The sequence below is a fragment of the Balaenoptera physalus genome (assembly GCF_965194825.1).
Source record: "Balaenoptera physalus genome assembly, chromosome: 7".
NCBI lineage: Eukaryota > Metazoa > Chordata > Mammalia > Artiodactyla > Balaenopteridae > Balaenoptera > Balaenoptera physalus.
The window spans coordinates 101,755,660-102,044,017 of record NC_138886.1 but is presented as its reverse complement, the minus strand read 5'-3'; the positions used below and the strand labels follow the sequence as shown (position 1 = coordinate 102,044,017).

Below are 288,358 nucleotides of genomic sequence, written 5' to 3'. Positions count from 1 at the left end.
TATCATCTACACTGGGTGAGGAGGTGCGAAGAGAAACACAGTGGCCCAAAACAAGTGTTGGAGCTCTAGGGAGTTGGAAAGGCATCAATATGGCCATTCAGGAGACAGAGACCAAGCAGTGTGGGATGGCATGCAGCAGGGAACACGCCCCGAGTGAGTGTTACAGCCCAAAGAGAGTGAGGAGGTTACCCATGGGGGCTGGTATTAGAGGGCAAGTCTGGTGCAGGGAGTTGGGGCACAGGCAGGGAAGAGAGTATCTTTGAGGGAGAGTGGGTGTTATGGGCTGAAAAGTGTTTCCCTAAATTCACGTGTTCCATTCCTAAACACTGTACCTCAGAATCAGACTGTATTTGGAGATAGGGTTTTTAAAGAGATAATTAAGTGACCTAGGGCCACTAGGTGGTCCCTACTCCAGTCTTATAAAGACTGGTCTCTTTATAAGAAGAGGAGATTTGGACACAGACATGCACAGAAGGCATATCACGTGGAGACAGAGGGAGAAGCTGCCACCTACAAGTCAAAAAACAGGCCTCAGAAGAACTCTGAACCAACTCTGCTGACACCTCAATCTCAGACTTCTAGCCCCCAGAACTGTGAGAAAATAAGTTTCTGTTGTTCAAGTCCCCTAGTCTGTAGCTTTTTTTTATGGCAGCCCTAGCAGACTAATACTCTGGGTGACTTTGTGGAATGAAGAGACTGTTCACACAGGGTAGGAGGTAGAAGTTATGGTTGAAGAGTAGTTATTTACAGTGGAATTGACCAAATAAATATATTAAGAATAATGACAGCCTAGTTTCCCACTGTCAGAGAAGGGAGTTAAAATATGGAAAGGGAAAAATTTAGAATGAACCCTCTGGTTCTCCATTGGAATTGGAGATATCAGGACAAATCTATGCTTTTCAATATATAGGTAGGTAAGTAAGCAGATAGATAGGTAGGTAGGTACATAGATAGAGAGATAGATAGATAGATAGATAGATAGATAGATAGATAGATAGATGATAGATAGATAGATAGATAGATAGATAGATAGATAGATAGATAGGTAGGTAGATATACAGACATGTAAATGCATACATACATATATTCCTTAGTTCTCACAATTGAAAACACCTGGGAGCTGCAATACCTCAGAAGCAATGAGCATATCTAGAACACAGATCTTGGTATCTGAACATCATTCTCCACTGAAAGAGGCCTGGGATCCTTGCAGAAATGGCTGATTGTAGTGCTAGGGCAGGGAAAGAACAAAATGAACCTAGACTATTTCTTCTGTCAGAAAAGAATGAAATGATCAAAACACGATGGAATTTTAACAAAAGATCACAGAAGCCAGCTTAAAGGGGCTCTCACTGATTAAATCTAGGACAATTTGGTCATCAAAATAAATAATAACAATAATAGACTATAACCCAGTGAATAAAAGAGGAAACCTTGAATCCATAGAGATAGAAGTGAATAGATGAAAAAATTGGATGTTGAGGAATAGGATATTTCCATAGTTCCAAAGTACTTCCCCCAAAGATACTATTAATTACAAAAGGAATAATAGTTCTTTATAGTGATAAAGTGTGGCAGACACCAGTTTACTCAAGAGATCCAAGTGATCACTATAAGTAATGGGGCAAATCAAAATCATATGTCACCTGCTAGCATACAATGAGAACACAGCATCACTTCTGTGGTATTATTGCCAAAAATGCAACACTTGAAACAGAGTATGGGAAAATGTCAGACAAACCCAAACTGAGGGACATTTTGCAAAATAATTTCAGAAGTTTCAAGGTCATGAAAATCAAGGAAGGAGGAATCATTGCAGACTAAAAATGTGACACAGGTCCTGAACTGGATACTTTTGCTATAAAGTATATTATTTGGACAATTGGTGAAATTTGAATTAAGCTCTTGATTAGAAGCTTGTAATATATCAATGTTAATTTCCTGATTTTGATGGCTCTATCATGGTTATGTAGGAGAATATCCTTGTTCATAGAAAATACATGCTAAAGTATTCGGGTGTAATCAGGAAACATATTAGCAATGTACCATCAAGTGACTCAGGAAAATAAAAATAATTTCTTTGTATTGTACTTACAACTTTTCTAAATGTTTGTGATTTTAAAAATATTTCAATGAAATAAAAATGCTGATTTCCTTTACCCAGTATAACAAATAGCATCTACCTATTGTTAATATTAGTCAAATTCTAGTCAGGAGACAGAAGCTAGAGCCATTATTTGAATAGAGAGAATTCCATGTAAAGAATTGTTAAGTAAGTTAAAAAGTTATTAACTAGACAACTGAAATGGCAAAAAGAGAACTCTACAGTACCATAAAGAAGCAGCATCCAGTCGAAGGCTGGGGGAATAAAAGGAAGAGGTTGGAATTTGAGGAGGGTCCCTGTGCCTGGGCTCTGGACCTCTGAGGAATCTGAGCTCCAGAGGGAGAGTCAAAGACATTGATACACAGATGGTAAGGATATCAATTTCTATTGCTGGGTAACAAATTATCCCAAAACTTAGTGGCTTAGAAAACAATTATATTACACTCACTGATTCTAAGGGCACTTTCAGAAAGGGCACTGGCAAGCACCCTTCTTCACCCACCATTTCTGGGGCCTCAAATCGGAGGACCAGAATGTGGGGAGTTACTCCGTGGATGGGCTCAGGAATCACCTGGAGACAAAAATCCCGGGCAGGCCTAGCAGTAGATGCTGCAGTCAGCCAGCACCTCCCCTGGGACTGTCAGCCAGAATAACTACGCATGGCTTCTCCATGTGTCCTGATCATTCTCACAGCATGGAGCCTTGGCCTTCCAACCTGGCAGCTCAGACCTCCAAGAGAACCAGATAGAAACTCTATCACCTTCATACCTAACCTCAGAAGTCACGTAGATTCACTAGACTGCCTGTTTACAGGGAAGTAGACACTCCTCCCACCCCCATAGGAGTAGTGTCAGGGTCACCTTGCGGAAGATCCTGTGCAACAGGAAGGTGGTTGGAGCCAACTTTGGGAAATACAACCTGCTCCAGTAAGTAGAGTTGTGGAAGTCATCATGGGAAGACACACTACAGATCTCAAGCTGTGTAAGGAGAGGAAAATGAGAGCACCAAGACACAACAGACTCAAAATTACAAATCAGGATCCAGACACAGATCTAGATTTTCAAAAGAGGTGGTTCAGAGCCAGTTTCACAATTCTTGAGCCCCTCTCCTTCAAGAAAGGAAGAGCACTGGAGAAAGATTTTATGGGAAAGATTTGAGAGAGCCTTGGAAGGTTTGAGTCCTGGGGGAGGGTAGGCCCTGCCTCTTTCACTCAGGGCAAAATCGTGTCATCTTGGGACACGTACTGGAATGGAGCGTGATTCTTGCCCAGGGAAATTAGGACAATGGGGAGACAGATTGTGTATCAGCTGTGGGGTTGTAAGAAAAGCAAGTGCCTGCCACATCTGAGAAGAAATGCCTTATGCTCAGCCAGAGAAGAGGGAGGTGGGATCCCAAGGGGCATGATTGCCGAGGACTGGAGGGGAATCCAAAGTTAGAGTATTGGCCAGGGCCTTTGTCAGTCCTGCCTAAAAGAACCTACTAGAAGGGACCATGGACCCACCAGATTAGGTCATACGAGGTGAAAGGCAGGGCTGGGTGGGCTTAGGCTGCCAAGCTACTGATCACCTCAAGGAGAGAAAGTCTTCGGAGATGCCAGACAGGGGCCTCTGAGGACCTCCGTGATTTCCACAGCGCCCCACAAGAGGAAGACCTCAAAAGTAACCCACTCAAGCAGTTAGTGGTAGCTCCCACCAGACTAAGATCCAACCAGGTCACGATGAATTTCCTCACCCCCTCCATCTGCACCATCAGCCTGCAGGGGGCAGTGTGGGCAGCTGGCGGGGCCACGGGCTGAGTGGGAAAGAAAGGGAAACGGTGCCCACCCTGCCCCACCTCCTCTCAGCGAACTTGGTGGAAGATCAACTACATCCAGGTCCAGGGCTTTATCCTTGTTCCAGAAAAGACGTTCTGATGTCCAAGTCGAGGTAAAAGTGTATAAAAGTCATGGGAGCTGCTCAAGCTCTCCAGGGGCAGGGCAGGTTTACCCCCATGAAATAAATCACAGAATGTCAGTGGAAAGCAAAACTCAAGCTGTGTTGTGCTTGTCAAATAGGCTGGTCACTGCCTCGGAGCCCTCCCTATGTGGTCCGTGTGTCAGGGGGTCAGAGGGACACAGGGGGCTCCAAGTAGCTGACTGAGAAGAAAAGGAGCCAAGAGACTCTTTTAGGGAAGAAGTGATGTCAGTTATGAAGGTGTTAACAGCACTTGTCAGATAAGCAAGGCTCAGAATCCTGCCCAGGAGGAAGGAATGAGGCTCTGCGAGCTGAGTGGGCCTTGGAGGAACACACGACAGCACAGAGAGCCTTGGTTCCACTGTCCAGCTTCACAGCCAAAGCAGAATCAGCTGAAGTATAGACTGGCCACTTGTTCAAACACACATCACTGAGTTTCCAACTCAGTAGGTCTGGGGTGGACTCAAGAATTAGCACGTAAACACTTCCCAGATGACTGAAATTGTTGGGCCGCAGATCCTACTTTGAAAACTGCTGGTGTCAAAGAAGGCTGATTATAGTGTAGTGTAGTGGCAAGGATGCTCATCTTTGGCCTAGGGATCATACTATCTTATTTTAAACATTGTGGTGTACAGCTATAAGTAGCATACAGCTTTACACAAGAAATTGGAGATTAATTAAAATACTGCAGAAACACACAAACAAATAGATCGTGTGTTGTGTATGCAATCCTGGGACCATAAGCTCACACACAAATACTGCTGCTCCTTGGGGGCAGTGCCCAGGAGAAAGGTACACAGGCCTCTGAAGGTATAAAGGACAGTTTATCAGGTCCTGAGCCAAGACAGGATTAGCTGAAGTAATGACTGCCTCCTGAAATGAGAATTCTTTCATTTGGTAAATCAATAATTACAAGCACACCAGGGAAATTAAGCAGAGAAAATTGCATCACATCAGTGTTACAATCATAGATGCCTAGAAATAACAAATCAGGAATTCCCTCAGTGGTCATCAATAAGCCACACACATTGCACACTTGCATAGGGATGTTAAAATGCAGAGCATTTGCTCTTCATCAACCATAACATACATGTGAGCTGGTTATAAAATGTGACAGTTATAACAACTATGGGAACCATTGCTTTAAATTTTCTGTAGTGTGTGCTCGTGTGTTTGTGTGTGCGTGTGTGTATGTGCATCGGGAGGTGGGCGGGGGGTAGTGGTGTGTTCCCAGGAAAGGCACTGGTTTTCCTTCCAGGAAAAAAAAAAGTATTGAATGAAGAAAAATTGGCAATGGACTATTTTGGAAATCTAAACACCATATTTCAGGACCAGCTTAACGTCTCCAGAGCTACACAGATCTCCCAGTGCAAAGGGTACCAAATTCATTCTTGCCTTGCCTCTCACAAGTTTCAAAGCTAGACCTAAATATAAGTATGTAGTTGAGACACAGCCAGCTTCATTCTGCTGCATCAACAAAGGGCACTGCCTCTTCTCTGCCAAGCCAGCCCACCTACCATTTTATGCCTGAGGTTTAACCTGTGAGTAACTGCACCCCCTTGCTCCTGCCCCAGAATTCTGTAATGCACCCCTTTGATTTTCTTTTCAACAATTTAAGGCCATCCTCCTTAAAAGTCCCCATCCTACCCACCTGAAAATCCTCACAGTCTCCTCAAAATCTTCCCAGATTAACTTCATCTTTCATGGATGCCTTTCTTGGTATTCTCAACAAAATTCATCAGCTGGTTTTATTAATTTTCCTCCCTTCACAAGTTTTCCTTCCCTGAATCATGCCCTTCTGCCCCATGAGAGACCTGAAGTCAGTGTCCCACCTAGACCTGACCCTCTTCCCTTTCACCGCACATTTCTACCAATGTGGCAACACCAGGCCCTTTGGGAACACAGGTTGCTCAGACTGCACTGCAGGCACAGTTACCAAGTACTGGTCCCCAGGAGAAACAGATAGTGCCTCCCAGACTCTAGTCGTCAGTGACAGTCGCTCTCACAACTCACTGTTTTAGCCTTTTTTCCACTCTCTGCCTCACTACAGAATCCAGCTGCTTTTTTTAAATCCACCGGGCCCACTTTTCTTGGGTCCTTGTGGAAAAGTCCAGAATGTTTGCAAAGAGGATGGGCATACTGTGCTGGTGCGTTTGAGCCAGCTGCTACATGGAGCAATCTTCTGAAGGTTCGAATGTTGGCACTTCAATAATGAGGGAGGTTCAATTATAAGCCAAGGAAAAAGAGCTTACACTGGGACACAAGCTAAGGAGAGTCAATTTTTTTGGACTCGAGTCAGCCCAACAAAGATAGAAAAAGGATGCCTTTGGAGTTTCCTTCTTTGCCTGTCAACTTCTATTACTTTCCTTTTATGAAGTTAAGGATGGGTTGCCACAAAACAAAGAAGGCAAGAAGAAAAAGGAAAAAATGTTGAGCAACTGTGTTTCATCATAGTTGACAATGCAAATTTTGACTCAATTCTCACAATATTATCTTCTGGGATAAAGATATTAGTGAAACTATTTTACAAATGAGGAAACCGGAGCTCAAAGAGATAAGTAAATTATTCAAGATACTACAACTAGTACTAGGTAGAATGCAGGTCAGTCTGGCTTCCAAAGAAGCATCTTTGTTCTAGAGTTCTAATTAATTCAACCTAGAAATACAAAGTATCAATACCAACTTTGAGCCTCAAATTGTGACAAGCACTCTGGGGCTAGAGAAAAGATCTCGTAACTCCCACATGGAGATAAGACCATGAAACATGAATCAATCAGCATGTGGCGTATAATTATGTGTTGCATTGCATGACACATAGTAAAGGACTTTAAGAGTTCAAGAGTGAGAACATTAATAAAAACCAGTATATCCTTGGGTTTAAGGTGGTCATCAAAAGTGTGTTAAGATTTTATCAACAAAAGTAAAAGGGAGGAGTTTCTGGTTCCAGAAAAAATGGAGTAAGCACATTCCACCCTATCCCTCCTGCTAATTAAAACTAAAAACTCTGGATAAGATGCATAAAACAACTGTCAGGAGACTGAAAGTAGAAGAGACTGGCTATAAACCCCAGGACTCCAAGGACAACCTGATGATGAGTTCCTAGGGAGTTTTTTACTTTCTATATATATTGATCCAGGTGCTATACAAACCTGGGTTGATTCTGCAACCCAGAATCACGAATGGGCACAGACCAAAAAAAATTTTTAAGGAAATAAATAAGCCCCAAGGAAAATCTACTATCTCCAGCCAAAGGCTGGGAATAGGACAGCCCTGCAGGATGCAACCACGTAGACTACACCTCCTCTACTCAAGGCAAACACCATGAAGGAAGTCAAATGCTTCCCCACCTGCCCTGAGCTTGTGGAGACTCTAGGGTGGAGTGTTGTCAACCATCCCTGCCCCTGCACTAACACAAGCAATGATAGCATCCCTCCCCCTCAGGTAGAAATGGTGGGAGGGGGGCCCTAGTGACTGTTCCTACCTGACACTAAGTGAACATCAGCAAAGAGATGGTGCATCTCCCATACACATCTGATACATCAGCCACAGAGACAGTGGAGAGGAACCATGCTGACAATCTTCTCACTATACTAAGGGAACACAAGCAGAGGTGGTTGCCCTCAGCCTCTCCCACCAGGCACAGTGGCCACAGAGACTGTTAAGTGGGTTATGGTCAAATAACCCTGTCTTGTGATGAACAACAGTAAAGTTGTGGTAGAGTCAGTGGGTGAGGGGGGAGTTAAGGAAAGCAATCTTTTAATCTGGGTGTAAAGTCCTGGGCATACCCCTGAGTAGCCCATGTGTGAAAGGCAATATTTAAGAAAATTATATCATCAGAAGGGAATGGAAGTTTCTACATTCCATTGAAAGTAGTTAAATATTGATACTAGAAAACTGTAATATATCAAGATAGATTTTTAATCTCTGGAGTGTATACACACACACACTAAATAAAGATAAATAGCCAAAAACTATTGCTGAATTATAATGAAATACTAAAAAAATGCTCAGGCCATCCACAGAAAGTCAGAAAATGGTAAACAGCACAATGAAAAACAGAGCAAACAGAAAACAAATAATAAGATAGCCTAAATCTTAGCATAGCAATAATTACATTAAATGTAAATTGTAAACATCCCAATTAGAAGGTAGAGGTTATCAGAATGGATTTTTTTAACTTGAGTTAACTCTATGCTATCTGCAGGGAAATCACTTCAAATATAATTGTATAATATGTTAAAGGTAAAAGGATGAGAAATATATACCAAGAAAATACTAATAAAAAGGAACCAAGAGTATCTATATTAATGTCAGACCAAGTAGCCTTTGGAGCAAAGAAAACTACTGAGGATAAAGAGGGACATTACATAATGACAATGATTGGTTTACCAACAAGGTAGAACAATCCTAAATATGTATGCACCAAACAACAGAGCTTCAAAATGCATAAAGTAAAAACTGACAGACCTGAAAATATAGACAAATACACAATTATGACTGTGGTCTTCAACACCTGTCTCTCAATAATACATACAATACCTAGACGGAAAATCAGCAAGGCCATATAAGAACTGAATAACACCATCAACCAATGGAATCTAATTAACAGTTATAAAACACTTCACTTAACATTAGCAGAATATACATTCTTTTCAAGCACATGCAGAATATTTATTTAAATAGACTATATTCTGGCCTATAAAACAAAATTTAACACATTTATGTTCTCTGACCATAATGGAAGTAAACTAGAATTAAATAGCAGAAAGATAATAGGAAAATCTCTGAACTTTGGAAATTAAAATTATATAGCTTTTACATAATCCGTGGTTCAAAGAGAAAGTCTCAAAGGAAATTGGAAAATACATTGAACTGAATGAAAATAAAATTGCAACGTTAAAAATCTTTGTAATGCAACTAAAGCAGTATATACAGGAAAATTTATAGCACTAAAGACTTCTCATTGACAGTTTCACAAAATTAGCTTTTGAGTGGATTTTATCCATTATCTTTCTATTTACAATTTTATTGATTTCTACTCTCATCTTTATTATTTACCTCTTTCTGCTCGCTTTGGGTTTATTTTGTCCTTTTTATGGTTTCTTGAAGTGAAAGCTCAGATTGTTAATCTGTGAACTTTCTTCTTTTCTAATAGAGGTCTTTAGTGCTATAAAATTTCCCATATATACAGAAAGTTATACAGAGGGAATGGTAAAAGCAAGGGGAAATGGAAGCATATTTGACAGGACAGTGACATGATTTGGTTTATATTTTGAAAAAAATGATTCTTTTTAGGAGAATGGATAGGAGAAAGACTGGAATGAAAGTAGGTAAATCTATCAGGAAGCTCCGTGGTTAGGCAGGTGAGAGGTGATGGTGACTTGGGGCAGGTGGTAATTATGTGATGGAGAGAAGTAAATGGATTCAAAATCTGTTTTTGAGACAAAGTCTGAGGACTCAATGATGAGTATTAAGAAGGGGAGGGGGTTGATGGTGCATCCACTTCTCAGTGAGAAGCAAAGCCATCAGACTCAAGGGACGTGGGACTAGAAGGAAATTTTAGTCTACAAGAAAATATGAAATAAAATGCTCTCAGAGTCTGAGAAAGCAAACCTAGTAGAGGAAACACTGCTGAGCTGCAGTAAGTGCAGATATGGAACAGGAAGATGACAGGCCACTGCAGTGTCATGACCTACCAAACTTAGGGCTAGCTCTCTCTTCTGCACTAGGCCTTGTTTTCTTGTAATTGTAGGGAAACATAAATTTCATGACATCATGAAGCAAAGGTTAATCAAGGAAGGTTACTGGTACTTTAATATCTACTCAATAGAATGCTAAGTGATATTGAGACATTGCTCTCTGCTTACTACCTTGCTCCATCATGGCCTTGATCAAGCCTAAACCTTATGAGATTCCAAGCTGGCATGACTAACTTGGATGGAGGGGCAAACACTGAGGGGCTGGCCATGGCCCAACACCTGCAAACAAGCACTGTTTTTGAAGGATGAGGCAAATATTGGCCTTCCCAACATCTACTTCCCCTGCCAATCATCATTTCTCCTTCCCATCAACTTCCCCTTTCCATCATCAATTTCCCCTTTCCATCTTTTTTTTTTAATATTTATTTATTTATTTGGCTGTGTCAGGTCTTAGTTGTAGCACGCAGGCTTCTCTCTAGTTGTGGCACACCTGCTCTAGAGCACACAGGCTCAGTAGTTGTGGCACACGGCCTTAGTTGCCCCGCGGGATGTGGGATCCTAGTTCCCTGACCAGATATCGAACCCACCTCTCCTGCATTGGAAGGCGGATTCTAAACCATGGGACCACCAGGGAAGTCCCTCCCCTTTCCAACTTTGATTTCCTCTTGGCAACATCAATTTCTCCTTTCCATCTCAATTTCCAATTCCCATTATCAATTTAACCCCCAGCATCAATTTCCCTGTCCCAACATCAATTTCTCTTTTTCATCAATTTCCTCTTCCCATCATCAATTTCCCCTCCCTGACATCAGTATCCCCCTTTCCAACATCAGCTTTTCCTTCTTCCTGCCTGACAGAGACTCAGTTCTGTGTAGGAGTACTTTTCTCTCCCTCACTCATGCTCTGCAGGGAGCACGGTCCTGTCCTCAACCACAGGGCATTTATTCCTGGAGCCAGGGAACCTGCTCCACTTTTATGTATAGGGTCACTTCACCGCTGTCTCAGTGACCCTTCTCTTAAGGTCCCCAGTCAGACACTATTTTAGTTATTTTAACGTCCACGGTGTGGGCCTGAGAACATCCTAAATAGGCAGCTTCTGACTTACTTCTCTCAAATAACTCTCCTCTCTGAAATTTTGGTCCTGGTGTTCCATTCCCTTCTCCATCTCTGTCTCTTTCCACAATACTCCACACTGGAAGAACTGGCTTTACCCCTTTCCTGTGATAACCTTCTGAGGTTTAGCTGATCTTGGCTTGCTTGGCTACCTGTCTTCCTAGTGAATCTGGCATCATGGACAGGTCTGTCCTTTAAAGCAGACATACCCAAGTTCAAATCCCGTCTTCCCACTTATTTTGTACCTTGGGGACAACCTCTAACTTCTTTTCTCAGTAGTAAACTGGGTTCAGTAATAATCCCAGTATTCCTTTGAGGACTAAATGAATTAATATACTGTGTAGACAGCTGGAAGTGAGTAGTTCACTATTCTAGCTCCTTCACCCACTCCTTTGAATGCAAAACTTTCAAGATTGAAAGTTTCCCCATCCCAGGAGGGAATTTAATGCTGGAACTACTACACACTTGTAGATGAGTGCAGTCTTTGGTTTTCCTCATGTCTCAACACATAACACGCTCACCTGCTCAAAACCACTCAGAAGACTGCCTATTAGCAGGTAACCGTAAGATGTGAAGTTCAAACGGGACACCCTTGAGACTGGAAAGGAGCACTGTTAGTTATTACTCTAGGATGACAGGCACGAACCAGGACTGTGTAGATGAACTGGATCAACCCAGGTTTTAGGAAACGTTCTAACAAAGTCTGTCTGTCAACCCCAGCATCTTGGCAAAAGCTGACTCGTGTTCCAGCTTTAGGAGACTAGGGCTATGTTCTCCACACAGGAGATGCTCACATCTGCACCGCTGAGACTGTCAGCACCTGTGGGAAGAAGAGTAGTTTCCAAATCCACCAAGTCAATAAACAAACAGCGCTCACTGGATATGAAAACAAAGTGAGACCACAGAGCCAACAGGTTGGATCACTCCTGACTCCACTAGCTGTCGTCCTGGGCCACCTCCAGGTGGAGAGGCCCCCCTCCCTCCTTACATCACAGCAGAATGAGAATAATGAGCGTCTGGGAATAATTAGCAGATGACACAACTGCCCCCGAGGGATGACGGGATAACAGCAGCACAACAAAGCTCAAGAGAATTTCGAAACGTCAGTGGCTTTATAAGCCTCACAAGGTAGACAAGTTGTGCCAAAACCCATCTGCGAGGCTAATGCCTCGACTTGTGCCAGCTCTCTGATGCCCCTGCCAGTGGTGTGAGAGTGCACGGCAGGGACTTAGCTCTTCTCTCAGTGAGCGAGAGCCTGGTGCTGCCCGATTTGGAGGAAAATTAATTAGTAATAGAGAGGAAAGTCCACAGGTAATTAGAGAATCCTCCTCCACTGTCTGTTTTGTCCTGGCTCTCCGCTAATGACAGTGCCCACTCCACCCACAGTCAGCCTCCCTGTGATACTTCATTTCACCGTCCCCCCCACCCCCCATCCTCAGATAGACTCATAAGGATGCAGGTGCCCATTTCCCAGAGGGTATCCAATAGCAGCAACTCCCAACCATGGCACTATCGCCACCGGTAGGAAATAAGGATGTATTAAAATATATGTAACTAGATTTTCACACCTAACATTCACAGCATTGCCTGGGATGAGGCTAATGCAGTACCCTCCTTATGTTGACCACACGTATTGTGGTCCAGCTGCAAAGATCCTGAAAGAGGCATTTTGGAAAGCGCTAAGGCACACTGAGATGGAGTGGGCATGGTTCCTCCTGCAGGACATGTTCTGTCAAGAAAAGCTGGGGTGCCCAGAGAAATCTTTCCCAATAAAAGCTTTCTAACTCTGCCCCTCTGTTAATAGGCAAATCCCCAGGCCACCAGGCCACCAATGCATCACTAACCCTCTATGAATTCATTCTCTAAAAGAAGCAGGGTTTTAAGAGGGGAGGAGAGAAGCAAGGAAGGTAGGTAAATGAGTGAATAGGGACGGAAGGGAAACACCACCAACTTCTGAGACGTGACCACCTTGCTGATCAGAGGGCGTGTGTAGACTGCCAGCCATGCCTACCTCCATGCTAGTGGAACTTAATCATTTGAGTTTAGCAGAGGTACACTAAGAAGTTTATTGTCTTATTCAGATGAAAGTTTCTTTGTGGATGTTCCAAATAAATAAGAAGTGCCCAGTGTGGCAGTTAAGTCCCTCATAGTGTAACAGATGCCTTTATAATTTAATTCCTGGGTGTTCAATGAATATTCATATGCATCAGATGAGAATTGTTTGGCTCCAGTAAGACTATGCAATGTCTCTTTGTCAACAAACAGAAAGAGATGTACAATTCTGCCAAGTTTATGTACTCTGTTCACACACGTTAACCAAGGCCCTGCCTCAACTGCTCAGGTTAGAGTGAAACACCCTTGTGAGACTTAGAAATGCCAAGGCACACCTGCCCACTGCAGTCTGAGGGCAGAAAATAAAGCCTCTGCACACAATGAGGGCGCTACATGCGTAATGACCTGACTTCATATGCCATCTTGTGGGATAAAGCCTGCATAATATCGACTCTACCCTGGTACTCTGCAGTAAAGAGGGCCAAAGAGCAAAACATAGACAACTAAATGGGTACGAGAAATGCACACAGTGCAAAAGCTCCATACATCTGTTCAATACATTTGGACTTTTATACCATATCCCTCAAAATTAGCTTTTGAATCCTCTAGACCCCAAAGCTGTTTCTCAGTCTGGGCCACAAAATTCAAATTTCTTGATTTCATGCCAATTGTACGTTCTCTGAAAGGCTCTGAAAATCAATCACTCAACCCCAATTTGAACCATTGTCTTTGATGAGGCCCAGCCTTTGAAGTAACTCCATCTGTTAATGATTTGTTTGGAAAACAGGAAGAGACCTCAACTAGAATTGTGTTTGTTAATTGCTGTATCAATCATTATTTTTGTAGAACAGTTTCTGTGTATTCTAGCCAGCCCCACGGGACAATTTTCAGATTTTCTAACATGACAAACACTCGAAATTAGAAAAAGGCTTTAATGGTTTAATTGTACAAACCACCAAATACCTTATTCTCAAACTTTAGACAAATATAATGATTAAATATGACTTATGATCATATATATTGGCATATATTGAATATTATATTAATATATAGTACGTGTGGTATACTCTCTATTAGTACATTGTGCTATATACTATATATTATATTGTATATTACTGGATTGGGCAAACTTTGTCTTAAAGGGATAGAAAGTAAATAGTTGGGGCTTGTGGGATGTACAACCTATGTTGTCACTACTTATTCTGTTATTGTAGCAAAAGCAGCCATAAACAATATGTAAATAAATGAATGTGGCTATGTTCAAATAAAACTTTACAAAAACAGGTGGCCAGCCCATGGGTCATAGTTTGCAGTCCTTGATCTATTACATGTCATATATCACATTTTATTATATACTATATGTTATAAAATATGATTGTATATTACCTACTAGAAATATTTCATATTTGTGGACTGAATGATGGGGAAATAGTACTAATTCACTCCATGTGCAATAGGGACTTCCAGGAGGCATTTCGTGAAGATAATGATACAGGGATAAAGTACATCCGTGAAGTGCTCCAACATTAACATTAAATTTAAATCTATTTTAAAATGAATGTTGAAATCCTCAAACTGGGTCATTCTTATATTAGAAACTAGCAGGCATTCTGTCCTTGGCCTTGGGTAAGCCACATTCTCCTGGGATCCTTTGTGGCAGGAGCTGCTGTCTCTGTCCCACATCACAAATTCAAGCAAAATTTGTCATACACTGCCTCCTTGATTGGATTTCTCAGCAACCCAAATATAAATGCATTGCTAAATCCCACATCTAGAATCTTTGCCATTCATTGGAAACTTTTCACTTCTACATCTTTTTTGTCATATTCTTGACTGGTTGACTTGGAACAACATCCCTTGATTTTGAGTTGCACTTTCACATGGTGGAGTCCCCAGCGCTTTCCTATGCTTGTGAGATTTCCCAAGGGACTGGGTCTTGGAGGTTTGTGAGCCTTGGTGGGTCTCCAGTGGTGCTCCATAATCCTTATTAATAGCTGAATTTCCTGGCAAAACTTGACCAGGGCTAGTTACTCGTGGATCTCCTTCAACATTGACTCTTAAACCCCCTAATAAAGAAAAAGTGTGTATATGTGTGTGTGCGTGCATGTAAGAGAAGTAAAATGTTGCCATAGATACCCTCATGATTATGTGAACAAGGGGAGAGGGAAATAAGAAATGATTTCAAAACTTAAAGAGAAGAAGAAAGAAAGGATTATAGGGCACCTTTTAAATTTAAATTCGCTTAATGAATGATTGGAAGCTTTGAAAAAGGTGAGCATTAATGATGACAGGATTGGAGTCCAAGAATACCTTAAACTGTAGGATGAAGGGTATATATTACAAAGGAAAATGTAATAGGAGCAAACATGCAGTCCTATACTTGGATCCAAGAAATTAATAGCACAATACAAAACTGAATATGTGAAGGAAGACTGGGAGATGGGCTTAGTTGACAATAAACTCAATATCAATAGCTCTTCAATAAAGCTAATGTGGTCATAGAATGTAATAAAGCTAGCACATCTGGAATAAAGATGGTCATAGTTCCTACATGGGTGCATTCTCCCGTTCTCACTCACTGGGATAGCCCTGTCTGCACCAAGGAGATGATGGTGATGTTCAAGCCCACCTACCGAACAGAGGGAAGAGGGAAGAGGGAAGACCAAATATTAAGAGAAGAAGTGTAGGGTCCAGTGGCCTCCAAACCAAGAGCCAAAATTAGTGAAAGCATTGGAGGTTGAGCAAAACCCAAGGAGTGAGTGGAAGTGGAGACAGAGTGAGTGCCCCTGCCCACATGAGCTGGTATTGCTAATCATTTGCATTTTTCAGTCTGCTAGGGCCTGGGGTGAGGGGTTCCAAGGACAACACATGGTCTACTCTGAAGGTTAAGTCCTTCGCAGAGCACCGTGGCTGTTGGAAAGATGCAGTTTGTAAAGGAATTACTGAGTGGTGTCTCAAGGAAAGCAACTAGAAAGTGAGGAGTCAGCTCCCTTGTTGGGAGTTGGGGGCACATTGAACTGGGAGTTGTAGCCTGGAAAGGGGGAGTAGAAAGGAGGGCATTCGGGGCACATGGGAGCTGCCTTTAAATTTGTGAAGCACAGACCTCTGGAAGAGAGATTTAGTCCTGTTTTATGAGTTGCCAACAGAAGTTACACAAACACATATTTCAAATAAAAAATTTACAGTAAATAGATGAGAAATGGGTGAAAACAATTTCAACACAGGGAGATATCTGTTATAATGTGTTATACTGTTTGAAATGTAGGTGTTCCCCATCCTCAGGAGGTTTGGAGAGACTGGAAAGTCTTTGGAGCCTGTGTCTTAGCTCTTCTCTAAATAGTGGTAAGACCTTGAGCAAGTCACTTACAACCTCTTGCTGTGATGTGTGTCCACATCATCCTGAATAATATACCTGAAAATGTCTAACAAACCTCAAAACACAGTAATGTCAGGTAACGTACGTGGTTATGGAATTATTTGTAGTTGCCCTGGATTAACGTTAAGATCTCTTTCAATCCCCAGAGTCTGTGGTTCATGAGACGTACAAAGTTAGACTGCTGTCTCACACAGGTAGAATTATCAGAAATTCTAAGGTATGGAATCTAAATAGTCCTGTGTCTTCTCCACTTCCAAACTGCTTGCCACTCATGGACACTGAGTCACGTCAGTGCTCCCACTTCTTTTATGAAGAGGATTTACCACGTTCAGTAATCAACTCTCAGACTCACTCACAAAAAGATTGATGAGGAGCATTAAAGTGTTCTTCAGCTATCTCACTGACTCTGCTCCCTCATCCCTCAAAGGTTTTTGTAGGTCCCAGAGTCTGGAACACTCCACACATGCCTCTGGCTTACTGCACATGCCACTCTCCTACCCTCGCACTCACACTCCTAGTCTTTATATGCAGCGCTCTGCACCTGCCCCACCCTAACCCAAAGGCACAAGGATTGGTATGTTCTATAAAATCCTGGCCAAGTAGTACACCCGACTGATGCCTTGATTTCCTCTTCTCTAAGAGCAGGCAAATAAGTCTGCCCCACTCAGCTCCTTAGGTTGTTAAGGAAATCAAATGATCCAATAATGTAAAACATTTTTTTTGATTTTAGCAACCATTTATTAAGAATTTTCTAAGCCCCATATTTCTATGACCCTCTACTAAGGAGTTCCCAAACATTAACTTCTAACTCTCAAAAGTCTCTGTGATGGTTAATTTTAATTATTAACTTGACTGGACCGCAGGGCGCTCAGATATTTGGTCAAACATTATTCCGGGTGCGTCTGTGAGGGGGCTTTTGGATGAGTATACCATTTATAAGCTTCTTTTTTTTTTTTTAATTTATTTATTTTATTTATTTATTTTTGGCTGTGTTGGGTCTTCCTTGCTGGGCGCGGGCTTTCCCTAGTTGTGGTGAGCGGGGGCCACTCTCCTTTGCGGTGAGTGGGGATCTCATTGCGGTGGCTTCTCTTGTTGCGGAGCACGGGCTCTAGGTACGCAGGCTTCAGTAGTTGTGGCACATGGGCTCAGTAGTTGTGGCTCGCAGGCTCTAGAGTGCAGGCTCAGTAGTTGTGGCACACGGGCTTCGTTGCTCCTCGGCATGTGGAATCTCCCCGGACCAGGGCTCAAACCCATGTCCCCTGCATTGGCAGGCGGATTCTCAACCACTGCGTCACCAAGGAAGCCCTACCATTTAAATTGGTAAAGTGAGTAAAGTAGATGGCCTTCCCCAGTGTAGATAGGCCTCATCTAATCAGTTGAAGGACTAAATAGAACAAAAAGACTGACCCGCCCCTAAGTAAAAGGTATTTCCTCCTGCTTGACTGTCTTTGAACTGAGACATTGTCTTTTTCCTGCTCTAATTGAAACATCGGACCTTCGTGGGTCTTGAGCCTGGCAGCCTTAAGACTAGAGCGAAACTATCAGCTTCCTGGGTCTCCAGTTTGTTGACTCACCCTACAGCTCATGGGACTTACCAGCTTCCAAAATCAAGTGAGCCAATCCCTTGTAATAAATCTCTTCCTATATATCTACAAATACACATCCTATTGGCTCTGTTTCTTTAGAGAACCCTGACTAAAACAGTCTCCCATTAAAATATTGTTGCTCCATTTGACACAGGAGGAAACTGAGCTTCTGCCGCAGAACTTGTAAATAGCTGTGCCAGGATTAAAATATGGCTCTGTTTAATTCCAAAACCTATGCCCTTCCCCTCCACTTCTTATACTCTACTTATTATGCCTATTGTTGTCACCTTTGGACAAAGCACAAAAGGATCTTTGAGGAAAGGAGGATGAACAGAGTAAGCCGGTATCCCTCAGAAATGAGGTTTCTGTATCTTTGCAGGGGACCCACCAAAAAAACTGGGTGTAGAGGGCTGAGTGTGAACATAGCACTTGAACAGCTGCAAAAGACACACACACACACACACACACACACACACACAGCCCTTCAAGCTGAAGCCAGAATGGGTATCAGAACGGTAAAACATCACCCCCTGACAGTTGTAAAATGCTGGAAGAATTTAATTACACTGATATGTATCTGCTGGAAGCCTTCCCAGAGATTCACGCACTCCATCAGCATTCTGCAGCCAAGTTAATCAACAGATTGTTATCAAGACACAAATCTGCTTGCAAAGATATTTTTGTGGAGTCTAATTCCACAAAGAAAACACTGCTGCTTATTAAAGTAAAAGAAAGTCATAAAATACTAGGAGAAAACTGCATGCTTGGAAGTCCCCAGAACCATGTGAAAAGAAGATTAATCATCTGAACTAAGCAGGAATTCTGGGATGTAGGGAATAGGGTCTATCCAATATAAGCCTAGGGAATAGGGTCTATCCCACCATGTTGTTTTGGGCACCAAACGTTCCATGTGTCACTATTTTGTACGGCAGGTTTGTGAAACCACAGAAACCAGGTGGAGGATCTAGCCAGCCCTTGCTGTCCTGGGGGAAGTTTGGTGACTTCACAATCATACACTGACCTGTCCCCATCCAAGGAAGGGATGATGAGTTACTACCATTTACTAGAACAGCTGAAAGAATGCACAATCTCTTGCTGATGTCCTTTGTCAAACCCACTGAGGTCCTTCTTACACCAAGGAGATGATCTTGCCCACTGTCTTTTCTTGGCCTTGTTTTCTCTTAAATCAATACATATGGTCCATTACTTTGGAAATATCAGCAAAGTTTCTACAGAATTGTGCTCATAAGTATCACAAAGTAGGAAGAGAAATGTATAACTACACTTATGTGTGGATTCATCAATTGGCCTAACTTATGCTTTCTTCTCTTTCATTTTCAGTGTCATCTATTTTCTCTCTTCATGATGATTCTTCCTTTTCAAATTATTTTTAGCTGGAGACATTTAATCCACACCTAGGACTGGTTTCATTATAAACCCTGCAGTCCTGCTTGACATTTTAAGCAACATATCTATAGCACTTTGATACAAATTAAAAGTACATTAAAGAAAAGAATGAATCCTTCCCAAATTCCCCATTCCACAGTTCTCTCTAGAAAGTTTTTATCAATTTCTTCTGTATCCTTTTATAATTATTCTATGAATATATAAATATACACAGAATTGCCAGTATATGTGGTAGAAGCTTAAATTACTTCTCATTCTCTAAAATTCATTTCACTTAAACTGCTTCCTTTCTACATTTTTAAGTATTTTTAATACATATAGTTCTGAGTCACTATTTTTAAAATTTGCTCAATATTCCAACATACGGATATACCACTTTTTATTAAACCATTGACTATTAAGTAAGACATTAAAGTGGTTCTAACTTTGGACAATTCCAAACAATGCTGTTGACACTTCCTCTTCATACATGTTGTTACTACTGCCCAAGTAATCCTATAACATAAATAGCTACCATTTAAACTGCTGAATCCACGAGTCATCATATTTAAATTTTTATAGCTATTGCCAAATTGTAACCCAAATAGTGACACTATCCAGGAACTTTCTATTGAGTGCCCATTTCCTCAATCTTCAGAACACAAAGTGTAATGAATTGTTTCAAATTATTGCTAATATGATCAATATTTTATGACATTTCATTAATATATTCATTTGTATTTCATTGATTATTAGTAAGGCTGAACTTCTGTCCAGATATTGTTTGGCATTTTGATTTTTTTCTTCTCTGTTTATTTCCTTGGTCTATTTTTATATTACATATTCTCTTTCTCATTAACAGGAGCATTTTATGTATTATTCATTGTTGTGTTCCAAATACATTCTCCAAATTTGTCATAGGTCTTGTTTTATTTATGGTACAGCTTACTGAATAAAAATGTATTATTTCTAAGCATCAAGTCTGTTATCCTTCATTAGGTTCTAAATTCCACATCATGCTTAGAAAAACTATTTCCACTTGAATATTACAAAAATTATGCATCTTTTCTACCGTTGATAAATATGATTTTAGTTCTTGAACCTTTCTGGAATTTCTTTATAACTTGGCATATAGATCTAATTTGTTTTGTTTTGGATTGCCAATTTTCTTAATTAAATAATCTATATTTTCCACACTGATTTGAAATGCCATCATTAAACTGTACCAAATTTCCATATTTACTTGTTTGAGTTTTTGGACTCTGTTCTGGTCTTTTGATCCTTTGGTTTCTACTACACTGTTTTAATTAGTGTAACTTTATATTTTGTTATTTTTGGAGCTTTTAAAATACATAATTATAGATCACAAGAAGTTGCAAATATAGTAGAGGGAAAGCCCATGTACCCTTCCCATTTTTCCCAGTGGTTACATCTTACATAATTATAGCACAGTATCAGAAGAAGGAAGTTGACATGGTACAGTGTATGTGTATATAGTTCCATGTCATTTTATCCTATGTGCAAATCTGTATAACTACAAGCGCCATTAAGATACAAAAGTATTCCATCATCACAAAAATCTTCCTTGTGCAACCCTTTGTAGTCACACCCATCTCCCATTCCCTCCCCGTCATCTCTAACCCTTGGCAACCACTAATCTGTTTTGGATCTCTATAATTTTGTTTTTTCAAGAATGCTGTATAAATGGAATCATACAGTATGTGACCTTCTGATAGTAGCTTTTTGCTCAGCATAATGCCCTTGAGAGCCATCTATGTTGCCATGTGTATCAATAGTCCATTCCACGTATAATGGATCACAGTTTGCTTAACAATTCATCCATTAAGGGACATTGTGGTTGTTTCCACCTTTTGGCTATTACAAATAAAGCTGCTATGAACAATTATTTACAGGTTTTTCTGTGGGCTTAAGTTTTCATTGATCTAAGATAAATGTTCAGGAGTGCAACTGCTGGATTGTTTGGCAAGTGTATGTTTAATTTCCTAAGAAACTGCAAAACTATTTTCTAGAGTGGCTGTACCATTTCACATTCCCACCAGCAATGCATGAGAAATCCAGTTTCTCTGCTTCCTTGCCAGAATTTAAAGGTATCACTAATTGTTTGTTTGTTTGTTTTAACCTGTCTAATGGATGTATAGTGATATCTCATTGCAGTCTTAATTTGTATTTCCTTAATGAAAATGTTTTTCAAGTGCTGAATATCTTTTCAAGTGCTTATTTGCTATCCACATATCCTCTTCATGTCTTTTGCCCATTTTCTAATCCAATTATTGTTTAAAGGTTGATGTCTGTTGACTCTTTATTATTCTAGATGAGTCCTTGGTCAGATATTTGGTTTGCAAATATTTCATCCCATTGTATTTCCACACTTTTAGCAGGGTCTTTTGCAAAAAAAAAAAAAAAAAGGTTTAATTTTTGATGAAGTCTAATTTATCTTTTTTTTTCTTTTATACAACATGCTTTTGATGTCATGACAAACTCTTCACCAAATTCTAGGTCCCAAAGATTTTTTTCATATTTTTTTTTCTGAAAGCGTTATGTTTTATTTTTAAATCTTTGATCCATTTTGAGTGAATTTTTGCATGAGGTGCGAGGTTTAGGTCGAGGCTGTTTTTTAATTTTTGCCTGTGGATATACAATTGCTCCACACTATCTGTTGAAAAGACTATCCTTCTTCTATCAAATTGCTTTTGCAACTCTGTCAAAAATCAGTTGGCCATAATTTTGGGAAGATTTAAGGGTCCACTATTTTGTTCCACTGATTTATGTGTTCATCCTTCTTCCTATACCACATAGTCTTAATTACTACAGCTTCATAGTAAGCTGTAGTAATCAAGAAATTGGGTAGAGTGATTGCTCCCACTTTATTCTTCTTTTTTCTTTTATTCTTTATTCTTCTTTGTTAGAATTGTTTTAGCTATTCCATTTCCTTTGCCTTTACATATAGATTTTAGAATAATATTGTCTATATCCATAAAAACATCTTTCTGGAATTTTGTGTTAAACCCATGTATCAATCTGGGAAGAATTAACCTCCTTTCTATGTTGAGTCTTCCATTTGTTTATTTATTTCATAAGCCCTTTGTACTTTTCTATATATAAGTCCCATACATGATTTCTTAGATTTATACCCAAGTGTTTTATTATTCTTCAAGTGACTGTAAATTGTATAGTTTCCACATGTTCATTGCTAGTATATAGAAATAAATCTGATTTTTGTATGTTGATCTTCTACCCTTCAACTTGCTGAACTCATTTTTTAGTTCTAGGACTCTGGGGACTTTTATTTATTTGTTTGTTTCTTTGTTTGTATTTTCCCTGGGACTTTCCAAGAACACAGACTATCATATTATCTGCAAATAGAAGTAGTTTTATGTCTTTCTTTCTTGTCTATATGACTATTATTTCTTTTTCTTGCTTTATCACATTGCCTAGAACTTCCAGTACAATGTTGAATAGAAGCAGTGAGAGTGAACATCCTTGCCTTGTTCCTGATCATAGAAGGAAAACATTTAGCCTTTCACTGGTAGGTATGATTTTTAGCTAATTATACTGTTAGGTATAATTTTTAGAAGTTTTGTACATGCTCTTTGTCAAATTGAGGAAGTTCTCCTCTATTCTTAATTTTCTGAGAGTTTCTTTCACGAATGTCAAATTATTCAAATGCTTTTTTCTTCATCAATTGATATGATCATGTAATTTTTCTGCTTTAACCTGTAAATACAGTAGATTACATTGATTGACTTTTGATTATTGAACCAGCCTTGCATACATTGGACATGCTGTGTAATTCTTTTTACACATTGGTGAATTCTATTTGCTAATATTTCATTAAAAATTTCTGCTTCTTAATAAAACAAACTAGTGAATATAGCAAAAGAGAAAGAGATTCACAGATATAGAGACCAAACTAGTGGTTATCAGTGGGGAAGGGCAAAGGGGGAGGGGCAAGATATTGGTGGGGATTAAGAGATAAAAAATACTATGTATAAAATAAATAAGCTACAAGGATATATTGTACAACACAGGGAATATAGCCAATATTTTATAATAACTATAAATGGAATATAACCTTCAAAATTGTGAATCACTATGTGGTACACCTGAAACATAATATTGTACATCAACTCTACCTCAATAAAAAAATAAATAAAAATAAATGGTTCAGTACATGAAGGAAAAAGAATTTTTGCATCTTCATGAAGATATTGGTCTAGAGTTTTCTTTCTTTCTTTTTCTTTCTTTGTTTTTGTACTATCCCCGGTTTTGCTATTTGGATAATACTTGTTTCATTGGATAAGATGGAAGTGTTTCCTTCTCTTCTATTTTCTGGAAGATATTGTGTAGAATTGGTGATATCCTTCTTTAAACTTTTGGTGAAATTTTCAGGGAAGTCACCTAAGCCTGGAGAATTCTTTTTCAGGAGCTTTTTAATTACAAATTCAGTTGTCAATTGTTAAGTGGCTATTCAATGATCTATTTCATATTAGGTGAATTGTGGCAGTTTACTTTTAGAGGAATTGGTCCTTTTCATCTAAGTTGTCAAATTTATGCGTGTGCAGTTGTTCATAGCATTTCCTCATTATCCTTCTGATGTCTGTAGGGTCTGTCATAAAACACTATTTCATTCCTGATAGCAATAATTTGTGTCTTTGTCAGTTTTGCTAGAGGTTTGTCAATTTTTTTGATCTTTTCAAGGAACCAGTCTTTTGTTTCATTGATTTTCTCTATTGTTTTTCTATTCACAATTATATTGCTTTCTGCTCTTATTTTTATTATTTCCTTCCTTCTGCTTGCTTTGGGTTTATTTTGCTCTTTTTTTCTTTTTTTTTTAGTTATTTAAGGTGATAGCTTACCTTATTCATTTGAGAATTTTACTCATTTCTTTCTTATATAAACATGTAGTGTTATAAGTTTCCCTCTCAGCACTGTTTTACTTGTGTCCAACAAATGTTGATAAGATGTGATTTCAATTTCCTTCAGTGTATTTTTAAATTTCTCTGAGACTCCTTCTTTGACCCATGGATAATTTATAAGTGTATTGTTTATGTTCCAAATGTCTCTCCACACACTTGGAGAAAAGTACTTCCAAAAGATAATTTCCAGTTATCTTTCTGTTGTTTATTTCTACTTTAATCCTACAATGGTCAGAGAACATACTCTGCATGATTTCAATTCTTTTAAATTTGTTTACTTTATGGCCCAGGATGGGATCTATCTTGGTATATGTTCTGTGAGATCTTGTAAATTATGTGTGTATATTCTGCTGTTGTTCAGTGAAGTGTTCTATAAATGTTGATTAGATCCTATTTGTTGATGATGCTTTTGAGTTCCATATCTTTGCTGTTTTTATATCTAGTTTTTTTCAACTCTTGAGAGAGAAGTATTGAAGTCCCCAACTTTAAATGTGGACTTGTGTTTCTCCCTTCAATTTTATCTGGTTTTGCTTTGTATATTTTGCAGTCCTTTTGTTTGGGTTATTCACATTTGAAATTGCTACATTTCTATGTGGATTGACTCTCTTATCAAATGTAAAATTTCTTTCTAGCTTCAGTAATTTTCTTTGTTCTAAAGTCCACTTTATCTGATGTTAATATAGCCACTTCTGCTTTCTTTTGATTAATATTTTATTGTATACTTTTTCCATCCTTTTACTTTCAACCTTTGTATATTGTTACTATGGACAGTGTATAGTTGGGTCAAGTTTTTTTAACCCACTTTGTCAATCTATATCTTTTAATTGGTATATTTAGAACATTTACATTTAATTTAATTTAATTTAATTTAATTATTACAATGTTAAGACTTAAGTCTGTCATTTTATTTTTCTGATTTTTTCTTTCCTTTTTGCATTCTCTGTTTTCCCACCTTTCTTGGGTTACTTGGCCATTTTCAGAATTCAATTTTTATTTTTATTTATTTATTTATAGCCATTTGTGTCTCTTTGGTTGTTTTTACAGTGGTTGCTCTTGGTATTATACTATATATTCTGACTTATCAAAGTCTATCATTGTTGGCATCTTACCAGTTCAAGCAAAGTGAAGAAAAATTACATCCCTTTATACCCCTTTACCCTCCACAATTTAGAATATAATTGTTTTAAATATTTCCTCTGTATACATTGAGAACCACATAACTTTTGCTTCATCAAACATAATTTAGAAGACTCAAGAAGGAAAGTCTATTATATTATACATACATTTGCTCTTACCATGTTTTCCTCTCCTTCTTGATTTTCCAAGATTGTTTTTATTAATTCTTTTCTTTTTAGAGAACTTCCTTAAACCATTATTTTCAGGTGACAACAAATTCTCTCAGTTTTCATTCATCTAAGATTATCTTTATTTCACCTTCATTCTTAAAGGATATTTTTGCTGCATATGGAATTCTTGGGTTAAAAAGGTTTTTTCAGCACATTAAAAATGTTATGCCATTTCTTTCCGGCCTTTCTGGTTTCTGATGAGAAATCCACTGTCATTTAAATCATTTTTCCCCTATAGGTAATGTGTCATTTTTCCCTGGCTACTTTTAAGATTTTTTCCTTGTTTTTAAGTTTTGGAAGTTTAACTGTGATGTGTCCTTAAGGGGGTTTCTTTGAGTTTATATATTTGGGGTATACTTAACTTCATTAATCTGTAGCTTAATGGGGTTTTTGGGGGGCCAAATATAAGTATTTTTTAGCCATTATTTCTTTGAAAACTTTTTCAGCCCCACTGTCTTTCTCCTCTTCTTTTGGGATTCAAATGGCATGAATGTTAAATCTTTTGCTATAGTCCCACATGTCCATAAGGCTCTGCTCATTGTTACTTCAGTCTATTTTCTCTCTGTTGTTGAAATTGGGTAACTTCTATCATTGCATCTCCAAGTTTCTTTCCTCTTTCCTCTCTATTCTGTTGTTAAGCCCATCAATTGAGTTTTTAAATTTTGGTCCTTATATATTTTAGTTCTGAAATTTCCATTTGGTTCTTCATATCATCTATTTCTTTGCTAAGACTTTCTCTTTCTTGGAGGTATAATTGACATAACGTTGTATTAGTTTCATTTGTACAACATGAGACTTTCTATTTTTTTCATTAATTTCAAGACTGTTTATAATTGCTTGTTGGGGAATTTTTATGATGTCTGCTTTAAAATCCTTGTCAGATAATTCTACATTTGTTCCATCTTGGCATTGGTGTCTATAGATTTTTTTTTTCATTCAGGTTGAGACCTTCCTGGTTTTTATATGTCAAGTGGTTTTTTTTGTTTTATTTTGTTCATTTGTTTGTTTCAAGACAAGACTATTATCTTCTCATTGATAACTTCAGAAAGGGAAACGTGTTTGGAGAGGTCCAGGTTAGTACTTAGCAGCCAAATATCTTGGCAGGTGGAAAACAGAGCTTCACTGCAGCACTCAGATGTCCAGCCTGCACTCAGCTAGGACCTTCCCAAGCTCATTGATGGCCCAACAGGAGTAAGTCTCCAAGTCAAAGGGGGACAAGTGGTGGGTGTTCAGCATCAGGACCCCCTGGTAGTTGGTCATCAGGAACTTGGGATCTTCTCCAATTCGCATCATGTTCTTCATCCAGATGGCCTTCAGCTTTGGGTGGCCTCTGAAGGCACAGTTGAGAGCAGCAACATAACCAGCCATGACCAACCAGTCAAGTAGAGGCATCAGGAACTTGAAAGGCGTTCAGAAGTCATGCTCCTTGTACTCAGGCACTATGAAGGTGATGCCTATCTTGAGGATCTGGGCTGTATTCTTGGAGACACCAGGTGACTCACTGAGCTCACAGATGTTCTTGCTGTAAACTCAGAAATAGTGTTTGTTGCCCACAATAAGGTCAGACACAGTGCAGTGTCAAGTGGTTTTGATTGAGACCTGGACCTTGTGGGTACTACATTATAAGACATCTCATTTAAACCTGTGTTTTAGCAGGCCTCTTCTTATACTACTCTGATGGATGAAGTGGAGGTGAAGTGTCACCTTGTTATTGCCAGATGGGGTAGAAGTCTAGGTTCTCCAATTCATCTCTATTGACTTTGGGAGGGGAGGGATTCCTAGGTACTGCTGGACTGTTAAATGGGGGCAGAAGTTCAGGCTCCCAACTAGGCCTCTACTGATACCATTGTGGCTGGGGGGAGGTCTCCACTGACACTGCTGGGAGGATGGTCTTTGGACTGCTAGTGTGTGGTGAAAGTCCTGAAACTCCACTAGAGCTCCTCCAACATCACCCCTGCAAGAAGAGGAGGTACACCTTGAGTAGGGGTGCAAGTCCAACCTGCCATGTGATCTCCACAGACACCACAGAATACAGGAGAAGGACTTGTTACCACCCAATATGAATGAAAGTCCCAATTCCTCACTCTGCCTTGTCTGACACCACTCTAGTGGGAAGTTGGGACACCTCATTGGCCTGTCAAGGGTGCAAGTCTAGGCTCTCCACTCAGCCAGCTGTGAGTGTGGAGGTGGCGTCACAGATTTTTCTGTGGTCTTTGGATGGAACAGAGCAGTCATTGTCTAAAAGTTTTCTGTCTTGCTAGGCTGCCCCTTTCCTGGTTCTTTGACTGGAGGGAGCAGTCTTTTGGGAGAACCTTTTCTGTCCTGTGTACATTGGTGTTTACAGGTTGCTGACCTTCTTCAATATTCAGTCTGAGCATACATGAAGAGAAAAGAAAACCCAGGGAACTCACTATGGTGTCATTCCTTTGGTCCAAAGATCCCTAAACAGTCTGCTTTCTTCCCTCTACCAAGTAGAGTATTCTTATGTTGGTTTTACATATGATTTCTAGGGTTTTTAGTTGTACTTACAGTGAGGAATAAGGAAATGTACATCTATGCCATTTCCCTAGAAGTAGAAGTCTCTAATAGTATGTTTTGATTCTGGTAAGGAAAAGCAATCTCTATTTTTCCTTATTTTTCAAAACTATATTGGCATTATGTTTTGCTCTTTCAGAAAATGTTTGGGATAAACTTGTGAAATTCTCTCTCAAAATTCCCACTGGGGTTACATTAAATGTAGGGTGACTGATTCTATGACCCAATCATTTATAATTTATAGTAACTAAACTGTAAATAATCCATGGTCTCATATCAGAGCTATTAAATATCTTAGGTTAACATATCAGCCCTGGATACTTAATTAATATTCCAAGATCAGAGGCCTTCTACCTTGTACATAATAGATTAATCATGAAGTTTTGCCTCAATGTCTTTCCTCATCAGTAATTTTTCTTTTCTACCACACCACTCTACTCTGTGACAGAAAATTCAGTGTTTCCCAATTTTCCACCATAGTGGTAGAGTTATGAACTCCTGAAAGTATGTACTATGCTAACTGGGTCATTTTGTCTAGCCTTTCTCATCTTACTGCTTTTAAATGAGAAGTCTTTAAGTTGATCATTGCATGGGTTGTCCCTCTCAGTAACGAATCTATAAACTCTGGCTGTCGCTCGCTCTCCTTCTTGAGAAAGCAGACCAAGATTTTAAAAACTAGAGCAAACTGGAGTTTTCTGATTGTAGTACATGTCTTGTGTTTGTTTTCTATTGGTTCCATAAATATAGCAAATCACTCGACAGAGATTTTTCTACTGCATTTCCTGGGCTCCGAGGAGGAATGTTTTCTTTCACTTGCCTTTTCTGCAAGAATGTGACAGCAAGAAGAAGGAGGTGGTGATATTAAAACAAGTAGTATGACTGCAAGTTGCAGAAGAAACAGTTTTGGACAGATGTCAGAATGAAGAATTTCTGGTCAGGAGGGTAATTTTCATGTAAGAGAGTATGTTGTAAATCACAGTAAAATTGGAAGGAGGAGAAATATCTAAGGCAAAGTGGGACTTTTAAACTCAACAAAAAGCACTGAAGGCTTTTTAAGTAAGGCCATCCTTACCGTCAAAAATATATCATAGTGTTGATGGGTCTCTCTATTTCTTCTCCCACCATGCATTCCATCTCCAGGACTCGGAGAATGCTGGGGACGTGGTTACAAGTGGAGTAAAGTCTAGCCAGAGAAAATCATTTCACACTGACACGTAACATGGCCAGACTTTACAACGCTTAATTTCACTCCTTTTTGTTTAAAGGTAAAATGTAAACATTCCCGAAAGAGTTCTCTTTTTTCCTTACTGGAAAAGGATAAAAGAATTTGATGGGGAGGGTGAGGTGCTGGGGGAGAAGGAGGAAGCCATCTTTTGTGATTCAATTACATAGATTTAGTGACAATAGGCTTTCCTATTGTACATAGTGTACAGATGCACTTAACTTACTGGTAAATGGATTCAATTAAATTTGACTGGTTGAGCTCCCAAAGTCTCAAGAGAAAATTTGTTGGCTCCTTTGCTTCAAAATTCTTTTGCCGTAACATCTTGTGAAAAGCGTTTTACTTAAGTGGGTGTTATGAGCCGAATTGTGCTCTCCGCCCGCCCCGCCCCTGCCCCCCCTCTGCCACCAAATTTATATGTTGAAGTCCTAAGCCCTAGTAGCTAAGAATGTGACTGTATGTGGCGACAGGGTCTTTTCTGAGGTAATTAAATTCAAATGAGGTCATATGGGTGGGCCCTAATCCAATATGACTGGTGTCCTTATAAGACGAGGAAATTAAGACCCAAATAGGTACAGAGGGAAGACCATGTGAAGACAGGGAGAAAACATCCATCTACAAGCCAAGGAGATACCAGCCCTGCTGACACCTGGATCTCAGACTCCCAGCCTCCAGGACTGTGAGAAATAAATGTCTGTTGTGTGAGCCAGCAGTCTGTGGCACTTCGTTATGACCACCTCAGCTGACTAGCACACGGAGTTATACCACCTTGGCGATGATGCGGCAAACCTTTTCTCCTGTGAATTTCAGTTATAGTCAAAGAACAAAAGGTAAAGCAAGAGATAAGACGGACCTGAGACGTGGCAATATATTCTCCTGGAGAATATATTCAGGAAAACCTTCCAGCTCCTCCTGGCATGAGTGTGACCAGGTCATTCCTGTGCTTAAAAAGCCTCAGGGACTCTTCCCACTGCTGAGGGTCACGTCCAACTCCTGACCCTGGCTCTCCTGGCTGCGGAGTCTCTCTGCCCCTTTCTCCAGACTTGCCTTCTTGGCTGCTGCATCCCAACTGCGCTCACCTTCTTTCCCCCCTCACACCTTGGAGTCTTTGCTTGGGCTGGTCCGAAGCAGCGGCAGGCTCTCCCACCCTGTCTGCATAATTCCTCCTCTTTCTGAGAAGTCCAGTTCTATCTCTGGACTACTGGTCTCTTTTTGTCCCGCAGACCCCCAGAGCTCCCTCTGTCACTAACTTTCCTGCACCCTGTGTTTGTTGATGGACTGTCTCCCTGCGAGGCTGCAAGCTCCAGAAAACACAGCCCCTGTTTGGTTGCTGCATTCTAAATAAGTATCTAGCAGAGTCACCTGGCTAATTATTAAATACACCTACAAAATATTTGATGAGTAATTAAAAAAATAGTCTGTAGGTCTCCGTATGCTTCCAGAAAAGCAATGGAATAAAGGGTTTTAAATATTCAACTATATTCCCACTGCCCCACTTATGAATTTTAGTAAGCCGTTTCCTCTTACACCCTAATAAGCATATAGGAAAGATCTCCTGAGGCAAAGGACTAGTTGGAAATGACGTCTATTTATCCTTTGGGCTATATTATTAAACTTGTCTCAAAATTTAAACCATCAATATGGACCGGGCAGTTTCTAAATATGAACTAAATGCTGGTAACACAGGCCTTACCTTCAATATGCTAGATAAAGAGGTGGGTGTTGGTACCCCATCAAGTACTGTTGAGACAAAAACATCTGGATAGTTTCCATGGGAAAGGAGTGCTAAGCCACCTATTCTGGAAAAGGAGTGGTTAGAAGTCCATCCGTGGTCGAATCTGGGAGCGTAAAAAGTGTTCTGGGTAAGTCATTAAGCTAACCAAGGGTTTAAAGCTAATTCAACAACATCACTTAGACTCTTCAGTAACTAAAGTAACTACTTAGTTAAGTAATCCACAACCTCATATGAGAGTGATTAAAAATCTGAGGGCAACATATCATGTCCGGATACTTGATAAAGACTTCATGGTCAGAGGCTTTTTACTTCACACCTAACAAGTTAATCATAAGGTTCTTCTACCCCAATCCAAAGGATGGCTTGTGGTTTTATTACAACTAAAATTAGTGTAATTCAATTCATAGTGTTTGGCTCATCATTTTATTAGGACCTCTGTTTGCTCTGGCAAGCACATGGGTTTAATGAAAAAGAGACTCCATCTCCTGGTAAATTTCTAAATGTCCTAGAACTGACGAATTGTAGTTATGTGATGCCAAAAGAGGGAGTGGCCAGCGTTAGCTTTCCTGGCAGCCCAAACAACTTACTGAATTGGACGAATTAGGAAAGGCAGTCGCTCTCCCCTTAGCTTTGTAGGAAAAGTCTATCTTTGGCTTTTCCTCCTACTAAATAGCCCCTTGCCTGGAACCCTACAGAAACCAGAGTTCAGATCTATTTAGTTTAGATGGGTGTAAACTACAAAAACTTACATTTCAAATCCTATTGGCTTAAGTTGGAACCCAATTCATCTAATATTTTCTAGGGTTAGTTCTTTAAAATGGCACAGAAACCATTTACAACAACAGGGAGCCCTGTGACACCCTCCTTCCCCTCTCCCCTCGTGCCCAACTAACTCACCACATGCTTCCCACAAAGGCACCAGCACCCACTTCCGGGGTGTCCCACTACTACTCCCCACCCACCTTCCTCCCACAACAGGGGGAGATCTGACCACAGGTGTGGACATCTGTACCATGGAGGCCACGTGTCACATGGTTCCTTAGATTGCACTGTCCAAAATGAGTTTTGAGTTCCTCTCCATTGCTTTGTGGTTCGCTCTTGTTGACCTTTGCATAAAGGAAACAAGCCAAAACAACGAAAGTTCTCCAAGGAGGTCTTTGCTCCCTTCTATCCTTCCCGTGTTTATGTGGGGGACAAGGCTAGTCTAGGACCCTGGTGGGAGCAGCCTCTGGTATTAAATCTAACCCCAATCCTTCCCTTTCTTTAGAATATTTTCCCTCTCTGGATCTGTTTCCTCTTTGGGAGACGTATCATAATAGTACCTCCCTCATAAGGATGTTATAAGATTAATGAGGCGAAGTAAGTCATTTAAAGTCATAGAGTAAGCACTCCGTAAATGCGAAATCCCATCCCTGGTTACCTTCATTCACCAGGAAAATCACAGATTTGTAAAAAGCCTTTCAGCTTCTCCCATTTCCCTCCTAGTGGCTGGCAGAGGTTTCTAAATCACTATTAGAAATTAAGCATGTGCGAGCACTTCTCCTTACACTAAGTAATTCGCAGATGAAGAATCGGCCATAATGAGACCACCATCTGTATTAATTGTGAGAAAATAAGCTCTCCGAAGAGCCCGGGATGCCAGGAGTAAATACAGACATTTCTAAGGAAAACCAGACAGTTGACAAGAACTCAAGCGCCACCTACAGCCGACGGAGGGAGGCGCAGGAGACGGGAGAAGCAGGACTAAGCTTCACAAACTGAAATCCCTGTAGAGGGAAGTGATCAGTGTAGATAAAAGAGAATTTCAATTATTTTACTAAAACTTTAGATAGACAGATGATAGATAGATAGATAGATAGATAGATAGATAGATAGATAGATAGATAGATGATAGATGATAGATAGATAGATAGTAGATATGTATGTGTGTGTATATATACATATTTGTGTGTATGTGTTTTAAATATGTTTTCAGTAGAGAAGGCTTGCCCCCAGCACTGCCACTCAATCTCCCTTCAATCTTGGGCAATCACTAAACTCTCTGAAAGTCAGTTTCCCCACTTGTAAAATGCGAGTGACACCACTTGCTTAACAGGCTATTTTAATGATTCAGGGAGATGTAGATAAAATGCTTACCACAGAGCCTGAGACAGAGAATGAGGTAACAGTAAGAAGAATATGATGACAAACGTTTGTTCATTTGCCTATTTATTCAGCAAATATGTGTCGAGCCTGCCGAGTGCCAGGCCCTCACTGGAAGCTAGGAACACAGCAGTGAGCTGGAAAGAGGCAGCCCCTCCCTCCTCGAGCTGTCAGCTTGGCTCAAGTATTCTGACTTCGAGAGCATGTAGAATGCAGGCAGGAGAAGTAGAAATGTTATATATTTTAGAACCACTTCTAAGGTGGAAGAGAGTTAATATAAACATTCTCATACCTCTCATCTGGAGAAATACAAACTCGGTGGAATTGGTTGGAACAATCCAACCAACTTTATGCACTAGCCAGAGAAGTGACTTTCAGGAAGAATCTGTAAGTTAATGTATTAGTTTTTTACAGCTACAAAACAACCACCACATTACTACCTGGCAGCTAGAAGACAACACACATCAATTATCTCAGTTTCTCTGGGCCAGGAGTCCAGGCACTCTGAGCTGGGTCCTTGCCTAGAGTCACAGGCTGTAGTCAGCACGGCGACCAGGGACCAGTTCTCATCAGACGCATGACTGGGGAAGCTCCCTTGGGCTGTTGGCAGGGTTTGCTTCCTTGCAGTTGTAGGACTTACGGCAGCTCGCTTTGTCAAAGCTAGCAATGGCAAGAGAGACTAGAGCAAGTCTGCAAGCAACAAGAGTCTTATACAATGTGCCTTCATCTCAGTGACACCCCACCACCTTGGCCAGATTTCAGCTGAAGCAAGCCTGAGGTCTTGCCCATGCTCAGAGGGAGGGGATCACACAGAGGTGTGCACACCAGTAGGTGGGATCATGGGGGGAGGGGCACTTAGGCCTGTCCACCACAGCGGTCATCACATCTCATTCCCCAAATGTATAAAGTAAAAAAAGGAAAAACAGCAATTATTTCTCAAGTACATAATATTTCAGAAAACAGAATTAGGACTAATCCAAGATATACCATCCATCTGATCACAATAATTCCCCCGTGTCAATTCTGAAGACTGGTCACACTGCTCAACAATTCAGAAGTTTGCAGTGCTGAGCTTCATGACTAAGTTAAGAAATGCTGGGAAGTTCCAAAAGAATAATAGATAATAAATGAATAAATGAATAAGAGTAGACATGACACATTCCTTAAGATTGCATTACCCTACCCTACGTATTAAGGAAAAAAAAAATCATTTTGCAGATAAAAGTAAGCTGCTTAGAAATCAAATATTTGCTGATGGATTGCCTAGGCATGTGACCCCCTGAGTGTCCGAATTCCTTCTGAGATTGCTATCAGGAGTGAGGGAAAAGAGCACTGGTGATGTGGCCTTACAAGCAACTCAGAGGCACAACAAAAAGATGACATTCCTCTGTCTTATGCTCTACAGTGAAGAAAGTACTCTGGAAACAGACTTCTTCCGATGTTACCCATACGTATACATGTTATCCCTACATATGATATACTGTGCTACAGAAGTGGCACTTCATTAGAGAATATATGAATCTGGACATTAAAAGATGGATCTGGGCTTAATAATGCCACCGAGAACTTGTCTCTTTAAGTCTTTCAGCTCTGTCTTCACACTGCTGATTCAACATAAAATGGCTTCTATTTTGATCTCAAAATTCTTGAGAGCAGTTCCTGGGGCCCCACATTTTTTTGATCACATTCATCAGGGAGGATGAGAGGAGAGTTTTTCTCCCAGCATTTCTGGCAAGCCCTTAAGCTGGTTGGTCTAGTTTAGAATACATGCCCATCCCTGAACTGATTTCACTGTGACTGCTTAGCCCAGGGCCATTGCTCCACTCCTGAAGCCAAGCACGGAGCCAACTTCTCTAGAACCACGTGGATTTCCAAACTGAAGCTCAGGGATAGTGGGAAGGAGAGGTGGGGAATGTATGCTGGGGAAACAGCCAACAATTATTTCCTAAAATGCGGAAGCAAGGTTACAGGTAGCTGGCAAGTTGCGCTTGTATATCTGACATCTTCCTCCCAACTGCCTCTGGGGTGGACACAGCAGAACAAGGAGCTGGTGGAATCCGAGGCCACATGTTAGATCAGGGGCTCCACAGGGGAAAGGAAATACATGGTAGGCTGGTTGTGAAGGAATCAACAGCAGAGGGGTCTTGCCTTGCCTTGAGATCTGGAGCAAAGACCAGGCGTCCACCATCCCCTGATGCTCAGCCAGCAGGGACCAGCGAACCACCATGGGAGGGATCACATCTCAGAAGCTGCCTTCTCCTAGAGGATCTGCATGGGGTGCCCATCCAGCTGGGCAGGGAGTCACCTGGAGAGCCGAAATTGATCCTGCCTCTGTTGTGGGGACAGGGCTACTCCTCCCCCTGGGATGATAGGAGGGCTTAGTGGTTTGTCCCTGTGCGTGGCAGTTTGTCGACTGCCACCCGATGAGACCAGAAGTTTTTTGCCTTCTAGCACACACAGGTTTGTCGTTGCTTACGAGTTTCTTGCAGTTGTTCCTGATGGCTGATGAGATGCAGTCATGAGACGTAGAAGATGGAGGAAAGGAGACACTCACCACCGAGGTCTCAACCATCAGGGGGAGGAAGCCAAGATGGCAACCATGTCAAACTGGTGCCTCCCACCTGGGCAGACAGAACTGGAAGAGTCAGGTGAGAACATTATCCGCACTCTGGTAAGAATTCTCAAGGAACTTCACCAAAAGCATAAAATGAATTTGTAAAGACATGATTTTCAAAATTCAACACAGGAATGTTCATGTATTTGTTCGGATCTTCTATAAAAGACCAAGCAGAACGACTATCTCAGAACATAAAGCAAAAATACAAAGAGGAAAATCATGAGGAGAAAGATAAGAGACTCGGAGGACGGACCCGAGGAGATGGAACGTGTGACAAGAAAGAATTTGAGAAGCAAAAGGAAACGTGGAGAAGAGCTATTTAAGCAAACAGGAAAAAATTCTCTGATCTGAATGAAGAATCAGACCAACAACTGGCAGGGCTGATTCATCCTAAGCAATATTAATACTCATATTTTTTTAAAAGACACATGCTCAGCGTTATGGGTTGAATTGTGTCCCCTACAAATTTATATGTTAAAGTCCTAACTCCAAGATCCTCAGAATGTGACCTTACTTGGAAATAGGGTTGTTGCAGATGTAACCTAATTACGAGGTCATAGGGGAGTAGGGTGAGCCAATATGACTGGTATCCTCAGGAAAAGGGAAAATTTGGACCCAGATACAGATACAAATGGAGGGAAGATGATGTGAAGACAGGGGGAAAAGAAGGCCACCTACAAGCCAAGGGGAGAGACCTAGAACAGATCCTTTCCTCATGGCTCTCAGAAGGAACCAACCCTGCCACCACCTGCATCTCAGACTTCCAGCCTCCAGAAGTGTGAGGAAATGAATTCTTGTTGAAGAACCAACCCAGCCTGTGGTACTCTGTGTTGGCAGCTGTAGAAAACCAATACATATGGCTCTAGCCTGAGGAAACTGGTGAATTAGAAGAACAAGGGAAAAAATCTTAGAAGCATCCAGAAAGAAAAAATAGATTATTAAAAGAAAAAAGAGAATCAGAGTAGCATACAACTTGTCTCCGTGGACCACGAGACTTTTTTAAAGGATTCGCTGCCTACAGCCGTGGTCCTTCACTTCTTCCGGTTTGCTCTTGACCCTTCTGCCTCTCCACCCACACGTCCGTGGAGCCCTCCTCTGGCGGTGGCCTCACAGACCGCACACGGTGAGAGGCCTGGTGGGCCTCGGCACGGTCATCCGTCCAGTCTGTCTCCCACCTTCATGACACTCCTCCTCCTCTTCCCTGGGACCCTTAACCAATGGAGCGCTCCAGGCCTCATCTCAGTCTCTTCCATTTTTAGTCTACACTCCCTCCAGTGTCATGGCTTGGGGTGCCATCTGTGTGCTGTTGGCTCCCAAATGTATATTTCCAGCCCAGAATCCTCCCCTGAATTCCAAGCTTGAATGTCTAACTGCTTCGGTCAACACCTCCAGCAGAATATCAATCAGGCATGTGTCTGCGCTGGGGTCCCTAGGAGACACAGCAGGAGGCAGCTATGGAGACAGGGGTGAAGGAGGAGCACGCATGAGACAGCGAGTGACTGAGCTAGCACTGCTGGCTCCACGCCCAGTCAGTTGGGAACATCTGCAGATATGTCTCAGGACACGTCTCTAGGACCTCAGGAGAATCTGTCCGCAGGGGAGAATGCAAACTATGGGTCTGCCAGCACCCATTTCCCCCAGTCGCTGTCTCCTCCCAGCGTGTGGTAACGTCCCTGCTCATAGGGGCTGCATACGTGTGGTCAGCTCTGCAGCAACAGGGAAGCTCCAGGGCAGGACCCCAGTGGCACCTGGTGTGGCTCTGCAGCTGGGCAGACCCCATACAGAGGGTCCTTTGGACCACGGATGGGGAAGGACGGGTGGAGGAGGGTCCCGGGCGACTAAAGTGGAACAGGACACTTCAAACCCCAGCTCACTGACGTCCCATCTCAGTCAACAGCAACCCCATCCTTGCCAAAGCCAAACATCTCACCCGATTATCCCAGTTCTCACCTGCTGTCCAGCAGCCAGCCAAAGAGAGCAGTTACAACCCCACACGCACCTGTTTTGCTCCTGAATCTGGGGTAGACTGGGTTCGGGTCTCCCACGCAGTTGCAGTCACGTGGTTGTTGAGGCTGAGGTCGTCGCATGTCCGGTGACTGGCCTGTATGGGTTTCCAGTTAATATTAAATAACTGACAGAGAGAAAATAAGTTGGCCAAAATCTCTGTGGCCAAGGACCCCTGGGTGTGGCTCATTCCCTAGGGACCCGCCCTGCACAGACCCCCGCCGCCCCCCGGGGGGCCATTGTGATCTGTCTCGGAGCCCCGAGAGGTCCTTCAGCCAAGCATCCCTCGGGCCGGCGAGTGGGTGGGTCCTGCAGCGTGGGGTTGGGGTGGGGTGCCACCCCCTAGAGGAGTCCTGTGCCCCCCACGCGGTCCCCGGCCCTGAGAACATTTCGCAGGCGCCCCCTCCCCGTGACCCCACGCCCTGATTGCGCCTCCCTGTGGGAAGGTCTCCAGTGGGGATCCCAGGCCCTCGGATGTCACCCCAGGGGTTGAAGCCCGGCCTGGCCGCGGCACCCTCCTGTTCCCACTCCCCAGGCACATGTCACGGCCCTGGTTCAAACACCTGCTTCCTACTACCCTGCGCTTTGGGTTGTTTGATTCCCCGGGGCCTCAGTTTCCCCAATTGCAAAGTGGGAACAGTACGGCCTCCCTGTGCGGATTTTGGGGAGAGCGAGGTGAGATAACCCAACAGTTTCTCCTCAGAAGCTCATCCTGTCTCACCCTTTTCCTGTCTCTCTACCCCATCCCAATTTCATCAGTTTCCTAGTAAAAATGGTGTAGATACCCTGACTCTTTGGTCCAGGGCCCGATCCATACCTGGTTGCGGGGCTGGGGAGGCAGGCGCTGGGTAGAAAGAAGAAAAGTAAATTTTAAAAAACTTACAGTCTGATTTAACCCAAGTGTAATTTAGTTTCTCCATGAGAAAAAAAAAAATACTGAAAAGCATGATGTGCTGTGAGCAATTTTATCAAACGGGCTCCATAACGTGGGCTGAACAAACTATCCAACACTAAAAATATATCCATTAAATTTTGTTACCAGGAAAAAGAGACAGATGATACTTATGTTTCATAGGGCAATGTTTACTTGACCCATCCCCTCCCTCCTAAGAGTAATCTTTCCTTAGGGTCTAGCTCTTGTGCAAGAAAGGGAGGGGAGGAAACTTGCTCCTTGGCCTCTGATTTTCTTAAACCCAGGCAGGCCTGTATTTAAGGTTCTCCTAGGTCACCCTTCTCCCTATTACTTAATGGATTGTTTCTGTGATAGACGCAGAAAGAAGCGAAATGCTTTCTTGAGTGTCCTGGGGACCATCCTATCAGCTGCTGTGGCTCTGTTACAGGATGTTACAATCACTAAAGCTGGGGGTGGGGGAAGCAGTGGGAATCAATAGCTACAAACTTGCTTCTGACAAAAGAAAGAAAAAAACCCAGACTTTTGTGGGCATGATTGTTTCAAAACTTCATTCCTTCTTGGTTGTGGAAAGGCCAATAAACAGTGAAATGATGGTGCCCACAGGGAAGGCAAACATCCAGGCGTGGGCAGTCCGCCGGCAGGGCACAGTGGCAGAACGCATAATCGTGGACAGTGGGGTCCCAGGCCTCAGTGAGTGTGATTTTCTCACCAGGTAAGAAACGAAGTCAGTTCTCAATGCCTTTGACGTCAGAAGATGATGGCCATCTTTAGCTTTCTGGGATTGTGGTCAGATGGTCAGAGAATAGAGCCTGTGACATCTCTCCTTTGGGAATTGTATTCAGGTTGACTTTGTTGTCAAGCACATGGATTGATCATTGCAATGTGCCCTAAGATGACACATTGCATAGGGAACAAAGTTTTCAAGTCTATTCCCTCAAGCTTGGGATTGCGCTACTAACATGCTCCTGTGTTTTCTTACGTTTTTCTGACTTGCTCTTTCAGTTTCTAAAAGATGCATTTACTGTTCCCACAACGGCTGTTTATTCCTGGGACTTGTTGCTCTGTGTATTTATCTGCCATGCCTGGTGTATACACATCTGTGGCTTCCCTGACATTTTCCACGAACCCCCTCATTTTCTCTTTGAGTTCTTTTGGCCTTAACTCCCACTGTATTTCACATTCACAGTGACCCCTGTCTTTTTTTCTTTGTGTTTTTATTCAATCTTTTTGACCTCAGGCAGTCACTTCACCTTCCCGGGGGGAAGGCTGAGTGGGCTGAGGGTCACTGCCCGAGGATCACAGTGGACACTCCTGGCTGTGTTTGGATGATCGCCTGCCTTTTAGCAACTTAAGTCACTGAGGGGATAACTTCTGAAGGAACGCCAGCATTCAACATGCGCCCCATCTCCTATATCAATACAGGCATTCTACATTTTAATCGGAATGAAGACTAATATCGACATTTTCCCTTGGTGTGGGGAGCTCACTTTGAAAATCTCAATACTTTAATTTCAAGACATTTGTCCGAGTCTTGTTTCCAACAATGCGTGTGCATTTGAATTCACACAGATCTTGACCAAGACCTCTGGCCACGGAGCCTTGTGAATGACAGCTTTATTACTTGGCAGTGCTTCAAGTCAAGAAGAGAGGGGTTTCTGGTGAAATGTGAACATTTGTTCCCCAGGTTCCATCCCCAGGCATAGATATTGTGAGAAGGCAATCAGTGTGGGGCAGAGGAAAGCAGAAGGGTGTCAGAGTAGACCAGACTGGAGAGGCAAAGGAAAGTGGACCCAGAGAAAAGGGAGGAAGGACACACAGATCACGTAGCTCAACAGAGCCCTGTGGGGGATGGTGAGGGAGCCACTCACCTAGGGCTTCTCTCCACCACGCATGGTGGCCAGTCACAATTTTGTGCACGAGAGTGTTCTCTGCATTCTTATAATTGTATTTAGAAATAGCTTAGTACTAAAAAAATCTAGAGTTGGACAATCTCGCTAGAAATTTGCCATGAGGATTTTAGAAAGAAAATCAGTCACTAGGCAAAGAATGACATTCCTGGAGGTGAATGGAGATGCACGTGCGTGAGTGTGTGCACGTGTGCATGTGTGGTATCAGGCCACCTCAGAGACTCAAAGCCAATGGGGAGGGGAAGGAAGGGAGGGAAGGATGGTAGGGGGGAGACAGCAGACACTCTGAATTATGAAATTTGGGAAAGGAATTTTAGGAGGCCTTCTTGCTACTTTCCACGTCATCCTGTCTCTTGATTTCCCCCCCCCTGTGTGCTGGAACACATCCTTAAGTGACTTCTTAGTAAAGGTTACAAATGAGATTGATGCTCTGGGTCCTCACTACAGTCTGTCCTGACACTTGATGGGAAGAGGAGTCTAGACACCTTACTGAGGGCCATGCTGGGCATCATAGGGAAAACGGCCTCATCTGCATTCTACTGTCTACAACGATTCCATTCTGTGATCCTGCCCAGCAAAGCCTAAAAGTCACCCAGCACCCCCCACCCCCACCCCACCTACTCTAGCTGGGGGCACAGCAGTGAATAAAACAGAGGAGAAAACTCCTGCCCTGGGACTTCACCTCCTGAAACCCTGCCTTTGCAGGTGGGTACTGAGGGCACCTGGGGCACAATTTTCTCCATTGATTTAGATTTAGATTTATGCCCCCCCCTTTAAATTGGTGCACCAAACAGCTGTCCTGCCCTTTTTTCTGACTGTGAACTAAAATTATCTTTAGGCAAAGAGAGATTAGGATCTCAATGGATTAATTAATTAGAATTCATTTTCTAATGGCCTCTAGTGGCATTTGTCAGAGTTGCACCACTTCTGTTTGGGGGCTGAGGACCGAGAGAGGCTGAGGACACCCCCAGGCTGGAACCTGCTCCCAGCTCAGCTGCCCTGGGGGGCGCAGAGTTCTGCTCGAAGGATGTAACATTCTTGCACAGCTAATCATGGGGGGGAATATGGGCTTCTTGTCCCCATAAAAATCAAATGACTCGCCACCTGTTTCTTTCTCCCACTCTCCATGATCCTGAGATGCTAACCTTGTGAACTGGAAATTCACACTGTTCATAGGGATGCAATTTTTTAGTAGTGAGAGTGTATTTCTCTGTTTTCCGCTATTCTCTCTTGCATGAGAGGACTGCCTATGTTGCTATACCTGCATGGTTTTGTTTCCAGTTAAAGAGGGCGAAAAAAACATCGCTGGCCACAAGAAAAGGAACTTTGAAGACTTAGATCATTCTTGGTCACAGTATTTTTTAGAGGCACATTTGGTGAGTAAAGACCAGATTTCTTAAACTACCCACTCCTGCCGAGGAATCTCCCCTCCCTGTGCTGTGTTTTCGTCAGAGAACTGAGCGTCACAGACGTTAGAGAATGTAGTTTGTTGCTGGGTTTATCTACATGGTTCTCTGCGTGATCCCCGCAGCAGGGACACAGCAGGCTTCCATCAGCATTTGTCAACAAATTAATCTAATGATCTCCACTTGGATCAGTTTGGAGAGTAAGTATCTCCTTGTGATTTCTGTGGCCCAATCAGTAACATTGCACATTTGCATTTGCAACAGAGTGTTTCACCCACAATTAAATCCATAACTGCTATTCTAAATAACTGTGTTAACTGCAGTATAGCAAAAAGCAGAGCTTCTCTAATAAGCACTCTAGTTTTCTTGCACATATCGGGTTTTTATGCTAAGTTATTTTGACAAAAAATGCCCCCAAGGTATAATCAAGTTAATAAAATTTATTGAGAACACAACCTATGCAATGAATATGCATATTTATAGAACCTACACAATCAACCTCTTATCAGATCACTGTACCTCATAAAGTGAATGAACATGGTAGATTGTATTTTGTAGGGAAAGCCGACTACAACTTGGCACTTGCCCTCTGCCTCGACAAGGATTAAATCATGAGCCACTGTAGCTGCTGAACTTCAACACTCCCTGAAAGGAGTTCAGGGTGGAGATCAGGAATGAGACACTCTGTGCTCTGGGAAAAACTGGAAGAACAGGTCTTTAGTTAGATGTTTTCAGGAGAAGATTTTATGAGCCCAATTCTTGCATCTCCTCGTATCTAGAAAAGCACTAAAATCATTAACGGTGACGTCTGCTCCTCCTGACTAGCGCCAAGCCTCTCCCCAAATGTGTGCTTGACTGCGTGTGGTCCCCCTTCACTAAAATCACATATAACACTGACCTACCCCCCTGCCTCTTTGGAGCAGTTTCTCAGGGCTATCTGAGATGCTGTCTCCTGGGCTATAGTCCTCTTTTTGCCCCAAATAAAACTTAACTCATAACTCCCATGTTGTGTGTGTGTGTGTGTGTGGTTTTTTTTTTTTTTAGTTGACGGGAAGAAATGTGACATTTCTTATGCTTAGGAAATCCATACTGAAAGAGCTATTTTAAGGAACTAGAAATTTACCCTTATGGGATAATAATTAAAATTCGAAGAACATTTATCTGAAGGAAAAAAGGAGGGCTTCCCTGGTGGCACAGTGGTTAAGAATCTGCCTGCCAATGCAGGGGACACAGGTTAGGGTTCGGGAAGATCCCACATGCTGCGGAGCAACTAAGCCCGGGCACCACAGCAACTGAGCCTGCGCTCTAGAGCCCTCGAGCCACAACTACTGAGCTCACGTGCCACAACTACCGAAGCCTGCGCACCTAGAGCCTGTGCTCTGTAACAAGAGAAGCCACTGCAATGAGAAGCCCACGCACTGCAACGAAGAGTAGCCCCTGCTGGCCACAACTAGAGAAAGACTGCGGGCAGCAACGAAGACCCAATGCAGCCCCAAATAAATAAACAAATAAATAAATAAAATTGAAAAAAAAAAAGAAAGAAGGAAAAAAACTATTTGCTCTCCCTGGTGAGACACTAGCCTGGCAGATGGAGCCTCCAGGAACCCAAGTCTCCTCCACTCCCTCCAGGGATGTTGGGGGGCTCGGAGAGAACAGCTATTATGTTGCAGGAGCCTGTGAGCCCCTGTAGACTTGAAAAAGCAACAATATTGATATTTACTCTGAAAAAACATAGAAACAGTTTGCGCTCCCACTGGGCTAGGGAGACATTGTTCCTGCTTCTCTGTGTTGCTGTGTCTTCTTGATGTGCACTGTTGAAACAGCATGAGAAAGTACGAAGGCAGTTGGTGGTAAAACACCCTGCCACCGCCACTGCATCTCACCTGGACCAAAGCAGAGGAGCCGGGGTGCAAGTGGGAAAGGCAGGTGTTGATGAGTGAGTGCAAGCAGGGGTCCCCCGGGTTCCGGGGCCCAGTCTGCAGGGAGAATCCCTCCACCTCCTACCCAGAGAAGAACTGCATCCTGGGAGGAATAGGGCACTAGGCATGCGGTGGGTGGTCTTAGAAGAGAAGCCGTAAAGATGGCGTCTTCTTCTTATCTTTCTGCATCACAGATGGACCCCTTGGCATTTGGGTCCTTTCTCCGAATGTAGGGTTTTAATGAAGAAAATAGAAGACTCAAATTACAAAGAAAACATCTATATTGAAATTATCGAAATATTGAAAAAAAAACAAAATTGTAATATATGTGCTCCTCTATTAACTCGGTAGCAAGATTTTGCAGCAGGCCCCATAATGGGTGTCATCTTGGAGTAGTGATGTGGCATTTGCAATGCGATATGAAAAGAACTCATGGTGAGCAGCCATGAGCACGCTGAACACATCTTTGGGTTTTTTTCCTACATTTACAGTAAGAGGAAATGCTACATTTCAGTTAAAGGTTAGTGAAAATGAACATGTACTTTTCCCCACCCACGTTCACAGGCAGTTCCAGGGGGTCTTGGGCACCAGGGTATGGCCCTGCCAACCTGTTCCAAGACCCAGGAAATGTTGAGATCTCCAGATGGAGTTAAAGACTCCAAAGAAACACTGCAGCCACACAAGCTCTAGAAGACAGTGGGTACCAACCCTGCCAGTGTGCCTATGATGGAGGAGGCATTTCTGTGCGTAGTTAGCTGCAAACGCTGGGACCCAATCTAGTGATGCTTGTGTGACCCTCATCAGTTGACACAGCTGGGCTCTGCCCAAGGCCTCATTGCACAGAAAATACTGCTACCCATGGAAGACTTAGCCTGTTATTACAGTGTTTCTTGTTTAATAAACTTCTTCCTGAGGAAGTGGGGATGGTGTTTCCTATCTCATTCACCACTGAATTTAGCTAATGGTACATGTTCAAGAAATATTTGTTGAATGGCTATAGGAACAATTAAGTGAAGGGCATCTGGTGAGATTTGATGAACAATTCATAGAACTTGTCTGCAACCTCGATCTTTTCAGGTAAGTAATGTCTTCTTTTGATAGTCTTAAAAGTTGATGGCTCTAATGAAAACAAATCACATGATAGCAAGTGTTGGAGAGCATGTGGAGAAGCTGGAGTCCTCATTCATTGCTGGAGGGAAGGTAAAATGGTGCAACCACTTTGGAAAATAGTTTGGAAATTTCTTAAAGAGATCAATGATTTTTGCATATGACCCAGCAATTTCACTCCTAGGAATCTACCCAAGAGAATGAAAACATATGTCCACATACGAACACATGCAATGTTCATAGCAGCATTATTCATAATAGCCCCAAAATGAAAAAATCCAAATCCGTCAAGGGACGAATGGATAAGCAAAATGTGGTTTATCCATACAATGGAATACTATTCAGCAATAAAATGAGCTTCTGATGCATGATACAACTTGGATGAACCTTGAAAACATTCTGCTAAGTGAAAGAAGCCAGAAGCAAAATGCTACATATTGTATAATTCCACTTATATGAAATGTCCAGAAAAAGCAAATCCATTCAGACAGAAAACAGAGCAGATTACCCAGGGCTGAGGAAGTGATGAAAATGTTCTAAAATTAGATTGGGGTGAAGGCTACACACTTCACAAATTTACTAAAAAAAATCACTGCATTGTACACTTTGGATGGGTGAATTTTACGGAAGTAAATTATAGCACAGTTAAGCTGTTAAAAAAAAAAGCAGTGGCTCAGTCTTCTCTAAGATAACCAGTGGAGACTAAGTGACCTCCAAGATCTCTACCTGAAGGAAAGGAAAGTGCCTTCTCTGGGGCCCAGAAGTAACTCCTTGTTACAAAATGCTGCGGGTCTTCCCGGGTTAGATGCATGAGGGTGCAGTGCATAAGAGACTGGAAACAAGATAGTGGCCAGACATGCAAGGACTCATGGCTGGCCCTTCAGGTGGTCTATCTGCAGGTTAGAATGCCCGGCTATTCCCAGCCTGTAAATCGTTCAGACTCTGACTAATTTAGTGCTGTGGCTGAAGTACACCTTTGCATTATTTGTGGGAAAATCTGGCCATCAAATTGAGACTGGAAGTCAGCTAGCAGGAGGATGCTTCCTGAACACAAAAACCACCTTTCAGGCAATTTGCATGTTAGTCTCTTCAGTCTTTTCCTTGGGCTCCTATAGACTAATTTGGATTATTCTGCATATTTCAAAGTAATGGTGAATTTCCTTAACAAAATTCTATGGTTCCACATTATTAGTTTAGACTAGCTTTCCCCCAAACTGCTTTAGTGCAGTTTTCCAGTAAAGATCCCATGGTGAGAAGACAATCAAAATATAAAATGCAGCAAAAAAGTGACAATAAGATGATGGTTTAAACCTGTTCAACGCGGAACTGTCACAAATGGGGGCCGCAGGAGCACAGGGAGGGGACGGGCTTCCTCTCCCTCCCCTGAATTCTCCTTTACCTGTCTGGACACCGTCTCCCTTCCCACTCTCCATCTAGACCTGAGAAATACCGTTAGTAGCTGAACTTAGCTCCCTGGTGGATGCAGTCGTGACCTGGGTTGGGGTGGGGGGTGAGTTGTCCTCCTGGGGTGGGAGGAGTTTTAATTGCCATGGGGGGGGTGTTGCTGCCATCCTGGGCCAGGGTGTGTGTGTGTATGTGTGTGTGTGTGTGTGGCAGTTGCCTCCTGGGCCAGGGTGTGTGTGTGTGTGTGTGTGCGTGTGTGTGGCAGTTGCCTCCTGGCCCAGGGTGTGTGTGTGTGTGTGTGTGTGTGGCAGTTGCCTCCTGGGCCAGTGTGTGTGTGTGAGTGTGTGTGTGTGTGTGTGTGTGTGGTAGTTGCCATCCTGGGCCAGGGTGTGTGTGTGTGCATGTGTGTGTGTGGCAGTTGCCATCCTGGGCCAGGGTGTGTGTGTGTGTGTGTGTGTGGCAGTTGCCATCCTGGGGCAGGGGGCGGGGGTTGTGGTTGCCTTCTGGAATTCCAAAGATGTGGTCATTTGGCCCCATCTCTCCCCTGGGTACTTGCATATTTCCCCGACGCCTTCCAACACACAAGGGCTGGTTTTGAGTCTACAGCTCTTGTGTCTGGACAATATTTTCCACTAAAACCTCAGCACTTCAGACTGGGAAAGAGAATAAGCAGGGCAAATTAGTGATTAGTGAAAAAACAATACTAATGAGTTAAAAATGTTGACTTGCCCTGTCTTTCAAATAACACACATTAGCGCTGAGCCATGTGTGTTGGTCGTAGCCCCCCCTCGTCCACCTCACCCCAGCAGCCCTCCAGAGCCCTGTGGGCAGGCAGTGTGGTGACCTCTGCCCCCTTACAACTCCTGCCCTCACTTGCTCGCAGGGCCACTGCTAGGAAAGAACTCCACCAGCAGACAAGCTCCCATCCACTGACAAGCAAAGACCCCCAAGATACACGGTTATGTGAAAAAAAGTACAGCAGAAAGAAATTTTGTAGAGAAGGTTACCTCTTAACGTTTAAAAAATGGGATAAATATAAGAACACATTGGCAAGTATTCTTAGATATGCATTAAAAAACTGAGAGGATCCACAGTAATACATTTGGAGGTGGGGTAGCTGGGGATGGGCGAGGAACTTCCCACTGTGACTCTGAACTATAGGAACGTATGAGCTATACAATAACTAAACGGTTGAAACAAAACTGAAAAAGAAATACAGTGCTACAAAAGATCTATTGTCTTAAGTGTAAACACCTGACACTCAGGCTCATGTTCTTCTCAGGGTGAGTGTCAGGTAGCCTAAATCCAGGCCTCCCCCACCTAAAGAAAGCATTACTCTTATTTCAAAAGCTAATTACTGAGAGATATGACCTGTCATAGGGCTGTGAAGGGAGCAAATGAATGGATGTGGCCCAGTGGAGTGAGGAAGAACTGCAAGGTGTCATCCTGGAAGACAGTGTTGAGCCCAAGCTTTGAACTGTTTGACAGCCAGAGAGAGACATGAGGATTAGGAAGCTTGGTTGTCTACTAAGTAAAGAGGAGTGACACCTTGATGACAGTGATCCACAGCAAACTGCCATCAGCCAAGACTGACCAGTAACTACTGGACACGTCAGTAGTCAATCAATACTTGTTGATTAATTGACATTTAAAAGGGAATTATGCTTGGAACTGTTCTGTATCTTGTTTCTGGTGGTAATTACAACCATAGGTATTTGTCAGAACTTGAACTGTACATTAAAAAGGGTAAATTATACTGTGTATAAATTTTTAACTTAAGGTATAATTCAAAGCAATTATGCTGAAGAGATCTATTTATTTGATAAATGTGGCTAAATGTATAGGTAACGTATTACTGTGAGAAAAGAAATTTGGCCCTTTGAAAATAAATTTTACATAATAGGCAAAAAAAAAAAAAAACTAAGTCCCAGGACAAAAAACACTTATAGTCTCTACTACTTTGGGGACTGATGAAGGAAAACAAGGGGGTGAGCTGGGAACAGGTCTGATCTTGGAAAGGTCACATTGATTTCCAGCAGCCAGGTTGCGAGAAGGACCTCTGACGTTAAGTTTACTTTGACACATCCTCCTCCTGAAAAGTTCATCTGAAAGAAGATTTTCAGTGTTCCCGTCAGAAACTCACAAACTGTCTGAAAGTAGCTACCAACACTGAATTGCGAGGTGGAATTCACCCAAAGTGAACACTTTTAAACAAATGTTTCCCTGTTGAGAGACCCAAGAGGTTTGTCTTGATTTAGTGGGAAGTATTATATAACTGTAACATTGAGTGAAATATCCTAAAATTAGCACAGAAAAGTTCGCCAGTGCTCTGACAGACTGTTTCAACAAGTATTGTATACCAAAAAATATAAGGGGTGTACAAGGTGTTTGTGGCTTTGTATGGCTTGATTAAAACTAATTACACTTAGGTGACTTTACTGAATAGGTGTGAAAATCTCCCTCTTGTGGGTATAAACAGGGACAGGCATGTGGCTGGGTAGAAGGTATGAGTGACATTTATCTGAATCGTGCGGCTTAGCTCTAAAATCAGTTGTTCTGGAACATGCCAGTTAAGTCACTTTTGTTCAACTGCATCAACTTTAAAGGCTCAATAATATTCCTAAAGATGCATCAAGATTTTACAATTAGAATGAGCTGTAACAAACACATGTTATTTCTAGCCAAAAAATCCCCCAAATCAAAACCTCCCCCAAGTCAGCCAAAAAACCCTGTGTCTCACTGCAGAATCTCTGCTGCTCATTCTGCGGTTCTGTCCGTGGCCCCGAGCACGATGTTCAAGTCTCGGGGGCTGAGTGATGGGAAACTGAAGTGGCCGCCCACCACCCTGACTGCATCTGCGGAGGGAGCAGCCAAAGGGCTATTTCCCAGTTTTTACTCTTAGGTCTCGACTGAACAGTTAAACCATCAGGTGTACAAAATTAGAGATAAACTCAAGTTCCTCTTTCAGATCAGTGGAAATGAGAAGTAGCTCCGTGTAAGCCTGAGTTCTTTGAATATGCAATCCAGACCACACTTGCTGGTAGAGGGGCTCCGAGGGGCTCCGAGTCATTCACATTACTTCCTTCTACTGAGCAGGGAAGAGTCCCTCCTGATTTTAGGATATACACTGAGACCTTTTGTTTGTGTGTGGGGCTCTACCTGTCAGCAGCGTTATGCTAAAGCAGAGGAGCAAGGGGTGTACAAGAGCCAGGGAGACCCAGCGGGTAGGATCCAATGGTGCTGTGCTTAAGGGGCTTTCACCATCAGGACCCTCTGAGCTCTTGTTAGAAATGTACTTTCTTGGTCCAACCCAGACTTGCCTGGGAGCGGGGAGGGCAGTGCTCATTTTGTAACAAGCCCTGCAAGATGTTCTAATGCAGGCTAAAGAACGAATGCCGGCGGATGTGAAGCGAATTCCTACCTGCGTCTTGCGTGGCCCAGGGTTGTGGACCTACTCCATTAAACACGGAAAACCACCCAGGCCATGCTGGGAGAAAGGGACCCGCCCGAGGGGCAGCAAAGGCCATTGGCTGGCTGGCAGAAGCATCTCCAGGACCCACCCAGCCCCTCCCCTGACTGGAAGCCCTGGAGCCACTGACCCCGCAGGTGACCCCGGTCCAGGTGTACCTGGACTCAGCTGGCCGCGCTGCCAGTCAACAGGGGGATGCAGGCAGCTCTTAGCAGGTGGTGAAGGAGGCCCAATCTCCTTCACTCTCTCCCCCTCCAGCCCTGCTCCAGGGCCTTGGGAAGAGCCAGACTCCAGGTCTAAAAATGGCAGGGGCTCTGGGACCTCAGGAGGAGAGAGGTTTAAAACAAAAGACCATCTTCACGTCATCTGCGGCTAATCCCTGCCACAGACCTTACCGAGAAAAGCAATGCAACTTGTTCCCATCATTTATCTGTCAACGTATATCCACATTCAAATGGAGTCGCTGGTCCTGGATGAGTCCCCTAAACCTCAGCCCAAATCATCACCGTTGGGCGTCTCCGTCATCCAGCACCTCCCGCTGCCTGATGTCCTCAGGACCTGCAGAGGGCAGACCGAACCTTCCGTTTTGCTTTATTGGATACACCAGGTGTGGGAGTTACAAGTGCGCTCTATGCCGTGTGTCGGATGCAGTGTGCCTGTGCGCCTTCTCTCATAGGAGCTCTGAAATGAACTGACCTCGCTTACGTATGGTACAAACACAAGCAAACCAAAGTACAATCAGGTGGCATCCCAACGTGGGTAACGTAAACAGTTAAATTACGAAGTCATTATTTTAAGCTCAAAATTCTTCAATGAAAATGGCATACAAAAATCATATAAATTACATTTAAGGTCTGTACAGGCTTCTAAAAAAAAAAAAGAAAAAAAAATAACAATACTGTGCTCTGTACAATATTGCCTTCTTTGTAACATTCCAAACCCCCAAAACACTTTCCCTTGAATTCCAGAAAACTGGGCAAAATACACATGCAGGATAATTAAAATCATTTCACAAAAATACAAAATTGTGTGGGTTTCTTTTAAGGCACATTTCGTTTTAATACGGAACTCCCATTCCAGGAGCCCCTTTCTCATCAGACTCTGACAGGTGGCAGGCGGCCACGTCCTGTTCCCACTCATCTTTGGTGGCTGAAGGGAGACTTGCTGGTGGGCGGGGGGGTAGTAGAGAGAAAAGCAGCCTCCTCCATCCTCACGCAGCAGCCCAGTTGCTGGGCATCGCAAAGCCCAAGGTCCCACCTCACTGCCTTTCTGCAGGCCTGTTTTCCCAATGTTTGGAAATATTCAATCCCTATGCAATATGGAGGGAAGATGCCACCTAATTTCCTTCAAAGCACAGGCACTGCTCACGGCCGACTGACCTCCAGGGAAATGTAGGTGGCACTGGGGGTCACCATGCGTCCTGCTGGGTTACCACCCCTGCCTGGTCAGGAGCCACTGGCTACAAGACCCTCCAACCAAGCAGGTGGGCACAGCGCTGCTCCGTGCACGAGATGACGACAGAGGAGGACTTCGCCCAGGGAGACTGCACTCCAGCCCACTGGTACCCGGGGCGCGCTCCTCAGGGAGGCCCAAGTCTCCCCCCAAGCGCCCCGCGGCCCTGCAGCCCTCAGGCTTCCAGCTGGACCTCAGACTCGTCCATCTGCAGAGTGTCATTGTCTCCCAGCAGCTCGGTCTCGGGGACGGAGCCGTCCTCCTCCTCCTCTGCTTCCTGCACGGGGCTCTGGGCCACGTCTTCCGGGACATTCTGCGTGTCCTCAGTGCCCTCCGAGAGCAGGGCTGCCCTGTCTGCCACGGACGTGTTGGAGGGCGCGGTGGTGACATACCCCGTGCTGGTGGAGCCGCTGCCGCTGTGGTGGGAACCAGGCTTGGGCACCATCTGGGCGGGCACCTGCTGCGGGGCCATCTGCATCGGGATCTGGACCGGGTAAAAGTTGGGCAGGTAGGCCCCGTAGGCCGGCACGGGCTGGTACCCATTGACGGGGATGTAGAGCTGGGGAGGGGGCACCATGGGTCTGATCTGGCCCTTCATGGGGATGAACTGGGGCTGTGGGAAGGGCTGGGCCTTCTGCTTGGGGCCCCCGTAGCGGGTGTTGCTAACATTGCTGACGGGGCTGGTGCTCAGGGAGCTGGTCTGCGTGACGTTGCTGGCGCCTGAGGTCTGCCCCGAGCTGTTGTAGGTAGACAGGTTGCCCCAGGCCCGCAGCCGGCTGTGGATGTCCTTGAAGCGGGGCCGCCGGCTGGGGAACTCGTGCCAGCACTCGATCATCAGCGCGTACACCCAGGCGGGGCAGTCGTCGGGGCAGGGCAGCACCTGCCGGCTCCGGACCATCTCCACCACGTCCTGGTTGGAGTGGCCACAGTAGGGCTGCAGGCCGTAGCTGAACACCTCCCACAGGAGCACGCCGTAGGACCAGATGTCCGAGTCCACAGAGAACTTGCCGTACATAACGGCCTCGGGGGACATCCAGCGGACGGGCAGCAGCGCGCTCCCCGTCAGCCTGTAGTAGTCGGCCGAGTACACTTCGCGGAAGAGCCCCAAGTCCGAGATCTTCACGGTCAGCTTGTCGTACACGAGGACGTTGCGGGTGGCCAGGTCCTTGTGGACCACGTGGTGGCTGGACAGGTACTCCATGCCCGCGGCGATCTGCGCCACCACGTGCACGAAGTCGGGGGGCTCCAGGGCGGACTTCACCGTGCGGTCATCGTCTGTGCTGCCCACGTCCGAGTGCGGCGAGCGCATGACCAGGAACTCGTGCAGGTCGCCGTGCGAGCAGTAGCTGAAGATCATGCTGAGGGGCTGGTCCTTGGTCACCATGCCCAGCAGGCAGACAATGTTGGGGTGCTGCAGCCGTGCCCGCAGCAGGGCCTCGTGCCGGAACTCCTCCCGGAGCGGCCCCTCCGCTTTGTCCTTCAGTGTCTTGATGGCCACGGCCTGGGTCTGCTCGCCCGGCGCCGGGCCGAACAGATGCCCTTTGTAGACCTTCCCGAACCGGTCCTCCCCGAGCTCCTCCATGAACCTCACCGTGGACAAGCTGATCTCCTTGAGTTTGGCCTGCCAAGAAGAAAAGCTCCGGTGAAACATTTCTGCCACCGAGACGCGAGAAGGCAGAGCTGAACAGCTGGGAGGGCATTCTGGGGGGGCGGTCCTAGAGCCGCCCCCCAGCCTGGGCTTGCAGAGGACCCGCCAGTCCCACCCGACCCAGGCTCAGCCTGCCCCGCACAACGCTCTCTGCTCTTAAATGTGCTCTGACACCATGAGGCTGCCTGAAACCTTCAACAGGGTCCCAACCAGGCTGCAAACAAGGTCCCCACCCCAAAGATACCATTGCAGACTATATGTGTGAGGGTGTGTGTGTGTGCACACCTATGTACACACCCCAGCCATGCTGAACTCCGGCTGTCCCAGGTCACCCTCCCAGCTGTGTCCCCCACTTAGGGCCTTTCCTGATGTTCCCTGCTATGCGCCCACCGACAGGCCCAGCCACCACTGTTCATCACAACAGGATGCAATGTCTATTTCCCTTGAACCCTGAGGTGTGCTTCCCCTGATCTGAGTCATTTTTAGAGTCCGGGCCAGCTGCTCTCCACATGTGCCTCCAAGGGCCTGTTTTGCTGCTTCCCCTTGATTAGATTCTCCAGTGGATGCCACTTGACAGAAGCACCACACAGGTGAAATCGATTTGAACCTGGCGTCTCTCAGCCTCTACAACTTCCCACCCCTTCTGTGTGCCTGGCCCCTGTCCTCGGAGGCTCTCCGAACCCAAGGGAATCTGTGCCCTCACCTGCCAGCCCTTCACCCGCAGCGAACCCTCAGTGACTCCTGGCTCCTGAGCTGAATGAGTCCACCCTCTCCCTCTTCACAGCCTGGATGGAAATGATTTTCCCCCAAAACTCTCACGTAATGTAAATGCCCCTTCCCTGAAGCTAGGTGGGCTGGGAGGGACCTTCTCCTGTGATACATTTCAGGGTGTTCTCGCTATCCTAAGAACTCAGGTTGGGGGTGGTCTGCCCCCCTACTACCACTACAGGACTGTTGCTGTGCCCTTCCCTGTAAAACAAAACAAAGCAAAACCAACCCAACCCCAAACTGACCAGAAAACAGGTCCTCATCCCTTAAAAATACCATATTGACCCTCAAGTGGTGGGGGTGATCTGAGCCCTTCTTTTGTGTGTCCCCCTGTGGGGACAGCTGAAGCACAGCAAAGAGAGGACAACTCATTCGGGCCCAGGCTGAAATGGCTGGTCTCCGTCGAGGGAGAAGAGTGAAGTCCAAACACACCTTCCATATACTCCCTAAGGACACAGACGTCCTGGTATATTTTAGAGAAGAAACGGCAAACTGAAAGGACAGTTTAAAAGAATTATGTGCTGTGTATCAAGCAAATTAAGAAACCTAGAATTGGAGGTAACCAATCTCCAGGTAGAGGTTAAGCCTGGGGGAGCTGCCTCTTTAAATACGGGGGCACAGAGACCTGCTTATGCTGGTTGATGAGAGGCATTTCCACGTCCTGGCTGGGTGAGGCCATCAGCTGCCGCCTCTGGGGCGTGGAGGAAGAAGCCTTCTGCTTATTCCGGCACATGCAGACCAAGAAGAAAAGGCACGCAATGACCAGGGGAATGGCGATGCTTGGAACCAAGATGTACAGAATTCCCATCCTGCTGCTGTCTTGGGGGCCTGTGAACAGCAAGGCGTTCAAGAGTTTTCTGAAAACATCCTTGTCTGCAACTCGAAGTTCTCCACCATCCCACTCCCACCTCCAACTAAAATATTCAAGCACAAGTAGATAATCGGTAAGTTTCACAAAGGGACAAAACCTCAAAAAAAGTAATGTACCCAAAAACACACATCCCGCTAAACATTTGCGAGACACAATCTAGAACTGCCCACCACGGAAACAAAGAGGAATACAGAGCTCAAAAAATAAACGAACTCTAAAGGTCTTACAGTAGCAAACAAACACCACCATCACATTCCCTTCTAATTTGAATACCGCTGGAAATAGGTGCTCTGACTTTTCATCTTTACTAAACTCGATGAAACACATGGGACACGCTTGTCCTCAGTGAAGGAAACTGGATACTGGCTTTAGAAATGATCCTTTTCTTCATTCAACGTTTTAGGGTCTTCCACATTTTTGTACAATGAACCCATATTCTTTTAAGACAATAATTAAAAATGCATTTGATTTAAAAGAGCACTGGTAGCCAATGAGTTTGACCCAACAATTTGCAGCAGGGGCAGAAAAATTCTTGAAAAACAACGGTAAGATGTACCAACAGTCTGAAGCTTCCAAGTGTTTTTCCTTCCTTTTTTTCCACGGTGAAGAGCAACGCTCTGTCTCCCCCTACAGGATTTACAGAAAAGCACAGAGGGCCCCAGGCTGCAAGGCTAAAGCACGGCCAGGAGCCCTGTGGGCAGCGCTGCCCTCTGAGGGAGAGTTGAGGCTTCCGCTCTGTGATGTGGAAGGCAAGTCCTCCAAAAGGCCCCTCTCCCCACAACGGTTTTCACCTTAACCTTGTGAATAATCACATGGGACTTGGGCCTCCCTATGACCAGTGGGTAATGAGCTTTCCATGTGAAAGCAAACAAGTGATTTCTGGTCCATGTGGTCCCCGAAAGAGCTAATTCAGTTCTAAAAATCACCACTATCACCACCATAGTAAAGAAGCCTTGTCCCAAAGCCAGTCTTGCCCCGCAGCGTCCAAAAGAAGATAAAAATCAAACACAACCACACACACACAACTCTCCTGACCCCACCCCGGAGGCAGATATTTTAGAAGACTCAGGGGCAGTGGGGATTCTGGGTCATTTTTCACGATTAGGGCTAAGGGGAGATTCCAGGACCCTCAGGCCAAGGTGAGAGATGTGACCACCATCCATAGGTTTGTAAACCATTAACTTTTATCATTACCTTTTAAAAATCACCAACAGAACACATGCTTATTAATAATTCTATTGACATCATTAGAGAAAAGTGAATGTTCCTAATACCTAATTTCACCAAAGGCTATACCAATGTTAGTAGGTTGGTATTCACTTAATTTTTTATGTATATATTTAAGTTGAACATGAAATAACCAATATTCAACTAATTTGACATACAGAAGCAGCAGTTTCATATAATTTTTAAAAACAGAATTTTAAATGGCATCACATCCTCCATGTTTTCCTGCTCCTGGTTTTGTGGCAGAATAATATATCTCAGGCCACGTTTCTCACAGAACAGACAGCAGGAGGCACTCTGCAAGAGCTGCACACTGTCCCATGGTACGGATGTACTTCAATTATCATCCAACCCCTTGTCGGTAAACAATTACTCTGTTTGTCATTTAGCTGTTAAAAGTGATTCTGCAACAAATATCCTTGCATTTCTGCCCTTTAAGTGCAAATATCTGTGCAATATCAGATTCCTATGGCATTGCCAGGTCAAAGAACATACATATTTTTCTTTATGATTTGATTCATTTTTAATTACAAAAATAAAAACTGCTCATTGTAAAAACATCTTATGTTTTAACATATCTGTAGGTCATGGGAAATCACTGCTGAAAGTATGACGTTTATCTTTGCAAAACTTCTTCCATGAAATATAGGTGCATATGTGTGCTCACTCACATACCCTTCCCTCATTTTGTTTCTTTTATCAGAAAGAAAGAAGGAAGGAAGGGAGGAAGGAAGGAAAGTGAGAGAGAAAGGAAAGGGAAGGGAGGGAGAGGAGGAGGATGAAAGAAAGACAGACAGAAGAACAGGAAGAAAGAGAAACCAGAAAGACATAACACAGCTATTGCCCTACAGCTTGCTTCTTTCCCTTAACAGGTCAATATGAACATCCTTCCTTGCAGGAAATTTTTTTAAACAACTGTGGCATTCCATTGAATAACTGTACTCTAATCTAATTACCAAACTTTTCATTCTTAAAATTTATTCCTGCACAGAGATAATGATGTCTGTAAAATTTGCAACCGTGAACTACAAACTTTTCTCCTAGTCATAATTTAAGACAGAAATTGCAGGGAAAACAGTTAAGAGATTTAAGTTCTATTTTCTCCTCACTCTGCTAAGTCTCTGCGCAAAAGCTGAGCAGAGTGGGAGGCCTTGTGCCCCAACTACAGATGCTGGTCTGAGAAGCTGGTTGTAACTGTAAGGGGAAGCATTTCCACTAACAGTGGGAAACGCATGACAATGTTCATTGGGAAACAAGAGGCCAAACTGAATATCCCAGGACCACACATGGAAAGAGGGCTGACAGAAGGGCCCCCAAATGTAAACAGTAGTCTCTGCTGAGTGGTGAAATTAGAAGTGATTTGCACATTCTTCTTCAGACTTTTCTATGACTTAAAACGTCCTATAATGACCAGATACTACTTTTACAACCAGCAACAGCTTTATTTAAAACAAATAATCATGGTGGTGAAACTCGGGTGTGGGCAGGGGGGCTCCCAGAGCTATCAGCCTCCCGGTTCCACATCATCACAAAGTACACCCCACAGTCAACACTTTAAAAAAAAAGAGAGAGAGAATACATACTACAAGAGGGTACGTCACACAGTTCCATGCGTACGTTTTTATTCTGCGTGAAGCACCAGGGGCCTTCCATCTGCCCTCCAGGGTTCCGGCAGTAGGCGTGCCCTCCTCCGAGCTCGGGGAAGTCGGCGCTGGTCAGGCGGTGGCTGTGGGGATGCTGCAGGGCCCACGGCTGGCACTGGTGTCCCGACTTGGTGGTGCTCGCCGTCCCTCTGTAATCCGTGCCTGAGCCGTTGTAGCACTGATGGTCTGAGAGAGAAGATGCGTCAGGAGGCCCGAAAATTAAGAGGAAGCCGCTCTCCTCTGGGGGTCCAGGAAGCACCCTTCCTCAACTATTCCAGAAAGGAACAACTAAGCCACTTTGCCTGGATGTACCCACACTGAAATTTCCAAAAGACCGAAGAGTTTGACATCACTTCCAAGGAAAGCAGCATTAGACGTAATGACTGAATACAGTCCCAAGCCCACAAATTAAATGGGTGGGTGCACCAGGTACACATATGGGGAAAATAACTGGTCAGAAGTTATTCTATGACCCTGAAACACCTTTGGACTCACCAGGCACCCCCATTCCGCAATGACAATGTGAACCCCAGCCTCACGTTCACTTGCACTAGAAGCAAAACCAAACGACGCAGGACGGAAGAGAAACTCCCAGGCCTGGCCCCCCAGCCTCAGTAAGGACGCGGCTCTGCCTCCTGTGCGCAGAGCCCCAGGCTCACTCCTCTCCGAGGTGGGGGGACCCAGGGCCTCTCTGAGCCACACCTGGGGTGTGTGTTTGTTGAACACCGGTTACACCGTGCTTGCCGTGTGCAGGCACTGTTCTAAGAACTTTCTAAATACTAACTCATTTAATCTACATTCCAGCTGCTGAGGTCAGTAGTTATTACCCCCGTGTAATATGAGGAAACTGGTATTTAAGCAACTTGCCTGAGGTCCCATGGAGTCAGCCTGGCAACCCGGATTTGGACGGTGCAGTGGGTCTGTAGACCAGGCTCTGACTGCCCTGGTGAGGAGCGCTGCCGCCCTTGGGAACCCCGGCCTCACCAAGGAAGTGAATATTTCCCAAGCCTGGGAGGGAGGCGACCTCTTCCCTGGGTCCCCTCCCCTCAAGGAGGGCCACAATCCTTGTCAGCTGCTGAGAGGTGCTTGTGCACCACAAGGCAGGCTTGGAAGCAGACCCTGCCTGCCCCAGAGCTCCTCACAGCTTTGGCGGCAGACGCAGAAAGTCCTCCCATCTTAGAGAAGCCAAGTTTGTGGCTCATCGGGGTAGAGTGACTTACTGGGGACCCACAGGCAGGCAGGGCCAGGAGGGCTGTGCAACTGGAACTGGACAACGGCGAGTCCCCACCCCGCAACTGCCCTACCGGAATGGGGGCCGGTCTGTGAGACTTCCCCGGATGGAATGGGGTCCCCGGGCTCTTAAGAGGCAGGACCCCGGGCTCGGGGGCGGGCAAGGACTCACAGCGGCCCAGCCTCTCGGCCGGGATGCCGATGCGCATGCAGTTGGCGGCGTCCGGGCTCTCGGGCATGGGCAACGCCTCGCACTTGGGCAGCTGCAGCCGCATGAGGATGAGCGGGTTGGAGCGCGCGATCGTGTACTCCTGGCGGCACAGGTCGCTCTCCAGCACCTCGCACTCGTCCCGGCAAAGCTCGCGCGGCTTGGGCGCCCGGGAGCGCGCGTCGCACAGCGGGAACACGAAGTGGCAGAAGGACGGGATGGCGAACTGCGAGCACTGGTCCGACAGGTGCGTGGAGGTGCCGATCATGGTGAAGGCAGCTGCGGAGGCGGCAAGGCCGGCGTTAGGGTGGGGTGGGCCCTGCCTGGGACCAACACCTGCCTGGCAACCCCTGCCCGGCGCCCCTGGTTCCATCTCCAGCCCTGGCTCCCCACTCTGCCCGGGGCCCCTGGTCCCACCTCCTGCCCAGTCCCCCCAACCCTGCCCGGCGCCCGTGACCCCCATCTCGTCCGTGCCCCGCCGCCCCCCCACCCTCCGCGCCCCGCCGCCCCCCCACCCTCCTACTTGTCTTCTGCCAGCCGCAAGAGGCTCTCACAAGAGCAGGGCCCCAGGGAGTACATAGGCCGCCCAGGTTTGCACCAGACAAAGAAGGTCCCTGGTGCCAGGGCTTCATTTACAAACATCAAAAGCGAGACAAGAAAGAAAGAAAACTAGGCCCCAGATCTCATCCACTAGATGCTACTTCCATGACAGGAAGATTCTGTTATCAGACCCAAAGCCACTTCCTAAGGTCCTGCTATGAACTGGCTCTGCAAGCACATGGCGGTAGGTAGAGTTGTGGGCTGAGTGGCTTCTAGAAGGAGAGATTGGAGCAGAGGCACAAGGACCACGCCTTGGTCCTCCTGACATCTCAGGGCCTGTGAGAAGAGGGGGGGCCTGGCCAGGGAGCAGATGACCCAGGGGATGGAGACAGTGTGCCAGAAAGATGAACGATCCGCCCTGTGACATGCAGCCCAAGGAGGAGTAAGATGACAAATGGGGGTGCAGGGGAGTCCCTCAGGTGGAGTCTGGGGAGAGCCAAGAAACTGCTGGAGGAGATTTTAAGCAGGGAGAGGGGCAGGGCGTTGTGATAAACGAGAGCAGAGAAGCAGGCTGTCGCAGGAGAGTCTGGAGCCAGGGTGGGATGGCTTGCTTTCTAGGGGCAAGACGTCACAAGATGGAGCTTGATGGGAAGAACCTGACACCTGATGCGGAGAAGGGAAGGGGGTGGGAGCTGCAGACACAAAGTCTGGGCAGGTGAACGGGAGCAGAGTTGCCAGTGGCAGGAGGGAAGGTGTGCACTCCAGGCGCTCTCCTCAGGGCTGTGGCAGTCAGGGTTCAAAGGAAAGCATCAGTTGCCCCATACATGCCCACGCCAGAAGGCCCACCCCACTTTGACCTATGAAGGACCTGCTTATAAGGATCTGATCTTGGACAGCTGGAGAAAAAGAGGCGCCTCTGCCTACACACCCTGCTGAGATGGGGAGGAGGAAACCAGGGAGGTTGGAATTTAGTTCCTGGGACACCCCAGCTCCACCCATGACTTGTAGTGCCATGCCAGTGTGGCCAGCAGGTGGCGCTGCTGGCACCCATTCCCCACACAGCCCCCCCACCACGCCCCCCCACCCCAAGGACCCACCAGCCACCCATGGCAGGCATTGGGTTAGATAAGCTGGCATGGGAGCCCAGTTCTGGCCCTGCCCTGTCATTTACTACCGGGTTGTCAGTCACTCAGTCCTTTCTGGGCCTGGGTCTTTATCTGTCAAGTGATCTGTCGAGGCCACACTTTGGGGAATGAAAGCCCACATGGAGCCAATAAAATAGCACGTGAGATGAATGGTCCACGAGGGTCTGGTAACAGGCTGTGTCCATGCGCTGCACGCAGCGCTGGGTTCCGGGCACTCTGTAGTGTGCTGCTCACATCATCCTTAGTCCTCTGGCCCCTTCTGGACAATATTAAAATTGAGGAATGGAGAGGTAAGAGGTTAAGGTGCAGGGTCTCTTGGAGTTGGCTGACGAACCAAGTTTGAACCCAGTTCAGTCCCATCACGTGAGCTGGCAACTGACTACCAAGAGGGTTGTTGCCAGTGTTGGCCTTGACCCCCAGGCAGGGAAAGACCTAAGAAAGCCAAACATGGCATTGCTTTTGGGGTACCAACTGATAGGATGTCAATCCCTTTTAGGATTTCTCATACCCCCGCCCCAGAACCTATCATGTGAGGGTTTATTTCTGAAGGATGGCTCGAGGCACCGAGGAGGTCCAACCATCAGGTCCCCGCTTTTGTTTACACCCAGCACATCACTCTGATGGTTCTGAGGCCCATTCCTGGGAAGCTTCCAGAGTCCCTGGAATGAGTTCTGACAAGCATGCTCTCCAAATAGACTATCTCCACAACCAATGCAGTCTCTAAACCTCAAGTCAGTCAGTCTAGAGCAACTTCACATTTATTTTTTCAAAAATACACAAATGTAGAGAACCCTCATTCTAAACTTGTACTAAAAACTATTATAAAAATGAGTCTGCTTAGACATCTGATTTGTTAATCCTTTAAACAACTCCTGAAGAAATAATTGAGAGACAATCTTGTGCCTTGAATCAGTGTTTGCCAATTACTGGGATATAAAATTAATTCTGGAGTCTGTGGGTAGCATTTTAAAAGATGATTAGAACGGAACAGAGAATGTCAGAGTGCATGGTTCACATTAAGGCTGGAACCAACTTTTTTCTTTAATGAAATAAAACTGAAGAGAAAAATCAGAGTGCACTGCCCTTGTTCAGGGCAAATGTTGTTTCCTGTAACCCATTTCAGTTCTATGAAGTAGATGTATATGTAGACTAAGTCACGATGTAAAATATACTTTTTATTGATACTGTATGTTGTGGTCAGAAAGTTTGAGAAGTTCTGCTTTAAATGGCATAAGAAGCTTTTCCAATGAGAGATACCAACAATTTCAAAAGATTCTCCCATTGGACCAAGATAGCACCTTCCAAGATCTCCAGGTCCCATTACTGCCCTTCCATTCTCACTGGACACCTGGCCCTGTCCTCAGGGGACTCTGTAACCATGGGCCAGGCAGGCCCTTCTGTGACCATGACCTTAGACCCTCCAGACTGTGGGTGAGATACAAAGCCAGGGTTGACCTGAACATAGAAGGACATCAGTGTCACCTATGTGAGTTTCTACCTGGGGACCTCTTTTGTGCCCTTACCAGGGCAGTGCTTTGCCAGTCCCTCCACAAATCCCTCTAGAATCACCGGGAGCCCCACATCGCAGGTTGGCCGGGGTCAAGAACCACTGTGCAGAGGATGTAGTTCAACTGGGACACCTGCCATCTGCACAAGATCCTCCTTGTTCCTTATAGAGTCCGGAGAGAAAACGTTTGGGCTTGTGGGGAGAGCAGAGAGAGGCGGAGGGGGGCTTTTTGGGGCCTTGGTCTAATTCATTTTCTCACTTCTCAAGGGCTTTCCCCCAGGAAGTCCTTGACATCAATGTGAGGACTAACAACCCACCAGAGACAGTAACTTCTAAAACGATGGAGAACGAGCAGCTTCACTCCTAAATGATCTGCTCCATTTCTCACACAACGGAGAAGGTACCCAAAGACCTGGCTATGCCTGGAAACCGGGGGCCTACGGGGGTCTGAGTTCACTGCAGTGTCCCCAGGCACAGCCGATGGCCTGGAACCTCTGTCCCCAACAGCTAAAATCAGGCCCGGGCACCGTTTAATCAAGCGTAACTCCAAGAAGGCAGAAGAGTCAAGAAAAGTAGAACCAAGAGTGAATGTGGCAGGTGCCGGCCTGGCCACGCGGTGAGGACAAGACAATGCAGGGCTTCGGACCCACGTGGTTGACTTAATTTAGTGGGTTGGTACATTCTAAGCAGACTGTACTTGCTAATTTTCATATACAAATGGGAACATTTTAGGATAAACCGCGGTGGTAATTGCAACTCCTTCTGAAAAAGGCCTCTGACTTTCTCTTGCAGGAGGCAGGGCACAGGGACTCACTGTCCAAGGTCATAACCAACAAAACACGCAAGCAGGACTGAAAACGCACCAGCGTGGCGACAGGCAGCTGCGTGTGTGCTCGCTGTCTCAGAACAAAGGGCTGCGCTCCTACCTGTGATTCGGTTTTCAATCTCCCCCTGCATCTGGAGGGAGTCCACATAAATGGTCCGGTTCCCAATGAAACGCGCACAGGCGATTCCCCGGTAAGGCTGGCAGAACCCATCCTCATGGTAGTCGTCTCTGGTAAAAACACATGGTCTGTAAGTACACTGGAAGGTGTCAAATATCCCTGATTTCTTTTTTTTTTCTTTTTAAATTCAGCATCTGATGATCTAGCCATCTTGTCCCTTGGCATTTACCCAAATGAATTGAAAACTTCTGTCCACACAAAAACTTGCACATGCATGTTTATAGCAGCTTAATCCATAACTGCCAAAACTTGGAAGCAACCAAAATGTCCACAGTGAATGGATAAACTGTAGTACAATGTAATATTACTTAGCACTGAAAAGAAATGAGCTATCAAGAAAAGACATGAGAAGACACAGAGGAAACTTAAATGCACATTACTAAGTGAAAGAAGCCAGTCTGAAAAGGCTGCATGCATACTGTATGATCCCAACTTTATGACATTCTAGAAAAAGCAAAATTATGGAACAGTAAAAAGATCAGTGAATGCCAAAGGGTGGGGGGAGGGTTGGTGAACAGGAGAACAGAGATTTTTAGCACAGTGCAACTACTCTGTATGATACTATAATGGCAGAAACATGTCATTATACATTTGTGCAAACCCAGAGAATACGCAACACCAAGAGTGAACTGTAATGTAAACTACAGACTTCAGCTAATAATAATGTATCAACATAGGCTCACTAACTATAACAAATGCACCACACTGACATAAGAAGTTACTGATAGGGGAAACTGTATGTGCAGATGTGGGGAACCGGTACACGATATCTCTCTGTACTTTCTGTTCAATTTTTCTGTAAGTCTAAAATTGCTCTAAATATAAAGTCTATTAACTTAAAAAAAAATCCAGCATCTTTAAGGTCGGGGGGGATGAAACAAAGGAAGTTGAGTATGAAAGACGGATTATAAATGCGAAGTGTACACATGGGTGGGTACGTGCTCATGCCTATGTTCAAATACATGCAGAATATTAACGATTAACATGTTTCATCGTAGTCTTAAACTACATCAGAAACATTACACCCCTATTAACTTCTGTCGTTTGCAAGCGACGCTTTTATGAAAATGATGTTCATTCAGAAACTGTGTTCTACCATTAAACTGTAGGAGAGAATCCTTTGAAACAGAGGAAAGCAATGGAGAGGATTCCAAAAAGTCAGGCAGGGCCTCAAAGAGTTTGTATAGCGAGATGTGCTTATTACACCACAGGGGAGTGGTGACCTCGCCACTGCTCCATAGCGCAGACCACGTGTATAAATACGGGGGACAGAGAGGGAGACTCTCAAAAGCACAGCCCTCCCACTTGCCCTGCAGTCCGACCTTCCCCCCAGCCTGTAGGGAACAGCCTGCACACGTCCACTGGGAGTCTGTGCTAAATTATTCTCGGTAAAACCTGTTAGTCCTGCCTTTGGACAATAAAATCAGTCATTCTAAGCACCTAGGTGCTTTTTAAAGTGGCCCTGAGGATGCTTCAAGGAGACAGTAAAAGTGGGCCAAAGCACATATATTAGGGCTGCCGTCTGCTGGGGAGCAAAGGAGAGGGGCCCGGAGCTCCCAGGACAAGCTTCGGCAAGTGCCTCAGGCCTGTAATTAAGTCACTTGTTTTCTAGCAAATCTGCCACCTGCCATAAGCCTAATACTTGTCGTCCACCCTACATTGATTTGGACCATCCCCAAACGAAATGTGGGTTGTGTCCAATTTAACCAAATGGACTTTAAGAATCCCTGTCTTAGCTTTCTGACAAATGTAAAGTCTGAACGCTCGTAACAGTGGAGACAAAGGGTCTGGCAGGACACAGTCTCTTCAGCCGCCTCTGGCTCTCTCCATCCTCTGCTGTCTTCTCAGCCCCTGAAGAAAATTTCTTTTTCAAAGAAAAGAACCTGGAGCCATAAATAATCTAAAACAGGAGATTCTGGTGTCAGCGAGAGCTGGATGCCCTTTCTCTCAAGCTCACCGGCCATTATTTCTTTGGGTCAAGGATTCCTTAAATATCGTTTAAATAAGCAAGCACATGTGTTAACAATACACACCCAACCCACTCCTCTCTCACCCTTTGTGAGCTGGAGTTAACTGCTGATTAAACTAAAACCAATGTTACACTTGCCAAATACACAAACGCAAGTTCAAGTCAACTCTGCCCTGGTGTGTGAGCTCTGTATCCCCGTTTGCAGGCTGGGTTTAGGTCACTTGCCTGCTATGCCAGGAAAAGCATTAAGATGTGCACGTTCTTATTAACGTCAGCCCACCTAGGGTATGAGATTTGATTCAGTTAGTCCCTTGGGTGACCCCCACAAGAGCAAGCAATTTCTCTTCTCTGCCTCAAGAGTCAAGGAATAGAAAGCCTAGTCCCTCACTGTGGGCTTCTCCCTGGCCACTGGTCAGGTGCCCACAGGATGGGGGAGCAACAAGGGTGTAGGGAAGACACGCTGAGAAGGGGCTCAAGGCCATCACATCGTGTTCACAGCTTACTCATCTCAGTGGGCTTCTAATCTGGATTTTAGAGAATGTCCAGAAACGCAAACAGAAATGGTTGGACAATGACATCTTTCAGGTTTCTGAATTTTGAGAAAACAAGTGGGAATTACTTTTCAGTTCCAAACAGAATTACGTTTTATCTTCACCTGGCATTGTTTAGGACCTCTGAAGAGTGACAGAGCTGGAGTAAGTCTGTAAAACTGGTTGCTCAGAGACTAAAGAAAAGTGCTGACACAGAAGCTGCCTTCTATAAAATCCTTTAAACCACACAAGTGAAACAAGCATGCTCGCCAAATCTCAGAACATCAATGTGATAGAAACTCAATTTTGGAAATCTCCTCCATTCCTAATGCTGCCAGGCACTAATAACACAGATGAAGAAGAAACTTGTATACCAACAAGTTCATGGTAAAGGAGGAGAGAGAGAGGGAGAGAGATAACTACAATATTGGGGAGAAAAAGCAATAGGAAAGGAGTAGGAGATTGGGAGGAAACAGAAAAAGGAGCCATCATATTGTGATAGAAAGGGCTTCTTCACAAACGGCTGAGGAGATGGTGGGGCCAGTCAGCACCTTCCCTGCAATGGTACCTGCTAAAAACAAAAACTGGTTTGAAGAAAACCTTAGAAAAATTCCTTGTTACAAATAATGAATAACCTTTAAAAGAAAGTAGGCTCCTTTGAGGTTGAAAAGTAATCAATACCAAAACTCAAATGTAGTTACACATTGTGTAGGAAGGTAACATTTTCCCCAAACAGTTTTTTTTGTTAAAAGTGGTTAAACCATTTCATAATTATTATTCTTATTATGAGAGGGTCTGCCTGCAATAAACAGGCTTCCTGCTTGAGTGAAGCAGAGGAAGCAACAGCTTCAACAAAAAGTGATAAACTCCATAAGCTTCAGGTGACCTGCCAGTAATGTAAGAAGCTGCAGTAACAAAACACTCTTCAGAGGAAGGTAACAAAATCTAGAGTATAAACCACAATGACTGGTGTACAATAAAAAGTTACCAGGCATGTAAAGAAACAGGGAAGTATAACCCATGGTCAAGAGAAATAAACCCAGATGTTAGACTTAGAAGACTAGCACTTTAAGGAACTATAAGTATGGTAAACAATGCACAGAAGAAACTATAATGAAGATATGGGTGACTGCAGGAGAAATGGAAACTGTAAAAGAATCTACTGGAAGAACTAAAACATACAATCTCCAATAAAACATTCATGGTATGATATTAACAACAGATTGGATAAAACTAGGGAAAAAAATTGGTAAACTTGACAGGTCAATGGAAAATTTCCAAACTGAAACAAAGAGAGACAAAAAGATTTACCAAAAATTAAACAGAGCTTTAGTAAGCTATAGGAAAGTACAGGAGGTCTAACTTATGTCCAATCAAATCCCAAGAGGAGGGGAGAGACGCATGGAGTTGGGAAAAAGGTTTGAAGAAATGATGGCCAAAATTTTCCTAAATTTCATTAAAATACAGTAACACACCAACCAAGGAAGATCAGTGAAAAGCAAGCAGAATAAATACAAAGGAAACCACACCTGCTGATGTCACAATCAACTTGCTAAAAACCTAGGATAAATAGAAAAAGGGGGAGATAAAAAATAATGGCTGACTCCTCATCAGAAACAAAGCAAAACAGAAGACAAGGGAATGACAGCTTCAAGGCACTAGCAGAGAAAATGAACTGTGAACCTGGATTCCATACTCAGCAAAAACTTCTTTCAAATAAAAGGGTCTATTAAGCAAAAAGACATAACATGAATGCACCTAATATCAGAGCTTCAAAATATATAAACAAGAATTGACAGAACTAGAGGACAAAACAGAAAAATCCATAATTATAGTTGGAAATTTTAATACCTGGCTCTCAGCAATTAACTGAACTAAACAAAAACGTTAGTGAAGAAACAACAGAAACATTAACCACCCCCTTGGCCCAATGGACATCTGCAGAACAATATACCCAGCAAGACAGCATACACATGTCAGTGTACATGGCACATTCACCCAGACAGACCATATGCTCTCCATAAAATAACTCAAAATACATTAAAAAATTGAAACCATAAATTTCTGATCACACAAAATTAAAGTAGAAATCAATAACAAAAATATATTTAGAAACTCTCGAACTGTTTGGAAATTAAATAGCACACTTCTAAATAACCTTTGGGCTCAAAAAAGAAAATGCAAGAAAAATTAAATGGTATTTTAAATGGAATGAGAATATATAAAATATGAAAAATGAAAACAGGATACCCCAAATCGTGGAATGAAGCTAAAAGAGTAATTAAGAGAGACCTTTATAGCTTTAAATGCTTAAATTAGATGAGATTTTACACCTTAAAAAGCTGGAAAAAGAGTGTCAAGTTAAACCTGAAGTAATCAAAAAAAAAATATTAATGATGAGAGCAGAAATCAATAAAATAGAAAACAAACAATAAAAAGATCAATAAAGCCAAAAGTTCATTCTTCAAAAAATTAACCAAATCGCTAACACCTAGAAAAAATGATTAAGAAAAGAGAAAACACACATTACCAATATCAGGAATGCACAAGGGGACTCACCAAAGACTCTATAGATGTTAAAGATAATAAATGAACAGAGATATAGATATCCAACAACTTAGAAAAAATGACAAATGACAATATACCAAAATTAGTACAAATAGGAATAAAAACTCAGAATAGCCCTAAATCTCTTAGAGAACTTGGAGTTGTAGGCAAAAACCTTCCCATGATTAAAACTCCAGCCCAAAATAATAGAAACTGGTGAATTCTGTCTAATATTTAAGGAAGAAACATCAGCAATTTTACACAAACTATTCCAGAAAATAAAGGAGTAAGAGATACTTTCTAGTTCATTTTATGAGGCAAACATAAACTTGATACAAAAAGCTGACAAGTCTGTTCCATGGACATTATAAGCCAATATGCCCCCTGATCAAAAGGGCAACATGCTCCACTAAACAACAGCAAACTGGACCCAGCGAAATAAAACGACAATATAGAAATGAGTAATGGACCAAACTGGGTCAACCCAGTTGTAACAAAGTTACTTCAGCATTTAAAAACCAATCACTGAAAATACACAGCTAAAGAGAGAAACCATGTAATAATCTCAGTTAATATTAAAAAAAAAATAGCAATTGACAAAACCAACACTCATTCATTATCAAAACTTTCAACAAAGAAAATAACTGTCAATCTAATAAAAAGGGCATCTATGAGAAACCTACAATGAATTTCTTACTTAATGGTGAAATAAGGAACATTTTCCCCATAGATATAGAAACAAGACAAAGATATCTGCTCTTACGTCTTCTACCCAACATCGCCATGAAGTCCTAACCATTACAATAAGGAGATAGATAGATAGATAGATAGATAGGGGATGGTAGATAGATAGATAAATGGCTTACAGATTAGAAAGGAAGAAATAAAACTGTCTTCACTCATAGATATCATAATTTACATAGAAAATTCTAATGAATATTTTTAAAAATTACAAAAATTAATATGGATTTAGTAAAGCCACAAGATAAGGACAACATAATCAATTATATTTTTATATTTGAGCACCAATTAGCAAATGAAATTTTTAAAAAATATCATTTACAATAATATTAAAAATACACAGAGGAGTAGTCAAATTCATAGAAAGTAGAATGGTGGTTGTCAAGGGCTGGGGGCGGAAAGAATGGGGCATTATTGTTTAATGGATACAGAGTTTCAGTTTGGGAAGATGAAACTGTTCTCGAGAGGGGTGTGGTGATGATTGCACAACAATGTGTTTGTGCTTAATACCTCTGAATTATACACTTAAAATGGTTAAAATACTTAGAAATAAACCTAATATGTACAAGACTTCCACACTTAAAACCTCAAAACACTGCAGAGAGAAAGGAAAGAAAACCCAAATAAATAGAAATACATACCATGTTCATAGATTGGAACACTCAATAGTTTAAAGAAGTCAATGTTCCCAAAGTGCAATATCACCCCATCAAAATCCTAGCAGGATTTCCCCGCAAATTACCTTTTACTACAAAAAGAAAAATAACTGTATAATGAGAAAACAGATCTTAACCAAGTGAGAAAAATTAACGTCACCAATAGGGGGCAAACTGACATCATGTACCTCCAGACGTGATACCCTGAGAAGGAAATATCACTTACATTATTTCAGTCAAAAATGCATAACCAGATTCTAATCATGAGTAAACATCAGCCAAACTCAAATTTAGTGATATTCTACACAATAACTGTTCTGTACTTATCAAAAATCTCAGTGTCATGAAAGGTCCAGGAACTGTTGCAGAGTAAAGGGGACTAAAGCAACATGGTGAGGAGCTGTACCCGGGGGCGGGGGGATCTAAAAAGCATTACTGGGACAATGAAAGAAATTGGAGTATGAATGGCAATTCAAAGACATATATCCTGAAGTTGAAGCTGTCGTTCTGTAAGGAAACACTGTTGGTCTTAGGGAATATACACTGAAGTGTTAAAGGGCAAAGGGGTGTAATGAATGCAACCTACTCTCATATGGTTCAGAAAACAATAATAGTTGCAAACAGGCATAGAGGGAATGATAAGTCAAATATGGCAGAATGACAAAAAATTGGTAAACCTGGGTAAAGATATATGGGATTACTTATTACTATTCCTGTGACTTTTTTATAAGTCTGAAGTTATTTCAAAATCAAAAGTTAAAAACATCCCAGTAGGCACTGTGGTAGAAACTGACAAACAATCTAGAATTTAAATGGAAATGCAAAGGTACTAGAGTAGCCAAAACAATCATGAAAGAGAAGAAGAACGATGAAAGATTTACACCCCTTGATTTTAAGACTTACTGTAATATTGCAGTTATTAAGACAATGTGGTATTGGAGTGTAAGGATAGATCAATAGAACATAACAGAGAATTCCAAAATATATCTTCACATGTAGTCAAGTGATTTTCAATAAAGGCACTAACGCATTCAAGGGTGACAGAACAGTCTTTTCAAAAATGATGCTGGAACAACTGGATATTTGTATGGAAAAAAATGAACTTAAACGCATTAACTCACACCATACACAAAAATTGTTTTGAAGATGGATCATAGACCTAAACATAAAAGCTAAAATTAAAATGCTTACAGAAGGAATCACAGGAGAATATCTTTATAGTATTGAGGTAGGTGAGAGCAAAGGTTTCTTAGACATGATGCATAAAAGAAAAAAATCATAAATCAGATTTACCAAAACTAAAATTTCCTGATCATCAAAAGACAGCATTAAGAAAATTAAAAAGGCAAACCACAAGCTGGCAGAAAACACCTTATAATATCTGACAAAGAAATTGCATACAGAAAATATAAAGAACTCCCATAACTCAATAAGAAGACAAACAACACAGTAAAAATTGTACAAAAGGCCTAACAGATACTTCACAAAAGTGTGTCCTTAGAAGATGGCCCCATTTTTAGTGACTGAAGAAATATAATTAAAACACCCTGAATCATCACGATGCAAGACACTAGAATGGCTACAATTAAATGACTGACTATCAAACGTTGGTATGGATGTGGGGCAACTGGAACTCTCATACGTCGCTGGTGGCAGTATAAAATGGAAAGATCACTTTGGGGAAGAATTTGGCAATTTCTTATACAGTTTATATATATACATACCATCTGACTGAGCAATCTTACACCTAGGATTTGTTCTAGAAAAATGAAAACATGTTCCCCCAAATTAAATATTCATAGCAGTCTATTTATAATTGCTCCAAATTAGAAGCCCAAATGTCCATCAACAGATAATACATTGTAGTATCTTCATACAACAGAATAATTGTCATCAATAAAAAGGAATAAACCACAGAAAGTATTTTTCAGATATTATATTTTGTGAAAGAAGCCAGACATAAGAGTCTCCCAGGAAAATGTAAGCAGCACAAGGCAGGAGTTTTTAGTTTTTGTCTGTTTCATTCATTGTTGGACCCCCAATAACTTGAACAGGGCCTGGCACATAGCTGGTCCTCAATATAAATTTGTTAAATAAATGAATAAATGAATGAATGATTTCCTTGAAAATTAGACATCATACTTTATTCCTCTCTACTTTTGAGATGAAATACTCCTGCATGCAATTATACTGATGTCATATTTGATGTGGCAAAAATGTGAACGGAGCACATTCATTCATAAAGCCAACACCAACATTCATGTCATAAAAACCCAAGTCAGCAAAACCTTTTAGAAACATTGGCTTTTGCAATGGCCATCTCTAAGGCTAGGATCACATGAGACGGCCAGAGGCAGAGAAACAGTGTCTCCAACACTAATAGTTCATTGGCAAGCAAACGTTATTCTCTTCTGTCATGTTCAGGGGGCTGGTCCCTCTCACATCAACCTTGGAAGATTGGTGACTTTGGGTGAATTTGGAGGTTGGTGTGTAAAAAGCTCTCATTCATGTATAATAGGGCATCATAGCTGATACATGAGTTTAACTGAAAACAAAAAGATTTAGTGGGAGCATTAAATGTGCTTCTACCATCAAGTGCTAGTATTATCATTACTGCTAAAGCACAAACATTTTCATTTGTGTCACTATATGATCTGAATTAAAAAGAATGTGTGTGTAGTCTCTAACTACTTTAACTATGACTGTGTTTAGCCACTTATCGCCTGTATCACATAATCTTAAAATGAATTAAGTTTCTATCTTTTATTCAAGTTCTGCACTATGGGATTTAAGGGGAGTTACTTTTCCAGAAAAAAGATCCTATCACAACAAGAAGTCATGGAGAAAAAATTAGGTTGGCTTCTCTCCCCCTTCCAACTCAATTTCATTAGGTTGGTGGTTTAATGAATTTAACATCAAATGCTAAATGTTAGCCTTTTGTCTGAGTTAGTTTACTTTTACCAACTTGTCAGTAAGGCAGCTTGCTTTCTCCTGAAGTCATTTTTAATTACTGGATAGTCAGTTGGCAGTTTCAGGGGGTTTTTTAATAGTGCTATTTTCCTATAATTAGGACAAAGTTTGAACTAGGCTTATGACAGTTTCCCAAAGAGCAATGGAAGGAGTTTGAGGTAGAAGATGGCTGAGTTCCATTTAGACATGCAAATTGTGAGGTGCCTGTGAATCATCTGCCTGGAGATGCCCACCATGGGGCTGAACTGGGGGGCCTGGAGATGGGGAGATAAGTCAGACTTGGAAGTGAAGATGTCAGGCTCATGAGCTTATGGGTGGAGAAGGGCTGAAACCTTGGAATTGTCTGCAAGTCGTGAAGCAAGAAGGGCTCAGACATGGCCTCAAGGAAAGTGATTTCCCAGCGGCCAATAATGAACGTAACTTTTAACTGTCCAAAAAACAACACATTTTCCTTTAAGCAGACGTTCGTTGAAGCACCTTAGGCGTGCATTTACTTGTGAGCCATCAGGATAGCCGAGGACAACCAACACAGGAAACATGGAAGCCCTGACGCTCACGCTTCAGGGAACACCCCCGACCCCTTCACCCGACGACTTTGCTACCACCAGGCTACCCCACCAGTGTACATATGTGTCTATCATCATGAAAATAAACCACTTTTTAAAAGAGTAGCTAGAAAAGATACCCACACATGAAATGTGAGACACACAGCCTCACATTAATCCCCTCGCATTACCAAACCTGCTACCTGAGTAAGCTATAATCACCCTGTCTTTGAACCTACGTCTGTGGAGACACAGCCTGTCCTTGAAGCTTTTGTTCTCCATACACACATCCTCCTCACCCCACCTTCAAATGGATGGAAGGAAAAACAATGTTTTAATGGTAATAAATCCCTTAACCTCTGGGGATTTCCACCCCACCCCACCCCCCATCTCCTTCAATACACACAAGCTGATATCCACCAACACTGCTGATGACCACGTGTGTGGATGTGTGAGGGCAGCGGCCAGAGGAAGAGAGCGAAGAGCCTGGAGGGGATGAGTCATCACAACCATCCCCGTTCACGGTTCAGAACCAACCTCGGCGTGTCCCCATGCTGACATGCTGTACACAGGGATCAACCAGGGCTGTATGATTATTCACTGTTTCAACTCTCCATTTGCAGGTACAGGATATACCACCAGACCAACAATGAAAGAGCTTTAACTGCTGTGCATTTTCTCAGGAAATGGCCCAAGAGGAGAGAGTCACAGTATTGAATAAGCTAGTGATATTCCAGAGACAAAAACGGAGAACTTGTGGGTAATTCTGTTTTAAACCCGCTGATGTTCCTTCTTTTTGTCTTTGTTCTGGTCAACTTCCAGAGATATCATAAAGGAGGTGAAGGTGAGTCTGCCGAAACATAATTACAGTCAATGGGGAGAAAAAAATCATGGTCACAAAAAAGACAACCGTCAATGGGCTGGTGCCTTAGGCTACCAAGTATCTGAACAAAGCGGGTCATCTGCCAACACAAAGTTAGCAGATCAATTCAGCATAATATTAAAACAATATCTCACCCTGACCAAGTGGATTTCAGTCTAGAACTGTGAAGCGACCCAGTAATAGGAACTCTATTACATACCGTAATATTAATACGTTGAAAGGAGAAAAACTACACAATCACCTTTGTATCTGAAAAAGTAACTGTAAAAGCAAACTTCTATGCAATTCCAATAAAAATACAAACTGATAAAATTCATATGGAAGAATAAAAGATAACAGTCAAGATAATTTAGAAAAATGGTATAGTAATAAGGTAGCTGTATTAGCCAGCTTAGGCTGCCATAACAAACACCACAGACTGGGGGGCTTAAACAACAGACTATGACTTCTCACAGTTCTGGAGGTTAAGTTCAATATCAAAGTGCAACCCTATTTAGTTCCCAGCTTTCAGACGGCCACCTTCTCGCTGTGTCCCTACATGGCAGAAAGGAGAGACAGTAATCTCTGATGTATCTTCCTCTTCTTATAAGGACACCAGCCCTATCAGATCAGGGACCCACCCTTACGACCTCATTTAACCTTAATTACCTACTTAAAGGCCCTATCTTCAATACAGTCCCATGAAGGGGGGTTAAAGCTTCAATATCTGAATTTGGTGGGGGGGCACAATTTAATCCATAGTAATAAGCAAAAATATTTCTCTACATATAGCAAGATATATTACAAAGATATAGTGTTAGAATATTGTGGCATTTATTCCAGGCACAAAAGTTACTAGAACAGAATAGAGAGCCTAGAAGCAGATCCGCATGTATAGAAATTTCACAGATGACAGAAGTGACATTAAATTTAATGATTACAGATGTGGCTATTCATTAGATGATGCCAAGGCACTAGGCCACTGAGATAGGAAAATATTACAGTAGAACCCTAGCTGATACCAGCATAAAAATCAATTCTAGATGGAGTAGAAACTGTGTAAAAATTGTATCTAGAATATATTTTAAAACTCTTGCAAATCCATATGAAAAAGACAAACGTCCTAATGAAAAATGGACAAAATACAGTCGACTCTGGTTATCTGTGACAGTCATTTTCTATAAAGTTGCCACAAACACTGAATTAGCAAATACTGAGCCATTGTTCCTAAGGCAAATAAAGAGATACTTTTCTGCAAGTCTGTGGTCATAACGTTTTCATCAACCAATCAATACATAACCTTGTTTTATGTGTGTTTCTGTTTAAAGATGTCTTATTTAATGTGGTTGGTGATTCATTAATAATAAGCTTGGGGCCAACAGCACTGTAACTCATGCTTGAATGAAGCTTATCTAACGTATTTCCTCCACAAGGCACATCACAGCCTTCTGGTGCTTAGGAACACAAGACAGCACTTCAGCACTGTGCTTGGGGCCATTCTAAACATCAAAATCACCAACGAAAAGTACAAAATATAAACAGACCCAGAAAAGGACACTTGTGCACAGCAGGAGAGCTGAAACAAGATGGCAGACCTCAGCTGGGAACGCATGCACTGGGCAACTCAAATTTTTCACTGTTGTGTGCATATCCATGAGTGACCATGGAAACATCCTGAGTATTGATTTGGGGGTTACAAAGAAATTTTACTGAGTAAGAAAATTTGCAAGTATTGAGTCTATAAATAAGAATGGACTGTATTTGAACTGGCAATCCAATGGTTATTAAACCAATACAAATATGTTCAACTTCACTGTTTACTGGTGAAATCTAATGTAAAATTACTATAACTTACAACCGACACCCAAGATATTGGCAAAATTTTGAGTTCTGATAATACCACGTGCTGGAAAACAGGGGGAAATAAGAACTCATGCTTTGCCGGTGGGACTAGGAAGTCCTTTATCACTTTGGAGGGCAATCTGACCATACGTGGTAGAGGTGGGAAGTGCATACCTGCAATTCCACTCCCAGACTTCTACTGCTGGAGGACTCTGGCCCACTGGGACAAGTAGACATGGAAAGATGTTTACATAAGATGGTCTGCATCAGTGAAAACAACTAACCTTCACTGAGTAGACACATGGACAATTAAAGTGAGACTAACTCACAGAATGGAGTATTGTATATTTGTTAAAATGAACTTAACCTACATGTATTAACCTGGACTTCCAGATTGGCAAACCCCCCTCCTCACCCACCTCTAAAAAAACTGCACTTATATGTTATTTACAAGAGACTTACATAAAACAGAACACAAAAAGGTTGAGGGAAAAAGTGGGACAGGAATAGTAAAACAGCTTTCTAGCAAATGCAAATAAAAAGAAAGTAGGTAGAGCAATATTATTGCTAGGCAAAATCGAATTCAAGGCAAAAAGCCTCAAAAGAGACTTAAAAACAAGACAAAACAAAACAAAAGCTATATAGTCTCAAACCTGGAGGTATTTAAGAACATAAACTCAAAATTAAAAAAAATAGAAAACTGATAGAAATTGGCAAATCCGAAATGAGTATAGACAACTTTCATATATTTTCAGATATCTGTAACCAATGTGAACAAAAAATATAGACACTTTTAATAACACACTTAACATATGTGATTTAATATATGAATTGAAATATTGTGTACTGGCTACCATCAGAGCACATTTATTTTTTGAAACAACAGGAAATAGTCACAAAAATTTACCGTAACTAATTGGCCACAAAGAAAATCTCAACCAACTACCAACTGTAAAATACATCCCAAATTCACTGGTAATAATACAACACAAATCAGAAAATAACAAAAAACAAAAGCTTATGTTGCCTGGAGGGGAAAAAGATGTAGCCAAAATGGTATTCAGAGGAAACTTTACTGTCGTAAATGCATTTGTTTGAAAATTTAAAACAACTAATAAAAACTACTTTTTTAAGAAGTCAGAATGACATAAAGATCACTTGAACCACTACACACACATCAGAATGGCTCAACTTAGAAAGACCAACCAGATCAAATGTTGGCAAACAATGCAGTGACCATAACTTTCCTACCTGCTGGTGGGAGTACAGAATGGTACAATCACCTTAGGAAAAGGTCTGGTATTTCTTACAAAACTCAGCACACACATACCCTATAAGTCAGCACTTTGACCCTAGGTATTTACCTAGCAGAAATGAAAATACATGTCCACAAAAAACTTGTATGAGACTATCCATAGCAGCTTATTCATCAATGTCAAAAGATGCAACCTGCTCAGGTGTCCATCAAGAGGAAAATGGATAAACTAACTGATATAGTCACACAAGGGAACACTATTTGGCAATAACTAGCAGCAGCCTAGTGAAACATGTACAGCATAGATGACTCTCGAGAGAATCATGTCAAGTGAAGGAAACCAGGCTCAGGTGGCTAGGTATTGTAGGATTTCATTTCTATGAAGTTCTAAAACACGTAAAACTAGCTCATGGTAGAAAAAAATCAGAACAGTTGTTGCCTGGGGAGGAGAGGAAGTGATCAAGAAGTTGCATGATGGAACTTTCTAGAGTGATAGGAATGTTCTGCGCCTGGAAAAGGGTTAGATTGCAGAGGTTTTTGCACTGTTTGGGCCTTATTAATAGAATACTTAATGTAAGTTTTAACTCAAAAAGAAGAAACAAGAATAGCAAGTACACAGATGTTGAACTCTTGTTAATGATTTCCATAATATTTCTAAATGATATCATAATCCATAATGATATCCAAAATATTTCAGGATAAGTGTACAAATATCTGCAAATTATTGTGAAATGAATAAAAGAAATAAGACAACTGAGGAATGGAAACGGATGGAAAGATAGGCTAGCACAGTAAAATGTAAGCTAACACAACATTGTAAATCAATTATACTTCGATAAAATAAATTTTTAAAAAAATAGAAAAAAATTTTAATTGTATATAAAATTAAATAGGTAAGTATATTTGATATTTATATATTTAATAAATTACATTATAATTATGCATAAATTATTTATTTATATATTTTGCAATATATATCTTTATGTTATATAATATTTACTTTAATTATACATAAATAGACAACATAAGATATAGATATAAACGAAAATAAGAATTCAACTTTTGAATGACTTATACCTTTTCGAAAGCCTCACAGATGTGCCCTGGATGCAATTTCTTCTTTTCTCACTCTATTCATGAATGATTATTAAGGAGAAATGCTTGGACACTACGGCTCAGCACAGAAAGCTCTCAAAAATCTGCCTTCTGCAAGTGGCACCTGATGTAAGCTAAGAGGGGCCCCTGCCCACCCACCTCACCCCAATGGCCAGGGTTTACGAGGCAGCAGGGGGACGCAGAGAAGCAAACACTGCTTGGCTGACCAGCACAGCGTCTGCGCCACTGCTCAGAACTTTCAGATGTGAAGCAAAGGCTTTCTGATGTGCCTGAATAGAAAATGAGGAATCCAACAGCCACGGCTAACCTTGAACACAGGTGCTGAAAATAGTGATTCTCATGGATGTGAGGTCCGGAGGAGAAAAGACGTTACACCAGGAAACAAGAGGCCTGAGTTCACAGTCAGAACCTGCCCGCAGGTGGGTGAAGACCCCTGAGCCAGGCTCTGAGCCTCAGTCTTCTGAAGTGGGTCTGAGACCCCGCCTATGGTGGAGGTTCCCCGAGGCTTGACAGGCATACATTTTGTAGACTGCAGCTGGCGACGCAGTTAGGGTGGCGCTGGGCCTTCAGGGTACTGCCTCCCTGTTTTAAATGTGTCCAGGACACCAGGGTCCTGGCAGCCCCGGCAACCTGGTCTGTACCCTTACACTGCCTCCAGTTGCCCTGCAAGGTCACGATCTCTGAAAGCAATTAACTTTGCCTGCTTTCTATGACTTTTTCCCTAACACTCAACATGGAAAATATAACAGTTCTCCAGCCAAAAGCAAGCACATTGCCATCCTTGTGTGAAGTCCAGCCAACTTCTAGCAAATTCAGCAGAAACATGTGTTTGCCCGATTTAAAGCCGGGGTTCTTACATAACGGAAGCCCACAAAGAATGAGAAAATGGTTTGAGGAAAGCAAATACTTACTGAAAGTTATGATTTGGGCTGTGTGTTGGACCTAAAGGAAAAGAAAAAAGACAAGTTATTAATACTTCATGATTTGGAATAAATTTTTTTTTCCAATGCAGCCCGTGGTAAAGGCAACCGCAGCCCAGGGTACTCATTTGTGGTGAGCGGCCTTCGGCCTCCAGCTCTGCCCCTGCCCAATATTATATGCCAAGGATGGGGGAAACCACCAAGGATGGAAGGGGTGCTCTGTGTCGATGCAGAAATGTCAGGAGATATTTTGGGAGCTTTTGCTGTCTTTTCTCTCTTCTCATCTAAACTTGATTCACAGGATCTGTCTTACTGGTGACAGAACGGCTGGGGCATTGCAGGGACCTCCACAGAACTGGGATGAAAGGGACATATGCCTGCCTGCCATTTAATTGCTTCATGCCACCTGTGACGAGCGCAAGAGTACAGAATTGTCCTCACGCTCTGCTCCCTGCCCATCCTCTGGGCCGGGCTGGGTTTCTGGGGTTGGGTGGGTGGGTGCCTGTCTGGATCGCCTGGGCTTGAAGCGTGCGTGGCCAGCCTCCCCGTGGGGTGACCTCCTGACACACAGCCTGCCTGAGATTATGTTCTGCACTCCAGGTTTACAGACCTCTCCGTCTGCGTCTATTTTCTTTTATTACTAGTAAATGGGTAACAGGTTAAGCCAGGACCTCGTGCACAATGGGAAAGGCCTCGGGGAAGGGTTTTGTTGATTTCCTCTCTGCTGACTTGTGTGTGTTCAGTTTCAAACTGCACATTCATCTGCTGCTCGGTGGCTGGGGACTTTCCTATCTGATAAGCAGCACACCGGGGGCTGTCCCCACTCACCGAGCCGCACGAACAGGACGCCAGTGGCGGTGATGGTCTTCACCCCATTGGTGGCCACGCACTGGTAGTAGCCGGTGTCCGTCGTGTCCAGGTCCTGGATCCGCAGCCGAGAACCGTATTCCGTCTTGCGGATGATGATACGCCGGGGCTCCTGCACGACCGGGGCGTCGTTCTTCAGCCACCGCACGCTGGGCGGAGGGTTTCCGGCCACCTTGCAGTGCAGAATCGCTGTCTGGCCTTGGACTATGGTGATATTGTTCACCGGCTCCAGAAAATTCAGAAAGTACCCTGCAAAGGAGAACAGTCAGAGAGGAGCAAATGTCCGTGAGGGCTGGGAGAGAAGGCTGCCTGGGGCTCCTTCTTGGAATTGCTTGGGGAAGGTTTTGATTTTTCTCTCACATAGGTATAGCCCATTCTCGTTATTTGGGGTAATTTTGTTCTAGAATGTTGCCTCAAACACTGAATGAGCGAATACAGAATCACTGCTGCTGGAGAAACACAGGGTTAGGTTCCTGTGAGCCTCTGGTCACAGAATTCTAATCAACCGATCAATAAAGAACCTTGTTTTATTGTGCTCTGTTTAAAGACACCTTATTTAATAAGTATTGTTGATTCATTAACATCGATCTCATGACCAACAGACCAATAACTTGTGTCTGAAGGAAGCTTATCTAACACACATGCTTTCTCCATAAGGCACATCTTGTGCTTAGGACACCAGACAGCACTTCAGCACCATTACTGGGGGCATTTTAAATGGCAAATTACCAACAAAAAGTACAAAAATGCAAAAAACATGGGACTAAATAGACCACGAAAAGGACATTTGTTTACAGTATGAGTTGGGACATTAGGCAGAGTGTCATTTTGTTCAAGCTCAGCTGGGAATGTGCGCATGTGTGCATTGGGCAATTCAAAATTTTCACTGCTCTGGGCATGTCTATGAATGACCATGAAAGTTCTGTGAGAACTGATTTGGGGGTTAAAAATACATTTTAGGTAATAAGCAAACTTGCAAATATGGAATCTGCAAATAATGAGAATCAACTTTACTTCTTTTTGAAAGCACTAAATCTAATCTCACTAAATTTATGATGCAAATTCATATTCAGAAAGTCCATCCTCCCTTCTACCACACCATCAAGCACAAGCTGCAATAAGGAAAGTAGAAAAAGAAAGCATGTGACAAAACAGAGATATCCTCAAAAACAAGCTAATCATTGGTCTGAACAGAACAAAAATAACAAGGTTGAGTGTTGCTGCCCACTGCACCCAGGGCAGGAGCAGGAAGAAGCCGTCCAGGGCTCGCACACAGGAAAGAAAACAGGGCCTAAAAGTACCTGAAATACAGAGCTAGCGGGGCTGGAAACACTGCCCAGGAACGTGGGGTTCCAGTTCAACCACAGGCAAGCGCTTCTCAGCTGGTGACAAAGGCCACTGGGAACAAGAGGAAGTAAGGCAGACAGCGGTGGGGAGGGGTAAGGGTGAGTGTGTGTGTGTGTGTGGTGTAGGTCAGGGGCTGGGGGGTACTCTCTGTCAAGATAAACATGCACACTAAAATTCCACAACACCAAAGAAACCCACTAAGGCTAGACAGACAAGACAATCAATCATCAGGAGATGAACTTACTACAGACAAAACCAAGATAATAGAGCAATCGGAAAAGCCTATAAAGCATATTCAAGTTCTAAATCTTTTGGCTTGATTTCTGGTTGGTCCCTATTCTTTTTTTATTTTTTAATGAAGTGAAACATTGAAAGATGGCACATATCTGTATTACTGATTTAATTGGATGAAAAATTACAGGATTCCTAGTGGACCCTGGGGATAAGTTTCACAGGATGAGTGATGGCTCAGATGTTGGGTGATAGGAGATAGCTGAGGAAGTGGGAGGTTGTGAACTTCAAGATGAAGGGACAGTTTTCCTTCACAGGGGAGAGTGGATAGATATCGGTCTAGAGAGGTGTCACTGACCAGTACTGATTACTATTTATGAATATTATTAACAACATCATTAGGTTCTACCTTGATTCTCTGCTAGCCAACCCCTTTCTCAGTGCAATCAAGTTGAGGAACAGAATTCTTACTGATGACACAAAGCTGGAAGGTAACTAAAATGTCGATGACAAACACCTGAAAAGAGGCTGAATCAAGCAGGGTGACATCTTGGATGTCAGGGCTGTTCATTAACAGCACAAGCTCAACTTGGAGAGACCTGCATTCCTGATGCTCCTGCACTAGACCCGGCATCTTTGAAAACAAAATGAGACCTGATTTGACATTCTGAAGCGGTTACTTTGGTATAATCCGGGCTGCCCAGATTACAGCGAACACATTGTTTCACTATGTTCTGGCCAGAGCCCAAGCACTCACAAGTTGCTTAAGATTCAAATGCTTCATTAAGGTCTCATAACACTAAAATGCACAGTAGGGCATATAAAATAGTCATCAAATTATAATTTAAAATAGCAAATGACAGATTAAATCACCATGATCTCTTCTTCCTGGCATAAGTTTAATTATAATTCTCATCTCTACCCTGATGACAGTTTTTCCAAAGGCCTTTGACAAACCATGCCTTCCTGGGAGACACAGGCAATGGCTTCATGTAAAGGCAAGAGTGTAAGGATCTATGTCTCCAAGCTGACTAGCAAAAACCTAAAAGGAGCAGGCCCAGGGGTTCTGAGGGCCGAGACAGGATGGTCGCTGCTGGCTCTTATCTCATCCATTTGGGGGACTGGCTTGAGAGTAGTTCTGCTACCACCTTCCTCCATTTGCATACATCAACTTGGGACGTCTCCATCGATTGGCTAAAAATCTTGAAAGATATAGAAGGATCTTCTTCAACATGGAAAAAACATTTGTCTAGAAAGGGAAGAAAGGGAGGGAAGCACTCAGAGGAGAAAGTTAAGGAGACAGTTCCTTTTGTACAACTTAGAAGGAAACCTGGGGAGAGTCCAGGACTGTCCAGTTACTCTAAATATAGACCCTTAGTGTCTGCTTCTTTTCAAGAATATCTTTTTTACATCGAATGGGTATGGAAACGTGGAGTTCTTCTTCACTGTTCCCACCAACAGCTTCTCCTACACCCGACTGACAAATTGACAGCGGTTTAGACTTAGTCTTTCCGTGTCCCTCAGGAAGGCTCCTTTTTGAGAAATGCAGAATAGGGCAGATGGGCTCGTGCCTGTTTGCGCGCCACGTGGGCACAGAGAGCCCTGATGTTAACCTTGTCCCACCGGGTAGGGCGCTGTGAAACCATCTATTAGGCTTAATCCAGAGATGGTGCTGGTATCTCCCTTTCCGATGCTTTATCAACACTAGCTAACAAGGACTAAAGAAATCCACAGGTACTGGAATCAAGCACCTTACACAGTTGATTTAATCTTTAAAGCCCTCTTGGCTATATCTGTTTATGTGAAATGTACAGAATAGGTAAATCCAGAGACAGAAAACAGATTAGTGGTTGCCAGAGGCTGGGGGAAGGGAAATTAGGGAGTGACTCTTAATGGGTATGGGGTCTCACTTTGGGGTGATGAAAGTGTCTGCAACTAGAGAGCAGTGATGGTTGCACAGCATTACAAGTGTAGTCCTGGGGTCAGGAAATGCCTGCTGAGGAGGGATGGGCAAGGTGAGACCAGGTGAACAAATCAAGGACAAGCAGGTAGAGGGGAGGTGGAGATGTCAGGCAAAGGGGAAGGGGACCACTCTCTTGAAAGCATCCTTCCCAGAGTGCTGGCAACCACCCTCAGTTTTGCTCAGACCCCGGGGTAAGCCTTCCACTGATTTCCTCCCCAATTTATCCAGATTCCCTTCACTCTCAACCAGATGAACACTCACTCCTGAAGCCACACCTTCCTCAATCTACAAAAAACGAAGGAGAATCTAGTGAAGTGATCTAGTCCACATGGGAAGTTCTTGCCAACTCTTCTCGATCCTACACCGTCTAAACCAGTGGGGTTCAACAGTGTCTTCACATTGGGGTCACCTGGAAGCTTATAACATACATCCAGCTGCGCAATTTGTCAAAACTCTTAAGTGTGCAGCCCGAGCTAAGAGTCCCTGCTCTGAAGCGTTGAGGAGAAAGAAAAGCAACAATTCCAGTGAACGAAACCCATCCAAGAATGAACTTAGAGCAGACCCGAAACAACACTGAGAAGCATCGCTGGGGGGCACGGTAGGACTGGAAAGGATACCTGGGGAGGTTCTGAGTGCAATGGCATATAAGAGGCCTGTCCAGTTGGGAATGGACAAAAGGGAAGGATGTCCACAGACAGCACCCATGTCCCGACTGAGGCCTTGAATCAGTCTCCTTCATGCTCTGCAGGAAGCTCAGAGAGACCAAAACTGTGGGTCGATAACATGGTAATTTCATACATTCATAGCTCCCTCCCTAGGCAGGTGAGTAAAAGCAAGCCTTCAGGAAGAAATCAGAAAGATAGATAATGAAGAAAAGCTAAGTTATACCCATGGTATCAAGGCTTCTGGAATGTTCTTTCCCTTCCCACATTCTGCCCACTGGAAGGGAGGGGGGTCCCTTGTTCTTCCTAAAACACACCCAACTGATCCCTTATTGTGCAGTCAGCCAAGAACCCCTAGTCCTCTGATCTTTTCTATTTCTCATAAGTCAATTCTCTGCCAGAAAGTCACCTCCACAGAGGGTGTTCCCAGCTGCCTCTATTCACTTCTAACCTTGCCCCCCACCTCACTGATCTTGGCCTGCTGCTATGTCAAAGTCACACGCATTAAATTATGATGACTGAAATACATTGTGACATCAAGAATAACAAATGTTACTTTGACAGGGGAGCAAGTTTCTCAATTTCATGGCTATTTCTCTTCCATCCTGATAAGTTCCATCTAAAAATTGGGATAGGATGATGGAGAGAGAACTGCATTTATTATAGGAAAACTATTATATTTCTACGTATTGTACTAATTTCCTGTTGTTGCTGTAACATGTTAGCACAAACAGCGTGAAACAACACAAATTTACTATCATACAGTTCCGCAGGTCGGAGGTCCGAAAATCAATGTGTCAGCAGGGCTGTATTCCTTCTGGAGGCTCTGGGAGAGTCTTTCTACTTGCCTTCCCTGGCTTCTGGAGGCCACCTGCATGCCCTGGCTCATGGTGCCTTCCTTGTATCACTCCAACTTCTGTTTCCATCACATCTCTGTTGAGTGACTCTGACCCTCCTGTCTCTCTCTTATAAGGACCTCTAATTACATTGGCCCACCTGGATCATCCAGGATGATTTCCCATCTCAAAATCCTGAACTTAGTCCCATCTGCCAAGTCCCTGTTCCGTGAAAGGTGACACGCTCTGAGTTCCAGGACTTAGGACGTGGACATCTTTGGGAGGCCATTATTCTGTCCTTTATGTATATTTTTCTTTTATCTTGCCACTTTACTGAACTACCTTAGTTATAAGAGTTTCTGAGTTGATGGTCTTAGATTTTCTATGTAGATTTTCTTCAAATAACAATAATATAGCCTTTTTGCTTCCAAAGTTCATACTGCTCCTATCTCCTCTTGCCTCCTCTTCAGTATTAATTATTTTTGAGCTAACAATCTTTAATACTGAAATGTTGCAGAGAAAAGTACAGATATTAACATAGTAGTACCCATGTACACAACATCAAGATTTTACGCAAATATTTTACCATATTTGACTTACAACACTTAAAAAATAAGACATTCTGGAATGTAACTAAAGCACACCCTTCCCTATTTGTCCTTTCCTCTCCAGAGAACTACACTATTCCAATTCATATTTGTATTATTTTATATTTTTAGAATTTTCTCTGAAAGATCATCTTTGCTAGTTGCTTTTTTTTCACTCAAAGTCAGCTTGGGATTTACCTATGTTGATGTAGTTCATTTATTTTAATTACTGTATAATATTCTACTGTACAAACAAACTACAATTTCTTTATCCATTTCCCAATTCGGGAGCAGTAAATTGTTTCCACATTTTTGCTAATACAAACAGTATTTAATGACCATCTTTATACACCTCAACTTGTACATGTATGGGAATAACCTTGAAAGCATCCACCTGGATGCATTAGTGATAAGTCATAGGGCCTTGAAATCTTTCATCCATCTAGGTCTCAAAAGTGCCTGAGTTAAAGTATTTCTCCTACAACTTTGCCAGCATTTGGTGTTTGGGGGCTTTAAAATGTTTGCCAATATTTTGGACATGAAATAGTGCTGTTGTTTTAGGTTGTATCTTAAGGATTCCTCATGAGCTCAAGAGTCTTTAGGAAGGTTTACCAGTCCTTGAGGTTCTCCTTCTGTTGCTGTCTATTCAAATCTTTATACTCCTAACTAATAAATTTTCTTTTTCCTTTTCTAATGTATGCATTAAATATGAATTTTTCAAGTTCTTATTTAGCCATCAAATAAATTATTTTATTTAATCTCCATGTGGTTGGTCAGACCCCAGTTATCTTGTAATTTATAATTTTTTTTGGTTGAGTTATTAAAGGTGTGCTTTAATTGCACTGTTGTCACAAAACAGTCTGTGTGATGATAATTCTTTGATACCACTGAGATATGCTTGCACAAACACGACGATTTCAAGGAATAAACAGAAAACGAAACGTGAAAAAAAAAAAAGAGATTTGCTTTACAGCCTAGTACAGAGTCAATTCCTGAAATGTCCCATATTTGATTGGTAAGAATGCGTTTTCTCTAATTGCTCAGTGCAGGTGTTTATATATGCCCACTAGATTAAGCTTGTCAATTTGTTGCCCAAATTTTTAATACACTTATCAATGTCAATGAGATATGTGTTAATTGATACTGTATATGGCAAATAGCCATTAATAATTCTGTGAGGTTGTGCTTATAAATTGGAAACTATGTTGCTGGGTGCAATAAACTCCCAGTTTATTATATCGTCTAGTCTTTACATCACTATGTAAGGCTTCTTTGTCTAAAAAACCATTTAGTTTGATAGTAATGTACTTATCTCAGAGTACTTTTGGTTAATGTAGTCCTACTCTATATTTTTATTTTTTTAATGATTTTTATGTTTATATACTAGACATGAATCTTGTAAGCAACGTATAATTTAACATGTTAGTTTATAAGTTTGTATGTGTTAACCTATGACTTTCTTAACTGATGGGTTTATTTTTAAAGTGTTTATTTTGCTTCTTAAGTCTCTCTTCCTATTTTCTATTCGTTTTTTTTTTTTTTTCTTTATTCTCCCTTTACTTGTTTGAAAGTTAGGCTTAAGTGGCTAGCTTTACTACTTTTTATAGGCATACCTAATTTGACAAAGTCTCCCAAATACAACCAAATACAAGCACCTTGAAGTGCTGTGAGCTGCAATCACCCCCCAGCCACCAGAGCTTGGAGTCATTGCTTCCCAGTGTTTAGTTACACTCCATTTGTACACCCCCAGGGGTCATTATTACTGATGACTTTTACTAACAGAATTTCTTTAGATTTGCCAACCTGGTTACCAAGTTCTTTCCTTGCCAAGTCTGCCTGCATCTCACTCCTTCCTCCTGGTTCAACTGAGCTCTTCCTGATTCTCATTCGCTCTTTGGGTAAAGAACTGAGGTTGTAAGCACTCTTACTCTTGGTCGAAAATTACCTGTTACTTTCACACTTGAATAATAGCTTAGCTGGGTACAGAATTCTAGACTGACAATTACAGTACTGTCCTCTGTCTTTTGTGGTTTTTGTTACAAGTTCTGCTGTTCCTTTGTGGGTAATATCTGACCTTTCCCCTCTTCGGCTACTTTTCATACTTCCCCTTGTCTTTGCCATTCCGAAGTATCACTAGCTGTGAATTTAGTTTTATTTTAGCCTCAACGGGCCTCCGTGCCATTTCCAACATCTGAAGATTCATGCCTTCCATCAATTCTGTAAAATTCTCTACCAGTATCTCACAAAATATTGTTTCTCCCTTCCCCTTTATGTCTCCTTTGAAATCTCCTTCTTGATATATGCTGAATTTCTTTTTGTGATTCCTCCAAACTATTCACCTACTTTTATATTTCCTGTCCTTTTATAATCTTTAGCTAAGCACAATCTACTGTCCATCAGGTTTTCTCATTTCGTCTACTACATTTTTCATTTCTAGAAGGTCTCTTTGGTTCCTTTTCAAACCCACCACTGCTTTTTCTTCCTTTATCTTTAACCCTTCTGGCTTCATTGTTTACTAGCTCATCACTCATCCTGGGCCTCTCTGAGTGTACTTTGTAATTTTTCACTGCAGGGCTGGGTTTTCTGTGGGAATCCCTTTAGGACTGGGTTCCTGCAACAGGCAGTGTCAAATGTTCACGTTGATTCTTGGGCTCAGGATTCGCCCACAACGTTCTGGTAATGTAAATTTGCTTTCCTGAGGTGTGGGTCCAAGTCTGACTTCTCATGGGAAAGCCTTCTGTGTTTCCCACCTTGAGCCAGGCTTCAGGCAAGCCCTCTTCTTACCCTCCTGGGCTAATGAATGAAAATTCCCCCCTCTTTCCTTAGGTCTCCTAGGGCTTAGCCACGGTGCCTTAGCTACAACATCTCTGATCTCTGCCTCATGGGTTGCCTTCTGGCATGATATTGAAACCCAAGGCTTCTGATGTAACTAAACTTAGCAGAATAGTTTGTATAGCAGGGGTTATATTTCATAGGCCTTATGTTAAGGCATAAAAAATGTAAATTCCTTCATTTTTCTAAAACCAAACTTGATTTTTTTTCTCAACCCCTTATTTCTCCTGATTGAAGGAAATGTAATACATCCAATTCCAGTGGAATCAGTAACTTTAGCATATTTAGTTATTTCATGCAATCTCAAAATCAGGATTTTCTACTTCTGGGTATCCTCTCCAGTGTAAGCTATTCCAGCGTCAAAACACTGAAGATTGATGTGTCTGTAGCTACCCTTTTCCTGCACCATCTTTTGCCAAAGTGTCCTCGTCTTAATGGTGCTTGTTCTACTCTGGAGCCCATGGATGCATCCACGTTTGCCCCACGGCCACAAGGTGACACCGTTGAAGAGCTCACCATTGGAAAGCTCATGTCATAACTGCACAACACCTGCAGATTCCAACTCTTTGTCTCAGTTAAACTTTTTCCCAGGAAAACTGGGCTGTTCTCCATGGCTGTAATCATAGTGGAACCACCCGGGTGGTTCCGGCCTTGGCAGTCCAGGGTTATCACAATTCTGTTTCCTTCCTATTCCTGGCTCCTGGGCATTTCTCCATCTCTCTTGCAAGTTCATCTAAGCATTTACATCTTTTACGAATATTTTATTGAGCACCTGTATGTAATTTAAGTCCGAGGGAGGCCAAGTTAGTTTGGTCCACCATTACAACCATCATTCATTCTCTGGAGGCCGAAATGAAAGTAGAAAGAAAATTCTCTGAAGACTAAGCACAATATTGCTTTTTCCCTTGGTGTTTAAATACCAGCCAGTTTTTCACCTCTCGGCTTCACTTCCTTTCCGTGTGAAATATGGCATTTGTACTGGCCATTGCTAAGTTCTCCTCTAGCTCACAAAGGCTTCCTTTAGAGATGCCCCAAACCTCTCCAGACGCAACTGAACAGGCCAGGAGGAGCTAGGCTTGGGCGACCGCAAATTCTGCTCCCTTGGATCCCGTCAGTCCGTCACAGCGTTAAGAGAGGAGAACAGAAGTTTTCCCTTTTGATTATCCAAGAGGGTTTCCCCTTCCTCATAGCAGGGTCACTTCAACAACTGATGCTAATGCATTCCATCTCCCTGATGCCCAGGCTAGCTCTCTGCTTGCCCCTAAACTCCACACAGTGGAGCTTAGTCCAAGAATGAAAACATACTAAAGGCAGGGGTAACAAAGAACCTGTTTCCAGTGGACACCACTCCTGACCTCACAGTCAGATCAATGATTAATGATTTTTTTTTTTTTACCCCAACTGACCGTCCACATATTCACCAACTTGGTCAAATGACTAAGGTGTTTGAGGATCTGCTTGTTTACCAGATCATACTGACTAGCCTGGGAGGAGATAAGGAAAGCCATGTGTACGAGGGTCATGAGGTCACAGGGCTTTGATTGGTGGGAAATAAAACAGCCTGCCTAGAAGGGCAGGTGATGAGGGGACCCTGAGAGCCAGCGCAGAGGACAAAGCTGCTCTTCCCAGAAGGAAGTATTTACAGGCCAATAAATCCATTGGGGGCAGTGGCAGGGTCTCAGACCTTCCCGCTGAGCTGTCTAGCGGTCTGCACGGAGCCAGCAGCAGAAAGAGTTGGAGGAGGGGAGCTTACCAGGGGGAGCAACAGGGTCAGAGGAGGGTGTGAGACTAGAAAGGATGGAAATTGGAGAAAATAAGAAAAACAGGGGGAAATGAAATTAAAGGACCTGAGAGATGGAGAAAAGTAAGTAACAGTGTTTGGCGGAGAACAGGGTGCTGTGGGTTGAACTGTGTCCCCCAGTGAGATAGAGGTGCTGGAACCTGTGAATGTGACCTTACCTGGAAATTGAGTCATTGCAGATGTAATCAAATTGAGACGAGGACATATGGGTGGGCCCTAATCCAAAGGCTGGTGTCCTTTAAAGAGGGACATTTGGATACAGACACAGAGAAGATCACGTGAAAACAGAGGCAGAGATTGGAGTAATGCGGCCCCAAACCCAGGAACCGCACGGACCGCCGGCAATGCCAGAAGCTCAGAGACATGGACGGTTTCTCCCTCAGAGCCTCCAGAAGGCACTAATCCTGCCAACACCTTCATTTTGGATTTCTGGCCTCCACAACTGTGAGAATGAATTTCTGTTGTTTAAGGAACCTAGTTTGTGGTACTTTGTTATGACAGCCCTTGGAAAATACTGCAGGGGGCTCGAGGGATTGAGGAAGAAAAGCAGAAGAGAGGGAGAAGGAAGGAGACCATTTGACAAACAGGGTGACACCCACATCCTTTCAAAGGGACAGGGACACAGATACATTCACACACACACACACACACACACACACACACACACACACACACACACACACACTTGGAGGGTTCAGGCACAGGAAGACAGACCCAGACCCAGAAAACCAGATGCAGGCACGGGCGGGCTTAGAGAGAGAGAAGCACACACAAAACCCAGGCGGCTGGGAGCACATAGGAGTTGGTGCATATCAGGGGTGGGTCATAGGGAGAGAAACACACACACACACACACACAGACGCACACACCTGGGACAGACGTTAGACAAGCACACATGAACAAGCCCGCTGCAGTTTGGTGTTCAAACTCAGTGGGATGAAGAAGAATGAATGCCTCTCCGTCACCTTCAATCGGGACAAAAATGGATGGTCCAGCCAGACGATGGCCACCAGTTGCCGTGACTACATCCCAGCTGAAGTGCAGGTCTCCAGCAGCCACCCTGGGAGAGTGAGTGGGGGACACTGAGAAGGAGAAGCAGAGAGGAAGGCTTGGAGGCAGAGACTGGCCTCATGCCCCTGGAAGCAGGCTGTGTCCCCGCCCTCCCCAGGGTGGGCTCCCGTGCACATGTACGAGCTCCCAATCCGCCCTGGACAACATGACTGTGTACATTTCGAAATCTCTCATCTGTGGGTTGAGGCTTTCTCCCAACACGGCTCAGTTTGTCCAGATCCCGGGCAGCCCAATGGGCTCTGCAAATTCACAGCCGGCAGGAGGATCAGGGGAGCTCAACGAGCAGCCTTCACCTCGAGAGTGGCCAGGGATCAGAGCCTGGAAACCCATGTTAGATCTGTCCAGAGGAAGTGCGGCAACATTCTAGGCCCTCCGCTCACTGTCTGGGGGAGCCCCAGGTTTCCATGACCAGCCAGGGGACACCCAGAGGGGAGGTGCTAAGTTCCCAGCCACAGACTTCACGCTAACTGTGTCTGCAAGCAGGGTGCTGTTTTCAAGTCTACCCCATCAGCCCTGGAGACGCTCACTCTCTAGTAAACTGCAGGAGACAATCACACACACATTCACACACACACCAAGAGTTCCAGAATAAAACAGAAATGCACCCAACATATATGCTAATCAATCCTTGTGTCCTGTGTGAATCAGGAACCAGGCACCCAGTAAACAGACATCAGGCATCGTCTTCATGCCAACATGGTGAACTCTGTTGATGGCTTTTTTTTCTCTGTCCCAGGAAATTTTAGTTCAGCACTGCAGCACAGCGTGTCACAAATAACAGGGGGCAGCCTGTTAAGTAAGGCATTGACTCCTGCCCTGTGATTTAGAATGCCCTTCGGATCACCTCTCATTGCAACACATCCTCAAGTGGGGAGAGTCAGGGATTCCCCTTCTGGTTTCAGTGGGGACGATGTGCAGCCCTTCTCCTAAGACAGGAGACACAAGCAAGCGAGTCTATTTTTGGAGGCTGTAGGACGAACAAGATGAGTACCACCCGTCCGGGCTCTCAGAAATGATCCACTTCCCACACACATTCCAAAGTACTGATTCTACAAAACCGGAGATGTGTTACATATGCATTTAAAATACAGCCTTGGAACAAAAGAGCAAATGGTTTCTAGGCCAAATGCACACTTTTGTAAGTATAATAATAATAAATAGTGTGTCTAATACAGCAAAGAGTATAAAACTCCTGTTAAATATCACTGTAACTGGAGTCGTAAGCCTTCAGTGCTAACAATGACAGTACTTTGGAATACAGACATTTCAGGCAAACGTTTCAGCTGTAAATCACAGTGTCTTTTGTATTCATTTTTTCCTTCTAGACTCTGGGATCTCTCTCTTTCTGAATACCAACCACCAATTATATGTTAAGTGCTCAATCTTGGCCCAGTGCATTTGAACTCAAATGCTTTTTACCCTTGTAACTAATTCTCAGATCCTGTTTTGCTCAGTGACAGACTGGCCCGCTGGCCGTTTCCACCTGCCTGCAATTTTACAGATGCGTGGGCATCATAAATGGTAACTGGGTTAAAGAAATAGCTCATACAGTCCATTCGGCTATTATTATTTTTTATACATGATTTAAGCCAAATGTGGCCAAGCAGTAACGCTCCCTGAAGCTCTTTAAACAAAAAAATGCATGGAATAATAAGTTCGGCATTGGCAGGCCAGTTCCTTCCGTCACTGAGGGTGCGAGAAGGAGGTCGGGGGAGCAGAAAGGAAGAGTGGATTGAGTCCTCTTTTGTGCAAGAGCCATAACCCATCAGGAAGTAAAATCACACAACAGGACGAGAGAATTGGGTTGCAAGGGAATCACTGATGCCCCTGGGTCTCCCCGGGGGGCCATTCACCAGGCTCCTGTCCCTGAGGGGCTGCTGCGGTCTCGATGCCTAGAAACTGATGGACACACTGAAAATCATAACTCTGATAATGACAAATGGCCTCAGCATCCAGCCACTGCTTTTTGGGTAAGAGCTATACACTAAGCCCTTCCATCCCTCCAATGGCTGGGGGTGAGATGTGGCCGAGAGCAGTGCCCAGACCCCAACAGGATGGTGGAGCGCCACCCAATCCAGGCCCGTCTTCTGGCCAAGCCAAGCACGGACCGCTGCACTCACCATGCTTCACTATCCGGTGCTGCCACCACAGAAAAGGGGCCCAGCTTGCTGTGGTCCTCTGCATCCTTTTTTACTGCCTTTTTACAAGCGTGTACACATTCTCACAGACACGTGTACACACACACGCACACCCGCCTGACAAGTTAACTTCTGCAACTGGTATTTCTGTGCCCTGGAGAAGCTTCCAAACTCTAACTGAAACTCCCCTCAGCCCTGCACACACACTGATGTGCACACAGGTGTAACACAATCACAAGTGGGTTAACAAAATCAAGAGGCAATCCAATCCCAACTAAGCAGAGGACATTAGAAAGCATCCTGTTCTAGGCTTGAGAAGTTGCTTGAATACCAAAAAGGAGGTCAAGGAATCCCACCCAAGCCACTGAAGCTGACTTATTGATGTTTGGAGCTTACGGCTAGTTGGCAATAAAGTTTCTATGACCGTTTAGCCCATGGTCATTTCAGCACCTCGATTAGCAAATGCATCTTCCAACCAAGTGGACCAAGAATCCAGCGGCTGCTTCTGCCTCCCAGAGGGCAGCTGTGAACACTCGGCTTGAAGAACAGCGGTAGCCAGTGCAGCACTCCCTCCCGGCCCCTGCACACCCCAGCCCATGCCCACAAGGAGGCCCCACTCTGGCTGGAGGGAGAGGTCTGCACATCTAAACACAGCCCCGGAGCACGTTTTCCCTAGGGGATATTAGAGTCCACGGAATGACTGCAGGTTGGATTTTAGGCTGTTACTGTGGCTCGTCCACTTATTTACCCAGCCACACCTCCCTCCTAATTCCCCTCCACTTCCCCTCCATCATCCTCCAGAGCTGCCAGGGAGATCTTCACAGAGAGTAAATCAGGTTACACCACATCCCAGGCTTTCCAGAGTGAAGGGCATCTCTTACGATGAAATAGAGCTTTCCCCTGCCATCTAAACAGCTGTGCATGCTCTCCTAGGGCTGCCCAACAGAACTTTCTTTGATAATGGAATGCTCTAGATCTGTACTGCCCATGATGGTGGCTTCTAGCCACAGGTGACCCCTGAGCACTTGAAATATAGCTAGTAAGACCAAGGAACTGGAGTCTTAATTTTATTTAATTTTAATTGACTTAAATTTAAAGACCCACACGTGGCTGATGGCAATGGTACTGGACTGAAAAACCTCTCCAACCTCAGCTCCCCCAGCGCATAAGCCCCCACCTTCTCCCAGCTGCCCCAGGACACCGAGTCCTCTTGGCCTCAGGGTCTTTTCACAGGCTTCTGCCTTGGCCCCAGACACACCCTCTCCCCACCTTCTTTTAGCGAATGTCAGCTCTTCAGACCTCAGCACAAACATCCTTTCCTTAAACCAAGACCCCCTTTCCTTTCCTTCCAGTTCACCACGCCCTCATTTCTTCCTTCAGACTACTCGTCACAACTCCTAGTTTTATAACTTACCAGTTTTCCCTTACGATGCCAATTCCCCAGTCCAGTAAACTCTGAGAGGCAGAGACACACTTGTTTTGATCACCAGTGTGTGCCCAGCCTCACACAGCGCCTGGTACGGAGCAGTCAGGAAATCTGTGTGGGCTGTCTCGACTTCGGGCTCAGTCACACTTGTGAGCAGTGATTTCAGAATCTAACCATCAAAAAGCATCTTTCTTCCTAAGAAACCTCTCCTGAGGCCCAGCATTGTACACAAGCTTCCAGAGACCGGGTCTTGTCTGTCTGGGGAACGCACCCCTGTCCCAGTAGAGGCCCTCGCCTAACAAGCAAGGTCACAGCGACCAAAGTAGTACTTCGAGGGGGTCGACTGAGGAAACTAACTTGTGTATTTACTGCATAACATACTAAAGAGGAAAATCCTTGTCAAGGAGCCTCCAGACACCAGACGCTACCAACAGCACGTAGATCCATGTACTCTTATTTTTTTTTAATTGGAGTATAGTTGATTTACAATGTTGTGTTAGTTCAGGTGTACAGCAAAGTAAATCAGTTATACATATATATATATCCACTCATTTTTAGATTCTATTCCCACGTAGGTCATTACAGAGTATTGAGTAGAGTTCCCTGTGCTATAAAATGGGTCCTTATTAGTTACCTATTTTATATACAGTAGTGTGTATATGTCAATCCCAATCTCTCAATTTACCCCTCCCACCCCTTTTCCCCCCTGGTAACCATAAATTTGTTTTCTACATCTGTGACTCTATTTCTGTTGATTTAAATGACTGTTCTGAGGCCAGAAGGGAGCAGCTCCCTGTGTGACCCCAAGAGGCCCTTTCAGGACACAGAGGGACATCTGGTCAACTCGGCTGAGACTGGTGGACTTGAGTCATTGCTGCTCAATCCCCAGGAGACCCGGCCTTGGACATGTGGAGGTGAACACATTCCTGAGGGGACACAGGGACCCTCAATGGGCAAGGGGCTGAGAAACTAATATGGATTTCTGGGTTCTGAATAATGATTAAGAAAAGAAATGAAACAGAAATGAAGTGGTTGTTTTAATCGTTAATTGTTATACACTGAACTGTGTCCCCCCAGATTCACATGTTGAAGCCCTAACCCCACGTGTGTGACAGTATTTGAAGGAGAGGCCATTGGGAAGTAATTAGGGTTAAATGAGGTCATGAGGGTGGGGCCCCCAGGAAGGGATCCGAATCTTTATAAGACAGGAAGACACCAGAGCCCGCTCTCTCTCCCTGTGAGGACACAGCAAGACTGCACTGCCTACAAACCAGGAAGAGTGCCCTCACTAGGATGTGGCTATGCCAGCACCTTGATCTTGGACTTCCAGCCTCCAGGACTGTGAGGAATAAATATCTGATGATTAAGCCGTTCAGTCTGTGGTGTTTTGTTGCGGCAGCTCAAGCTGACTGACGCAATAATCTAAGGCAATATGGTGACAGCGGATGAAGCGGGAAAATCGTCACTTCCTCAAGTGACTGGGCTGCATCACAGGAAATGGGGTCTATCGACTCTACAAATCTAAGACGCCAACAAAGTGTGCCAAGTGAACAGTAACCCTGACGGTGACCTCTGGGAAAGCCCGGAGCAACAAGACAAAGAACATGGTCTTTGGTGATCCTTTGGAGGAGGGCCACCTGCCTGTCTGAGATGCCCCCTAGTCTGGACAATTACACCTCGACAATAAGCCCAGAAGATGGCCGCTTGTCATCAGGAGACTCTGTGGCCAAGCCAGGAGTCCAGCTCTTACGGCTCCACTCAGGCCCACGAAACACCCCCAAAGCCCCTTCCTCCCTCCAGTGGCCATCTGTCTACCCCTGCCCTCTATCTCCCACCCACCCACAGGCTTCTGACTAGCTTCAACCAGTCCTCAGCACCCTCACAACTGCATCAAGAGACACAGATGTGGAGGGAGGCAGGCCACTGCGCAGATACTAAGCAGGACCCTGTGGGGTTCCTGGGCACAAAAGCCTGTGTCCCCCATTTCTTGATTACAGGAAATAGGCTTCATTCAGCCTCCATGACCTTCCCTGAGTTCCAATGGGCAGTTCCAACAGTTGCTAATCAGGGAAGGGAGGGGATGTGGAGACAAGGGAGGAACAGTCAAGAAACAATAGTGCAGCCTTGGGGCAGGGTCCTGGTTCCCCCTCAAGGGAGATACATAACAATATCTTTGAGCTGTTTTGCAGAAACTGAAACCCCCACCTGGTGGGAGAAGTGAAAGGTATGCTGCCCACAAGCACGAAGACCCCAGACCAGTTGGAACCAGAAGGTTGATGATGCTGACTCCCACTTACCTCACCACCAACCAATCAGAAGAATGTCCATGAGCTGATCACGCCCTCTTCTTTGAACCATTACCATAAAACTCCTCACAACCCCCCTCCAGGTTGGGACACACAGATTTGAGGGCATTAGCCTGCTGTGGCCCCCTTTGCCTGGCAAAGCAATAAATCTATTCTTTTCCACTTCACCCAAAACTCTTCTCCGAGATTTGATTCAGTGTTGGGATACAGAGGCTGGATTTGACTTCACACCCACCCATGGGGCAGCACTGGGCCACAGGGGACCCTGACCATCCATTTCATCAGGCCAAGCCTTGAGTAGAATGGCACTGTGAGCCCCTCTACACGGTACTCTGAAAACACTTTCGAACACTTGCATTCAAAGAGCACTTCACAATTTACCTTTCAGAGTTGGAACAGGGCTGTCGGGTCCATCCAGTTGTCCCAAAGGGTCATTCGGGTCGGGAACCTCTGCTTGCCCTGGGCAAAAGAGCACAGCACACACATTACTGAGATTTCCCTTCGGGATCTTTACTCTGCTTCTCATGCAGAGACAATAGTGTTTTAGCAAAACTCCCCACTGTATAGAAAACCTAGAGGGATAAGGCGTTGTGGTAACTTCCAGAGGGCTTTTCTAGCATCAGATCTGATACAACAGCAAAAGTGATTCTTGCTTTATCCCAAGAACAGCAAAATGCAAATGCTTCACGGCACATATGGAGGAAGCAAACATGTGGCTGAAGTTTCATTAAGGGAAAGAGAAAGAGATTAAAACACGGGCTGGCAAAATTAAACACTCTGGAGCCAGAGTCAGCAGATGGCCCTCCAAATAGAGGTCCCTGGTAATTCTGAATAAATTCAGAATTGGAGGGTTTCTTCAGCAGCTCATTCATTCCCCTCCCAGCCCCCAGACCCACCGGCAGCCAGCAGTCAAGAACTGATCGACCCATAACTGTAAGGACAGAAGTTTCTCATCTTAAAGGCAATCACAACCCCACACCTCAGAGGCTGTGTCAGAGGGAGCAGCCACTCCCAAAATCATAAACACCAAGGGCAAGAACAGATCTGGTCTGTTCAAGTGGGAATACAACACACAGTCATGGGTCCCCCGTCCTGGAATGCCGGGGAAGGGCGGGCAGGTGTGACTGATGACCTAGAAACCGTTTGGGGCCTCCTAGAGACCCTTCTCAATATCCCAACGCGGTTTACTTTCAAAACTTTCACCCCATACCTTGGCCTTGACTGGGTCACACTGGATGGAGGTGGGGGTAGAAATGGCAAAGTCAAGGGTGATTCTGACTACACATCTGGATGAATCTGGGTTTATGGCATCAAAGCCTATCAAAGAGTGGGACACACATACAATGGAAAATGATGCAGCTTAGAAAGAAGGAAATCATCCTGACACATGTTACAACATGGATGAAACTTGAAGACATTATGCTGAGTGAAATAGCCTGACAGAGAAAAACAAACACTATATGATTAATGAGATACGTAGAGTAGTCAAATTCAAAGAAAGTAGAATAGTGGGTAACAGGGATTGTGGGGAGGAAGAATGGGCAGTTAGTGTTTGTTTAATAGGGACAGAGTTTCATTTTGGGAAGATGAGAAAGTTCTGAAGCTGGATAATGGTGATGGATTTACAACAATGCGAATATACTTGATGCCACTGAACTGTGCATTTAAAATGGTTAAGATGGTAAATTTTATGTTATATGTATTTACCACATTTTTAAAAATTTATTAAAGGCGGTTTATAATTCAATATTGGGTCACCCCACTTGTCTCTCAAATGAGAGACGAGAACTAACAAAGCCCCCGGACACTTCAGATCCTGCTTAAGATGAGGCCTTGCTCAAAAAAACTAGTGTCTAAAAGTGAAGTACAAGTGATTTTCAGGCAGAACCAGGTACGCAAGATTCTTCAAATTATTTAGCTAAACAAACACTGGCCGGTTTACACTTAAGGGTACCCGTGTGTCTAAGCTGATCCTCTCTACCCGCTTGTTCCTAAGTCACAGGACACTCGAGGCGACGCATAAGCTTGCAATGCCCTTAGAATTCAGGCCCAGTTCCCAAGCAACCAACAGGAGACATTATTTCTGAATGGGCCCATGGCTTTTCACATTCAATTATGGTAGAGTCCTTCTTTCTATCACTCCCAGTCCAAACTTACCCACCCATCAGAAGCCATGCACCCGTACCATCTTTCATAAAATGTCCTTGATCAACCATTCAGAAGTAACATCTTTTAAAACTATGCCCCAAGAGACTTCCCTGGTGGTACAGTGGTTAAGAATCCGCCTTCCAATGCAGGGTACTCGGGTTCGATCCCTGGTCGGGGAACTAAGATCCCACATGCCCGGGGTAACTAAGCCCGTGGGTTCTAGAGCCCGCATGCCACAACTAGAGAAAAGCCCGAGCACTGCAACAAAGAGCCCGTGCGCCACAGTGGAGGATCCCGCATGCCTCAACTAAGACCCGACGCAGCCAAATAAATTAATAAATATTAAAAAAAAAAAAACCCAAAACATACCGTACACCTCTCCTATGGCAATCACATCATTCTCTGAATTAATAGTTGCATATATTTTAATTTTCCTCAATGGGTTGTAAACAGCTGGAGGACATCAGATGCTGCGTCTCTATTGAGGGCTAATGGTCCTAGCACTAAAACCTAGACAGAATCTGGGGCTGCTACAGGACAGAGACGAGCATAAGCTATGTAAGCCAATCAACGCGGTTCAGTTGGGGTTTGAAATTTTAAATTGGCATGTTACACATACCATCACTCAGCACTGTTTAAATGTAGAGAGACCACAGGAAATCAAACACACTTGTACTATATACACATATCTGAAAGAGGCATAAAAATTATTAACTGCTTAGAAATTGACAAATGGTGTGAAACAGTCAAATAAATATACACTCTGAAGAAAAATAAGCGCCATTAGCCCAATTCCACTGGGCACAAGGTTCCTGGCTCTTCCAAGGCAGCTTTTACTTTGGAAGCAGAAGTATTTTCATGAGCATCCACGCCGGCGGGTGGACATGCACACTCTTCATGGGAGAAGAGCCGGAGGTGATCCAAATGCTTCGGTTGACTCGTGAGCAGATGTCACCCCCACAGAGACATGCAAAGTTGCTCTCGACATTAGAAATGCTGAGATTCTCCCTGAATATATTGCCCTGGTCAGCACATACGCTGGAATTTGATTTTTTGTTTCTCCTCAGCCTTAATTTTTACCCTAGGTAAAATTTAGTTTGGGTATTTGAGCAAGAGAGCGTCATCTACATATTTGGAAAAACAGATAAGTTTCAAGTAGCCCACCAGGCTAATATCAGGGACCCCAAGCTTTGGGACTTAGATGTGAAAGCATACAGTGGCTAAGATCCTGCCCATTTCCTCTGCAAGTCAAATGTGTGAATAAATTCACGATATCCAATCACCTCGGTCCTTAGAACTGACACCTTAAGTTCCAGCAAAACTAGGCCCTGTTGTTGCTTCCTGAGAAACAAGGGCAGTATTTACATTCTGAAGTTAACAGTCTTCATTCTCCTACAGTGCAGAACAGCCATCTTTACTCAAGATGCTGCACCTCCTAAAATTTACAAGCAAACTGTAACAGGGGCAAATGTGAACCTGGGGTATGGGGACAAGTGAGACCAGGGTCTAGTGCCTCGGCAGATTCCAACAGGATTTCTCCTGGCCCTAAAAGGGTCAAGAACAACCCAAAGGAAAAAAAAAATGAAACAAATGTAAAACAGAAACAACAAAAACTGCCACCCACACGTCAAAGTGTCACTATTAGTTATCTGAAATTATATAGGTAATTTAAATGTCCTCTTTTATTTTATTTTTCAACATCTTTACAACGAACAAGCATCAAGCTTTTAACTGACATAATTCACATACCACAAAAGTCCACATTTTAAAGTCTATAATCAAGTGGTTTTTAATATATTCACAAGGTTGTTCAACCATCTCCACTATGTAATTCTGCAATATTTCCTCACCACCAAAAGTAACCTTGTTCCTATTAGCAGTCCCCCGGAATCCCACCTCCCCCAGACCCTGTAACCACTAACCTGCTTTTTGTCTCTATGGATTTATCTGTTTGGGCCATTTTATATAAATGGAATCATACAATATGTGGGCTTTTGAACAAACATTAATTTTATTAGGTTTTTAAAATTTCATGCCCAAAAAGAGAAAAAAAAAAAAAAAAGGCTAGAGAGAAGCACAATGTACTAAGTGATTAGCAAAGGCCATTAAATGCTACATCAGCACATCAGACCACTGCCCAGACCCTGTGGGGAGGTTTTGGCTACCCAAGTAGACAGGATGTGGAGGACGCATGGGAGACACAGTGATGACTAAAGGATGAAAGACAGAGAACTATGAAAAGCCAGAGAACTAGGATTATTTATCCAAAGATATGATGGTTTAGGAGCTGAAAGTCTCACTCGGAAGAGACCAGCACACGTTCACATTCCTGCTGTAGATAAGACATGGCTCATGACAAGAACTAAGGAAGGATTTCATCACTGTGAGTTTAGGGGCCACCAAAATGAATGCAGCATTGGGAACTCGTGTCATCTGCTTTCTCCCCAACTACCATGTTCTTCTGCAGGTCACCAGGGCCGGACGAATGACCTCTATCCACCTTCTTCACCCCATAACCCACCTTGGCAATTACTGCCAGCCCAGTTCAGTCAGCGACTGGTCCAAGGCGGTGTGAGTCCAGTCAGACCTCCCACATGGCTGTCCTGAGTGCTTCTTTACACAAAGGTCCCCTTGGGTTTACCTGGTGCCGGTACCCTCACCCCAGCTGGCTGACTGGAGATGGGGAAGACCTAAAGAGAGAAAAGGTTCTGGGAGGATTTGGCTGCCCTAACTCCTCAGGACTTAATTATTGTTTTCTGAAAACCAGGCTACTACTTGGAGCAAATCTACATGTCCTTCGTTTTGGTAAAATACTAAAAGTTGTACTAACACCACACGTGTCCATGAAGAATGTGAATTCACGGGGGCTTCCTTGGTGGTGCAGTTGTTGAGAATCGCCTGCCAATGCAGGGGACACGGGTTCGAGCCCTGGTCCGGGAAGATCCCACATGCCGCGGAGCAACTAAGCCCGTGTGCCACAACTACTGAGGCCCGCGCGCCTGGAGCCCGTGCTCCGCGGCGGGAGAGGCCACTGCAATGAGAAGCCCACGCGCTGCGACGAAGAGTAGCCCCCGCTCGTCACAACTAGAGAAAAGCCCGTGTGCAACAACAAAGACCCAACGCAGCCAAAAATAAAAATAAGTTAAAAAAAAATAAACTTATTTAAAAAAATGTGACTTCATGACGCTCTAACTTTTTCCATTGGATGTGAGTGATCTTCACTGTAAAAAAAAACACACAGGGCGACAGTGTAAAGCTACCGGAAAACTCAAACCTTTGATAGCATCAATCAGGTAGTGATCATTAACTCTATATTAGTTTTTTGATGTTTAAAGAAAGGAGAGCATTTAATATGGAAAAATTTAAGTGTGGCTGGTTGCCATGCAATGATACATTAAGTGTATAATTTGATCCATGTCAAAATTACACTTTAAAACCTAGAGCAAAGACTAACTACAATGTGGTAACCAGAGCGGGATCCTAGAACAAAAAAAGATATCCAAAAGTCCAAAGAAAGATGAATAGTATGGATTTTAGTAAAGAATAATGCGTTGATCTTGGTATATCCGCTGTGACAAAGGTACCGCACTAATATAAGATTTAACGTTAAGAGGAAGCAGAGTATGAGGAATATGCAAACCCTCTGCCCTATCTTCACACAGTAAAAAGTTTATTGAAGAACAATTAAACATTCTTCCACACTGGTCAAGCACTTAACCAAGGCTCACAAGTAAAGAAGAGCTGTAGGAAAGACCCGATCTCCAAACAGCCTTAATGGTGCAAGCCAGGCATGAATGTTAACCACGTGAAGAGAATACGACACAGATTCACAGAATCTGATACAGTTGATTCAAAGATTCAACAGCTTAACAGTGAATACTCAGCAATTAAATCACTTTTGAGAATATTGGGTTTTGAGCAAAATTTTACGTTAATTGTCATGGCATGGCGATACTGGCTCCTAACCTGATACTTAGCATATGTTCTTAGCAGCACTTATCACTGTCCCGTATATTCAGGGCTGAACCAATTGGTGTCTGAAGAAAGACCAGATGAAAGGATGCATTGTTGATGTCGCTGGGCTGGTTAAGAAATCAGGGTTTCCCACAAGCCCGCAATAGCTGGAAATGCACGTCCGGCCCAAATGTGTGCAAATTCTGAGTAATTAGAAAACGTGCCTCAGTCAAACAAGATGTCCTACAGACCTTCTCTCAACACAGGCCTCTAATGTGACATCTTGATTTAAGGCATCGATAAGGTAAGAGAAATTTATATCTGCAAAGTACAAGTGGGTCTCTTCTGATTCTCTGGCTCCTTCTCTGGTCTTAAAATAGAGCTCTCTCATTAAGAACAGAGACATGATTAAGAGAGAGTTTACTAATGAAGTTCAACCCACACCCTTGGATTTGAGCTCATGTGCTACTCTGTTTTTGATTTGTGTTTCTCTTAAAAAATGTTTTGTTATTCAGACTATTCACCCATTAATCTCTACCTGTTGATGTGAATCGGTACACTTGTTGTGATTTAATTATATGCAGTCTCTGGCCTATTTGGACAACTTCAAAGCAGCCTCCTTTTAATTAGTGAGGGTATTTCATTCACCAAAGCTTTGCATTCTTGGATTTGGTCATCCTTAATGATGGTGTAATTTCCAGAATATGAGAACGAACAGCAGTCAGGGCACACGGGTAAAAGACCACAGCCTGGAAGGGAGGACCGTGCGGCAGGCCAGGAGCCTCTGGAAGGGCAAGCATGGATTTTATGATTAGCTGTGCTGCATGAAAAGTCAGCACATCCACTGGCAACTGGAAACGTCCATAATGTGTTCCAGAACAATCACTTAGCTCAGCAGCACATCAAATCGAAAACATCCGTGATGCTGGAAATGCAACAATTAAGGAAAAGAATGAATAACTGGAAAGGAGCAGAGTATAGAATCCTAAAAGGTGAGTCCATCAGCCTGGGAACTGGGCCAGACAAAGTATGTCCATAGTAAAGAGACTCGATAATGTTTCTGGGAATGCGCTTATTAAAACGTCACACCGTGTGTCTCAACCGCCAGCTAGAAAACCACACGGCGTTCAAGGTGAGCTGCCAGTATCTAATCGGCAGTAGTTTTAACAGTCTGTAATCTTTCATTTCGTTATTTTGAACTTTGAGTTGAGTAAATATTAGCCTCTGGGTCTACATTCCTTAAGGGGCTGACCTAACTCTGCTCTGGAAATACAAAGTTAAATCCAACAACCTGAAAATGGAGTGACCAGTGTCTCTCACCAATTTAACCTTCACTTTGACTCTACTTCCACAGCAAAAATATCAAACCCCCAAATGAGTCCAGGCACAGGCCCAATGCTCTCCAATATTGCCGTCATAACGCTTTTTCTACCTCTGTCACAGACAGCCCCCCAGAACCCCCAACAAAGGTCCCACTGTCAAGGGCCAAGTGTATAGTTGGTTGAAGGGGGAGTGAAGCTGCTCAGGAGGCTGAATTGGGGCCTTTCACTGACCTCCCTCTTTCCCAACACCTACAGCCACTGGCCGCGGTGGCAGGGGGCCTGGCAGAGTCCGGAGGCCGGGAGACACCATGCATAACAGATGCAGCTGAAAGGACGAGACCCTGACACCCTTCACTGCAACACGAGCTCTGGGGCCTGATGCCACTGATGTGCCTGCTTGTTACTGCCGGTTTCTGCAAAACCGACAGAAGAGGAGCAAACAGAAATGTTGAGTAAGTACTCCGAGCTCATTCTGTTTCCACTTGGTTTCACAGAAGACTCTTTTGAGTATCAATTATTCCCATGAACACAAGGAATCACTTTTTCACCTTGAACCTCTGTAAGGTGTTCCATTAAAGGTAAGGAGGGGACATCCCTGGTGGCGCAGTGGTTAAGAATCTGCCTGCAAATGCAGGGGACACGGGTTTGAGCCCTGATCCAGGAAGATCCCACATGCTGCGGAGCAACTAAGCCCGTGCGCCACAACTACTGAGCCTGTGCTCTAGAGCCCGCAAGCCACAACTACTGAACCCGCGAGCCGCAACTCCTGAAGCCCATTTGCCTAGAGCCTGTGCTCCGCAACAAGAGAAGCCACCGCAAGGAGAAGCCTGCGCACCGCAATGAAGAGTAGCCCCCGCCTGCCGCAACTAGAGAAAGCCCGCGCACAACAACAAAGACCCAACACAGCCAAAAATAAATAAATAAATAAATTTATTATTTTTTTTAAAAAAAGGTAAGAAGGGAAAAGATTTTTTTTTAAAGAAAAACCCTTATTAGAAAAAGAAACTGCGTATTGTCCCATGATAATGCTGGAAGTTACTTTCTGTTTGCTTCAGGGAGAGTTTTAAACCCCTCAGCTGCAGGTGCAACAGCCTTGGAACCCAGGGTTGCCTGGAGAAATCTCAGGGTGGAGTGAATCAGACCCAGAGGGAAGGGATTCTGAAGGTTTGCAGCCTCTTTCAACCAGGACTCTATGTCCAGCCTATGTAGCCTGAAGTTGCACTCATCCCCAGAGCAGGTCGACCAGTTGGCATATTTGAAAGCAGATTTGCTGGCAGTGATCACTTGGAGCTCATGGAAACAAACAAGGATATAACATCTGTTATAATCAAAGATGACAGCAGTGATTTTCTTAAAGGTAGCTCCTGTATGAGTTTGCTAGGGCTGCCCCAACGAAGTGCCACAGCTTGGGTGGCTTAAACAACAGTTCTGGAAACCGGAAATCCAAGATCAAAGTGTTGGCAGGGTTGTTTCTCTTGCAGCCTCTCTCCTTGGCTTGTAGGTGGCCAGCTTCTCCCTGTGTCTTCACATGGTCTTCCCTCTATGCATAGACACCAGTCACAGTGGATAGAGGCCCACCCCAGTGACCTCATTTTAATTGAATTCTGTAAAGACACTATCTCCAAATAAGGTCACATTCTGAGATACTGGGGGTTAGGACTCCATTATTATCTATTTTGGGGGGACACAAATCAACCCATAACAGATAGTGTTACTTATCTTCAAAGCTTCTTTATACTTAATGCTGATTTAAAAGTGACTTTTGAAACTGCATGGGGCAGGCTGACAGAGACAGAGAAAGCCTTGATGAGAAAGAATAAACAGGGGGTCTGGGCTAAGTACAGAGGTGTCGGGGGCGGGCTTGCCCACATACTGAAAGGATCTGCCAACAACTTGCTAATGACTCCAGCACCCCGACTCCTTCGTTCTGAAGGTGTCCCCTCATGGCTTCCGTTGGGGACACCGCTGTCCTCTGAGCTTCATGTCCCTAAGATTCTGGCAGCAGCCATGGCATCTTCCCAGACCCCCCTCCTCTCAGGCTGGCATTCCTTCTTTCTCATAATATTTACACCACCACCACTCTTCCCAAAGAGCGGCATGGCAGGCCCAGAGGGAATGTGTCGTGGGATCTGGAGCAGTCTGTCTGACCATTTTTGGTAATGATTCTGCTCAACATTTACACAGGGCTGCCCACTTTGTATGATGCACTCCATCCGTACGACTCCCTTCACTTGACCCTCCAAGTTTGGATCCTCTCCCACTTCAGTCTCTCCTGCGAATGTCTCCTCGTCTCTGGCCCCGTAAATGCTGCAGTGCCCCAGAGCTGGGCCTGCAAAAGCTTTCCCTCTCTTTCTGTACCTGTCCCCTTGATGACCTGGCTTTAAACGACAGCAAAATGCCCATAACTCCCCAGCACACCTTTCCGAGCCGGACCTCTCCATAAAAAGCCAGGCTCAGAAACAGGAGGACCAGCTCACGTCTCCGCTTGCACATCTAATAGACACACCACGCTCAGCTTGTCCAAACACAAACCCGGCTTTCCTCCACAGACTGCTCCGCTGCAGTCACCAGCCTCCCTAAACTCTGACTTCAGCCTTCCATGGGCTAAGGCCACACATCCTGGTTATCTCTGACTCCTTTTCCTCTCGTATCCCACGCGCAATCCAACAAGAAATGCTGTTTGCTCTATCTTCAAAATACATCAGAATGCGACGCTCCTCACCCCTCCCTGCTCACACCCAGTCTCAGTAGCTCCGGCTCTGCTGGATCACATGACAGCCCCCCCCAGCCCTCCCTGGGTCCACCCTCCCCTCCCCGCTGCTCTCCATGCAGCAAACACACTTGCACCTCTAAAAGGAGCTTCAAATACCATTGCCTGAGACAGCAGCGTGAATCACAAAAGCCTGAGGCTGAGTGGAAGAAAATACACATACAAGAAACCCTGTATTGTATGATCCCACTTATACCACGTTCATAAATGGGCAAAGGCATCTGCAGTGATGGAGGTCAGAAGACTGGTGACGTTGGGGGTGACGGCCGGGAAGGAGCAGGGGCTGGGTTTCTGAGAGGCTGCTGGCGTGGTCCAGTGATGTGGGGATTTATGAACTTTTATCTATGTATATTATACTTACACAAAGCTTACCACGTTGCTTCTATTTTTATCTCTCTCATATAATGCTACCTCCTGGAACAAGGCCTGCCGGGATGTTATTCAAACACTTCCCTCCACATTTGTGCACACAATCCTGCCACTTAACCTGCTTCCCATTTTTCTTTTCCCCTTAGCACTTCCAAGAGATGATTTATTCATTAGTTTATGTCTCTGTCTCCTCTTCCTGGGAACAGGAGTTTCTGCCTGTCTGCGCACTGCTCTATCCCCAGCACCTGGAGCATAGCCGGTAGTTGCTCATTTGGTGAATGAATGAATGCTTCTGTGCTCAACAACTTCCAGCACCTTCCACCTCCTCAGAGGAGCAGCCAGAACCCCTTCTCCACCCCCTCCACATGTGAGCGTGCATGCCTGCACACACACACACACACACACACACACACACACACACACACACACACACACACACACACGCTCCTGACCTCACCTCAACCCCTTTCCCCTTCACTCTCCAGGAACAGTTCCAGCTCCTTTTCCCTCTGGGGTTTGCATTTCCTTTTCCCTCTGCCTGGAAAACTCTTCCCCAGACCCCCCTGTAGCTCACCCCTTACTTCCTCTGCTTCAAGCTTCACTCATAAACAAGGCCTCCCCTGAAAGCCTGTATTGAAAGCCTCTAAGGCCCACAAGTGGCCTGCCCTGTCCGTGTCTGTCTCACATCAGAAGAGGGTGGCCTCCATGATGCCAGGCTCTGGGTGACCATCTGGTGTCCACCACCTGGAACCCCGGCCTGCAGGAGGCACTCCATGACCATGTGAGGAATAAACAAACATGGGCAGTGTCCTGGGACCATCACGCTCATGTGTGAGGAGAAGTCCTGAGTTTCACCTCACATTTTGAGGGATGGAGCTCATACCTGCTCCAAGCATGGGCAGTGCCCACCCCACCAGCACCTCCTCCTACATCATGTCTGCTCCTCTTCCCACAGGCAGACGATGGTGCCGCAACTCTGCTGCCCCGGGACGGGCTGCTCCTCCAAACCACTAGTGAACACTGCCCTGCTCGAAGGCGCTCAGACCTGAGATTCCTGGCAGTGCCCCAAGGAGCGCCACCAGGCCCACATTCCACAATCTCTCTGACAACATGCCCTTTTAAATGAGCATATGCATCTTTACAACTCCAAATGAATAAAAAGAAGCTTTTACAATTTTAAAACCATACCATGTGCTACTCAAACATAAAAAGGGCCAACTGTTGATACACACCTCACAGTGGGTGCATCTCACATGCATCTGGCTAAGTGAAGAGGCCAGACTCACAGGGGAATGTACTGGAGAATCAACTTCCAGAATGGCGGCATGAGGATATTGATGAACTCACTTTCCCTCCAGAATAGCAAAAATGCAGGCTAAACAACTAAAACCAACCATTTAAGAACTCAGATAATGAACCAGAGCCACAGAATGAACTGAAAAATCATCTATCCAAGAGAAGTAATGGAACCTTAGCAAGATGGCGGGGCTGTGCTGGTTTAACGTGGGCTGTGACCATCTTCTCTCCCTCCCCAGCAGCCCTGCAGGTGGCCGGCAGATCTGAAGCTTTTGAAGTTCTGTTAAAAGTGCCATCCCATAGTCACTATTTTGTCTGGACTTGCAGCACTCTGGGAAATCTCTAGGTTTGACTCAGAGCTGGGCTGGCCTGGGGTCGTGGGGAGGGTGGCAGGTGGTGTCTGTCCCTGGAGCGTTACGCAAACAACAACAAGCTGCTGGCAACACTTCAGCCGCCTAATGCTGTGACTACAACTGCAGTAAACTTGAGCCCAGCCCAGGATTTAAAAGGAAATCCAGGAGAACTAGAGGACTTCAGGGCACTTCAAAAGCGCTGATGTATTTCCAGGGTCAAAAAGGCTGTGCACACATGGAAGGCTATATACATTACATGCCCAAGGAAGACCTGCAGAAGGAGAAGACACCAGTCCCTCATCTCTGGTGCAATCAAGAAGTGACGGCTAATGTACACCTGAAACTAACACGACATTGTAAATCAACTATACTCCAATAAAAATTTTTTTAAAAAAGAAGTGACAGCTAAGGCTGATGTTTGATGGCATGCCTTCTCACAAGATCCCCTGGGCAAAAAGTGCAAGAAAATCTCATGACCAGTGACTGGCTAATCACACAACTATACTGACTCAGATGTCATCCCTAGGAATCAAGCCTTAAAAATGTAAGGGATCTTATGTTAAGTGTTCTTACCACACACACACAAAATAACAATAATTATAACCACAACAATAAATAAAGAGGGCACAAGGAAACTTGTGGAGGAGATGGACATGTTTATGGCACAGATTGTGGTGATGGTTTCGTGGGCTTATACTTCTCTCCAAACTTATCAAGTTGTATATATTAAATATGTACAGCTTTTTGAATGTCAATCATACCTCTATAAAGTGGTTTAAAAAAATGAAAATAAATTAAAAAAATAATAGATAACTCAGTGGTTATACATTAGAGGGAATACAGAAATTTTAGAAATACAGAAACTTTAGAATTAGTAAAGGAAAGCCGGTAAACAAATGAACAGTAATAGAAAAAACAACAACAATATCCAAAATGAAACAAAAACAAAACCACAGCAGCAACAAAAAACTTTGAAGGGCTTGAAGAATTTGCTACCAGTGTTGTTGAAACAATATGTAATATGACCAGTTTAAAAAAAAGAACTACAAAGACACATGAGGAAAGAGGAAACTATGCCACATACACAGGAAGGAAAAAAACACCCAAGAGAAAAGGGAACCCCTGAGGAACCAACCCAATAAATATGTTCAAAGAACTAAAGAAAAGAATATCTAAAGAATTAAGGGGACTCAAAATGGATTAAAGACCTAAATGTAAGGCCAGACACTATCAAACTCTTAGAGGAAAACATAGGCAGAACACTCTATGACATAAATCACAGCAAGATCCTTTTTGACCCAGCTCCTAGAGAAATGGAAATAAAAACAAAAATAAACAAATGGGACCTAATGAAACTTAAAAGCTTTTGCACAGCAAAGGAAACCATAAACAAGACCAAAAGACAACCCTCAGAATGGGAGAAAATATTTGCAAATGAAGCAACTGACAAAGGACTCATCTCCAAAATTTACAAGCAGCTCATGCAGCTCAATAACAAAAAAACAAACAACCCAATCCAAAAATGGGCAGAAGACCTAAATAGACATTTCTCCAGAGAAGATATACAGATTGCCAACAGACACATGAAAGAATGCTCAACATCATTAATCATTAGAGAAATGCAAATCAAAACTACAATGAGATATCATCTCACACTGGTCAGAATGGCCATCATCAAAAAATCTAGAAACAATAAATGCTGGAGAGGGTGTGGAGAAAAGGGAACACTCTTGCACTGTTGGTAGGAATGTAAATTGATACAGCCACTATGGAGAACAGTATGGAGGTTCCTTAAAAAACTAAAAAGAGAACTACCATATGACCCAGCAATCCCACTACTGGGCATATACCCTGAGAAAACCATAATTCAAAAAGAGTCATGTACCAAAATGTTCACTGCAGCTCTATTTACAATAGCCAGGACATGGAAGCAACCTAAGTGTCCATCAGCAGATGAATGGATAAAGAAGATGTGGCACATACATACAATGGAATATTACTCAGCCATAAAAAGAAACAAAATTGAGTTATCTGTAGTGAGGCGGATGGACCTAGAGTCTGTCATACAGAGTGAAGTAAGTCAGAAAGAGAAAAACAAATACCGTATGCTAACACACATATATGGAATCTAAGAAAGAAAAAAAAAAGGTCATGAAGAACCTAGGGGTAAGATAGGAATAAAGACACAGACCTACTAGAGAATGGACTTGAGGATATGGGGAGGGGGAAGGGTAAGCTGTGACAAAGTGAGAGAGTGGCATGGACATATATACACTACCAAACATAAAATAGATAGCTAGTGGGAAGCAGCCGCATAGCACAGGGAGATCAGCTCGGTGCTTTGTGACCACCTAGAGGGGTGGGATAGGGAGGGTGGGAGGGAGGGAGATGCAAGAGGGAAGAGATATGGGAACATATGTATATGTATAACTGATTCACTTTGTTATAAAGCAGAAACTAACACACCATTGTAAAGCAATTATACTCCAATAAAGATGTTAAAAAAAAAAAAGAATTAAGGGGAATTACAACAAACTTATTTCAATAAATAGAGAATATCAATAAAGTGATAGAAATTTAAAAACTCAAATAGAAATTCTACAGTTGAACGTACAATAACTGAAATTCACCAGGTGGGCTCAACAACAAATTTGAGATGGTAGAAGAGAGAATCAGTGAACTGGAAGACAGTTTACTGTTTTTACTGGGATAGAGATTGTACAGTCTGTAAAGAAGAAAATAAAACAAATGCAGAAAAATAACAGAGCCTAAGAGACCTGTGGGACACTATCAAAAGTACCAACATGGGACTTCCCTGGTGGCGCAGTGGTTAAGAATCCGCCTGCCAATGCAGGGGACACAGGTTCGAGCCCTGGTCTGGGAAGATCCCACATGCTGCGGAGCAACTAAGCCCGTGCGCCACAACTGCTGGGCCTGCACTCTAGAGCCCGCAAGCCGCAACTACTGCAGCCCATGCACCTAGAGCCCATGCTCCGCAACAAGAGAAGCCAATGCAATGAGAAGCCCACTCATCACAACGAAGAGTAGCCCGTGCTTGCCAAAACTAGAGAAAGCCTGCGTACAGCAACGAAGACCCAACGCAGCCAAAAAAAAAAAAAAAAGTACCAACACATACATGATGGGAGTCTAGAAGAAGAGAAAGGCAGAAAAAATACCTGAAGAAACAATAACCAAACACTTACCAAATTTGATTAAAAGTATTAACTTGCACACTTAAGAAACTCAAGGAACTGTAGGTAGGGTAAGCTCTAAGATATCCACAACTAGACACATCATAAACAAACTGCTGAAAAATAAAGAATATTAAAAGCAGCAAGAGAAGTGACTCATCATGTACAAGGGATTCTCAGTAAGATTAAGAGCTGACTTCTCATCAGAAACCCAGTGTGATGACATATTTAAAGTGTTGGGGAAAACAGACCATCAACCAAGAGTTCTATGTCTAGCTAAACTCTTCTTCAAAAATGAAGAAGTTAGGTCACTTCCAAACAAACAACAAAAAAAGAACACTGGAAGGAATTCTAATTTATACAAGAAAATAAAACAGTACCAGGAAGGTAACTTCATAGATACTATGAAAGACAATATAAACATATTTTTGTTTGTAACTCTTTTCTTCTCATATTTGTTTTAAAAGACTACTGCATAAAACTATAATTATATAATGGTGTCAATGGACTTAAAACATATAAAGATATAATTTATATGATACTAACAGTTCATAGAAGAGAGGAGAGAAGACTGATATGCTGGAGCAAATTATCTACTTTTGAAATTAAGTTAGTATTAATCTGAACTAGATTTTTTAAAAGTAACATGATAATAGTAATCCTTATAGCAACTACTATGAAAGTAATTTTCATAGAGAGAGAAAATATAAAGGAACTTAAAGTACACTAGGAACTATCTGTTTAACATAAAAGATGTAAGAATCAAGGAACAGAGGAACAAAAAAGGTATGACATATAGAAAACAAGTAGCAAAATGACAGAATTAAAACCTACCTCATCAGTAATTAAATTAAGTACAAATGGATTAAAAGGACAAATCAAAACACAGAAATTCACAGAATGGATTAAAAAATGATCTGTCTACAAGAGACATTTCATATTAAAAAACACAAATAGGATGAAAGGATATATCATGCCAACAGCAATCATAAAACAGTTGAAATGGCTATACTAGTATCAGACAAAATAAAGTACGAGACAAAAATCATTACTAGAAACAAAGAAGAACATTTTATAATGATAAGCTGGTCAACCCATCAATCTTTATAAATGTATATGCACCTGACAACAAAGCCCCAAAATACACAAAACAAAAACTTACAGAAATAAAGGGGAACATAGAAAATTCAAAAATAATAACCGGCGACTTCAATATTCCACTTTCAATAATGGATATAAGAACTAGGCAAGGGCTTCCCTGGTGGCACAGTGGTTGAGAGTCCACCTGCCAATGCAGGGGACACGGGTTCGAGCCCTGGTCCGGGAGGATCCCACTTGCTGTGGAGCAGCTGGGCTTGTGCGCCATGGCTGCTGAGCCTGTGCTCTGGAGCCCACGAGCCACGACTGCTGAGCGCACGTGCCACAACTGCTGAGGCCTGCGTGCCTAGAGCCAGTGCTCCGCAACAAGAGAAGCCACCGCAATGAGAAGCCCGTGCACCACAACAAAGAGTAGCCCCCACCTGCCACAACTAGAGGAAGCCCGGACACAGCAATGAAGACCCAATGTAGCCAAAAATAAAAAAAAAAATTAAATAAATAAAGTTAAAAAAAAAAAGAACTAGGCAAATCAGCAAGGAAATAGAAGATTAAACAATACTACAAACCAATTAGACCTAATACTATAGAACATTCCACCTCAAATGTAGGACACATTCTTCTCAAGCTTACACAGAACATTCTCCAGGATAGACCATATTCTAGGCCATACAATAGGCCTTAATAAATTTAAAAGGATTAAAATCATGCAAAGAATATTCTCTAACAAAAGAATGAAACTAGAAATTAACAAAAGAAGAGGGGCTTCCCTGGTGGCGCAGTGGTTATGAATCCACCTGCCAATGCAGGGGACATGGGTTCGAGCCCTGGTCTGGGACGAGCCCATATGCCGTGGAGCAACTAAGCCCATGCGCCACAATTACTGAGCCTGTGCTCTAGAGCCTGTGAGCCACAACTACTGAACCTGTGAGCCACAACTACTGAAGCCCACGTGCCTAGAGCCCAGGCTCCACAGCAAGAGAACCCACTGCAATGAGAAGCCTGCCCACCTCATTGAAGATTGCCCCTGCTCGCCGAAACTAGAGAAAGCTTGTGCGCAGCAAGGAAGACCCAACACAGTCAAAAATAAATAAATAAAATAAACAAATTTTTAAAAATAAATAAATGAACAAAATTTGGGAAATTCACAAATATGTGGAAATTAAACAAAACATACCTAAATAACCAATGAGTCACAGAAGAAATCACAATGGAGATAAGAAAACACTTTGAGATAAACAAAAATGAAACACAACGTAACAAAACTTATGGAGTAGACCTAAAGAAGTGCTTACAGATAATTTAATAGCTTTAACTATCTATATTAAAAAAGGAGGTCTCAAGGAGATCTCAAATCAATAACTTAATTTTACACCTCAAGGACTTATAAAAAAAGAGCAAACTACACACAAACCTAGCAGAAGAAGGGAAAGAATCAAGCTTAAAGCAGAAAATTTATTGTTAATAATAAATAAAATTATTATTTTATTTAAAATAGAGAACAGAAAAACAATAGAGAAAATCAATAAAACAATAAGTTGCTTCTTTGAAAAGATAAAAACAATGGACAACCTTTAGCTAGGGTGACCAATAAAAAGAGGAGAAAACCCAAATTATTAAAATCAGAAATGAAAGAGAGGACATTACTACCAACCTTATAGAAATAAAAAGAACTATAAAAGAATACTGTGAACAATTGTGAGCCAACAAATTAGATAATATCGATGAAATTGACAAATCCCTACAGAAACATAAGTACTGAAACTGACTCAAGAAGAAAGAGAAAATCTGAATAGACCTATAACAAGTAAAGAGATTTGATTAGTAACCAAAAAACTTCCCACAGAGAAAAAGCATAAGACCAGATGACTTCTCTGGTGAATTCTACCGTACATTTTGAGAAGACTTGATACCAATCCTTCACAGACTCAGAAAACCGAAGAGGGGAGACTTTCCAAACCAATCTATGAGACAGTATTACCCTGATACAAAACCAGAAAAACACGTCACAAGAAAACAAAACTAAACGTCAATATCTCTTATGAATACAGATGCAAAAGTTCTCAACAAAATACAGCATATCTTCTTTGGAGAGTTGTCTATTCCCACTAGCACATGGAATTTGAGAATCCGGAAATGACCCAAGTATATATGGAAATGGCGATTAGAAACAGGCGGTTTTTCAACTAAATGGGAAGGAATCCACAACTGGTTGGGATAGGACAGTCACTGAAAGCTGCAACTCTGTAACCTTTCATGAAAAAGTAAACTCTGGCTGATCAAAGACTTCAGCATATAATATGAAACCATGAGTCAAGTATTTGCTCAAGAATATGGAGCGCTGAAGGACGTGAGAGTTTGCAAATAAATTCAAATGGCTATTAAGTCTATGAAAAGACTCAACACCACAGTGTTAACTCAAAAGGTGAACTGAAATGGGAGACTTATGTTCACGTGTCACATTGGAAAGGAGAGGAAGCAGGCACTCCTTCTCTGGCCTAGGGCGTGCAGAGTTCCTCAGAATCTCTGCCACAGCAGGTGTCCATCTCCCCAAACCAATCAGGTCCCTGTGCAGCAATTCCACAGTCAGGAGTTTACCCTCCAGGTGCTCTACAGGTGCAAAGTCACAACTCTAAGGATGCTTGTTCCAGCCCTTGCTGTCACAGCAGAAGATGGGAGATACCCAAATACTGATTGAGCCAGTATTGGTTTGACACAGAATGGTTAAAAGTAATAGGTAATAATAAACATGGTACATAAATAATAATGATAGCAATTGTCACAAGTTTTAAGCCCTTAACCAGTGCTGGGTGCCAAACCCCTTCTCATGGATTATTTGTCTAACCCTCAAAGGACCCTATGAGCTTCTATGGTCACCCCCAATCATTGATAAAGAATTTTTTTTTTTTTTTAAGATCTTATGTGGCCAATTTACTAGTTTTCATTTATTTATTTATTTATTTTTGGCTGTGTTGGGTCTTCGTTTCTGTGCGAGGGCTTTCTCCATTTGCGGCAAGTGGGGGCCACTCTTCATCGCGGTGCGCGGGCCTCTCACCATCGCGGCCTCTCTCGCTGCGGAGCACAGGCTCCAGACGCGCAGGCTCAGTAATTGTGGCTCACGGGCTCAGTCGCTCCGCAGCATGTGGGATCCTCCCAGACCAGGGCTCGAACCCGTGTCCCCTGAATTGGCAGGCAGACTCTCAACCACTGCGCCACCAGGGAAGCCCCGATAAAGAATTTTAAATGTCTATATTTCGGGATTGCAGCATGAAGTAAATCTGTGTATAAGATGCGTAAAGATGATGAAGACAGACTCAGGTGTGAGCAAAGCAAGATAAAACTGAGTGTACACAGCCACTCCTGATCACACACAGGCTGCTGGCCTATTTACAGCTGCTGAAGCTACATAAGAAGCAGATCACTTAGGAGGGGGAAACAGGGTGAGCCTGTGTCTGAACTGTTTCAGCACACTCAGCCTTCTCTTTTCAAAAAAACAAAAACAAAAACAAAACCTAATTTTTTTTAGAGTAAAACAAAATACTTCACATTGGAAATTCTTTGGATTTTTAAAAGAATGTTAACAATTTAACAAATCATATAACAAAATATCTACTGCACAAAAAGAGGTGAAGCTGTACTGAGAAATTTCCCTGCATGCCCCTCCCCCATGCATTTGAAACAACTTGAAGATAGAGCCTTTATATTCTATTTCCTGAATTTCTTCCACTGCAGTGGATACCACTGCATGATGTCTAACTTCTTCAAAAAAAAAAGCAAGGATTCTGCGACATCAACGTACAGAGATTTGTATTTTATAGTCAGAGTATTGTAGTATTAATATTGAACAGACTAAAGCAATATAAACCATTGCTAGTGGTTATCATAAAAATGCACATAATTGCCAACTGTGATTCTTTTCTATAAATTAATGTCTTTGTCTTTTCTAAGCTTTTCCTCTAAAGAAAGAATTTATTGAAAGAATTAAGTTAGCAATCATATCACCAGACACTACTTATTTCCCCTGCCCCTATAAAAAGGGACATTTTTCAATACATTGTTTTACCTAACTGAGACTCTTAAACTCATAAATCATGGTTGTTTCAGGCTTTTCTTTGAGGCTTTTTTATTTTCACAGCCAGAAGCCCTAAACTAATCAATCATGGAATAATGTCATGGGTAATTACCACGGGGGTGACTTGCCTTTTCTGTCTCTTGAGGCCGCAGGTGTCTCTCAGCTTGGTATTTTTAAAGCACTTTTGTTTTAACAACCAAATGGCACCAGGGAACCTCTCTCTCCATCATTATCACGAAAATACACATGAAGGTACACATGCAGGACATCCAGGAAACAGGCACACACACATGACTCAGGGACTCAGGGGATCCCTGCGGCTCCATCCTCACAGCTTTACACTCTCAGTAATCTTAAACCGTTGGATTTGGAGGAAAATGTGACCTGATGAAGAGAACAAGGTAGGCTGACACATCCCCTAGCACACAGCTGGGGGCTGACATCCCTGGCTCTCCTTCCTCGTCCAGGAAAATGGGAGCATAAGATGCCTCCGATCAAATCCAGCCCTGTGTTCTACTTTCCTCAAGAATAACTCAGAGGAAATCCTATTTCTTCTCATAACGTATCTGTGAGGCTAGGTAGACTTTGGGATACAGGAAGCAGAGAGAGACTGAAAGCCAGAGAAAATAAAATCCCCTCCCTGCTCATCCGTGGGTAATTTCACATGAACAAAACACGTTTTAGGGGGTAGATCTGCTTATGAAGAATTTTTCAAACAGAACAATCAAGTTAAAAGATAAATTCCTCTCTCTCTCACACACACACACCCAAATACACACACATACGCATACACACACACACACACACACACACACACACACACACCCCTCCTCTCTCACGTTAATTCTGTATTTTTCCTTTTCATTTTGGGGGTCCACATGTGCGAGGGGTAGAGGAAGTTGTAACGAACCTCTTTTCTGTTTCCCGTTCCAATTCCCTTTCCACCCTTCCAGAGGCTATATCTTCCCTTTACCCTAGTAGTTCTCAATGGATAAAATGGATTTTGCCCCCAGGGGGACATCTGGCAACACCTGGAGACATTTTTGACTGTCAGATGGGGGCACCCTTGACGTCTAAGGGGTCGAGGCCAGGGATGTTGCTGAACATCCCCAACGCACAGGGAAGCCACCACCGCAAAGATTTACTGGGCCCCAAATGTCAACAGTGTGATGCTGAGAAACTCTGCTCAACTCCAGGCTACCTTCTATTTTCCTGCAGGTTCTCAGTTTTGAGTCAGCAAAGCCTGAGAGTTGAAATAAAATTTAGATAAAATCTCATCCAGCCTTGCTCATCCTTGTTCCCATTCCACATACAGAAACTGAGCCCTCAAAAATGCTGGTGCCTTAGAAAAGCCCGACCTTACAGTCAGATGCCCATGCGACTCCTGCCCCTGCCACTTATGAGCTTTGAACCGGGGGCAAGAGAAACGGCCCACGGGAAACTCCATCTCCCTAAATGCAGGATGGCAGTAAGGAGGCCTCACTGTCTGGGGTGCCGATTGGACGAGATTCATGCTGAACTTCTCAGACTGTGTTTTGCATGCCTTACACGGAAGTCAATAAATGCTTATTCTTTTTTTCCATCTGTCACCTTCTTCTAATTCTTCCTCCTCTTCCATCTCAGTTGGGGAGATGACCCTGAGGCCAGGTGAAGCCTGTGGGTCACTGTGAGTGCCTTCTAGGCCAAGGTCACGGCTCCTTCCTCCATGAGATGGCCCTACGGCGCCTGGCGCCAGCACCAGCACCAATACCCAGCACAGCACCAGAACCAGCACCAGTACCCAGTACCCAGCACCAGCACCCAGCAACAGGTAGTCCTGACCTGGGCCCCCTCAGCAGGGAGAGGTGGTAACTGAGAAGGGAAGGAGTGGGCAGGACCAATCTTGGGGCCTCGCTTTCCTTCTCTGTGACACTGGCCATGTTTCTATTTGTTTCTCATAATCATTTGGCTTCTCAGACAGTGACATCATTGCAGATGTTGCCATCATCAGTGTGATGATGCACCCACGGGCTAGCCCCCTCTTGGTACCCCGGCTATGGTTACAGAGAAAGGTGGGGACGGTACTGCTGGCTACAGAGACTTGGGTTACCCAGATATTGGAACTACTGGAGGAAACATGTTTCCTTACACAAGGGCAGGAAAAACTTGGTGGTCTCACCTTCCTGTGTTTTCCCACTGCAATAAAAATGCAAACATGAAACGGAAGGAAGGTCAGTGAGGCTGCAACGCAGGCTGGACGGTGAAGGAGACACAGAAGGAGGCGAAGGGGCCAGGGGCTCACGCTGTGGACACAACCAGCTCCAACACACAACCCCAACCTGCAAACCCTTTCCAAGCTGGTTTCATGCTTCGTGACTAGGCCACCGTGAAGTTCACAGCCATGTTTCCAAAGAGACACATTATTTATGCAAACAAGCCTTTCTTCCATGTGCACTGGCTTGCCAACAGTAAGGAGCTCATAACGGGCCACAGCCCTGTTTAAAATGTGCACCAAAACAGACGCCAAGTCTAACACCATGTAAAAGTCAAGGGGGGTAAAGGTCTGGAATCTCTCCATCCTGGAGGGTTAAGTTTGGCCAAAATGGAGATGTCAGACCAAGGCATCCAATGAGGCAGCTCCTGAAACTCTGCACGCCAGCAGCCTACACAGAAAACTGGATCATACCCCCACCCGCCTCACCGCTCCTCCCATCAGTACTCTCACGTGTAAAGAATGTAAAGCAAAGAAGAGTTTAGATAAACTGGGCCCGGACATCTATGACAAGTCTACCGAGCACAGATGCATCCCTTAGAGGAGGCTAGGCAGTCATGCGGTCCCCACACAGCTCTGCCTCCCCAGGGTGCGTTGCCTGAGGATGCTGAGGACGGCCTGAACACAGGAAGCACCCCGTGAGTAAGATCTGCAGAGCAGGGTGCCGGATATGGCCTGAAAAGCTCCCAGGTTATCCTCTCTCCAAGCTCCTTTTGGACGTGACTGTCCCCAAGGCCTCGTGCTAAAAGGGGAAGTGAATTAGGAGAGACCCTGAGAAAGTCTAGATGGCAGTTGTCATGAGGGGAAGATGACAGCAAGCCTCCCGGAGCAGATACATTCTCCTCGGTGAGGACAGAAACGGTGCTCTCCCAAGTCATGCTGCTGGCCCACACGGGGAGAAGAGGCAGCATCCGCTGGGGAGGGCAGTGGAGGGGCGAGCAGGCCAAGCGGAGAAGCCTGCCAGAGGTGAGGGCCCCTGTGGTGTGCAGGAGGGCTAGAAAAAGATGGACTGGAAAAAGAAGCCAGAGCTCCAGTGCTGCTGCGATTTGTCCAAAATCCCTGAAGCCATCTTACCTGCCGACAGGTGGACTGTCGCCAGGTCCTAAGGGGCGGGGCCTTGGGGCTCCACCACCAAGCCCTGAATGACCAGCGCACAAAAAGAGCTAAACTACTGCTGACAGGCTGCTGAAAGGAGTTAGTTCTTTCAGTTGACCTCAAGGTCAAGTGGATGAACCTTTGCCGTAGAAAACCATCCCAGAAAATGATGGTCCACTTGTATGTCTCTGGCCTGTGAGTGGCCCACAAAACAAAGCTCACCTGACATTTAAAAACTGGGATGGTTTTTCCCATCACCTGGCAAAGACCACGAGGCTGGGTCACACAATGGCCAGGCCAGGCTGAGGGAGGGTGGAGATACGGCGGGAGGTGTATAACCGGGACAAACGCCACACAGGACCATGACCTGGATCCGTCACTTAACAAAGGCACATACCTGTGACCCAACAATTCCACCTGTAGGAAATGTGTCCTACACAATGAACTCACGTGTATGTGAAATGATATGTAGACACGGTTATTCATTGAAGCACTGGGTTTTGGTTTTGGTTTTGTTTGCATTTTCACTGACTTTTACTTTGTCTTTTGGTGTCCAGGTCTGTGCATTTTAACACAATAGATTCACTTCATCACAACCACAGTCAATTTATAAAAGAGTCTCATCACCCAAAAACTCTTCTCATGCTCTCCCTCTACAGTCACACCCACACCACACCATACACACACACACACACACACACACACACACACCAGACTTTTTTCTCCATCACTATAGTTGTATCTTTTTGAGAAAAATGGAATCACACAGTATGTACCTGAAGGGGATTAGAACATGCCACCCCCAAATATGCCACTTTGGCATAAGAATTATTTTGAGCTGAAGATAATTGGGAAACAGCAGAGACAGGAACGGCTCTCTGCCCTCCCCCATCTGCCTAAAAGCAGGACATAAATTTCTCTTTGTGAAGGTGTCCCCATCTCTCAGACCATGAAGGGAAGAACAACCCTTGTCACCATAGATACAGGTGGTACCAAGATGAATCTGCATAAACAAATCTTACTAAATAACCCTTACCTACCATTAGTTTCCCACATATATTTCCTAGTCACTTCCTCACAGTCTACCACCCCTAGAAACCCAAACCTCTTTCCTTTGTCTAATCATGTCTCCACAATTTATCATCCTTTGTTTATATGGTATATAAGCACCCAAGCCTGACCACGTCTTTGAGTTTTCACTTTTTTTCTGTGATGTCGTCGTGCACATAAAAATGTCAACATCAATAAAGTCAGTATGACTTTTCTCCTGCTGCCTTCTGTCAGTTTAATTCCCAGGCTCCAGTCACCGAATCTAAGAGAGTATAAGTTTTTTTCCCCCCTACATAACTTTTTGAAACTGGCTCCTTTCACTCAACAGAATACCTTTGAGAGTCATCTAACTTGGTGCCTGTAGAGATAGTTATTTCCTCTTTTTTGAAAAACAGTATTCCATGGTATGGATGGACCACAGTTGGTTTATCCATTCATTCACTGAAGGACATCTGTGCTATTTCCAGTTTTGGGCTATTTCAAATAAAGCTGCTAAGAACATCTGTAGACAGGTTTTTGTGTGAACATAAGTTTCCATTCTCTGGGTAGCAGCCAGGAGCCTGAGTGTCTACTCTGAGGTAATCCCTTTGGACCAGCCCTCTCACACTTTAATGAGCATACAAACCACCCAAAGAGCTTTTTAAGTGCAGATTCTGACTCTGCGGGGCGGGGCCCAGGATTTTGCATTCCAAACAGCTCCCAGGCAATGTGATGCTGCTGGAGTGTGGGCCACTAAGAGCAGTGAGGTGTTGGCTTCCAGGCAGAGAGGGCTGTGCCCCAGGATGCCCTTTCAGGTAATCGGAACGGAAGTTAAGACTGGCAGCTCAAATGCTGGAGAGGGTGCAGAGAAAAGGGAACCCTCTTCCACTGTTGATGGGAATGTAAGTTGATACAGCCGCTATGGAGAACAGTATGGAGGTTCCTTAAAAAACTAAAAAGAGAACTACCATATGACCCAGCAATCCCACTACTGGGCATATACCCTGAGAAAACCATAATTCAAAGAGAGTCGTGTACCAAAATGTTCATTGCAGCTCTATTTACAATAGCCAGGACATGGACGCAACCTAAGTGTCCATCAACAGATGAATGGATAAAGAAGATGTGGCACATATATACAATGGAGTATTACTCAGCCATAAAAAGAAGCGAAATTGAGTTATTTATAGTGAGGTGGATGGACCTAGAGTCTGTCATACAGAGTGAAGTAAGTCAGAAAGAGAAAAACAAATACCATATGCTAACACATATATATATGGAATCTAAAAAAACAAAAAAAAAAGGTTCTGACAAACCTAGGGGCAGGACAGGAATAAAGATGCAGACGTAGAGAATGGACTTGAGGACACGGGGAGGGGGAAGGGTAAGCTGGGACAAATGAGAGAGTAGCACTGACATATATATGCTACCAAATGTAAAACAGATAGCTAGTGGGAAGTAGCTGCATCGCACAGGGAGATCAGCTCAGTGCTTTGTGACCACCTAGAGGGGTGGGATAGGGAGGGTGGGTGGGAGACTGCAAGAGGGAGGGGATATGGGGATATATGTATACATATAGCTGATTCACTTTGTTACACGGCAGAAACTAACACACCATTGTAAAGCAATTATACTCCAATAAAGATGTTATAAAAAAAAAAAAAGACTGGCAGCTGTCATCAGGTCCTTTGATTGGTCAACAAAGCCCATCACAAATAAACCTTCCCTTAATTTGGAAGGTTTTAGGTGGAGCACGCAATCCGCATTTGTATTACCCACCTGAGCCCTGCAGGCATTTAAGTTTGAGACCCCTGCTGAGCCTCACCCAGGGGCAGAAGAAACTACTTTTTTAGCCCAAGGATGTAAGGGCAGCACTTTCTCTGTGCAGTGTAGCTTCTTCAAAGGCCATCAAAACACAAGCAACTTCAACTATGGTGCTTGGCAAAGAGAGAAAGAAGGGAGAGGGGCAATAGAGAGGGAAGGGCTCACAGAACATCTATTAAATAGAGCCAGAAACACCTCCCCTTTTGCCCATGGGAAATGGACTGAATCCAGCCCAAGTGGGCGATGTGTGCCAGGAGAGCCCAGGTGGAAAGAATGTGAGGTTTTCCTGATTTCCCTGACCACCAGGGAAGCGAAGGAACCACCAGGAGGAACGACTCAAGGAAAAAGCTCAGAGTGTTCCAGGGCCATGCAGGGACGCTGACTCATGAAGACTTGAAGGAACTGACCAGAAAATGGGCAAAGAACAAAAATAGGCATTTCTCCAAAGAAGATATACAAATGGTCAACAGACACATGCAAAGATCACTAATCATTAGAGAAATGCAAGCAAAACCACGAAATACCACTTAACAGAAAATAACAGGTTTTGGCGAGGATGTGAGAAATTGGAACCCTTGTGCACTGTCGGTGGGAATGTAAAATGGTACAGTTGCTGTGGAAAACAATATGGTGGTTCTTCAAAAAATTGAAAATATAACTGCTATACGATCCAGCAATTCCACTTCTGAAAGCAGGGTCTTGAAGGGATATTTGTACACCTGTGTTCACAGGAGCATTATTCACAATAGCCAAAAGGTGGAGGCAACCCAAGTGTCCATCAATGGATAAATGAATAAACAAAATGTAGTACATCCATACAACAAAACAAAAGGAAATTCTGACACCCGCTACAACATAGATAACATGAGGACATCATGTTAAGTGAAATAAACCAGTCACAAAAAGACAAATGTTATATGATTCATGTGAAGTATCTTGAGCAATCAAATCCATAGAAACAGAAAGTAGAAAGATGGTTCCCAAGGGCCAGGGAAGGGGAAAATGGGGAGTTGTTTAAGGGGTACAGAGTTTCAGTTTTGCAAAACGAAAAAGTTTTGGAAGTTGGTTGCACAACAATGTGAATATACTTAACACGACTGAACTGTACACTCAGAAATGCTTAAGATGCTAAATTTTATGTTGTGTTTTTAATCACAATTTTAAAAAAATCCACGCAAGCTAGATGAGAACTCCAGAGAAGGACCCAATGCGCTGCTGGAGAGACACCCACGTAGAAGGCTCCAAGTGGAGAAGCGCCCTACATGCATGTCCTCTGTGGGACCACACGCCACACCTGGGTGAACGTGAATGTGCATCCACTCAGGACCGTCTGGAGCCTTGCACACAAAGTTAAGTGATCTGTACACTTTCCATGGAGCCTCAGTCACTTTCAAGAATTATTCTGACTGAAGGCTTCACATATGCCTTTAGAATCTCCCTGAGTCAGGGAGTGGGCTTCAAGGCCCATGTCATACACTGTTTGGGATCTCTTCTCTGGGTGAAAACACTTTAGATTTTATTTTTAATTGACTGTGACCCCATGGAGGCTATCGCCACCAGAAACACACTCATTTCTAAACGTCTGATGTCAGAAGAGCTCCTTGTGGCTCAGTCTGCACATCTGGAAATGGGAACGATACCAATTGCACCCACCTCTGCAAGCGTGCAGAGCAGTGCTGGACCCCACTGTGAGCCTTGCCTAACTCAGTGATCACAGTGGAAAGCACTTAATAACATCTTTGTCTGGTGAAAGAATTTCATTCTAAGTTGGAAAATCTCATGCCTGTGCCCTAAGGAAAACAAAACTGAAGGAATGAGGGGGTGACTTCTCGGAAATGCCTGATTTATTTCTATATTTATATTTTGATACATATTTATTTATAGATAGGTAGATAGATAGATAGATTCTATCCGTTTTCTAACTGATAGGGAGTTGGTCAGGGGTTGCCTCCTATAACCAACCTCGGGAAGTTTTGCTTACGGTTTCCAGAGACACCAACAAGAAAGTGACCCAGGTCGGGTTGGTCTTGAAAAATAAGCTGTATTGAGCTCTGTTTGTATGACTGGACTGGCTTTATCTGCTAAGGGAACTTCCAAGCCAGCCTCTGTTTGTTTTTTGATTTTAACTGACTCTGAATTCTCTCCTCATTACTTTCCCTGCCCTTAAATACAGCCTACCCCAAACCCTCAGAGGACTCGTCTGTAGCTTGCTGTAGCGTTTGTGTGCCAAACTGCAATTCCTCTGCTGTTCCCGAAGAAACTCATCTTTTTGACAATTTTGAGCTGGCGTCAGTCTACCTCTTTGTTTAGGTCAACAGTGCCTTTGCCTGCTCTGTCTTCTGTCTTCCTACAACCCCCTGAGTTGAAACTGGGCCAGTTTACACGTCATGATGACCCAGGAGCTGTCTTGGCAAAGCCCTGCCCCTACAGCTGCAAAGTCACCTAGCTGTCCTTGGAGGGGCTTTGCTTGGCAGCCTCTTCTTAACCTGTGGCCCAGCTGGGGGCCTCCCAGAGCCCAGGGCTCCCACCCTGGCGGCTGGCCCACAGGAAGTAACAGGCACAGAGGACCAAGGCTCTCTCCCAGCCTGGGCACAGAGACAGAAAGGCCACCCACGTCTCCGCGTCAGGATGTGGCAGTTTGGCAAGAGCCTAATTCCCAGTGCCTGAGCTCCTGGGCCTGCCTTCAAGCCGTTGCTTTGCATTTCAGCCCGCTCTTGCAGGGGGCTGATTCCTGGAGACACCCCCGGAGTTCCCAGGCCACCCCAGGTCCTGGAATCCACCACCAAGAGCAAATCTTTAGGGATGAAACTACAGCAATGGATTAAGAGTAGGGTTGCAGTCCTGAGCCCTGGAGATGAGAAGTATGAATGAAAACAGCTGTTAAATTCCTTCAGCCCTCGACTTTTGAGTTCTTTTCCTCGATTTTAACGAACTGGATCACTTGAAAGCTTCATTTGCATTATCCAGCCTTCCCTGTTAGTATTTTACCCACCTCGGGAAAACTCCTTTTTCTTTCTTTTATGATTTAAAAGCTTAAACCAAATGCTCTGCAGGAATGAGGTATGCACCCTTAATCCTCCTGCTAGTCACAAAAGAGCTCTTACTTATCCAAAGTACTTCACAGTAATACACGAATAGTGTTTAATCACTACAACCTATTAACCGGCTTCTGGTCTTCAAAAGCGCCGTGACTGTTCTCCAGTCCCCTCAGAATCCTTCTCTCGGTATCCCTGGCACACACTGTGACACACAGCACACACACAGGCCTGCTGCCACCACACAGTCACACCGCACCAACACTGGTCTCGGAACACCCACACTAGGCTGACCAGGGTCATGGGATGACATGCTTTGATTATCCACCCCCTTCCCAGGCACTGAGTTGCAGGAGGAAAGAGAAGCAAACCTGAGAGGCCCCTCATCCGGCATCAGTCCGCCCACCTGGGACCCAGGTACACAGGTGAGGATCCAAAGGCAGCCCAAGGCAGTCAGTGGCAGAGCTGGAGCTGCCCCTGAGGTCCACCTTCTCCCATCTGCCCTCGTCCTCCATCAAAGTTAGCTCCCCTCCCTCTCTCCCTCCACCCCTAAACAACACTCTCCATTCTCACCTCAAGCCAGAAGCCTAGAGAAGCTGCAACTCCTGGCTAGACAGTCACACGCCCTTGGCATGAGAAGTGGAAATCCAAAATGCAGACACAAGCAAAGGGGGCAGCAGAGGAAGAAACACCAGCGTGCTCTGGCTGTGTCTTCAGGGAAAGCAGCACTCGTGAGGGCGTGTGAGCACGCACACACACACACACACACACACACACACCTTTCACCTCCACAGGAAGCACTCTGTGAGCTGAATGAAGAAGGAAAAGAGATGAGATGATGAAAATCCATTGAAACTTTCAACTGAATCCCATCCCATCATCAATACTGTCCCCCCTGAAAGGATAAAGGTACATATTACCCTCGGCTAACATTCTTCTTGGGATATAACCAATGGGAAAGCACAACATATACGCACTGCAGAGGAGCACACATCACCCCACAATATCTGTACTGAGGCAGCTGAGAATCCGGTGGAATTCAGTAGAGAGTTCAGTTTTAATTTGATGCTAAAAAGTAAAATTGCCTATTACGTGCATTTCAGTGGTAGAACCAGCTGCTCTGTGACTAAGTGTCTGAGTGCAGGGAGTTGAGAAAGGGCCCAGCAGTGATTTATGAACAGAATTAGGGAGAAGACGCAATGGTGGTTTGGAGAGGGAGAAGGACAAATTCCATTTAGACCTGATGGGGGAGGTCAGTGAGATCACTGTACTTTATGATAATATGACAGAAGTATGTCTATTGCCAAACAAGCCCGGGCTGATCTGCCATAAGATCCTCTCCATTTTTTTCTGAGAAGGCGCCAATAGTTGGATGCCTGAGTTCCGCCCCTGGCTGGTGCCTGGTCCTCTCCGTGTCCCCGCTTGCACCAGCCAAGCCCTATGCCACCAAGGGTCAGCTGCTGTCCCTAACCTGTTTTTTTTTAATTGAAGTACAGTTGATTTACAATGTGTTAATTTCTGCTGTACAGCAAAGTGATTCGGTTATACATATGTATATTCTTTTTTCATATTCTTTTCCATTATGGTTTATCACAGGATATTGAATATAGTTTCCTGTGCTATACAGTGGGACCTTGTTGTTTATCCATTCTATATATAATAGTTTGCATCTGCTAACCCCAAACTCCCACTCCATCCCTCCTTCACCTTCCTCCCCCTTGGCAACCACAAGTCCGTTCTCTATGTCTGTGAGTCTGTTTCTGTTTCATAGATATGTTCATCTGTGTCATATTTTAGATTCCACATACAAGTGATATCATATGGTATTTGTCTTTCTCCTGGCTTATTTCACTTAGTATGATAATCTCTAGGTCCATCCATGTTGTTACATTATTTCATTCTTTATTATGGCTGAGTAATATTCCATTGTATATATGTACCACATAAATCTTCTTTATCCATTCATCTGTCGATGGACATTTAGGTTGCTTCCATGTTTTGGCTATTGTGAATAGTGCTGCTGTGAACATAGGGGTGCATGTATCTTTTCGAATTATAGTTTGGTCTGGGTACATGCTCAGGAGTGGGATTGCTGGATCATATGTTAACTCTATTTTTAGTTTTTTGAGGAAACTCCACATTGTTTTCCATAGTGGCTGCACCAATTTACATTCCCACCAACAGTGTAGGAGGGTTCCCTTTTCTCCACACCCTCTCCAGCATTTACTATTTATAGACTTTTTAATGATGGCCATTCTGACTGGCGTGAGGTGGTACCTCACTGTAGTTTTGATTTGCATTTCTCTAGTTAGTGATGTTGAGCATCCTTTCATGTGGCTATTGGCCATCTGTATGTCTTCTTTGGACCAAACCTGTTTATGCCCGTTGTAATGTTATTATACTATGCTACTTAGTTAACTATTACTAAATGTGATGACACAGGACTTAACAAGCAGAAAGTTATTGTTAGAAAAACTAAGCTGAATACTTTAGGAAAAAAATAAAGGTGTTTGCTTAAAAAATAATAATGTACTTGTGCACGTGACAACTATGAAACATTGGTGGGGGTGAAAATCTATTAGGATTCTGCACATTCTAAATATCTAGGAGTTTTTACTTCATTTTAAAGAAATCAAAAGCTGGAAATCACTGAAAATGCGCTTTGGGTGTGGTTGACGTGAGAAGGATGACATGGCACTTACGCAGCGCTCCCCTCAATTAAAATATCAGTAAATTAACGCACATAATGAGTTAAAATTAAATGTGTGAAGTAGGAGTCTTTTGAATGTTTCCTGATTTAATCTACTTTTTCAACTGACAGCTCTCACTGCATCATAAGCAAGGAATCCTCCTCTAACTCCACCAGCAACTGCTAAGCTTCTCATTTGTTGAATACTTATCGCGTGCTAGGGAATGTATTAAGAATTTTACAATATTATCTTTTTTATTCCTTTCAATGACCCTATGAAGTAGTCGTTATTATAGCCATGCTTCGGACAGGTAAACTGAGGTAAAGAGGAAGTAAGCAATTTATCCAAATCCACAGGAGGTCACGCCAAGGTTTCGCCAGGTCTTCCCATTGACAGCTGGTGTGGGAACAGCTATGCTGAGAGGTGGGGCCTCTGATCCTAGAAGCTGGATTCATCTGCACAGAAGACTCCACTGACTTCTACCTGAAACCGCTCAGATGATAACAAGACCACCAAAAAAGAAAGTGTAAAGGAAAATACACATTAAGCTACAGTAACAATTTTAAAGTAATTCTCTTAAAAACAAAAAGAGATTTCTGCTTACGCCCGACACATGAATTCAGACCACCAAATCTTCCCAATCACTTGCTAAGCACCTCACCCCAGCACCTAGCTCAGGGCCTCGCACAGAAAGCTGCAGCTTACCAAAACCAAAAACGCGAACACCTGCCTCCCAATGAGAGGGAAAGCAGGAGAACAGAATTTGGGGTAAGACCTGTGCCATTCGATATCCAGAATATTTAGGGGGCAGTGCAACAGAACCAGACAAAACTCTGCTCTAAAAATGAGGAGACAGGCTGTGGTCTGAGCAGCTAAGCAGAGCTGCTGCACCACGTGGGGGCATTGAGGAAGAATTCTGTTCCGGTGGTCCCCAACACGGGACGTATCACATGTCACACACAGACAGAGCTCCCTCAGGTGGCCGGGCACAGGACACCCTATTCCAACTGCGGCCCAAAACCTCACATAACCAGCACATGAAACATCTCGGTGTGCTGAGTGGAGGCGAAAGGACACTTTTCAAGTTTGTGGAATACATGCTGACAAACGAGACGGCTTATGTCTTCTTCCCTGAAAAGACATGAAAAGCGGTTTTGTATTTCAGAACTCCTAAATGCCTCACTGGTGAGTCAGTCATCTGAACATCCACCATCTGCCCTCCTGCATCTCACATGGAGAAAGCAGAGCTGAAGAAACAGCCAGGAAGACCACCTGCCTGGGGCACGGGGCCAGTTCACATTCTGACCTAATTATGGAGCACCTCTAATGGAGAAGTGCCCCACACAACCGGGAAGAGCTGGTTCTCCGCCCTGGGGGCACACCAGAATCACAGGGGATTTTTATGTCCTATGATCAAGCTGCAGCCCAGGTGTGCCAAGCCCCCCGGGTGACGCCAGTGGCAGCCCGGGAGAGGTGCTGCAGGTCCCCACGTGGCCCTACAGGCTGTCCCTGGACAGCGGGGCAACCCCCTTTGCCCAGTGGATCTGAAACCTGAGCCAGCATCAGAATCACCTGGGGGCCTGTTGAAAGAGCACTGGGTCCACCCCCAGGTTTCCTGCTTGGCCGGTCCGGGGTGGAGGCCAGGAATCTGCATTTCCAACAAGTTTCCAGTTGATGCTGACGCTGTGGGGCCAGGGACCACACCTCAACCACAGCTGCTCTGGACATTCTGCCCACAGTCATGTCACTGGAACCACACCAGAGACAGGACCTGTGACTCAGATGCTCAATTCAGGTCCATTTACAGAAATGACAACTACTTTAAAAGAATCCACAGGTGTAACACTATCTCTTCACTTGAATCTCAGGGCTCTCTCTCACTTAGAAACTGCACATGCCCTAAAGGGAAGACAGGTCCAGGCACTCCTGAGAATCTCAACACCTTCTTGCCATCTCAATGGTTTGCTTCCTTCAGGGGTCCCCAAATTGTCTACAAGGCCCTTCTTTCCTGCCTCCCTCCTTTCCTTCCTCCTTTCCTTCCCCTCCTCCCCCCCTCCTTGGCAGGTATTCTTTTATGCCGACATTCTCTGAAAAAAAAAATGCAGCTAATCTGCTCAGTGGGAATGTTGGTACGAAACCTATCATTTTGCTCATAAACCAGCATAGAGTTTATGGTCCTTTCAGGCTAGGATCTGTGGGCTGTTCCTCTGCCCTCTGTCATTGTGACCTATCAGCAATAATCGGATGCCAGCTTTTCTCTGCTTCCTATTATTTCTGCTTCTTTATAAGTAACCACATGCATTTTCAGTCACTCTTCTGGCAAAAGCGACAATTTTGCTTCACAGGTCTCTGAATCCCTTTTGACAAGCCACTGACCCTCTCCCAACTCCAGAGAGAAAAAGGAATGGAGGAGGAGGAGGGGAGGGGGTAGAAGGGGGAGGCGGGGGAAGGGGGCGGGGGGGGCTATAAAAGGGAGGAGCCAGGCCTGCCTCATAGCTGTTTGCAGCTTGTTCTAAGGGGGTAGTCCTGGGCCAGAACCAAATCCTGGGCAGCAGCCTGCCGGCGCGATTCACTTCTAACAACCCACGGGTATGTGGTTTCTGGGGACTGGTGGGCAGCAAGGGAGGGCAAAGGTCGTGGGCATCCTCACTACTGCGTATGTCTGAAAGCACATGTGCCCCCAGAGCAGGCCCAGGAGCTTCCATGAACCCCACTGTGACATCCCAAGGGCTAACACTAGCCTTTAATGGAATGGGAGTACCATCAGTACGAATTGGCTTTAACACATTCCTGACCCAAAACAGTGTCTCAAGTAAGGACAGCTGTAACTGACAATGCGTGCCTCTCTCAGACACGTAACGTGTGGCAGTTTAGTTAAAACTGATACTATGCACCAAAAGGAAAAACACCAACCAAGCTGTGCTGTTAACTCCTGGCAACAGTCAGGCAAGGAGACATCTGGGCTCCCCACCTTGACATGACCAAATGCAAGAGAGCAGCACAAGGTGACCCCCTCCCGCCTCGCGAGGCTGCCACACCCACCACCCTGGGCGGAGCCGGTTTCCACCATCATTGCTGAGGCTGCCCGGTGACAGAATCTGGAATGGGGCACAATGATTTCCTGAAGTTCAAGAGTGTTTTGGCACCAGTTCCCACCTCTCTGGGAAAGTTTCACAGCCACCCTACCTATTTCACAGTGAAAACCAAGCTCATCCTAAAGCATTCGTGTACAAGGGTATCTGTCACAAACATGAGAAGCATGAGAAGGCAAATGCTTTCTTAGAAGCGACTGTCAAGACCCGAAGGGCCTGCTGGATTGACAGGTGTGGTTTTTGCATTATGCTTAAGCAGATGTTTTCACAGGTATTACTTACCTGTGATACACGGTCGAACAGTTCTACAGGAGAAGCCAAGACACACAGCCACACTTGGAGCCCCTCCCTGCTCTGCACTCTGGCACGTTCCAGGTAGAGGCATGCCCCAGCCCCAGGCCACCGTGTGCTTCACGTTAAGCCCTGGTGCAGCCACACCAGGAGGAGGAAGCCCTGACATGTGACATCCTGCAGCCCACAGATGGCTAACACATGGGTAAATTCAACCACCAACAGGGCATTAACACAAGGTGCCTCCCAGGCACCCCCGACAGAAGTTTGCGTGCCCAAGAATGAAGGCTGGCACGTGGTGCCCTGTGACCTGCGTCATGGGGGTGGCCTGGAAAGCAGGGACCACACTCTCAGTGCTCACAGCACAGGCTTAGGAGGTGATGGAGATCACAGCAGGGCCAGAGTGTCCAGGAAGGCTGGAATCGCCTGACCAGTACTGTTTGCCATGCGGGGCACACACATGGAACAAGGCCCCTGTGAGGACTGGCCTTGGCAATGACCTCACTTCTCCTAGGAGGATGAGAGCCCAGGTGTGGGGAGGTGAGGGGGTGGGGTGGGCATAGTATGTCTGAGCTGAACAGGGCTACCTAAGCCCCACATGGCCTGGCCACTTGGCACAGGGAGGAGGGTGGCCCCCACCTCGGCCAGAGCCCTCTCCAAAGTGTTAGTGGTGGGGACAACAGAAGGTGAGGCCAAAGAAGCCCAACCCTTAGAAGTCCAGGACTTCTCGCCCTGGACCGGTGTTCAGTCTGCCACAAGATAGTGTGAGCCTCACTCTCCTGCTGTCTCAGGTTGGCAACTGTTTTGGGCTGAACTGTGTCCCCAAATCCACGTGTTGAAGTCCTAACTCCCAGCACCTCAGAATGGAACTGCATGTGGAGGTAGGGCCTTTAAAGAGGTGATTATGGTAAAATGAGGTTGTTAGGGTGGGTCCTAATCCAGCATGACTAGTGTCCTTATAAGAAGAGATTAGGACATAGACACACACAGAGGGAAGACCATGTGAAGACAGGGAGAAGGCGGTTGTCTACAAACCAACAAGAGAGGCCTCTCAGAAGGAACCGACCCACCCGCACCTTGATCTGGGACTTCTAGCCTCCAGGGTTGTGAGAGGATAAACATCAGTTGTTTAAGCCCCCTGGCTCTGGTGCTTTGTTCCTGCAGCCCTAGCAAATGAACACAGTATCTTTTAAAAAGAAGAGACGTTGTTAAGTGCTAGCAAGGTGGAGGTGCAGACAGGAGACCACTGCGGCTGTCCGGGGGTGGGTGGCAGTCATCTCCTGCAGGAGAGCAAAGAGCAGGCCGGTCCTCTCCCGCTGGGCAGCCCCTGCTCACTCTCACCAGGCTGTCACTCCTGTAACAATTTATAATCTGCTTTTAGCCCTTACTCCGCATGGAAAGAGGGTACTTGAAGTAGAGGAAGAGTGCCAACCGGGGATCCTCTTTCCCCTGTTGCACGATATCAGAGCTAGACCTTCTTACACCTGCCGGGCGGAGGACCTGGCCACTTATGTAGGTGAAGGAAACTCACAGGTACCTCCAAGGACAGACTCCAGGCTGTTGTAAGGTCCCACCCACAATAACAAGAACCTGGATTCCTTCGTTCACTCAGCGAATCCCAAGCGTGACACTGCAGGGGCCTACAGGTGCAGGATGTCCACATAGGAGCCCTGCCCTCCTGCAGCTCCCGCCCAGCACCAAGGTCCACGAAACCCTGCCTGTAAGGTGGCTGGTCCTCTGCGGGGGTGGGTGGAGGGGGGGAGGGGGGAGGGTGATGAGCCTGGGAGGCAGGCTGGGTGGGGCACAGAGAAACCAGGTGGGCAGATACAGAAAGGCCTGGACCAGGTGGGAAAAAGTACACAGTGAAGATGGTGGAAGGGGGAGGGGGTGTTGGGCTGAACCCCGAGCCCCACCACAGTCTTACGGTGCCCCCGAGGCTGCTCACTCCATAGTTTTTTTTTTTTAAATCAACAAGAAGCAGCCTGAGGGTGAGTCTAAAGCCCTGCTACACGCAGAACCAACAGCCCCAACTTTCCACACTATGCCCATCAGCTCCTTCTTAGGATGAGGATGCAGACAGGTAATGAACGCTGAGGCCCCATCGGGTTACGTTTCTGAGGTCCAGTTATAATTCCGAAGTCAGGGCCTTTAATGACAACAGCATATAAACTACTTGCATAGTGGAGAGTGAATGATGAAGCACGTTTCCCATAGAATTGCATACTCAGTTCTCCCAGCCTGGGAGACTTGAAGGTAATACCCACAGGAAGCAAACAACAAAGCATGAGCAGGTCCCCCAAGCTGCGGCCTTGGGCACCGGTTTCCAGCACATGCAAAGTGAGACTATGGCATCTCAAGTTCAAGAAAAGAGAAAGCACAACATCCCCAGATGACTTGTTTGTCCAGAGCCATATTAGTGTAAAAGGCAGGGTGATGCACTAAGATGCACCAAAGAGCCATCACAATCTCATAACTACCTGGACCATCTCTCTGCCTTGTGTGTGTCAAGCTGGGCGCACACAATTGAAGAGTACGCTGGCAACGTGTGGTTTGAAATTCTTCTCACCACTTTTTCTTCTCACAGTGATGTAGCTTGTTGTTTCTCTGCATAAATATCACATACATGTAAAGTAAATAAACTCTGATGCCCAGCATGGTAATACGTTCCTGTGATCCAAGTAAAATATCCAAATAAATCCAATAAATAAACTTAAAACTCCAAATAAAGTGAATTTCTATGATAATATATATACATAGTTATATATGCTCAGATAGCAACATATCTATCTATATATATCTCTGTATGTGTATATATATCTATATATGTATATCTATCTATCTATATCTATATAGACAAGCAGATACAGAGACATACATCTCAACTCCGCCTCAGCTCACATTTTCATTGCAAATAACCTGGTAACCACTGCACAGTTTCGTGAGCATCCTTCCATTCTCTTCTCCAGAAGCATCAGATATTGACAGAGCTCTACCCCATTTTTTTAGCAGCAGCTGATGGTCACAGTATGAATGCAGGTTCATGGTATGAATGCACCAGGATTTGTCCGGCTCTTTCCCTGGAGCTGTGCATTCAGTTTGTTTCCATGTGGCTGTTTTGCTACTACAAGCGAGGCTATAATCAGTATCTTTGCACACAGGTTTATGATTTGGCAATTTAACAGTTAATGGACTATGAATGAAGGGGCTATCTTCTCATAGAACAAACACACAAGATGCTCATGTAGAGCTTCTCGGGGGAAGGTGAGGACCGCTGGTGTTGGGCGTGTCACCCAGCTCTTTTCCCGGCAGAAGTACAACGTGCGGGTTCACATCAAGGACTAAGGAGCTAGTGAAGTTCAACTGAGCTCAGTGACAAGCAGGAGAGAAGCATTCACCATCCCTTTTGCCTTCGGGGTGAAGGAGGGGTGGTTGGGAGGACTGAGGATGCTGGGGCAGTGGCTTCAGTGTAGAATTCAGGGGGGAGAAGGACACACGCACCCGCACTGATTCACTTCATCCCGCACTGCCCCTCAAGAGCCTACAGAATCCCCTGCCCAGCACTGCAGCGCTTTTAGCCCCCCAACCAGTCCCCCGTGGGGCAGTCACATGGGGAATGGTAGGAATGCTGACCCTGGGGATGTCCTCCAGGGCACCTGGACCACGCACGGACCTGGGTGTGGCTGGGAGTCTGTGCTCAGCCCCTGTGGAAAGCTGGCCGCTTCCCCCAGGTCCTCCCTCCAGCCCTTCTCTACCTGGGGTCTCCCTGAGGAAGGGACTATATTAACCACTCCTTTTTATTTTCTATATTTCTGACATCTGGGGCCTTGTTGACCCTGGAGAGGCTGTCACCCTACCCCCATGCCCTGGGCTGGACAATATGCAAACCAAGCAAGGCTCCCACACCCTCAACATCTGCCCTCACCACCCCACGGCTGGACCAGACACCTAGGGCAGCCCCTACACCTTACACCTGCTTAGCCTGCTCACACTGCTTCGCCCATTTCTCCCTGTGAAAACCACATTAAAAGTTCCTGTGACTTCCCTGGTGGTGCAGTGGTTAAGAATCGGCCTGACAGTGCAGGGGACACGGGTTCGATCCCTGGTCCAGGAAGATCCCACATGCCGCAGAGTAACTAAGCCTGTGCACCACAACTACTGAGCCTGCACTCTAGAGCCCATGAGCCACAACTACTGAGCCCAGGCACCTACAGCCTGTGCTCCACAACAAGAGAAGCCCGTGCACCACAGTGAAGAGTAGCCCCCGCTCACTGCAACTAGAGAAAGCCCGCGTGCAGCAACAAAGACCCAACGCAGCCAGAAATAAACACATAAATAAACAAATTTATTTAAAAAAAAAAAAAAAAGCTCCTGCCCACTTTCCCCTCTGCCTCCTGACCGACCCTGGTGCTTTCCTGTGTGGCCCTGTGTGGCCCGCCTCCTGTTTCTAGGGCTCCATGAGGACAAAAACTTCTCGCTTCATGGCAATCATTTCTAAGCCTGTGTATTTACCAGACGTGATTAAAACAAAACCCAGGCATATTTTAAAACAGGACCTTGCTGCCAGGGGAATTCCCCATACCTTCAAGCACACACCTCCCTCTGACTCTGGACTCTGGTTTGGCCTGCCTGGCGTTCAGTTCACTCAATTCTCATTTCTACTAAAATCTAGACAATCCCTTCAGCTGTGTGTGTGCGTGTGTGTGTGTATGTGTGTGTGGAATGAATCAGTGGGTCCTCTCCTGGAAGTGGAGACATGGAAGAAAAGGAACAGAGTTAGCAAATAGCTAGTTGAGATCACCCGATCTGTACATCTTCCCAAATAGGTGATCATAATACAAATATGTCCTCAAGGCCCCTGGCTGGGCTGAGCATTTGGGGTGTCAGGGAAGGTCTCAGAAGCTAATCCACGAATTCGCAGTGACTGTGAAAATCAACACAAATGTCATTTCCAAACATAAGGCAGAATCAGCACCTCTGAGGGTCAGGCATGCACACGTGTGTGGCGGTCTCCCACACTGGGACCCTCTCAAACATGCCTTGGCATGGAGCCAGTTCACATGCATGAACTGTGCCATTGGTGAGGAGAAAATCCAGTCATCCCTCACACCCAAGTGACTCTCTGCCTCACCTGTTTCTCACTGTAAAAAAAAAAAAAAAACGACTTAACTTTATAGTTAAGTGACAGTTCCCGCTTTGGCCAAAAAATAAAAAGAGGAAGACTTCACTCTACCCATTCACCAAGAGAAGCCCCGCCAACACTGTATTGACTTAACACAGACCAGCTTCCTGTGCTCCGAAAGCAGAGAAACATTAGGTTTGGTACTTGGAGCCAACATTGTGGTCCTTTGTCACATGTAACATCTTACAGAAAAACCCGAATGAACTTTTGGGCCAACCCAATACCTCTGTCTACTTACTGTTGAATTCACCTTAATCACATGCCTTTGTGGTTTGCCTTTCATTATTTTTTTCAGCACCAGGAAAAGAGCAGCAAACCAACTGCAGTTCCCCGTACAAAGCTGACGGTCATGCCCGGCCCAGCCTTGCCAGGACACTCCTTAACACAAGCCACCTAACCGAATATGCAAAGTTTACTTTTGGCCAAAACATTTTTTTCTGGCAGGTGCTGCCCCCTCAAGATGAATTCACAGCAAAAGAAATGTAACAAAGTTGACCTCCTGGCACAATGACAAAATATACATAAACGAAACGTCGGCTCTCTCCAGTTTATATCACTCACACCCCTCTCTCTACAAGGGCCTACAAATTACAGCTGTTGATGTTTTCGCATAACCTAAACTTTCACTCTACAGAACTCTTACTTGTCTCAATGTATTTATACTCTCGGTAATGGAGGTGCTCATTATTTACATCGGTTGCTTAAACAGTAACCATATTGTTTAGGGCTGGCGCGTCTGGCTTGAGGTGGGTTGGCCGTCTGTGGAGCACCACTCAGAACCTACACGCTTAAAGGAGCCAAATAAATGGGCAGCAGGGAAATTATGATGCGAGAAAGGGTCTTTGTGAATTGTAAATAGGCCTACATTGTGTGGCCTGCTTTCTGGAGTAACCACACAGCAAAGGGATGCCAAAAAACATCCCACCACAGAAACCCAACTCTGTGGCCCGGGAGCCCAGAGCAGCCTTCCAGAAGGTTCTGTCGTGCCCCATCTCTTAGGTTGCGCTGCGCCATTCAGTACAAGTTCAGGGCCACTCTAGAAAGTTTTCTGAATAGCCTTCCTGGATCTCCCTTCCCACAGACTTCCCATCATAACCATGTGCTTCTCAGGAGAGAGCATTCATGACCCAGGAATGGGAGGCTTCCCCAAACCGAAGTGAAGAGAGGGCCCTTGGACACCAGAAATGAGCAGAATGCACTGGAAAAACTTGAAGATAGCAGAACAAGAGATCTGAGAACCTGCTGGACACGGCAGGCACTCAGTGACAATTCTGAATGGTACTGCATTTCCTCTCCAAAAAGAAAAGAAGTTGCAAAATAAGATGTTCTGTCAGGAAGAAAAATGTTCAAGGAAAAAAAAAAATCAAAGTGAAAGAAACCTTGGCATATTTCTACTCTTGGAAGGCATCTTCCATCTCTGGAGGGCAACAGCCCAGCTCTGTCAGCCACCTAAAGAACAGAAAACTACTCCCAAAGCCTGCATACTCTGGCCTCTAATGTAGCCCTCTGCCCACTCTGGTGAGGAGAAGGGACACCAGGCCTGCAGATGCCACAGGCCCTGGGGGCCAGGTCATGGCTGGGAGGCCTCCCAAGGGCTACGGCATGACAGTCACCCTCTATTCTCGTCACCCTCTTGGGTTCTCCCCCAGGGACTGCAGCACTGCCAACAAGCTGACTTCTGGATATTAAAACAAAAACTGCACTTTGGACCACATTTTTTTAAAGTTACTTTCAGTTCCCCCCAAGATTTAGGGGCTCCCTCCATGCTCCTAATTCCTTCTCTGTAAGATAAAAGCAAAAGGGTTCCTTCCTACCTTTCAAGGATCTGAACAGTGGTGGGAAAACAACTCAACTCCCAAGAAAATGGAGTTTATTGATTAACACTCATCTACAGTATGGCTGTAAAATAAGAACTTAGGCTATGGAATTTAAAAAACAAAACAAAGAAAACTGAGTTCAAATACAGGCTCTGCTGGCTTCTACTTGCTAAACTCACTGGGCAGCTCTTTTCTCATCAGCCCACGGGACCAACACATTCAGCGACAAACCTCCGCTTCCCTTGGTCAGGCACGGGCAGAGCTGACAAATGAGTTGTTCCTGCAAAGGATCTGGTCAAATGTTTGCCACCCAGCAGAGTTCCCCCTCATTACCTCCTCAAAAAACAGGATGCAGAAAAATGATAATGGCTCTAAGTCAAGATCACCAAATACAAGCAATTTAACTCTTCTAGTGAATCGTGAAGGTCTACTTATGTAATGGGTTCATGAAAAAGTTCATGGTTATAGATTATGTTTCAAGAAAGGAATCCAATAATGTCAAATACCCTTTTCCATACTAAATGATATGCATTACATTTTAAAATGATCAATGGCTTCCAGCATGCCGTTTTACGGATTCATGGCATATATAAAATGATTTTTCTCTGATGAGTAGTTACTACAGAGCAGTACAGCTCCCACTCAGTAGCGAAGAAACCACAGGCATTTTCATTCATAATTAAAGTTATCACATGGTTTGAAAAATAAACTTTAAGGCAATTAGAATACATATGTCTGAAAAGGTGCTTAAAAGAGAACATTAAATATTTACAGGTAAAATGAGTGCATTTTGCTCAAGACTGAGGCATTAAATCAAGCTCCTCTTGCTTTGACAGGGTCATAGGGAATTACAGGATTTGCACTAATCCTCAAATAAACAGAGTAAATACTGTTCTTAGCTCAGAAATTGCCTGCTGGCTATCGAGGGGTATTTTTGACGGGAACTGTGACAGCACTTCAACTGTCAACCTTCTAGAAACTGATGATGGTCTTCGTGTAAATTCCCTGCAAACCAAAACTATTTGATGGGATGCCAAAGAAATTTAAAAAGACCACTCTGCAATGCAGAGTAGGTCTGGAGGCCCTTTTTAATTGATTAGGAGGAAATCATCAACTCCCTAGGCAATGTCCAGATGTCTAGAAGATAAGTAGGTTTCAAAAACCCAACAACCACAACAAGGTAAAGGTAACAACCAGCAACGGGAGAGGGGCTGCCCTTAAATATGCTTTCCGTGGCCATTCTCTTAAGTGTGCTCACGGTCACCCATACAGACAGCCTTGTAGAACCCCCAGTGCCTATGGTTTCCCCATCTTAGAAAACCCTCCTCAGTAAACAGTAAACAGCCCCACCTTGGATCCAGTAGCTCAAGGCAAACACCAGTCACCATCTTGCTCCATCCTCCCCTAAGTCCTGGCAGTCATTAGGTCAGGAGTCAAGTTTTACCCCCAGAACAGGTCGGAAGCCAGTTCCTTCTCTCCTCGTCCCCACCCCAGTACCAGCCCCCACCATCCTTGTTCTGACCTTCCAACCTGGCCTCCACCCAGGCTCCCTACTTCCACATTCAACCACCATAGCACACCCAGCTGTTTGCCCGCAGCCAGAAGGGTCCGTTCAAAAGATAAACTCTATCACGTCACCTCGTTGCTTCATACCCTCCAAGCGGGCGCCCAACCCACTTCAATTAAAGGCCCAAATCCTCACCATCCCTTGCAAAGGCCAGTCTTCACTCTGCCAGGCCTCCTCCTTCCAGAGTAGCTACTATCTCCCTGCTGGTCCTGCTCCACCAAAGCTCTTTCCTGCCCTAAGACACGGACATGTGTTTCATCAGCCTGCCTCCCGTGCAGAGCTCCTTCTCAGACAGGCCTTCCATGCCCACCTCCCCCGGGCCTCCCCCTGCTCCCCACGCCCCCATCACTCAGTCTCATCCTCTCATGTTATTGTCTTCATTGCCTTTGCCTCTATCCGAAATCCCCTTCCTTATTTTTCAGCTGTTAATTGTCTCCAGTCCCCTCCAGAATTGGTGGGTTCTGTATATTTCAAGGGAAAGGACATGACAATCCACAGAGGATTTAAACATGAGATAAAGAAGCAAGGGTGGGCTTCCCCGGTGGCGCAGTGGTTGAGAATCTGCCTGCCAATGCAGGGGACACGGGTTCGAGCCCTGGTCTGGGAAGATCCCACATGCCGCGGAGTATCTGGGCCCGTGAGCCACAACTACTGAACCTGCGCGTCTGGAGCCTGTGCTCTGCAACAAGAGAGGCCGCGACAGTGAGAGGCCCGCGCACCGCGATGAGGAGTGGCCCCTGCTTGCCGCAACTGGAGAAAGCCCTCGCACAGAAACAAAGACCCAACACAGCCAAAAATAAATAAATAAATAAATAAATAAATTTAAAATCATGTCATTCCCCTGCTTAAATCTCCTCAATCAATTCCTATTAAAAAAAAAAAAGAAGCAAGGGCATCAGAGAGGAGGGCAAGGACTGTCATTTACCATTCGTTACTGGTTTTGAGCCCAGCTTCAAAAAGAAAAGACACTTATAAATGGAATTTGAGAAATACTCATCACCATTCACTAGCAAATTGTGCTATTTTAAGTGGATGTTATCTTAACTATCCTGAAAACGTGACAAAGTGTATTTTCACTGATGACCTATGTTTTTGGATTACTCTGAAGCTATCATGCATTTCTGAAGGAGACATGGATTCCTGGGAGGGAGCCCCATGGCCTCTGGCACCCCCTGCCCTGCCTGCCTTCTGGGCAATTCCTTCCCTCAAGCAGTGCAGAGAGCTGACACCCCCACTTCAAACACTACAGGCAATATACCCTCGAAGCTTGGTGCTGGCGAGGCCCTTGGCCTCAGTCTTGGCCAACTTCACTTCTGAGGTGGAGCTGCGGGGATGGATGTCTGGACCCAGCTGTGGGGGCAGACCTGGGTGGGTTCATTTTCCCACCTCCCCAGCTTCAATCCAGGACAGTGAACTGCCTCCAGCACTGCAGGACGTCTTCCGTGGCATCCAGAAGTCGTGGTGGTTGCCCAGACCCGCAGGGCCACGCTGCCCCATGGCTAACTGACTGGATCACATGCTCACCATAAATGCGTGAGGCCACATCAGGACCAGCGTAACTGTGGCCTCGGGGCGTGTGGACATGTCTGAGAAGAGACGGTACCAGAAGGAGCCAGAGAAGAGGCTTCGCACCCTGGCAACTGTCACCCTACCTCTGCATACCGGGCAGGCGCCAGCCCAGCCCCAAGAAGGGGCCTCCCTTGGTCCGGTCCCCGTGGTCCAGACATTGACGCCCAGGGATGCAGCGCCATGGCCGCTCTGAATCAGGCCGTCCCATGACCATCTTGCCAAGCCAAGGCCCCATCTGGTATCCATGGGAACGGAAGACAATCAAGGCCGCATTTAACTACCACGATGAAGATTTACTTAGGGAGTAAAAGCAGAAAGAAACCACAAGCCCAGCGGGTTGTTAATGGAGGGGGGAGAGAAAGCAGGAGCAGAGGGGAGGGGGAGGGGCCGCCGAGGCTCTTTCAGTGTCTCCAGCTTTTGTTTATAGCTGTTCCAGATGATCTTAAAATTATCAGGTGGGGGAGAGGGAGCCTAGGCGAGCGGGTCCACGGTGCAATTTATGAAGCATTTCCTTTTCTCGGGGGCCAGAGCTGTGATCACATGAGCCTTTGCTTTTCTAAACTCCATGTTTGTTTTTGTAGTTTCTGCCAAACTAAATCAATTCAACTTGTGGCAACCTTTAAAGAGTCATGACTCGCTCAAACAGTCTCAAAGTTTGACTTCTTTCCAAGAATGTCGACCAACATTTGTATAGGTTTCACATGCTTGGTGATCAAATCCTCTAATTACTCAAATCTGTGTCACATAACTATAAATTAGTGACTTTTAAGATGACAGATTTCTATTCTTTGATATGCACAGCTAAATTTTTTCATTCACATCAGGCAGAAACACTCAACTTTTCTTAACAGCACTCCCTGTGCACTAGCATCTCTCGTAATATCTTTAACTGGAACAAAAGGCCACACACCCCACGAGCCTCCTTCCTGCACCACAGTCACTGATCCCCTACGTGGTGTTGCCAGCCTTTCCCCCCTGAGCCACCCTAATTGCCTGGACAACCAGCTACACTGAAAGCCTGAATCCTTCCTAACAGAGCCCTCTGGGGTAGAAGGAGGAAGAATTTATTACAAAGGAAGCTACTGTGGCTCCCTGTAGAAGGATCTGGAACAATTGCCTATTCTGGTTATAGATAAGCTTAACCCTTTTATGCAGAAGAAAACACAAAGAATTTTTACGTAAAAAGAAAAAAATTGCAAAGACGACTCTCATCCTTAGGTCTGCGTGCCTGACCTGGGTTCCATCGCCTGACCTTTGGGAAGTCGATTCCAGCACAGCTGAGCCAGCCACCGAGTAGGGGTTGGCTCTGGACGGGCCTGCTGAGCTACTTAAGCCCCAGTTTCTTCATGTAAAAGGCAGGGGAGTAGATGAGATCAGAGGAGGGCTGCCTGCATGTTGCAATCAGCTGGGGAATTTCAGCAAGATCAACGCCAGGGCCCCACAGAGAGCAATGAAATCAGAACCTCTGGGACTGGGTCCCAAGGAAATTCCAGTACATGCAGCCAGGGCTGAAAAGACAGAACAGACTTGGAAGTGTTCTGTGCAAATGGGATCACACTGGACCATATATACTGTTACCATTATCCCCTTCGCTCGGGTTTTGTCCTCTGAGGTTCTGTTTCGCTGGGTTGGGCAGCCAGTGTTTCAGCCAGGCCGCCTCCATCATGTTCACACACCTGGGCCACTTGTGGTACCTGGGGGTACCAGGGCTGGAATGGGTATTATTTTCCACTTTGGGGTTTTTGCACAAATGCTCCAGGCTTCCAGTCGGACCCTGGCTCTCCTGGCAATCCACCCCCAAACCCACACCCCCTTCCCTCCCTCCTCTTCCCCTCCAGATAGAACCCATGATGCCGAGGGTCTCTGTCCTTCCCTTCAAAAGGTCAGCCTCTCCAGTCCATAGGCTCTTAGCTCCTGATACCTACGAGTGCCATGCAACCCCTCCTGGGCAGCAAAAGCAATTTCAGGGAAGGGGTCTGGAGACACCAAGATGACCCGAAGGAGACTCTCACAGGGAAAGGAAAACCTTGCTGTGACCAGGTCTGGACTAGAGGTGGGTATCTGGGAACTCTCGGCTTCCAAAAGATGCTGACGGCGAGGGTCCCCTGAGGAAGGGAGCAATGCCGGCCCTGGGCCTTGGCATTTAGAGGATGGACACAGAAAGAAAAGCCAGGAGGGGAAACACGGGGGTGGTGACAGCGAGAGGGAGGGAAGGAGTATGTTTCCCAGTGGAGGCACCTGAAAAGCAACACGCAGCGGATCGACCCACGGAGAAATGGAAGAGAAACGACTGTCGTCGACCAGGGGGTTGACCTCTAAATTTTATTTAGATTTCGCCACTTATTAATAGCTATGCAAGAAAACCTATCAATAAGAGAATGAGAAATAATAGTTCAGAAATTCCAACCACAGAAGGTGCCCAAGCAGCCGCATAGCCATCCTCCTACTGACCCAAGAAAAGCAGAGTGCCTGCTTGCCCACTTGTTTGTGGCCACAGCAGGCGAAAACTGTTGGAAAAACCAAATTTGGAGGTGTTCCCTGGGAATGGCCTAACATGCTACTGGTCAGGAAGAATGCCCAGAACTCACTGCAGGGAGGTGTCCTGGAGACCCGGAAAAGAGCCCGGCGGTCCTGTCCCCACCCCAGAGTTGAGAACAGGCACAGTGGCTTCAACACCATCCCAAGAGTGACAGTCATGGGAGCAGCTGCAATCCATTCATGGGGAGGGTCTGTCACCAAGCTCCTTTCCCCTCACCACCCCGCCACGTCCATGTAGGCACAATGGGTTATTATGTAGCCCAGTGCTTTACAACCTACATATGTGTTTGGGTTGAACTGTGTTCCTCAAACTCATATGCTGAAGCCCTAACCCCCAACATCTCAGAAGATGACCTAATTTGGAGAGAGGGCCTTTACAGAGGTCATCAAGTTAAAATGAGGTCATTAGGGTGGGCCCTAGTCCAATATGACCAGAGCCCTTATAAACAAGGGAGACTTGGAGACAGACACACACAGAGGGAAGATGATGTGAAGACACAAGGATATGAGAGCCACCTGCAAGCCAGGGGGGAGAGGGGCCCCTGAAGAAACCAACCCTGTGGACACCTTAACCTCTGACTTCTGGTCCCCGGAGCTGTGAGACAGTGAGTGTCTGGTATTCAAGCCGCTCCGTCTGTGGTGCTTCATTACAGCAGCCCGAGCCGACCCACATAGCACGTGACAGGCTCTCATACTGCTTGTTATTATTGCCCAACTTCCCCTTCAGTTGAGAAACGCTTCCCCTCCGCCATGGACCAGTGCTCTGCGTTCGGCACCGTCCTGATCTCCCTTCCACGCCCACTGCCTGATCTCCTAGCAGCCCGCGCCCTCAGCAGCCCCCGCAGGTCCGGCCGCCCCTCTGGTCACAGCTCCTGTCACCCCACCCTCCACGGTCCACTCATTTGGACACAGGCCAACCTGCCTGGGTCCAACCCTCGGTCTCCCAGCCCCTCAAGCATAAGCTTGGCTCAGCCGTTCACTCTGAGACTCAAACTTCTCCGCTGGGGAGACCCTCACATCTCACCCTCCGGCAAGGACCCCAGTAGCTCCAGTAGCCCACACACTAGCACGGTTGGCATCATTACTCAGCATCTCCCGACCCAGCCCTGTGCTGAGTGCCACACGTGCACACATGCACTCGGCCCCAAGACAACCCAGTGGGGTGGGGCCGCTGGATTCCCACCATCACCCAAGGAGCCCGGTTCTCACTCCACCCCAGCCACGTGATATAGGCTCCTGGAGTCTTGTTTGCAAAACAGAAGGCACATGGATCCTGGCCCAAGAAATCAGAAAACAAAGTTCCCTTGCTCTGCACCCTTAAAGCTTCAGACCCCGGGAACAATCAAGGCAGATAAGGCTGGAGCAGGCCCCCTCTGAGGTATCCTCACGAGCAGGATGGCATCGAGCTGCCTCGGCTACCTGTGAGATCCTGCTGTGTCCTGGAGTGACACAGTAGAAATGCGACAGGATTGAGATGCAGACCCTCTGAAGCCATGCAGCCAACGCATCAGCCTTCACCATGGAGACGGCAGCCACCCGCACACGCATCCCAGGACAAGGTGAGACCCAGGCACTGCCCACCTAGAGCCTGGGCAGGAGTCGTCCACTTGCATGTTCTCAATCAGGTCCCCAGCAGCAGCACCGGCTCTTTGGATGCTCCTGGGACGGCTGGCCCAGCTGAGCGCACTCCAAGGGGCATAGGGTCAGGGGCTGGAACTCAGGATGGCTCAGGGTGGGTCCAGCTTCCATGAGGGAAACCAGGGGGTGCGTGGAGCTCCGGAGAACAGACACAGGTGTTTAAAGAAGTCTGAGAGGCAAGAAGAGCTGAAAAGGCCCATGGGGAGGAGCCAGCACACCCTGCAAACAATTTTTATAAAATGCATGCGTTGGGGGCAGAGAGAAAGAGCAAGAAACACGGCATAACATCACTGGCTGTTGAAGGTGGGTGGAGAGTTTATGTGTGTCTGCCGTATTACCTTTCAACTTTTTTACATACTTGAAAACCTTTTGCATCAAAAGGTGATGGAAAATAAAGAGGCCCACAGTGGCAGGTTAGTGATGAATCAACAGGATTCTGCTCACTTAGATCCGGTTCTCAGGGAAAGCCCGGATAGGCAACACCCCCAAAGTTCCCGATGCACGAGATTTCTCAGTCTCCTGAATTCCTTGAAATTCTGTACTCGCTGGATTCGTGGCAGCTCCTCTAAGACCCCCACGGCTTGTGGCCACTCTTTCCCCACTGCCCTCAGGTTCTCAAGCTCAGCTCTTAGAAAGCAGGTCGCTCACAATGAGCCATGAGCTCAAAGCAGACTCTACTTCATTTGCCCCCTGTCATCACCATGACCCCCTGCAGGAGACACTGATGCTGGAATTCTGCAGCAAGATCAGACCTCAGGAAGGTGACCAGATGGCAGGGCCACAAGGAAGTGGGCACTGAAAGCAGGTGGGTCTGATACGAGCCTGGGAGGTTCCCATAACCCCTCCCTCTGCTGTGACCGCAGGGAACCTCCCCACTCTAAGCCAGGCCCCTGGGCACAGCGACACCAGCCACCCCGGGGACGCCTGTGCACTGGCAGATGGGGTCCCTGCCAATCTCTGAGGGAAACAGAACTTGGCTAAAGGCCAGGAACGTGCATGGAGGGCATCCCTCTGCGGGACACTTTGCATTCGAGAAGTCTATTTATAACAGCAAATACGTTCATACCAAGAGAAAGGAAAGGGGAAAAGTCTTCAAAATCATTCTCTAAAAATGCAGGAGGAAATAGGGGATAACTGAAATGATCACCAACTTACACCAAAAACATTAGAGGCAGGCACATTTGGGAGGGCCCAGCCCAGCCGAGGCAGCTGTCCGCTGTCCCTGGTATGTGGTGCCCCAGTTCCCTTGAAGAGATACAGGGCATCGGGTGAAACACACACGGCTCTCACCAGGCAGGATCTGAAATCTGTCCCTGCTCTCTGGAACTAGCCCATGTGTTTGCGATTAGGAAGCAGCCTGCCATGGCAGGAGGGGAGGGCCCAGCAAGGCCTCTTGCCAGCCGTAATTTCTTCTCTGCCAAAACGAGGCCCCTTAACCTAGTGAAGAACACTGCCCACAGGGCAGCCCAGTCCTCTGGCCTCCAGCAAATGAAGGGAAGAGGGAGCTCTGGGCTCAGTCGTGTGCCCCAAGGCAGACAGGCCACATGGCTGAGCCGCAGAATGTTTCTTTGTGGCCTTACGGAAGCCAGTGACAAATAGCATGTGTCTTTTCAGACATGGGGGACAAGAAGAAAAACACACACATCTGTTTCCACCACTGGCAACGAGTCTGTAATACACAGAAGCCCTTCAAACAAGCCCGCCTCCCCGGATGTGGAAGAAAGCCTTCGGTAATCCTGGAAGACTCGGGACCAGCAATATACTAAAAACTGCTCTTGGGCCACTTGCCCCCAGACAAGAGCAGATGTTGTGAGGTATGAGACGCTGAGTTCGGGACAGGCCCAGGCCCCATTCCCACCCTGGGTATCCGGTGTGGAGGGGTCAGACCTTTCAAACTTGCAACCAGTAGGTCCCCGCTCACATTTAACTCGCCTCTAAGGATGCTGGGGTGAAAAACGTGAAACAGAAAGCAAAGTATCCGAGAAACCATCCCTTAGAAGATCTGGAGAGCTGCCACTGCCCAAATTATTTACAGAGATTTCTACAGGGATATCCTTCCTGAGTCCTGGGAGTGGAGGCAGCGGGGGTGGGGTTTGAGGAAACATCCCAAATCCCATCTTTTAGGAAGCATCTCCCAAGGACTGGGGCCACCAATCACATGGCATATTTTTCTATATCACAGGACTTTTGAATTGGACTGTGAAAGGAGAAGCATCAATTTAGCAAAGCCACAGAGAGAATCCTCAGATTTCCTCCATGGCCACAAACTGCTGACTTAAGAAAAACACTCTGATTTCTGAGCAGAGAAAAGAAAGAGAAGGTCCCTCCTTCAGCAAATACACCAGTGACAGGCACTATGGCTCATTTAGTCAGCTGTGACCCACAGGCATGAGGGACAGATCCTTTCAGGTCCTCTCCCGTGTGACTTCTATGAAAGTCTAACTGGGTGGGAAAGCAGGAAGGTTCTGGCCCCCAGCTACTGGGAAACAACTGCTTTTCCGGAGGGAATGCTGATGTCATTGTTGTAGGTGTCTTATGGTTTTGCTGCCTGGCTTCAAATCCCGGTTCAACCAAGTATGAGCTGGGTGGCAGACACTCCCAGGGAGCATGCAGGCCCCAGGCCATCCGTGAAAGAGGGAAGACGCCGCACAAGGTGAAACGCACGAGGGTAGAACACAGAACAGCAGTAAGCAGTCCACCCACACTGACCTTATTATTTTATTTTTGTACAGTCTGTGTCCCCCATACTCTCCAGGCCCCATTTCTAATTTCATGCTATTTTTAACGCTGACATACCCACATCTTTGTGTTATAACCAACGTGTTCCTGAACAAACAAGCAAACAAAAAACCCAGAGAAAAACCCAGAGTATATTATGGTTAAATTCCATGACCCTGCAACTGTACAGAGTAACTTGTTGGGCAGAATCCAGTGGTCAATTCATGGGTTCAGCAAACGACCTTTTGTAAATGAGAATAAGCAACAATTCCTGTGTCTGTAAATCACTGTGTGTGTACTTTGAGAAAGGGAGCCTTGGAGGGGGAGGGGGTTCTTTTTTAACTTTGTTCTGATTACTAAAAATCTAAAAGTCAGCTTTTATAAAAAATTGGGAAAAGCATAAGGAAAGAATAAAAAAATCACCTGTCATACTCTGACCCAGACAAAGCCAGTATTAAAATTTGGATGCATTTCTTTCTGGCTTCCCAAACTAGACACACTCTACATACTGATACAGACACTTTTTGTTACAAGGTTAGAGTTAGTTCCTAAACTGAGCTTTCTGTTATTATATCACTGGACTCTTTGCCCTATAAGGAAGGGAATCCTGCTACATAATTCAGACAGATCCTGGGAGTTTGGGGCACTTCCTGGTGCATATTAAGCATTCTATATGTCTTAGTTGAACAGATGAATATTACACTGTAAAATTTTTTCCATATCATTATAGATAACACTGTATCATGAAGATTTTGCTGTATTATTAATTATTCCCTGAAAATGTGATTTTTTTAAAAACGTCTACAAAACATTTCTCTATGTAGCTTACCAAGTTTACTTAACTCTTCTCCAGCTACCGAACACTCAAGACTGTTTCTCATCATCAACTGGACCAAATAAAGCTATGATAAACATCCCCATCTGTAAATCTTTGTTTATTTCTCTCCCCATATTCTCAGGAAGGATTCCTAGAAGTGACAGTACTGGGTCAAAGACTGGCCCAATTTATACATTTATCAGCAGTGCATAAAACTATAATTTTCTAAGACTTTTTACAATTTGATAGCCAAAAGTAGTTCATCATTAAGCTTAATATCTTTCTGGATTTTGAAGGATTCTGAGGATATTGACATTTCTGTACCCCCATTAGTATTTTTCTTCTGTGAATTTACTAGTGTCCTTTGCCTACCCTCCTATTAGTCATCATTTGGGGTAGCACCATACTGTTTCAGCATTTGCAGGTTTACAACATATTATTAAACATAGTAAAGATCTTCTTTTATCACTTTTCATATTCAAAATTTTCTTGGCAATTTAACCATTTCTTTATTCTCCCAGATAATCCCTGGGGTCATTTTGTCCAGTGTCCCCCGCCTTAAAGTACCACTGGGATGCAGATTGAGATTATTTTAAATGTTTGCTACTCTGAAAAGAACTGACATCTTTAAAACATTTAGTCTTCTAGAGCATGAATAAATTATTGTCCTTTTTAAACTTTCATTATTCTAACATGATATCATATCCTTTGGTAAAGTTTTTAGGTTACTTCAATAGAATTTACACACTTTTTGATGATATGATGGTATAGTTTATCTGGTTTTGCTTTTTGCAGTAGAATTTTTCCCCCATACAGCTTCTGATTTTTGGTGATAACATAGGAAAGATTTTCCAATATATTTTTTCCAACTATATTAATGAATTCACGAATTCTAAAAGTTTTTAGTCTATTTACTAGGATTTTTAAGATACACAGTCTCGGGGCTTCACTGGTGGCGCAGTGGCTTAGAGTCTGCCTGCCAATGCAGGGGACACGGGTTCGAGCCCTGGTCTGGGAAGATCCCACATGCGCGGAGCAGCTGGGCCCGTGAGCCACAATTACTGAGCCTGCGCGTCTGGAGCCTGTGCTCCACAAAAAGAGAGGCCGCGACAGTGAAAGGCCCGCGCACCGCGATGAAGAGTGGCCCCCGCTTGCCGCAACTAGGGAAAGCCCTCGCACAGAAACGAAGACCCAACACAGCCAAAAAATAAATAAATTAAAAAAAAAAAAATACACAGTCTCGTAAAAACAATAGCTACATCTTGTACGATCCATAAATCTCCCCTTGTTTCTGTTTCATGTCTTAATACGTTGGCAAGACTTACAGAGAGATGTCACCTAAGGCTTTTTTAACCGGCCTTGATATTAATAAGAATATCTAGGTTACGCCACTAATGTTTGTTTTTAGTTTGGCATAGATATTAATTAACATTATAAAAAGTTATCCTTCTATCATCTCTAGTTTCCTACAGTTTTGTAAAATGAGAAATGTGTGATTAATTTTCTTAAAAGCCTTTTGGGTATGTCATAATCTCCCTATTCATAGTGTCTAAATGATTATAGACATCAGAAAGTAAACACAAGCTGAGAATGAGGGAGAATTCCACTTTCAAATGACCTCAAGATATAGCTTAAGTATACATTAACTAACCATCGTCACACTGTCCCACCTCTAAATAAACTACACTGCATGTGCGGTCACTTCCCTGCAGTGCATTTGGAGGGAGACAAACGAATTAACACTCTGGGCCATCCTTGTAAACATAGGTCCACATTTACATGCACATGTGTAATTAAACACAGGCATTTCACAGCAGGCAGGAAGCTCAGGCGTAATCTGTGAGTATTTCCGTGTACCAGGAACCACGTGAAAGAAAAATTTAAATAATTAGAGCAGGGAGTGATGAAATGAAGGCACAGCCATATTCTGGAATACCGGTCAGGTGACACATTCTTACCAACGTGATTGTGATTTATAGATGGTTGATTAACGGAAGCCAATGACATGAAGTGGGGAAATCATAAAAAGTGATGTACCCCTACAATATATATTTTAATTTAACCTAAAACACGGAAATGAACCATCATTAATCAATCTACTGATGCAGAGCCCAGGCCCTTTCTTGGAGTGAAAAATCTACTGATTTTTGTTTACATTAATTTCTTCATAAATATATCATCTATTTCCTGGTTTGGTTTTCTTAAAGTGACATGTTTACATACACCTATGAAACTGAATACAAAACCCTAATCAATTTTCATTATGAAATATCTAAATCAACAGCTAAGTTTTAACAAGTTTTTCTCATTCTGTATTTTCAGAGCATTCACCTTGAGTTTTCCTTTCTTTGCATACTGTATCCCATTGGGTTACAGTTACATTGAGTTACATAATTATGTATGTGTGATAACAAACAAGGCTCCCATAAGCAGGTTTAGGAAGACTCTCGGCTAAAAATACACAGCCCCACAGTGGAAGCAGGTATGTGGAGACTTAGGGGAGAGGAACCCAGCAGCCTCCGGTGCTGCCATGCCATGGGCAACCGTCAGTTTATTAACACAGGAAATGGAGCTTCTAGTTTATTTTGCAGCCACTAAAAAGAATAAGAAAGAATTATACAACCAATCCTTGAAAGTAAACGATGTATATGTTACAATATTAAGGGAAGAAAGAGTTTCCCGAAAAAAGTTAATATGAACATTTTTTAAATATACACACACACACACGCGCACACACACACACACACACACACACACACACAGTTTATATATAGAGGAAAAAAGCCTGGAAAGATAGACTCTGAACTGTTACCAGTAACTACATTTGGTCTTTGAGAAATGGAAAGGTTAGAATTAATATGACACATTGTTTTGGATTTGAATTTTTTTAAAAATTCATATTATTAGCTTTGCAACATAAGTTTGCTTTTAAGAAAAAGAATGGGAGCAGGAAGTGCAGTTTTGGGGATGGATGAATCAAGTGACTTCCTGGAAGGAACCAGGAGAGTCTGGTTGGAATGAATCAAGGATTTCATGCTACTATCTCTTAGAGGCGGCTGTGCACTTATATAAGATTGCTCCCTTTAAGAAAAGCAGGCAAAGGAACTGCAAACCAGGCTTGTACCACCAGAGAGGACGGCCCCACCCCCCATCCCTGTAAAAAGATGATCTGTGTGACGCCAAGTACAAACCGATCACGTCCCTGACTCAAGGCTCCGCAGACCTAAGATGCCCACACGGGGCTGGGAGCAGGGCTTCCATCTTGTTGGGACTTTTGAGCTGACCACTTGGTGATCTTGACCGGTCACCACAAGGCTGACCTTGCAGAACTGAGGTGAAGAATGGAGAGAGCCCAAAAGAGGTGCACACAGTGCCCAGGACACAGCGGGCTGCCGGTCCATGTCATTCCAGGAGGGGGGGTCTTTCTTTAGATTGACATTGGTACTATTTTCTACTTTAAAATTTAAACTTTGGGTCAGCTGCAGATGAAAGCACTGATAAATTTTTTAAAAAACATCAATGAGATGTTAAACAAAGCATTAAGATGGCAGAGAAAAGAGGTGTGATCCCCTCTCACCCCTTGCCCCTGTGATGGCCGGATCCACGTGCTGGCCACAGCCTGGCCATTACATCAAAGAGGAAGGTATGAGTTGTATGTGATTAACGTCCATCACCAGCTGGCTTTAAGGAAGGGAGTCACCCTAGAAGATCTCAGTGGGCCTGAATGATCAGCTGACCAGCCTCTGGGCAGGGTGGGGTGTCCCCTGAGGAGGAAGGCATTCCACCGTGTGTGGGCTGCAGCTGGAGCCAGAGTCCAGCCCTTCCACGCGGCCTGCCCGACGATGCGTCTCCAACTTGCCTCGTGGTGCCACAGGCCAATTCCTCATGATAAAGCTCTTCATACTCATTCTGTTTCCCTTGTTGAACCCTGACTGAACCCCAAATCACTCCAAAACAAGAGAAACAGAAATGTGATCTCCATCTGGGGGGAGGATAGGCGCCTCCTGCAGGCCTGAACCTCAGTGGAAAAAGGGCTCCCAGGATGGGTGAGGAGAGGTCCCCGAGAAGAGGTGCAGTGCCAGCCCTCAGGGCCCTGCTGCACACAGCTTTCCCGTTAGGAGCCCCTCAGCACCTCCAGACTCCACAGGTGGTCTCCCCCAGACCCTACAATAGCCCAGAAGAGGAACAGGGGAGGTGGGCAAATGCACCAAGCCCACATCGCGGCCCCCTGCCTCAGCAACCAATCCCCCTCCCAGTACAGGAAGGTCACATCCTCCAGGTGCTTGGGATCTCTGGTCCCCCCAGTGGTACCCACACGTCCGCTCTGTGCACATCTCTTGGTGCCTCCCCTTCACTAGGAGAACAGCCCAAGTCCCACCCCGGCCTGCACACCCCATGTAACCCGACCACCACCCTCGTCGACTCCTACCCTGTTAGCCTTCCCCGGGTGCACTCCGCAGGGAGGGCGACCTCAAGTTCCCTCCTCCCCATGAGCTGCCAGCGAACTCCTTGGGCCCTGCTGTGTAGGCTTGAATGCACTGATTAGAACCGCTTTTTCCCAGCCCAGCTTTTGGAAAATCCAAGGCAGTTGTGAGCATGATTCCTCCCCGCGGTCTCGCCCCCAGCCTCAGGCATTGGTGGCTGAGGTCAGGAACTGTCCAAGAAGGCGAGGAGAGGGACTGGTCCGTCCTCGTGGACTGCAGGGCTGTAAATTTCATCCAGGCTCCATTGCAGCTGATGAACGGAAAGTAAAAAATCCATCTCAGGTTGCAAATTGATCTCCATGACAAAGACTTGTAAATCTTGTTACTCAGAGAGAGCACAGCCCTGGCTCAGGGGACAGGACTGAGAGCCGTGGGTGTGGGAGCCGGAGCAGGCAGGCCTCCCGGGCACACCTCTCCCCGCCCCCGCACCCCCAGACACCCACAAATCCGCCACCAGGACCAGCATTCCGCCAATTCGGACCCACCACCCGCAGTTCACTGGATGGCTGCTAGTTCTCAAAGCCAGCCCTGCTTGAAGGGCCCTTGTGTTTTGTGCTTCATTTTTTAATCCAGCCACAGAGCAAATGTGAATCCTCACTCGGTCCTGGCGTGTGCCCTGTCTGAATTTTCGTTACATCTAACTCTAGCGTAAGGAAGGAAGACCTCTCGGCCGAGCCTCACACACGGAGTAATGGGGAGAAAACGTCCCCCAGCACACGTCAGCAGGACTGCTCTTTAAAGCCAAGCAAAGCAAATGTCGGCGAGATTTATGTTCCAGCCCCCAAAAACCCCACGACGTTGGGTAATGGACCCATCTATCCAAACACTTAAAATTCCAAAATGAAAAACTGAAGTGGAATCGAATTTTTAAAGCCTTCTCAAAAGCTATGGTTCCCAAGTGAAAGCCCATGTGATTTTAAGGCCGAGAAAAACTGTTCTTGAGTCCTGAAAGGAAGGAAGGTGTGGTCCATCAGACTCAGCCCGAAGGTTCGCCTAAAAGTTCCACTGGAGTAACGGCTCTGACTCTCACAGGGCTCAAGATAAACACAACCCTAATAAAACCCGATAGCGCGGGCTCTGCTCTAGGGAGGCCACTTTATAACTGGACCAAGCCCTCTGCCAGGAAATGATTGCTTTTTCAGTCCAGCCCAAGAATGTGCTCTGCCTTATGTCTCAGCACAAGCGTCAGGCAAACGGGTGGGCCAGGAGGAGGGCCGGGGCCCACACAGGTCTAAACACACGGGGACAGAATTTAAGATGCCCGAAGGCCCTCCAGAAACAAGGCCCCTTCGGTCTTCACACCACCCTCCTGCTGCAAGCAGCCGACAAGCCTTGCCCTGCCAATGCCTCCCTCTTCTCCAACCAGTTTTCACCAGCCCAGCCAACCGGCTGGTTCAGAGAGAGCTGCTTGCTAACGAAAACAAAGATGTGCCTTGTTTACCAAACGTGTGTAACAAGTAGCCTTGTCCCGTCTTCGTAAAATACTCCGATTTTAGTGGCTTCTTTAAGACATCTGTAATTTCACTGGATAGTGGCATCAGTATAAGGGTTCCATCTCTCTCTCCACACACCCACAGCCCCAGCCCTCACTCCATATCCTGAAAAGGCAGCAGCAGCAGGCCCAGTACCACTGGGGACGCCCTGGCACGCTTCAGGTTGAAATGCCAGACAGGTCTCTCCGCGGCTCCCCCATCACCGACCAGGAAAGATATTCCCAGTAACACTCCTAACTCACAGCCACGACTCAGGAGCCTACAGCATCAGCGCTGGGCATCTTTCGGTAAGATCCTAAGTAACAGTGAACAGCGTCTCTGCAGAAAGATGCACAGAAGCAGGAGAATGAAAGGCCTGCAGACGAAAGGACCTGCCACTGCGGGAAGAAGCAGAAGGACACACCTGTGGGGACTGAGCCTGACCCCGCGGGGGTAAAACCACCCACCAGCCTAGGAAGGATGCCTTGTGAGACCTGTTTTTCAAGAAGACGCTACAAAAATACTCTCCACGGATGTCTCCTCTGTGTGTCCTTCCCTTCTCAAAGGTGACCGCTTCTCGATGCTATGACAATGCTTTGTGGTAATCACTTCCCTACTTTTCTGCATCCTTCTGCCACCTACATTGTTTGTCGGTTTTAAAAAACCAACTCTGGGACTTCCCTGGTGGTCCAGTGGTTGAGACTTCATCTTCCAAGGGGGGGGGGGTGCAGGTTTGATCCCTGGTTGGGGAGCTAAGTTCCCACATGCCTTGCAGCCAAAAAACCAAAACATAAAACAGAAGCAATATTGTAACAAATTCAATAAAGACTTTAAAAATGGTCCACATCAAAAAAAAAAAAATCTAAACATAAAAATAGATAAATAAATAAATAAATAACCAACTCTGCATGTGGAATCCCACAGGCTCACTGCAGCTCCCTTCTCTGGTTTGACATCCTGGTGGTGGGATTCGCCCACAGTGTCCCGTGTGGCTGAAGTGTTCCTTTTGTACTGATGTGTACAGTGCTGCTAAGAATGTCCTGCACCAGGTCTCCTGTGTCCATTGCTGGGAGGATGCAGGGGTCGCCCTGCCCAGGGTCCGGGGATGGCACAGCTGCTGCTCACAGGCTGCTCACAGGCTGCCCACCTCACGTTGAGTTTCGGAACTTCTCAGAGCCGTGGTCTTCCCAGCCTCTCTGATCATGCATCACAGTCATGTCAAGGACTTAACAGGCACTTGGCGCCTGTGAGGCAGCGCTGTGAGGCTCTTGCAGAGGCCAGGAAGGGGCAGTCTCTGGACCAAAGTCCCTCTGCAGCCCCAAGTTGCATCCAGGCCTTCTGGATCTGACCTTCATCTCCATAACAATCCACCAACTGCCCAAGCAGCTACCTTAGGAAAACCCACCCCACTACGCAGGTATTTACTAAGGCCCTACTATGTGCATCAACTTGCATACCAAACGCCTACTTCTATTCAATCATGACAGTGGCTCTTAACCTTGGCCACACTTCAGAACTACCTGAGAGAACTTCAAAACGATACACATTCCCAGACTACACCCCAGACCAATGAACTCAGAGCCTCTGGGCATGCAGGTGGGTTCAGCAAACACTGAAGATGATGACCACTGAGATGGTGCAAAGGGAGAATCACAGGCGTCCCGGGTGGGGAAGCGTGGTGGGCTGAAGGTGGAACAAATGCCCTGGTCCTCTCCCACCTGCCCTTGGGAGGATCAGGGTGGGCTCCGTGGCCATGTGACGCAAAGAATAAGGCGGAAGTGGTGCCATGCCACTCCTAGGCCCAGGTCTCATGAGCCTGGCCACCCCGGCTTCCGGTCTCCCAGAACACTGCCCTGAGGAGCCAGAGCCACCAGGTGAGACACCACCTGCCCCCAGGCTCCCCTGTGCCTGGGAAGAGACGCTCTGTGAGTCTGGGGTTCCAGCCTCCCAGCCCAGGTGCCAGGTGAGGACACCTCGGGCCACCTGAGCCCTGTCCCTGGTTTCAGTGCGTCTGCTCTAATGCACTGGACTAATGCAATATTTTAAATTGGGGTGATTTTTGTTTGCAACTTTGGCCAATGTTTATTTCCAAAGGAAAGGAGTTACAATAGTTTAAGATTATTGGATTAGAGAACCATCAGAAGAAAATTCATAAGTCATTTTTCTTTAAGGAATGTGTGTCCAAGAAAAACTACTTTAAAAGTTCATTTCAGATTAAAAAAAATTATATATATATACATACATACATACACATTTTTAAATCTTTCCTTAAGAATTTCTCTTCGGCAGTGTTTCCTAGTCTTAAAATATATATATATAATGAGATCACATCCACTACAATGAAACCATAATTTATAACAGTTAAAAAATCACCAAATATTATAAGTAAGAGGGGAAGTAAAAAAAAAAAAACCTGGCTATATTAACAACAAACCCCTCCACCCCTGCATGTTTTATGAGCACTATCCAAAGGTGACATATCTTGAGGGGTTTGGGGAGGGGGCCGATCAATTAAAGGGTAAGCAGTTATTCTCAAAGGCTCCTCATAAATTGTTCATTTCCCAGCTGTCTCATTTTCAAGATGTTTAAACTGTTTTAAAAGGAGAGGAAAGATTCCAATTGTGCACCAGAAATTTTCTTAAGGCTCAAGGTTCTTAGATTGATTTACACATATTTGGCAAGTAGGAAAAAATATAATTTTTAAGCACTGTTGTAGGTTTAATTTATTTTCCCCCTACCTTGATTTTGAACTACAAAGTAGAAGTTAAAGAGTAAGAGATGTAAAATGCCACCTGTTCACACATTCTGACTGGAACATGTAAAAAAAAACAAACTCAAATGATAGTTTTCATTGTCAAACTGCCACATTAAATACACATTTTAGGAAAACCAGAAATGACCCATACTCCCACTGCCTTCACAAGACTTGTTTCATGTAAGCATGTTGACCTGGAGCTTTTCCTGCCTTGTTCATGAGTTTATTTTGAGATTTACAGTTTATGAGGCAGTTAACATCTTTAGCATATTCCTTAACCTGGGCTCACCTGATGTGTATAATTCTCCCTTTGGACCCTGAAAGATATGTCCACTGCAACTCATAATAGAGGAAAAGAGTATCCTTTTGAAAAGCTCAGCTATGCCTGAGAGCTCATAAAGGCAAATTCAACCAGGCGATACGAAGCCATCTGGGGACAGAGCAAGCCACCCAAACCACAAGTTTGGATTAGCCTGAAGCCCAGAGAGAAGGTATGAGGGTGGGCGAACCCATCGGGAGCTCCCACTGGTCGGGAGGCCCGAGCTGTGCGGAACTGAGCTTCAAGGCCTCTCCTCTAAACCCCTCTGGAACAGCCCCTCTGTCCCCAAGGGTGCCTCCTGGCCATGGGGTGGCCTGCAACCACCCTCCCCCCATGTCTGCAGTGACTCCCCCCCTCTCCTAGCACCCAGAACATTCCAGAACCACCTAGTCTCCCTGCTCTGCAGCCCTCTACCTCATCTGCCTTCATCATAAATCACCTTTTCATAAAACAAGACACAAAAACACTGACAGATCAAAACCCAGGGGCGGTTCCACTCTGATTTAGGACTTCGAATTCAAAAATTGCCCATTTCTGAGCTGGTCCGCTGCAGCCCGGGGCCTGTTCCCCGACTGGGTGCGCAGGGAGTCACCCACAGCATGGCTGCATCCTCTCTGGAGGGGGAGGAGCTGGGCCCTGGGGACAGAGACCCCGAGCGTTCAGAAAACGTGATCGATCTTACCAGGGCCTTTTGAAAGAGTAAAACAGGCATTGTGTGTTCACGCACTTACCCATTACAGATGTTATGAATTTTCTTGAAACCCAGCATTCATAAAAGCAAATGCTCCACTCTGGAGTTTTCAATAAAAGAGCACAAGGAACAAGAAAATCGTTTTTCAGCATACGGCGGACGCCTGCTTCAGCAGAAACCAGAGAGAGGGTTTCTTTGTGAGCTCTGAAGGAAAAGTGGACACATTTCACTTTGGTTGAAAGGAAAACCTCATAACTGATCCTGGGCAAAGAGTCAAAAGGACATTAAAATAAAGATACTTGGCGCTCACACTGCACAGGCCCAAGGCCCTCTGTGTCGCCGCACACGGCTGACAATGCAGACGACGATTACGGGAGACTAGGAGTAAACTTAGTGATCTGACAAGATGAAGGGTTTCATGGGGGAGCGGAGAGCTGTTAGGCTAATTTTGTCTTTACCAAAACACATCCTCCAATAGCCCGTGTGGCCAGACCAGAGCCTGCGACATTTGTATGTCTGTGTGTCTCTCTGATATATGAGTGTGTGTCTCTGTCAGTATGTGTATCTGCGTGTGTGTGTCTGTCTGTCTGTGTCTGTGTGTGTCTGCCTGTGTGCCTATATAAGTATATGTATCTGCTTGTGTATCTCTGTCTGTCTGTGTGTATCTGTTTGTCTGGAGTGGCATCAGGGGCTTGAAGCCACTTTTCTCAGCTGATGCCACAACACTACCTGGAGATCAAGATAGGTGTAATAAAATGTCCCGTTCCCCACTATCTTTTATTTGAAGATGCAATGTGAACCATATTCCTCTTTCTCCACAAGCACATTTCTTTCAATTGCTCACAAAAAGCCTTGGTGATGTAAAGCAATCTTCTAAGCTACATGTTACTCTTTGGGGCATCAATGCTTTTTAGAAGCTCGTCCACCGAACAGATGTTAATAAATTCCCTAGGGCTCAGAATGTAGTGCAGGCCCAACTTCGGAAACCAGTTACAGGCCCTAAGATGGTCCCCGCCAGGACCGGCTGAGGTCAGAAGCTCTTCAAGGAAGTTAATTTTAAAAGACTGTGCTCATTGGTTTATTTAAAGCGCTAAGATTTTAAATTCACCTGCTAGGTAGGTGATCTACAAATGAGAGCAGATGTGGGTCTGCAGGGACGTCTGCAAACGTCCCTATTTATCTCCCCACAAGAGCATTGGGTAGGGGGGCTCCTAGGTGGCCTCCCTCCTCCCCTCGGCCCCCAGGTCGCCGCCTGAGCTCTCCCAATGGCCAGTGGCTCCTCCGCTCTTCAGATTCCAAAGCTGCCGGTGTTCAAGGCCCTTGGAGTTCCAGCTCCTTGGCAGTTCCTCCTGGGTCCAGGAGAAGCCCTGATGCCATCCCCACCAGGCTGCCTCTTCTTGAACTTCCTCTTCTTACATTAAGGGCACCTCAACCGCCGGAAGCTTGTGTATTTTCCTCCACCTTCTGTCCAGAGCCTGGCACCAGTCATCTCAGAGCATCTCTGTCTGTGTTTCCCAAAGAGAGGACAGGGCACCTTCTCCAAGGCCCGGAAGTAATGTCCCCGCTGGGCCAGGCCTCTCGCCCTATGCTCGGTAACAGGCCATGGATCCGCAGCCCCAGTACAGTCCAAATCTGCTCAGCCGGTGCTGAACACAGAAGAGAGAGGGTAGGAGCGAATGAACAAAAGGCGAGGAAAAGCACAAAGGGGAGAGACTGTCATAAAACAAGTTTTTTCGCAAGAGGGATGGTTCGTGTTGGGAAGGATTTCTTAATCTTCTTCCTTCTCCAAATTCTCAAACCTACTCCAGCTCCTTAACCCTCTGAATATCTGCTGTAGTTATTACTCTTGCTGCTACACATTTCAGGAATGGCCAGTGCATATGGCCTGTGTGCCAGACGCCAGACCCGATGTCATCCCGTTTAATCCCGGTGACCCCAATGTTATCCCACATGTCAGCTGAGAACACTGAGGCTCGTGCCCACAGGCTGGCACTCGGATGCCCGCTCCCAACCCTGCACGCGAGTCTCCTGCAGGAGAAACCCACCTGGGGCCATGCTGAGCTGGCCCAGCTTCAAGCCACAATGGTCCCCACCATTTCCCTCCCCTTCCTTGTCACCTAAGGACAACACAGCCAGCTTAGTTCTAATCGCCTGCAGCTTTCCTGAATCCAAGACAACAAGGAGAAACAGCCCATTTTTCCCAGTCAGTTCTGAACATTTCAACATTTTCATTCCCCCTTGAGGGGCCCAGGATGGAGCTGGGAGGGGACACGGACCCAGTACCCAGCAGGGTTTCGAGTGAGGAGACCGGGAGGGCCCAGCGCCTCAAAGGAGGGCAGAGGTGCCACACTCTCACCGCCACCCCAAGCCCTGGACCCCAGGGCCCTGTGCTGCCAGCCATGTGTCTACTCGGTCTGTAGGGCCCCCGAGTTACCCACACGTGGCTGGAGGGAAAAGGCGTGGATGTCACCGAGTTATCTCAGGCTCCCAGCCCCCCGGTCAGTGGGGAAGCATCTTCTCATGGCCTGTTTCTTCCCGTCCCTTGGACCGACATGCCCACCTACCCACCGGTGGAACCCACCCTCCCCTCCAAGAAGGCTTTCCGGACACGCTTCTCTGATTGATGCTGAGCAGCATTTGCGGGGAGAATGTGAATTTGAAAGAGAACCACCTGGGGTGAGAGTGGGACCATCCTGACTGTGTCAGACGTGAGCACAAAAATGTGTTAGAATTGGAGGGAGCAGCTGCAGTTACCCAGGGAATCTGGGAACAAACAGAGGATGGCTGGGGCCTAGGAAGCGGCCAGCGGACTGGTGGAAAGACCCTGACCACAGGCCCGGGGACACACCCGGTTCCCATCCGAGGGGGGGCACTCCACACTTTCCCGGGGAGAGGCAGGGGTGCAGGAGTGGGTCAAAGGCCCACATGGCCCCATCAAGACAACCCATTTACCCTAGACTTACTAATTGTTCTTAATACCCCACATAATACATCCTGAAAGCCCACAGCCCCTGTAAGAAATGCTCCTGGGCTTCCCTGGTGGCGCAGTGGTTGAGAGTCTGCCTGCCAATGCAGGGGACATGGGTTCGAGCCCTGGTCTGGGAAGATCCCACATGCCGCGGAGCATCTGGGCCCGTGAGCCACAATTACTGAGACTGCGCGTCTGGAGCCTGTGCTCCGCAACAAGAGAGGCCGCGATAGTGAGAGGCCCGCGCACCGCGATGAAGAGTGGCCCCCGCTTGCCGCAACTAGAGAAAGCCCTCGCACAGAAATGAAGACCCAACACAGTCATAAATAAATAAATAAATAAATTTTTTAAAAAAAGAAATGCTGCTCTAGATTGGGGTAGAAGGGGTGTTATTACTGAAATTCCCCACTTTCTTGGGAGGAAATGGACTTCCCCTACAGGGCTCCGCCCCATTCCATAAGCTTGCTCCCACTTAGCGATTATTGTGTCCATAGATGCTCCCCCCGCCCCCCGCCCCACAAGGCTGTGTCTTTCTACATGTGAGTCAAGGTCTGTATGTAATAAATCCACAGGGCAGACGGGAGCCTGGAACACCCATCACCATCCTTCTTCTCTCTTCCTGCCCCTGTTCCTAGAAACCCCAGCCTCGCCCAGACACCTGGCAGAGCCCACTTGGCCACTTGGCCAACAGCCACTCATCCCTGCCCACTGACGGAGCTGTTTGACAGAAGGTACCAGATCTGACTCACCCTGAGCACAGGCAGCATGTGTTCCCTGGATAAAAACCACAAGCCAACAGACCAGATGCCACCTAAGGGGGGGGAGGGCACAAGGCTCGTGCTGCTCCAAAGATGTGACGGGGGCCCAGGAGGTCACACGGCCCCTCCACCCCATTGGTGTGGCGCTTGCCTACCTGCCACCATGGGGAGGAAATGAGCCTCCAGCCCCAAATCCACACCTGCTTGACGTCAGAAATTCAGACGCCCTCATCACCCGTGGAGAGAAGGAGCCGTGTGACGCCGTGACATCACCCCCAGGGGAGCACTGAGTCAAGCCCAGAACTGGACACGGGGGTGGGGGCACGAGGTGCAGGGCCACCCTCACCAGGAAGCCTCAACCGGCCCCAAGCGGCTGGCGCCGCCCCTGCTTCTCTTAAGGAATGAGAGTCTCCAACATCAAATTCAAGGAACCCCGTCGAGTTAGAGAGGCAGAGCACATCTTCAGAAAACTCTCAGTTCAGAAGAAAACGAAGCAAGCCTCAGCGTGCACTTCCCAGCCGGCTGGCCACACATCTCGCCCCATCGCCTCCTCCCTGCAGACCTGCATCCTTTCAACAGCCACTCTCTGGCACTAAAGGCCTTCCGCAAACTCCCTCTGAAATGTTTTTCATCCCAGGAGTGGGGGAGGAAGAGGGGAGGGGTCAGCGTTACTCTGAACGTTTTAGCGAGCTGCCCAGAGCCAACAGCATAAATCAGAACGTGTTTTTAGCATTTCGGGGCAGAGGAAATGGTTCTCCAGCTAAGCTCCCTACCGTTTCTTAAAGTGATTATTTTGATTTAAACCACTGCCTGGTGGCTAGACTTCTAGCTACCAGCTTCAAGGCTGTTAGTCCCGGGAGCCCGGAGCACAAAGAAACACTGTTGGCGAGTCCCAGGCCTCCTCCAGGAAGGCGCTGTGCGCTCCGGGCTGTGCTCCTGCCACAGACGGGCACTTGTTCCTTGCCCAGGGCGCTGCCATGCTTCCCTCTCTGCCAATCGCTGTCACACATGCTGTGGTTTTACTCGAGATCCTCAGGCTGTCTGCAACATTGCAGTTTCTCTCCGTGTCTGGACTACAGCTCTTTGCCACCAGAACCCACGTGGTTGGGAAGGTTGAAAGGTTGAAAGGAAGGTTGAAAACCAGAACCCAGGCGAAATCACTGGGGCCCAAAAGGCCCCATTTAGGAATTCTTTTCCATAACCTCAGCCATCGCCCCCATGGGTCAGGGCTGGAGGGAGAAGGGGGAAGGAATAATTCCTGCATTTTTCACACATGTGTCCTGATTTAAAGCAACCATTTCATGGTTTGCGAAATATTGCTAGACAAAGCAAGATGCATCCGTGACACACTTTAAAATTATGAATCCAATCAAAACTAGGGGACGTTCCCGTGGTCTGCTGGTAGAGGGACGATTCCTGATTCTCTGCCCTCTCGAAGACATGCAGCTGCCCTCCCACTTCCAAGGTGCTCAAGACGGGACGAGGATCGCTTTCTCATCCATGGCCCTCTGTCCAGCAACACGAGGACACAAGGTCGGGGGCTCTGGACACTGTGTCCCCAGCATCCCTCACCTCTGGTGTCCAGCCTGCGAGCCCAGAGTCAGAGCTAGTCTGGGGGGCGGAGCCAGGCCCTGACTCTCCTGGGAATCTCTTCTGGGCAGCTAGCAGCCAGGGCTGCACGGCCAGGCCTCCCCACAAATCGGAGACCCTCAGGCCAATTCTGCTCAAAGCAGTGTTGAACCCAGAGGACGTTCATGGAAATATCCATCCTGGAAAACCATCCTTCTTCTCATCACGATTTAATTCTTACTCAAAGCTCACCCACTTGACAAACATACGGGAATCCCTGATAAGTGTACTCCCAGTGCTAACCCACCACTCTGATGGAGTAGATTCAAAGGAACATACAACCACCACAGAAGGATTCTTTTTTAACAAAATAAAGCAAATGCTCTTAATTTAAAGCACAAAGTGCAAGAACTACATACATCAGACTTTTTAAAACACATACAATTTCTTCTATATTAGATGTCTCCAAACAGTGTGAGAAGGCATTATACCTGCAGCTTGCTCTTGGGAGGGTCAGGGGGAATAAAAGTTCTTTGTCTCACTCTTAAAACTCTTCTGAAGGTTTTAAACTCATTCAAAATTTTAAAAATTAGTCCACATATAAATATCTATTTTATCCTAAAATCAAACACAAAATAATGTCACAATGAAGGATTCTTAATCAACTATACTGGGGTATAATTTACACACAGTAAAACACACCCATTTTAGGAGCACATCTTGGTGAATGTCAACAAATACAGACTGCACCACCACAAGCAGCCCTAAGAAGCAAGTGGCAAAAGAAGTGACTGCAGTGAGCTGGCATGGTCAGCCTCTGAGAACTGCTCCAGGCTGGGCAATTATGAAAACAGCTCACCGGGGTGGTAGAGGTAACAGGAGCCTAGGTCTAGGCCCATTGGTCATATCTGGAGTAGCTGGATAAAGTTAACACTCAGACTCTTTGTTTTAAAAGTAAGAATGCTGTATAGTGGATTTTGACTTTGCTATGAACTGGGCTGTGTCCCCCCACAAATCTATATGTTGAAGCCCTAGCCACCAGTGTCCCTGTATTTGGAGATGGGGCCTGTGAGGAGGTGATAAAGGTTAAATGAGGCTGCAGGATGGGGCCCTGATCCCATAGGACTGTGCCCTTACAAGAAGAGGAAGAGACACCTGAGCTCTCTCTCTGTCATGTGAGGACAGTGAGAGGGAGGACGTCTGCAAGCCAGGAAGAGGGACCTCACCAGAACACAACCATGCTGGCACCTTGATCTTGAACATCCAGCCTCTAGAGCTATGAGGAATAAATGTCAATTGTTTAAGCTGCCAGTTCTGTGGTGTTTTATAATAGCAGCCCAAGCTGACTGACACAGACTTTCTCTCAGCAGTAAAACCCTCTCCTTACAGGAAATCTCAGGTCAAACCTCACTATTCAACATGTGATGGATCTGAAACCCTCCTACACTGTTGGTGGGAATGTAAATTGGTGCAGCCACTATGGAGAACAGTATGGAGGTTCCTTAAAAAACTAAAAATAGAGCTACCATATTATCCTGCAATCCCACTCCTTGGCAGTTATCCAAAGAAAACTCTAATTCAAAAAGACACATGCACCCCAATGTTCACAGCAACACTATTTACAATAGCCAAGACACAGAAACAACCTAAATGTCTATCGACAAATGAATGGATAAAGAATATGTGCTATATATATACAATGGAATATTACTCAGCCATAAAAAAGAATGAAATAATGCCATTTGCAGCAACATGGATGGACCTAAAGATTATCATACTAAGTAAAGTAAGTCAGACAGAAAGACAAATATCGTATGATATTGCTTATATGTGGAATCTAAAAATATGATACAAAGGAACTTATTTACAAAACAGAAACAGATTCACAGACATGGAAAACAAACATATGGTTACCAAAAGGGAAAGGGGTGGAGGAGAAATAAATTAGGAGGATGCGATTAAAATATACACACTACTATATATAAAATAGATAAACAACAAGGACCTACTGTATAGCACAGGGAACTTGACTCAATATTGTAATAACCTATAATGGAAAAGAATCTAAAAAAGAGTATACATACATATGTATAACTGAATCACTGTGCTGTACACCTGAAACTAACACAACATTGTAAATCAACTATATTTCAATAAAAATTTTTTAAAAAACACGTGATGGATCTGCTCTATTCACACAGGGCTTCGGTTTCAAGTCTTGCTGTCCCCTCCATGGTTGAACCTCCTTTGAAGCCAGAGCTCCTGAGAACACCGCTGGAAGTCTTAGGGATCAGGAGTGTCTCTGTAGTTTTTGCTCCCCTGCCTTCTAAGGAAGATGAGATACCTTCCCCTGGAAATCCTATGATCCAAATATCAACTAGTCTGGGGACAGAACTAATGTGGCAGAAACTACAGGTCAAAGTGCATAAAGACCTGCTGAAGAAAAAGTGCCCATCAGATACCAGGCCAACCACAGCGCACAGCATGCAAGTGCCATGGGGCAGAGCCTAGTGGATTTCCCAGGAGATGGAGGGAAGGGCAGCACAAGCTGAGGGAAGAGCACATGCAAAAGCACCAAGATACAAAATGTCATGGGGTCAGAGCAGGGAATGGAGAAGGTGGGAGGTGAGTCCAAGCAGGGAGGCAGCAGCTATGCAAGAGTCTGGACTTGAAGTGGGCATGCCTCCTTCCTTCCCAGAAGTATATCGGGGTTACTGTGGCCCAGTGGGCCCCATGAGCCCAGTCCCCACAACAGGCAAATGGGATGAGATTCAAGGTGTCAGCAGGAGCCAGCCCTGTGAACAGCAGGGGTGTGCTGGGCCCTGGAAGGGAGCATTGTCCCACCCAGATGGGCTCTACGCCAAGGGCTCCAGTGGTGGGGGCATCGTACCTGACCCCTGGGGGAGGCCACTGTGCCTCCCTCCTGGGCCCTCTCATTCGTCCTGAGGCCTGTGTTAACCTCAGCAGGCAGGGCTACTGTCTCTCCACTGCTCCAGGAGGTCCTTTCAGGGTCCAATCTATTGCTAAGTACTTAATATTTGCTAAGTACCTGTGACCCTATGCCTCTCTGCAATGCAGCCCAAAATGGAAGGCTGTGTTCCACACCACAAAGAAGCCCAAATGTGCCCCTGGAAGGGACTCCCAAATCTATTTCCCCCTCTCTCAGTCAGCTCAGGCTGCCGTAACAGAACACCATAGACAGGCAGCTTGAACAACATTTACTTCTCACAGTTCTGGAGTCTGGGAGTCCAAGACCAAGGTGCTGGTGGATTCAGTTCCTGGTGAGAACTCTCTTCCTGGCTTCCATACAGCTGTCTTCTCATGATGGAGAGAGAGCTCTGTTGTCTCTTCCTCTTCTTATAAGGGCACTAATTCCATTGCAGGGACCCCACTCACATGACCTCATCTAAACCTAATCACCTCCCAAAGGCCCCATCTCCCAATACCATCACAGTGGGGGTTGGGGCTTCAACATGTGGATTTGGGGAGGCAGACATTCCATCCACAGCACCCCATTGTAGGCAGGCTCCAAGGACGCCAGAGGAGACACTGTGAGAGGCAACAAACAAAGCGACAAGTCCAGTCTTTAAACATAAGTCTGAACAGACAAGACCCAACTCTGCTAAATCGCATCTGTCCTCCAGAGCTGCTTTTCTCATTTCCCTGTCAGGTGTGCTGAGGGTGTGGGTGGAAGATCAGGTGAGAATACCCCCTGCACGGGGTGGACCCTGCTCCTTCCACCCGAGGGGCTGCTGCTGAGCAGGAAGACATCCTTCATGTCTTTGCCGCCACCAAAAACTACACTCCCCAGAGTGTAGTTGGACTCCGCTCAGCTGGACGCAAGTCTGTCTTTGATCTTGAAAGAAGCACACAGACTCACTCTTCAGCATGGGAAGTACACAGGCACTGGCTTCAGCAGAACTCCTAGGCTAGCATCCCCCGCCCAGCAGTGTCGAAACTGCCTCAAAATGTAAAACAGATGAGCCTTTTAAAGAAAAAGTTATTTATATTGTGGAATCTTTCAGAGCAAGCAGAAACTTGAGGTTTATCACCTGGGGCACAAAACCAATAATACTCGAGTCTTCTCACAGTGAAGGGGCAGATGTGTTTTATGGCAAACAAAACAAGGAAATGTGTTGGTCTGATTCTATTTCTTGATTTCTCTTTCCATTAATGGATGCATGTCGGTCTTCACGATCAAGGGAAAATGCCATTCAAGAAGCCCGGAGAAGGGCTCTTTCCTGAGAATCCCCCCGAAGGTCAGGATTAAGAGGGAGGTGGCTCAGGTAATTAAACCAGTGGGGGAGGCTGTATCGAAACTCTGCTGGCTTTTCAGAAAGGGGCGGACATCTGTGTGTCTACCCATCCCGAGTCTCGAGGAGATGCGGACTCGGATACGTGGGGCCTCTGCTCAGGGTGGCCATCCACTCTCCTCACCAGTCTCCCTGAAGAGTTATTATCTCAATAACAGCAGGACATCAGGCTCTAGTCCATAATATCATGTGGACTCGTGTTGGCCTACAGTTGAGGACATTTTTACAATAATCTCCAAATAATACATGAAGGAAAGAAACGCATTATGTAATACTTTTGTGTTCCAAGACTTTTAAAGCAGTTGCAACTCTAAGAAGTATTCTTTTCTAGGGAAATCCGGATTCTTAACACTCTACCCTTGAGAACTGAGAATTCAAGTCCACAGCCACCACCGTCCACAAGCTCATCCACGTGTCCACATTCAAGGAGACACAGGTGATGATAGGACGGCCGCTCACTGTGCAAGGAGATCACTTCGGTCAACCTTACTGTGATTTCGTGTGATTTCAGGAGCATCAGAGAAACTGTGCCCATGACCTCCCCTTCTCATCCCCACCACAGCCACGCAGCACTCCCAGGCTTCTCTTGATGTCAATGCTGAGAGTCCCAGGGCAGGGAAAGAGAACAAGAGACCAGCCGCAGGGACCCAGGAGACGGAGATAAATTTCGACATGAAAAATATCTCAACGGACGAGCCAGCTGGTATTGGCGGTGAGAAAACGCAATGCAAATCTCTGAGCGTGACCAAGTGCTTCCAGGCTCTGCTCTTCAACCCGGCAGTTAGGACTAATGTTTGCAAGGAAACCCACCCACTACAAAGATCTGTGGCTCCAGCCTGGGTCCCCGCCCCAGCCACACAGCCGAGTTCATGCAGAACCCATAGTCCAAGGACCAAGTTCACTGTCTTCAAGAACCCACACTGCTGGGTGATCACCACAGAATACTTGACCTTTTGCTTCAAAGAAGGTGCCCTTGCTTTTCAAACTTTCTTTTACACTATGCAAGGAGTATGTGAATACGCTGCCCACCCCAAGTCACGCTGGTAGATAAAGCTGAATGAAGTCCACGCACCCCCACCTCCCCAGACACAACCAGTTTGTGCTTTGTCCTTTATGCTTCCAAATTTTTCTCTACCTATAGAAATATGTTGTTTTGAGTGCAGCTCTTCCCCTAAATAGCATCACTGTACACATGCTACTTTGCAAATGACTTCTGTTCACTGAGCCATGATCTTTGAGGTTAGAGCCACCTCCAATTTTACATTTCATTCATAGGGAATGTATAATATTCCCTAGTATGAATATGCCATGTTTGTGAGTTCGTTCTTGCTTTTTTACCATGTCCAAAACAATAAACAGTTAATGTTTCTTCTCTCTCCCCAACAGCACTGCCATGAATATCCCGTACATGCTCCTCTGTGCTCCAGGCTCAGTGAGTCTGGAAGGCAAGCCCAAGTCCATGGGGATACACGGTGCTGATTTTAAGAAATACGGCTCATTGCCCTCCAAAATGGAGGTACCAATATATACTCCACAGTTTATCAAAATGCCCATTTCCCCACACCCTCACTAGCCCGTAACGAACTCTTTAAACCTTGCCAAAATGATGGCTGAAGATCATAACTTATTTTATGTTTCCTAGTAATAGTGTAGTAGACGGAATAATGGCCCACCGAAGATGTCCACAGCCTAATCCCCAGAATCTATGAATATGTTACCTTACATGGCAAAAGGGATTAAATTAAGGATCTTGAGATGGGGACATGATCCTGGATTATCCAGGGGTGTCCAGTGTCATAACCAGGATCCTTACAAGAGGGCGATAAGAGGGTTAGAAAAAGGCAATGTGAGATGATGAACCAGAGGGAGAGAGACTGGAAGATGCTCTACTGCTGGCTTTGAAGATGGAGGAAGGGGCCACAAGCCAAGAAATGTGGGAGACTCTAGAAGCAGAAAAGGCAAGGAAACGGATTCTCCCCTGGAGACTCCAGCAGGAGCACAGCACACACTGATCCATTTTAATATCTGACCTCCAGAACTAAAAAAGAATAGATCTGGGGCTTCTCTGGTGGCACAGTGGTTGAGCCCACCTGTGCTCAATGAAGGGGACACGGGTTTGAGCCCTGGTCCAGGAAGATCCCACATGCCGCGGAGCAACTAAGCCCACGTGCCACAACTACTGAGCCTGCACTCTAGAGCCCCCGAGCCACAACTACTGAGCCCGCGTGCCACAACTACTGAAGCCTGCGTGCCTAGAGCCCGTGCTCCGCAACAAGAGAAGCCACCGCAATGAGAAGCCCGCGCACTGCAACGAAGAGCAGCCCCCGCTCGGTACAACTAGAGGAAGCCCGCATGCAGCAACGAAGACCCAACACAGCCAAAAATAAATAAATAAATAAATCTATTTAAAAAAAAAAAAGAATAGATCTGTGTTGCTTTAAGCAACTAAGTTTATGGTATTTATTACAGCAGCAATAAGAAAATAATACAACTACTGACGATAAGCATTTTTTCTAATTTTACTGGCTATTTTTATATTCTTTTCTATAAATTCCTTTTTTCATATCCTTTGCCCAATAAAGCTTCTATTACGATTTCTCAATCGTTCTATTATGGTCTTCATTGACTTACTCAAGAATGAATTCCCTACTTGTCATAAACAAATTCTAATATCGTTTTTTTGGTGACTGGTGTAAAGAAGGTGTCTCATATGATATTCTCCCAAAGGCACATTCAATTATTTCAACACTATTTATTTAAAAATTCAATATTTCCCCCACTCATTTGAAAAGGCACGTTTATCATCCAATAAATTTCCATATATTCCATGGGTCTGTTAATTGATTATTCTCTTCCTTTGATCTATTTGCCTAGTTAATCACTATAACACATTGTGATATCAGATAGAGCAAGGATCCCATTAGTTTTTCTTTTTCAAAATTATCTTGGCTCTTCTTACTAACTTTCAATTCTACATAGATTTTAGAAACAGCAAGCCAAATTCTATAAAATAACTTACCAGGGTACTGGTAAGTTATTAACTTAATGGAACTGCATTAAGTTAATATGTTAATTTCAAGAGCACTGAGGTCCCATTCAAACAACTGGATTTCCCTTTCCAGTTACTTTAATCTTTCATACCCTTCAGTGAAGTCAGAGCTGTTGCACATTTCTTACTACGGTGATTCCTGGGTATCTGATTGGTTTTGTTGCTACTGTGAACAGGATTATTTCCCATCCCGTGTTCTCACAGTTTTCTGCAAGTAAACAAAAATGATATTGATGTTTCTAAGTTGATCTTGAATCCAGCCAACTTGCCATATCTCCCCTTATTAGTTCTAAGATGTTCAATTGAATTCCTTGCATTTTCTATACATAGAAAATTGAACCAACTGCAATTAATTTCAGTTTTATCACTTACAAAATGTATACTTATTGTTTGCTACATTTAACTTTGTCTTGGAGAAATTAGGCTCTTTACAACCTCCTCGTGTTCTTGACACTAGTTTCACCTCTCACAGTAGTGGATATGACTATCATACAACCATCCCACGTGTGATGGGAAGTAAAGTAACTAATTCCATCCCAGGAGGTGGAGGGGGAGTAAATTCAAGATATATTGTGATGATTTATATCCCAATAATATGGGATGATTTCCTTGAAGAGGTGTGGTAGGCAGAATTTTATCCCCAAATGCAGGAAATGTGAGCACATCTAAAAGGAGGTGAGAAGAATTCAGTTGAAAGGGCAGAGTTATAAATAAATGAAATCAATGCAAGAAGACATGAGAGTCCATAAGAAGGCGGAAAGGAATGGGGCCATGAAGTAAGTGGAGGAACTGTCCTTCAAAAAAGAAAAGAAATCACTCCTGTCCTAATAGGAAGAGAGAGGACAGGATGCTGCTGGTAGGACGTAGACCAAGGACTTGAGGGATTTCCCTTCTAAAGCTTTCTTTAGTGTCTGTGAATTAAAAGGCAGGAACGCCTGAAGAGATGAAAGGAAAGGGAGATTTCTACCATCAAAGTGAAGCTGGTCTCAGTCACCCATCGCAACATCCTGCTTGATTTGCAGCACATCATTTCACACCGCCTACTATTTGTCCTCCTGCTTATTGCCTTTCTCACTCCCTCTTGAATATAAGCTCCTTCAGGGCATGTGAGAAATGCTGGTTGAGTCAATGGTTAAACTTTGGGGAGCATAGGAGGATGAGCTCTCAAGCCAACGGTGAGTCTGCCAAACCGTGACAGCCCAGCTGCGGGCACTGATCACCACCAAATGGGGTTGACCATGCTACCCTGTTGGATGCCCTCCAGCTGTCTCAAAGACTACAGTCAGCTGGGCTCCTCCAGGGCTGGGTCTCACCAGATGATGCCAGGACTAAATGAGCAGAGGGCACAAGTGTGAAGACCTGGAGAAAGAGTACTGAAAGGTGACCATGTGCTACGAACAGGTAGGATAGTGGTCACTCAGTGAACAGGTAAGTGGTGACCATGCCATGAATAGGTAGGGTGAGCCAGAAGCTCCTGTGAAGTAGAAGGAAAGGAGGCTTTTCCCAGATAAGAGAGCTTCAGGGGTGTCAGCACCTGGGGTAGGTGAAGGACAAGGTCCCTGTAGATGAGTAAGTCCAGGCCCCAGACATCAGGATGTCAGATGAGCCATCCACATGGATGAACTTTGCAGACAAGTGACACAGTGACAAAACCGAAGACACTGCAGTCCACCTTCCTTCCCTCCACTACCCTCTAATCATCAAGAGCAGGAGACTCAGGGGGGCATAGCGTTGGGGGTGGCAGGGCCCACTCGGGAGCTCTGCAGAGTGGTGACCACCCCTAGGTCCTCCCCTGTCTATCCTCAGCCCAGGGTCTTGGTTGCTAATTCAAGAGGACAGGAAGTGTCCCACTCGATGTTCTGCCACATGAATCAATGACACATGAACTGATACTGTGTCAGGAAAGCATGAACAGCCGAGTTCTGTCAAATTCCATGCATTAATATGCATTTAGGTCTGACAGTGCCGTGGGGCCCATATTGAATATGTAAAACGACAGAGACATAGAAGATGATAGAAAGGGTAAATGTGAGCAAAACAAGGATTTTTGAGATGTGGATGAACAAGGTACCCCCTAGCCAAAATCGGCAGTTTCTATTGTACGTTGGGTTCCTCAAGAAGCCAGCTCAGAGACAAGAATTTGAGGGCAAGTGGTGTATTTGGGGAATGACCCCAGTTTGACCCCTGTAAGGGAAAACTGTTTCTCTACTCACAATACTTCTGACACGGAATGTGTTGGGGTATCTTCCCCCCACCAACTAATTCTCCAACTCTCTGGACACCAACTGGGTGTCCCATATTTAATTCAATTCTCACATCATCTACCTAGAGGCTCCACAAGATACCCTCACTTCAGATTGCCAGTCGCCAAGTATTGGGTCCCCAGGGTAGCCACGCTTCTGTCCAACTTCGCTGCAAAGTCAGGGGTTCTACAACCCTCCCCTCAGACTTGATAGTACGTTAGAACCACTCGCAAAACTCAGGGAAATATTTACTTACATTTACCAGTTTATTATACAGAATACAGATGAACAACCAGAGGAAGAGAGGCACACAGGGTGAGGTCCAGAAGGGACCCGAGCCTAGGAGCTTCCGTCCCCATGGAGTTGGGGTATGCCACCCTCATGGCACGTGGATTTGTGCATCAATCCAGAAGCTCTCCCAACTCTGTAGTTCAGGGATTTTTAGGGAGGCTTCATCTTGTCGGCAGGATAGATCACTAACCTAGTCTCTAGCCCCTGTCCTCTCCCCAGGGAGTGGGGGTGAGGCTGCAATTTCCAAACTTCTAATCACCGCTTGGTGTTCCTGGTGACCAGCCCTCATCCTGAAGCTATCCAGGAGCCCACCACAAGTCACCTCATTGGAACAAAAGATGCTCCCGTCACCCAGGAAATTCCAAGGGACTTAGGAGCTCTGTATCAGGAAATGGGTTCAAAGACCAAACACTGGAACAAAAGATGCTCCTAGCACCCCTGTCACTCGGGAAATGACCCAGGTCTTAGGAGCTCTGTGTCAGGGACCAGGTGCAGAGACCAAATCTATATCGGTTATGTCACATCCTGGTAGCGGAGTAGGACAAAGAGAGGGAGACCAGGTGGAAGCCCATCCAGGTGAGACGATGAGCAGGTTACAGCCCCGGAGGCTGTGCAATCATGCATCACGGAGCTGACCCACCTAATGGGTAAGGCAGTTGGCATACTTCTTTACTAGGTCCTGGTCATTGCTGGGGGAGGGCTGCTGGTGGCTGGGTGTATGTGCTAGCTCCCCACACCTCCAGGGTACCTTATCTGTGGGCCAGGGTGACTTTGGCCAGAAAAGGCCTAGGGCAGAGTCGCAAGGGCTTGGAGTCAGCAGCCTGCATGACATGGGAGGGAGGCCGGGCGGGTACCAACGGGCAACACTGCTACTACATAATTACTGGCCTTGCACTTTCCTTGTCACATATATGCTCTGTGGCTACTGACATTCTGTATGCAGATGCTACTCATTTGCAAAGTCTTGACTGCAGAGTAATAAAGCGATGATTTTTCTTCACTCTAATCTCTCAGTGAAGGTGATCTGGCTTCATATCACTTCCCGATGATTTACATCAAGAAATTAAGATCAAGCATCCTCTTTTAAGGAACCCAAGTCACACGACAGAATTGCAAGTTTCATAATCTAAAGGCACTTGATCCTCTGTGGCCTCCAACAAGAACTAGCAAAGGCTTTATTTTAAAAACTGTAATTAGTAGTGATGACTCAAATATTTTAGAAGAGGCAAATGAAAACACATATTAATAGGTTATAATCACAACTGATATTTCTAAAATACTTAAAACCTTGTTTTCAGAAGAACAGAATTATCCTCAAGTCAAGTTACTACCCCTTACTTGAGAACATAAAATTTAGCTCAATTACTTTTAAAATTAAGTTATCACCCACTCTCCCATCCCCCAAAGGAGGGCTTACCTTTCTACCAGGTAGGAGGCAGCTGGGCCCTCACTTACATTGGCCCCTCAGTTCTGAAGTGCTGTCAGCTGTTCTCTGGGTCCAGGAAGCTCCTACTAGATTACTAAAAATTTATCTTAAAGTCAACCCCATTCTCACATGTGACAAGAGAGCAATGTTCCCAGAAGGCTCAATAAAAATCCCTGGGCCTTTTTTCCCGCTGGTGCTTCTGGACCAAGACACTGAGAACGTCCCTGTGTGCAGAGCTGAGCTGTTGGACAGGACTCAACCCATAGAGGTCTTCTGCCCCAGGGCATGGCATTCAGGCCACCCTACATCTCCGCCAGGCCCCAGGCCATGGTCAGAGTGTCGTGCAGACCCTGAAGTCCAAAGACCCAGGCTGGCAGGGATTCCCTCCTTAAGAAAGGAAAGGGAGAAGGTTCATCTCCCACAGCACTGGAATGGGCACCTTCCCTCAGAAGTTGTGACTGCACCCCCATGAGTTTCCTGCAACCAGATGGCAGGGGAAGGTCTAAGAGGTAGACGGGTCTCAGGCTAACAGGTGGATGGGACCCCAGAACTGTCAGCTGCATCAGGGCAGAGGCACTGTGTGCCCAGTGCCAGCACACGTAGGGCGCAGTGAGCATTGGCTGAGTAAGACAAACCCGACATCCTTCCCCTCTCCCTGTATCCCCCTTCCCTGGACACTGACCCAGGCCTCCTCCCCGGTCCAGAGGCAGACCTTGTTTACACAGACACGCACAGAGGGATGACCAGGTTGAGGACGCAGGGAGAAGGGTCTACAAGGCAAGGAGAGAGGCCTCAGAAGGACCCAGCCCTGCTGATAATTTGATCTCCAGCCTCCAGAACTCAGACAAAAAATGTCTGTTGTTTAAGCTGCCCAGTCTGTGGTACCTTTTGTGGCAGCTCGAGCTGACTGGTATAATGCCGCAGTCTGGGGCCTCACAGCCCTAAAACAGACATCCCATAACAACAGTGATAATTCCCAACATATGATGGGTGCCTGCTGTTCTGAGCGCTTCGCTCATTCAGTCACCGCCACGACTCCCCGCGATGGGTATTATTTTTATTATCCTCAATAGACAGAGGAAGAAAATCAGCCATTCTCTGCTGAAGTCACTCACCCAGGCTCAGCCTACGGGTAAGTGTCAGGGCCAGGGCTGGGGCTCAGGCTGTGAGGCTCCAGAACCCATGCTCACACCTGGCCCCTAAACCGGCCCCTTAGTCAGGGGGCCCAGGGCACACTCTTGTGTGGTTGTGGCAGGATGGGGACTGGACGACAGCCCCCAACCCCGCTCCTGACTTCACTGGTGACCATCGCCCCTCCTCCTCCCCACGTCTGGCTTTGTAGGTCTGGGACTTCAGAGCTCTGTGTCTAAACGTTCTAAGCACCCCACACAGATCACAGAAGCCATTTCATGAGCGTCAGCAAGCTCGTCTTCCCTTCTGCTGCGAGACCATCCCACCTGGCAGCCTTGACCTTGCTCAGCCAAGTTCTCAGGGGCCCCTTAGCTCCCTGGTCCCTGCAAGAAGTGAGGGCTTTGTGACCTCCCAGGCGGCATCGCGACCCTTGCAATGTCACCTGTATGAGTCAGCCTGGCCAGCTCTGAGTCAGCTAGAAGCACGCTCTTCACAAACGTCCACGTGGACACAGAAGAGGGCTGGCAGGCCCCACAGGGAAGGGTCTTTATGAGCTGGGCTGTGGCACACAGGCGGCTCACGGTGCCTGAGTTAACACCATGGGCATAGCGCCTCGGGGCAGGGCTGGGGCCGGTGGGTGGATAGACTGCTGTGCCCATGGCCTTGGGTCATCCTGGGCAGCACCGGGTGGGCACGTCCCCACTGCGGCCAATCTGTCCCTCTGGAGGCCGGTTCCCCGCCGGGCGCCGGATGCACAGGGCTGCCCTTGTTTCCCTGCAGGTTCAACAATCTGGTTTTCATTGAGTGGAGTTTGGAGGGCTCTCCCACCACATTTTTCTTTAATTATGATAAAAGAGAGTAACTTAATCAAGCATAAATCCTGTTGAAATGAACATGAGAAAATAAAGGGGTGAACGTGGAAAAGGGGGGTAGATGCTACGCCCACAGATCCTCTGGATTTCAGAGGAAGCCAGCGTGTAGCCGCCAAGCCCAGTAAATACAAACGAAGACTGGTTCCCACTCAGAATCCAGCCCTAATCCTGCACAGGAAGAGAAAACAAAGGCAGTCTGAGCCCTGCTTGATGGCGGCACCGGGGAGCAAAGACAACGTCCACCTAGGCCGTCCCTAAGGGGAGGACCTGTTTTCCTACAGCCCCCAACCTGGGCTCCTGTACCCCCCAGGGCTGACCTGGGGAGGGCGGTGACTGTCAGCAGCCCCCCTGGGCAATGGAAAAGGACGCACAGGCACTCACATGCACACACACGCAACTGCACATGCATACACACATGTACATGTACACATTCACGCACGTGACTGCACATGCATGCACATATGTACATGTACACAGTCACGCACGTGCACGCACACATGCACAGGTACACGTGCACATGTGTGAACACATGCATGGTTATGTGTCTGTGTTCATACAGCCTACAGAGCACCGGCTCCCAAAGTGCCTGCCACCAGCAGCAGCCTCAGGAAGTCCTTAGAAATGCATAACCTCAGCCCCTACCCCAGACCTACAGAATCCAATATACTGAGGGCAGGACTGGACAATCTGTATTTAACAAGCCTCCAGGCTAAAGGTTGAGAACCACCACTCCGTAGAGCAGGTCTTATTCATACAGAGGCAAAGTACTGGTTTAAAAAACAATAGAGCCATTCACACAACTGAATATTATTCAGCATAAAAAGAAATGAACTATCCAGCCATGAAAACACAAGGAGGAAACTAAAATGTACATTACTAAGTAAAAGAAGCCAATCTGAAAAGGCTACATACTGTATGATTTCAACGATATGACATTCTGGAAAAGGTAAAATTATAGAGATAGTAAAAGATCAGTGATTGCCAGGGGTTGTGGGGTAAAGGGTTAACAGGTGAAGCACAGAGGATTTTTAGGGCAGCGAAACTGCTCTGTATGATACCATAATGATGGATACATGTCTTTATACATTTATCGAAATCCACAGAATGCACACCACCAAGAGCGAAGCCTAATGTAAACTATGGGCTTTGAGTGATGATGTGTCACTGTAGGTTCATCGACTATAACTAATGCACCACCCAGGTGGGGATATTGATGGTGGAGGAGACTGTAGGGGGCGGGCCGGGAGGTATATGGGAAATCTCTGAACCTTCCACACAAAGTATCTGTGAACCTAAAACTGCTCTAAAAACAAAGTCCATTTACATTCAAAACAAATAAGAGAGCGATTTTATGACTTCACTGAAGAACACTTTTTGTGCTCACAGGCAGTAATAATAACAAGAGCACTTAGTGTTTCCGCAGTGCCTCCCCACAGCATGCCTGTCCTAACCACTGACTCGTACCAACTCATTTACCTTCACAATGACCCTTTGAGGCTAGTGCCAGCGTCTCGCCTTACAGGTAAGGAAACTGTAGCACAGAAAGGTTGAATAACTTGCCCAAGATCACACAGCTAGTGAGGGACAGAACCACTGGGTAGGTCCCAGTGTCCACCTCCTAAACACACAACTATGGTGAGCACGGCGAAGGACACAGTGCTGCCTGCCACTGTCACCGCTGAGGAGAGATGAAGGGCTGATGCTAGAGAGGCCAGAGAGGCAGGGGGCTCAGGAGCCTGCAGCCCTGGGTCCAAGGCCAAGGCCAGGCTGGGGCATGTCAGTCAAGGAGAAATTTGGTGACCCACAAGGAGATGCCAGTGCTGACCCTGCCCCAGGTGAAGGCTGAGGAACATGAAGGTCCCAACAAGGGGGTAACTCAGCCCTGAATGGACAGAGCATTTGAAAGTCTGAGCCACAACAGACTTTTTAAAAAATCTATAACTGGGGCTTCCCTGGTGGCGCAGTGGCTGAGAATCTACCTGCCAATGCAGGGGACACAGGTTTGTGCCCTGGTCTGGGAAGATCCCACGTGCCGCGGAGCAACTGGGCCCGTGAGCTGCAATTACTGAGCCTGCGCGTCTGGAGCCTGTGCTCCGCAACAAGAGAGGCCGCGATAGTGAGAGGCCCGCACCCCGCGATGAAGAGTGGCCCCCGCTTGCCGCAACTAGAGAAAGCCCTCGCACAGAAACGAAGACCCAACACAGCCAAAAATAAATAAATTCAAAAAAAAAAAATACTGATTTAAAAAAAAAAAAAATCTATAACTGCATTTTCATACCTTGCTGATAAAATTCCGTCTTTGCAATCCTAAAAGGAATACAGTAAGATATTGTAAAGCTTTTTGATGTATATCTATTATATCCAGGTAATCAGAACACACACCCCACCTACTTGACTGTTACACCAAACCAACACTTCAGAAAGGCCATCTTGAAGGTCTGATAGCTGAGTAAACAGCAGCCATTGTTAAAAGACTGGGGAGTGGGGAAGACAGAACTTAAAGTAGTAAGCAGCACACATTTCAAAGTCCACTTCGAAGTGTTCAACATTATGAATATTTTTTTAAAGGGATGCAAAAACAGGGCAAGTCAGCATTTTCAAGAAAGAGCATTTTGGCAATATTCAACGTAAAATCTGGATGCGTGTTTGAGCTCCAGCAGGTATGCACAGCTCCAGCAGGTGGAAGCATCACAAAGAAAACCACACCAAGAAGATCCAAACACCCCCAGCCCCAACCCACTCTTGAGGGGCACTAGGGCAAGTGTGGTTCTGCAGGCCTAGGATGCTATCCAGAACAGCTGCAGGGCAGGAGGCCTTTCTCTGGGAAGCCAGTGGAGATCCCACCTGGGACGGTTTAAGGAGACACCCCCCCACACACACCCCAGGAAAGGCTCAGGGTCTCAGGCCCTTCCCAAGAGGGGCTTCTGGAAAAGTGGACCCCTGACCAGCTTACAGAGACCTTCAACGTCTGGGAGAGGGAAAGGGTAAGGAGTCAAGCCTGCTCTCCTCCCTGTGAGCGGGGGCTCTGGGGTTCCTGCAGAAGCAAAGCAGGAGAGAGGGAACTTCCAGTGACTTCTTGATTAGGAAAGAAGTCAAGTCCTACCTAGAGTTTCCTCCTACTCTCTGGACGAATGAAGGGACCTTACCAGGAACAGAGGAGTCAGAGAAAAGAGCCAGCTTGAGAGGGGAGATATTTAACCCATCTGTGAGCATTCTGATGATCAATTTATAAAATATAAATACAAAACCAATATACAAAAAGCAATTGTATTTCTATGCACTAGCAATAAATAATCTGCAAATGAAATTAAGAAAGCAATTCCATTTATAACAGTATCCAAAAACTTAAATGCTTAGTACATACTTAAAGCCTGAAAACTACAAAATATTGTTGAAAGAAATGACAGAAGATCTAAATAAATGGAAAAACATCCCATGCTCATGGATTGGAAAACAGAATTAAGATAGGAATACTCTCTAAGTTTTTCTATAGATTGAACACAATCCCTACCAATACCCTGACTGGTGTTTTTGCAGAAATTGACCAGCCTCCATCAAATTTCATATGGAAATGCAAGGGACCCAGAATACCAAAACTATCTTGAAATAGAACAACGAAGTTGGAAGCCTCACACGTCCCAGTAACTGAGACAGTGTGGTGTTGGCATAGGATAGATGTATAGATCAATGGAACAGAATTCAAAGTGCAGAAATAAACCTTCACATTATGGTCAACTGATTTTTGCCAAGGCTACCATGACAATTCACCTGGTGCTGGGACAACTGGATAGCCACATGCAAAAGAATGAAGTTGAACCGCTTCCTCACAAAATACATAAAACTTAAAATCAATCATGAAATGAAATAATTATAAGAGCTAGAACTATAAAACACTTAGAAGAAATCACAGGTGCAAATCCTCATGACCTTCAGCTAGACAATGGTTTCTAAGATATGAAACCAAAAAGAAAGCAACAATGAGAAATACATAAATTGGAGTGCATCCATGTTAAAAACTTTTGTGCTTCAATGGACTTCATCAAGAAAGTGAAAAGAGGGCTTCCCTGGTGGCGCAGTGGTTGAGAGTCTGCCTGCCAATGCAGGGGACGCGGGTTCGAGCCCTGGTCTGGGAGGATCCCACGTGCCGCGGAGCAGCTGGGTCCATGAGCCACAACTACTGAGCCTGCGCGTCTGGAGACTGTGCTCCGCAACGGGAGAGGCCGCGATAGTGAGAGGCCCGCGCATCGCGATGAAGAGTGGCCCCCGCTCGCCGCAACTAGAGGGAGCCCTCGCACAGAAACGAAGACCCAACACAGCCAAAAATAAATAAATTAATTAATTAATTAATTAAAAACAAAAACAAAAATCACATGAGGGTTTTTAAAAAAAAAAAAAAGAAAGTGAAAAGACTCACAAAATGGGAGAATATATTAACAAATTACATATTTGATGAGGAACTTGTGTCTAGACTCTATAAAGAAGACTGTTATAGACTGGATGTGTATGCCCTACCCCCACTGCAAATTCACATATTGAAGTCCTAACACTCAATGTGATGGAGTTGGGAGGTGAGGACTTCTGAAGGTAATTCAGTTTGGATGAGGTCATGAGGGATGTGTCCTTATAAGAAGAGGAAGAGACACCAGAGCTTGCTGTCTCTGCCATGTAAGGACACAGTGAGAAGGTGGCTGTCCACAGCCAAGAAGATCCAAATCCTCACCAGGAACCCACAATGCCAGCACCTCGATCTTGGACTCCCAGCCTCCAGAACTGTGAGAAATCAATTTCTGTTGTTTAAGCCACCCATTCTGTGGTATTTTGTTATGGCAGGCCAAGCGGACTAATACAAAAGACAAATAACTCGATCCAAACATGGTCAGAGGGTCTGAATAGTCATTTCTCCAATGATAATACACAAATGACAGATAAGTACATGAAAAGATGTTCAACATCATTAACCATCCATGAAATTAAAAGCAAAATCACAAGGTAATACTAATTCACACCTACTAGGATAATTACAATCAAAAAGATATATAATAACAAATGCTGGCAAGGATATGGAGAAACTAGAACCCTCATATACTGCTGATGGGAATGTAAAATGGTGCAGTTGTGGTGGAAAACAGGCTGGCAGTCCTTCAAAATGTTAAACATAGAGTTACCACGTGACCCAGTAATTCCACTCCTAGGTATATACCCAAGAGAAATGAAAACATATGTCCACACAAAAACTTGCACAGGAATGTTCACAGCAGTATTATTCATAATAGTCAAAAAGCAGAAACAACCTAAATGTCCATATACTGAAAAAATGTGGTATATCCATACAATGGAATATTATCCAGCCATTAAAAGGAATGAAGTTCTGATATATGCTACAGCATGAATGAATCTTGAAAACATGACGCTAAGTGGGGAAAAAAAGCCAGACAGAAAGGCTACATATTTTATGATTCTATTTATATGAAATGTCCAGAACAGACAAATCCATAGAGACAAAAGTACGTTAGTGAGCAGTTAGGGCTGGGGATTGGGAGATGGGTGGGGGGATGGGCAGAGAGGGATGACAGCTAAAGGAAATAGATTTCTTTTTGAAGTGATGAAAAGTTCTAAAACTGAGTGTGGAGATGGTTGCACAACTCTGCGAATATACTAAAAATCTTTGAATTGTACACTTTACATGATGAGCTGCATTTGTATGTGAAGTATGTCTCAATAAACGTGCATCAATAAGAATGACTAATTTGGAGATGCTGGAAATGGGAAGGGAAAAAGGAAAGGCTCAGACAATAAGCAGAAAAGAAGTGGAAAATAAGGTGGTTTCAGGAAAAGGTGGAGGTAGACTCAGTTTGGGGGATGAACTCCTGGATCCCTTCAATGTGCAAGGTTTCCAACCTTATCCTCGTGTACAAGCCAATTTTCCTTTCCACCACACACCTCTGTGTTCCCTAGAAGTTAAACTCAACCTGAAAGACCCAGCACTTGTGTTATATTATCAGACGACTGCACTGGGAAAGGGGTCCTCTTGTTTCTGACACAGATATCGGTAGTTTTGACCAGAACAAGGCAATGGAGAAAAATCTACGTTTCCCTCTGAGTCGACAAACCACTCTGGGTCCCCTCTCTATCCCTCCCCTGGCAGCTGAGAAGCAGGACCATGGGCATGGGGAGTACAGGGGGTGTGGGAATAAGGAAGCACTGTCAACTGCAAAGGGGAGGGGGGACACTCCAGTCCTGTCATACAATCTTAATTATGACTTAGAGACATTATGATTCTCGTGCCAAAGTTTGCAGGGAAACACCACCAGAGATCAAAGCGTGTGGAAGGCACCCCGCCTGCACTGCAAAAGTCACATGAATTAAGAGGGTCTACAGTCCGTTGGCCCACTTTACAGCGTGGTCACACACACAGTTGGTCCTTCCAAACAGAAGTTCCATGAATCTGTTTCCTATGTTTATGAGGACATACCAGAGGAGTCAATGAGGCCGGGATATATTCAGGATGTGCTCATTTTACACAACAAGTTATTTAAAAAATAGATCCTTTTCACCATAACTGAACAAAGAAAAAGGAACAGATAAACAGAACTTGGTAAATACAAATGTACTATCTGTCTTATTTCTCCTGATGATACACACACTCCAATATATCTTCCTTCTGTCTGCTCCGAAGGGGTAAGATGGTGGTTCCTAAAGATAAAGTTCATTTACATCACTTTAGCCATAGCATTCCTCAAAAGGGAAATTCAAATGGCCACAGTATTTCCCTTAGCCAGGAATCTGTGTGCTTTGCAAAATACTCTCCCCCAACAGTGAAGTCTTTGACTCAGTTCTGTGATCTACAACATTCCCAAAGTAAGAGCTAAGACAAAAGCTTTTTTTTTTAGTATCGTTTTCAAATACAGTAATTCTAGATGTCAATAAAATGCTTAAAAGATCTCCACCAGCTCTTTCATAGGACAACAAAAGGAAAAACCACATGAAGGCACTCACTGTTCTTAAGCCCATCACTCCCAGTAAATAGGCAGTTTGCACACTTCCAACCAGCAGGCTCTTCCTGCGACTGACAGTGACACCTCTCTGTAAGTGACACCTCAGCTTAGAAGAACAGTCCCCCAATTGGAGAATAGTGGAATCAAACGACTCATTTGCGAAGCCTTTTTTTTTTAACTGAAAAATAATGTGACTTTAATCACATTAACTTTCCTCCTCTTTACCTCTTTCCAAATCAGAATACCAAAACACTGACTTTGCAGGAGTAAAACTAGGGAGGGCAGAAGAGCCCTTTCATTTTTAAAAAAGCACACAAAGCAACCAAAAAGCAATTTGGTAAATATAAGCACTAAGCTAGAAAGAGGTACGTTTTTGCAGATAAGTCCTTTGTCATTCCTTAAAAAAATTAAACAAAGGCATGATAATATTTCAAAATATGGGCCCAAGACACGAGTTTATTTTAGACACAATTATGAGATCACTAAGTTCTACTCTGGTTTTCAGTTGGAAGCGTGGGTTGGGGGTACAGTGAAAAATGTTGGCTTCTTCGGGGGCCAGGTCAACTGGCCTAAGGTGACTTCTAAACGAAGGGGAACAGCTGAATCAGAGTTACCAGAGCTGTTCAATAGAGCCCCACGCCCAAAAATATAATACAGAAGATGTTTTTCTTTAAGTGGCTCCACAGGATATGCCTCAAACACGGACACTATCCAAGCTTAGCAACGTATGTTGAAAAACAGCCACTTCCCAAATTACCTAAATCAAAACACTCCAGCTAGGTGTTGTATTACAATAGTGGAGTCACAGCAAAGATGCTTTCATTTGAACTAACAAAGCAAGAAATAGAGAGGTCCTTTCCTTGGACCCAAATCCAGGCTTGCCAGCTGCATGTTTTAGGGCTGCATTGCACGGTAAAGGAGCCACTATGGGGCTCCTTCAGTAGCCATATGGGGGCTACTGAAATTTAAATTAACTAAAATTAAAGAAGATTTAAAATTCAGTTAGTCTCACCAACCACATCCCAAGTGCTTAAGAGCTGCGTGAGGCGAATGGCTACCATACACAGACGTGGAATACTTCTATCATCCCCAAAAGTTCTATGAGCCAGGACTTAACGGAATCTAAGAAACCAGTGCCTGCAGATGTTTTTGCTTGGAAAAAAAACTGGATAGGATCTCGAAACAACCTGAAATCTGCAAATCCTCCTCAAAATGAAGTTGGTGCTATTGTGTTTTAAGACAAAAAAGAAAATAAAATCTGCAAATTATTTACCATGATCAAAACACCTTAAGGGTTGTGGTTCTGGACAAGATGGTGTAAGCACACTGTACCTGTCTCTCCCACTGAATAAATGCAGGGAACAGCTAGTTGGGGCTTCTGCAGTACTCCCAGACCTGAATTTAACACAGCCCAAGAATCACATATGGGCATCAGCACAGAAGAAAGTGCCAGGAGACGCCTTCTAGCTCTTCTTGAGGAGTATAAAGATAAGTACAGATCTTCCTCGACTTACCATGGGATTACATCCCTATAAACCCACCCTAAGTTGAAAAAACTATAGAAATTGAAAACACATTTAATACACCTAATCTACTAAGCATCCTAGCTTAGCCTAGCCTACCTTAAACGTGCTCAAAACACTTACATTAGCCTACAGTTGGGCAAAATTATCTAACACAAACCCTATTTTATAATACAGAGTTGAATACCTCATGTAATTTATTGAATACTACAATGAAAGTGAAAAACAGAATGGTCATACGGGTGCAGAATGGTCGTAAAGGTATCAGCTGTTTACCTTTGCAATTGCATGGCTGACTGGGAGCTGTGTCTCACTGCTGCTGCCCAGCATCAAAAGAGAATATTGTACTGCATATTGCTAGCCCAGGAAAAAAATCAAAATTTAAAATTCGAAGTATGGTTACTACTGAATGAGTATCATTTTCGCAACACTGTAAAGTTGAAAAATCATAAGTCAAACCATCATAAGTCGGGCAACATCTGTATATCTTTCCCTACTAGAAGAGCACAGAGAGCAGCCCAACATTTTCTTTATCATTTTCTTCCTTTTTTCACTCTCTTGCACCCCCAGCCCTATGGGGTGATATGCAGGTAGTACTGGAGGTAGCAACAGGTGACTGCAGGAGCCAAAATTCAGAAGGAGAAGAACCTACTTCTGCATTTAGAGGAGTTGGGGTCCCAAGCAGTGGTCAGACTCGTTGCCTTTTTCTCTTTCTGTCCTCCAACTGCTTAGCCCTGGACACAGGCATAGTCAAGGTGGGTATGGGGCAGAACATGTAACTAAAGCACAAGGTTTTGTGCCAGGGGATTGAAAATGGAAGTTCCAAGGAATCAGAAAGTACAAGGGAGGCCACGGGAGGGAAAAATTCAGAAAAGTGATCCCTTAAAGTTGTTTATAAACTCCTGAGACCACCCATGAGCTGTGCATGTGTGGATTTGACCCTAAACAGATGTTAGAATAGAACTGAAAAATAGAACACCACTCAGGTCCCAGACTGGCCACAGCTTGGCACACATGCAAGACAGATCCAAATAGCACTACAAAGGCTTTGAAAGCAGAACTGTCACTGGAACCACAAATATAGAAGGCTGTTGGGAGTTTGCAGACTGAACCAAATGGATCAACTGCCTGTTAAATCAGTATCAATATTCCCCACAGGGGCTAAACAACACTCAGAGTCTTGTAGCCAAAATATAATATGTTAAATCTCTGTGATGCAATCCAAAAGTACTCAACATACAGAGAACCAGGAAAATACAATCAACAGACATTAAAAACAAGATGACATAGAGGCTGGAATTATCTGACAAAAACTTTAATACATCTACTATAAAAATGCTCCAATAAGTAATAAGCACTTTGGAAACCAAAGAAAGAAGGAATGTCTCAGCAAAGAAATTGAAGATATATTTTAAAAAAAGGAAATTTTAGAGTAAGAAACATACAATAAATGGAAGAAAATCTCACTGGATGAGATTGATACTAATATGGAGATGATAGAGAGGTGTCAATAAAAATTATAGAATCTGGACAAAAAGAGAAAAAAGATTGAGAAATAAATGAACAAACCCTCACAGACTTGTGAGACAAAATAAATAATCTAACATTTGTATCATCAGAGTCCCAGAAGGAAATGGAAAAAAAATGAAAAAATAATGGCTAGGAACTTCCTAAATGTGGCAAAAAATGTAAAGCCACCAAACAAAGAAACTCAGTGAACCCCCCAAAAAATAAACCCAAAGAAATCTACACTCAAACATATAATAATCAAACCACTAAAAAAACCCTAAAGACATGGACAAAGAGAAAAAAATCTTAAAAGCAATCAGAGAAAAACAACAAATTATTTATTTTAAAGGAAAAACTATACATTAATGGCTGCAGATTTCTCATTAAAAATAATGGAGGTCAGAAGGATGTGGAACAGATATTAAAGTGTTCAAAGAAGCAAACTTTCAACCCAGAATTCTACACCTACTCAGCAAAAACATCTTTACAGAATGAAGGTTTTAGAATATTTTGAAATGTAGGAAAACTAATAGAATTTATTGTCAGCAGACTGGCAGTACAAGAACTACTAAAGGAAGTACTTCATACAGAAGAGAGTTAATATCAGAAGAAAAACTTGGATGATCAAGAATGAAGGAAGAAGAACAAAACTGGTAAAATGAAACCTTCCTACACTGATGGTAAGAATGCAAAATGGTACAACCACTCTGAAAAACAATTTAGTAGTTTCTTAAAAAACTGAACATACACATCATATGACACAGCAATCCCACGCCTAGCATTCACCATAGAGAAATGAAAACTCATGTTCTCACAAAAACCGGTACATGAATATTAAAGCAGCTCTATTTATGACCATCAAAACTAGAAGTAACGCAAATGCCCTTCAACAGGTGAATGGACAAGCAAATTATGCTTCACCCATACAATGGACTACTGCTCAGCAGTAAAAAGTAATGAACTATTGATACCTGGAACAACGTGGGTGAATCACAAAGGCATTATGCTGACTCAGAGGGTTAAATACTTTATGATTCTACTACCTAACATTCTTTTTTTTTAATTTATTTATTTATTTTTGGCTGTGTTGGATCTTCGTTTCTGTGAGAGGGCTTTCTCTAGTTGCGGCAAGTGGGGGCCACTCTTCATCGCGGTGCACGGGCCTGTCACTATCACGGCCTCTCTTGTTGTGAAGCACAGGCTCCAGACGCGCAAGCTCAGTAGCTGTGGCTCATGGGCCTAGCTGCTCGGCGGCATGTGGGATCTTCCCAGACCAGGGCTCGAACCCGTGTCCCCTGAATTAGCAGGCAGATTCTCAACCACTGCGCCACCAGCGAAGCCCCATACCTGACATTCTTGAAAAGACAAAATACAGGACAGAGAACAAAGAGATCAGCGGTTGCCAAAGCTTTTGGGTGGGGGGAGGGGCAACTATAAAGGGGTACCTCAAGGAAGTTTGGGGGGCGCTGGAACTGTTCTGTATCCTGATTTTGGTGGTGGTTATACAAATATATCTGTCCTTGTGATGTTGAAAGCAACTCAGGATCAAAAATGATTTTTTAATGTTGAATAAAATACTGAATGTTGAAAATGCAGACGTCAAAAGAAACAAAAAAAGCCCTTACATTTCAACCAGTCTGGACTGCATTATTTCACGCAGCCTGCAAATGGCCCTTAGCCACAGATTTGGAACTGATTTTTAAGGAGAGTCTGAGTTAAGTGTGTATAATATTTTTATATACCTGGGGAAAATATGTATTCTAATGACACTCACAGGAGGAAGAAAACTCCACTCATGATCGTCCTTTAGTTTCCAGAATGCTATTAGCAGAGTTCATATTAAGTAAAAATACAGTTGTAAAGATTGTTAATACAGACATTAAAAAATAGTATTGTTCCACAGGTCAATCAAATTACTCTTTAAAGTGGCACCTTCCAGAGAGAGGCACTAACATCCAGATTTAAGAACTCTCCTGACCACAGAAACTCCTGGTTGTTTCAACATGGCTCACAGGGTGACAGTCCACTATTTTCTCCAGCGGTAAGAAAGCACAACTTGAGATGGTCTGTGCTGTGCTGCCCTTCCTCGGCTCTAGTATGCAGCTCTCCCCTCTGCCTCTGCCCTGGAGAGTCTCATTTTCTCTGTTTATGCATTGGGTTCCCTCCGTGTGTAGAGCAACTGTCTGATTGATATATCACTGTTTGTTTTTCTCTATCTAAACCATTATCTGTGTCTTTTACTCTCTCTTTCTATCATTCTTCCATCTTGTCACTTATTGGTCCTGATACATCATGCAGCATGCACTAGATAAATGTTTGATGAACGAATGAATGAATCAGCCTGCAGACTGGAAGAATGTGTTTGTGTACTGTAATAATACAAATGTGTATATGCCTATCTTTTGGAGGGCCCACCCTCCAAAATCCAAGTGGACCTTGGCATTGCTTTGACCCATAGAATAGAGAGGAAATGACCATATGCCAGTCTGTATGAAGCCTGTAACTAGCCAGATTCCACTTTCGGTCCTTAGAACACTCACTCTTGGGAGAGTCCTTCTTGGACACCGGCTGCCACACCATGAGAAGGCCAAGTCATATGGAGAGGTTACATATGGGAGCTCAGGACAAGAGACCCCCTGAGCTCTGAGCCAAAAATCAGCATCAGCCACCTGCCATGTCAGTGCACCATCTTGGATGATCAGCCCAATTGAACCTTCCGATGAGACTGCAGCCCCAGATGACACCTTACCACAGCCTCACAAAAGACCCCAAGTAGGAACCCTGTCAACCCACAGAACTGGGTGGCATAATAATAAACTACAGGTTTAAGCCTCTAAGTTGTGGAGTGTTTTGTTATACAGCAACAGATAACCAAAACAGATCTGTGGAAGAATTTCATTTTCTCCGTAAATAATTCCAAATAAAGAAGTTTACATTATTTATTTAACCTCATTTGCTCTTTCTTTCTAATTATTTATTCATTCATTCATTCATGCTTTCTGGGAAAAGTCAGCATCAGCATAAAAGAGGTTCTCCATCTTTGGTATAATTAAAGTTAAAGTGAGTCTATGGGGGGTGGAAAGTTTTCTGACCTGGCTCCCTCATGTAAATGCATTTGGAGCTATAGCCTCAGGTTGGCACTATTCACCCTTTGATCCGTCCGGTCACGTTAATTATGAATAATTGCACCACTCAAGGGAAGCTACTTTTCTTTTCCGACAGATGTCGGATTTCCAATACACCCAACAACTCTTCCTCCCTCTCCTGCTCGGTCTTGAGGGGGGATCAGGCAGCATTTACACATGACCAGAATCAACTCTATTTTTGTCAAGACAGACTTTTGTAAGGTTGCTAGTAAGTTAACTCTTCTTTCATTTCAGCATTTCCCAACTCCTCCTCTTGGGCTGCTGTGCTTAAAGATCAGTGTATTCCATGGGCCCCCTCATACCACATGGTGCTCAATAGGCAGTACTGTCAACTGTCAAAACACAGGGCCTGCATTTTACTATGTAACCTAGGAGGCTGGGTTAGAGATATAAAAATATACAGAATAAGAACTCCTTTAGCAGCCCCTCAATATAAATTAGGAAGGTATGGCCCACCGCCAAAGTAACAACACACGCTGGGGGACAGAAAGGGACCCGGACAGTATGGTCCTGTTCACAGTGAGAAAAACTAAAGCACCTTGGGGTGCTTTGCCTAAAACTAAGGAACTATACCCACAAAGGTCCACAGACCCAATGTCCCCTTAATTCACGTTTTTGACTCTGTAGGAGAACGTGAGTACTGTTCTTCAAAAATTCTTAAAGTTCACAGAGACTTAACATTTTCATTTTATCATCATCATCGTACTTTCCTCCAATTTTGACAGCAATGGGATAAGGCTGGTCCCCATGACTCCTGGCCCTGTGGGTCTGGTTCCTTCCTCTGGATGAAACAGCATAAAGGTTGGTTTTTACCCATCATTTTGCATTTATGAAAACTGCAAATTGACTCATTTACTACTGCTTGTGTGCCTCTGGCCCGTATCCCCCTTGTCAGCCAGTGAAAGTGTTTGGCAATAACACCATAATGCCACCAAGGGAACACAGGGTGCAATAAGGCCTCTTTGTTACAGTCCCAGGGACATCTGAAGTGCACTTGAACCAGGGCAGATGCACATACCACCTCTACAGTAACATACTGTACCCAGCCCGGCAATAAATATTGCTGCATTGACAGCACCGTAATTTATCCAGCGCTAAGCAGCTGAATACCAGAGTCCAACGTCTCATTCTACATCCAAATTCTTCCATAAAGAGATGCCTTCAGGGAAACTTTTTCTCCCCTGAAAATTCAGGTTGTAAATTACCTTTGACAAATTAACTTTCACTTCTCCTTGGAGATAGATTTTAAAAGGAGAGTGTCTAAGAGAGTACATTAAAGGCTTTTCCATCTGGTGGTCTGTTGGATTGGCTGGGGGAGTTGGGCTTCTTTTGCTTCAACAAAGACTTACAGCCGTAATTCAGTGTCTGTCCATAGAAAATCGAGTCAGGACATGGGGGAATGATAGCCACCTGGAAGGGGGCTGTCAAAGCCCTGCTCCCAAAAAGGCCCTCCAGGAACCATTAAATTTGAGCTTACACTCAGAGAAAGAGAGAAGACTCTTCATTTCCACTCTGATGGTGGAAAATCAATCTGCTTCCCGGCAGGATTGTTCCAGCAAAAGGCTCTCGAGCAACTTCTACTAAGCCAACTCCTCTGGGAGTCACGGGAGGTTCTTCATGGCCCCCCGTGAAACACACTGACCAATCACAGCAAGTCCAGACTCCACTTTTGCTCCATGAAGTGACGCACACACTCGCCAGGACTCAATCACATCTGTTCTCAAGCCTGCTTATACCAGTGGCACTTATGGTCATCAAAATACATAATTAAATATTATTTAAATATGTAATATTTATGAGGACATATGAGGGTAAAAAGAGTTCTTTCTAGGAAAGCTAAGTTGGTTTTGAAAGGACTCAATACGATGAATAAAAACTATTTTAGAATGAGGCGTGGAAGATAAAACTATAAATGACTAAGAAGATACTATAAACATCTGACCTCGGCCTGCGTCACAGGTTCCTTTCAGTTTTCATTTCATTTCTAAGGAAACCAGACTCAAAACCTTGGATGCAGCTTATGCAAGGAAGACAACTGAGAACTCCTGTCAGGTGACCCTCGCCAAAAGACCTTGTCTTACATCAGAACACTGGTGGCTTCGTGTATATTTATATGATTTAAGTTGAATACAATGTTTAATACATTGATTATTATTTTCATATGTTTCACTAACTTTTTTTTTTTATTTTTTTTTTAACTGTATATAAGCCTATGCGTGTGTATATGTATATTTTTTTGGGGGGTTTTTTTTTTTTTTTTTTTCACACACACACACTGTATTTTATTTTTACAAGAGATAAATAGACTGACACCAAGCATTGTACATGGATGACCACAACAAAAGCAACAATGATTGCAATTACCAAACATGAAACACACTCATACTATGTCATAATATTGACATTCAGTCCAGTAATCCTCCACTGTAACAGCTCCTTTACTTTGCAGTGAAAATTGATTTGTATATTCTTTGCCTCTGAGTCCTTGTGGGATTTTTTTTTTTTTAATTCAGACAGAAAGTCACAAAAATTATACTCATCCTCATCAGTTCACTCAGTCCCATGTAATTAATTGTTTCACTAACTTTAAAAGACTTTTTTTTGGTTAGCCCACCCAATTACAAGTCCTGGCAGCAGACGGTAAGCAGATTTCTATTCTAATTTCAATATGCAATGCTACCGGTGTGATGCCTATAGATATTCTCCAAAGCCTCTCATAATTTTGTTGATACCAACTTTCTAAATGGATAAGAATTTGACTCAATCAGAAGTAACAAATAACTGGCAATAAGAAGTATATGTAGAAATCCTAGCAGAGCGCTCAATCCACTTGAGAAAGGTGTAGAAATGTAAATTCTTTTCAAGGAATCTCCCCAGTGCCCTTAAGAAAGTAACTGGTTCGTTTTCTTATTTTTAAGAGTCAGTAGAAAATAGGAGAGGCCAATTGCAGGGCTTCTCAAATTATTGCATCCAGAAGTGAAAAAATGCTGGATTGACCTCATGCTTTTCTCTGTTTTCCTTTCTAAAAGCCCCACAAAGTAATAAGAATGAGATAAAATAAGGTATAAACCCATAACCACAAAGAGAACAAGAGAAAGATCACAGAAGGTGAGAGAGCTCCATAAATTTATAGACGAAAGCAAGTCAACAGACTCATGGTACAACAGGTAGGAGGACCCAAAGCCTAGGGGAGCTAGGGGGGATGCAACTGAAAAATGAAACAGTATAAAGGGGGTCCGAGTGGCTAGCACAGGCGTAGAAAGACTCAGAATTCAGAAATACTGATCAAGTTTATCCAAGAGCAAGGCAAGGGTGAAAAACAGCAGGACTGCAAATCTACAGATGGACAAGCAGAGACTCAAACCATCAACTCTCATCCCTGCTGGGCCCACAACCCTTTCCCATGTGAGCCCAGAGCAGGCCTGGCACTCAGGTATCCATTTCTTATCTTTCTTCTAATCCCCGCAGGGCACCAAAGAAAAAGGGTGTGCCAGTCATTCAAGAGTAAAGCAAAACGGACCACCTAGGAACAGACTTGTATATCTTGTAAAGTACCCAGCCCCTGACGCTTAACCTGAAGTGCGTCCGCCCATCCATATGGGTAAATGGGCCCCACAAATCATATGCTACCGCTTTAATCAGGAATCAACAAAGAATCACCACACATTTGAAGAAAGCCCCCATTTTGAAAAAGAGGTACCAAGATAAGAACACAAACAAATGACTCCAGAGGAGTTAACAGAAAGAAAACTAAACCTTTGGAGACAGTAGAGAGATGGTATTGGATTCTTTGAAAATTACCGGAAAACAATGAAATAGGAATAATTAGAGAAGGAGGAGCTACTGGAAATTAAAATATGATGCCCAAGGTAAAAGCAAAATTCAGTGGAAGGACTGGAAGATAAAGCTGAAATTTCACAAGGAGAACAAAAAGGAAGGGGGGAGTTTTAGAAAGATAAAACAGAAAAAAAAAAAAAAATGGAGCAGGGGATTAAAAAAAAGAATACAAAGAACATTCCCAAGCTGAAAGACTCAAGTACCCATATTAAAAGAGCCAAGCCAGCACTCAGAACAACAAACCATGTTGTTGTCCACCTAATACTAATGTAAAAGACACGTACATCTAATATACCATCATGAAATTTCAGAACACCAAGGATAAATAGAAGATCGTCAAATCTCTCCAAGCAAAAATGAGTCACCAGAGAAGAAATGAGGCTGCAAGTGGCAGTGGACCTCTCAGAAGGCAGCACAGTGTGCTAGGCAACTGTGGGCGATGTTCCAGGGAACATGACATCCAACTGAGAATGATACCCAGTCAAACTATCGTGTGTGTGTGTGTGTGTGTGTGTGTGTGTGTGTGTGTGTGTGTGTGTGTGTGTGTGTGTGTAACTTACAAGGACTCAGAAAACTTACCATTGACACACCATTTCTTAGAAAGTTCCTATCTCATCTTCCCATGCCTCCCTTCACTCTCCTTCCAACCTCACTCACCACCACACACTCAAGGTTTCATCCACACTTCCTGAAAGAAGAAGAAGATCAGGAAGTCCCACAGATGCCTGGTGTGGGGAGCATGCCCATCCCCAAGTCAGGTATCCAGCCTAGACAGATGGGAGACAGAAAGACACAGAATAAGCTCCCCAGGGGACTGAGGGGTTTTGTGACCAAAAAGGACCAAGAAGGTCAGACAAACACTACCGTGTCAGAAAAAGAAGAGATACCTATAAAGGCAAAATTATCATCTAGATGTTTGCAAAAAACTCAATTTCCAGGAAACATATTAAGTGTTGCCAGATAACTCTATTACATTCACTCGATTCTTGTTCAGTCTCTTAGTGATTCTGAATAACCATAGCAAATGACATTATCCAATCATTTTGCAGCTGGAGTTTTTTATATACCAGTTATTCCTGTTATGTCCATTGACAGACTACATTATATTTAGGCAAGTCGCTTCATCTCCCAGGGTCAGATTTAAACTAAAAACAGGGGGGGAAAGGGGCCAAAGGGGTAATAATACTTGCCTCTTACCTCAGTAGGAGGTTGTAAGATTTATAATTAGATTGCATTTGCAAACTGTTCCAGAGCTCCCCAGGGAGAAGGACTATAAATAACTCAAGGTATTATTATCCCCAAAGATAATCAATTATTTTCTCATCAAAAGGAGGCTAACAAAGAAAGACTTTAAGGATGGAGACCCCTTAATTTGTTTAAGCCTCTAGCTTTAACAAGATTTCCAGAGTGTTTAGAACTTCACAGGGCCCCAGTACCACCTCTGGTTTTCTCCAACAAATGGAATATTTACAGTATCTGAGAAATCCCTTCCTGGCTAGAAAAATACCAGAGTAGCACTGACTGTGCCCATTCATTCAATTCTCTTATTCTACAGACCAGTATAGGACGGGGTGGTGGAGGGCAGTAAGAATGAATGAATCTTGCCTCAACAGACCATGATAGCCCCCTCCCCTCCTCGGGTTCAAGGTCCTGTGTTCCTTCACACCTCCACGACTCTTCTTCTCCTCCACCTGTGAAAATGACTTGCCCCTCACGGTCAGCTCCAGAGGCCACATCCTCTCCACAAAGCTTTCCTGGCCTCACCTGGCAGAAGCAGGTGTTTTATTTATAGATCATCAACTGGTATTTCATACAGACCCACCCACCTCATAGCATCTACCAAACTGAACAATTATTCACTTGTTTGGCTCCTCCTGTAAAACATGGGTTCCCTAAGGACAGAGTCTGTTTATTCATTGTCAACCTTCCGAGAAGCTCCTCATTACACATTCAGGACTCTCTTCGGCTTGATACCTTTTTTTTTTGAATGAATGTGGCAAATTAGTCTCTTTGCAACACCACTCAGAGGCTTCAAGCAAACTGTGGCCCACCATCTTCTAAGAAGCATAAACGTGAGAAGGGCCCTCACTTTCTAGAGGACAAAATTAAAAGCCAACCATGTTTCTAGAATACTCCTGCAAAACTTTAGTTTTCTTAAAAAGACAAATCCAAAAGAAAGGCACCCCCAAAGGTCATGGAAATTGATCAAAAAGGAGCTCTTAATACGTGGCATATATTCACTCATGTCACCAGCGAAGGGGATTTGGGCTCTGTTCCAGGAAAGGAGATGGGGAATCCCAGCACCCTGGGCCACAGGAGCAGTGGGGAAAGTGACAACATCCTTCTAAATTTAAGGACAAAGGATAAGGCCGTGAGAAGATGAACCAACCCTCTTTACCACTCTACTTCCTTTTTTTTTTTTAAGATAAATTTAGTTATTTATTTTCTGAATAAGAGATATATATACATACACACGAAATGTGTGAATGAAATGAAATCAAGATTCAAAAGTTATAAAGAAATGGAAAGTAAGGTCTTCTTCCACTCTTGCCCCCCATTCTGCAGGGGCAACAACTTCAGCTTTCTTTAAATATCCACAAAACCTTGATCTCTTCTGATGTACAGTCAGGCATTTACGACGGTCAGAACATGCTTACCAAAAAACAAATCCTAGGAAAACCCTGGGGCCTGACCAAAGCCTGGGCCCCAAAGGCTAAGTGAAGACCTCACCAAGTATCAAGAGAGTCCTGCTAACTTAGACAAGGACTATGGAGGGTTTAGTTTCCAACCCCTGTACTTACCCACGCCTCCTCTTAAACTCAGAGCCTTTGCCTCTGTTTGCACTCACATTGTCTGAGACGATTCTTAGCAAGGTTAAGGAGGGCAAAACTGAGTATTTCATCATAGCAAATGTTGGCCAGATAGAATGTCAATACAAAAAGAAGCCCAGTTAATAACTGCTTTGGGCTGAATGGTGTCCCCAAAATTCATATGTTGAAGCCCTAACCCCCAGTACTTCTGAATGTGACTGGTTTTGGAGAAAGGGCCTTTAAAGAGGTGATTAAGATAAAAATAAAGTCATTAGGGTGGGTCCCAATCCAATCCGACTGGTGTCCTTACAAAAGGGGAATTTTGGACACAGATACACATGCCAGGGAAGATGGCCATCTACAAGCCAAGGACAGAGGCCTCAGAAAAATCACCCTGCCGATACCCTGATCCCAGACTTCCAGCCTCCAGTACTGTGAGGAAATAAATTTCGGGTGTTGAAGCCACCCTGTGTGTGGTACTTTGTAACAGCAGCCCTAGCAAGCTAACATAGTCATAAATACACTTAAAGTGTTTGTGGTTGTAGACACATTCACATTAGGTCATGACACAATAATCACAAGCTCCCGTGGCAGGATGATAATCCACTGAATAAAACATACTAACAGAAGTAAACTAATGAATAAAGTGAGACTTTGATGGGGAATAGGATGATTTCAAAGTACCTCCCCACCAAATACCAAATACTGATCAATTTCAAAGGGAGAGCCTGGCAGATGCCACCTCATCAGTGAACCTCATCAGTTAGGGACAGCCTGGACCTAACGTGCCATCTGATAGAAGGCAGTGAGAAAGATATACATAGCATCACGTCTACATTAGTCCTGCCGAATATACAGACCCTGATAAACCCAAACTGTGGGACTTTCTACAAAAGTGGGCTGTTCCGTTCACAAGTGTCAAGATTGCAAAGATCAAGAACAGGCTGAGGAATGTCCCAGACTGGAGGAGACCAAATGCAGCCTGTGATCCTGAATTGGATTCTTCTGTGCAAAGGACATCCCTGGGACCGCCAGTGAAAGTGTCCTGGATGGGATCTGATGGTAATTATGTGATCAATACTAATTTCTTGATTTTCATGGTGGTAAAATTAGGATTACGTACAAGAACGTCCTTGTTTGTAGGAAATACACACTAAGGTATTTAGGGGTGATGCGCATCTTGTCAGCCATTTACTTTCAAATGGTTCAGGGGAAAAATGTTCTGTGTACTGTACCTGCGACTTTCCAGTAAGTTCTGAACTTCATACATATAATTTGGAAAAATCAAAAAACTCTACACGACTAAACACATTGGAGTGCTTGATAGGAATATCATACTTGATTAGATAATATGCAACCATTAAAAGTGGTGGTTATAAAAAGACTAAATAGGCAACAAGAAAAAATGTTTATGTAACAAAAGCACGTTGATACGATTACAAATGTGTGAAAATGGAAGTAAATACTCCAAAATTTTTAAGAGTGCATTATCTCCAGTGGCGTAATTACAAATAATTTGTTTTCTTCTTTATACTACTTTCCTTCCAAATATTGACATACATGCACCCATTTTATAGGTGAAAAATTTAGGAGGCGGGTGAGTGCCACAGGGCTGATAAGCCTTGTCAGCCAAGGCCATTCTCGAGGAGCAAAAACAAGGCCACGGGGGAATATTGCAAAGAAAAAGGGCTTCTAAGGAAAGTCCCTATGAGGACAAGGAGCTTTGCAGGGTGAAGAGAGGATGCGGGGGAGAGGTGTTAAGAGATCATTGTCATACTGAGTGAAGTAAGTCAGAGAAAGACACATATCATATGATATCGCTTGTATGTGGAATCCAAAAAAAAAGGTTACAAATGAACCTATTTACAAAACAGAAATAGAGTCACAGATGTAGAAAACAAATTTATGGTTACCAGGGGGTAAGGAGGAGGGTGTGATAAATTGGGAGATTGGGATGGACACATACACACTGGTATATATAAAATAGATAACTGATAAGGACCTACTATAGAGCACAGAGAACTCTACTCAATACGCTGTAATGGCCTACATGGGAAAAGAATCGAAAAAAGAGTGGAATATATATATGTATAACTGATTCACTTTGCTGCACAGCAGAAACTAACACAAAATTGTAAATCAACTATACTCCAATAAAAAGTTTAAAAAAGAGAGACTAAAATTCTAAAGCAGAGGCTGGGAAGAAAGTTCTGTTAAGGGGCCAGGAGGGCAGTAGCCTCTCCTAGGCTGGGCATCAGTGTGTCTCCATCTAGCTGGGCAGAGGGGGTGCAAGGCTCCGGGCGGAGCCACCTCTCCTTGTCAATCCAGGGCAGAAGCCTACTGATTCTACAGCAAGTAAGGTTTGGTTCTGGCCCTTTCAACCCCGAAAGAGAACCCAGAACTGATCCCTCAGCCCAAAGAACTGGCCCATTACCAAGGCAACCACACCCCAAGAGAGTTGTAAGTTGGTCTCTAAGTGACCATGAAGAGGCAATGAAAATGCTGAGTGAAGAAAGCAGGCAGCAAAAGCATCCACAACATGCCTCTACTTATATAAATGTCAAAAACAAGCAAAACTAAGCCATATGCCATTTAGGGGGTGTTAGGGACTTAACTGTATCCCCCCTAAAATTCACACATTTAAGTCCTAACCTCCAATACCTGATAACATGATTACAGTTGGAGATAGGGTCTTCAAAGAAGTAATTAAGTTTGAATGAGGTGGTTGCAGTGGGCCCTAATCCAGTCTGACTAGTATCCCTGCAAGAGGAGATTAGGACACAGACACGCACACAGGGAGGACCATGTGAGGACACAGGGAGAAGACAACCATCTGCAAGCCAAGGAGAGAGGCCTCAGGAGAAACAACCCTGACCACACCTTGATCTTGGACTTCCAGCTTCCAGAACTATAAGGAAATAAATTTTTGTTGCTTAAGCCTCCCAAGCACTTTGTTACGGCAGCTCTAGCAAACTAATCCAGGGGTACACACTACTATATGGTAAAAATTACAATTAGCACAAAATAAGAGGACAATCGTTACCTTGGAAACCGATGGGACCCAGAACACTTCTTAGGAACTGAGAATGAAGCTCGGTTTCTTAAACTGGGTGGTAGGTCCCCAACCGCTCATTTTATCACTCTTCACACTGTACACTCACATTTTCTATACTATTTTGCATGATAATATAAAATGTTTAAAGGTGAAAGGAAGCTGGATCTCAACGCTGCACCATCCAGGATGGAAGCCACTAGCCACATGGGGCTCTTTAAATCTAAATTAATTAAAATCAAGTAATACAATTAGAAACTTAGTTCCTTAGCTGCACTAGTCACATTTCAAGTGCTCAACAGCCACGTGGCTGGTGGCTACTATTTTGGACACCATGAATGTAGCATGTTTTCATCTTGGCAGAAACTTCTACCGGGCAGTGCTGCTCTGTACGATTTCACCTCCAAGAGGCCTCAGAATGAGACACGTGAGGACTAGAATCCTCTCACTCCCAACAGGAACGCTCCCTTTGTTCTGTGTTCTGGCAGCCACAACTACCTCTGCACTGCCCTTGCCTCTGGAAGTTGCTGGGTCAGTTTTAACAAAGCACTCGCTTGAGCTGAAATCCCGCCAAAGTCCCTTCTCCTAAGGAGATGCCACCGCAGTCCCAGCTGGGGGGTAAAATCTCAGGGGATTTCACACCAACACGGTTCTTGCCAGGGTACATGTGTGTCTTGGGAAGCATGTTATGGTCACTGCCAAAGCCACACGAGGGAAAAACCAGACAGAAAAAAACACTCACCAGCCCACGGGTAGCTAGAACCACCGTGCCACTCAACCAAAAGGAAACTGGAAGAGTCGCCAGAGGACGCTCGGTCTGGGAAGTTGAGGTGCTTAAGTCCTAATCCCTTTCTTTTCTCCTTCCTTTCACCACTCTGTCTGTCAGTCCTTTTCAATTCAGTTCCATCGTCCCTCATTCAACACCATCCAATAAAGCCTGCCTCACCTGTCCACATGTCAGTTTCTGCCCAACTAAATCCAAATAAACACAAGCAGAAACACCCCGGTCAAGGCCCTTTGCGCTAGCATTTCGGATTCCACCTCACAGTGATGTGTGTGTGACAGACAGTCACCCCTCCAGGAATCACTGGGGGAGAGCTCAGGTGCAATTTACCTAATTGACCTACAAAGAGGATTACTTACTCTCCACTTATCCTTGATCACCTTTAAAAAAAAAAGCAGGCCTTCTAGGTACACACAGCTTCTATATTCTCCATTCTCCATTCACCATGACTGTTTTCCTGACAGTTTTTAACATTGTCAGAATATTAATGCTGCAAGGCTTTATCTCAATCTTCTCCCTGATCTGACAATTATCTAACAAACTCGTTCCTCTACTGGATTTTTGGCTTGAGCAGCAGCTAAAGCATCCCTCGGACTGCCAAGCACGTGCAAGACTGATCGAGGCATCCACAGAGCACGCTTCCATTTCCAGTTTGGCAAAACTCTTGAATCCTTTTTTTTTTTAATTAAATGAATGTCAGGATATAATCCGGAGAGATATTAACATGCACTGAATTAAGTCCAAAGAACCCTTGGGATCAACTTTTTTAAACCATATTTTCTAAATTAAGTCATCGACTTCCTGTGCTGAGAAGGTGATTAATTGGTAGGCGAGACAATGTAGGAAACACTTTATGGCCCTAACTCAGAATTTTCTGTGTTACCTGGCAGAGCTCACTAAGCCTTCTACCAAGAAAGCTAACACGCCTTTGAGCTCAGGAGTCCAGACCTGGCGGTTCCCAGAACCCAAGGTGATTAAGCTGGAAGCCCTCTCCACCTCCACTTTCCCCCACTGAAAGGCGCGAGCCTCTGTACCCCAGCTCTCTCCCATCTGTTAGCCAGACCCAGGGAGAGAGCCCGGTTTCCAAACTGCAGCATGGCCTACAGCTGGCCGGAAAACAAAGGGGCTGGGGGGGGCAGCAGAGGGCCACGGAGAGGTTAAAAACAAAACAAAACAAACAAGACAGGCCCTGCAAAAGTTTGGGGGGAGAGGTCTATGGTTCTGGAGGCCCACTCCCAGACCTCCTCCACAGGAATGAACCAGCCTCCACAGACTTCCTGTGTCATCAAGCCCAACACAGGCTGTCACGTCAGGATGACCACTTGTCCTCCTTAAAGTGCTTCACGATCCCTGCATCCCACCCTTGGGGTGGCAGGGGAGGGGCTTCTCGGTGGCCAGAAGTAGAGTGTGACCCCATGCCTGCCTTGCTGCACCAGGTGAGTATGACATAGGATGGAATTAAAGGACAGGCCTAGATGCCTGGGCGAGGCTGGGATCAGAAAGGAAGGGGAGAGTTACCACAATGTAATTCCAACATGAAACCTCTAAAGCCCCTCCCCGCCCAGCTTGTGATTGTCTCCATTAGTGAGATTTAATTTAATGTGTTTAAGTCAATCTACCATTTGCAAGGTGTAAGACCTTATTTCACTCCTGGTTGAACAATAAAAAATAATCATGAAATCAACAGTGAAATGTGAACACTGATTGCATATTTTATTTTATGAAATAATTGTTCACTGTTTCAAGTGTGATAATGGCAGAATGCAGTTCCCTTGTCAAGGCGTCCTTATCTTTTTAAGACACATAATAAGATGTTTAAGTACGAATGAAATGAATTCAAAGAGCAGAAGGGGAGAGAATGGAGGTGTGAATAGACTATTATTGTAGGAGCCAGTGAGGGGGTGGGGTCCACGGGGTTGGGGGGAGGGGGGGTGGTGCCAAAGGGGTGCTACTCCCTCTACTTCTGTAGGAGTCGGAAATTTTCCGTAAAGAAAACTCCTATCATTCCTAGCAATCCTTTCCCCTTCCCCACTTTGAGGGTGCGACACAAGTCCAGGCTGACCTGGGCTGGAATGATGACATGTACACCACGGACTCCGTCTACACCTCAGACTGTCTACACCGCGGCGTCTGGGCAGGGGGGCCAGGATGGGAGCAGCTGCCTCCCCCCCACCCCCAAGGCTGAGACAAAGGTCTTCCGATTTCCTGCTCCGGGGGCTATGCAGGAGGGTTAGGAAGTGATCCCTGACCACCCCATGCTTCTCTGGAAATACAAACCAAATTCCGTTCCTGGGATGAGGTTTCTTTTCTTTTCTCCTTAAGAAAATCAGGTTTTCCAGCTTGGGGGGAGGGGTGGGTGGCAAAGGGTGTAATTGCAGGGTTCTGGAGAGCACAGAGACCCAGCACTCTGGGGTGTTTGGCCGGCAGCAGGGAGATTAGCAGATGAAAGGAAAAGATAATATTACCTGCTGGGGTTATCTTTCTTCTCACCAAGGGTCATGAACCCATTACTCACCATTTAAAAGCCCTGCAGGAGAGGATCCTATGAATATATAAAAACAGACCCAAGAGGGGCTCCCCTGACAACAGGAGAGACAGCCCGCCTTTCTTTTATCCAGGATCCCAGGATCTTAAGGAAATTCAACCTCTTCAAGCATCCGGAGCAAAACAGCTTTTAACGTCTCTGGCTCCCCAGAAGGGACCCACAAAGGCAAGGCCGAGCAGGACCCGCCGGGTGAGGGTTTTGCTTCAGGGGACAATCTCCCATCCCAGGCACAGGGCACATTGAGGGAAGAAAAAAAAGTCTTTCAGAGTTCCATTTCTAACATCCGATTATTCATAGGCTTCGGGGTTCATTTGCTTTTCAGGTTTGGAATAATTTAGAGGTACTACTTCAGATGTATCCAGAAAAAGTGAATGAATTATACAACGGCCAAATTACAGTCCTATTCCTTTCTCAGTCCCCTTACAAAGGCCCCCACTATCCTGAATTTATATTATTTTAGTATTCTCATAAATAGCTTTACGCTTTTACCATATATGCATTTATCCCAAAGCAACATATAAGATTGCTTTGCATAGATTTAACCTTTACATAAATAGAATCGGGCCATTTGGATCCTCTTACAACTGGCTTTTCCTGCTCAAGCTATGTTGTGAGAGCCATCCATGTTAGAACCTGTGGCTCCACTCAATAAATACATCACAATTTGTAACCATCTGGGTTGTCTGCAGTTTTTGTGAATACCCCCGCTGTGGTTCCCTTTCGCCCTGTGTGAGGGTTTCTTTGGTACCTGCCTCGAGGTGTGGCAGGATCCAACTTTTCCAGCTGGGGCTCAGCTGCCTGATAATGTGGGTGCACCAATCTAAACTCTCTCTGGATACAAAATAGATAACCAATAAGGACGTACTATATAGCCCAGAGAACTATACTCAATACCTTGTAATAACCTACAATGGAAAAGAATCTGAAAATGAATATATATATGAAAGAATATATATATGTATAACTGAATCACTTTGCTGTGCACCTGAAACTAACACAACATTGTGAATTAACTATACCACAATAAAAAATTTTTAAATAAAAATAAGAAAGCAGGGGCTAGTCAGAAAAAAATAAAACTAAAAGGAGACTAAGAATAAGACATGCTAATCCAAATATGCACATTCATTTTAAGAAGAGGGTAAAATAACCTATTTATAATTTGTAATTTATCCACATAATTATCCACATAATTTAATGACTTAGAGAAAATGTGAGGTTTTGATCTGAACAGAAAATATTTTGTATTTCACAGATTGTTATTAAGATAGCAATTCTGTTTATTTAGAAGCTTAAAAATCAAGAATACTCATGTTACACAAGGAATCAGTAAAAGGATAGAAGAATACAGACACAAATATTTCACCTACATCAGATTAGGTCAAATGTAACCAGGTCAATAAAGATCTTAATATTAGAAAACCAGAATTTGAAAGGATGCATGCACCCTGATGTTCACTGCAGCACTATTTACAATAGCCAGGACATGGAAACAACCTAAATGTCCATCGACAGAGGAATGGATAAAGAAGATGTGGTGTATACACACACACACACACACACACACACACACACACACACACACACACACACACAATGGAATATTACTCAGCCATAAAAATGAACAAAATGGTGCCATTTGCAGAGACGTGGATAGACCTAGAGACTGTCATACAGAGTGAAGTAAGTCAGAAAGAAACAAATATCGTATATTACCGCTTATATGTGGAATCTAGAAAAATGGTACAGATGAACTTATGGCAAAGCAGAAATAGAGTCACAGATGTAGAGAACAAACTTATGGTTACCAAGGGGGGAAGCAGGGGATGGGACAAATTGGGAGATTGGGATTGACATATATATACCACTATGTATAAAAAAGATAACTAATGAGAACCTACTATTTAGCACAGGGAACTCTACTCAGTGATCTGTGGTGACCTAAATGGGGAGGAAATCTAAAAAAGAGAGGATATATGTATGCATATAACTAATTCACTTTACTGTACAACAGAAACTAACACAACATTGTAAAGCAACTATACTCCAATAAAAATTTTTTAAAAAAGATCTTAACATCAGAATATGCTGCGTACTATTTTAAATAAAAAACATCCTTCTTTCTGAAAACAAGTCAACTCCCTCTGCCAGTTTCTTCTCTCACAGCATATTTTTGCCCACACTTGGAATTGTCAGACTTAAATTTTTTTGTCTCTGACAGGGGCAAAGTGGTGGTACCTCTTTGAGGTTTTAACTTGCGTTTCCAGGTTCATGAGTCTTTTGAAAGTTTCCTCATAGGTGAGCTGCCTATTAATATTTTTTAGTTCCGTTGATTAGATAGAGGGGAATGTGGATATTCACACAGATTTAGAGGTACAAACAATGAACCACAAACCACACTGACCCATGGGAAGGAAGCCCGTTGTATCCAGGGAAATACCTGGGCAGTAATCAACCTCCTTCCCCTCCCCCAATGCTGACACCCCTCCAGGAGACGTGATGAAACACCCATTGATACTAGCTCCGTAGCCAGCTAGCAGTAGACACTCTTAAGTCTCCCTCTTTGCTTAATGTCTCTGTCTACACTGTCACAAGTGTGGCAGTGTTGGGATGGGGTGAAACAGAAGTAAACAGTTCTCCCTTCCTGCCCAGGCATGCTGGACCACACAGCTCTCTAGGAGGCTGGTCAAGGCCGAGGTCACTGCTCAGAAACAGCAGGACAAGATGCGTGTCTGGCCATGAAAATAAAGGCTAAATTAACAAGGAGGAACCATTGGCCACCAGGAGAGGAGTCACTGCAGCCCAGAGACAGAAAAGGGCCTCCTCATAGCCAAGGCCTCTCTGGCTCCCAGCATTTAGGGGGAGAGCTGTGTGCTCCAGGCCAAGCCCCTACCCACTACTGTTTGCCCACAGGCTGTCACCAAGTGGCTTGCTGGGCTTCTTTTTCCACTTTTTAACATTTAACATTAACTGTCCATTTTAGTTTGCTCTCTCACTGGATCTGAACAACTCCTTGGAAAAACAATCCATCACAGGTAACGCCGTTTGGAAGACAGACCATGTAATAAAAGAGAGATGGGCGCTTCGTTCCCCCATGCCTAGCCAATACTAAACCTTGAAAGCTCTCCAGCAAGACTGGCAGAGTGACTCAATGGTCCCAGGGCACTTTCTGAGCCTGTTAACACCTGATGCTAAGTACGCAGCCCCTGCCTGCAGAGCTGAAGCTGGCAAGGGTGGGCCCACGCCCAAGCCTTCGGGGCCAGGCAACTGCTGGGCCGCCCAGCACATCAGGCCTGCAGGTGGACACACCGTGAAGGCCACCGTCTCAAAGCTACATCATGCAAGTCATCCCACGGAGAACTGAGAAACGTCCCGATATGTAGCTGATGTGCTTGGCGTAGCCAGGTCAGGAGGCCTGAGCTCTGGATCTGCTGCTCCAAGACTTTGGACAGACGCCCCACCTCTCTGCGATGCCTCCTAGCCACCCACACCGACCAGTGCGTGCCACAGACCAGAAGACAGGCTTACTACAAACATCATGGCCAACATCAGACTCAAAAACTGCACAGAACATGCTGATTCCCTGAGACTGGGCCCAGAGATAGGCTTCAGAAAGGCTGACTCAGAAATTTCTTGAGGTCCAAAAACATAGCACTCAACTTTAAAATCTGCGTTCATGTACCTCGCCCTCTTTAAGGGGCCTACATCGTGAGAAATGGGTGTCTTATGGCTGACCCACGCAGGAAACCCCCTCACATAGGACAGGCTCCAGAATAATTCTGGCTTGAGCCCCTGAGAATATTGGATGGATATTGGGGTGGGAGTCACCATTCCCACAGCCAGGGCTCCAAGCCAGCCAGCCCAAGGCAGGGCAGGCAGGCCTGGCTGGCTCTGCTCCCTAAGCTGGCTGGTCAGGCTGCACCCCGAGTCGGGGAGGGGAGACAATGACTTCAGCTGTGTGAGCGGTAAAAGCCCGGAGTAGGTCTGTCGGTCTTTTCCCAGATTGTTCTTTTCTTAGAAAATGGAAACACACGTTTTCCCTCAGTTTCCTGGAAGAAAAGCCAGAAGGGAAAATCAGGGGCCAGAGAGCGATTCAAAGGCCACATCTGGGGACGTGGACAGGACAGGCAAGGACACATCTGTGAGCAGAGGTCCTCTCCCCCGGGAGCTGTGCTCAACCGCAAGCAGGGAGCCTGTCCTGTGGGACGACGGTGCCATGTCTCTCCTCGGGGCGGTGTGTCCCCGCACCCTTCAAGACCTCTCTCATGACAAGCTGTGAGAAGCAGCGCTGGTTTCTCTGCAACCCCATCCAGAGAGCAAGCCCGAGTGCTCCAGCCTCCCAAGGTTCTGCCAGGGGTTCCCCCAAACCCCTCATGTGCTCACCCCTCGATCCAGATCTTCTGGACCGACTTTGTAACTACAACTCACAGAACACAGTTGGGCTTCACGGGCCTAAAAAGATACTGAGCACAAACGAATGTTGTTCAGAGACAGATGTTCACACACATTGAGTCCATTAATACGATGCCACGGCTCTTCCAACAGAAACAGGATCCCCTCTATCCAGAGCCATTTTTCTTGTATGTTTTGGGGTAAACATCACGATTCAATGCCTGACACACATGGTTTCAAATGAGGGCTTATGAGGAAACGCCGACACTGGCTGTACCATGAAGGTGACCTGGCAGTAAACGTGCCTGGATGTTAGTGGTTCTCGAACAAAGCCCCTCACCCCTCACAGCACTGCGTGAAACCTCCACCCTCCCAAACAGGGTCTCACCGCCCCTCCCATTTAGCCTGGCCTCCTTTTTCCAGAACAAGAGCCCACTGCATCAGACTTCAAAGTGGAAGATTTTCTCAGGAAAATAAAAGAAATCACTCACTTAAAGATATCTTCACTATGGAATGATAATGTTTCACAGAAAGAATGTTGGAATCTTCTCCCACGTAGCTTTTTGTCTTTTTTTCTTCACTAAGAAGACTTTCCAGAATAAGACTACAAACTTAACCTCTTATATGCACTTCTGCAACTTTTTGGATGACTATTCCATCTGAAATTAATTTTTGTGAATGGTGAGGGTAGAGCTATTCTCCCCCAAATGAATACCCAGCGGCCCAACATCTTTATATTTAGTTCACACAGACATGGTTCAGTTTCTAGATTCTTCAGTTTTCTTATTTGGTTGTTGTATTAGTTTTCTAGGACTGTTGTAACAAAGTCCCATGGTCTGCTGGGCTTAAAAAACAGAAATTCATTTTCTCACAGTTCTGCAGGCCGGAAGTCCAAGATTAAGGCATGAGCAGGGCTGATTTCTCCTGAGGCCTCTCTCCTTTGCTTGCAGATGGCAGTCTTCTCCCTGTGTCCCTCACATGGGCTTCTCTCTGTGTGTTTATGTGTCCTGATTTCCTCTTCTCATAAGGACACCAGTCACACTGGATTAGGGTCCAACCCTAATGACCTCATTTTAATTTAGCCACCTCTTTGAAGACCCTGCCTCCAAATACAGTCACATTATGAGGTCCTGGGTGTTAGAACTTCAACATATGAATTTCAGGGAGAACACAATTCAGCCCATAGCGCTTGTCTATTCCTATGTCAACATCACACAATTCCAATTATTAGAGCCTTAGACTAGGTTTTGATATCTAGTAAGATAACCTCCCAACTTTTATTGTTAATTTTCAAAACGATCTTGATTGCTTTTAGGTTTTGTACTTCTACATGAATTTTAGAATCAGCTCATTGAGTTTGATGAAAAAGGCTTTTGATGTTGATTAACAATGCACTAATTTATAGAGTATCTGATGGGGAACTGATATTTGAACAAAACTGAGACTTCCTAGATAATAACATAGTTTCTCCTTTCATTTGGATCTTCTTTTGGGGTCTGTTAAGAACGTTTATGGTTTTCTTCTCATGGATGTTGCACTTTTCTTACTGAACTTATTTCTAGGTGTTTTACAGTTTTGGGTTTTGTTCTAATAGCGTCACTCATGACGCATCAGGAAGCCAACGGGGTTTTCTATGTTAACTCATATCCAGTCACCTTGCTTAATACTCTCCTTAGTTTTAATACTTGTCAGTTGAGTCTCTTGAATTTTCCAGAGCCAGCATTTATATAACCTACAAATGACAGCTTTCTCTCACTTTTTCCAATTATCATGTTGGCTGGGACTTCCCAAACAGCACTGCAGAATAACAATGATAGCAGACACCCATTTCTTGTCTCTGACGTTCAAATGTTGTACTTGAAATGTAATACTCACTGCATGGTCTCTAAAAGATTCCTTTTATTGAGTTATCTAAGCCTACTTTGTTAATTGTTTCATCAGCAAAGAATTCTGAAATTTAGCACAAGCATTTGTAGCATCCATTGAGATGATTTTTCCCTCTACTCTGTAAATGCGGATGTTTTTAATGTCGAATCATCCTAGAATTCCTAGGATAAACTACTTTTATTATTGTTCTTTTAACATATTGCCGGGTCTTATCTGCTAAATTCTACATAGGATTTTTGCATCTGTGTTCAGTATATTTCAATTGCTGCACAACAAAGTTCCACAAATTTAGGGGCTTAAAACACCACTCCCTGATGAGCTTACAGTTGTGTAGATGAGAGGTCCAGGCACGGCATGGCAGGTTCTCAGCTCAGGGTCTTACAAAGCTGAAGTCAAGTTGGTAACGAGGCCTGTGTTCCTTTCTAGCGCCTCTGGGCTCACTTGGGTTATCCTCCGATTTCATTCCGTGGGTCTCTAGGACAGAGGTTCCCATTCCCTTGCTGGCTGTCGTCTGGGGGGCCGCTCTCAGCTTCTAGAAGCCGCCCACGTTCCTTGTCACATGGACCCCTCCATCTTCAAAGCCAGCCACACACACCAAATCCTTCTCACAGTTTGAATTCTGATGTCCTATCTGCCCTGTAGGCCCAGGTGGGTCTTATGTGACGTGGCCAGGCCAGATGGATGACCTCCCTTTCTTAAAGTCACATAATATAAACTAATGATGAAAGAGAGATCCATCACAGTCACAGGCTGGGAGGCTGGAGCAAGAAGCTTGGGGGCACCTTAGCGTCCTACCCACCACCTGCAGAAAGGCAGAACAGCCTGGCCATGAAGCCAGATGCCCAGAACTGAGCTCCATCTTCTGCTACTTCTAGCTGACCTTTGGGAGGGTGTTTTTTAACATAAAACAAGGTAACAACGTTCTTTTGCGCAAAGAGTCTCAAAAGCTTCCCAGTACACACAGAATAAAATGTAAATCCCCACTGTGGCCTGCAAGGCCCTAGAAGCCCTGGCACTACTCTCCCAGCACCCACCTCCAGTCATGCTGGCTGCTCCTCGAACACTCCAAGCTTGTTCCAGCCTCAGGTCCTTTGCACCGGCCACTCCCTCTACCATCAAAGTACTTCCTTATACATTCCAGAGTTTCTGCCCCTCATTTTCTACCTTCATTTCATTTGCACAGTGTGCCTCACTCAGGCTCATCTGATCTCCACTCACATCACAATATGGGCATTTTCAAACTGGTTAGCACCAATTTTAGATGAGATTGCCACTCAACAGAAAAGCACAAAACTTGGAAATTTTCATAGAGAACTTGTACGCACCCAAAATATGCCCAGGACCCTGGTGAGAAACACTGGATGTCCTGAGCATTTCCACTGTGATTCCTGGGGATGAAAAGAAAGTCTGTCCTTTCCAGTCCCTTTAGGATACTTAATCTCCACTGAAAACTCTTCCTATCCAAAACAGGCACGGGGTATATAGCTCAGGGGTAGAGCATTTGACTGCAAAACACTGACAGCACCAAATGCTGCAAAGATGTGGCGCAGTAGGAACAGTCATTCATTGCTGGTGGGAATGCAAAATGGTATAGCCACTTTGGAAGACAGTTTGACAGTTCTTTTAAAAATTGAACATACTCTTACCAGTCGATCCTGCAATCACGCTCCTTGGTACCTTACCAAATGAATTGAAAACTCGTGTCCACGCAAAAACCTGCACACCGATGTTTATAGCAGTTTTATTCATGATTGCCAAAACTTGGAAGCAACCAAAATATCCTTCAGTAGGTAAAAGGATAAATAAACTATGGTACATCCAGACAATGGCACATTACTCAGCACTAAAAAGAAATGAGCTATCAAGACAAGAAAAGACATGGAGGAAACTTAAATGCATATCACTAAGTGAAAGAAGCCAATTTGAAAAGGCTACATACTGTATGATTCCAACTCTATGACATTCTGGAAAAGGCAAAACTATGGAGAATGTAAGAAGTTCAGTGGTTGCCAGGTGTTGGGGATGGGGATGGAATGAAAAGGTGGAGCACAGAAGATTTTTAGGGCAGCAAAACTATTCTATATGATACTATAATGGTGGATACATGTCATTACACATTTTCCTAAACCACAGAATGTGAAGCACCAAGAATGAACCCTAATGCAAACTACGGACTTTGTGATGTGTCAATGCAGGTTCATCAGTTGTAACAAATGTACCACTCTGATGAAGGATGTTGATGATGGGGAAGGCTATGTATAAGTGGGAGCAAGAGGTATATGAAAAATCTCTGTACCTTCCCCTCAGTTTTGCTGTGAACCTAAAACTGCTCTAAAATATAAAGGCACCTAAAACAAACAAACAAAAAATGCTCTTCCTTTACTTGATGATTCAGGCATTTGGTGATGGTCAGGCATTTGGTGATGGAGAAAAGCCCTGTTCATCCTCAACAGCCCTGTGCCAGTGCTTCTCACCAGGGAAGCTCTGAGACTGCTAGCATATCAGTCAAGCATTAACCCTTGTCAAATCACTTAAGAATATTCAAGCAGCCTCCATTTTTTACAAATGTCATAGTGTTGCAAGCAATAATAAAATCCAAAGGGTCCAAGTGAAATTAGAATTCATTATTAAAAAGGTTTCCTCAAATCTGTCTGTCTTCCTCCCTCGAGAAGGAATATTCAAGCAGTCTATATCCTGTAGTCTATAAGAAAAAACAGCATCAGGCTACCCTGTTAGGCTCTGCCAGTGCTGCTCCCCTGGGCATATTCATAGTCCTTGACTTTGTCTCTGACAGAACCTTGGACCCCCTGCTCCTCCACGATTCTGTCTCCATCAGGTTTATCTTCAGAAACAACACTACTTTAAAACCAACAGAATTCACTCTCCTTCAGCTCCCATTTCTCCTTGCAAGGTGATCAAGCTCCAGGTTTCTCCCTTCAGCTTCTGGGACAATCTGATCCATCTGGATTTTGTGCAGCAGACAGAACGGTAAGCACCAGGTGACATTTTCTTCTCACACCAGTCTGTTTCTCACTTACCCTCTGCTTCCAGTTCCCATTATAGAGACTGTCTCATCTGATTGAGGAATGAGGAACACAACCAGGAATAGAGACTCATCCGGCCCCTTCCCCCTAAAGTTTAAACCTGTAAGCTAGGTGGAAAAAACATTCACGTGTATGTTGTAATCTCTTTTTAAATGACTTCTAAAGGTCCTTTTTTTTTTTTTCTTTTGGACTTAGAACTGATTAAACAAAACAATGTTCTGTCCAAACCTGCATTTTTCTTATTACTTCCTAATCATTTTACCACCAACATAAAGGCCTGTTCTTTTCTAACACTGGGCTCTTTAATCATTCCTGATGGGCCCACTTTCCGCTTGGCCAGGCCCCAGCAAACACTGCTGGGCTCCGCCGCCCTCCACTGCTCTCCTCAGACCCTCTCCTGGGGTAACACAGCTCATTTAAAGAGAGAGCATGAGCTGTGGGAAAGAGGGGGGGTGTGTTTCTGCTCCACAAAAGCTCCTCTTTCTTGTCAGTTATATATGGCACCGGGAGCTGGGTATACCCTGGACATCGTGAGGGCACTGGGGGAGCCCCCACCCAGCCCAGCAAGGTGCTGTGATCAGAATCAATACCCCCAAATTAAGTGGGAGGCGGGGAGTTTTCAAGTCCCATTAGACTTGAGAGTCAAGCTAATTATTAATATTAGCAATTAAAACTATACTACTTAATTTTCAAAGTGCATCCAAATACAATCTCTTGTGTGAGGTCAAAATAATCGCACAGGGATCCAGAGTAGACAGTCCCATCCCATTTGTATAGAGGGAGGAAGGTAACTGAGATCTCCTGGCATACCCTACTCTAAGGCACTGCAGAGGTCTTGGAGCTAATAAATGGTATAAATAGTCCCACAGCTGGGTCCCCGTAAAAAGTAGTGCAAGCTTCCATCACTTCAGGAAATTTTTATGAGATAAAAGCAGGAAGTCATATGGAGCTGTACTCAGTTCAGCAAGCAGGATTTTGAAGGTGTTCCAGGTGGAGGGAACTACCTGGCCAAAGGTGCGGAGGCCTGGATGTGGGGTGAGCTTGAGGAGCCCACAGTGGGCAGACAACAGGCTTCCCCAGAGCCCAGAGGTGGGAGCACCTGGGCTGGGCAGTGGTTGGGTCCTGCCTGGGACGGACTCTGGGGGGACCAGCTCACTCAGAACCTCGCCACTCCTTCTAGATGAAAACACTCGAGGCCTGGGACGTCCACTCCAAGGCTCCGAGAGAGGGGCCAGGCGGGAATCCTAGGGGTGGACCCAGCTGGGACACCCAGAGTTCCCACCCTGAAGACGGATCAGCTTCTGAGAGCGTCCTAGGCTGCATCACTGTGTCCACAGGCATGTTTGTGGTTACGAAGGGAGCAGCCCTGATGCCTGGGAGCCACAAAGGGTGAGACCGGAGATGCCTGAAGGTGGAGGGAACATGACAGACAGGCCGAATGGACACCCAGCCACGGCTGGGTCCCCAGACCCTTGGACCCCTTGGGCCTCACCATCATGGTCACTACTTCTGGAAAGGATGTCCCAAATGATTATCTGTGTGCATTTGGTGAGCTTCTTCTCCACAAACGGTCCATTCCAAGCTTCCCTCAGAGGAAAAGTGACCATGGCTGACTCAAAGACCCCAAGCAATGACAGTGGTCACCCGGGCAACACCAGAGGCCAGCAGTGTGCTGGTGCTCGACCTGGTCACACCCCTGTGAGGGGAAGAAGTGGTGTTCCCTTTTACGGGTGGACAATGGGACCCAGGATATTAAATGATCTGCCCAAAACACATGGAAAGAGCCAGGATCTGAAGCTGGAGAGGCCCCAGAGAGCCCACACTTTGGTTCACATCAACTTTACTGAGGTGTAATTTACACGTGACAACGTGGACCCATGGTTGGGTGTGACAAACACTCACCTGTGTAGCAGAACACCCTTTTTACCAGGGTGTCTGGGCTAGGGACCTACTGGCAAGCGGACCATTCACCCAGGTGCCCTTAACTCACAAATTCCTGCATCAGTTTAAAAGGACACAGTCCTGTTTACAAAGCGGAATTTATTCCCCCTCTCAGGGCGGAGCTTCTGGTCAGCTAACAGAGACCGCAGGGGAGCGGCGCCTCCTGGCCTCCCCTGGTGGGGCCAATGCTGTCCTGCCTCCACCTGAGGCCTCTAGGAGGCTGGGGGAGGCCTGGGACCCCTGCATACCATGTGCCCCAAGGCACCTTGCCCTGGTCTTGCCCCTGGTCACTCTGTGCTACTCAAGAAGCAACAGCAGGGGCAGCTTTCTGAACAAGGAGGGCAGCTGAGAAGGCAGCCCTGTCACTCATTCTCCGTGTGTCCAGGCAACACAGCTGCCAGGAGCTGCCCAGGCCACACCATGAGGCCTCGTCCCATTCAGCTCCCTCGGGGATTTGTGGCCGAGTCAGTGGGTGGGACACTCGCACCCCCCAAAACCAGTCCACGAGAGCACACGTGCTGTGAGAGAGGACCCGGGCGGTAAGTGCCACCAGGAAGGTCTGGGGTGCAGGTGACGGTGGAGAAGGAGCCACTGGAATTAAGGAGGCAGCTAAGAGGGCTCATGCGCCATGGCTGGGGGGGATGGAGCTGGGGGTCTGTAAACATCTGAGTGCAGCGGGAAGAGCAGGGCCTTGGGATGAGGTGCTCAATGCACGTGTGACCGGAGGCTGGGCCTCCTCCCCGTGCCCGTGCCCGGGTGCGACTTGCCCTCCCAGCCCCATGGTCAGGTGCACACGAGTGTAAATGGTGAGGTTACCCCTGGGAAACAGGCCTCCTCAGAAGCAGAGAAGCCAGGAGAGGCAGGACTGGGTGGTGGTGGGGTGGCGGCTGGGAAGACCCTCTCCCGTTCAGGGAGGGGAGAGAAGGAGGGGCTGAGGTATCCACCTGAGACCAGGTCCCCCAAAGGGTCCCCCAAACTCTGCCTTTACCCAGCGACCCGTCGACCCCAACACACTCACAGGCCAGGAAACTGCACCCACATACACACACGAATTCACACACAAACTCCAGGAAACCACACACACACAAATACACACACAAACATACAAATATACGCACATGCACTCACAGCCACACATATGCCAAACACACACACCAGGAAACCACACAAACGCTCATATACACACATACACATTACAGGCATGCAGTACACACTCACACATACACACACACACACACACACACACCAGGAAACCAAGAGTAAGGGAATTAAGCTTATAGAAGTATAGAATCTTTAGTGACCTGTGAATGCAGCCTTGATAACTTAGTGAAACATTAACTTCTAAGTACCTAGGGACCAAAAGCATCCAGCCCCTAACCCGGCAGTTCTCGACCACGGAGATTAGTCAGTCTGAGCAACAGACGGTTGGAGAGGAGGGAACTGGCCTCAGCACTTTATCCGCCTGGGTTCCAGATGCCAGAGGACACACCGAGCTGAGATGAGGACACGTGTGCAACAGGGCCCCAGGGCCTAGAGGCCCCGCACCACGCAGACTTGAAGAACAAGAAAGAAGTGTGCTGAAGTGGTGACAGAGGCCAACGGGTCCCCGAGACGCCAGCATCCCCTAGAAAATGGTAAGGTGGCAGGGCTGAGCAGCGCCATCAGGCCTGGCCACAGACCCCCTGCAGAGAGCTTGTGTGGCACTGCTGCACCCCGCTTCCCCAGGGGCTCCCAGCTCTGCGCAGGCTGAGGCGCGCCATGGCCGGAAGGCACAGCTGCTTTGAGATCTGGGGCCCATTTTGCCGAGTGCCTACGATGAGTCTCCGGTGGGCTGGAGGCTAGGGAGGGTCGGGGATAGGGAGGTCCCTCTCACCAGCCGTTGTCTCTCTCGTAAAACCACGGTCCCCAAATTGTCACTACAACTGCACCCACTTTACACCTCGATTCTGTGATAACAGAGGAACATAAATCCCCTCTTGGAGGCAAAAAAACTTTTAAGTCAAGAATGCACATGCGTTTTTGTAAGAAGGGAATCCGTTATTAATTAAAGAGCAACTAAGAAGCAAAACTCTTGAAATTAAAAAACACAGTTTAATCAGGTACTAGATTGTAAATCCCTTTTCCGGGCAGATGAAAAAGAAAAGCTACAGGGTTTTCCCTGTACAAGCTGGGAAGCTGCACCATGAGCCGCTCTGCCTTACTGATCACACAGAGGCTGATCACAGGGCTCTCGACACCACCGCCTGTGATTTCTCTAATCTTTCTCTTGTCATTCAATTAAAGAAACAGGAACTGTAGCATCAAATTTTTTTGCTTCTCTGCCCAACTATACCCATCTGAAATGCAAACTATACTATAGATAGGGATGGTATAAAATACATGGTGTATATAAATAGATAAATTATATAGTATATCCAGTATACTTTATCCAACCATACCCACTGGAAACGTAAACCTGCATGCTAACAGTTTGTGGGCGTGTTTCAGATCTCTCTGGGAAGTCATAAAACACATACAACTAAGGAGAGACAGTTTAAAAGTTGCTTCAAATGTAACCAAACCTTCAATGACCTCACTGGCTTAATTCCCCTCCAATTTAGAACTATGTTCTAGGTTCTCCAACAGGCGGAAAAGCTCCGTGTAATTTCAAATGTTGGCTCAGTACATTATCTCCTTCTGCAGAGGGTTAAAAATACAAGTGCTCTGACGTTTCTAAACCTGAGGCATAGGAGGAGATGGTTTATTCTTCCAAATCTCCTGCGTGAAAGAGGCCATCTGTACCTGTGCCAGGTGCCACTAGCTGGGTCTAGAGAATCAGGCCAAGTGCGCTAAAGGCACTTGAAAAAAGACCATTTGCACAAAGTACCTCCCTCAATTCACTCAACAAGTCCCAACACTTTAATCCGCATAGTGGGGTTGTCATGCCCATTTTGCAGATGCAGAAACTGAGGCTCGGGGAGATAAATAACTCACAAGGGCTCCACCCAGCTCAAAATCCCAACTCCAAGGCCTTCTGTGCTTTCTCCTCCACGACAAATGATAATGCCAAGGCCTGAACAGGACAGGATCTCCTCCAAACTGGGGAGTCTGCCTCCCAGGGTCATGGGGGAAGCAATCCCAAAGTGGCTGACTGGCATTGTACGTACTCTGCAAACAACTAAGAGATTGGGATACACACAAAAATGGAGAAGGACGGAGAAGCAATCATCCCAAAATTCTCCTTGTGTTTTCTTTATCTAATTCTTTCCTACATGGGAGAAAGCATCAAGCCAATGCAAAATGTTCAGTGTTCTCTCCTGACTTATCCCCAAAGGAAGTAAACCTCCCCCTCCCTCTCAGAGCCCTTCGCTTTCTTTCCTTCCAGGATCAGTTCTCCAGCGGGCCCACCTGACTTGCCAGAGCCACGAAGCCGGGCCTTCCCATGCCCCCAGCCCCTCCCTCAGCCTACAGCAGCCCCCACTAGAAGCATATCTCCAAGAGCAGCTCTTGATGGGGGCCACATGCCCTGGGGCCTCCTAACTGCTTGTGGGCCAGGGCATAAGGTCCAGGGCCCCACCCCCACCAGACCCCATGGGCGGGGCTGCCCTCACTGACACACCCTCCCATCAGTAACAACAAAAGAACATGCTGGAACTATTTTAACATGAACCTGGTTCATCAGAGTAGAATTAATATATGAACATTTATCGGCACTGGCAAAAACAAAATGACTGTTTAAAAACCGTATGAAATTTTTCATAATGAAAAATTTCAGGAATGAAATTTTGACACATGCTACAACATAGATGAACCCAGAGGGCATTATGCTGAGTGGAATAAGCCAGTCACAAAAAGGCACATACTGTATGAGTCCACTCACATGAGCAATCTAGAGCAGTCAAATTCATAGAGACAGAAAGTAGTATGGTAGGTGCCAGGGGCTGGGGAGGGGGAATGGGGAGTTGGTTTAATAGGAACAGTTTTTCAGTTTTGCAAGATGAAAAGAGTTCTGGAGATGGATGGTGATGGTGACCGCACAACAATGTGAATGTACTTAATGCCACCAGACAGTACACTTAAAATGATTTAAATGGTTAATTTCATGGTGTGTCATTTTACCGTAATTTTTTTAAAAAGGAAAAAGGCCATACACTCAAAAATAAAAACAACAAAAAGAATATTCTCCCCTAAAGTGTGAATTCAAGGAAAAGAAAAACCGCCACTTCAAAGAGCAATCAGATCTTTCTGTGCTCCTGCCTGGAAGGACCCAAGGGCAGGCCTGACTCCCGCTGGCTGGTTGGAGCCAACGTGGATGCTGGACTGCAGACCCTCCCGGCCCTGAAAGCCAAGGGAAGGGGGTCTGGTTCAGTCCTTCCAACCCCCGGGCACCCTTTCACTTCTGCAACACAAGCCCCCCCAAATAAATGTACCCCAAGAGGTCATTCCATACTTTCTCAAGTCAGAATGAAGCCCAGGTCCATGTCTCCGAATTCTTCTACGGCACAGGTCAGAACAAACATGTCAACCTAAGTATTCTCTGTAAAGATAACAACTTTCTCCCTGCAGCCAGAAAATCGGCTCCTTCTCCAGAAATGGGTTTTCCCCACATTCTCAGCGTCAGGGAAGGCAGCACTCGCCCAGCCCGGCACAGTTGCCCGGTCCCCCTGGTCATCCGGGTCCCCCTGGGCTCAGCGAGAACACAGCAGCCCTGCAGACAAAGGGGGCTCACAACGGACTCGGTCGGTTTCCAGAGCAAGTTTACCAGGAGCTCGTAAAAATGCCTGAGACTAAGGGTAACTAGGAAGTATATGGCAATTAAGGCCCATGCTTGTTTTATGCATTTAAAGGGATATTGCACATTCTCAACACAAAATCCTGAAGGGGAGCGATGGGCAGGAATTGGGGGTTGGGGCAAATATGAGAGTGTCTAGGGGGCTTAAGCGTGGAAACCGACTGGGCTGGTGAGTGTGTGTGGTGGCCACCAGAACCTGGCTTCCTACCAGCTCAGGCCCCTTCCTCGGTCAACAATGGGGTGGGCAAGTGTCCTAAGAGGAAGGTGACCCACCTGTCTGTTTCAAACACAAGGTCAGCATCTGCGACCACTGCCTAGCGGGGCCAAGGTGGGGCCGTAAGGGGGGCGGCTGGGCAGGGTACTCGGTGGGCAGGAAGCGTTGGCTTCCTCCTGACCCACGAAGGGCCTGGCACTAGAGCGGATGCACCACGAGAGCGAGGCCTTGCCTTATTTTATTCACTGCTATATCCCCAGCTCTTAAGACGGAGTCTGGCACATAGTATGGGCCCAATAAATGTTTATTTTATCTCTTTATTGAATTATAGTTGATTTACAATGTTGTGTTAGTTTCTGGTGTACAGCAAAGAGATTCAGATATGTTTATTTTCTTTTTCATATTTTTTCCATTATAATTTATTACAAGATATTGCATATAGTTCCCTGGGCTATACAGTAGGACCTTGTTGTTTATCTATATATATATATTAGTTTGTATCTACTAATCCCACCAAGAAGAAAAGAGAGAGGACCCAAATAAAATAAGAAATCAAAGAGGAGACATATCAACTGATACCATAGGGGAAAAGGGGGGTTAAATAAATAAATGTTTATTGATTGGAAAAAAATCCCTTTGGTTTTCAAAAACACAATCAGGTGATGGTTGAACTATGTTTAAAGGAGAGTGGCTGTACATATTCAGAGGAAAGAAGAGGTGAACCATCCACAGGGCCAGGCATCACTGCCCTACCTGTGTGAGTGGCAGCCTCATGTAAACCCTGAGCCATATTGAGAGTCAGGGGAACGACAGGATACTGGGGTGAGGAGATTCCCCAGGTCAGAACCCGAGAGCCCTCCCAACTTCACTCTGCCATCACTCGACCCAAGGATGCCCATGAGCCACCAGGGTCCAAGAATGTTCCATCAGGCGGGTTCAGCCTGGGGCAGGGGCATCGACTTCCTCTAGACCACCATCTGGAAGTGAGTGGCAGGACCTGGGCCAAAACCAGAGATGCCCTCACCTTGGAGAAAAGTCGTGACCTCTTCTGTTTCCCAGCAAGGAGACGGAGGCAGAGAGTGGCAGGAGTCTAGGCACAGTGCCGGCCACCTGGGGCTGCCCTTGAGGTATGAGAGCAGGCGGACCCCCTACCTGCGTGAGGAGAGCAGTCACCAGCTTTACAGGAAGGCGAGGATGGAGGGCAACTAGACATGCTGCGGGGCCCTTCCGGCCTGACAGTGTCCTGTCTCCAAATCCAGATCCCCCAACCAGCCGTGGGAAGGCTCCTGATTTCTGACGCCACCTATGGCTTGAGGAGCCCCTGCTTCCAAGCTAACAAGGCAGAGCCTCCAGAAGGGAAAAATCAAACTGCTTATTACTCACCACCTTCAATACCGCCTGCTGCCTGGGACTGCACTGCACTCACGGCTGCAGAATGCACGCCCGCACGTGCACATACACACATGCACGTGCGCACAGACACACACACCTCCAATTTTTTTTTTTTAAAAGACCACAAGCCCTTGCTCCACATGGTAGATGAACAAGCGGAGGAGAAGAGGGAGCGAAACAGCACGCTTTTCAGAAGAGAAAATGGAAATGAAAGCAAATATGAAGAAATGGGGGAGATAGTCCAAGAACGAAGAAAGGGAGCCGACCAGCATACTCTTCTTTTAAGAGCCAAGAGTAGAACCACTCCTGGGAAATTCTAGATCCCAGTAGAAGATTGCATATTAAAGAAAATGTAGAAAATTACAGGCTAGATTTACGTGCAACACTGAATTGCTGGTTTTGAGAAACTATTATTAATGAAGAGGCAAAAACACTGCTCATTTGAAGAGAATTCTTTTTAAAAAAAAAAAACAAAAAAGCAGTAATAATTGCTGAGCAGGCATAATACAGCTAAATTCAGGGGAGGGTTTTTAAACCGCACCAACCCCAGAGAGGCGTCGGCTGTCCCTGAAGCTCCTGCTGTCCCAGCAGAGACCTCAGCTCTGGCTGCAGGGGATGGGGACAGGGCTGAGGGATCAGTGTGATGCACACCGATGGCAGCCATCCTGGGGGACCCTCTGGCCTGGCCTGCAGGGGCTGAGTTCAAGGGAGCCTGTATGTCCCCGGGCTGCAGGTGGCTCTGGGGCACGGGGTGCGGGGTGCAGACTGACATTTCAGGTCCTGGGTGCCGACCTGGGATGTCGGCCATGACAAACTTGCAGTTTATAAGGAAAATTCTTTGTTGACCAACAGAACAAGGTCTGTGCATCGTAACCTTTGAGAGTCTGTGCATCTGGAGGAAAAGAACCCCTCGAGGATGGCTCAGCATCTGTACTCCCACCAAACCCTGAGCAGCCTTCCCACCGGCATGTGGTAGCAGGTGCCACAGAAATCAACAAGTCGAGATCACATGTACAGTCCCAGCTCCAGACAAGGGACCACCTAACTGCAGCCAGGGATGGTCCTCGGTGTCTGACCTCCCGAGAGGAAGACTGACAGTCTCTCCCAACTTCCTTCACGGAGTTTAAGAAAATCCCTTAGATTTTATTTATTTTATTGTTTTTTTCTTTCAGTGATGGTCATATGATCCTTGCATTATTAAATGGATTTCATCTAATTGTTTTGCCTTTATTTTTCTATTAATTCTTTCTGTTATATTTTAGAAAAGCACCAATTTGCAATGATTGGGGAAAAAAATCCAACCAGTTCTTTCCCTGACAGTCTGAGGAGCACAGAGGATTGTTAACAAACTGTCCGGGCTTCAGCTGTACACATTTTCCATCCAGCCCAGTGCACTCAAGCTTCCAGGCCTTTTTTAAAAAACATTTTTTAAATTGTGGTAAACACATGACATAAATGTACAATCTTAACCATTTTTCAGTGCATAGTTCAGTGGCATTAAGTACATTCACAGATCTGTGCAAGCATCACCACCATCCATACCCAGAACTTTTGTATCTTGCAGAACTGAAACTCTGTCCCGTTCACAACAACTCCCCATTGGATCTCATCTATTTTTAAAATCAAGGGAGATAAACCGGCAGGGGCTGAATCACAGCAGCAAATAAAACCTCATCAAGTGAGAAATCTGTATAATTATCTTTAAACCCTAGACAGGAAGCCATTTATTCACAAACTCCCTACAAGGGGGTCAAGCTTCACATTCTCAGGAGCCAGCGCGCATTTTTTCTCCCAGCTGAGTGGTGCCGCAGCCCCCAGGCTCCTCCTTGCATGACCAGTGGGACAGTGCCTGTGTCACAGGAGCTGACACATATGGGAATGCCCTTCCCAAACACAAATGGATGCAAAGAATTTCTCCAAAAGCCACAAGGAAAGGAAGGGAAGAACGGACTCTCCTCTACTCTGCGGCTGCCCAGCCCAAGTTCTTTCAGGGCATCACCTTATTAATCCACAAGTGACCTGAGATTCTGCAGATTGAGGAACCAAAAACTAAAGGGCTGGGAAAGGGGATTTGAAAACAGAAGGGATCAAAAATGAATCAATTAAGCCATCTTTCTGAGAAAACCACACTCTAAGCAGCTATACGACAGGCCTCCTCAGCCAGCACACCACGCACTTCAATGTCTAAAGGGGCAGCTTCCATTCCTTAAATAGAAGTCATCATCTCATGTTCTAAATGGACCCGAGAATGGGGTGAAATGAACTGTGAGCCTCTCACCTCCTACCAGCCTCTTCAGTGCAGGATCGGGGGCCACCCCCGCCCCCAGGCTTAGGATGAATCCAGGGAACCCCGGAGACCCCACACAAGCTGCCCCCAGTGGGGGCGGGGCAAAGCCTCAGAGTAAAGGGAAAGAAAGAGTCTGGTTTTTGGGAAACGTCTGGGGTTTGTGATGAAACTGAACTGTAAAGGCAAATAACTTCCTTGGCGACTGCAAATGCCACGATGCAAAAACTCCTCGATGAAAAATTAAAAATAGGATTACCCTACGATGCAGCGATTCCACTTCTGGGTATTGAAAAGAATTGAGAGCAAAAGAACAGAAGGCAAGGTCTCAGAGTGGTATTTGCACACCCGTGTTCACAGGAGCATTATTTACAATAGTCAAAAGGTGGAAGCAACCCAAGTGTCCATGGACCGATGAATGGATAAACGAAATGAGGTTTACACTTGCAATGGAACACTAAGCCTTAAGAAGGAAGGAAAGTCTGCATATGCTACAACATGGATGATTTTTGAACACATTATGCTGAGTGAAATAAGCCCATCACTAATGGACAAGTACCGTCTGATTCCATTTATATGAACTATAAACACAACATCGTAAATCAACTATACTTCAATTTTTAAAAAATGAAGTATAGAGAGTAGACAAATTCAGAGACAGAAAGTAGAATGGTGGTTGCCAGGGCCTGGGAAGAGGGAGGAACGGGGAATTGTTGTTTAATGGGTGCAGTGTTTCAGTCCGGGAGGACGAAAAAAAGTTCTTTGCGTGGATGGTGGTGATGGTTGCACAACAGTATGAGTGTACTTAATACCACTGAACTGTTTAACTGCTTGAACTGAGTGGTTAGAATGGTCAATTTTATGTTATATATAATTTACCACGATTAAAAACTTTTTAAGATTTTTTTAAAACCCAAGACTAGTTATTAAGTGTCTTCCACGCATCTGGGCATTTGGGATACAATGGGGAAAGAGGTTCAAGGGTGCATCCCCCTTCCAGGTTAATAAACCGGGAATCAAGTAGCTCCTTACACAGACACGTGCTAGGTTATGTACCTGAAAACCACAGATTCGAGATTTTGTAAACATGCTTCTAAATACCGAGGGAACTCTACCTAATGCACTGTGGTGACCTAAATGGGAGGGAAGTCCAAAAGGGAGGGGATATCTGTATGTGCATGGCTGATTCATTTTGTTGTGCAGTGGAGGCTAACACAACAATGTAAAGCAACCCTACTCCAATAAAAATTAATTAATAATTAATTAATACCAGGGTTCATGGGTGGGGCCTTACAAAGCATGGGTGGCCTTTGTTTTTTTCCCTCAGAGAAGTTTCTGGTTTCTTCCCCCCTAAATTTTGTTGTTTTCCCAGAAACTGGCCTCTTCCGATCAATGACAGTCTCAGAGGGCTCCCTCCAAATGTGTGCAGTGAAGACAAAATGAGGAGGAGGGTCAGAATGAGAAGGTCACCAGGCTGAAGAGAGCAGAAGCAAGCATGAAGGACCGTCCATCCTGAAACAAAGCCAGCCACCATCCTAAAAGCTCCTGTGCACTGCTTTTAAATGAGGCATCACAGGGGGAGGGAGATAAGACCAGCCACCAGGAGTGCAGCCTGGAAGAGAGGGCATGACAAAGGAGCCTGGTTACCCTCACTGCTTCTAGAAGCCAGTCCTGAATTCTGCAGCAGCCTGAATGTCATCGAGGCTCTGTTGAAAGGCACCTCAAAGCGCCTGTGGAGAGGCGGCATCTCTGCCCACGTCTTTACAGCCGTGTGAGTCACCTGTGCACACCGGGAGGAGCTTGAGGGGCACCCTGTAGTTTACAGTAAGGACACCATGAAATAAACCTGAGGATGTTGTGCAGATTTCAGTGGGACCCACAGCAGAGGTGGCAGGCAAAGACAGGCTGGGTGAGAGGGATAAGATAGAGAGGGGAATCCACAATTAGTCTGGAGCTGAAACTAACACATGGCTGTTTTATCAACTGGGGAGAAAGAGGAGAGATGTGAAGAGAGGGACGAGTCGGGAGCAACTCCCTGGCTTCTGTCTTGGTCACAAGAGGAATGGAGGGGACACTCCGTGCCTTGAAGGACAGGCTGGTAGACCCCAAAGGAGGCTGATGACAAGTTTGCTTTTGGAGTTGTAGCCTCTGAGGCACCCCCGGCACATCCAGTGCGAGACCTGTTGTAGCAATGGATCTATGGAAAACATCCACCAAAACGTCTCCCAACAATGGGAACAAAGACAGTTTTTCAAATAGAATATTTAGCTAGGGAAAATATAGGTTTTAACAACTTTTTAACAAAAAGCACAAACAGGCTCTATAGAAGTTATCTTAGCAAACACCAATCTCACACTCTCTGCAAGTCCAGTATGGTCCCAAGGGTTTTATAACTATTAAATCATTTAATCCCCAAGACAATGACCTGTGAGGTAGGTCGGTGCTGGTACTTACCCTATGGAAGGGGTATTTACATAGGAATCCAGAGGACATCATTTCCATGGGGAAATAAACAATATTAGTCCCAAAGAAAGATGCTTAAAATAAATTAAACATCCCTCCACTGTTCCTTCAAAATTGATAACTAATTGATATGAATAACAAATAAAATTAATGTCATTAAGAGATTATCCAAAATGAGCCGCACTGAGATTTTAAAACACTCAATAGAGCCAAAAGAAACAGCACTGAGTTTCAAGTGGAAGATGCCAATTAAGAAAAATGACTCAAATTCCTAGAAATCAAACCCCTTACAATTTCATTATGGAAACCCATAAAGCTGACACCTTGGGCAGTTGGAATCTGCTGACCAGGAGGGAAAGTTTCTCTTCCATCCCCCCAAATTTGCACATCATGGTGGATCCAGCTGCTGGCGGCATCAAGCCAACAGGAGGAATTTAAGAAGAAACCACAATGACTCCGACCTCTTTAACTTACAGAGCACCAGAGTCCACGGAGCCTAACGCAACACGCCACTTTGCCAAAAACAACCTATAGAATTTCTCTCAGAAGAGAAATTTTAAATTGCTTGTTAATTGCTTTTCCTATCCTGCGATCTGTCTTCAAATCTCTGGGCCTGGGTGTGCTTCGCCCACCAAGGTAGAGTCAAGTCTGTACACCCTCGACCCCGGGGGCCAGGGGCCAGTCCCTCCACACAGCTGCTGCTTCCTTGGCCACTGCTCGCAGGGAAGTGGCCCAAACAAGCGGATAACAACAGTATACATGAGGCTGTACACGTTGGTTCCCAGTTCAGAAACCAGGGAAGCTCCTCTTCTTTGCGGAAAGAAGAGGTTTATCCCCACTGATTGGGAAACAAGAATGAAGACCAAACTCTCGACAGGCATCCTCGCCTACTTCTGTCTCTCAGACACATATGATTAACTGTACCTCAGACCTGGTTTTTCCCTCCTGTCCTATCTGTGGATTTTGATCTCTTGAAAAAACTTTATTTCTTTCAAAAGAAAAGAAATACTGTGCTTTTTTACTTCAAATCATCTGCTTTTTTTTTTTTTTAAGCTTTATGCTAACTGGAGACACTGCTAACAGACACTGCTAACTGGAGAGCAGATGGGTGAATGTGTGCTAGAGGCCATCTGGTCAGATTAATCACACCACTTCAAAATACCTGGACCTATTATTATGACTGCTAATATCTGCACCCCCAAAATATGGTGAGGACCTATTAGCTTCACATGTGGGAATCCATGTTTAAGAAATAGCTTTGAATACAGAGAGATGCCCATATTCAAAGAAATCTGGCTTTATATTTAATGCATAAAATATGTGACCCTTTTAATGATATAGCACAATAGAAGCAAATTAAAACAGGACAAAAGAAAATAATTTTATTCAGTTTATTTAAACTAAAAAAAAAAATTCACCATTTCTCCCACCTTCTACCCCCTGTGTCTAGCAACCACCAATCTGTTCTCTGTAGCTATGAGCTTGGCTCTATCGACCTATCTATCTATTTATTTATTTTAGATTCCACATAGAAGAGTGATCATATGGTATTTATTTTTCTCTGATTTATTTCACTTAGCATAATGGCCTCTCGGTCCATCCACGTTGTCACAAATGGCAAAAATTCATTCTTTTTTATGGCTAAATAACATATATGTATGTGTATATATACATATATATATGTGAGTGTGTGAATAAATTAATTTATCCATTCATCCATCATTGGACATTTAGGTTGTCTCCATATCTTGGCTATCATAAATAATGATGCAAGGACCGTGGGGCTATATATACCTTTCAAATCAGTGTTTTCATTTTCTTTGGATAAAGAAATTACTTTATCCAAAGTAAAGTAATTTGTGGAATTACTGGATCATATGGTAGTTCTGTTTTTAATTTTTTGAGGAATCTCTATACTGTTTTCCATAGTGGTTGCACCAATTTACATTCCCACCAACAGTGCACAGGTTTCCCTTTTCTCCACATCCTCGCCAATACTTGTTATTTGTTGTCTTTTTGATAATGGCCATTCTGAAAGGTGTGAAGTCATATATCTCATTGTGATTTGCATTTCCCTGATGATTAATGATGTAGAGCATCTTCTCATGTACATGCTGGCCAACTGTATGTCTTCTTCCGAAAAATGTCTATTCAGATTCTCTGTCCATTTTTTAATCGGACTATTTGGTTTTTTGCTATTGAATTGTATGAGTTCTTTATATATTTTGGGTATTAACCCCTTATCAGATATATGATTTGCAAATATTTTTTCCCACTCAGTATGTTTCCTTTTCATTTTGCTGATAGTTTCCTTTGGCAGAGCTTTTCAGTTTGATGTAGCCCCATTTGTTTATTTTTGCTTTTGTTGCTTTTGCTTTTAGTATCAGATTCAAAAAAATCATAGCCAAGATTTATGTCAAAGTGTTTACCACCTATGTTTTCTTCTAGGAGCTTTATGGTTTCAGGTCTTAAGTTCGAGTCTTTATTCCATTTTCTGTTAATTTGGGAGTATGGTGTAAGTGAGTGATCCAATTTCATTCTTTTGCATGAGGCTGTCCAATTTTCCCTGCATCATTTATTGAAGAGACTGTCCTTTCCCCATTGTATATTCTTGGCTCCTTTGTTGTCAATTAATTGGCCATATATGCATGGGTTCATTTCTGGCTCCCTACTGTGTTCCATTGATCTATGTCTGTTTTTATGCCAATACCACACTGTTTTAATTACTACAGTAATATCATTTAAAATCAGGGCATGTATTCATGCTTTCTTCTTCTTTCTCAAAATTTCTTTGACTATTCAGAGTCTTTTATGGTTCCATACAAATTTTAGAACTGTTTGTTCTATTCTTGTGAAAAATGCCACTGAAATTTGTAAATTGCTTTGGGTAGTATGGACATTTTAATAATATTACTTCTTCCAATCCATGAAAATGGACTATCTTTCTATTTATTTGTGTCTTCTTCAATTTCTTTAGCGTTTTCAATATATAGGTCTTTTACCTCCTTGGTTAAATCTATTCCTGGGTATTTTATTCTTTTTGATCCAATTGTAAATGAAATTGTTTCCTTAATTTCTCTTTCTAAGAGTTTGTTAGTAGTGTCTAGAAAGGCAACAGATTTTTGTACACTGATTTTGTATCCTGTAACTTTACTGAATTTATTAGTTCTAACAGTTTTTGGTAGAGTCTTCAGGGTTTCCTATATATAATATCATGTCATGTGAAAACAGTGACAGTTTTACTTCTCTCTTTCCAATTTGGATCCCTTTCATTTCTTTTTCTTGACTAATTGCTCTATCTCTTCCAATACTATGTTGAATAAAAGTGGAGAGAGTGGGCATCCTTGTCTTGTTCTGATCTTAAAGGGAAAGCTTTCAGTTTTTCAGTGTTGAGCATGTATGATGTCAGCTGTGGCTTTGTCACACATGGCCTTTATAATGTTAATATATGTTCCCTCTATACTCACTTCATTGAAAGTTCTTACCATAAATGAATGTGGAATTATTTCAAATGCTTTTTCTGTATCTATTGAGATGATCATATGATTTTTTATTCTTCATTTTGTTAATATTTAAGAATACTATTATGCACTCACTATAGATGATGTTTTCAAATACATATCTGGGACAAAGGAAGGGACTAGCCCTTGCTGGTCCCATCACTATGACTCCACCCAACCCTGTCACCTGCTCCTTTTAAAAATAGACAAAACTCAGTGCTCTAAACACAAGCTCTCTCTGAAAGTAGATATTCCAATTGCTAAATGTAGAAGGGATGATGGAAATACAAAGCCACTTGATCGAAAACCACAGGAATTATTTTGGCTATTAAAATCATTGGACAAACCATGACGAGAAACAGGATTTTTACATACTCACAAAGTATCTCCCTGCAAGATATGTACTAATCAAAAAGGAAAAAATAGAAACTGTACAGTGGAGAGATCTGGCACACACGACCTTAACCAAGTGATCATGCTAACCTCCCCAGCAGAGGAACATGTGGACATAACACACCTACTGATATAATACATCATCACTTCTGTCTTCTTCCTGCCAAAAATACATCACCTGAATCTAAGCATAAGAAAACAGACCAACCCAAACTGAAAGACATTCTACAAAAGTACTGACCAGTGCTCTTCAAAAGTGTGATGGTCAAGAAAAACAAGGCAGTACTGAGGAACTGTCACAGACTGAAAAAGAAGAAAGAAAGGTGTTAATCAAATGAAATGTGGAATCCTGGACTGGATCCCAGACCAAAAGCAGACATTATTGAGAAAACTGTCAAGATTCAAATATGGTCTGTGGCTCAATTAACAGTATCACACCAAGTTAATTTCCTAGTTTTGATAAATGTGCACCTCGACATATGATATTAACATTGGGGAAAGCTGGGTGAAGGGTTAAGGGAACTGCCCTATTTTTGTAACCTTTCTATACATCTAAACTTATTTCAAAATAAAAGTATTTGTGTGTGCATGTGCACGTGTGCATGTGTATTCTTCTGCTAGGATGCACTTTCTTCTAAAGTCAAAACAAAAATCAAGGACTTCCCTGGTGGCACAGTGGTTAAGAATCCACCTGCCAATGCAGGGGACACGGGTTCAAGCCCTGGTCCGGGAAGATCCCAGATGCCGCAGAGCAACTAAGCCCGCATGCCACAACTATTGAGCCTGTGCTCTAGAGCCCGTGAGCCACAACTACTGAAGCCCACGTGCCACAACTACTGAAGCCCGTGTGCCTAGAGCCCGTGCTCCACAACAAGAGAGGCCACCACAATGAGAAGCCCACGCACCGCAACAAAGAGTAACCCCAGCTCGCCACAACTAGAGAAAGCCTGCGCATAGCAACGAAGACCCAGCGCAGCCAAAAATAATAGAAAAAAAAAAGATAACCCTTGATTCTTTAAAAAAAAAAAAAAAAAAATCAATGTATTTGAAAGAATGTGAAGAATAAATTTTTCAGAAAAAAATTATTAAATCCATCAAACGTGCAATAGGTAAAAATTTAGGATCTTCTTGATTTATCAGTTATAACTCTATTCTTTAAGCAATGTTTAAATATAATATTTCTTTAATATTGTATTTCCTATATTGTATTAGTGAATACAGTAATTAGATCTTTAGTTAATATTTTCATAAGATCATAAAAATGGACATAAATAATTAAGCAATAAGCCAGCAAAGAATATAAAATGGTACATCTTTTTAAGGGAAAAATTGATAATTTATTAACATTTAAATTGACTACAAAAATCTATCAGATGACACTATACGACAGAAAGCCTTCAAATGCGTTGGTAACAAGGATCCTCACTTGATACAGGCTGAGCAGACTTTTATTCTTTGGAATGAATCACACTGGAAAGATTAGTCTCTTTTCTCTCTACAAAAAGACCCTAGCCTTTCAAGTCAATGAAAAGGACATGGAATTCTATGTTGCGTGAGCTGAGAGAATTCACTAGAACTTTTCAGCTGCCTTCTAGAGACTCAATGGCCAAAGCTGACCAAGGGGAAGACAATTACCAATAACTGCCCCAGGACCCATTATTACTTAAAAAGACGACATCAATTGAGAGGAAGCTAATTACCTCTAGTTGGCAATGGGAAGGCAAGAATTAAAATGCCCAAGGAAAGTTCTGAATAACGGTGAGAGGCAGAGATTCAACTCAGAATGACTATATCAGGCAAATGCAATGCCCACTTCTTGCTCTATAAAAATTCCCCCAAGGTCATGAGCTCTGCTTCCCAGGAAGCTAACCCCCATTTCTTTTCCAAGCTATCCCCAAATCCTACTCTGTGCTGGCCAGTCAATGCTTTCACAAGTCTTGAGAGTTTAAGAAATCTGATTTTCATAAAGCTTTTACATATGAGGTAACTTAAATAGTCACAGAGACTAAAGGTAGAACAGTGGGTGCCAGGGACTGAGGGGAGGGGGGAATGGGAAGTTAGTGTTTAATCGTTTAGAGTTTCAGTTTACAAGCTGAAAAGAGCTCTGGAGATGGATGGTGGTGATGCTGGCACAACAATGTGAATGTACTTAATGCCACCACTGCCACCAGCCCAGGTGCCTACCTGTGTGTTTACATTGTCAGAGCAGGCCTCAACCACAGCCGGGCCCTAGGAAAGAGGGAAGCTGCAGACAGAGCTCTGCAGAATCAAGTCAACTTCAAGTTCAAGAGCTAAGAACTCAGCCACCAGCTAGCCTCATTTTAGCTCATGAGGTAAGCTTATAGCTTCATAAACTTTATTTTTCCTGCTAAACATAACATGACAATATCCCAAATGTATCTGCAGAGAGGTTAAGCCTCCAAAAAAGCTCAGTTCAATTTTGTTCAGTAAATCAATCACCAGAATGAGACTGAATTCCTGAGAGATATGCATACAGTACAAATCTATATTTGTGTCCAACAGTTAGGATGTTTGGGACTCTAAGTATGACAAAAAATCCTAACCATAAGGGTCTTTACTTAGGAAGAGGTCTTCAGGGAGGGGTCCAGTGACATCATAGGGGCCTAAGGTTCTATCTGTCCATCCCATCATGTTTAGCAATGAGCTTTCTACCCTCCTGTTGGTTACTTCATAGTCACAGATGGCAGCTCCAGGGATCACACCAGCTATCAGCAGTGAAGGAGGGGCAGTGGCCAAAGGCCTTCTCCAACAGACTCTCCTTATTCCCGGAAGAAGCCCCTCCTTCCCTCACATCTCATTGGTCAGAACCAGGAGATGGACTGGCCCCAGACCAATCACTAGCAAAGAAGAATGTGATTGCCATGACAGGTCTTGGCCAACCATGACTAGTGGTCAGGTGGGCCAGGGACTGTGTCTGAGCTCAGAGCCTCACCCAGCTCCAGGACACCTGAACACTGGCTGCAAGAAGGTGAACAAGGAAGGCCTCAGGGAAGGTAGGGGAAGCCCTCACAGAGGGCTTAATCCTGCTGTTTATTTTGCTGGTTTCTGGATGAAAACATCTCAAGTCTACTCAACACCACCACTTAAGAGCCAATCGGCCACCTTTTACATCCACAGGAGGCTCCACCACCCATGTCAGAACTTCCCCATCCCCCTAGTGTAGCATCTGACATCCGGACTGCTTCTAAGGTCAGCAACTGGCCATTCAAACACAGGGGCCACCATCCTAGCAACAGTGGCAGTGGCTTTCTACATCTGGTATTTCCAGGTGCTGAGGTCTCAACACCAGCTCAGCAGCCAGCCTGTGTCGGCCCCTTTGTGACAGAGAAGGACGAATCCAAGGTTCCACAACCTCCACCTCACACAGGGTCCTGAACTGAATACAGGACTCTGACTGCCACATGTGGCCCCCACCAGACGGCCTGCACACGTGGCCTGCCATAAGTGGCTCCTTCTAACTAGAATCCGTCTTTCTCTCTGGCACCCTCAGGGGAGGAGTTGAGTACATTTCTGTTTCCCTTTGGGGAAGTGAGGCAGGAGATGTAAAGGGCAGGCTGCTAGCTTAGGTTCTAGAACTGAGTGTCCGGCAATCCTTAATGTCTCTTCCTCAGTCATATCACAGCATCTGTGAACAGAGGCTCTAAGAGCTCAGTCTCACAAAGGACTGTGCCCAGTGGCCTCTGGGATGGATGTGAAGTCACGTCTTGGCTACAACTGGCTCCACTCAGAAGGGCAGGGTGACTCTTCCTAGAAGCTACTGCTGACTTGATCAAATCATGGAAATTGGTTTCCTCAGCCACTAATCACTTTGGCACATGGAATTCTTCCATGGTCTTGACAGATGTCCATAACTCTGGAATGAAATTAGAAACTTGAAGTCATGAATAATCTCAGAAGAATTCCAAGTCCTGTTAGCTAATTTTGTTCAGGGGAAGCTTCCATGACTCTTCTGTCGGTGAATTCTTTAATCTAGCCAAGTATTTCCAATGTGCAATGCCCTGCCTGTGCTCAGTCAGCAACGACCCCCATCTCACCGCTTCCCTGCCACCTCCCCAAAGCCTCAACTGGTCACCTGCCTCCTGCAGAGTAACCCTGAGGGACCCTGGCTTCCAGTCACTCCTGCCCCTCACCTTTTTCCTCACTATCCTTCCTCCACCCAACTGCCAACATTCACTAGACTTCAAATCTAAAAACCCTTCTTTAAAATAAGAATTGTAACCATGAGCCAACTGATCTCATCCGTTTGCATTATGGTCATGGTTTTCCTCATGGTAATTCAGATCTCAAGCAAAGCATCCAAACAGGTGACAATTACTTGGGGGCCTTTTCCATGCCCTGATGCCCGGTATTTCATAAAATTTTTAATAAAAATTTTTAAGAAGAGAAACTTAGGGCTCCCCTGGTGGTGCAGTGGTTAAGAATCTGCCTGCCAATGTAGGGGACACAGGTTCGAGCCCTGGTCCGGGAAGATCCCACATGCCGCGAAGCAACTAAGCCCGAGCGCCACAGCTACTGAGCCTGTGCTCTAGAGCCCGCGAGCCACAACTACTGAAGCTCACGTGCCTAGAGCCCGTGCTCCACAACAAGAGAAGCCACCGCAATGAAAAGCCCACACACTGCAACGAAGAGTAGCCCCCACTCTCCACAACTAGAGAAAGCCCATGTGCAGCAACGAAGACCCAACACAGCCAAAAATAAATAAATTAATCAACTAATTAAAAAAAAAAAAGAAGAAAAACTTAGCAACACTCCTTTAGAATGTGAAACCTCATTATATAAATGGCACTGGACTACTGCTTTCTCGCAAGAAACAGGCAAAGGAGGAAAAAAACCGCAGGTGGCCCCCAGCATGGTAGAAAGACCCTCTCAAGGTCTTTAAAAAGAACAAAGCTTCACTTGGCTCAAGGTTTTCCCATCCTTAGATGGAAAATATCTGCCGCCTCTGAGTCTCGGGAAACAAATAAAACCACAAGACACTGTGTCTTCCATAATTCTTTAGGTTTACTTCTTCCCAGTGGCTCCAAAATTAATTCCCCGTGTTTATTCAAGTGTCGCTTATCTGTTTCATCACCAACCATCCGTCCACAGTCATTAATTTCCTCCTGACCCCACTGCATTCCTCCTACTCTCTTGAACAGTGTAAGAGCAACACTTCAGCTCAGCCGCTTTTGGTCTGGCGTGGATTTCAAATTCCCTCTGCACACGGAATCTGTGTGCTGTCTTTCATGCTGTCATGTCCCCCCCTCCACTGGTCTGTAGGTTTCTAAACTCTTGAGCCACAGCTATCTAAAAATCTACTCAGGAAAAAGAATCCAAAACCCAGATACTTGTGGGAAGAAGATATCTGGGGAGAAGCTACCAAGAGAGAGGTTTTCTGGGGAAGTATAATTAATGCTGAGGCAGCTGACACTGTTCATTATGCAGCAGGGGGGAAGGCCTGTGCCCTCACCGTCAGAGGCAGCGGCATGCCAACCTCCTGGACCTTTGATTCAAAGAGCCCTCTGTGCCGAAACAGATGAGCTAAAAACACTAGAAAGCTGCCCAGGAGGGCCTGAGTACCCAATACCTGCCTACCCGCCCCCCACCTTCTTCCACAGCAGGCGCAGACCCAACTCTCTGCTGCTTCTTAGCTGCAAGATACATGGGCCAGCTAAACTCTGCAGCATAGAAGACGCATGTGACACTGAGAAAATGCCCAGAGGTAATTTCAAGGAGTTAGACTGGGTCTCTAAAACAACAACAGAATCTATCAAAAAGGCAATAACAAGTGATGATGAGGATGTGGAGAAGCTGGGACCCTCAGACACTGCCAGTGGGGATGTAAAATGGTGTAGACACTATGGAAAACAGTCTGGAGGTTCCTCAAAATGTTCAACATAGAATTACCATATGACCCCACAATTCCACTCCCAGGTAGATACCCAAAAGAACGGGAAATGTGTGTTCACACAAAAGCTGGTACATAAATGTTCATAGCAGCATGATTCCCAATAGCCAAAAAGTGGAAATACATCAAATGTCCATCAGCTGATGAATAAATAAATAAACAGTGATATTTCCATACAATGGGATACACTCAGCAACAACAAGGAAAGAGTGGTGACCCAGGTGGACGGCATCAGTAATGAGGCATGGTGATAGCGTGGTCCCTTAATAGGATGCGTGCACCTAACCTCTGTGGTTTTCCTTCCCAAACCCACAAGCCCAGTCTAGTTATATGAAAAACAGCAGACACACCTCAATTGAGTGGCTCTCTACAAACTACCCAACCAGTACTCCTCAGGACTGTCATGGTCATCCAAAACAAGGCTCAGAAACTGCCACAGCCAAGAGGAGCCTAAGGAGACCTGACAACTAAACGGAAGGTAGAATCCTAGAACAGAAAAAGGTCATTAGGTACAAACTACGAAATACAAATACAGTTATGGACTTCAGTCTGATTCACTAATTTTGAGAAATGAACTAGTCTTGTGTAAGGTGTTAATAATTAGGGAAATGGAGTGGGAGGTATATGGGAACTCTCTGGACTATCTTGGCATTTTTTTCTGTAAATTTAAAACTGCTCTTAAATAAAGAATTTAATTTTAAAAAGGAATGAAGTACTGATACGATGTATGACACGAATGAGCCTTGAAAACATAATGCTGAATGAAAGAAGCCAGTCATAAAAGGCCACCTACTGTATGATTCCACTTCTATGAAATATCCGGAACAGGTAAATCCATAGAGACAGAAAGCAGATGGTTCAGGGCCTGAGGTGCAGGGTTTCTTTTTAGAGCTATGAAAATGTTCTAAAATTGGCTGTGGTGATGGATGCACAACTCTGTGAATATACTAAAAACCACCGAATTGTATACTTCTAAACTTTTATGACACGTGAATCATATAAAGCTATTACTATTATTAAGAAGAATCTAACAGAGGGAAGGTTGAATCATAAAAACTGCTCCTATTCAACCTGTGGTACATTTGTTACAATTAGTGAAACAATACTGATAAAATATGATTAACTAAAGTCCATAGTTAGGGGCTTCCCTGGTGGCTCAGGGGTTTACAATCTGCCTGCCAATGCAGGGGACACGGGTTCGAGCCCTGGTCTGGGAAGATCCCACATGCCATGGAGCAACTAGGCCCGTGCGCCACAATTACTGAGCCTGCGCGTCTGGAGCCTGTGCTCCGCAACAAGAGAGGCCGCGATGATGAGAGGCCCGCGCACCGCGATGAAGAGTGGCCCCCACTTGCCACAACTAGAGAAAGCCCTCGCACAGAAACGAAGACCCAACACAGCCAAAAATAAATAAATAAATAAATAAACCCAAGTTTAAAAAAAAAAACAACTCACCTATCCTGTATTCTGCTAAAAAAATAAATAAATAAATAAAGTCCATAGTTACGTTAGGGTTCACTCTTTTTTGTTAGAAAGTTATAGGGGTTTTAACCAATGTCCGAGTCATGTACCTGCCATTATAGTATCATACAGAGCAGTTTCACTGCCCTAAAAATTCAGCCCTCCATTCCTCCCTAACCCCTGACAACCACTTATCTTTTTACTGTTGCCACAGTTTTGCCTCTTCCAGAACATCATATGGTTGGGATCCGTACGTAGCCTTTTCGGATTGGCTGCTATCACTCAATGTTCAGCCATTTTCAACCCACAAAGGCAGTGATTTCATACCATTCATTGTAACCTAATAGAATTATTTTCCTTTGGATATACACAAAATAAAACACACACACACACACATATCTGTGTGCACACTCTCACACCTGCTTACAAGGCAAGTTCCATCATTTCTTCTGACACTGAAAACCTCGGGACCTGGGCCCACCGTAGAGGGGGCCGGGGGTGCAGCAATGAGAAAGGTGGCCACAGCCCTGTCCTCAGGGAGCTTCTGGTCCAGCAGGGGAGCCAGGGCCCAGAGTGGGGTCACACCATCCTCAGCCTGGGGGACCCCAGACGAGGACACAGACACACTGAAGCTGGCATCTTCTGGGAGCAGCGCTGACCAGGCAAACGTGGGGGGCTTCTCGGACAGAAGAGGTGGCTCCTGCAGGTTGAGGATGCTGAGGGCACTCCCCAGGAGAGCACCTGGACAGGTGAGAAGAAGCCAGAGAGGCCAGTGGGGGCACCTCCCACCTGTGCCCCAGCCCAGGCGTCCCCCATCTTAGCTCAAGCTCACCCAGTGATGACTGGACACGGCACAGAGCTGGTTCGTTAGGCAGCTCTATACCTAGAAATCTCATTGCTGTATCAAGCTGAAATCTGTGTCCCAATCCCTCCTTCCCCCTTACTACTGTTCCCCTTAGAAGCCAAAGCACACAGAGCCATTGGGCAAGTTCTCCCATGTGACAGACTTCAAGGGCCTGAGGGTGGCCCAAGAGTGGGCTGCCCATAAATCCCCTTTAACTCTTCTCCACACACAGGGTTCCTGACGCCCAAACATTTTTGGGGTAGTTTAAGATGGAGGAAAAATCTTATGCTAGCTTTCAGGAGAAGCTCTTTCAAGACAATGTTTGAAAACTGGAACATAGGAGATTGCCATCTTTGTAGGTTGAAAATGGTCAGAGGCAGTCAATCTTGTATGGTACAACCTCCTATCTCGTCAAAACAGGCACACGCTATGGACCGTTCTGCAATCCGATAGCCGTGGTGGCTGGACAATTTTGAGACTATCCTAAAAAACAGTGACTTGCACATGCTGAAAGGGAATTTTATGGTATGTGTACTCGATCATCTCAATAATTCTGTTGTTGAAATAAAAGGGGCAGGAAGCACCTGCAAATGTCCTGAGCACATAATTTCTGGTCAAATCTAAGAGGCTTGCTTAAATGTAGCAAAAACTGCTTTCATTACAGATGAATGAAGCTGAGGGAACAAACAGGGCAGAATTAGCAATCAGCCTCCTCTGGCCCTTGTCAGGCCTGTACACTGAGCTTCTGTCGATTCCCAGATCTCCCCTAGATCCCATCCCCAGATCTCCCCTAGATCCCCATCCCCAGATCTCCCCTATATCCCATCCCCAGACCTCCCCTAGATCCCCATCCCCAGATCTCCCCTAGATCCCCATCCCCAGACCTCCCCTAGATCCCATCCCCAGACCTTCCCTAGATCCCCATCCCCAGATCTCCCCTAGATACCACAGTGGTCACTTTCTGGAGTCTACATCCCCTGCTGACCTGATTTTCCAGCCCCCTCCTCTTGACACAATCGCTGTCTAGGATTTTACATCGTTTTAAAATGTATGTAGGCCAGCTTCCCAAATACATTGGAAAATCTCTAAGGACAAATACTACATTGTGAACAAACTTCTTCACGTGCCCAAGGCAACACTTTGCTCTTAAACGAGCACTCAGTAAGTGTTCCTTATAGCTACTAACATAATTAGGATTTTTACACAAGATCCCTTGCTTTTAAACAGCTGATTTCTCAGGCAACCAAAATTCCTCAGCCAAACTGTGTAACATGATGTGCTCTGGATTTGTACATGAGCCTATTTTCTCTGAGTCCATTCTTTCTTTAAATACCAAACTCATCCAGTATAAATTCCTATTAAAGCAAAGGCCAGCTTGTAAAAATAATGGTTCAATAAACCCACAGATCCCTCTCTGCCTCTGAGCACAGGACTATCTGAACAACTAACCCGAGATTTATAGCCTTCCAAATATTATTCCTCCCCCTCCACCCCTCCACCTCACTTCCAGTATTAATGTCACTCAAAAATCTCAGAGGATCATTTCACATGTTTAACGGCCTCATTTAATTTTTTTTCTTCTTACCAAACATGAACCTGGGTTCCTACAATACCAATTTAGCCAAGTCTCCAGACAAACTTGTTCCCTTTGACAGCTGGCGATACAAATTCTCATTCCAGCTGCTTCCACCAGCGTGCTCAGGTCTTTAAGCCCGCCAGGTGGAGGTGGGAAGGTGGAAGGGGTGGACCCAGGCCCCCCACCCAGTCTTAGATTCTGCTTCCTCTGACCTCACTGGAAAGGTTCCTCTGCACCCCTTACAGTGTCTGTTGTGCACTACCGGGTGGAATTGAGGGAGAGAAGGACCGACTGTCAGCTCCCACATTTACTGAACGTGCCTTTTTCTGCAACATGTTTGACGAGCTGGTTGGGACTGCTCTGAGCAGCCTAGCCCCTCCCCGCGCCCCGCATCTGCCCCACTGAGGCCACCTACCCCGAATGTCTGCAAGTAACCAAAGGCCCTCCCCAGCGCCCAGAAATCCACAACCCCTAAGAAGACACTCTGTGTTAAATGAAAGTTTGAAGAGATATTTCTTTCCCCTTTGGAGTAACTCGTAAAATGTTAGAAAAGAATCTAATCCTTAGTGAATTACATATGAGATTTTATTAGGACCCAAATATTGATATAGAGCATACTGTCTGATTCGAAAATTCTGGGACTACGATGTACATTTTTTTTCTTTAACTTTAGGCCTTTGGATGTATTTGAGAATAAGCACTGTGCTTTACCCTCCCGCATGAGAATGCAGAGAGGGGAGAAGGGGCAGAGTCCAGTGGAGGAAGCTGACATCTTCACTCAGCAGGCATGTCCTGAACACCCACTATGCTTCAGATGCCCTTCCAGGAGCCTGGGGGATACGTCAACAAAGGGAAGGAGGATCTCTGCCCTCGGGCTGGGAAGCAGACAAAAAACGAACACATCATCAATAGATCAAGTAGATGGTATGTTCAAAGGGAACATACCAAAGACAAAGTGTACAAAATGGGAAGTGGAACCCAGTAAGGGCACCAAGGAGAGATGTGAAGTGAACATAATTCAATTACTGTGGCCGCAATCAGGTATAAGCCAAGGGATGTGCCTCATTGGTCTGTAACAAAATAGAAGTTTGAGTCCAGTTGCAAAACAAATGTGTCATGAGTATGAAATGTACAGTGTGGGGAACAGGGTCAGTAACTATGTAATATCTTTGTATGGTGACATATCATAACTAGACTTATCATGGTGATCATTTTAAAATGCACAGAAATATCGAATCACTAACAGTGTTGTAGGCCAAATATACTTCAAAAACAAACGAACTCATAGAAAAAGAGATCAGATTTGTGGTTACCAGTGGCAGGGGTGGGGGGAGAGGGAACTGGTTGAAGGCAGTCAAAAGGTATAAATTTCCAGTTATAAGATAAATAAGTACCAGGGATGTAACTTACAACATGATAAATATAATTAACAGTGCTGTACGTTACATGTGAGAGTAAAGAGAATAAATCTTAAGAATGCTCACGGCGGGCTTCCCTGGTGGCGCAGTGATTGAGGGTCCGCCTGCCAATGCAGGGGACACGGGTTCAAGCCCTGGTCCAGGAAGATCCCCATGCCGTGGAGCAACTAAGCCCGTGCACCACAGCTGCTGAGCCTGCGCTCTGGAACCCGTGAGCCACAACTACTGAGCCCACGTGCCACAACTAATGAAGCCCGCGCGCCTGGAGGCTGTGCTCCGCAAAAAGGGAGGCCACCGCAATGAGAGGCTGCGCACTGCAAGGAAGAGTAGCCCCCGCTCGCCGCAACTAGAAAAAAGAAAGCCCGCGGGCAGCAACAAAGACCCAACGCAGCCAAAAATAACTTAATTAATTAATTAATTAATTAATTTAAAAAAAAAAAGAATGCTCACCACGAGGGAAAATATTTTTTCCATGTCTTTAATTTTGTATCTATATGAGATGATGGATATTCGCTAAATTTATGAAATGATTGTCAAATCATTACCCTGTACACCTTACACTTACACAGTGCTGCATGTCACTTACATCTCAATAAAACTGGAAGAAAAAAAAGTTTTGAAAAACAGAATAAATAGGCTTTAACATTTTTAAAAGTTTAATGGCTTAAACTGAAATGTGTAAGTTAAAATTAAAACAAATTCTCAGGAAAAAAAAATAGAGGTTTGAGGTTTTATATAAAGTACTTCCTTAGCGGCTAAAATATAGAACCAGCTAAGACTGAAATCCGCCAGATGCTGCAAACATTAGCCAGCATCAGATGACTATTGGACTTGCACCGCAATCCTACTCCTAGGTGTACCCAGGAGAGCTGAAAATGGTCTGTGTGAAGGAAATGTGACTGTGGGAATCCACACCGACTTCTCCAACAGATCGCATCTTCTTCTTTGCAATCCAGTGAGAAAGAGTTTAAATATTAACTGTGTGATATCCATACTAAATGTTTTATGTTAAGTAGACTTAAATAATGTTTTAAAAACCATTGGATGGGAATCTTTTCCAAAGCCTGTCGACTCACCTGTGTTAAGTGTTTCCTCTCCCGGCAAGCTGGGCAAACCAGCCCTGTGGCTGAGCCACACAGCCCGATCCCACCCCTCCTTCCTGGGGAACAGCCCTCAGCCCCTCCAAACACTGTCCCCCATGGGCCCACCTCTCCAGGGCTCTGCGGGCATGGCCTCCCTCAGCCCCACCACGTACTCTTGCCCAAGACACCTCCACCTTCACATAAAGCCACTCCTTCATGTCAAAGGCTTTTTCCAACTTTAAAAAAAAAACCCACTAATAATAACAGTAAAAGGGGATGTTGTTACAGAGATGCCCAGTGTATGTTGTTGAATAAACCGACAAATTAGCAGCTCCTGGGCATACAGCAGGTGCTCAATAACTGGCTGGTTAAAACGATGGCAACAAGAGGACACAGTACAGAACCCAGCAGAAATCTCCGTGGTGATAATGATGCTCTGTATCTGTGCTGCCCCCCGCGGTAGCCACCAGCCACCTGCCGCTGCTTAGCACTAACGCTTGGCTGAGGACCTCCGTCTGTAATCTTAATTTTAATGACTTTAAATTAAGTAGCCACACGCGGTTAGTGGCTACCTGCTGGACAGAGCAGCTACAGAACAATGCACACCCCGGGCATCGCGAAATTACATTCCAGAAATGTCCAAGATAAGAGAATTTGCAGCTAGTGAATTTAGGTCTTGGGGAGGAAAACAGTTACGGAGACCACAGGCTGGGGAAAAGATCTGAACGCTTTCTTCCTAAAATTTACACTAAAAGCATCGAAGACGGCACATGGGAGGACCACAAATATTATATTCTTCCTAAGTAACCAATGTCTTATAATTTATTTCAAGCAGACAACTTTCAAGTGACAACTTTCAACTTTCAAGTGACAACTTTCAACTTTCAAGTGACTTTAATACTTTAACCCTGACCTACGATTTTATCGAAGCACTTATAAGTTTGTGGCGCGTTAACGACAACATACATACAAAGGAGCACATTTTCTGGACGGTATGCCTATCCAACAGGTATACCCTTACGATTTGGGAGAGTCAGGCCCCTGTGGACACAGAGATGGAGGGACCCTAGGTCTCTGTAGGTGGCAAAAGTGTCAGATGAACTGCCCTATGTGACTCACACTGAGAGAGCTGAGGACAGCCTCAGGGTACATGGGTGCCTTCCTCTCCCCCGAATTTCGCAGGAGGGTCTGCTCTCACACATTCCCACTGCAGGCCACACTTTGATCCACTGTATGCTGACACCCTTAATTTTCCCCTGCAATGCATCCTGGCCATACTGACTGATCATAATCCCCTCCAGCTCTCCCCAAACCGCTGCCCCGCTGCCCACACGCACTGTGGACAAATGGCCCGGCATTCCATGCCCCCAGGGACATCTTGGGGTGAGGGCTTTGCTCCTCTGTGGTAGGTGCTGACCACAGAGCCCCCTTTCCTTACTTCTTTGTCCCATCCCCAACACCAGGAATTCCGCAGTCAGGCTGGGGACTGCCCGGTCCCTGCCGTGGAGGAGAAGGAGGAAAAGGCAGAAGGAAGCTGACGTCAGTTTTAATCCCTTGGTGCTGAGTGACACCCTCAAGGCTAGTGGCCTCTGCCAGCCTGCCCCTGTCCCAGGCCCGCTACAGGAATCACAACTGGTGGTTCTCAAACTTTTGCACGCCTCAGAAGCCCCTGGAGGGCTTGTTAACACACAGACTTTTGAGCCCCAGCTCAGAGTTTTTGATTCGGGAGGTTCTGGGGCAGGTCCAAGAACTCACATTCCTAATGCATTCCCAGGTGCTGCTGGCGCTGCTGGACCAGGGACCAAACTGAGACAATCCCTACCATGGGGTTCCGGTTTTCTGGAAAAGGATACCCTCGTAGCACCTAACGTCTGTTCATCTTGCAGACGTTAACTGACACAGCCCTCAGGAAAGAACTGCCCCAAGATACAGCCTTCCACAAATGAGACCAAAGCCCCACCACCAGATGTGCTCCACCCTCACCCAGGGCAGGTGGGCTCACTGAGCCAGGTCTCCAGAGATGCTCTCGGCCTCTGGTCTGTGCGCACATGCATGCGCTTGCTTGCTTTTGGTGCTTGGCATAAATACCCACTTCTTGAACTTGTGACTCGTTTCTGCACAAGCCTCAATTCCCAATTCCCTCTCCATGATTATTCCCTGACCCCAAATGCTCACACATCACTAAGTTTCTTAGAAGTCAGCAAATCTACGGACAGGCAATCCACAGGAACTCAAACTTGGAATGACAGTGATCCTATACTAGGAGTGCCGGTCAGAGATGAAACCTTGCTCACTGAACCTATTCATTCCACAGAATTTGGGGGGCAGATCCTGAAGTGGACACCACTTTGGGTTCAACAGTGATGGATGCCTGGGCAGAAAAGCCACCCATAGGGCCTCAGAGAAAGGCTCCCCAGAAAAGCAGAGATTCTCATTAGAGTCACTGGAAACGTTGGTACCTGACGTGGATCTCACTATAGACAAATGAAGAGCTCCATCAGTTGAGTCCACCTCACGGGCAAGGCTGAAAATCACATAGAGGGAGTCGAGGAGAAAAAGGGTAGAGCTGCTGACTACACAAGCTGAGACACAATATACCCACGAGTGTTGTCCCAGAGAATATAGCAAACAAAAAAACATATTCAAAGGTATAACAGATGAAAAGGAACTGAAATAAAGGAAGACGATTAATTTGCACAATGGGTCCCAAGAAAAATGGAAACAGATCAGCCATTCTCGGGGCACAAACTGGTAAAATCACTCAATTTCAAGAATTCAAAATATTTTCCTGGTAAATCTTTGCCCTTCTTTTTATTTTTTACCTTCTAGTAACTTGGATTTAGATAGCTATGTTACACAAAAGTCAAAGAAAACAAATCAAACAAAAGGGAGAGAAAAAGGAAATAGAAATAGAAGATATAACCCAAAAAAGACAATAGATTTAAGGTCATATCTCAATAAATATGACTGAGGAATACTTATTATCTAGAAGAAAAAAACAATCAGGATCAAAACCCAAATAAAGCTATCCATTATATCAATATTTAAAATATCTATCTAAAATCAAACAATGAGGAAGCAGAAACATCTTTAGAAACAAAGACTTACTAGACAAATGCCATAATTAAGAACAAAAAAATTACATAATATTAATGTACATGATTTAATTAGAAGCAAAAAGCAAAAGGGACACTTTTAAATTATTAAGGTTACAATCCTCAATGAGGAACTTTCATGATACATGTAGCAAATGATACAGTGTCTAAAACACAAAAACTGAAGTAAAATCAAGAGAGATGATAGACAGAAGTAATAGCATAGGATACTGAATTCACCTCTCTGCCTTAGGCAAATAAAGAAAAAAAAAGTAAGTAAAGATAAAGAAAAATGAAATTACATAATCAATGAGGTTGCTGTAAACTGAGATTACATCTAAGTCCCCACTGTACATAACAAATAATAACCATATTTTAAGCCATTAAAAAACATCAAATTCCCCAACACCCAAATACAGTAGACCACACTCTCTATAAACAAAATGCAATGAAACTACAAAATGAGTCCCTAGAAGTATGAAATGTTCTTCTTAACTTTTGAATCACAGAGATAATAAAAACTGAGATTAAAGACTATCTGGAAAATAACAACTAAAACATTATGCAACATGTAACACAATCTAAAAGCTATAGCCAAAGCTACACTCATAAGAAAATTCATACCCTTAAGAACTTGCCTTACTTATAATAACACTGTTCTAAGATTCATGTAGAAAACTAAGTGTGAATAGCCAGGAAAGTTCTGGGGGAAATGTGCAAAGGGACAGACTAATCTTACTAAATATTAAAATTTATAAAGTTATGGTAATTAATTAAAAGCAGGACAGACACTGAATGATCCGGAAATAACACCAAACAAACATGGAATTTATAATACCAAAAAAAAGGCTGCTTTTCCAATAACTGAAAAGGAGCAGATTATTCAATAAAGGAGTTCAGGGCAACTCATTTTCCTGAGGAGAGCAACTAAAGCTGGATCTAAATTCCATTTGAATGAAAGATTTAACCAAAAAAAAAGTCCTAAAACTCCCCCAAAAAAGGTTAATTTTTTAAAATAATCTTGGAATGGAAAAGAGATTCCAATGTCTGACTCAAAACTCAAGATACATAAAATAAAAGCTAGCTTAGTTTGACTCAATAAAACTTTCTGTATGGAAACAATCATAAGCAATGTCAAAGGATAACCTGAGAAAAAAAATTTTCATATCATCTGGAATAGAGCTAAATAGTCTTAGAAATCAGTGAAACAATTGAGACCAACTAGTAGAAAAGTAGTAGAGAAAGCAAACATTTATTTCCCAGAAAAAAAAAAAGTAAATGACTTATGAAAACATTCAGCTTCATGGACAATTTTTTAAATGTCAAAAGAAAGAACTAACATGCCATTTCTCTGTTGCAGACTTACTAAGATTAAAATGCCTGATAATTTCCAGAGTTGGTCAGGGCTTGGAAACACCAGAGAAGTTCACACACTTTTGCTGTCACATAAATTGCTGCCACCTTCTGGAAGCGTAACCTTGTAGAATCTATCAAAAATCTATATCAATACCTTGGACAAAAAAAATTCACTTCTGGGAACTGACTCTACAGATACACAGTATAGAAGAACAAAAAATGTATGTACAGATGTTCCCTGCAGCACTGTTTTCTGTAATAGCTAAAAATCAGAAGTATCCATCCATAGGAGACCAGTGAAACTAATGATGTGTATCCAAATGACAGATATCAGCAAAGATTTAAAAAAAGGAGGTGCATGGCGTGCGCTAAGATACACAGATTTGTAAGAACTATTGTTATGTGAAAACAGCAAACCTCAGTTCAGTATGTATGGTATAATTTCATTGTATATAAAAACAAATCAAGGATGCTACGACAAGGAAGAGCCTTGGAAACATTATGCTCAGTGAAAGAAGCCAGATACAAAGCCACAGCATGTATGATTCTATTTATATGAAATTTCCAGAATAGGCAAATCCAGAGAGACGGTAAGTAGATTAGTGGTTGCAAGAGACTGAGGGAGGGGAGTGAGGAGTCACTGCTAAAGTAGGGGGTGATGGAAATGTTCTGGAACTAGATAGAGGTGATGATTGCACAATAAAGTGAATGTACGAAATGCCACTGAATTGTGCACTTCAAAATGGTTAATTTTATGTTATGTGCCTTTTACCACAACTTAAAAAAAAATTAACAAGAGAGATGCACCGACAAGCACATGAACCTAGGAAATGTCTGGAAAGAAGTACAAAGACTGTGGGCCGAGATCATCTGGGACCTTTGCGGGGGAGAGAGTGGCTGTGGTGGGGCAGGGGTGGGGTGAGAAGTGACAGGCGCTTTTCATTTTACACCTTCTCAGTTTTGTTTTTCAAGCCATAAGCAATTTGTTACTGGGTTTTTTGTTTTTGTTTTTCGTGACTATTACTTAATCAAGGAATAAATGCATTCCCCTGATTTAAAATGAAAATAGGGAATTCCCTGGAAGTCCAGTGGTTAGGACTCCACACTTCCTCTGCAGGGGGCCCAGGTTCCATCCCCAGCCAGGGAACTAAGATCCCCACAAGCCGCGCGGCGTGGCCAAGTAAAAAATTGTTAATGTAAAAAATAATAATAAAATGAAAACAATCCAGAGGAAGCTACATGAAGTCCCTTTGAATCACACCCAAGTGCCAGGAGGGCCCTCTTATAAGTATTTGCCCACAGAAAAGAAAGAAAGTATATAGTACTGTTTTGTGGGAGTTTTCACACAGTGATTTTTTGAATAAATACCTTCAATTACAAATAGACAATTGGGCCGAAGCCAAAGTTCCCTCAATATCATGAGGACACCCCACGCCCCACACACACCCAAAACTCAGGGCAGGCCCCATTCCACCCATGGGGAAAAAAGTAATTATAAAGAGCATTTTAAAAAACTTAATCCCAGGCAGATCTACTTATACCCATACTTGGCTTTCCCTCTTTCCCTTTGTTTTGTTTTGAATCAGCTTGGCTTTTAGACCCCATAGAAATTTGTGGTTAGTCAACTAGAAGAAACGTGACTATCTTGGGGTTTTTTCTTAATTATTATTTTTCTTAAAGAAAGAAAAAAAATGGGCTCAAAGTTTAGAGTAGCCAAAAAAAAAAAAAAAAAAAAAGTAGGTGAACCTTATCTGAACTCTGAAAACACTTCACTAATTAGAGGTTAATTGTGCCTGGGCTCTGCCTTGCAAAACAAAGGATTTTCCTTCTTCCAAAATAAAATGAGAAAGACATAGTGAGGTTAGCAAATAGTGAAGGAAACCTAGTATGTACATGTCAAAATAGCTAGCTGAATCTTAACAATGAAACAATTATGTGCTTGACCATGACTGATACAATCAGAAGGTTATATCAGAATTACACGTCTTGTTGCCATTCAAGAAAGCATCCTCTGGGCTCCTTCTTACAAAGCTGCCTTCCAGTGAGAAGCCCCAGCAGCCACTTGGTGCAGGCCGACACCCCTTCGTGTGCTCATCACTAACTCTCATCCTCTGCACAGCTCCATGCATAGCCCCCTCTCCAACACCCAACGCTGCCTACACCAGGTGCCTCTCCGGGAAGCAGCTGGCCTCTTCCCCCCGCGCCCCTGCCTGGGGTCTCCAAAAAGCTACTGGGGAGCAGCCTGGGGGTCCCCCTTGGCAAAGCTTTCAGAGTTTAGGGCCAGCACAAAGTCAATGCTTTTTTCTGCCCACAGGATCTTCCTGCTGCCTCCAAGAGCTACCCTTGTGCTCTGGAACAGGACAAGGGTGAAGGAAGGAGCCTCTGATCCGAAGGACAGAGAAATACACTTCCAAGGGCTCCCTCCCTCACCAGCCCTCTGGACCCACTTGTTCTTTCCTCTCCATTTGGCGCTTCCAGGCCCTTCCCACGGGGCCAGCCTTCAAGGAGTCCAATCACCTCCTGCTTCAAAGGCTTCCAGGCCAGATAAATCACACATGCTGACAGCCACACCATCCCAGGGCCTGAGGATGTATGCTTTTGTTGAATTTTGTTTTCTCTGTTACCCAGGCTCCCCCAAGAGAAACAAAGGATGGGTGCCTGGCATCTCAGGGCCTCAACAGGCCACCTCTCTCTGCTCTGACCTCCGGGAGGTCCCCATCAAAGCCTCTCCTGACAGCCAGGCAAGCAGCTGGAGGAAGGTGAAGGGGACCAGTGATGTCCACAGAGCAGGCCTGGACACAGGGCTGGTTACACAGAGGTGCTCCAGAGGCCACACAGGCCTGGCCGCAGCGCTGTCCAGAGCAGCAGCCCCAGACAACAAGCTTTCCAGGAAGTGGACTTGCCCTCTGATGCCAAGGGACTCGCCTGAGTCAGGCCACAGGCATAGAGAGGCACCCTGACCGCAGTCCATGCTGGGCCTGGTAACACTGACTCCTGACCACAATACTAACCAGTCGTGGGGTCAAGCCAGTGAGCTACCACCCCAGGCACAATGGGCTCGTTGATAGGAGTGTCCGTCAGCAGGGGAACATTTTTATCAAATAAATTCCAATGCAGATGCTCCGAAAAGAAAATCAATAGAAAGCAGTACTTGATTAGCACGCAGGTAAGTGCAGATGTGTATGTACGAGTCAGCTCAGCCTGCCTTAACAAAGCACCACAGGCTGGGGGGCTTAAACTACAGACATTCATCTTCCCACAGTTCTGGAGGCTGGAAGTCTAAGATCAAGGTGTGGGCAGGGTTGTTTCTCCTGAGGGCTCTCTCCTTGGCTTGCAGACAGCCACCTTCTGCCTGTGTCCTCACATGGTCTTCCCTCTGTGTATGTCGGGCTCTGTGTCCAAATTTCCTCTTTTTATAAGGACACCAATCATATTGGATTAGGGCCCACCCTAATGACCTCAATTTAACTTGGTTACCTCCATAAAGACCCTATCTCCAAATAAGGTCACATTCTGAAGTACTGGGGGTTAGGACTCCACTATATCTTTTGGGGGGAAACACTATTCAACCCGTAACAGTATAATATTCTCTTTATAATACAGTCATTAAGTGAAAGCAATGAACTTCATCTTACTAGCCATAAAAACATGAAACTGTACATTTTGAAAGACAGCTCCAATCATATTTCCACCTCAACGTCCTTTTATATTTCCTGTGTTTTGCTTTAGTTTCAGAATATCAAGAAAATTCTGACTCTTGTGGGCATTTACACAAAGGAAAAGTATTTCAGCAGCGCTCGGAGCAAACTTAGGATTCTAGGCTTAAACAGAGACGGCTGCTCCCATCTGCACCAAAACAAGCAGACCTGAAGCTGCCCACTGACACACCACCACTGGGCTGGTATGAAGCAACTTTAGGGGGATTCTTCGTGACAGCTCTAAAAACGTTAAATATGTTCAGGATGGAATTTGGATCAAATACTTGTAAAGCCAAGAGAATCTGACAACCCAGAGAACTAACTGACATGAGTTTCCTGCATCCCCAAACTTCCATTTCTTTACCCGCTCATAGAACACCCCAAAGATGAAGACGCACCCCTGAAGAGCTTATGAATTACCTACGAACTTCCACAATCTCCTCAACAAATTGACTTGCCATGTTTTTCCTTCCCCTTCCCCTCTGGCCAGAGTTGGACGAGAACTTTTCACAAAGCAAAGAGAAAGATGATGGGAGGGAGGAAGTCATCGTGTAACAGGTTCCTGCTAATTTATCTAAATGTGTAGACATAAATGTCATCCCCCAGGAGCTAAAAGACAGGATCCAGTAAAGTAATCCCTAGCACAGGAGATATGATGGAATCAAAGATCCTGAAGATTCCTACGTCTTCCCATCTCCCCCAGGGTAACCACTGTTGTCAGTCTGACGTGTAGATTGGAGACCTCATTCTAGAGACCGTTATATCCACAGAAATGGGGGAGGGAGGTGGGATTTTTAGATCAATCCCATGCAGCACATATCCCTGTGCAACTTGATTTTCTCCTTATCCAGAATCTTGCTTTGAACTCTCCCTCCGTTGACATCCACAGATTTCCATCTTCATTTTAGCCACCGTACAATAATCCACAATTGAGACATGGTGCCAGTTCGATTATTTGGCTTCCATTAAAAGGCATGTCGATATTTCCAAATTTCACTATTAGAAATGGTGGAGCTGTGAACAGGACGCCTCCCAGGCATGCACGTATTTTTTTTTAGAGCAGGCCACAGAATGTGTGTATTTTAAATGTCACACCGCCCTCAAAGTGGTAACTTACACACCACTGTGCCACCCACCCTCCCCACATCATTACTAACATGCTCCTTATCACCCACTTCTGACTTCAGGCAAAGCTCAGTCAGAAGAACACTGGGATAACTGCCTCATAATTTGCGTTTTCTTGAATCCTAAGGCCAAACTCTTAAGTTTTGGGCCGTTTGTATTTGTTTTTCTGCAAACTGCCTGCTGTACTCTGTGTCCCTCTTTTAACTGGAACATTTACTTTCTTTATTTATGACTTCTTTATGTATTCTGGATACAGACCCCCTCATCTGTCCTATATTTGGTAAACACATTCTCTCCAACCGACAGTCTGGATTTGCCAGTGGGATGTCAAACCAGGAAGCACAAAACTTAGTCTTGTGTTATGTTGTTGAAAGGGGGGGCGGGGGACAGTACACACCTGAAAGCTAAAATGTCTTCCTCCCTCCCTTTCTACACCTTAAAGATCTGCGTGTTAATAAGCCCGGGCTCTGAGAAGGGTGTAGACTGGCCTGCTCCATGCCCTGGTCTCTGCAGGGCATTTTTCCTGGAGGCAGTCATAGGAGCTTCCCGCCAAAAGAGGGGTCCAGAATGAAGGGCTGGATTGAACACAGCTCATGGGTCCCTCCCCGTGTCTCACACACACACACCACGAACTTCGCTCCTCCGAGTGGGGTACCCGGGCCTCTGCACCAGGACTCAGCTCTGTGCAGGTCCCTGCTGCATAGAGTGTAGGCTTGAGAATGCAGAGAAGCACTGCCTACACCTGCTGACATTCAGAACCTCAGATCCAATAGGACTCCCCCCTCGTTGAAGGCCGTTCTGATGGTGAAAACCAAGGTTCATGGGCGCGCCTTACCTGGGTCCTGCTGTGAACAAACCAAGTATAAAAGGCCATTTTCCAGGAAGCCAGGAAAGCTGGGCAGCGCCTGGGTATCAAGTAACACTTGCCTGTGATAACAGTATAGAGATTATGTGTAAAACAGTTCATACCATTCATGCTGAAGTATTTACAAGTGAAAAATTAAAGCTGTCCGGGACACGTTAAGTGGGCCAGAAGAAATGAAATGAAATTGACAGAACGTGGTAATTGTTGAAGCTAGATGAAAAATATATAGAGGGTCCCTGTACTAGTCTAATTTTATGTATGTTTGAAGTTTTCTATAATAAAAGGCTAAGGAAAAACATGTTAGGAATTCTGGCGATTGAAAAAAAGAGAAAAAAAAAACCAAACAAACAAAAAAAAGTTCTGGCGATCCAGAAACTGGACTAAGACTTGGTGATTTTCATTCTTTGATGAAACTCTGTCTGGTCCGAAAGGCTCATGGAGCCTGCCCTGCCCCATCCCTGGGTGAGGTCTGACACCATTTCCCATAAAATTATAACTATTTGAGTCTTTCTCTTAAGAGAATATGCTGAACTCTATTGTTGATTCCACTGGCTACAGTCATAGATTTGTGTCAATTAACATGATTTTAGTCCTTTATTTTGAAATAATTTCAAATTTACCTAAAAGTTGGAAGATTCATGCATGAAACTCCCCCATACTCGTTACCCAGATTCACTAATTTTTCACATTTCACCCACATACTTCACCTTTCTGTCTCCATAGTCACACGGTTTTTTTATTCTGAACTATCTGAACGTAGGTTGCAGACATCATGCTTTTTACCCCTTAACACTGAGTACATACTTCCTAAGACCAAAGATGTCCTCTTACAGAATCTCCGTACAATTGACAAACTCAGGGAAGTGAACTTTGACCACACTTTTAAATACTTTACCTCCATATTCCAATTTCATCAGAGGTTCCAATGATGTGCACGGCAGTTTTCACTCTAACCCAGTCCTGTCCAGAATCACACTCTGCATTTACTTGTCTCCTCCTGTCGTCTCCTTTAAGCTGGACCCGTTTCTTGGCTGTTTTTTTTCCTTCACGACACTGAGGTTTTCTACTACAGGCCAGTTGTTTAATAAAATGCCCCTCCATTTGGGCTTGCTGGTTTTTGTCACCATGAGACTCAGGTTCTGCATCCCCAGCTGGAATGCAGGCTAATCAATGCCCTTGTTGGAAGGACTATGTCCACCTGCCCACAGTGGTGATGTGAGCCTTGGTCACCCAGTTAGGTGATGTCTGCTTTCTCCAGTCTGTAGCTGCTAGTTGCCCCCTTGCAAATAAAGGCTCTGTGGGGAAATACTCTGAGCCATGGGCACTCCCTGCTCCCCATCAAACATGGCCCCATTTAATTGCATTCAACATTCATCGCCCAAATCAATTTGCACAATTATTGTTGCAAATCATAATTTTTTAAAGTCACCTCAATTTTATTAGCTGGCTTTTTACTGTAAGGAAGTGTCCTCTGTTCCCTCTCTATTCTGTTCATTTATGTAATGTAGTGGGTTAAATAGTGTCCCCCAAAATTCATATCCATCCAAAACTTCAAATGTGACCTTATTTGAAAATAGTTTTTGCAGAAGTAATGAGTTGAGGATCTCAGGATGAAATCATCCTGGATTTAAAGTGGGCCTAAATCCAATAACTGCCATCCCTTATAAGAAGAGGAATGGACACAGAGAGACATCTAGGAAAGAAGGGCATGTGAAGATGGAGTAGAGATTGGAGTGATGCTGCCACAAGCCAAGGGACAATGGGAGCCACCAGGAACTGAAAGAGGCAAAAAAGGATTCTCCCTCAGGGCCTTCGGAGGGAGCATGGACTGCTGACACCTTGATTTTGGACTTGCAGGCTCCAAAACTGTGAGAAAATCAATTTTTCTTGTTTTAAGTCACCCAGTTTGTGGTACTTTATTACAGCAGCCCTAGGAAAATAATATATGTATTTAAATATATAGTTGTCCCTCAGTATCTGTGGGGAATTGTTCCAGGACCACCTCACTACCCCCAACCCCCTGCGGATACCAAAATCCGAGGATGCTCAAGTCCCTTATATAAAATGGCAGTAGGGGCTTCCCTGGTGGCGCAGTGGTTGAGAGTCTGCCTGCCAATGCAGGGGACGCGGGTTCGAGCCCTGGTCTGGGAGGATCCCACATGCCGCGGAGTAACTAGGCCTCCGTGAGCCACAACTACTGAGCCTGCGCGTCTGGAGCCTGTGCTCCGCAGCAAGAGAGGCCGCGATAGTGAGAGGCCCGCGCACCGCGATGAAGAGTGGCCCCCGCTTGCCGCAACTAGAGAAAGCCCTCGCACAGAAACGAAGACCCAACACAGCCATAAATAAATAAATAAATAAATAAATAAATAAATAAATAAATATAAAAAAATAAATAAAATAAAATGGCAGTAGAATTTGCATATTACCTACACACACATCCTCCCGTATACTTTACATCATCTCTAGATGACTTATAACACCTGATACAATGCAAATGTTATGTAAAAGGCTGTAAATACAATGTAAATGTTATGTAAATAGTTGCCAGCGTGCAGAAAATGCAGGTTCTGCTTTTAGGAACTTTCTGGAATTTTTTAAATATTTTTGATCCATGGTTGGTTGAATCCGAGGATGCAGAATCCACAGATACAGAGGGGCGATTGTACTTATTTACTTATCGATGTTGAATCATAGATTCCTATTTTGTTCCACGTATAATCCATGCTTGTCCTTATTTATTTGACGCTTAACCTGTCGGAGATTTGACCACTGGAACGCCTCCAAGCTGGCAACTGTACATTTGATATGTTCCCATTGTTTCTGTTCACTTTCTATCACAAGATTACGCTCCTGGCTCATCTTATATTTTTCCCTATCCTGGCCCCATAATCAGTCATTTCTCCAAGGTATCCTAGTTCCTATAATGTGTAACAGTATTTAGAAACCAAGATCTGGGCACTAATAGGGCTCATTCCTAATGAGGTGCTAGAAATAACTGTTATGTATAGAAAAAAATCTATTTTATGAACTATGAATTTATAATCCTAACACATTATTTTATACATATATGTAAATGTGTGTGTATATGCATAAATCATGAGTTATACTAATCTCTCCAACTTCCAATCCAACCCCTCTGGGTTCTTCCTTGTTTTCCCTCATTCCTCATTTGTATCTCCCTTCTTCCACAGCAGGAACCCTGGCTCCAATGTTACCAACACACCTTATTTGCCCAATCCCACAATTCACACAAAACAGTCTCACAATTGTTACACCCCTACTGCTATGAAAAATAAACCCCTAAAAGTGCAAGATTTGTTTTCAGGTTTTGTTTTCCATCTAGACTGAGGATGTATAGTCAAAGTACTGGGTCCACATTCACTTGAACTATTGGGTTGGCCAAAAGGTTCGTTCGGTTTTTTCTGTAAGACGGCTCTAATAGCACTTAGTTGTCTTTAACTTCATGGGAAACCCGTTCATTAGACTGTATGTGACAGCTGTCATATCAGTGTGCATTTAAAAAAAGACTTATCAAAATTGGTGAATTTTTGTGTAGCCTTTTTAATACTGAAGATGGAAGAAAAAAAGCAACATTTTCGGCCTATTATGCTTTATTATTTCTTTTATTATTTATTTATTTATTTATTTATTTGGCTGCGTCGGGTCTTTGTTGCGGCAGGCGGGATCTTCGTTTCAGCACGTGGGATCTTCGTTGAGGCGTACGGGCTTCTCTCTAGTTGTGGTGTGCGGGTTTTCTCTTCTCTAGTTGTGGCACAGGCTCCAGAGCCCATAGGCTCTGTAGTCTGTGGCACGCGGGCTCTCTAGTTGATGTGCGTGAGCTCAGTAGTTGTGGCGCACAGGCTTAGTTGCCCCGCAGCATGTGGGATCTTAGTTCCCCGACCAGGGATAGAACCCGCGTCCCCTGCATTGAAAGGTGGATTCTTTACCACTGGACCACCAGGGAAGTTCCTGCTTTATTATTTCAAGAAAGGTACAAATGCAACTGAAATGCAAAAAAAGATTTGTGCAGTGTATGGAGAAGGTGCTGTGACTGATCAAATGTGTCAAAAGTGGTTTGCGAAGTTTCGTGCTGGAGATTTCTCACTGGACAGTGCTCCACGGTCAAGTAGACCAGTTGAAGTTGATGGTGACCAAATCGAGACATAAACTGAGAACAATCAATGTTATACCACGCGGGAAATAGCCAACATACTCAAAATATCCAAATTCAGCGTTGAAAATCATTTGCACCAGCTTGGTTATGTGGATCACTTTGATGTTTGTGTTCCACATAAGTTAAGTGAAAAAAACCTTCTTGACCGTATTTCCCATGCGATTCTCTACTTAAACGTAATGAAAATGTTCTATTTTTGAAACAAATTGTGACAGGCGATGAAAAGTGGATACTGTACAACAACATGGAACAGAAGAGATCGTGAGGCAAGAGAAATGAACCACCACCAACCACACCAAAGGCCGGTCTTCATCCAAAGAAGGTGATGTTGTGTTTCTGGTGGGATTGGAAGGGAGTCCTCTATTATGAGCTCCTTCCGGAAAACCAAACGATTAATTCCAACAAGTACTGCTACCCATTAGACCAACTGAAAGTGACACTCCACGAAAAGCATCCAGAATTAGTCAACAAAAAACAAATTTTCCATCAGGATAATGTAGGACCCCATGTTTCTTTGATGACCAGGCAAAAACTGTTACAGCTTGGCTGGAAGTTCTGATTCATCTGCTGTATTCATCAGACATTGCACCTTTGCATTTCCATTTATTTCAGTCTTTACAAAATTCTCTTAATGGAAAAAATTTCAATTCCCTGGAAGGCTATAAAAGGTACCTGGAACAGTTCTTTGCTCAAAAAGATAAAAAGTTTTGGGAAGATGGAATTATGAAGTTGCCTGGAAAATGGCAGAAAGTAGTGGAACAAAAGGGTGAATATGCTGTTCGATAAAGTTCTTGGTGAAAATGAAAAATGTGTCTTTTTTATTTTTACTTAAAAAACCGAAGGCACTTCTCGGCCCACCCAATAGGTTTCTTTTATAGTTGGACTTACTTGTTTGTATTCAATTTTAGTTTCCTGCCATTTTCAGTGATTTAACTTTATTTTTTGAACATGTAGAACATTAACATGTTCATACAAAAATATGTCAGAATGAACTAAGAATAGAAGGAAACTATCTTAACATAGTAAAGGCCATAAATGATAAGCCTACAGCTAACTTCATACTCAATGGTGAAAAACTGAAAGCTTTTTCTCTAAGATCAGGAACAAGACAAGGATGTCTGCTTTCACCACTTCTATTAAATATAATATTGGAAGTTCTAGATAGAGCAATTAGACAAAAATTTAAAAAGAAATAAAGGCATCCAAAATTGGAAAGAAAGAAGTAAAATTATCTCTGTTCACAGATGGCATGACCCTACATACAGATACACAAAAATTCTATTTGAGCTACCAAACAAATTAAACTAATTTGCAGGATACAAAGTCAACAGGCAAAAATCAGCTGCACTATTATACACTAACAAAAATCAATCCAAAAATGAAATTAAGAAAGCATTTCCATTCACAAAAGCATCAAAAAGAATAAAATACTAAGAATACATTCAATCAAGTGGATAAAAGACTTGTACACTGAAAACTACAAAATGTTGTTGAGAGAAATTAAAGAACATCTAAATAAAAGGAAAGACAGCCTGTGTTTGTGGACTGTAAGACTTGTTAAGATGTCCATACTATCCAAAGCAATGTACAGATTCAGTGCAATCTTTATCAAAATCCCAGTGACGCTTTTTGTAGAAATAGAAAATCCATCCTAAAATTCATATGGAATTTCAAGGGATCCCAAATAGCCAAAACAATCTAGAAAAAGAAAATGAGGTTGGAACACTCATACTTCCTGATCTCAAAACATACTACAAAGCTGCAATAATCAAAACACTGGCTTAAGGGCAGACACATAGACCAATGGAATAGAGAGCCCAGAAATAAACTCTACATATGTAGCAAATGACAAGGATGCCAAGACCATTCAATGAATAAAGAACAAACTTTTCAACAAAGGGTGCTGGGAAAACTGTATATCTACATTTGAAATAATGAAGTTGAACCCTTACCTTACACCATCTATAAAAATTAACTCCAAATGGATCAAGGACCTAAAAAAAGCTAAAACTAAAAACTTTCCAAAAAAAGCATAGTGGAAAAGCTTCATGACATTGACCTTAGCAATGATTTCTTGGATATGACACCAAAACCACAGGTAAAACCAAAAAAAAAAAAACAACAACAACAACATAAATTGATTCATTAAAATTAAAAACTTTTGTGCGTCAAAAGACATTATCAACAGAGTGGAAAAGCAACCCACAGAATGGAAGAAAATATGTGTAAATCATATATCAGATAAGGAGTTAATATCTAGAACACATAGAACTCCTGCAACTCAACCAAGACAACCCAAACAATATGATTAAAAAATGATCAAAGGATTTGAACAGACATATCCAAAGAAGATATACAAATGGCCATGAAATATATACAAATGACATGAAAAAATGCTCAACGTCACTAATCATTAGAAAAATGCAAATCCAAACCACAATGAGATTAAAACCACTTCACACTCATTATGATGACTGTTATCAATAAAACAGAAACTAACAAATGTTGACAGTACGGCGGTTACTCAAAAAATTAAACATAGAACGACCATATGATCCAGCAATCCCACTTCTGGGTGTACATCCAAAAGAACTGAAAGCAAGGACTTGAACAGATATCTGTATACCCATGTTCATAACAGCACTATTCACAAGAGCCAAAAGGAGGAAACAACCCAAATGTCCACCAACAGACAGAAAAAACGGAAAAACAAAATGTGGTCTATGCATGGTATGTATGAGCACGTGTGTGTATAATGGAGTATTATTCAGCCTTAAAAAAAGTACTAACACATGTTACAATATGGATGAACCTTGAAAAGACTATGTTAAGTGAAAGAAGACAGTTACAAAAGGACAAATAATATAATTCCATTTATTTGAGATACCTATAGTAGTCAAATTCATAGAGATGGAAAGTAGAATGGTAACTGCCAGGGCTGGAAGGGGGAATGGGGAGCTGTTGTTTAATCGGGGGCAGAGTTTCAGTCTGGGGGATGAAAACAGTTCTGGAGATGGATGGTAGCAACGGTGGCACAACAGTGTGAAGATACTTAATGCTAGTGAACTGTACACTTAAAAATGGCTTAAAAGGTCTATTTTATGCATATTTTACCTTAATTAAGAAAAGATCTGAGGTGTCACTTTACGGTTTCTCCTTTCCGTGTTTCTTTTTGCAAAATAAGCAGATGCACACCCAGCCAGTCCCTCCACTCCTGTCCTCCCTCCACGTCTCACGTTCACTTAAGACAGAGCTCCCCCTCGTCACCATTCTTCCTGTAGACTTTAAGCTCCTCTAGAAACGTATCCAATGTTATACAAAGACTATGGCGACCTGGGAGTTATTTCACTGTTGGGAGGAAAATTCCCAATTTCCAAGTGTTATTTCCAAATGTTCTATAAGAGTTGAAAACATAAAATAACATCCTACAATAGGACAGCAAGGTGGCCACTGAAATGAATATGACCCAGAGGTTGTGCCTAAAAGCATTCTCAGCCTGTGACCCCTCACTCCCTTCCTACACCCTTCTTACCATTCATTTGTGGGCTGCTCCCTATGTTAGATGGAACTCTTATGTCCTCACTCAATTCCTCATCATCCCACAAATCCTACTCCTTCTCCTTCCCAATGCCCATTGTCTTCCAGGAGCCAAAATGTTGTGTGCATCCCTGCTCCAGACCCCTAAGGAATGACTGGACTTTCCCTTCTGCTTCAATTTTCTCCCAGGAATTCCCCCCAACAAATCCAAGACCAAGGCCCTTGATTCTTCATGCACCTCCTTTCTTGGGTGCAACCACTACCCTCTTAGCTTTCCCACCCCCACCCCCGGGTGCTGCCAAATTATCCTCCGAAAACGTGGCTGCAGCTCGCCATGCCTTGTCCTGCTTATCTCATCACATCCTGCATTTGCCTGGGAGCTAAGATCCTCAGACTCTTGACTCCACACGATTTCCCCTTCTCTGAGGACGGTGCTCTGGCTACTCTCGGTTCCTACTGCCTCTTCCCACAATTGCCCTCCTCTCTCAGCCCTTTCCGGTCTGCAAACACATTCCACAGGCACATTCCACCGCATCCCACGTGGCAGTTACCAGAGGTAAAGGAGAAGATCTTGCGAGGGTTGGCCGCTAACAGGCATTATCACAGATCTGCTTGCTCCAGGAAGTCTTTGGCAAATCACAGCTGATGCACATAAGACTCAGTTCAGACTGGACTGTGAATTCGTCCATATGTATGTCCTCAAATGTCATCTCCCCACTCCCTCTTCCTCCCCTACTGTGATTTCGTTCCCCACGTGGGAAACTGCTTTTGCATGCCCCCAATGTGCCAGGCCCGGGGCAGGTTTCCTTCGCCTTTTTTGTGCTGGGTTTCTTTTGAATCTGCACTTTAAACCTTCTTCCCGTGACATTTGTTTCCTTTCACCACTTGAAGATCTCCCATTACGTCAGACAGCCTAATCTGAGGAAAACAGTCGTCACTATCAACATTTCATGCGCTTTGTTAATGGCACTGAAGCCACGGTGTGCCCTCTCCCAAACACACGCGAACACATACGTGAGTGTGCACACACGTGTTCACATAATCTCGTTTAGCCCCTCACATGCGAATTCTTTAAAGCTAACATTTCCCTCATATCAGCACTGTACAGTATGCAAGCATATACGCTAAGGTTTTGTTGCCTCGGTCATCATCACACCTCTGCTAAGCCCCTCTTGGGGCACGGCCCTCTAGTTCCACAGATTAGAGTCAATCCATTTCATTTTTGCCTTCAAATCTCCCACAGTCAACAAACAGAACTCTAAGCAAACAAGGTGAAGCTCCTCCTTGGCTCTGGACTCCACAAGACTGTTCCTGAAGCAACAGTGGCCAACACACAGACCCTGGACAAACAGGAGAGTGGCCCACAGAGCTTCCTGCAATGCTGGAAACGTCCTCTACGTACCTGGGCCATCTGAGCCACCGCCACACGCCGCCACTGAAATGCATCTGGTAGGGTGGAGGAACTGAATCTTTCAGTTCAGTCCAGTTTAATTAATCTTAACCTAAATAGTTACATGTGCCTAGCGGCTACTATACTCCACAGCACAAGTCTACAATGAGGATTTCTGTCATTGAAGTGCACGCTGGGTAAACTAGCCCTCCAGGAGGGCACTGGGGTGTGGAAACTATTAGGCTGGGAGCTTTTGGGACTTGGGGAAAACCCTCCCCCACTCCAGGGGGATTTGAAGAAGCAGCCACATTCTCCCCAGATAACATCTCAAAAGTGACAGAGTGCTTACTGAAGCTCATTCCAGTGACAATTAAAGACACACACACCACATCCCACTGGAACTTAAGACTTTCTAGAGGACAAGCCACTTAGTCTAATTAGGCTAAATTTTTCTGTAATTATCTCCTTCCCTTTGGCTTTTGATTTTTTTGGTTCTTTCAGAGATAGAACTTGAAAAACAAAAAACAAAAAAACCAGAAATCCCCAAAATAATACAAACCACACCAACACAATTCCTTATTTTTGAAAAGCCTTCCTAATGTTCAACAATTCCTTGGTCACTCTGCTAATATGATTTTAAACAGATCACACCCCAGACGTATTTTAGACAGCAGCACATGCAAGCAGAGCTATCCCACCCTGATTTCCAACTCGGCAAGCTCCTCAGCAAAACCGAATCAATATATACTAGAAAAAGGAGGCTGGTACAAACCCCAGCCAGCTGCAGCCATAATTAGTGGGCCAGAGATACTCTTGTTGCTTAGATTTTTACTTCAAAACTCAAGAAGCCCGCACTACCCACCGAACTCCTAGTGTTTCTGTTACAGTGATGCAGTGCAACAATACAAAACCAAAGAACCCAGAGTCACTGAGAAGCGATGTTTTCAAAACCAGTCCTTTCAGCCCAACTGTCCTTTCACGAAGTTACTATTGGCCATGTAAAATTCAGACTTAACCAGCAACGCTTCCTCTGCAAAGCAAGTCCCCCTGGTTACTTTGCTTTGACACCTTCCACGCACGGTACTCATGGAGTCCACCTGGGAGTCACCACAGGTCCCCAAAGAAGGAAATATCTTAATGACAACTTTCTTCACCATGAACAGAAATATGTCACGGCCCATAAGGAGCTCCCTGTAGGGCACAGCAGGGTGAACCCAAAGCTCCGCAGCCCAGCCCTTCTCCAGGTGGTAAGCACAGGATGCTGCCGGATCCCCTCCAGGTTCCCAGGGAATGGACGAGATAAACACCAAAAGGCCCCTGACATCAATGAGCATTTTAGAAGATGGTTTTAAACCTTGGGCTCAGATAACAGTAGCCCACTTTCTTTTCCCTGACAACTTGGAATTGTATAATTACAGCTCTCCCTGGGAAAAGAGTTACAGAGTACACAGATTTCCTATACTTTTTAATCAGAGAAGTCAGAGTTCTGCAGATTAGGGAGGCCAAGGCTTTCACACCCAGTTCCCATTTCAATGATAATGATAACTTTCCACATCCTGGCCTCCCGTGGAATGCATTTTAAAGGAGCGCCACTTCTCCAGCTGAAACCTTGCTTTAGAAATCCCCCTTTAGGAGATTAATCTTCCCTACCTGTCAGACGGGCTGTTCCCCTACTCCTGCATTTCTATCCCATTGATCTCAGAAAAAGATTCCAAAGGATAGGCATTAAACCCAAACTCTGCCAGGCTTAAATGTCTCAGAGGTTAAACCGAGGCTAAAGAGACAAAACGTTCTCGGGGAACAAGTAATTCACTACAAATCACACCATAACAGAGACTGACATACAAACAATAATTACGGCGGTATTTTGACCAAACAATACAAAAACGGTTTAGCAATAAAAATAGAAATGTTATTTCACATTGCCTCGTAAATTTGCAGATCACTCTCACCAAAAACTACTCCTGGTAAACGCACCTTTTTAAACCCATGTTGCTTTTCTGCTTACAAAATATTAAGCAAATTTCTTGTTTTCTAACTATGACTTGCTTTACTAATCAAGAGTTCAGCCTCACTGACTAGAGCCCCTCGGTCACCTATCGCCATTTTTATAAACAGTTTAGTATAGCAGCTCACACGGAATGTCACATAGGGTCAGTGGTGGTCATTGTCTCCAGATGGCATTTTTATCAAGTAGACGTGAGGGTTAAACTTGCTCTCACTGTTAAACATTGAAAATTTTCAAATGTGTGATTCTTCTTTGCTTGGTACACAGCCATAATAAGAAAAACATGTTTCCTTACTATATAGTATATAAAAACTTTTCTTTTTCCATAAAGTCTTCTTATTCAAGATGTTTTCATTTACTTACTTCCAAATGGATCACTATCATTATTTATTACCACCATCACTCCAGGGATCTGGGCCAGAAGTAAACACTGCACTGTCAAAATTGGGGTGGGGGGACCCCAAAACTCCCAGCCTAACCTACCCAGGTGGGCCACCGGTCCCAAATCAGGTATTTATCTCGTTAAGGAACAGAGTCTTCTATAAAAATGTAGAACTTCAAAATCCTTTTAGAATAACTTTTCCATGTTTTTACATAGTAACTTATGTTTTGTGTATAAAATACACTCAAATTACAGGGATTCTTCTTTACAGCTGAAAATATGCCAAACACTCGAATCTCCTGTAATCATAAAATTGTATTCATAGTTTTGAATATGATCATATTCTTTGAATTTCCAGCTAGCCTAGCATTCCAGAAGGAAGAGAATTATAAACAGCTTCCCTGCTCCCTCCCCTATAGAGATTACTATTATTTTACTGGAAAAAGAAAATTACCTCCACACAGGGTTCAAAAATTAATGAAAATGATATTGGATGGCTTTGTTCCTCAGAGGTTTCTTAAACTCGACTGTAAACGACGGCAATGTTTCAACTACTCTGCGCTTTTAAAATGCGAGCAGCCTTTCCAGTCTTGTTACAACCTTTATTTAAGCAACAAACCTATCACCTTTTCTCACATCAGCCACCTCCAACTCTTCCCTGACAAATGCAACTTAAACCGCCGCCGGGCATAAGTTTGCGAGGTACGGTTTTGCAGGGCAATTAATCCCCACGAGGCCACCACGCAAACGCTGTGCAAAAGCACGTCGAGTCGCCGGGATAAGCCCCCTCTTCCCCCTCCCACAGCGCAGCAAATGCATCCCCTGACTCGAAAGGGGAGAGGGATTCTAGCGGGGTGAGGGGTGCAGAAATCCACAGCGATGTTGTTAAAACCCCAAAGACTGACTTAGAAGGTCTGGTTTACCTACCATTGCACATTGCACCCTGAGCGGCTTATGCTTTAAGGAACAGCGACATAAATGCAAACCCCTTTCCCAAATCAAGTAACCAGGGATGTGTGACGTAATCGGCTCTTGCTTAAACCCAAACGCCCCCCAGGAAAGGCTGCCCAGCATTCCTATATCGGAGGACTGGTCCCTGGAACGCGCAGCTGGCAGCAGGATACGAGAAGAGCTGAGCCCCCTTCTCGCGCCTGTTGCCTTATTCTCACCTTCCTGCAGAAATGGAGCGGGGGCGAGGGGGGGGAAGCAATGCGTGGAGTGGAGACACTGAGACCCACTCACGTGTAAGGGGCGGCTCACGGATTTCTGGGACGTGAGGCGAACCCCCTCAGCCTCCAAACCTGGAGGCCCCGCCGCGGCAGGGTGCGGGAATCTGGCGAGGGGTGCAGGCCAGGGGTGCCCCGGGGTTCGGGACGGCTTGGCCCCCCTAGGGCGGTCCCCCCAGGTTCTCCCCGAACCTGGCGGCAGCTCTTGCGCGCCCCGCGGTCCACGCCGCCCAAGATCGCGCGACCCTCGAGGAAAACGCCACCCGGGAGCCGGGCCCGCCCCTCCAGCCTGCCCGAAGGAGGCCAGGTCCCCAGCAGCCGAAAGGCCGCCCGGGGACCCCAGGCACAGGAAATGCCGCTTCGGCCACCTCCCGGCGGTGGGGGAGGGGGTGAGGGGCCAACAAAAGGGAAGCCAAATCCCCTTTCAACCAAGCGGCGGGGATTGGGAGCCCCCTTCCCCGAGCCTCGTCCCACCGCGGCGCCCGCCCTGGGGAGATGCCGGCTCAGAGGGGGGCGCCGCGGGCCAGGAGCCCTGGAAGGGAACCTCGGGGAGCAGGGCCGAGTCAAGGTCCTGGGAACCTCGGACACGTCTGCGGACCCGGGGCCCGGCCACATTCACACTCACGACCCTCAGAAACCCCCGGCTAGGGGCTCCCCGCGGGCGCCGGCGCCGCCCGCCCCGGCCTCTGGAAACACTTAGCCGTCCCCAGAGCGCGCCTTATTGAAAGCAGCCCCGCGCGGCGGGGCGCGGGCAGGGGAGCGGGGCCGAGGCGGGTGCGGAGGGGCCCAGTCAGGCGCCCCTCTCTCGGGAGCAGCGGCGCCGGCGCGGCGGCCCGGGCAGAATCACGAAGGAAGGGAAATACGCACGAGACGAAAGCCCCGTGCCCGCGCACGGAGGAGGTGCGCCCAGGCAGGCGCGGACCGGCTGGTCCTACCTGAGGTCCCGGACACGCAGAGCAGGAGAGCGGCGGCCGCCCAGACGGCTGGGACGCACAGCAACGGCAGCGCCAAGCCCCGGGCCATGCCGCGGGCCGTGGGGGCCGGGGCGCTGGGACCGGCGCGGCGCGGGGTCCGGGCGCCACCACCCCTGTCGGCCGCGCGTCCGCTGCCCTTTCTCCCGGGCACTTTGCGAGTTGGTCCCTTTCGAGGAACTCGTGGTCCTCCTCCTCTCCCGACCGGGATGCGCCTCTCGGCTCCGGCCGCCTGGACAAGCACGGGGGGCGGGAGTGGGCGAGCAGGGAGGCAGGGTCCCAGGCTCGCCCGCCCCGATGGGCAGAGCGAGGCCGGCGCCGGCGCCCCCTGCCGGAGGGACACGCCTGCGGCGGGCGGGGCGCGCGGGCAGCTGGGGGCCTGGACCGGGGGCCGCAGCTCAGTCCCCGGACGTGCCTCCCGCTCCCGCCCTTGGGCCTGCTCCTCGGGACGCTTGGCCGCAAAGTTGGAGCCTTGGGGGCGTACAGCCAGACCTCGGGGGGGGCTCCCCTCGCCGCAGAGACGCCCGGGGCAGTTGGCACCCATCTTTAGGGGGCGGGACCCCCGGGGGCCTGGTCATAAATCTGTAACTCAGGACGACACTGCGCCCCGCCAGCCGACACCAGGGCAAACCAAAGAGCCACCCGGTCCCAGAAACTGGCGGCGCGGGAGGAAGAGAAGCAGAACGTTCAAGGAAAGAAACAGGCCGCGTTCCCGCCGGCGACTCCCGGCCCCTCCTCGCCACGCTGCGCCCGGTGGGGACAACTTCGTCCCTCCAAAATGCTCAGAAACTGCTAAGAATGGAGCTGCGTGGAGGGAGCTCTCGGGAGCGCGATGCTATTTGAAGCCACCGCGGCTTTGGGTTTACTGTTAAAAGCAAATTGTGTAATTTTACCCATTAAAGGCCACTATTTGTTCTCTGCAGAGCCTCAGAACATGCAGAAGTAATTTGCTTCACTTGTAAAAGACATTTTGAACGCAATTCAAATAGCATATTTTCTTGCTTATTCTTGGTTTTGCTTAACACATGCAAAGGTCTGGAATTGGAAGGCCTGACTCTCCTGTTTGTAACTTAGGAATTTTCTTTGTTTTTGCTCTCTCGGAGAAAGGATTCGGAACCTCCAGGGGCTCAGTTGTTTGTTTTGTGCGATTTATCTTTTAACTGATTATCGAACAGTTTGTTTGGCGCTTTTGCTCAAACACCATTTCCTGCGAGTGGCGTGAATTCGGGAGAGACCTGGCCTTGGGTGCCAGACCCGCAGACCCCTGAGCTTTCCCCCCTGGAAATGCCCTTCCACCGCCTCACACATGGCAGGAAATAAAAGTCCTCTTGCTGTGGTCTGCTGACAACGTGACTGAGCCAGCCCCGCCCGTTACGCCTGTTCAAATTATTTAGGTCTGTCTGTCTCTGCCGAATCTATTTGGGGGAACGTCTCACACAGTTCTCATTCCTAAAGCAGATGAAGGACTCTTACTCTGACTGGCCAGGGGCGGCCAGGGATCCAGGGCAGAATGGGAGAAGATGGTAAAATCATTATCCAGCTCCAGCGCCCCGCACACAGCTGCTACTCCGGCCGCCGCTGGTGCGGGTCTGAACCGCGGACCGCTCTCCCCGGTGTTGTGTGAGGACTGCCAGGTGTTTATCTTTGGGTGTTTCCTCCCTTTTCTTCCCCTGGGGGCCCTCAAGGATGCTTTAAGAGTAAATAAGGCTTTAAGAGTTGGTCTTGAAGCACTAGTTCCAGACCCCTCCATTCCGGATTTAATGAAAAACAGACAGAGGGCAGAGAAAGGTCCTATGAGCCTTGCCTTCAAAAACCGGTTAATCAGCAAAGCTTTGTCCTTTTCGTGGACCTGCGCCCCTTTTGCTTTCCACTGCATATGCTTGAGGTTGTCCTTCCAGAACCATTGGGTGAGCAGCTCTGCCACATTCTTGGTGTGAACTTTGGGGAAATGACCTAATCATGCTTCAGCCCCCCATCTGTCTGCAATTTTCACATGACTGGGTTCCCCACCTGACCCGACAGTTTAAACAGTGACATGTATTTTTGCTGACGGTTTCTTGGGTGGGGTCAGAAATGGGGGTTATATCACACATGATTTCTTAAAGCTTTTTAAAAATCATCTTTTCAGGATTTCTCTTTCCCCAAAATATCCCTACCTATAACTCTGGCCTGCTTTCCCCAACCTCCCCCTCACTCCCTCCTTTCTCCCCTTTCTACAGGTTCAGAACTGAGGGATAAACGCAATAAGTTTACACCTATAAATGGGTAGGGTTGAAATACGCATTTTCTAAATAGTTGGCAGAATGTGGCTTAGATCCCAAGCCAGATTGGACCTACTTATTCCCTCCCACATGTATTAGCTATTGATTGCTGCATTACAAGTCACCCTCAAACCTAACAGCTTAAAACAGTACACATTTATTATTTCACATACTTTCCATAGGTCAAGAATTCAGGAGAGGCTTAGCTAGGCCTGGTTCAGGGTCTGCAATGAGGCTGCAGTCAGATGTCAGCCAGGGCTGCATCATCCGAAGGCTTCACTGGGGCAGGAAGGTCTTCACAAGGTGGCTTGCTCACATGCCTGGCAAGTTAGTGCAGGGTGTGGGCAGGAGGGCCTCTGTTCCTGGCCACACAGACCTCTCCCCAGGGCTCCTTGAGCATCCTCACAACATGGCGCCTGACCTCCCCCAGAGTGAGAGCCAGGTGTCAGCAGCAGAGCCTTTTATAACTCAGCCTTGGAAGTCACGTGCAGTCATTTCCACAGTATCTTGTTGGTTTTGCAGGCCAGACCTCTTCGTTGTAGGAGGAAACTGTATGGAGGCATGTATACCAGAAGACCGATTACCACATCATGTACCTTGAACACAGCCATGCTGTCCCCAGGACAGGCAGTAGGCAGGAGGGAGAGGAAATGATCATGGTGTGAGCCAGCAAGAGTAACAGGAAGAAGCCAGGCACCCTTTGAAGACCATGAGCAAGGAGCCATGCAGATATCTGGGCGAAAGCATTCCAGGTGCAGAAATGGGCCAGTGTGAAGGCTTCAAGACCAAGGGGTCCTGGGGTATCTGAAGAACAGTCTATTGACCATTTGTATACCTTCTTTTGTGAAATGTCTGTTTAAATCTTCTGCTCATCTCTTAACTTCTTATTTTTGAGTTTTAAGTGTTTTTTTAATATGTTCTGGATATAAGCCCATTTCAGGAAAATAAAGATTTGGACATAGATAATATTTTCTCCCAGCCTCTGATGTGTCTTTTAACGTTTTTTACAATGTCTTTTCATAAGCAGCAGTTTCTCATTTTGATGAAATTCAATTTAATCAATTTTTTGCTTTTATGGGTCGTGCTTTTTGAGTCTCAGTAGATGCTAGCTCCAACCAAAACAATCAGTGAGAATCTGGAGTGTTTGAGCATACCAAACTTTACTGCCCTAATGTGAAAAGTTGATAACTACAGTTCACAGGCTTCCGCCCACTGGGCTTTTGTGGGGAGCACATGCAAACTAGTGCAGTGAGATTGTCACTTGCTCATTTTTCTTTTCGCTTGGGACATCCTCAACTGAATTGTACACTTCTCTGACAGCAACACGTGATACAAAAATTAAGTGCAAAACAAGATAAATAACAAAACTTGTAAAACAAGATGGCTCCATTTCCTCACTCCACACTGAGTCCACACAAATAGCTCAGCCATGGTCAGCTGGGACCCCTAGACTATGAAACCCGGTGGACATCTTTGTTTCTCTCTTTCTCAGCCTCTCTGCAGCACTTTATCCTGGACCACTCCTTCTGGAAAACACGTTTCCCCTTGGCTTTATGACACCAAGCTCTCCTGGTTCCACTGCTACTTCTTTAGGCTTTCCTCCTGTTCTCCTTTGTTACTCAACCTCTCCACTTGGCAGTTATGCCGAGCACGGTCCTAGACCATACTCTCTTCTCACTCCACACTCCCAAATGAGAAATCTCTTCCAAGCTCATGGCTTCAGCTGCCACCTATACACCTGGCAACTCCTAAATGTACACATCCAACCTGAACTATTCCCCTGACCTCCAGCCCTACATTTTCAATCGTCTCCTTGGCATTTCCACTTGGCTGTCCCAGTGGCACCTCAAACTAAAGTTAACCAACTTGAACTTGTGATCTACATCCCCCAAACCCTGAACTCTGCCTCAAACCTAGCCTTTTTCCTAAATTCCCTCCCTCATGCAATGGTATCCGTGTACCTCTATAAGACAGAAGCCTAGGCCCTGCCCTTGACACCTCCCTACATCCACCCCATTGCTACATCCTATTGGTTTTACCTTCTGGGTGCCTTCTGTCTGCTGTCCTCCATCACCATTGCCATCACCATAACTCAAGATAATAGCACCTTTACCTAGATAAGAGCCTCCGTACCAGTCTCCCCATTTCTACTATCACCCAGCTTCAGTATGCTTTCCACACACGTATATGGAAAGATCTTTCAAACTCAAGTCTAACCAAGTTGCTGCCCAATAGCTTGCTACTGCTCTTAAGTCAAAGACTGAAACCTTTACGTTACGTAAAGGGCCTGACCCCACACAAATGCCCAGCCTCATTCTACACCATGCTATCTTTGCTCTTACTTTCCAGCCATTTTAGTCTCTCATTTCCTCAAAAACACAAAAAGCATCAGGCTCCCTTCCACGTGGGGACTTTCCACGAGCTGTTCTTTCTGCTTGGAACGTGCTCTCCCTGACTTCCTTCCCTTAGGTAGCATTTACTCCTCCCTTCAGCTGTCACTTCCTCAGGGACACCCCTCCTATCACCATCATCTCACGATGGATCAAGGCTCCATGTAGACAGAGGACCTAGGACTCCACCTGGAGGCACACATCACAGTTATAATCTTACCCATATGATGCAAGCTGACATGATTAGGTCGATTTTCCCTATCGATCTGAACCTCCGTAAGAAACAGGCTGGTGTATTTTCACCAATGCCTGAGATGTGATAGCAGCATATACGGGAGGGAGGGAGAGAGGGAGGGAAGGAAGGAGGAAGCAAGGCAGAAAAACTCTGATGTGTTGAACGCTGATTTAACAATAAATTCCTTCATTTACCAGCCTACTGCCTTTCTCTCTAATGTGTAGCAAATCTTTATAAAATAATGCTAGCAGTTTCTCCATTTCACACTTACATGACTGAATAATTTTTTATGGGTCTATCCCAAAATTACACATCCCTCCCAAACTATAGTGGTTTTATAAAGTATATTTTACTATAGTGGTTTTATAAAGTATATTTTATCTCAAACCATTTATGCCTACATACAGCTTAGGTAGGCTTTTTTGTTCCCAAAAGTTCAGATTCAGGTACGATGAAACAAAGATTCCAGTTTCCACCACTAACTACAAGCTTTAGAAGTTCTAAATCTTGAGCACAATCATTAAAACAAAGAAACTTTATCTTAAATTTCCAATCTTTATGTCAAGAAATGCGGGCAGTAGAAAGAGACTGACAGGAATTAATCTCTTCCTTTGTAGTTTATTATTTTGCATGGCAGTGACTCCCACCTGGCAGGGGGTCATCTCAAGAAGGCCCACTACTGGTTGGAGCTCAAGCCTTTATCTCCTTAATCATGCTGAGAAGGTTTTTCTTCCCAGGATAGCAAATGCATGGTGTCTTTCCAACACCAATTCTTCAATGATCCAAAGAGCAACTGGGAATCCCATGATTTGACTCTATTCTGACACTCACTACCAGTAGTTAACATCAGACTGCACAGGTTAGGGACCCAGTCCCACAAGAAACCCTCACGTCAGATACCCGTCTCAGGTATTGGGTGCTCAAGATACTTACTCTTCTGCCAACTTGGCTACAATGCGGGGAGGTTCCCACACCCCCCTCCTCAGGTTTAATAATTTGCCAGAATGGCTCACAGAACTCAGGAAAGCACTTTAATTAATATTTCCAGTTTATTATAAAGCATACAACTCAGGAACAGCCAAATGGAAGAGATGCATAGGGCAAGGTATAAGGGGGGTTGCGTGGCACTTCCATGCCCTCCCTGGGTGCACCACCCTCCCAGCACCTCCACATATTCACTAACTTGGAAGTTTTCCAAGCCCTTTCATTTAGGGGGGGTTTACAGATGTTTCATTACATAGGCATGATTGACTAAATCATTGGCCATTGGTGATTGAATTCCACATATAGCCCCTCTTCCCCCTGCAGAGGTCGGGTTGGGAGGCAGGTGGGGGCTGGGAGTGGGTGACTCTTCAATCATGCCTTGGTTGGTCTTTCCGGTGACCAGCCCCCATCCCAAAGCTCTCTAGACCCCTCCAAAAGTCAGTCACCTCATTAACATAAACTCAGGTATGGTTGAAAGGGTTCATTGTGAATAACAAAAGACACTTCTGTCACTCAGATTTCAAGGGTTCTAGGAGCTCTGTGCCAGGCACCAGGGACAAAGATTATACCACATTATACCAAATTATACCATACATGTGGTTAGAATATTTTTTCCTAACAGGGCAATTAAAAATAATAGTCCAGGGCTTCCCTGGTGGCACAGTGGTTGAGAATCTGCCTGCTAATGCAGGTGACACGGGTTCGAGCCCTGGTCTGGGAAGATCCCACATGCCGCAGAGCAACTAGGCCCGTGAGCCACAACTACTGAGCCTGCGCGCCTGGAGCCTGTGCTCCGCAACAAGAGAGGCCACGACAGTGAGAGGCCCGCGCACCGCGATGAAGAGTGGCCCCTGCTTGCCACAACTAGAGAAAGCCCTCGCACAGAAACGAAGACCCAACACAGCCATAAATAAATAAATTAATTAATTATAATAATAATAATAATAATAGTCCATTCTTTTTTTGAAAAGAAAAGTCAATAAAACCAAGAAGTATTTAAATCATCATGGTCACAACAATAGGATTATTGGATGAAAGTACTAATATTGCTAAGGTTCTTGTTCAACAATATTCCATGCCTAAAATATCTTCCAAATCCCCTTTAAAAATAATTTATTTCTCAGTCTTAAAAGCAAATGTAGAATCTCTATCCCTTATGAGTCAACAGTTATTAGTCTTATTGTCTGTGCTTATATATCCAGCGCCTCTCCTATGTAACAGAGTCTCTGGAATACATAGAAAATTGTCCTGATTCCACTAGTTCAAGCTTCTGGAAGCCTGAGACCTACATTCAGCTGTCTTACATTCAGCCCACTGGTTTTGGTGTATGTTATGGGTTGAATTGTGTCCCCTAAAAGATGGTGAAGTACTAATTCCAGCCACTAGTACCTGTGACCGTGATCTTATTTAGAAATAGGGTCTTTTCAGATGATCAAGTTAAGAAGAGGTCATCAGGGTGGGCCCTAATACAGTATGACAGTGTCCTTCTAAAAAGGGGAAATTTGGACACAGGGACAGACACGTAGAGAGGGAAGACATACTGGGGAGATTGAAGTTATGTTGCCACAGCCAAGGAAGCTGGAGTGAGGCCTTCAGAGGGATCCTGGTCCGGCTGACACCTTGATCTTAGACTTCGGCCTCCAGAACTATGAGACAATAAATTCTTGTTTGAGCCTCCCTGCCCTGGTGGTTTGTTGCAGCAGTCCCAGGACGCTAATATAATGTAATACATGGGTGCAGCCCAGACGTAGTCCTTTCAAATTACTTACTATTAATTATAAAAGTATTAAACACAACCCAAGATTGTCCAATATAAAAGTATCTAAACTAGGGCTTCCCTGGTGGCGCAGTGGTTGAGAATCTGCCTGCCAATGCAGGGGACACGGGTTCGAGCCCTGGTCTGGGAAGATCCCGCATGCGCGGAGCGACTGGGCCCGTGCACCACAATTACTGAGCCTGCGCGTCTCGAGCCTGTGCTCCGCAACGAGAGAGGCCGCGATAGTGAGAGGCCCGCGCACCACGATGAAGAGTGGCGCCCCGCTTGGCGCAACTAGAGAAAGTCCTCGCACAGAAACGAAGACCCAACACAGCCATAAATAAATTAATTAATTAATTTAAAAAAAAAGTATCTAAACTAGATGAAATACACACACACACACACACATTTCCTGTGTTAGAGGAAGAAGACCACAGTGCCTTCTCCTCCATGAGGGAGTGAGTGCTAGTTCAGCGATTGCTTCATCCATGTGAATGCTCTTGCTTTCTGGGAGGGGGGTAGGAGGACCAGAACTGGATCCACTCCAAGGGCTGTCATCAGAGCGAGATTCAGAGCTTCCAGGAAAGACTTGATCTTCCAACTTTAGGCGAGTAGAGCAGCAGCGTGCAGCCCCTTGGAGGGAGCAGTGTTTTCATACTTAGGAAATCCTGGTACACTGGTGCTAGATGTGGTGGGTACTCTGCAACCCCTCCCACAAGGTGTTACAGGTCTAACAGAGATGCAAATGAAACCACCCTGGTACTTCAGTGCTGCAAGATGTGGTGGCTCTCTCTGGGATTAGGCAGTCCTCAAATGTGAGCTGATGGGGTGTTGTGGCCAGAACAGGAGCTGAGGGTCATGATTCCCTCACAGTTCAGAAGGCCAGTAGCAGGATGATGTACACAATGTCCAGTCTCTCATCATCCCAGAATGGCACACAGCCATTCTCCTTTTTCACTGAGACTTTGGGAGGGCATCAGGGATACCCACCTGAATGTATGACAATGGGGCTCTTGTGGACATGAGAGTGGCTTTGCCAAGGCAGGAAGATAAATACCTTGTCTGTCAGCTGGAGTTGCATACCAGTGTCAATAGTACCTGGAAACCCTGGGAAGTTGAGGCAGAGAATCACCCTGGAAGGGTAATTGGGAGAGAAGCACTGCAGACAATCCTGTTGGTCTCTCCTATAACAGGCAGTCAACAGAAAAGTCAACATATATGGCCAGTACACAAAGAAAAACAAATATTTAACTGACTAGTAATCAGAGAAATGCAAAATGAAGTAAAATCTCATTTTTGATCTGGCAAGCACTTTAGGAGAAAGCGATACCCCCAATCATTGTGGTATACAGCCATTTTGAAGGGGAACTCAGCAGGATTCATTAAAATTTGATGTGCGTGCCTTATGACCTAGCCATTTAGTTCTCTGTATACAGAGTTAAGGAGAGGAGTTGTACTGTTTATTGCAGAATTTCACTTATCTCTTGCCACATAGATAGCTTAAACACTTAATAGCTTAAAACACTTAATAAACCCCAACACTTAATAGCTTAAAACAACAATTCATGATTAGCCCTCAAGGTTCTATGGGTCTGACTGAGCTCAGCTGGACGATTTTCCATTGGGGTGTAGGACACTGAAGGCTCAACTGGATTAAACATCCAAGATGGCTTCTTCACTTACATGTCTGGCACCTTTGTGTTCTTCCACTTGGCCTCTGTCTCCAGGGGAAGTGTGGGGTATGTCCTTCTCCAAGGCCTCTGTGGGATGGCCTCTCTCTCTTCAGAAGGGTATTGGATCTCTTACACTGCGGCCAGCTCCAAAGACCACAGAAGTGAAAGCTGCCAGTCTTTCCTAAGGCTTAGTCCTAGAGCTATTACAGCACCAATTCCCCTGCATTCTATTGGCTACAGTAAGTCACAATGTCAGATTCAGTGTGGGAGGGGACTTTGTAAGGACATGAAAACCTGGAGGTGTACTTTATTGGGAGCCATCTTTGGAGACTAGGCACTAATACCTATAGCATTATTTGTCATAGCAAAAAATTAGAAATCACCTAAATATCTATAAATAGGGAAATTCTAAATGAACATATACATATGTATATTTCCCACAATATTGAACTGCAGTTTAACACAATGAGATAGAGCTACATACACTGACAGATAGACTTTCACGACATGTTAAGAGAAAAAAGCAAGTCACAGAACAATACAAGCAACATAGGATTTTTTGTAAAATAATAATAATAAAACAATAATCCCATACCCAATCTGTACTATATAATTGCATATTATAAGGACTTGAAGGATACAATTGAAGCTGTTAACAGTGCCTGTCTGTGGGGAAGAAGAAATGAGATTGGGGTAAAAGTCACGGGTAAGTCGTATCCATGATTCCAAGTGTTTCCTTATTTCCCTCACAATGATGTCTACCCTCAATTCACAGAAAACTGAAAGTACAACATTGAGCACAGATAAGATTTGTGGAACAAGGCTCTGTCTTTTCTACACTCCTCAGTGTGCCCCAAAGACGAACAACAGAGAATGAGACCTCACCCAAGCCTTTGCCTTGAGCCCCTCAAGCACAAGAATTGAACATCTTTGTTCCTCCACCCTAGGGTCAGGAATTTCTGAAAATAAACCTCATAAATGGACTTGACTTTAGTCAATGAAACTAGTAAGAGGTAAGATTGAAGTGCAAGTTTCAAACTTATAACTTATCAACCATTCTCCATGCGATGAAAATTGCACCAGCACAGATTTTGTGCACACACTGGCAGATGAAGTGTGTCACACTGCACTGTTTGCGTGGAGGATGAGACTAGCACTGTGACTTAGGCTAACCACCACAGAACCGACCCACTGTGCTGGCCATAGAGGCAGAGCGATGAACAGCAATGTCGTCTAGATTTGCCTGGGTTCAAATCTGGCTCTTCTATTCACATGCCCTCAGGTTTCTGTCAGGGTTGAGTTGTTGGCACACAGTAACTCTTAGGAAAAAGTAATTATCATCTGTTGTTAGGTTCAACCTTGTTAAGATATTATTTAAACCAGTATTAATCAAAGTAGAGTAGCTGGTCAGAAAACAAATCTTTATGTGGGGATAAAAAAAGAGTTAAATCAATGTTACTCAAAAAATAGCTGGTCTGTGAACACATTATCAGGTCTATGACAAGATAAGGAGCTTATGCTAGAAAGTAAACCAATGTAAAAATCTTTCTTCAACGAGAAACTCTTACTATTTAAAAAAAAAGCTATTAGCTGAACTGAACAGTGTGCTTAGTGGCATAATTGATGTACATTCTGGCATAAGTTCCTAACTTTGTAGCACAGTGGTACACAGACCAAACTTTGAGTAGCACTGATTTAAATCTTCTTTATTCTTTTTATTTTGCTTATTTTTAAATTGCCGAGTAGTTTATTTACCATATTATATTAGTTTCAGGTGTACAGCATAGTGATTCCATATTTTTATAGATTATGCTCCATTTAAAGTTATTACAAAATAATGGCTATATTTCCCTGTGCTCTACAATGTATATTTGTTGCTTATTTATTTTATACATAGTAGATTGTATCTTTTAATTCCCTACCCCATCTTTTCCCTTCCCTCTTCCCTTTCCCCACTGGTATCCACTAGTTTGTTTTCTATATCTGTGAGTCTGTTTCTGTTTTGTTATACACATTCATGTTTTTATTTTTTAGATTTCACATATAAGTGATAGCATACAGTGTTTGTCTTTCTCTGTCTGACTTATTTCACTAAGCGTAATGCCCTCAAGGACTATCCACATTGTTGCAAATAGCAGAATTTCATTCTTTTTTATGGCTGAGTAATAGTCCGTGTGTGTGTGTGTGTGTGTGTGTGTGTGTGTGTGTGTGTGTGTATATACCACATCTTCATCCATTATCTATTAATGGACACTTGGGTTGCTTCCATATCTTGGGTATTGTAAATAATGCTGCTGTGAACACTGGGGTGCATGTATCTTTTTAAATTAGCGTTTTCAATTTTTTCAGATATATACCCAGGAGTAGCATTGCTGGATCATATGGTAGTTCTATTCTTGTTTTTTTGAGGAACCTCTGTAGTGTTTTCCATAGTGGCTGCACCAATTTACATTCCCACCAGGAGTGTATAAGGCTTCCCTTTTCTCCACATCCTTGCCAACATTTGTTATTTATAGACTTTTATTTATTTATTTATTTGGCCACATTACATGGCTTGCGGGATCTCAGTTCCCCAACCAGGGATCGAACCTGGGCCACGCAGTGAAAACCCAGAACCCTAACCACTAGGCCACCAGGGAACTCCCTATGTGTAGACTTTTTGATGACATTTCTTTATTCTTACTTATTTTTTGTCTGCTTGATTTATCAGTGTCTGAAAGAGGCTTGTTTATACTATGATTGTGATTTTGTAAATTTGTCTCTGTAATTATGTTTTGCCTTTTGTATTTCTCAGTGATGTTGTTAGGTACACAGAAGTTTCTGATAATTTTATGTAGTTAGACTACAGTTTGTTTTGTCACTGTGTATAATAAACACTGGTTGTGGCCTACGTCATACGTGTTCTTACCTTATTCCTTAGCAACAACACCCCAATTTTGGTTTGAGTAACAATATACTCAGCTAATTATTTGCATTTGCTGATTTCCCTTCTATTTAGGAGTAGCCATGGGTATAACTTCTGATATAGGTACCACTCTTTCTTGGCATTTCCTTTTTCTTCCTCCTCTCTGAAACAGAGGAGGTAAAGGAGTCATTTTAGTACCATTAGGAAACCATGAGAATGACAGAACATAGAGAAAGAAAGAAGCCAGGAGATTGCTGACAGCATGAGACCCTGAGGCAGGTCTGGCTTGCCTGGTAATGAATTAATTATATTGTCAAAATAAACTCTCTTTGTTGAAGTAGCCATTGTTGGGTTTTGTTACTGCCACATGTGAAATCCTAATTGATCACAGTATAAAATGGCCCCTCTTGTCCTTTTTTATGCTCCATGACTTAAATTGTGTCTTACAGAATATTAATATTGCTATAGTAGCTTTGTTTTTATAGTACAATATTTGCCTTGTAATGCTTTTGTGTTCACTTATTTTCTTTCTTTCTTTTTTTTTTGGTGTGTTAGTTTCTGCTGTATAACAAAGTGAATCAGCTATACATATACATATATCCCCATATCCTCTCCTTCTTGCGTCTCCCTCCCACCCTCCCTATCCCACCCCTCTAGGTGGTCACAAAGCACCGAGCTGATCTCCCTGTGCTATGCGGCTGCTTCCCTATTTTACGTTTGGTAGTGTATATATGTCCATGCCACTCTCTCACTTCGTCCCAGCTTACTCTTCCCACTCCCCATGTCCTCAAGTCCATTTTCAATCTATGTGTTTTGCTTGAAGTGTCCTTTTGGTGCCCTCCCTTTCATATTTAACGTGTGCCTTTTATGGAGCATATTGTTATATTTTTATTATCTAATCTAATTCTTTCCAACTCTTCAGATAAAATTTATATATATATGGTATATATATATCATATACCATATATATCAGAACTTATTTTTAACAACTTATTTTTAGCTTCCAATTTATTATGCTTTCTCTTTATTTCTATTGTTTACCCTTTTTGACTCCTGTTGAATTAAAAATATATTTTTTGCTAACTTTACTTTCTTGATAGTTATCCAGTATATTTCTATTTTTATTGATTACTCCCAACAAATATACACACTTAAAGTCTGAAGTTAGCAAGTAGCCTGTTCTTCTGAAAAAGACTAGAAATTTTAACTCTCCTCCAAGCTGTTCCATTTCCATCTCACATGGTATCCTCTGCTCCTATGGCCCTCCCTGGCCCTTATTCACTCACTGCTTCCTCACCAGCTTCCTTAGTATTTTTCAACAGGCTAGGCCCACTGCCACTGCTGCTGCCAGGAATGCACTTCTCTAACAGACTGCATGGCATGCTGCTTCACCTCCTCCAGGTTCTACTCAAATGTCATCTTCTCACTGGTGCCCTCCCTGACCACTCTGTCCCCAAAGCTGACCATTCCAGTCTCCCTTGGCTGCTCTATTTTTAATCTTTAGCATGTATCACTGTCTATAACACTATACATTTAACTCATTGAGTGTGTATTCAACTCGCCACATGAGCTGATCCAAATGGGTGTTTTTCAGATTTCACCTCTTCGCTTCCATAAGACATCGTCTGGGAGCATGGGTGTAGCTTACTTCATCCTGATGATGAGGAGGGAGACGAGTTCTCAGATCCATGCAGAGAGCACAGTAACCTTGATGGTGGGATGGCTTTATTGGTCTGCTCCTTGGTCCCATCTCACCTTTTGGGGTGATATGTCACCACTTTCCTTTGGCATCTGTGCCCACAGACATGGGACTGCCACCTCAAGTGGTCTTTTCCTCCTGAACCGGGGCTCTGACATTCCACGGATGTGCTCAGAGTTCCTTCTTTGGAGCACATGGGAGCTCCTTCTATCCTGTTACACAAGAATGTATGATTTATTCATCTCTTAGGAGGTATAGATTATACAAACAATGTATTATGCCATGAATTCCAACCCTGCTCCTGTCAGTATTTATTTGAGAGTCTGATGCCATATCATAAAAATGATATGAACAGTAAGAACTAAAATTTATTGGTACTAGTTGAAACAATAAGATTGAAAACGTGCTGAAATAATAAAATGCAAAGTGTTTTTCTTTTTAAGGAGAGAAAGAAATTTAGTATTCACATGGGATGGAAACTCAATCCGTTTTGGTAAATCATGATCTAACCAATGTAGCGAAGTAATATAACAGGATGCATACCATCCTCAAAATTGATTACACTCTCAAGTTAAACATTTTCTGAATTGCCATATATAGCAATTCTCACTGCCCTGATGTAAATAGACTACTTTACAATGAAATAAGTTTAAATAAATTAATATACATACAGCACTGAGAATGGTGCCTAGTATACCAGAAGCAGCATATGTGTAAGCAATTATTACTCATTATAGAACTCAAAGCTGTTTGTTACATTATGTATTTTATTTTCCACATGAAAAAATAGTTTATAGTAACATTACCCTGTAAAGCTATCAATTTTATCCCAACAGCTACTTTAGAACTTTTTGAGGCCTAAACGAACATGCATTGTTCAAACTATGAACACTCTCTACTAACATACAGTTGAATTTCCTGATTGTGTTACATTTTACCCAGGATCTGCCTTACATTTAATCAGCATAACCTTTCCTAGCTGAGGTCTGTCAAAGCCCAAATTTGAGCAGAGGATTTTTGTTTATTTGTTTTTCATTTGTTTTCTTGTTTTGTTCTGTCAAGGTGCTTAGCATATAGATTAAAAAAATGGACTTTGGATCAGACAATCTAGGCTCTAAGACTACGTGACAGAACAGTTTGTGGGGTTTATAAAATATGTAGAAGTAAAATGTATGACAACAATAGAATAAAGAATAAACAGAATAATAGAAGAAAGAGAAAATGGAAGTATAGTATTATAAGGTTCTCTTACTATACATAAAGTGGTGTAATATCACTTGTAAGGAGGTTGTGTTGAATTAAAGATTTATACTATGAGCTCTAAAGCAACCACTAAACTAACAAAACAAAGAGTTGCAGCTTAATAGCCAATAAAAGAGATAGAACCATAAAACACTCAATCCTAAGGAAGCCAGAAAAACAGAGAAAAAAGGAATAAAGAGCAGATAGGACAAATGGAAAACAAAGAGCAAGATGACTGACTTCAATGTAATCAATTTAATAATCACATTAAGTATAAATCACTAAACACCATAATTAAAAGTCAGAGATAATCAGATGGAATTGAAAAAGCAAGACCCTGCTATATGCTGCTTATAAGAAATGCACTTTAAATAAAAAGACACAATTAGGTGAAGAGTAAAAAAATGGAGAAAGATATACCATGGTAACACTAGTCAAAAGAAAGCTGGAATGGCTATATTAATATCCAACAAAGCAAATTTCAGAGTGAAGAATATTACCAAGGGTAAAGAAGATTATTTCATAATAATAAAAGGGTGAGTTTATCAAGAGGATATGAAAATGCTCACAGTCCTAGAGTGTAAACCTTTATGAACCTAATAACAAAGTTCCAAAATAATTGCTATAAAAGCTGAAAGGAGAAAAAGCCAAATTGATAATTATAGTCAGAGGTTTCAACACCACTCTTTCAATAACTGATAGATGACGTAGGCAGAAAATCAGTAAGGACATTGAAGATTTGAACTACACTATGATATTTATAGAATACTCCACGCAATATCAAAATTTTGAAGATAGATAGACTACATTCTGTACCATAAAACAAGTCTCAATAACTTTAAAATGATTCAAGCCATACAAGGGGTGGTCTCTGACCACAATGGATTAATTAGAAATCAATAACAGAAAGGTCTCTGGAAAATCCCCCAAATATTTCGAGACTAAATAACACACTTCTAAATGACCCATGGGATGGAGAAGAAATAAAAAGAGAAATAAGATATTTTTAATTGAATGCAAATGAAAACACCACATATCAAAATCTGTGAGGATGTAGCTGAAGCAATACTAGAGGGAAATCAATAGCATAAATGCATATATTAGAAAAGAAAAAAGGTCTTAAATCAATAACCTCAACTTCTACCACAAGAAACTAGAAATTAGAGAGCAAATTAAACCAAAAGTAAGTAGAAGGAAGGAATTAATAAAGATCTGAGAGGAATTAAATGAAACAGACAACAGAAAATTGATAAAACCAAGTCTTTGAGAAGATCAATAACATTTATGAATAGCTAGAGTGACACAATGTGACATCATTACAGATTATACAGACATTAAAAGGATAATAAAGGATATTTTAACAACTTTATGCCAATAATTTCAACAACTTAGATATAACAGGCTAATTCCTCAAGAGGCACAAATTACCAAAGCTCATTCTGAAAGAAATAAATAAACTAAATAACCCTATATCTATTAAAGAAATTGAAATTATAGTTAAAAACTTCCTCCCATAGAAAAAGCCAGACCTAGATGATTTTATTGGTGAATTCTAAAAACTGTTTAAAGAAGAAATAACAACAATTCAATATATAGTCTTCCATAAAATTGAAAAGGAGGAAATATTTCTCAGCCTAATTTATGAGGCCAGCATTACCCTGAATACCAAAATAATACAAAGACATTACAAAAACACAAAACTGTAGACTAATATCTCTCAAGAACTCAGTGTAAAACAGTCTAAGTAATATTTTAGTAGACCAAATTCTATAGATGTCAAAAGGATAATACATCATGGCCAAGTGGAGTTTATCCTAGGAATGCAAGTTTTGCTACAGAATATCACTGGCTATTTTAATCCCATAGGGCATCATGGTCATCCCATAGGGCATCATGCCATCTTTTCCTGAGGATCTGTTACTTTCTTCCAGTTACTTACTGCAACATAACAAACTACCCCAAAACTTAGTGGCTTAAAACAACCACTTGTTTTTAAACAACAATTTAAAAACAATTCTTGGTTTTAAAACAAGGATTTCATTTTGCTCGTGATATTGTGGGTCACAAATTTTGTAAGAGCTCAACGGGAGAGTCAATCTCTGAGCTACATAGGGTCAACCAGGGTCCCTTGGGCTGGGGCATTTCCTTCCAGATGGCTTCTTTACTCAATGTGTTTCAGTGCTCACTGGCCTTTTCTTGGCCTTTCTCTCTCTTCACATGGTGTTTTACTCTCCAGTGAGTCTTCTCACAGTTTGGGCTTCTCGTAGCATGATGGCCTTAGGCTAGTCAGGCTTCTTACATGGCAGCTCAGGGCTCCAAGAGGGCAAGATATTGGGTATTGGTCTTAAAGGCTATGTCTAGAACTGGCATAGCTTCATATCTGCCATACTCCATTGGTCAAAGCAGTCACAGACCAGCCCAGATCCAAAGGGAGGAGAAAGACACCCACTTCTATGGGAAAAGTATCAAAGAATTTGTGGCTATCTTTAATCTGCCATATACATTTACCCCACAACTTGTACTAATTAATGTGTTACTTAGGGATGATTTTTTGTAAGGAACAGAAATAAACTCAAGTTTCCTTAAGCAAAGAGGAATTTGTATGGAAGAATATCAAGAAATAAACGGGAGCCTGGAAATCATTGGAAACCAATGGGGTTATGTATGCCCTAGGACCCACTCATTACCTTAGTTCTAGAATAGAGTCAGTCTGATGAGTATGACCCTGCTGAAATATATAACCTCCAATCACTCCTTCTGTCATTGTGTCTTGAGCTCTGGGAGAGGGTGTCCAGTTGGTGTACTTAGTGCACAGGTCTCTCTTTCAGGTTGTACTGGCATCAGTCATAGTGAGAAGCTGTCTCTGGCTTTTACAGTGGCAGAGGTGCATTTGGATGCGCCTTTGCCAGCACACAATAGGGCAGAAGTATTTCTTCAAAAGGATATCATTAAGCATGGGTGGTGCTTGTTGGGGAAACAAATTCTAAATGCCCACTGAAGGTAGGGAGGATGAATAAAATTATGGAAAGTTAAAGATTGTAGGAGGAAAGTGGAGGTAATTTATAAATAATGGCCCTGTATTTCACTGTGTCCCCCAAAATTCATATGTTGAAGTTCTAACCCCTAGTACCTCAGAATGTGGCTATATGTGAAAACAGCGTCTTTAAAGAGACATTCAAATTAAAATGAGGTCATCAGGACTGGTGTCTTCTCTGAAAAGGAGAAATTTGGGGACAGGCACCCCATAGGGAGACCCCACGTAAACATGAAGACAGGGATCAGGGTGATGCATCTACAAGCCGAGGAATGCCACAGATTGCCAGCAAAACACCAGGAGCTAGGTCAGCAGCCTAGAACAGATCTCCCTCACAAACTCAAAAGGAGCCAAACCTGCTAACACCTCGATCTCTGGAAGACTTCTGACTTCCAGAACTGTGAGACAATAAATTTCTCTTCTTGAAACCTGTGGTTCTATGTTGCAGCAGTTGTATTAGCGTTCTCCAGAGAAAGAGAACCAATAGGACATATGTATCTATTGGAGACACAGGCAAGAATTGAAGACTTGAGTCTGAAGGCAGTCTGGAGGAAGAATTCCTTTTTTCTCAAGGGATCTCAGTCTTTCTTTCTTAAGGCCTTCAACTGATTGGATGAGGCCCACTACATTATGAAGCATAATCTGCTTTATTCAAAGTCTACTGATTACAATATTAATCACAACTAAAAAATACCTTCACAACAATATCTAGACTGGTGTTTGATCAAAAACCAGGTACTGTGGCCTAGACAAGTCAACACATAAAACTATCACAGCAGCCCTAATAAATAATACACATAGTGTAGTAAGTGGCATGACAGTTAAAGTAAGTTCCAGGTAAGAGAGGATTAGATAAAGTAGGAAGCAAGGAAATTTTAAATGTTTGCTCAATATATAATGGAAAGAAGGCTAAAATGATTTCAGAAGAGTGTTCGTCATTCACGTTCTCCATCCTTGAGGACTCAAATGGGCTCTAGACTGTGCACTCAGAGGCGGCCCTGGAGCTCCCCATACACTGGTTGGTGACAACACAAGGCAACAAAACTAGCCCCCACCCATTAGGTGTCTGAGGGTCCTCCAAGGTGAATCCACGATTGTGCTACAGGGTTTAGTCTTTCATATCCAAGAATGTTGCTCAGTTGCATTTAGGTGATTTGATGGGAAATTCCAGATGACACGTCCATAGTATATCTGCTTTGGTCCAATTCATCCAGTTAACAGAAGATGAGTAAGTGGAAAGTGTGTGTGAGGCTGCAGTGCTGGGATGGTCCCCTAGCCTTGGGCCATGGCAGGATGCATGTCTTGCCCATGCACTGAGATTTGCACTTCCCGAGACTGATACCCTGCCAGGCTCAGAACTCCACCACCTCTCACACTAGCAGTTCCCTGGTCTTCTGTACTCCCGTTCCTCCCTTAGGGCCAATATTCACTCCTTTTAAGTTCTCAATTACTGGATCAAGTATTTATTGCTGTAAAACACATCACCCCCAAATGGCTTAATAGCTTAAAACAGCAATGGTTTGTTTTTCATGATTCTGTGGATGGGCTGGGTGGGTCCTCTGGTGGTTTCTCCTGGGTAACCTGGACAGGTGGGTCCCAGATGGTCTTACTCCTAGGTGCTAGCTATGGGCTGGGGCACCTCAGTTCTCCTCCATCCAATACAGGCTAGAATGGGTGGCCTCTTGGTTCTACCAGGAAAAGGAGAGAGCTTCAAGGCCCCTTGCCTCTGGATATGGCACTCTGTCACTTCTGCCACCATCAGCTGGTCAGAGCAAATCAGATTCAGGGGGTGGAGAAACAGATTCCACACTTATAAGGAGAGAGTATCACTGTCACTCAGCAGAGGGCACTGGACATGAAGAGGCATGATTCATTGGGGACCATTATTGTTGGTCTCCTACAAATACCAAGGGTAGATCCCACCCTCTTTAGTAAATAATGGAGCTTAGTGGCCTTGACTGAGTTTAGACCTTCAAAACCCACTTGAAGGTAACTACTGAATCACAGTGCCAGGGCGCTTCATCAGAAGATTAAACTTGTATCTTTATTGTCTTTGCTCCATTCAGAAATATGATGACTCACTCTTGGAGCATGAAAGCATATTATGGGAAGCACCCAGAAACATTTTTCTTTAATTCCAGAGTGACAAATCAGAAAAAAAAAGAAACAAATTTCAAAAAAAATTCAAATTTTTTATTTGGAAATTGAAGTTAAATACAAAACAGTTGCCATAGGAAAGTCTTGTAAGAAAAATATAAATGTATTTAAAGTAATAAATGCTCACTGTAAAAAACTTGTATTATCAAAACAAAAGGGTAAAAAGTAG

At 44.6% G+C, this 288,358-nt stretch overlaps 1 protein-coding gene across 2 annotated transcripts; it reads right to left on the bottom strand.

Annotated features, from left to right (window-relative positions):
• Positions 1–50,510: 50,510 nt before the first annotated feature.
• Positions 50,511–268,192, bottom strand: ROR2 (receptor tyrosine kinase like orphan receptor 2). Of its 2 annotated transcripts, none has more exons than XM_082471250.1 (9): positions 267,818–268,191; positions 97,576–97,653; positions 79,956–80,243; positions 79,119–79,149; positions 63,097–63,224; positions 58,943–59,257; positions 57,481–57,726; positions 54,425–54,627; positions 50,511–53,004 (listed from the first exon to the last, which is right to left on the bottom strand). In XM_082471250.1, the coding sequence occupies exons 1-9, from the start codon at positions 267,903–267,905 to the stop codon at positions 51,559–51,561; spliced, it is 2,823 nt and encodes a 940-aa protein (XP_082327376.1). In that variant the 5' UTR covers positions 267,906–268,191; the 3' UTR covers positions 50,511–51,558. The 2 variants fall into 2 exon arrangements, 1 of the variants encoding a protein (XP_082327376.1); XR_014266219.1 differs by having other exon boundaries at positions 52,868–53,004; positions 57,515–57,726; positions 267,818–268,192.
• Between the last annotated feature and the right edge of the window lie 20,166 nt (positions 268,193–288,358).

What these genes read in the sequence shown, in the direction of transcription:
- ROR2 (XM_082471250.1), bottom strand. Translation starts at nt 267,905, where the DNA reads ATGGCCCGGGGCTTGGCGCTGCCGTTGCTGTGCGTCCCAGCCGTCTGG. An exon ending in AGCCCAAATCATAACTTTCA is followed by an intron (nt 63,225 to 79,118) that starts GTAAGTATTTGC and finishes TGTTTTTACCAG; the next exon opens with AGACGACTACCATGAGGATG. An exon ending in TCATCAACCAGCATAAGCAG is followed by an intron (nt 53,005 to 54,424) that starts GTCTCTGTGCCC and finishes TCTTCTTGGCAG; the next exon opens with GCCAAACTCAAGGAGATCAG.